This window comes from Arachis hypogaea, chromosome 4 (genome assembly GCF_003086295.3).
Source record: "Arachis hypogaea cultivar Tifrunner chromosome 4, arahy.Tifrunner.gnm2.J5K5, whole genome shotgun sequence".
NCBI lineage: Eukaryota > Viridiplantae > Streptophyta > Magnoliopsida > Fabales > Fabaceae > Arachis > Arachis hypogaea.
The window spans coordinates 63,226,699-63,515,056 of NC_092039.1; the positions used below are offsets into that span (position 1 = coordinate 63,226,699).

Consider the following 288,358-nt stretch of genomic DNA (forward strand, 5'->3'; position numbering starts at 1 on the left):
TTTGCGTCCCTTTGGGTTTCCTTTGGGGTTTTCCTTATTTTATCATATGTATACATATTGCTATGCTCGGACCGGTTATCTTCGCAGCCGGATTTTGAGTCTTGATATTCCTGTTTTTGACACTCCTTTGTATTTATAATTCCGCGTTGGTTATCCTTGTTCGTTACGTTACCGATCGGAGTGTTGCGCTTTCGAGTTGCGATTTTTGTTTACCCATTTTTCTACAAAGGCATCTAGTTATAATCAATTATTCATACTACTATACGTACTAAATTTTTATTTTAGAGGTCGTAATACCTTGCCATAACACTTGGAAGGGTTTCTCCTAATTTGGTAATTTTCTTTTTTTTTTTTTTTTTTTTTTTTTTTTTTTTTTTTTTTTTTGATTCTATAAAATTACTGTTCTACTTCTGCTAGGACGCTAAGAACTGAATGTTACACGAAGCATACTATGTCCAATCAGAGTATACTGACAAGTTTGAGGAGCTGTCAGGTTCTCCGTATGTGCAAGGACCCGGGGAATATGAGAATGGAAGTGTTTAAAGAAGGAGGACTCCGACGATATTTTTAGTTCAGTGGAATGGAGATTAGGACTTTCTCCGATTGGTAAACAAGTTAGGGTGCTGAAGAGTGTGTGAAGAGGGCAACCGCTGAGAAAGGGAGTCAAAAGGGATCATTCCCACAGAACCGAGGGAAGAGCTTTGCACCTAGAGGTCCGTCTTTCAAGAGAGGAAGCTCTTTAGGAGGCCCAACAACAACAACAATTTCCAAGGGAAGAGGTTGGGAAGCAGCCTCAAAATGATCAAGCTTGTACTAGATGTGGGAGTCACCATCCGGAGCACCATGCAAGGCCGGATGGGGTTTGTGCTACACTTGTGGAAAGGCGGGGCATAAGGCCGTAAATTGTCCGAGAAGCAGAAACAAGGTGCTGGAAAAGCACAACAGACTGGTCGGGTGTTCACCACTTCAGCTGTAGGAGCTGAGGGATCCGAGACACTTATTCGAGGTAACTGTGAAATGGCTGGTCAAACTTTAAATGCTTTATTTGATTCGGGAGCATCGCATTCATTCATTGCATTTGAGAAAGCCCATGAGTTAGGATTGAAGATTGTAACTTTAGGTTATGATCTAAGAGTGTACAATGCTACCATGAAGCCATGGTAACTAGCTAGGATGCCCAGAAGTTTCTTTAATTCAAGCAGCGTGATTTTTTCATAATTTCTGCTTACCGATGATTGGTCTTATCTTATTTGGATTGACTGTTATCTAAGAACCATGTTTTGCTAGATTGTTCTACAAAGTCGTGTACTTTATGCCGGAGGATACTGAAGGCCGGTCGTGGTGAATAATTATTACTTGAATTCGATGATGGTGAACTGTTCCGGAACCGAATGTCAGGGTATCCTGTTGTTAACCACGGGCGTTTCGGGTGATGATCAAAGGTTGGAACAGATTCCGGTTGTGTGTGAGTTTCCGGAAGTGTTTCCTGATGATATTGATGAGTTTCCACCTAACCGAGAGGTTGAGTATGCTATTGAGTTGGTGCCCGGGCGGGACCAATCTCAAGTGCTCCTTATAGGATGTCACCGTTAGAGATGAACGAGCTAAAGTCTCAGTTAGAGGATTTGTTGGGAAAGAATTTTATACGCCCAAGTGTATCTCCGTGGGGTGCTCCAGTGTTACTGGTGAAGAAGAAGGATGGGAGTATGTGGCTCTGTGTGGATTACAGGCAGCTGAACAAGGTTACAATAAAGAATAAATACCCATTGCCGAGAATTGATGATCTCATGGATCAGTTTACAAGGAGCTGGAGTTTTCTCCAAGGTCGATTTGTGATCCGGTTATCACCAGATAAGGGTGAGGGGTGAGGATATCCCTAAGACCGCTTTCAGGACTCGTTATGGTCATTACGAGTACACTGTAATGTCTTTTGGGTTGACGAATGCTCCTGCAGTGTTTATGGATTACATGAATAGAGTTTTCCGTCCGTTTTTGGATAAATTCGTTGTTGTCTTCATTGATGACATACTGATTTATTCCAAGACTGAAGAAGAGCATGCGGAACACTTGAGGACCGTGTTGCAGATTCTAAAAGAGAAGAAACTCTATGCAAAACTGTCTAAGTGTGAGTTTTGGAAGAGTGAGGTGAAGTTTTTGGTCACGTGGTGAGTAAGAAGGGAATAGCCGTAGATCCAACTAAGGTGGAGGCTGTGATGGATTGGAAGCAACCAACCACCGTAACAGAGATAAGGAGTTTTCTGGGTTTAGCTGGCTATTACCGAAGGTTTATCAAAGGCTTTTCACAGATAGCTTTGCCAATGACAAAGTTAACCCGCAAAGACACTCCATTTGTTTGGACTCCTGAGTGCGAGGAGAGCTTTCAGACATTGAAGAAAAAGTGACCACTGCACCTGTGTTAGTGTTACCTGAGCCGAATGAGCCATTTGAGGTGTATTGTGATGCCTCATTGAAGGGTCTAGGGTGCGTGCTGATGCAGCATCGTAATGTGGTGGCGTATGCCTCACGACAGTTGAGACCTCCTGAAGTTAGTTACCCTATGCACGATTTGGAACTCGCTGCGGTTGTGTTTGCCTTGAAGGTGTGGAGGCATTACCTCTATGGGGTTAAGTTCCAAGTTTTCTCTGATCATAAGAGCTTGAAGTATCTCTTTGATCAGAAAGAGCTTAATATGAGGCAGAGAAGGTAGATGGAATTGTTGAAGGACTACGACTTTGAGTTGCATTACCATCCGGGAAAGGCGGACGTAGTGGCGGATGCTTTAAGTCGAAAGTCGTTATATGCGGCTTGGATGATGCTTCAAGAGGAGAAGTTGCTCAAGGGATTTGAGAGTCTAAAAATTGGTGCTCGAGAAGTATCCGGAACCTTGTGTTTGAGCCGATTAGAGATCTCAAGTGATTTTAAGTCCGAACTCCTAAAGGCTCATCAAAATGATGAAGCGTTATGGAAGGTGTTACCGGCTATTGAGCAAGGAAAACGGTGGAGAGTGTCGGAAGAAAAAGATGGGTTATGGAGATTCAAAGGTAGGATCATTGTGCCGGATGTTGGCACTTTGAGACAAGATATTTTAAAGGAGGCACACAAAAGTGGATTCTCCATTCACCCGGGAAGTACTAAGATGTACCATGATTTAAAGGCGATGTTTTGGTGGCCGGGTATGAAGAATGATGTGGCGGAATATGTTTCAAAGTGCTTAACTTGTCAAAAGGTAAAGATTGAACATCAAAGACCTTCCGGGATGTTGCAACCTTTAGAGATTCCGCAATGGAAGTGGGAAAGTATTGCAATGGACTTTGTGTCTGGATTGCCAAGGACTAGGGCTGGTTTTGATGCTATCTGGGTGATTGTGGACCGACTGACAAAGTTAGCTCACTTTTTACCCATTCGGATGACTTACACCTTGAGGAGTTAGCACGGTTATACATAAAGGAGATTGTGAGACTTCATGGTGTACCTGCTACTATAATCTCTGATAGAGATCCTCGTTTCACTTCAAGGTTTTGGGGTGCATTTCAGAAAGCTTTTGGAACCCGATTAAGCTTGAGCACTGCTTACCATCCTCAAACAGATGATCAATCTGAGAGGACGATCCAAACACTAGAGGATATGTTGAGAGCTTGTGTTTTGGACCAACCGGTGAGTTGGGATCGGTATATGCCATTAGTGGAGTTTGCATACAATAATAGTTATCATGCGAGCATTGGAATGGCTCCGTATGAAGCCTTGTATGGGAGGAAATGTCAATCTCCACTATGTTGGTATGAAGCTGGAGAGAAAGGCTTGTTGGGGCCGGAAATGATAGCTGAGACTACTGAACAAGTCAAGAAAATCCGTGATAGGATGCTTACGGCGCAGAGTCGTCAAAAGAGTTACGCCGATCAGAGGCGAAAGCCCTTAGAATTTGAGGAAGGAGATCATGTTTTCCTTAAGGTTACTCCGACCACGGGAGTAGGTAGGGCGATTAAGGCAAAGAAGTTGAATCCTCGATACATTGGTCCATTTCAAATCCTAGAGAGGATTGGACCGGTGGCGTATCGGATGGCTCTACCACCTCATCTTTCCAATCTGCACGACGTGTTTCACGTGTCGCAGCTTCGGAAGTACACTCCTGATGCTAGCCATGTGTTGGAACCTGAATCGGTTCAGTTGAGGGAAGATTTGATGCTTCCAGTGGCTCCAGTCAGAATTGATGATACTAGTATCAAACGGTTGCGTGGGAAAGAGGTTTCATTAGTCAAAGTGGCTTGGAGTCGAGGCGGTGTTGAGGAACACACTTGGGAACTTGAGTCGGAGATGCGAACGGATTACCCGCATTTATTCCCAGGTAATTGCATTTGAATTTTGTGGACAAAATTCCCAATTAGGTGGGTAGAATGTAAAACCCGGTTAATTAACGGCTAATTAACCCATAAATGAGAATTTATTTTGGAAAGCCTAAATGTGATTTTTTTGGCTAAATATGATAGAGGAGATTGAGACGAGAATTTTGGTACCAATTTCATAGAATTCGGACCAAGATTGGACCGAACGGGCCAAACCGGGCCAATTGGACCCAAAGTGGGCCCTTGGCCCAACATAACTTAACCAAAACCCTAGTTTTCAGCACTCTCTCTCCTCATTTGTTACACACACAAGCTGAAATTAGAGAGAAAGGGAGGAAGAACTCTCTCTCAACTTCTTTCTCTCACTTGATCTTCAAACCACCATAACTTTGATCTAGAGCTCCGATTGCCGCTCCGTTTGCGGCCACGCGTTCACCGTGGAGAGCTCTACAAAACTCATACAATCAATCTTGAGGTAAGCCACGTTTTGCTCTTCGAAATTCCAGCCTTGTTTTCGAGTTTTATGAGCAAAAATGTTGAGATTTTGGGTTCTTTGATGTTATAGGACCTAACTCTCTTGAAGGAGAAGGTTAATCTTGTCTCCTTGGACCTTGGGTGTGGTAAGATTCTCAACCCTAGTGTATTTTGTTGTTTTATGATGTTTGGGTTTTGAGATGTTGTGTTTGGGTATGATGGTTGTGGCTTAGGTTGTGTGTGTGTGGATATTGGAGCTTGATTGGTGATTTTGAAAAGCTTGGAAAGGGCTTGGTGGTGAAAAATCTGTTCTTGGAGGTGTGAGGCCTTGAGAGCTTGTGGATAAGTGATTTGGAAGTGCTCCGGTGGAGCTTGGGAAAATCGGCTAAGGTATGGTTTCGGTTTCCCGTATCTAATATGTAATGTGGTAGGAATACTTAGGCTAGAGGTCCTAAGATAGGCATTGAAATGTTGATGTTGTTGAATGATTGAGATATATGATGTGGTCATATATGTGATGATGATTAATGATGCCTTGATGGTATGATGTATGAGAAATATGCATGTTGTGATATATGCTTGATGATTGGTTATGGTTGAATTGTGGAATGGACCATGTTGATGGTGAGTATGATATTGATTGTGTACAATGATGATTTATTGGAATTGGTGTTGTTGAGAATTGGCATGAGTAAGAGTATATGATATGTCAATATATTTGAGTTTGAGCCACTTGGGTGAAGTGGGTTAGAATGATGAGATAGTGATTTGTATATTGTGGTAAAGTGTCAATGTGTGAGTTGAGGAGGCTTGATGGTGAAATTGATATGTTTTGATTGATTTCAAAGAAAAGGGATGAAATGGCATGTTTTGATTGATTTTGAAAAGAGTTGGAAATGGCTTGTTTGCAAATGGCACTTTGTGGTTTTTATGAAAAATATGGTTTTTGGGCATACTTTGGTGGGACATAACTTGGACTACGGATCTCTGTTTTGTGCCAAATCTATTTAGAAATGAAATTGGATCCGGGATGTCCATGTCGTTCGAAGGACGGGTGAAAAACGATTTAAAATGAGAAAATTATGTCCGTTGGAAGATTGGGGTTTAAATTGGTGAATTCTGCAGCTTTTAACTTAGAAAATTTTTAGCAGAATGACCCCTTGCGCGTGGGCGCACTTGGTGCGTGCGCGCCATTCTTCCGGAAAATGCCATCCACGCGTGAGCGTGATGTGCGCGGGCGCGCCGATGGTGCTGCACCCAATGCTCAGCCATTTTCCCGAGAGTTATGCCAGAATTGTGCCAGTGTTGTGACTGGGGCACGAGGACACCCACGCGTACGCGTGGTTGACGCTTACGCGTCGATTGGCAATGTTTAATCCACGCGTTAGCGTGCATGACGCTTGCGCGTCGATGAAGTTTTGAGGCCATTCACGCGTGCGCGTGGAGTGCGCGTACGCGTGGACCTGTTTTCATCCCAAAGTTGATTTTTGAGTTTTAAAAGCCAAATTTCATACTCTAAGCCTCCGACCTCACCACTTATATCTTAAATCATTATGATATGTCTAGCTATGAGAGAAGGAGCTAGTGGATGTGGTAACTTGCGAGTGAAGCAAGGGAAAATGAATGATCATTGAGGATCAAGCATGATTATGTGAGATGCGGAGGATGGTGGTGGAAGTGCTGGTTATGCCATTGGCCGAAGAGCCGTAATTGTTTATGAATTGGCTGGTTCTGGATTGAACCGTGAGCCGGAATAGCTGTGTATGCTATGGATATTGGCTGGTTATGGATTTAACCGTGAGCCAGATGGCTGATATGGATGTTGATCCATGGATGAGAATTCATGCATGTTTATGCTGAATTATTGATAATTGTGATTTGCACTTCCACTATCGGAGATACGAGTTTCCCTGGGTAGTAGCAGTGGCTAGCCACCACGTGCTCCAGGTTGAGACTTGATACTCTTTTGACCCTATGTCATAAGTGTGGCCGGGCACTGTGAAAGACCCGGATGAGCTCGCCCCCGTAAATATTCACCAGTGAGGGTGATGGATATAGATCATGATTATGATCAAGTTTATGACGAGTATAACTCGAGTTGGGGATGCATGACAGAGGGACGGTCCAATGGTTAGCTACCAGGACTTGTCGGGTTGGCTCTATAACCGACAGATGATATCATCAGCCACTAGGGACAGGCATTCATCATATGCATACTATGTGAATTGTTTGAGATTGCCTATTTGACTGCATATTACTTGCTAATTGTCTAAATGCCTTAACTGCTCCTATTTGTTTATTCCTTGCTTGATATAACTGTGTTTGCTATTTTATACTCCTGCTGGTGGTTGGGGAGGTCTGAAGGAATTGGAAAGGGAAGTATTAGTTAGACTGAAGAATCTTTAGTCAGATGCCCTTTATGGTTTAGCTTGTTTATAAGCTTTGATATTATTTGGAGGAAGTTCTAGGATTGCCTTTGGCTTTCCTCCATTATTATGTATTATATATGTGGAAGCTGTTACCATGCTGGGGACCTCTGGTTCTCACCCATGCGGATTTTGTGGTTTTCAGATGCAGGACGTGAGGTTTCTCGCTGAGGCATGCTGGAGACTTCTAGATTTGCGAAGATCCTTTGTTCTCGGGGCTATGTTTTGGTTTATATGTTTTGTTTAGATACTTTTATCTCTATTAAATAATACAAACTGTGATGACTCCTCTTATGGGAGATTTTGGAGAATAGGTTTTATGTATTTGTGTCTCTTTGGGTTTCCTTTGGGGTTTTCCTTATTTTATCATATGTATATTTTGTTATGCTCGGACCGGTTATCTTCGCAGCCGGATCTTGAGTCTTGATACTCCTGTTTTTGACACTCCTTTGTATATATATAATCTCACGTTGGTTTATCCTTATTCGTTACGTTGTCGATCGGAGTGTTGCGCTTTAGAGTTGCGATGGTTTTTGTTTACCCCTTTTTCTACAAAGGCTCCTAGTTATAATCAATCATTCATACTACTATACGTACTATATTTTTATTTTAGAGGTCGTAATACCTTGCCATCTCTGAATTATGACTTAAGCATAAGACTCTGTATGGTAGGGTGTTACATTATGGTATCAGAGCAGTTCGTTCCTGTAGAGCCTGAAGGATGGACTGATTATGCTTCTGTGCATTCTCTGTGTGTGTGTTATGTGCTATTAGTATATCTGCTTGATATAATTGGCATAAACGTTCATGAGCATGCATTTGGGACTTTGAAGTACTAGACTTCCGATATTAAGACTGATCAACTTAATATCGATTGTTTGGTATGTATAGGAACCAGATGGCGCCTCGTGGACGCGGTAGAGGTAGTGTGAGAGGTCGTACGAACGCTCGTGCGCCGAAGAATAACCCTCACGACCCGGTGAACTTTATGACTGCGTTGGAGAACATGGCTGCTGCTATGCAAGCCACTGCTGAGGCTCTTGGTCAACAGATGAACAACCATGGTAATGATGGAGGTGGAGTTCATGGCCCGATGACACTGGCAAACTTTTTGAAGGTTAATCCGCCTATGTTCAAGGGAACTACTAATCCGACTGAGGCTGATACATGGTTTCAGGCTATAGAGCGAGCGCTGCAAGCGCAAGTGGTGCCTGAAGGACAGCGTGTCGAGTTTGCTACCTATATGCTTGTCGGTGAAGCGTCCCATTGGTGGCAAGGTATCCGACGTCTTCTGCAGCAGGGTGATGATTATATCACTTGGAATGTTTTCCAAGAAGAGTTCTATAAGAAGTACTTTCCGACTTCTGCTAGGACGGCTAAGGAACTTGAATTGTTACAGCTGAAGCAGGGTACTATGTCCATATCAGAGTATACTGACAAGTTTGAGGAGCTGTTCAGGTTCTCTCGTATGTGCCAAGGGACTCCGGTGGAATATGAGGAATGGAAGTGTGTTAAGTATGAAGGAGGACTCCGGAGCGATATTTTTAGTTCAGTGGGACCAATGGAGATTAGGACTTTCTCCGAGTTGGTAAACAAGTGTAGGGTTGCTGAAGAGTGTGTGAAGAGGGCAACCGCTGAGAAAGGGAGTCAAAAGGGATCATTCCCACAGAACCGAGGGAAGAGCTTTGCACCTAGAGGTCCGTCTTTCAAGAGAGGAAGCTCTTTTAGGAGGCCCAACAACAACAACAATTTCCAAGGGAAGAGGTTTGGGAAGCAGCCTCAAAATGATCAAGCTTGTACTAGATGTGGGAGTCACCATCCGGGAGCACCATGCAAGGCCGGATGGGGTTTGTGCTACACTTGTGGAAAGGCGGGGCATAAGGCCGTAAATTGTCCCGAGAAGCAGAAACAAGGTGCTGGAAAAGCACAACAGACTGGTCGGGTGTTCACCACTTCAGCTGTAGGAGCTGAGGGATCCGAGACACTTATTCGAGGTAACTGTGAAATGGCTGGTCAAACTTTAAATGCTTTATTTGATTCGGGAGCATCGCATTCATTCATTGCATTTGAGAAAGCCCATGAGTTAGGATTGAAGATTGTAACTTTAGGTTATGATCTAAGAGTGTACAATGCTACCCATGAAGCCATGGTAACTAGGCTAGGATGCCCAGAAGTTTCCTTTAGATTCAAGCAGCGTGATTTTGTTCATAATTTGGTCTGCTTACCAATGATTGGTCTTGATCTTATCTTGGGATTGGACTGGTTATCTAAGAACCATGTTTTGCTAGATTGTTCTACAAAGTCGGTGTACTTTATGCCGGAGGATACTGAAGGGCCGGTCGTGGTGAATAATTATTACTTGAATTCGATGATGGTGAACTGTTCCGGAACCGAATGTCAGGGTATCCTGTTGTTAACCACGGGCGTTTCGGGTGATGATTAAAGGTTGGAACAGATTCCGGTTGTGTGTGAGTTTCCGGAAGTGTTTCCTGATGATATTGATGAGTTTCCACCTAACCGAGAGGTTGAGTTTGCTATTGAGTTGGTGCCCGGGGCGGGACCAATCTCAAGTGCTCCTTATAGGATGTCACCGTTAGAGATGAACGAGCTAAAGTCTCAGTTAGAGGATTTGTTGGGAAAGAATTTTATACGCCCAAGTGTATCTCCGTGGGGTGCTCCAGTGTTACTGGTGAAGAAGAAGGATGGGAGTATGTGGCTCTGTGTGGATTACAGGCAGCTGAACAAGGTTACAATAAAGAATAAATACCCATTGCCGAGAATTGATGATCTCATGGATCAGTTACAAGGAGCTGGAGTTTTCTCCAAGGTCGATTTGCGATCCGGTTATCACCAGATAAGGGTGAGGGGTGAGGATATCCCTAAGACCGCTTTCAGGACTCGTTATGGTCATTACGAGTACACTGTAATGTCTTTTGGGTTGACGAATGCTCCTGCAGTGTTTATGGATTACATGAATAGAGTTTTCCATCCGTTTTTGGATAAATTCGTTGTTGTCTTCATTGATGACATACTGATTTATTCCAAGACTGAAGAAGAGCATGCGGAACACTTGAGGACCGTGTTGCAGATTCTAAAAGAGAAGAAACTCTATGCAAAACTGTCTAAGTGTGAGTTTTGGAAGAGTGAGGTGAAGTTTTTGGGTCACGTGGTGAGTAAGAAGGGAATAGCCGTAGATCCAACTAAGGTGGAGGCTGTGATGGATTGGAAGCAACCAACCACCGTAACAGAGATAAGGAGTTTTCTGGGTTTAGCTGGCTATTACCGAAGGTTTATCAAAGGCTTTTCACAGATAGCTTTGCCAATGACAAAGTTAACCCGCAAAGACACTCCATTTGTTTGGACTCCTGAGTGCGAGGAGAGCTTTCAGACATTGAAGAAAAAGTTGACCACTGCACCTGTGTTAGTGTTACCTGAGCCGAATGAGCCATTTGAGGTGTATTGTGATGCCTCATTGAAGGGTCTAGGGTGCGTGCTGATGCAGCATCGTAATGTGGTGGCGTATGCCTCACGACAGTTGAGACCTCCTGAAGTTAGTTACCCTATGCACGATTTGGAACTCGCTGCGGTTGTGTTTGCCTTGAAGGTGTGGAGGCATTACCTCTATGGGGTTAAGTTCCAAGTTTTCTCTGATCATAAGAGCTTGAAGTATCTCTTTGATCAGAAAGAGCTTAATATGAGGCAGAGAAGGTAGATGGAATTGTTGAAGGACTACGACTTTGAGTTGCATTACCATCCGGGAAAGGCGGACGTAGTGGCGGATGCTTTAAGTCGAAAGTCGTTATATGCGGCTTGGATGATGCTTCAAGAGGAGAAGTTGCTCAAGGGATTTGAGAGTCTAAAAATTGGTGCTCGAGAAGTATCCGGAACCTTGTGTTTGAGCCGATTAGAGATCTCAAGTGATTTTAAGTCCGAACTCCTAAAGGCTCATCAAAATGATGAAGCGTTATGGAAGGTGTTACCGGCTATTGAGCAAGGAAAACGGTGGAGAGTGTCGGAAGAAAAAGATGGGTTATGGAGATTCAAAGGTAGGATCATTGTGCCGGATGTTGGCACTTTGAGACAAGATATTTTAAAGGAGGCACACAAAAGTGGATTCTCCATTCACCCGGGAAGTACTAAGATGTACCATGATTTAAAGGCGATGTTTTGGTGGCCGGGTATGAAGAATGATGTGGCGGAATATGTTTCAAAGTGCTTAACTTGTCAAAAGGTAAAGATTGAACATCAAAGACCTTCCGGGATGTTGCAACCTTTAGAGATTCCGCAATGGAAGTGGGAAAGTATTGCAATGGACTTTGTGTCTGGATTGCCAAGGACTAGGGCTGGTTTTGATGCTATCTGGGTGATTGTGGACCGACTGACAAAGTTAGCTCACTTTTTACCCATTCGGATGACTTACACCCTTGAGGAGTTAGCACGGTTATACATAAAGGAGATTGTGAGACTTCATGGTGTACCTGCTACTATAATCTCTGATAGAGATCCTCGTTTCACTTCAAGGTTTTGGGGTGCATTTCAGAAAGCTTTTGGAACCCGATTAAGCTTGAGCACTGCTTACCATCCTCAAACAGATGGTCAATCTGAGAGGACGATCCAAACACTAGAGGATATGTTGAGAGCTTGTGTTTTGGACCAACCGGTGAGTTGGGATCGGTATATGCCATTAGTGGAGTTTGCATACAATAATAGTTATCATGCGAGCATTGGAATGGCTCCGTATGAAGCCTTGTATGGGAGGAAATGTCAATCTCCACTATGTTGGTATGAAGCTGGAGAGAAAGGCTTGTTGGGGCCGGAAATGATAGCTGAGACTACTGAACAAGTCAAGAAAATCCGTGATAGGATGCTTACGGCGCAGAGTCGTCAAAAGAGTTACGCCGATCAGAGGCGAAAGCCCTTAGAATTTGAGGAAGGAGATCATGTTTTCCTTAAGGTTACTCCGACCACGGGAGTAGGTAGGGCGATTAAGGCAAAGAAGTTGAATCCTCGATACATTGGTCCATTTCAAATCCTAGAGAGGATTGGACCGGTGGCGTATCGGATGGCTCTACCACCTCATCTTTCCAATCTGCACGACGTGTTTCACGTGTCGCAGCTTCGGAAGTACACTCCTGATGCTAGCCATGTGTTGGAACCTGAATCGGTTCAGTTGAGGGAAGATTTGATGCTTCCAGTGGCTCCAGTCAGAATTGATGATACTAGTATCAAACGGTTGCGTGGGAAAGAGGTTTCATTAGTCAAAGTGGCTTGGAGTCGAGGCGGTGTTGAGGAACACACTTGGGAACTTGAGTCGGAGATGCGAACGGATTACCCGCATTTATTCCCAGGTAATTGCATTTGAATTTTGTGGACAAAATTCCCAATTAGGTGGGTAGAATGTAAAACCCGGTTAATTAACGGCTAATTAACCCATAAATGAGAATTTATTTTGGAAAGCCTAAATGTGATTTTTTTGGCTAAATATGATAGAGGAGATTGAGACGAGAATTTTGGTACCAATTTCATAGAATTCGGACCAAGATTGGACCGAACGGGCCAAACCGGGCCAATTGGACCCAAAGTGGGCCCTTGGCCCAACATAACTTAACCAAAACCCTAGTTTTCAGCACTCTCTCTCCTCATTTGTTACACACACAAGCTGAAATTAGAGAGAAAGGGAGGAAGAACTCTCTCTCAACTTCTTTCTCTCACTTGATCTTCAAACCACCATAACTTTTGATCTAGAGCTCCGATTGCCGCTCCGTTTGCGGCCACGCGTTCACCGTGGAGAGCTCTACAAAACCCATACAATCAATCTTGAGTTAAGCCACGTTTTGCTCTTCGAAATTCCAGCCTTGTTTTCGAGTTTTATGAGCAAAAATGTTGAGATTTTGGGTTCTTTGATGTTATAGGACCTAACTCTCTTGAAGGAGAAGGTTAATCTTGTCTCCTTGGACCTTGGGTGTGGTAAGATTCTCAACCCTAGTGTATTTTGTTGTTTTATGATGTTTGGGTTTTGAGATGTTGTGTTTGGGTATGATGGTTGTGGCTTAGGTTGTGTGTGTGTGGATATTGGAGCTTGATTGGTGATTTTGAAAAGCTTGGAAAGGGCTTGGTGGTGAAAAATCTGTTCTTGGAGGTGTGAGGCCTTGAGAGCTTGTGGATAAGTGATTTGGAAGTGCTCCGGTGGAGCTTGGGAAAATCGGCTAAGGTATGGTTTCGGTTTCCCGTATCTAATATGTAATGTGGTAGGAAATACTTAGGCTAGAGGTCCTAAGATAGGCATTGAAATGTTGATGTTGTTGAATGATTGAGATATATGATGTGGTCATATATGTGATGATGATTAATGATGCCTTGATGGTATGATGTATGAGAAATATGCATGTTGTGATATATGCTTGATGATTGGTTATGGTTGAATTGTGGATTGGACCATGTTGATGGTGAGTATGATATTGATTGTGTACAATGATGATTTATTGGAATTGGTGTTGTTGAGAATTGGCATGAGTAAGAGTATATGATATGTCAATATATTTGAGTTTGAGCCACTTGGGTGAAGTGGGTTAGAATGATGAGATAGTGATTTTGTATATTGTGGTAAAGTGTCAATGTGTGAGTTGAGGAGGCTTGATGGTGAAATTGATATGTTTTGATTGATTTCAAAGAAAAGGGATGAAAATGGCATGTTTTGATTGATTTTGAAAAGAGTTGGAAATGGCTTGTTTGCAAATGGCACTTTGTGGTTTTTATGAAAAATATGGTTTTTGGGCATACTTTGGTGGGACATAACTTGGACTACGGATCTCTGTTTTGTGCCAAATCTATTTAGAAATGAAATTGGATCCGGGATGTCCATGTCGTTCGAAGGACGGGTGAAAAACGATTTAAAATGAGAAAATTATGTCCGTTGGAAGATTGGGGTTTAAATTGGTGAATTCTGCAGCTTTTAACTTAGAAAATTTTTAGCAGAATGACCCCTTGCGCGTGGGCGCACTTGGCGCGTGCGCGCCATTCTTCCGGAAAATGCCATCCACGCGTGAGCGTGATGTGCGCGGGCGCGCCGATGGTGCTGCACCCAATGCCCAGCCATTTTCCCGAGAGTTATGCCAGAATTGTGCCAGTGTTGTGCCTGGGGCACGAGGACACCCACGCGTACGCATGGTTGATGCTTACGCGTCGATTGGCAAATGTTTAATCCACGCGTTAGCGTGCATGACGCTTGCGCGTCGATGAAGTTTTGAGGCCATTCACGCGTGCGCGTGGAGTGCGCGTACGCGTGGACCTGTTTTCATCCCAAAGTTGATTTTTGAGTTTTAAAAGCCAAATTTCATACTCTAAGCCTCCGACCTCACCACTTATATCTTAAATCATTATGATATGTCTAGCTATGAGAGAAGGAGCTAGTGGATGTGGTAACTTGCGAGTGAAGCAAGGGAAAATGAATGATCATTGAGGATCAAGCATGATTATGTGAGATGCGGAGGATGGTGGTGGAAGTGCTGGTTATGCCATTGGCCGAAGAGCCGTAATTGTTTATGAATTGGCTGGTTCTGGATTGAACCGTGAGCCGGAATAGCTGTGTATGCTATGGATATTGGCTGGTTATGGATTTAACCGTGAGCCGGATGGCTGATATGGATGTTGATCCATGGATGAGAATTCATGCATGTTTATGCTGAATTATTGATAATTGTGATTTGCACTTCCACTATTGGAGATACGAGTTTCCCTGGGTAGTAGCAGTGGCTAGCCACCACGTGCTCCAGGTTGAGACTTGATACTCTTTTGACCCTATGTCATAAGTGTGGCCGGGCACTGTGAAAGACCCGGATGAGCTCGCCCCCGTAAATATTCACCAGTGAGGGTGATGGATATAGATCATGATTATGATCAAGTTTATGACGAGTATAACTCGAGTTGGGGATGCATGACAGAGGGACGGTCCAATGGTTAGCTACCAGGACTTGTCGGGTTGGCTCTATAACCGACAGATGATATCATCAGCCACTAGGGACAGGCATTCATCATATGCATACTATGTGAATTGTTTGAGATTGCCTATTTGACTGCATATTACTTGCTAATTGTCTAAATGCCTTAACTGCTCCTATTTGTTTATTCCTTGCTTGATATAACTGTGTTTGCTATTTTATACTCCTGCTGGTGGTTGGGGAGGTCTGAAGGAATTAGAAAGGGAAGTATTAGTTAGACTGAAGAATCTTTAGTCAGATGCCCTTTATGGTTTAGCTTGTTTATAAGCTTTGATATTATTTGGAGGAAGTTCTAGGATTGCCTTTGGCTTTCCTCCATTATTATGTATTATATATGTGGAAGCTGTTACCATGCTGGGGACCTCTGGTTCTCACCCATGCGGATTTTGTGGTTTTCAGATGCAGGACGTGAGGTTTCTCGCTGAGGCATGCTGGAGACTTCTAGATTTGCGAAGATCCTTTGTTCTCGGGGCTATGTTTTGGTTTATATGTTTTGTTTAGATACTTTTATCTCCATTAAATAATAAAAACTGTGATGACTCCTCTTATGGGAGATTTTGGAGAATAGGTTTTATGTATTTGTGTCCCTTTGGGTTTCCTTTGGGGTTTTCCTTATTTTATCATATGTATATTTTGTTATGCTCGGGCCGGTTATCTTCGCAGCCGGATCTTGAGTCTTGATACTCCTGTTTTTGACACTCCTTTGTATATATATAATCTCGTGTTGGTTTATCCTTATTCGTTACGTTGTCGATCGGAGTGTTGCGCTTTAGAGTTGCGATGGTTTTTGTTTACCCCTTTTTCTACAAAGGCTCCTAGTTATAATCAATCATTCATACTACTATACGTACTAGATTTTTATTTTAGAGGTCGTAATACCTTGCCATCTCTGAATTATGACTTAAGCATAAGACTCTGTATGGTAGGGTGTTACATACACAATCACTTTTGATCCTACTAAATAAGATCTGAACTTGTCAACGGCATAAACCACTGCAAGCAACTCCTTTTTTGTGGTTGTGTAATTATTCTGTGCGTCATTTAAAACACGGCTAGCATAATAAATGACATGCGGAAGCTTGCCATGCCTCTGTCCCAATACTGCACCAATGGCATGGTCATTGGCATCACACATTAGTTCGAATGGTAATGTCCAGTCTGGTGTAAAAATGACTGGTGCTGTGACCAGCTTAGCTTTCAGAGTCTCAAAGGCCTGCAAACGCTCTGTGTCAAAGACAAATAGTGTATCAGTTGCTAGCAGATTGATCAGAGGTTTTGTAATTTTTGAAAAATTCTTTATAAACCTCCTATAGAATCCTGTATGCCCTAGAAAACTTTTGATTGCCTTAGCATTGGCAGGTGGTGGTAATTTTTCAATTTCCTGTTGTGCCCAAGGACAACTCCTTCGGTCACTATAAAGTGACATTTCTCCCAGTTTAAAACCAAGTTAGTCTCTTGGCACCCTTTTAGAATAAGTGCTAGATGGTCAAGACAGAAGCTGAATGAGTCTCAAAATACTGAGAAGTCATCCATGAAGACTTCTAGAAATTTCTCTACCATATCAAAGAAGATAGAGAGAATGCATTTCTGAAAGGTTGCAGGTGCATTGCACAGACCAAATGGCATCATTCTGTAGGCAAATACTCTAGATGGACATGTGAATGCCGTTTTCTCTTGGTCCTGAGGGTCTACTACAATTTGGTTGTAACCTGAATAGCCATCCAAAAAGCATTAGTATTCATGACCTGCTAGTCTCTCTAGCATCTGGTCTATGAATGGTAAAGGAAAATGATCCTTTATGGTGGCTGTATTGAGCCTTCTGTAGTCAATACACATACGCCACCCTGTAACTGTTCTTGTGGGAACCAGTTCATTCCTTTCATTATGAACCAATGTCATACCTCCCTTCTTGGGGACTACATGGACAGGGCTCACCTAGGGGCTTTCAGAAATAGGATAAATAATCCCATCCTCTAGTAACTTAGTGATTCTTTCTGCACCACATCCTTCAGGGATGGATTCAGTCGCCTCTGTGGTTGAACCACTGGCTTAGCATCATCCTCCAATAGGATCTTGTGCATGAATCTGGCTGGGCTAATGCCCTTAAGATCATTTATGGACCACCCAAGCGCTGTCTTGTGTGTCCTTAGCACCTGAATTAGTGCTTTCTTTTTCTCTGGCTCTAAAGCAGAGCTTATGATTACCGGAAAAGTGTCATCTTCTCCCAGAAATGCATATTTCAGGGATGGTGGTAGTAGTTTGAACTCGGGTTTAGGAGGCTTCTCCTCTTCCTAAGGAGTTTTCAGAGGTTTTTCTGTTTTCTCTGGTTCCTCCAGATCAGGCTGAACATCTCTAAAAATGTCCTCTAACTCTGATTCGAGACTCTCAGTCATATTGACCTCTTCCACCAGGGAGTCAATAATATCAATGCTCATGCAGTCTTTTGATGTGTCTGGATGCTACATAGCTTTGACAGCATTCAACTTAAACTCATCCTCATTGACTCCCAGGGTCACCTCCCCTTTTTGGATGTCAATGAGGGTTCATCCAGTTGCTAAGAAAGGTCTTCCTAGAATGAGAGTTGCACTCTTGTGCTCCTCCATTTCCAGCACTACAAAGTCAGTGGGAAAGGCAAATGGCCAACCTTAACAATCATGTCCTCAATTACGCCTGATGGAATTTTAATGGAGCCATCAGCAAGTTGGAGACATATTCAGGTTGGTTTGACTTCTTCAGTCAAACCAAGCTTTCTGATAGTGGATGCAAGTATCAGGTTGATACTTGCCCCAAGATCACGTAAAGCTGTCTTGGTACAAGCATCCTCTAATGTGCATGGTATCATAAAGCTTCCGGGATCTTTAAGCTTCTCTAGTAAGCTTTTTAAAATGAATGCACTGCATTCTTCAGTGAGAAAAACTTTTTCAGTCTCCCTCCAATCCTTCTTATGACTTAAGATCTCTTTCATGAACTTAGCATAAGAGGGTATTTGCTCAAGTGCCTCTACAAACGAAATCTTTATTTCAAGAGTCCTGAGATAGTCTGCAAAGCAGGTAAATTGTTTATCCTGTTCCGCTTGGTAGAGTTTCTTAGGATAAGGCATCTTGGCTTTATATTCTTCAACCTTAGTCGCTACAGGTTTATTTCCTACAGAAGTGGTTGGATATGCTTGCTTAAGGGGGTTGTTATCAGCACTTGCAGGTATCTGATCCCTCATTGGCGTTTGAACACCAGAATTGGGTGCTGTATGGGTGTTTAACGCCAGATTGCCACCCTTTTCTTGCGTTTGAACGCCAAAATTGGCTGCTGTATAGGCGTTTAATGTTAACTTCTGACCCTTTTCTGGTGTTTGAACGCCAGAATCATTACTCTCTGGGCTCTTACTGTCCTCAGAGGGATTTTAGGTAGTGAACTGGTCATCCTCTGTCAGATGTTCCTTTCTTGGCTTCCTGCTACTTTGAGTTGAGACATTCAATGTCTTTTCACTCCTCCAGCTAAAGACAGTAAAGAAGCGCTTGTTGGGAGGCAACCCAGCCATTAGCAGAAATTAGATGTCTATGACAATTAAATAAGTTTATTTAATTTTGTTATTCATGTTTGTTAATACATTTTAGTAAATAATACAGAGAAATGAAGTTTCAGAACATAAAGCAGAGGAATCACAGAAAAAAAGAGCTCACTGGTGTTAAAATGCCAGTAAAGAGGCATTTTGGGCGTTAAACGCCAGAATGGCTATCATTTTGGGCGTTTAACGCCAGTAAAGGTATCATTCTGGGCGTTAAACACCAAAATGGGCAGTATTCTAAGCGTTTAATGCCAGAAACAGTAGCATCCTGGGCGTTCAAAAGAATTCCCAATAACAAAAGAATTCTAGCGTTTAACGCCAGCCAGGTACCCTGGCTGGGCGTTAAACGCCCAAAATGGCTACCAGATGGGTGTTAAACACCAGAATGGCTATCATTCTGGGCGTTTAACACCAGAACAGCAAGGGGGAGGCAATTTCATTTCCAATTCAATTTTTTTCGAATTTTCATGTTTTTATTCATAATTTTCTGCATAAAATGTTACAAATATTCATCTTTCAATTTCCACTTCCGAAAATTAATAATTTTAGAAATTCTTTTTAATTATTTTTCAATTCTTTTTCAAAACATTTTTAAAACCCGTTTATCTTTCCAATTTCTTTCCAAATATTTTTAATTCATCCATATTATCTTTTCATTTTTAGATGCATTAACAAAAATTCAGATTTCACTTCCTCATATCTTTTTCATCTCTTTTAAATTTTAAAATCTTATCTTTTTCATATCATGTTTATCTTTTATAAAAACATATCTTTATATCTTATCTTTTTCTAAAAATTTGAAACCCATTCCCCCATTACTTTTAAATACATATTCGGCCAACCTCCTTTACCTATTATTCGAATCTTTCTCTCCCTCTATTCCTCTTCTTTCTTTTATTTCGCTTGAGGACAAGCAAACCTCTAAGTTTGGTGTGAATTTCCGTGATCACTGAGCTAAAATAGACCGACATCATGGCCCCTAAAGGAAAACAAACCACTCCAAGAGGCAAGAAAGAAAACACTCCAAAACCACCTTGGATACATGAGAGGTTCTATGCAAATCTATGGATGACGGATAAGCAAATAATAGAGGGAACTGCTTTCTACTCCTTTCGAACTATGGTCAAAGGGAAGGTTATTTACTTCCACCTTGAAAAAGTAAGAGAAGTCCTCAAACTTCCTCAACTACAAGATGATCCAAAATCCTTTAATAGGAGAATGGCTAAAGATAAAAAGCTGGATCAAGTTCTAGAGGACATATGCCTCCCTAGAACTGAGTGGATAACCAATTCAAAAGGTGTCCAAAACCAATTGAAGAGAGGAGATCTTAAACCAATTGCCAGGGGCTGGCTGGATTTTATTGGACGTTCTATACTTCCCATCAGTAACCGCTCTGAAGTCACTGTCAAAATGGAGATTCATCAGCTGATTCCTTGTGAAATTTACATATATTTGCAAAAAGGGAATCCACTAATGCTAAATTAGTTTACCCAAGCTTGATTAGTTTGTTATGTAAAGATGCGGGGGTAAAGATAGGTGTGGATGAGTATCCCAGTTGAATGCCCAATCACCAAAAAGGTAATGGATGGACCTCAAGTTCAAGACAACCCCATCAAGAGGAGGGCGCATGAGTTCCTCCCAGAAATTTCTCAATTTGACTATTGGGCCTGCTTAGAAGCATCTGTCAATAATCTGCAAGAAGCTATGGATCAACTCAAAGAAGAGCAGCAGAATCAAAATAGTATGCTCTGCAAACTGCTCAAAGAATAAGAGAAGCAAGGGCATGAGATACAGAAGCTAAAGCGCCAGAAGCTATCCCTTGAAGAGCCAGACATCCCGCGGATTGAAGGAGCACTTATCTCTCAAAATAAAGGTTATTGAGTCTTAACTCTGTGATAACTTTTGTTATTTGAAACCTATTTTAAGAGTTACATGAGCACTAGTATTAGAGTCGTTTATTTTTATTATTCCATAAGTATTAGTAGCATTTAAATTTCCATTTTTCTGTTGCATGAGTAGTACTTTATTTTTTATTTTTCCAATTTGGCTATAATTTACTCTTCTTATCATCATTAAACATGAATAAAATAGTAGATATTTTTAGAAGAGTAAGGGTGTAAATATTTCGAGTATATAATAAGAAAAATTCAAATTAATTATGTGTGGTGGCATTACTTTAGCTCTCTGAATGAATGCATAAATAGTGCATATTTTTTATACTGAAATTTAAGTAATGTTTGGCTCTTGAAAGAATAATGTAAATAGAAAAATGTTATTGATAATCTGAAATATCATAAAATTGATTTTTGAAGCAAGAAAAAGCAGTATTAAAAAAAAGCCAGTAACCCTTTAAACAAAAAGGCAATGGTGAAATGGATCCAAGGCTTTGAGTATCACTGAATAGGAGGGCCCAAAGGAATAAAATCATAGCCTAAGTGGCTAAATCAAGTTGTCCCTAACCATGTGCTTGTGGCATGAAGGTCCAAGTGAAAAGCTTGGACTGAGTGGTTAAAGTCGTGATCCAAAGCAAAAGAGTGTACTTAAGAACTTTGGGCACCTCTAACTAGGGACTCTAGCAAAGCTGAGTCACAATTTGAGAAGGTTCACCCAGTTATGTGTTCGTGGCATTTATGTATCCGGTGGTAATACTGGAAAAAAAATGCTAAAGGTCACAGCCAAGACTCAAAGAATCTGTGTTCAAGAATTAATCAAAGCTAAAATAGAAAAATGAATAACCTCATCTGCATGCTGAGTTCTAAAAGAAGCCAATCATTCTGAGTTTCAGAGGATAAAATGAGATGCCAAAACTATTTATAAGCAAAAAGCTATAAGCCCCGCCCATCTAATTTGAATTTGAGCTTCATTAAAGACTCTGAGATTTTATTGCACCATAATCTTCTTTTTATCCTATTTTTTTTGTCTAGTTGCTTGGGGACAAGCAACAGTTTAAGTTTGGTGTTGTGATGAGCGGATATTTTATATGCTTTTTGGTAGTGTTTTCATATAGTTTTTAGCATGTTTTATTCACTTTTTATTATATTTTTATTAATTATTATTCAAAAATAACATTGCTGGACTTCACTATGACTTTGTGTGTTTTTCTGTATTTTCAGGTATTTTCTTACTGAAATTGAGGGACCTGAGCAATTATCTGATTCAGAGGCTGAGAAAGGACTGTAGATGCTGTTGGATTCTGACCTCCCTGCACTCAAACGCGTTGTTCGGGAGCTACAAAACTCCAATTGGCGCGCTCACAATTAGGGTGGAAAGCTAACATCTTGGGCTTTCCAGAAATGTATAATAGTCCATACTTTGCCTGAGATTTGATAGTCTAAACTGGCGTTTAAACGCCAGCTAGAGACCCTTTTCTGGCATAAAACGCCGGAACTAGCACTAGAGCTGGAGTTAAATGCCCATGCTGGCACCCAAGCTGGAGTTTAACTCCAAAAATGGCCTATGCACGTGAAAGCTTCAAATCTTAGCCCAAACACTCACTAAGTGGACCCCATAAGTGGATTTTTGCACTATCTGCACTTAGTTACTCATTTTCTATAAACCTAGGTTACTAGTTTAGTATAAAAACTACTTTTAGAGATTCATTTTGTAACTTATGACATTTTACATCTCATATTGTATCTTCTACGGCATGAGTCTCTAAACCCCATAGGTGGGGGTGAGGAGCTCTGCTGTGTTTCAATGGATTAATGCAATTACTATTGTTTTCTATTCAATCACGCTTGCTTCTGTTCTAAGATACTCACTCGTACTTCAATATGAAGAATGTGATGATCCGTAACACTCATCATCATTCTGAAATTTATGAATGCGTGCTTGACAACCACTTCCGTTCTATCTGAGTTCAATGTAGTCATTGGGCAACAGCTTGAGTGCGTATCTCTTGGGTTTCTAATTCACAAGTTTGACTTGCATATCCTGACAACAGAGCATTCAAACTCGTGAGATCAGAACCTTCATGGTAGAGGCTAGAACCAATTTGCAGCATTTCTGAGATCTGGAAAATCTAAACCTTGTCTTTGGTATTTTGAGTAGGATCTGGGACGGGATGACTGTGACGAGCTTCAAACTCACGAATGTTAGGCGCAGTGACAGTGTGCAAAAGGATAGAGAGATCCTATTCTGATACAAATGAGAACTGACAGATGATTAGCGGTGCGATACCTGTGCCTGGTATTTTTCATCCGAGATGAGAGATCCGACAGTTGATTAGCCGTATAGAAACCGTACCTGGACCATTTTCACTGGGATGACGGATGGTAGCCATTGACAACAGTGATCCACCAACATACAGCTTGCCATGGAAGGAAGCCATGCGTGTTTGGAGAAGAAGACAATAGGAAAGTAGAGATTCAGAAGACAGAGCATCTTTGAAACCTCAACCTGTTCTCCATTACTGAATAACAAGTATCATTCATTTCATGCTCTTTTACTTTTTACAAATGAAATCATTTTTATCACTAATCTCCTGACTAAGAGTTACAGGATAACCATAGCTTGCTTCAAGCTGGCAATCTCCGTGGGATCGACCTTTACTCACATAAGGAATTATTACTTGGACGACCCAGTGCACTTGCTGATTTTGAAAAAGATTTTGAAAAGATAAGATTTTTAAATTTGAAAATTTGACTTGACTTGTAAGAAATAGCTAAGTTTTTTAAAATTTTTTACTAAGTCAATCAAATTTTCGAAATTTATGAGAAAGGAATAGATATTTTTTTCATTTTTGAATTTTGAATGATGAGTGAGAAAAACATAAAAATGACCCAATACATGAAAATTTTTGGATCAAATACTTAATGCATGCAAGAACACTATGAATGTCAAGCTGAACACCAAGAACACTTTGAAGATCATGATGAACATCAAGAACATATTTTTAAAAAATTTTTGATGCAAAGAAAATATGCAAGACACCAAACTTAGAAATCTTTAATGCTTAGACACTATGAATGCAAAAATGCACATGAAAAACAATAAAAGACACAAAACAAGAAAACATCAAGATCAAACAAGAAGACTTACCAAGAACAACTTGAAGATCATGAAGAACACCATGCATGAATTTTCGAAAAATGCAAGAAAAAGATGAACATGCAATGGACCAAACTTAAAACATGACACACACTCAAACAAGAAACACAAAATATTTTTGGTTTTTATGATTTTATTGAATTTTTTTGTATTTTATTTTATTTTTTTTCGAAAACATATAGGAAAAAGGAAGTAATGAATTCAAAGTCCTCAATCAAAATTCTAAGAATCATACCAGGTTAGTCTAAAGCTTGATGGCCAGCCAAGCTTCAGCATACCATTTTGAAACTCTAGAATTCATTCTTAAAAACTCTGAAGGATTTTTCGAAAACAGAAGGAGAAAATTTTTTGAAAGATTTTTGAAAATTTTTTTTGAAAATAAATGAAAAGAAAATTACCTAATCTGAGCAACAAGATGAACCGTCAGTTGTCCAAACTCGAACAATCCCCGGCAACAGCGCCAAAAACTTGGTGCACGAAATTGTGATCTCTAATAATGGCATTCAACTTGGTATGCATGTTTATAACTCAGCACTTTCTTCACAACTTCGCACAACTAACCAGCAAGTGCACTGGGTCGTCCTAGTAATAAACCTTACGTGAGTAAGGGTCGATCCCACGGAGATTGTTGGTATGAAGCAACCTATGATCATCTTGTAAATCTCAGTTAGGGGGATAATAAATGATTATGGAGTTTTCGAATAATAATAATAATAAAACATAAAATAAAGATATAGTTACTCATGTAATTCAATGGTGAGAATTTCAGATAGGCGTATGAAGATGTTGTGCTCCTTTTGAATCTCTGCTTTCCTACTACCTTCATCCAATCCTTCTTACTCCTTTCCATGGCAAGCTGTATGTAGGGCATCACCATTGTCAATGGCTACATCCCATATTCTTAGTGAAAATGGTCCAAATGCTCTGTCACAGTACGGCTAATAATCTGTCGGTTCTCGATCATGTCGGAATAGAATCCTTTGATTCTTTTGCGCTTGTCAACACGCCCAACAATCGCGAGTTTGAAGCTCGTCACATTCATTCAATCCCTAAATCCTACTCGGAATACCACAGACAAGGTTTAGACTTTCCAGATTCTCATGAATGCCGCCATCAATTCTAGCTTATACCACGAAGATTCTGATAAAGGAATCCAAGAGATATGCGCCCGGTCTAAGGTAGAACGGAAATGGTTGTTAGTCACGCGTTCATAGGTGAGAATGATGATGAGTGTCACGGATCATCACATTCATCATGTTGAAGTACAACAAATATCTTAGAATAGGAATAAACTGAATTGGATAGAAAATAGTAGTAATTGCATTAAAACTCGAGGCACAGCAGAGCTCCACACCCTTAATCTATGGTGTGTAGAAACTCCACCGTTGAAAATACATAAGTGATGGTCCAGGCATGGCCGAATCGCCAGCCCCCATAAACGTGATCAATAGTCTCCTAAGATGAATAATAGAATAAAACTGAGACCAAAGATGTTACGTGGTCAGAAGACCGAATGGTCAGAGACACCTAGTACAATAGTAAATGTCCTATTTATACTAGACTAGCTACTAGGGTTTACAGAAGTAAGTAATTGATGCAAAAATCCACTTCTGGGGCCCACTTGGTGTGTGCTTGGACTGAGCTTGAGCTTTACACGTGCAGAGGCTTCTTTTGGAGTTGAACGCCAAGGTGTAACGTGTTTTTGGCGTTCAACTCTGGTTCGTGACGTATTTCTAGCGTTTGACTCCAAAATGCAACATGGAACTGGCGTTGAGTGCCAGTTTGTGTCATCTAATCTCAAATAAAGTATGAACTATTATATATTGCTGGAAACCTCTGGATGTCCGCTTTCCAACGCCGTTGTAAGTGCGCCATTTGAAGTTCTGTAGCTCCAGAAAATCTATTTAGAGTGCAGGGAGGTCAGAATCCAACAACATCAGCAGTCCTTTGTCAGCCTTTTATCAGAGTTTTGCTCAGGTCCCTCAATTTCAGCCAAAAATTACCTGAAATCACAAAAAAACACACAAACTCATAGTAAAGTCTAGAAATATGAATTTAGCATAAAAACTAATGAAAACATCCCTAAAAGTAACTAGATCCTACTAAAAACTATCTAAAAACAATGCCAAAAAGCGTATAAATTATCCACTCATCAGAGATCCTCCACTTGAGGCATCTAGAAGAAGCTTGTCTTGAGGGTTCATCCCTTGGCAAAAGTAACTTATAAGCACTAACTCATCAATGCGGTGGTGGGGGCAAACTTCCAACCACTTTTTTAATCTCTCCCAATACTCATAAAGAGAGTCCCCATCTCTTTGCATGATGCAAGAGGTTTCCTTCCGTAGCCGATCTGTTTTCTGAGATGAATAAAACTTTTCCATAAATTTCTTACGCAGCAAGTCCCAATTAGAAATAACATCCTTCGATTGAATATAAAACCATTCTTTCGCTTTTCCCTCCAAAGAGAAAGGGAAGGCGAAAACTATAACCGCTACTTCATCCGAACCATGTTTTCTCGCAGTGGAGCATGCAACTTGGAAGTCTTTTAGAAGCTTGAGAGGGTCTTTCGGTAGCCCATTATACTTGGGAAGAAATTTTATCATGCTCGTCTTGAGCTCAAAATTCGGAATCCAAATCTGGATACCGGATTTGTATCGGTTGCAAGTTAATGTATGGGGCTCCGCCATAATGCTGTCACCTGATTCACTCAATGTATTTTTAGCACTCCACAGAGAAGAGTATAAAGTTTCCTCGTTAATTGAAGAATGAGGATCACGGTTTGATGGTGATGGTGAATTGCTTTGCTCTTTGAGAGAGCCGAATTCACTATTCACAAATGCTAGCCGGCGTCGAGCTTGCCTATTATGGTTTAAGTTCTATCTATTTCCGGATCAAAAGGGGCCAAGTTCGGGTCTAGAAGCAACCGAGTCATTCAACTGAGGAATCAATGAAAACATGCAATTACCACAAGCAAAACAAAAATAGGAAAATAAACAAAACAACCTAATAGTTAATAACTACCAAAACTAGTTAGATAGAGGTGCCATCTATCAATTATTGTCAAGTAACAAACAAGAATCAAGTATTCACAAAAATCAAGTATTCCCACAATTCACACATTCACAACAACCAAAACTATAGCACACATTGCACTTAAGTCCCCAGCAATAGCGCCAAAAACTTGGTGTACGCCCGAACATCGATTAGAAATTTATCAAAACAAGAATCACTTCGTTAATAGCATAGTCCCAACCAACGTACAACTCGCAATCAAAGTTTCAAAAATCAAGAGATGTCACAATTTAAAACTAATTACAAACTGAGAGTATTTAGACTCCCGGGTCGTCTCCCAAGGACCTAGTGACCAAAGGGTGCACAATTTCGGTTGTGAAGGCAACAATGGATTTTCAATGGAGAGATAAGCAATAAAGAAATAAAAGAACTCAAAATTGCATGTAATGAAATAATAAAGGAATTAAAGAACTAACTATGTAATATAAATGAGTAAGCTATAAAAGTGATTGATGTATGTATGTATGTGTGTGATGAGCGGATAATTTATACGCTTTTTGGCATTGTTTTTAGGTAGTTTTTAGTAGGATCTAGCTACTTTTAGGGATGTTTCACTAGTTTTTATGAAAAATTTACATTTCTGGACTTTACTATGAGTTTGTGTGTTTTTCTGTGATTTCAGATATTTTTTGGCTGAAATTGAGGGACCTAAGCAAAAATCTGATTCAGGCTAAAAAAAGGACTACAAATGCTGTTGGATTCTAACCTCCCTGCACTCGAAATGGATTTTCTGAAGCTAAAGAACTCCAAATGGCGCGCTCTTAACTTGGAAAGTAGACATCTAGGACTTTCCAGCAATATATAATGGTCCATACTTTGTTCGAGCTTAGACGATGCAAACTGGCGTTCAACGCCAGTTCCATGCTGCATTCTGGAGTAAAACGCCAGAAACACGTCACAAACCAGAGTTAAACACCAAAAATACATTACAACTTGGCGTTTAACTCCAAGAGAATCCTCTACACGTGTAAAGCTCAAGCTCAGCCCAAGCACACACCAAAGTGGGTCCCGGAAGTGGATTTCTGCATTTAGACTTATTTCTGTAAACCCTAGTAACTAGTCTAGTATAAATATGACATTTTACTATTGTATTAGACATCTTGGTATCTATCTTCAGACGTTTGTTTAGTTCTTAGACTTTGGGGGCTGGCCATTTGGCCATGCCTGGACCTTGATCACTTATGTATTTTCAACGGTGGAGTTTCTACACACCATAGATTACGGTGTGGAGCTCTGCTGTACCTCGAGAATTAATGCAATTACTATTGTTCTTCTATTCGATTCAAGCTTATTCTTATTCTAAGATATTCGCTGCACTTCAACCTGATGGATGTGATGATCCGTGACACTCATCATCCGTCCTTATGAACGCGTGCTTGACAACCACTCCCGTTCTACTTTAGATCGAGCGCATATCTCTTCGATTCCTTAATCATAATCTTCGTGGTATAAGCTACAACCCATTGGCAGCATTCTTGAGAATCCAAAAAGTCTAAACCTTGTCTGTGGTATTCCGAGTAGAATTCAAGGATTGAATGATTGTGATGAGCTTCAAACTCGCGAGTGTTAGGCGTAGTGACAGACGCTAAAGAATCACTGGATTCTATTCCGACATGATCGAGAACTGACAGATGATTAGCCGTGCTGTGACAGAGAATTTGGACCATTTTCACTGAGAGGATGGGAAGTAGCCATTGACAACGGTGACGCCCTACATACAGCTTGCCATGGAAAGGAGTAAGAATGATTGAAGGAAGACAATAGGAAAGCAGAGATTCAGATGGGACAAAGCATCTCCATACACTTATCTGAAATTCCAACCAATGATTTACATAAGTATCTCTATCTCTATTTTATGCTTTATTTTTTTATATTCGAAAACCATTATAACCATTTGAATCCACCTAATTGAGATTTACAAGATGACCATAGCTTGCTTCATACCAACAATTTCCGTGGGATCGACCCTTACTCACGTAAGGTATTACTTGGACGACCCAGTGCACTTGCTGGTTAGTTGTGCGAAGTTGTGACAAAGTGTGATTCACGTTTGAGATCTCAAAGTCTATTGGCACCATTGTTGATGATCACAATTTACGCGCACCAAGTTTTTGGCACCGTTGCCAGGGATTGTTCGATTTTGGACAACTGACAGTTCATCTTGTTGCTCAGATTAGGTAATTTTCTTTTCAAAAAGTTTTCAAAAATCTTTTAAAAATTTTTTCTTTGTATGCGTTTTTCCAAATATAATTTTTGAAAAATATGAAAAAAATTTATAAAATCATAAAATCAAAAATATTTTTGTGTTTCTTGTTTGAGTCTAGTGTCAATTTTTTAGTTTGGTGTCAATTGCATGTTTTTAAAATTTGTGCATTTTTCAAAAAAATTCATGCATTGCATTCTTCATGATCTTTAAGTTGTTCTTGGTAAGTCTTCTTGTTTGATCTTCATATCTTCTTGTTTTGTGTTTTTTGTTGTTTTTCACATACATTCTTGCATTCATAGTGTCTAAGCATTGAAAATTTCTAAGTTTGATGTTTTGCATGTTTTTCTTTTCTTGAAAATTTTTCAAAAATAAGTATTGATGTTCATCTTGATCTTCAAAGTGTTCTTGGTGTTCTGACAAACCCCAATTTGACGGTTTATCTTGTATTGAATTTAGGGGATTTTGTCACCTTTCACCCACATTTATTCAATGAAATAGCATGGTTTTGTATATTCTCCTTTAATTGTGCTTAAGAGTGAAAACATGCTTTTTAGGTCTTAAAATAGCTAAATGTAATTTACCTTGATTCCATTAGATGCCTTGATATGTTTGTTAAGTGATTTCAGATTTACGAGGCAAAGATTGGATCAAGGGAATGAAGAAAGAAAGCATGAAAAGTTGGAGAATTCATGAAGAAATGAAAGAACCGGAAAGGTGTCAAGCCGACCTCTTCGCACTTAAACGACCATAACTTGAGCTACAGAGGTCCAAATGAGGCGGTTCCAGTTGGGTTGGAAAGCTAACATCCGGGGCTTCGAAACGATATAAGATTTGTCATAGTTGCTACACGTATGGTGGCGCGCACGCGCATAGTACACGCACACGCCGTTGCTGCCATCTGGTTCACTTAATACAACATGTGGCCAGCGATTTTAGAAGCCTTGTGGGCCCAATCCAACTCATTTCTGATGCTATTTAAGCCAAGGATTGAAGAGGAATCAACTAACTTTTAACCATTAGTCATAGTTTAGTTTTAGAAGTAGTTTCTAGAGAGAGAAGCTCTCACTTCTCTCTAGAATTAGGATTAGGATTATGATTAGTTCTTAGATCTAGATTTAGATTCATCTTCTTCTACTTCTATCTTCTCAATTCCTTGTTGTTACATTCATCTTCCTCTATTCTTTTGTTGTAATTTCCTTTATGTTGTTCTTATACTTTGATTGTAGATCCACTTTTGTTCCTTCCTTTCTCTTTCAATTCAATTCAAGGTAAATCATAATAATTGTGTTCCTTTTGATTTGTGTTGTTAATTCCTTTCAATAATTGTTGTTAGATTTTGTTCTTGTTGTTGATTTACTATGTTTTCCTTTTATGCCTTCCAAGTGTTTGATGAAATGCTTGGTTGGATTTTAGAGTAGAATTTTATACTCTTGGCTTGAAAAGGTAACTTAGGACCTCTTGAGTTACTAATGTCCAAGTGATTGATGATTGGGAGCCATTGACTCTAGTTCTCACTAATTGAATTAGTGGAGAGTTAGGACTTATGGACTAGGATTGATATAGCTCATTTGACTTTCCTTTACTATTAGTTAGAGGATGATTTAGTGAGATTAATCCTTGCCAATTCTCATATTGTGGTTAGTGATTAGGATAGAGATCCTTGACCACCAACCCTTGCCAAGATCTTTTTAGCCATTAGTTTACTTTTTGCCATTTATCTTTCATGCTTCTTATCCAAAACCCCAAAATAACTCAAACCAATAACAAGACACTTCATTGTAATTCCTAGGGAGAATGACCCGAGGTTTAAATACTTCGGTTTATAGATTTTAGGGGTTTGTACTTGTGACAAACAAATTTTTGTACGAAAGGATTATTGTTTGGTTTAGAAACTATACTTTACAACGAGATTTTATTTGGAGCCTCAAGGAATTGATCACTCCTATTGGCAACAACCTCCGGATACCTATAGGTATAATTTTCATCCTAATGCATGTCAATTTAACGGCTATGATGACTCTTTTTGTGACACTCAACAATCACCATCATATGCCTATGAATCTCATCCTCAACATGAACCTCAACCATTCTCACAAGCCTTTCCATACCAAGCACCTTCCCATGATCCATATCCATCATATGACCAATCATCCACACCATAATTTTATGACCATTATGAGCAAGAACCTTTAGACCCACCACAACTCTATCAAGATTACTACCATGAACCACCTCAACACTCACCATCTCCATACCCTTACCAAGAAGAACCACCTTCCTACTATGAATCCTCTCTCCAAAATAATGAACCTTCCTATTCACCCCAAACCCCAATAGACGATCCTCCCACTTTGTTACTTCAAGGACAAGAAGCTATGAAGCGGGAAACACTTGAGTTTGTGACCAACTTGACCAAGGTAGTGTCCACCTTAGCCTACCAATGCTTGAACACTCAAGGTACTTCCGTGACCCCATGTGCAAAGTCAAAAGAAGAGCAAAGCATGAAGGAGAAATTGGAAAATCCGGTAAAGAAGGAGGAGTCAAATTTTGTATTGGAACAATTGGAGGAGCCTATGATCATTGAAGAAAAGGAAGAGGTGGTTGAAGATTTAGGAGATGTTGAAAGTCCATGGGAATGTAGCATCATGAAGAACTCTTCCAAGAAGCTTGATATTGATGTTGAGGAGGGTGCGCAACCTCCAAGGCATATCATCGTTGGAGACTTGGAAGAGGCTTATCAAGAGATGGATTCTATCATGGATGAATTTCTCTCAACAATGGAATCCTCTCCCATTGGACATGGAGTTGAAATTATAGAAGAGTGTGCACAACCTCCCATACCCTTGGTGAACAATGAAGAGGAGAGTGAATCAAAAGAGAGCTACCAAGAGGAAAAAGTTGGCATGGTGTATATTAAAATTGAAGAATATGAAGAGGTTGATCAAGAGATGGATTCATTCATCAATGAATTCCTATCCAAAATTGAATCACCTTCCATTGGGCAAGATGAAGTTCTTGAAGACAACACCAAGCCAAGTGAAAAAGGGGAAAATGTTGAAATTGAAGAAGCTTGTGAAGAGGTGGAAACAACTAAAGAAGAGCACAAGGAAGTAGACCTTGCATTGTTTAAGTGTGGGGAGGTCTCCCTTCCCAAGTCACCATCCAACACAACATTCAAGTGGGTAAAACTCTTATCCCTAAGCCTTACTTTCTCACTTGAATATGGTTTAATTGAAAATGATGGTCAACTTAGAGCTCTTTGTGGAGTCAAAAGTATAAGAGAGTTGTGTAGTGGTTGGAAACATCATTCTAAGCTCATGACGGTTGTAAGCCCAAAATTCAAGAGCAATGGTTGGTGTGGAACCAAATTGCATGGGTCTAGGAAGTTGTTTGGAAGTCTCCTTGAGAATTCTAAGGCCATGCCACCGAATTAGAATCATGATGATCAATTTGAAGATGGGGGCCAAAACAAAGTGTGGGATCCTGGATCTCACAAAGAGAATCAAATTTGGGAGCCCATGGTGTGTGTAGAACTCCATCATAGCTTGGAGATATTGATTTTGAACAATAGAGCTTATTGGAAGTCCAAGCATTGGTGGAAGTTCCAAGATGAGTACAAGCACAAGCCCCCTTGAGAGGAGCTCCCCATAAGTCCAACTTAAGGACAATAAACAAAAGTGCTAGGTGGGAGACACCCCACCATGGTAACATCTTTTCATTTTCTTTCTTTGTACATATTGGTAGAATTAGTTTAACTTCATGTTTTTATTGGTTTGTTAAGTTTAGTTAGAAGTATAATATGATAAATAAGGTTTTAGGGTGTTTTGGTAGCTGTTTGGAGGATTGAAAGGCTCGGATTGGTGTAAGAACTTAGAAAAATATTTTTTGAAAAACAGAACACCATCCACGCGTGCGCGCACCTAACGCGTACGCGCACCTGAGCATTTTTCGACCACCCAGCGGACGCGCACTGTACGCGTACGCGTGGATGCAAAATTTCACCTCCAGCCAAAAAACCCGAGAGTTAGGCCTACACTGTGCGAACATTGGGCCTAGGGCACAAGTCTATGCACGCGTGCGCGCACCTGGCGCGTACGCGCACATGACCTTAAAAACGCAATGCACGCGCACGCACACTGTGCGCGCGCGCGTCGATTGCACGATCCACACTCCTGATACTTTTACTCGAGAGTTGTGCCAGACTTGGGCCGACATTATGCCTCCGGCCTAACTCGATGCACGCGTGCGCGCACCTGGCGCGTACGCGTCCTTCAACCAATATGCACATCGACGCGTAAGCACACATGACGCGCACGCGTCGGTAAAAAAAAAAAAAGAGTTTTTTTTCTCCCCTTCCATTTTCTTTTGCTTATGACATTCGCATACTTCTACTCTTCCCATTTTCATTTAGTTTTTGTAGCATGTTTTTGTTTTTTTTAGTTCATTTTAATAATGGTGTTGCATCTTCCTACTCAATTGTTGAGACTTTCTTACATTATTTTGGTGCTTCTTGACTTGTTTGATATTGTTGGGTGATGAAACTTATAAATCAATGCCTCATCTTGTACGACTCTTGTGTCTTTGTGCATTGATATGACCTCATATTGTCTTTCATGACCCACTTCTTCTCATTTGAACTTGATGCTCAATACACTCTTCATGCTTTAACTTTACTCTTGCATCGAGCTTAATGATATGCCTTAGTTTACATTGTTTTCTCACTCACATGCTTAGCTAACATGTAGTAGGGAATCATACTCTTATTTGGCATTAGCCCCCGCCTATATTCTATTTGCTTTGATATCTTTGTTATAGGCTTCACTTTCTTTCTTTTTCTCTCCTTTTAGGTTGGCCACCAAGAAAGGGGAAAGGAAAAGCTTTTAAATAGGGCAACAAACAAGTCATCCACACAACCATTTGAGGAGCTCATCAATTGTAGCAACCCGTCCACCCTGCTCTTCTTTGCATGCACCGCGGACGGTGCAATCTTCAAGTGTGGGGAGGTCGTCGACCAATCTCCATGGGTAACAATTTTCCTTTTCAACACCAATTCTTAGTTTTCTTTGTTAGTTAGTTATTGCATGGCATGATAGGTTGCATGTTAGTTAGAATTTGTACATATTTTTACCACTTCTTTCTTATTAGGACTACTTGGTTAGGGTGATGATTTCTTTCCCAAGAAACCGTTTTAGGGCAACCTACCAATTTGAAATTTTTTTGTTGAACTTGCTTGAAAAAATGTATTTTGGAACATGGTTTTGAGCTAAGAACACAAGCAAGTGAGATTTGAGCCTAATGATGTGGTTACATCTTATAACCACTTATTTTCCTTCTTGTGTGCATTATTCTCTTTCTATGAATGTAATCTTTGATTTGTTTGATCCTTTATATCCATTATTTTATGTATTCATGCATTTATATGATTGAGGCCATCATTTCATTTAGCTTACTTACCCAAATAGCCTTACCTTTTATCTTCCTTTGTTAGCCAAATTTGAGCCTACGCTTAACCCACTTATTCTTTAATTTAGCACATTATAAGCCTTAAAGCGGAAAACAATGAATGTCCTTTATTTGGATCTTTGATTGGCTTAGGCTAGTGAGTGTGAGTGTCATTCAAGAGTGGGAAAACTTTGGGACATTGGTTGGGATAAAAGGGTGTTTGTGTTTTGTATTTTTATATTGGAAAATTGGGTACATACTCATGTATTGATTAAATGTATAGACCTTATGCATTGATGTTCGTGTGTATAGTTTGAAAGAAAAAGAAAAATGAAAAAAAAAGAAATAAAAGTGAAAAAAAAAGGAAAAAAAAAGAAAAGAAAATGTAAATAGAAAAAGAAAGAAAAAAAAAGAAGAGCAATAAAGGGGACAAAATGCCCCAAAGTGAAGCTCAATAAGAATCAATGTGTAAGTGTTGTGAAATAAAAAGAAAATGCATGAGTATGTGAAAAAGTGAGGAATGGGTAGTTAGATTAGTACTTAATTGTATAGGTCATTATATAGGTTAGGTGGGAAAGTTTAAGTTAATCAAAGATTCAAATCCTAAGTCCACTAGCCATATATGATCCTACCTTGACCCTAGCCCCATTACAACCTAAAGAAAAGACCTCATGATACATGTATGCATGCATTGAATAATTGTTGATTGTTAGATGAAAAACAAATCTTGGAAAGCATGATTAGGGGAGAATTGAGTGAATCAACCCCAAACACCGAGCGACTAGAGTGCAAACACTTCCGGTGAGGGTTCGATGCTCAATTCCTTGATTCCCGGCTTTCATGAGCATTCTTCTTGCAAGTCTTCTTGAACTTCACTTTTATATTTAAATTGGTAGGACTCATGAAACGTTACATGATCTTAAGCCCTACTTGTGCATGTATGTCTTGGAGATTGATTTATTTTTAACCAAGTAGGTAGAATCATTTTTGCATTTAGTTGCATGCATATAGTTTATTTGCTTTGAATAAGTGTCATATCCCTTATTTCATTCTTGGTTTAGCATGAGGACATGCTAAGGTTTAAGTGTGGGGAGGTTGACAAACCCCAATTTGACGGTTTATCTTGTATTGAATTTAGGGGATTTTGTCACCTTTCACCCACATTTATTCAATGAAATAGCATGGTTTTGTATATTCTCCTTTAATTGTGCTTAAGAGTGAAAACATGCTTTTTAGGTCTTAAAATAGCTAAATGTAATTTACCTTGATTCCATTAGATGCCTTGATATGTTTGTTAAGTGATTTCAGATTTACGAGGCAAAGATTGGATCAAGGGAATGAAGAAAGAAAGCATGAAAAGTTGGAGAATTCATGAAGAAATGAAAGAACCGGAAAGGTGTCAAGCCGACCTCTTCGCACTTAAACAACCATAACTTGAGCTACAGAGGTCCAAATGAGGCGGTTCCAGTTGGGTTGGAAAGCTAACATCCGGGGCTTCGAAACGATATAAGATTTGTCATAGTTGCTACACGTATGGTGACGCGCACGCGCATAGTACGCGCACGCGCCGTTGCTGCCATCTGGTTCACTTAATGCAACATGTGGCCAGCGATTTTAGAAGCCTTGTGGGCCCAATCCAACTCATTTCTGATGCTATTTAAGCCAAGGATTGAAGAGGAATCAACTAACTTTTAACCATTAGTCATAGTTTAGTTTTAGAAGTAGTTTCTAGAGAGAGAAGCTCTCACTTCTCTCTAGAATTAGGATTAGGATTAGGATTAGTTCTTAGATCTAGATTTAGATTCATCTTCTTCTACTTCTATCTTCTCAATTCCTTGTTGTTACATTCATCTTCCTCTATTCTTTTGTTGTAATTTCCTTTATGTTGTTCTTATACTTTGATTGTAGATCCACTTTTGTTCCTTCCTTTCTCTTTCAATTCAATTCAAGGTAAATCATAATAATTGTGTTCCTTTTGATTTGTGTTGTTAATTCCTTTCAATAATTGTTGTTAGATTTTGTTCTTGTTGTTGATTTACTATGTTTTCCTTTTATGCCTTCCAAGTGTTTGATGAAATGCTTGGTTGGATTTTAGAGTAGAATTTTATACTTTTGGCTTGAAAAGGTAACTTAGGACCTCTTGAGTTACTAATGTCCAAGTGATTGATGATTGGGAGCCATTGACTCTAGTTCTCACTAATTGAATTAGTGGAGAGTTAGGACTTATGGACTAGGATTGATATAGCTCATTTGACTTTCCTTTACTATTAGTTAGAGGATGATTTAGTGAGATTAATCCTTGCCAATTCTCATATTGTGGTTAGTGATTAGGATAGAGATCCTTGACCACCAACCCTTGCCAAGATATTTTTAGCCATTAGTTTACTTTTTGCCATTTATCTTTCATGCTTCTTATCCAAAACCCCAAAATAACTCAAACCAATAACAAGACACTTCATTGTAATTCCTAGGGAGAACGACCCGAGGTTTAAATACTTCGGTTTATAGATTTTAGGGGTTTGTACTTGTGACAAACAAATTTTTATACGAAAGGATTATTGTTTGGTTTAGAAACTATACTTTACAACGAGATTTTATTTGAGAAATTCTAAACCGTCAAAAATCCATTCGTCATGTTCATCTTGACATTCATAGCGTTCTTGCATGCATAATTGGTTTTGATCCAAAATTTCATATTTTGGGTCATATTTGTGTTTTTCTCTCTCATAAAAAAATTCAAAAATAAAAAATATCTTTTCCTTGTTTTACTCAATTTTCGAAATCTTTGGGTTGACTTAGTCAAAATTTTTTTAAAATAAGTTGTTTCTTGTTAGTCAAGTCTATGATTTCAATTTTAAAAATCCTACCTTTCCAAAATCTTCTTCGAAAATCAAATCTTTTTCATTTTTCTTTTATGATTTTCGAAAATTTGAAAATATTTTTCAAACTCTTTTCATGATTTTCAAAAACTTTACTAACAATTAATATGATTGATTAAAAAATTTGAAGTTTGTTACTTTCTTGTTAAGAAAGGTTCAATCTTTAAATTATAGAATCATATCTTTTAGTTTCTTGTTAGTCAAGTAATCCATTTTAATTTAAAAAAAATCAAATCTTTTTAATTTCCTTTTCAAATCATATCTTTTTCAAAATCAATTTCAAAATCTTTTCTAACTTCTTATCTTTTCAAAATTGATTTTCAAATCTTTTTCAACTAACTAATTGACTTTTTGTTTGTTTTACTATTTCTTATCTTTTTCAAAACCACCTAACTAATTTTATCTCTCTAATTTTCGAAAACTCCTCTCCCTTTTTAAAAAATTCTTTTTAATTAACTAATTGTTTCAAATTTTAATTTTAATTTTATTTCTTCTCTTAATTTTCGAAAATCACTAACCATTTTTCAAAAATAATTTTCAAAATTCTCCCCCTCTCATCTTCTTCTATTTATTTATTTAATTATTAACACTTCTCTTCATCGCAAAATTTGAACCCTCTCTTTCCCTCTGTGTTCGAATTTTTCTCTTCTCCTTCTTCTATTCTTTTATTCTTATACTCACATAAAGGAATCTCTCTACTATGGTAAAGAGGATCCCTATTATTATTTTCTATTCCCTTCTTTCTTATATGAGCAGGAGCAAGGACAAGAACATTCTTGTTGAAGCAGATCCTGAACCTGAAGTCTACAAGCTCATGCTTTTCTCCTTTGCTATGAGAGACAGAGCTAGAACATGGTTGGATTCACAACCTAAAGATAGCCTGGACTCTTGGGATAAGCTGGTCACGACCTTCAAGCAAAAATATGGTGAATCCCTCTATGAAACTTGGGAAAGATACAAACAGTAGACCAAAAAGTGTCCTGCTGACATGCTTTCAGAGTGGACCATTTTGGATATATTCTATTATGGTCTATCTGAGTTCTCTAAGATGTCATTAGACCATTCTGCAGGTGGATCCATTCACCTAAAGAAAATGCATGTAGAAGCTCAGGAACTTATTGACATGGTTGCAAATAACCAATTCATGTACACCTCTGAGAAGAATCCTGTGAGTAATAGGACGCCTCAGAAGAGGGGAGTTCTTGAAATTGATGCTCTGAATGCCATATTGGCTCAGAACAAAATGTTGACTCAGTAAGTCAACATGATTTCTCAGAGTCTGAATGGATGCCAAAATGCATCCAACAGTACTAAAGAGGCATCTTCTGAAGAAGAAGCTTATGATCCTGAGAACCCTGCAATGGCAGAGGTGAATTACATGGGTGAACCCTATGCGAACACCTATAATTCCTTATGGAGAAATCATCTAAATTTCTCATGGAAGGATCAACAAAAGTCTCAACAAGGCTTTAATAATGGTGGAAGAAACAGGCTCAGCAATAGCAAGCCTTTTCTATCATCTTCTCAGCAACAGACAGAGAATTCTGAGCAGAATCCCTCTAGCTTAGTGGTGCATGAAATTGTGATCTCTTCTTTTCACAACTCAAATAATCCCCGGTGATGAATCCAAAGACTTGGTGTTCAATACCATGGCATAAACACAACTTCGCACAACTAACCAGCAAGTGTACTGGGTCGTCCAAGTAATAAACCTTACGCGAGTAAGGGTCGATCCCACAGAGATTGTTGGTATGAAGCAAGCTATGGTCACCTTGTGAATCTTAGTCAGGCAAACTCAAATGGTTATGAATGATGAATAAAACATAAAGATAAAGATAGAGATACTTATGCAATTCATTGGTGGGAATTTCAGATAAGCGTATGGAGATACTGTGTTCCTTCCGTCTCTCTGCTTTCCTACTGTCTTCATCCAATCCTTCCTACTCCTTTCCATGGCAAGCTGTGTGTAGGGTTTCACCGTTGTCAGTGGCTACCTCCCATCCTCTCAGTGAAAATGTTCAACGCACCCTGTCATGGCACGGCTATTCCGCTGTTGGTTCTCGATCATGTCGGAATAGAATCCAGTGATTCTTTTGTGTCTGTCACTAACGCCCCACAATCGCAAGTTTGAAGCTCGTCACAGTCATTCAATCATTGAATCCTACTCAGAATACTACAGACAAGGTTTAGACCTTCCAGATTCTCTTGAATGCCGCCATCAATTCTAGCTTATACCATGAAGATTCCGGTTAAAGAATCCAAGAGATATCCACCCAATCTAAGGTAGAACGGAGGTGGTTGTCAGGCACACGTTCATAGGTGAGAATGATGATGAGTGTCACGGATCATCACATTCATCAAGTTGAAGAACAAGTGATATCTTAGAATAAGAACAAGCGGAATTGAATAGAAGAACAATAGTAATTGCATTAATACTCGAGGTACAGCAGAGCTCCACACCTTAATCTATGGTGTGTAGAAACTCCACCGTTGAAGATACATAAGAACAAGGTCTAGGCATGGCCGTGAGGCCAGCCTCCCAATGATCTAAGAACTAGATGTCCAAAGATCCAAAGATCCAAAGATCCAAAGATCCAAAGATGAAAATACAATAGTAAAAGGTCCTACTTATAGAGAACTAGTAGCCTAGGGTTTACAGAAATGAGTAAATGAAATAAAAATCCACTTCCGGGCCCACTTGGTGAGTGCTTGGGCTGAGCATTGAAGCATTTTCGTGTAGAGACTCTTCTTAGAGTTAAACGCCAGCTTTTATGCCAGTTTGGGCGTTTAACTCCCATTCTTGTGCCAGTTCCGGCGTTTAACGCCGGACATTTTTGAGCTGATTTGGAACGCCGGTTTGGGCTATGAAATCTTGGGCAAAGTATGGACTATCATATATTGCTGGAAAGCCCAGGATGTCTACTTTTCACCGCCGTTGAGAGCGCGCCAATTGGGCTTCTGTCGCTCCAGAAAATCCACTTTGAGTGCAGAGAGGTCAGAATCCAACAGCATCTGTAGTCCTTTTTAGTCTCTGAATCAGATTTTTGCTCAAGTCCCTCAATTTCAGCCAGAAAATACCTGAAATCACAGAAAAATACACAAACTCATAGTAAAGTCCAGAAAAGTGAATTTTAACTAAAAACTAATAAAAATATACTAAAAACTAACTAGATCATACTAAAAATATACTAAAAATAATGCCAAAAAGCGTACAAATTATCCGCTCATCACTTAGCAAACATAGTCTCTGATCTGTCTAAGGCCACTTTAAGTTTCTTGAGTGAAACAAGGTCCTCCATCAGAAATTTAGAGGCACAAGTGGGCCAGCTGTGTAAGAAAATTACTAAAATTCCTCCTAGTACTCTCCCAAGCAATACAGAAGAGAATCCAAAAAGAGAGTGCAAGGCCATTGATATTATCAAAATGGCCAAATCCAAAGAGGAAGGGTAGGACGTAAATCCCAATGAGGAAGACCTCATGGGACATCTCCCAGATAAGAAGGAGTTCCCTATTGAGGACCTAGAGGAATCTGAGGCTCATATAGAGACCATAGAGATTCCATTAAACTTCCTTCTGCCATTCATGAGCTCTGAGAACTATTCTTCCTCTGAAGAGGATGAAGATGTAAGTGAAGAGCAAGTTGCTCAATATCTAGGTGCCATCATGAAGCTGAATGCCAAGTTGTTTGGTAATGAGACTTGGGAAGGTGAACCTCCCTTGCTCATTAGTGAACTAGATACATGGGTTCAGCAAACTATACCTCAAAAGAAACAAGATCCTGGTAAATTCTTAATACCCTGTACCATAGGCACTAAGACCTTTGTAAAGGCTCTGTGTGACCTGGGGTCAAGTATAAATCTTATGCCACTCTCTGTAATGGAGAAGCTAGGGATCTTTGAGGTACAAGCTGCAAGAATCTCATTAGAGATGGCAGACAAGTCAATAAAACAAACTTATGGATTGGTAGAGGACGTGTTAGTGAAGGTTAAAGGCCTTTACATCCCTGCTGATTTCATAATCTTAGACACTGGGAAGGATGAGAATGAATCCATTATTCTTGGAAGACCCTTTCTAGCCACAACAGGAGCTGTGATTGATGTTGACAGAGGACAGTTAGTCCTTCAATTGAATGGGGACCACCTTGTGTTTAAAGCTCAAGGATCCTCCTCTGCAACCATGGAGAGGAAGCATGAAAAGCTTTTCTCAATACAGAGTCAAACAAAGCCCCCACAATCAAACTCTAAGTTTGGTGCTGGGAGGCCACAACCAAACTCTAAGTTTGGTGTTGAACCCCCACATTCAAACTCTAAGTTTGGTGTTGGAAGGTCCCAACAATGCTTTGATGATCTGTGAGCTCCATGAGAGCTCACTGTCAAGCTATGACATTAAAGAAGCGCTTATTGGGAGGCAACTCAATTTTTATTTATCTATATTTCTATTGTTCTTTTATGTTTTATTAGGTTTATGATAATGTGGAGTCACAAAATAATTGCAAAAATTAAAAACAGAATCAAAAACAGCAGAAGAAAAAGCACACCCTGGAGGAAGAGCTTATTGGCGTTTAAACGCCAGTAAGGAGCATCTGGCTGGCGTTCAACGCCAGAACAAAGCATGAAGATGGCGTTGAACGCCAGAAATAAGCAGCAATCTACTGTTTAAATGCCAGGATTACACCTTGAGGAGAGTTGGCGTTAAATGCCAGAAACAAGCATGGAAGTCGTATTCAACGCCAGAAACATGCTGCAGATTGGCATTGAACACCCAAAACAAGCATGGAGGTGGCGTTTAACGCCAGAAATATGCTGCAGTCTGACGTTAAATGCCAGGATTGCATACAAATGGTATTTTACACACCTAAAGGGTGCAGGGATGAGAAATCCTTGACACCTCAGGATCTGTGGACCCCATAGTATCCCCACCTACCTTCTCCCTCTCTCTCACACCTTTTCATAACACTCTTCTCCAAACATCATTCACCAATCACCTCAATCACTCTTCCCCATCACCTCTTCACCACTCACATCCATCCACTCTTCCCTATAAACCCCACCTACCTTCAAATTCAAAATCTCTTTCCCACCCAAACCCACCCTAAATGACCGAAATCTAACCCCTCTCCCTCCATTATATAAACCCTTCTATCCTTCTTCATTTTCACACATCTCTCTCCCTCTCCTCCATTTCGTCTTCTTCTTCATCTATTCTTTCTTCTTTTTCTCGAGGATGAGCAACATTCTAAGTTTTGTGTGGTAAAAGCATAGCTTTTTTGTTTTTCCATAACCATTTATGGCACCTAAGGCCGAAGAAACCTCTAGAAAGAGGAAAGGGAAGACAAAAGCTTCCACCTCCGAGTTATGGGAGATGGAGAGATTCATCTCAAAAGCCCATCAAGACCACCCCTATAAAGTTGTGGCCAAGAAGAAGGTGATCCCTGAGGTCCCTTTCATGCTCAAGAAAAATGAGTATCCGGAGATCCGACATGTCATCCAAAGAAGAGGTTGGGAAGTTCTTACCAACCCCATTCAACAAGTCAGAATCTTAATGGTTAAAGAGTTCTATGCCAATGCATGGATCACTAGGAACCATGGTCAAAGTATGAACCTGAATCCAAAAAATTATCTTACAATGGTTCGGGGGAAATGCTTAGATTTCAGTCCGAAAAATGTAAGGTTGGCATTCAACTTGCCTATTATGCAAAAAGACGCATGCACGTACACTAGAAGGGTCAACTTTGATCAAAGGTTGGACCAAGTCCCCATGGACATATGTGTGGAAGGAGCTCAATGGAAAAGAGACTCAAGAGGCATTCCGGTTTAATTAAGAAGACTGGACCTTAAGCCTGTGGCTAGAGGATGGTTGGAGTTCATCCAACGCTCCATCATCCCCACTAGTAACCGATCTGAAGTAAATGTGGATCGGGCCATCATGATCCATAGCATCATGATTGGAGAGGAAGTAGAAGTTCATGAAGTCATCTCTCTAGAGCTCTACAAAGTAGCCGAAAAGCCCTCCACCTTGGCAAGGCTAGCTTTTCCTCATTTCATTTGACATCTATGCTACTCAGCTGGAGTTGTCAAAGAAGGAGACATCCTCATTGAACGCCCAAAACAAGCCAATCACTAAGAAGAGGATGGAGCAAACAAGAGAGGCTATTCATGGATCTCAAGAGACGTATAAGGAAGCTCATCATCAAGAAATCTCTGAGATGCCTCAAGGGATGCATTTTCCTCTAAACAACTATTGGTAACAACTCAACACTTCTCTAGAAGGATTGAGTCATGACATGAACCAATTAAGGATGGACCACCAAGAACACTCCATCATTCTCAATGAGATCAGAAAAGATCAAAGAGCTATGAGGGAGGAGCAACAAAGGCATGTAAGAGACATAGAGGAGCTCAAGGACACCATTGGTCCTTCAAGAAGAAGGTGCCACCATCACTAAGGAGGACTCATTCCTTAACTTCCTTGTTCTTATCTCTCTGTTTTTCGGTTTTTGAGCTTCATGTTTGTCTATATTTGTGTCTTTATTACATGATCATTAGTGTCTAGTGTCTATGTCATAAGGCTATGAATAATTCCATGAATCCTTCACCTTTCTTAAATGAAAAATGTTTCTAATACAAAAGAACAAGAAGTACATGAGTTTCAAATTAATCCTTGAAATTAGTTTAATTATATTGATGTGGTGACAATACTTTTTGTTTTCTGAATGAATGCTTGAACAGTGCATATTTTTTATCTTGTTGTTTATCTTGAGCATCCATGGATAGGAGGGCCCAAGGAAATAAAATCCAGGCCTAAGCGGCGAAATCAAGCTGTCCCTAACCATGTGCTTGTGGCATGTAGGTCCAACTGAAAAGCTTGAGATTGAGTGGTTAAAGTCGTGATCCAAAGCAAAAAGAGTGTGCTTATGAGCTCTGGACACCTCTAACTGGGGACTTTAGCAAAGCTGAGTCACAATCTGGAAAGGTTCACTCAGTCATGTGTCTGTGGCATTTATGTATCCAGTGGTAATACTGGAAAACAAAGTGCTTAGGGCCATGGCCAAGACTCATAAAAGTAGCTGTTTTCAAGAATCAACATACTTAACTAGGAGAATCAATAACACTATCTGAAATCTGAGTTCCTATAGATGCCAATCATTCTAAACTGCAAAGGATAAAGTGAGATGCTAAAACTGTTCAGAAGCAAAAAGCTACAGTCCTGCTCATCTGATTAGAACTAATATTCATTGATATTTTGGGATTTATAGTATATTCTCTTCTTTTTATCCTATTTGATTTTCAGTTTCTTGGGGACAAGCAACAATTTAAGTTTGGTGTTGTGATGAGCGGATAATTTATACGCTTTTTGGCATTGTTTTTAGGTAGTTTTTAGTCGGTTCTAGCTACTTTTAGGGATGTTTTCATTAGTTTTTATGCAAAATTCATATTTCTAGACTTTACTATGAGCTTGTGTGTTTTTCTGTGATTTCATGTATTTTCTGGCTAAAATTGAGGGACCTAAGCAAAAATCTGATTCAGGTTTAAAAAGGACTACAGATGTTGTTGGATTCTGACTTCCCTGCACTCGAAATGGATTTTCTGGAGCTACAAAACTCCACATCGCGTGCTCTCAACTGCGTTGGAAATTAAACATCCAGCAATATATAATGGTCTATACTTTGTTCCAACTTAGACGACGCAAACTGGCGTTCAACGCTAGTTCCATGCTGCATTCTGGAGTAAAACGCCAGAAACACGTCACAAACCAGAGTTAAACGCCAAAAACACGTTACAACTTGGTGTTTAATTCCAAGAGAAGCCTCTGCACGTGTAAATCTCATGCTCAGCCCAAGCACACATCAAAGTGGGCCCCGGAAGTGGATTTCTGCATTTAGACTTATTTCTATAAACCCTAGTAACTAGTCTAGTATAAATAGGACATTTTACTATTATATTAGACATTTGGGGGCTGGCCATTCGGCCATGCCTGGACCTTGATCACTTATGTATTTTCAACGGTGGAGTTTCTACACACCATAGATTAAGGTGTGGAGCACTGCTGTACCTCGAGAATTAATGAAATTACTATTGTTCTTCTATTCGATTCAAGCTTATTCTTATTCTTAGATATTCGATGCACTTCAACCTGATGGATGTGATAATCCGGGACACTCATCATCATTCGTCCTTATGAACGCGTGCTTGACAACCACTCCCGTTCTACTTTAGATCGAGCACATATCTCTTGGATTCCTTAATCAGAATCTTCGTGGTATAAGCTAGAACCCATTGGCAGCATTCTTGAGAATCCAGAAAGTCTAAACCTTGTCTATGGTATTCCGAGTAGGATTCAAGGATTGAATGACTGTGACGAGCTTCAAACTCACGAGTGTTGGGCGTAGTGACAGATGCAAAAGAATCACTGGATTCTATTCCAACATGATCGAGAACCAACGGATGATTAGCCGCGCTGTGACAGAGCATTTGGACCATTTTCACTGAGATGATGGGAAGTATCCATTGACAATGGTGACGCCCTACATAAAGCTTGCCATGGAATGGAGTAAGAATGATTGAAGGAAGGTAGTAGGAAAGCAGAGATTTAGAAGGGATAAAGCATCTCCGTACACTTATCTGAAATTCCAACCAATGATTTACATAAGTATCTCTATCTCTATTTTATGGTTTATTTTTTTATATTCGAAAACCATTATAACCATTTGAATCCGCCTAACTGAGATTTACAAGATGGCCATAGCTTGCTTCATACCAACAATCTCCGTTGGATCGACCCTTATTCACGTAAGGTATTACTTGGATGACCTAGTGCACTTGCTGGTTAGTTGTGCGAAGTTTTGACAAAGTGTGATTCACGTTTGAGAGCTCCAAGTCTATTGGCGCCATTGTTGATGATCACAATTTACGCGCACCAGTGTGTGATTTAAAACAAAAATGGGATCTTGGCTTGGAATGAGCTAAGGGTCCTTTCCTTGTTGGAACCACAACTATAACAATTATAATGGATTAATCCCATTTAGTTAATCCTCACATCGGAGAGTAAGTCAAATGGGCATAATTGTTCCTAATCCACAAATCCTAACTCACTTGCTAATTACCTTAGCAACAAATTAGTGTTAGTGGAAACAAGAACAATTAAGAATCCAAGAATTATCACTAAATGTTGGACATTCCAACTCTAGGAACCCAATTGCTCATTTCCCCCAAGCTAAGAGGTGGAAATTTAGCCCATAATCAAAATTGACATTTCCACAAAACACTTGGTGGGCATAAATGCAAATCATGGTAAAATTAAAAAAAAATTCTTGAAACTATGAGCAACAAATGATCAAAAGCAACAATAGTAACTCAACCAAGCATGTAATAATCATCAATCAACAAAATCATCAACAAGAAATCCAAATTGCAAAAAGTATATATATTAACACCAAAACTTTAATTACAAGTAAGAGTAGCAAATTGTGACTATAAAGAGTAGTAATCAAGAAATACTTACAAAGGAGGCTAGCAAAATCCAAGAACAAAAATGAAAATGGCACTTGAAATGTAAAACCTTAATATAAACCCTAATGGAGATGAAAGAAACTTAGAGAAAAACTACAATAAAAACCTCCTACTACTACTACTCCAAAAACTATCCTAATGATATGCTATGCTATGGTTTTGTTTTCCCCCTCCATTATGAGCTATTGGCTTCAGAATTGGGCCTCCAATCCATCAAAAACGCGAGTCACATGTATTTTTAATGAAGGCATGTGCGGGTACTTGTGCGTACACATAGACGTGTGCGCACGCACACTTGGCCAAAATCTCTACTTGTGTACATGCACAAGAGGCTGTGCGCACGCACACTTTGCGATGCATAGGGTGATCGTGCGACATGCAAGATGCAGCGCACGCGCACACTTTGCTCTGCTTTGGTTCCTGTGCATACTCACGCAGGTCTGTGCGTACGCACACATCGCTTTGCTCCTCTCCTTTGATTCTTCATGCTTCCTCCTCTTTGCATGCTCCTCTTCCATTCTCACCAAGCCAGAGTTTTGAAATTTACAAAGAAAACAGAGTTCTGAAAAGTACATAAAAAGGTCTGCTTCTCTCAACCTAATGGATCTTCTCCCATAAATACTAAAAATAACAATAAATGCTAAGCCTAAAAGATATTATTTTAAATTAAAAATTATAAAAATAGGAAAAGATAAGCCTAAGAGGTGCTAAATCCACTTTGGAGGCCCAATAGTATGTGAAATGGACAGCATCCTGGCGTTCAGCACCACTCTGGGCGTTGAACGCCCATAGGGGAGTAGTGCATTCTGATCCTTTGCTTCCTGGCTGGCATTGAACACCAGTTTAGGCGTTCAGCGCCTAGGGAGGGGCTGTCAGTATTTTCTTCTCTTGCTCTAGACTTCTCCAAACTACTTTGAATTTCACTTAAAACTATGAAAACACATGAAAAACTCAAAGTAGTATCCAAAGATGAATTTTGCACTAAAACATACTAAAACTTAATAAAATCTAAGTAAAAACAATGTGAAAACAACTAGAAAAGGGTATAAGATGCCCAAGCATCAAGTTCTTTCTTCATTTTCCAGAATAACTCCTGCTCCAGTTCCAACTTTATTAGACGATCCATCCACATATAGACTCCAGGTTGTAGGATTTCCATGAGCTTTAGTGTATTCGGCCACAAAGTCAGCCAGATACTTGGATTTGATTGTTTTCCAAGTTTCATACCTTAAGTCGAATTCAGACCGTTCTATGGCCCATTTTAGCATCCTTCTTGTAATGTCCATCTTTTCTAGAATAAGCTTCATGGGTTGGTTAGTTTGGACCTTTATAGTCTGAGCTTGGAAATAAGGTCGGAGCCTTCTAGAAGTGATGATAAAGGTATATGTGAACTTCTCTATATTTTGATAGTTTAGTTCTACCCTCTGCAGAGCGTTGCTTACAAAGTAGAAGGGTTGTTGTCCATGTTCATATTCTCGTACTAAGGCTGAGGCTATACCCCGGCTTGCAATTGCTACGTAGAGAATGAGCTCCTCCCTTAGGATAGGTCGGGTATGTAACACCCTTACTACCAAAATGTCACTCTTCTGGCTGTGCCACTCTGATGATGAGGAGTATTACAACGACTTCCATATACTTAATAATAAAATAAGAGCCTTTGTCTCAAAATCGTATTGCTATTTTCTTAAAAAGAATACAGAAATACTTTTTAATGAAAACAAATAAGCATATACATATATACAAAACTTCTTACTCAAGCAACTTATATATATATATATATATATATATACATGTCACTACAGTCATGACTCCTATCCCTCTTACAAGAATATAGTAATAAAGGTGAGGGAAATATATTACATATGTATACAAACAGAAATAGCAAATCTAAGAACTTATCTAAAACTCTACAAGCATCCTCGTTCGTCCTGAAAAGAAAAGTCTGTAGAGGATTTTCAGAATCATCATAATAAGATATTTAAAAAAAAAACTATTTTCAAGTTCAGCGATCAACGCTTGTCTTATGAATCTTTTGAAGGCCAACGGTTTAACATTCAAAAGATCTAAAACCTTTTTAAAAGAAATTAGTTAATTATCCAAAATTAAAAAAACTTTCTTTCCTTATAAGAAAATCTTAAAAGTTTTCTAAACTATATGAATGACCAATCTGTTCTAAGCATAGGTTCATTAAGTCTATGCTGAATCAGATTGATTTTTCATACATAGCTAAACCTCAATCAGAGACCAATCACGGCCATTAGCCCATCACATAGTCAATCAACAATATCATCATCTCATCACCAGTACTCAATCTAAAGAATACCACATCAAAAACAAATACAGGCAAAACAGACAACGAAAGCATAGGTATAGATAGTAGTTACAGCAAATAGCTCAGAGAGTAGTTAATAATAGTTAAGCAATTAGGCAAACCAAAGCAAATTCATATTCAAACAAAGCATACAAATGAGTCTCATCTATCAGTTATCAAGTCAAACCCGACATGTCTGGTAGCAAACCTTAGATAGAACACCAAACACGGAGCAAGTGAGACCAAACCGCAACCTTTGTATCTTTTTCGCATACCCAGAGTAAAGGGACAACCTCACCCTTACCTCTTACCCAACCGGTGTCACAATTCTTCACCCGAAGCAAGCGGCGATAGGACTCAACCCTTACCTCTTACCCTGAGTCTCAAACTCTTACCCAGATTGACTCTTACCCGGAGCAAGTGGATAGCACCATTGCATCTTACTCAGAGTCTCAACTTATACCCGGAGCAGGTGGACAACGCCACTGCATCTTACTCGGTCACATATACCTCAATATCATACTTTTATAATCAATCCTCATTCTGACACTCATTCTCATCACATCTCCCATTCTGTTTATCAGTAATTCAAATTTAAAACAAAATTTGCTTTTTTCTAAATAAATCAAACTCAAACGTAATCCTTTACTTAATAACTCAAAATCAAATCGTATAATCCTTAAATCCAAATCTTTCTAAATAACCACTTCAAATGAAGCCTCAAATCTTTATAAAAAATTTTGCAGCATTTTCTCTAAAACTCAGACATTCACCACCCTTCAAGGGTCCCTACCAAACAATTTTTCAACCTTTTCCAACAGGTTCAAAACCAAATCAATTCCCAACAGAACGAAATTTAGATTTCCAAATATCAAATCATTTTCGATGCCAAACCATTTCAAAATCAAATTATTTCTATAATTCAATTCATTTCCAAAAAAATCAAACTCATTTCCAATATTTAAACATTTCCAAATCTCAAGGAAACCAATTCAGCAACCGCCAATTTAACAAAATCAATCAATAATCCAAAATATTTAATCTTCTCAAATAATCAATAATTCAACCAGACAAACAATTAGAATCATCCAGAGCTACTCAATCCAATCCATAAGACTCACAAAATTATAAAAATATATATTTTCCACTTCAATATCTATTTATAACAATCCTGTAATATAAAATAAATTTTAAGAAAAACCTCCACTTCAATATGTTGAAACTCTCAAAACCAATCGCATCAAAGCCCCCATTTTTTTCCTTTCCCAAAGTTGTTGGCAGCGACAATGCTTTTGATCGCTCCTGCAACGGCAGCCATCAAACACCATATGCAGTTACAGTAACTCGACCCTGAGACATTAACGTCGTAAAAACCTCAACAAACTATAACAAAATGCTAATGACGAGGGTTTCAAGGTAAGACCAACATACGGTACCGAGCAAGAACTAAGAACTGAGCAGTAGCAGCTCCATCAGTTGATTCTGGTGAGCTCCAGTTGTGTCGGCTGTTGCTGGTGACCAACCAGACGATGGCAACAGCGGCAGGAATGGCGGTGACGAATCTGGCTCAATGACAGTGATAGATATGTGGCGGTCGAGGCATGGCTTTGCAAACAAAAGCTCCCTCCATCAATCGATCTCTCTTTTTGAGCTCTTCTCTCATTGACGCTTGCCGGCGGCGGCCATAAAAGCTCGGTGACGGCAACCTAGCGACTCCGGCTCCCTCTCGTGCGTCTTTCCCCGTCATATCTTGACGACTACGCAAGCATGTTCCTCCTCCGCGCGTACTGCTTCGAAGGCAGTGGTGACTCAGGCTTGATGGAAGGCAGAATGGCGATAGTGAAGCATGAATGCAGCGATGAAGATCCTCCCAACAATGGCTTTAGCTCAGCAACGTCTCTCTCAATCTCTCTGCAATGTCCTCTCTCCTCTCTTCCCTTCCCGTTCTCCATAGCTCTCTTCCACACTATGGGTATGGGTGTGTGCGTGTTTAGGGAAAAAGAAAGGGGTAAGGTGGCTGAAGTGGCTAGGGTTAGATTTAGTGCAAAATTAGGGTTTTTATTTGGGAATTAGGATTTGGGTAAAGAATTAATTAAAAACAAAATTTAATTCAATATAATTAACTATAAGAATAATATATATAATTTTTTTCAACATACAAATTATTTTTAATTAAGTACTCTAATTTAAAATCAGAGATAAATAAAAAAATTTCTTTTAGTTCATAAAATTAATCAAAACTTTCAATTATTCAGTTTAAGTTGTATAAAATTCTCATTATTTTCAATTATTAAAACATTAAATCCCTAATATGAAAATACTCAATTATTTAGAAAATTTTATAAATCCTAATGGATTTTAAACATGAACTATCATAAAATTAGAAAAATAATTTTCTTTAAATAAAATTATCAATAAATATAATAAATTATAAATAACTTACTATTTAATTTTCAAAAATCTAGGGTCTTACATCCTACCCCCACTTATAAAAAAACAAAACCATCTCAGTATATATACATACAATTTCAAATTTTAATCCTATTAAGTCATCTCCAACATAAGATGAAGGTATAATGTTATCTTCACTTGAGAGAAAGTCAAATAGGACTAATTAATTTCAATCCAAAAGTCCTAATCAACTTACTAATAGAATTAGCAAGAGAGTAGACTCAATGGAAACAATATTAACTGACAACTCTAGATCACCAACATGAGTTGGGTATTAATGACTCAAGATTACCTAATTTCTCTTTTCAAGCCAATAATGCTCAAAAAGCTACCCTAACATCTAACCAAGCATTTTGTCAAATACTTGGAAGGCATAAAAGGAAAGCATGGTAAGTGGCAAGAAATAGTAAAATCTACAACTATCCAGTTGCAAGGAAACAATAATAACAACTCAATTACGCAATAAAGGAACATAAACAATTACGCAATAAAGGAACAAGAGTGCTCATAAACATAAAAGAGGATAAAATAAAGGAAATAGCAAGAGAAACTAGGAGAATTAAAGTACTAGAATAAGAAATTGAAAAGAAAACAAGATGGAAGCAAGAAATTATACCTAGATCTAAGAGAAATTAACCTAAATCTAACCAAATTCTAGAGAGAAGAGGGAGCTTCTCTCTCTAGAAAACTACCTAAACCAGGGTCCTTATCTAAGCTAATTGCTCCCCCCTTTGACCCATCTTGAATTTTGCATAAAATAGCCTCAGAAATTAGTTGGATTTGGGCCTGGGCAGCTCAGAAATTGCCCCCAGAATTTTTACTTTAATGAGGTCACGTGCTGATTGTGAGGCGTACGCATGGGTCATGCATACACATCGTCTGTCTTTTTCTTGTCACGCATACATGTCATGTTATGCGTACGCGTCACCTGGACGATGCACCTCTTCACCCGTGCGCGTCTGTCACGCGTGCGCGTCGCTCTAAACACTCCAAATCCTTGTTTTTCCATGAATCCTCCTTTTTGCATGCTTTTCTGTTCACCTCTTCCATCCAATACTTGCCTTATGAATCTAAAATTACTCAACAAACATATCAAAGAATCAAATGGAATTAAAGTGAATTAAAATTAGCAAATTTAAGGCCTAAAAAGAATGTTTTCACACTTAAGCACAAATTTAGAGAGAATTATAAAACCATGCTATTTCAAATGTGAGATAAGTTGATAAAATTCCCTAAATTAAGCACAAGATAAACAACAAAATTGGGGTTTACAATATACCATAAAATAATGGTTTATCAATCTCCCCACACTTAAACATTAGCATGTCCTCATGCTAAATTCAAGAAAGACAAAAAAGGGTAATCAATTTATTTCAAATGCAAACTATCTAAATGCAAGCTACCTACAAGCATCTAACTATTCTAATTACTATATATCTCTCTATATATAAGCATATATATGGTCACAGTGAGTCGAATTTCTAAGAAATCTTATATGCATAATTAATGGCAAAATCAAACATATCAAAACACATTCACAATTGAATTGAGTTATTCAAAAGAGTTCACAAACTTGCAAGATAAGCAGTGATCAAAGATGGATATATGGAATTGAGCAATTGAACCCTCACCGGATGTGTATTGGTGCACGAAATTGTGATCATCAACAATGGTGCTAAAAACTTGGTAGCGCTCTCAAACGTGAATCACACTTAGTCACAACTCTGCACAACTAATGAGCAAGTGCACTGGGTCATCCAAGTAATACCTTACGTGAGTAAGGGTCGATCCCACGGAGATTGTTGGTATGAAGCAAGCTATAGTCATCTTGTAAATCTCAGTTAGGCGGATAGTAAATGTTATGGAGTTTTTGAATAATAAATAAAGTAGAAAATAAAGATAGAGTTACTCACGTAATTCAATAGTGGGAATTTCAGATAAGTATCTGGAGATGCTTGTCCCTGTTGGATCTCTGCTTTCCTACTGCCTTCCTTCAATCCTTCTTATTCCTTTCCATGGCAAGCTGTATGTAGGGCATCACCGTTGTCAATGGCTACATCCCATCCTCTCAATGAAAAAGGTCCAAATGCTCTGTCACGGCACGGCTAATCATCTATCAGTTCTCGATCATGTTGGAATAGAATCCCTTGATTCTTTTGTGTTTGTCATCACGCCCAACAATTGCGATTTTGAAGCTTGTCACAGTCATTCAATCCCTGAATCCTACTCCAGATACCACAGACAAGGTTTATACTTTCTGGATTCTCATGAAAGCCGCCATCAATCTAGCTTATACCACGAAGATTCTGATTAAGGAATCCAAGAGATATGCGCCCGGTCTAAGGTAGAACGGAAGTGGTTGTCAGTCACGCGTTCATAGGTGAGAATGATGATGAGTGTCACGGATCATCACATTCGTCATGGTGAAGTGCAACGAATATCTTAGAGCAGGAATAAACTGAATTGAATAGAAAATAGTAGTAATTGCATTGAATCTTGAGGTACAGCAGAGCTCCACACCCTTAATCTATGGTGTGTAGAAACTCCACCGTTAAAAATACATAAGTGATGAAGGTCCAGGCATGGCCGAATGGCCAGCCCCCAAACGTGATCAAAAGACCGAATGGTCAAAAGACCTGACAATAAAAGATACTGAATACAATAGTAAAAAGTCCTATTTATACTAGACAAGCTACTAGGGTTTACAGAAGTAAGTAATTGATGCAGAAATCCACTTCTGGGGCCCACTTGGTGTGTGCTTGGGCTGAGTTTGAACTTTACACAAGCTGAGGCTTCTTTTGGAGTTGAACGCCAAGTTGTAACGTGTTTTTGGCGTTCAACTCTGGTTTGTGACGTGTTTCTGGCGTTTGACTCTAGAATGCAGTTTGGAACTGATGTTGAGCGCCAGTTTACGTCATCTTATCATGAATAAAGCATATCCTATTATATATTGCTGGAAAGCTCTAGATGTCTACTTTCCAACGCCATTGACAGAATGCCCTTTGGAGTTCTGTAGCTTCAGAAAATCTATTTCGAATGCAGGGAGGTCAGAATCCAACAGCATCAGCAGTCCTTTGTCAGCCTTTTATCAGAGTTTTGCTCAGGACCCTCAATTTCAACCAGAATTTACCTGAAATCACAGAAAAACACACAAACTCATAGAAAAGTCTGGAAATGTGAATTTAGCATAAAACTAATGAAAACATCCCTAAAAGTCGCTAGATTATACTAAAAATAACCTAAAAACAATGCCAAAAAGCGTATAAATTATCTGCTCATCACAACACCAAACTTAAATTGTTACTTGTCCCCAAGAAACTGAAAATAAATTAGGATAAAAAGAAGAGAATATACTATAAATCCCAAAATATCAATGAATATTAATTCTAATTAGATGAGTGAGACTTGTAGCTTTTTGCCTCTGAATAGTTTTGGCATCTCACTTTTTCCCTTGAAGTTTAGAATCATTGGCATCTCTAGGGACTTAGAATTTCAGATAGTGTTATTGATTCTCCTAGTTATGTTTGTTGATTCTTGAATACAACTATTTTTATGAGTCTTGGGTGAACCTTTTCAGATTGTGACACAGCTTTGCTAAAGTCCCTAGTTAGAGGTGTCCAGAGCTCTTAAGCACACTCATTTTGGTTTGGATCACGACTTTAACCACTCAGTCTCAAGCTTTTCACTTGGACCTGCATGCCACAAGCACATGGTTAGGAACAGCTTTGATTTAGCTCCTTAGGCCTGGATTTTATTTCCTTGTGCCCTCCTATCCATTGATGCTCAAAGCCTTGGATCCTTTTTACCCTTGCCTTTTGGTTTTAATGGCTATTGGCTTTTTCTGCTTGTCCTTTTTTTTCACAAGCTTTTGCTTTTTCACTGCTTTTTCTTGCTTCAAGAATCAATTTCATGATTTTTCAGATTATCAATAGCATTTCTCTTTGTTCATCATTCTTTCAAGAGCCAATAATTTTAACATTCATAAACAACAAGATCAAAATTATGCACTATTCAAGCATTCATTCAGAAAACAAAAAATATTGTCACCACATTAATATAATTAAACTAAATTCAAGGATAATTTCGAAATTCATGTATTTCTTGTTCTTTTGAATTAGAAACATTTTTCATTTAAGAGAGGTGAAGGATTTATGGAATTATTTATAGCTTTAAAACATAGTTATTAATTACTAATGATCATGTAATAAAGACACAAACATAGGCAAACATGAACAGAGAATTAAGAACAAGGAAGTTAAGGAATGAGTCCACCATAGTGAGGGTGGCGCCTTTTGAAGGACCAATGGTGCTTTTTGAGCACCTTTATGTCTCTTCCTTGCCTTTGTTGCTTGATTCCTAGTGATTTTGGTGCTCCTATCCTTAGTTGCTCCCCATAATTATGTGGAGGAACATGTATCCCCTGAGGTATCTCAGGGATCTATTGATTTGTAGTCAAATACTCTACTACTAATCTATGGATTCTTGAGATGAATCTTTCTATCTCCCATGACTCAGAAGTGGAAGCAATTGTCTTCCCTTTTTCTTCTTCTTTTTTTTTTTGAGGCTTTTCTAGCCTTAGATGCCATCAATGGCTATGGAAAAGCAAAAAGCTATGCTTTTACCACACAAAACCTAGAATGTTGCTCACCCTCGAGCAAAAGAAGAAAGAATATAAGAAGAAGAAGATATGGTGGAGAGGGAGAGAGGTGTGTATTCGGTTATGTGGGTGGGTTTGGGTGGGAAAGAGATGATGGATGTGAGTGGTGAAGAGGTAATGGGGAAGAGAGATTGAGGTGATTGGTGAAGGGTTTTTGAGGAAGAGTGTTTATGGGGAAGAGAGGATGAATGTGAAGAAGAGGAGAGAGGGTGTGTTGAGGTAGGTGGGGATCTTGTGGTGTCCACAGATCCTGAGATGATCCTGTGGGGTCCACAGATCCTGAGGTGTCAAGGATTTACATCCCTGCACCAATTAGGCATGTAAAACACCTTTGCATATAATTCTGGAGTTTAAACACCGAGGTGATGCATGTTCTAGGCGTTCAACGCCCAACTGCAGCATGTTTCTGGCATTGAACGCCAGTTCCATGCTTGTTTCTGGCGTTCAGTGCCAGCTCTCCTCAGGGTATATTCCTGGCGTTTAAATGCCAAGATACTGCTTGTTTCTGGCGTTCAACGCCAGCCAGATGCTACTTACAGGCGTTTAAATGCCAGTAAGTCCTTCCTTCAGGGTGTGATTTTTCTTCTGCTATTTTGGATTCTGTTTTTAATTTTAATATTTTTTTCGTGACTACACATGATCATGAACCTAATAAAACATAAAAGAACAATGAAAATAAAATAAAATTAGATAAATAAAAATTTGGTTGCCTCCCAATAAGCGCTTCATTAATGTCAATAGCTTGACAGTGGGCTCTCATGGAGCCTCACAGGTGATCAGGTCAATGTTGTAGACTCCCAACACCAAATTTAGAGTTTGGATGTGGGGATTCAACACCAAACTTAAAGTTTGGCTGTGGCCTCTCAACACCAAACTTAGAGTTTGATTGTGGGGGGCTTTGTTTGACTCTGTACTGAGAGAAGCTTTTCATGCTTCCTCTCTAATGTTAAAGAAGAAGATCCTTGAGCCTTAAACATAAGGTAGTCCCCATTCAATTGAAGGACTAATTCTCCACTGTTAACATCTATCACAGCTCCTGCTGTGGCTAGGAAAGGTCTTCCAAGGATGATGCATTCATCCTCCTCCTTCCTAGTGTCTAAGATTATGAAATCAGCAGGGATGTTCAACCTTTACCAACACGTCCTCTACCAATTCATAAGCTTGTCTTACTGACTTGTCTGCCATTTGTAATGAGAATAAGGCAGACTGTACCTCAATGATCCCCAACTTCTCCATTACAGATAGTGGCATAAGATTTATGCCTGACCCTAGGTCACACAGAGCTTTCTCAAAGGTCATGGTGCCTATGGTACAGGGTATTACGAATTTGCAAGGATATTGTCTCTTTTGAGGTAAAGTTTGTTGAACCCAAGTATCTAGTTCACTAATGAGTAAGGGGGGTTCACCTTCCCAAGTCTCATTACCATATAACTTGGCATTCAGTTTCATGATAGCTCCTAGATATTGAGCAACTTGCTCTCCAGTTACATCTTCATCCTCTTCAGAGGAAGAATAGTCTTCAGAGCTCATGAATGCCAGAAGGAGGTTTAATGGAATCTCTATGGTCTCTATATGGGCCTCAGATTCCCGTGGGTCCTCAATAGGGAACTCCTTCTTGCTTGAGAGACGTCCCATGAGGTCTTCCTCATTGGGATTCACGTCCTCTCCTTCCTCTTTAGGTTCGGCCATATTGATTATATCAGTGGCCTTGCACTCTCTTTTTGGATTTTCTTCAGTATTGCTTAGGAGAGTACTAGGAGGAGTTTCATTATTTTCTTACTCAGCTGGCCCACTTATGCCTACAGATTTCTGATGGAGGACCTTGTTTCACTCATGAAACTTAAAGTGGCCTTAGACAGATCAGAGACTAAATTTGCTAAGTTAGAGGTACTCTATTCATAATTCTCTATCTGTTGCTGAGAAGATGATGGATAAGGCTTGATATTGCTGAGCCTATTTCTTCCACCATTATTAATGCCTTGTTGAGGCTTTTGTTGATCCTTCCATGAGAAATTTGGATGATTTCTCCATGATGAATTATAGGTGTTTCCATAAGGTTCACCCATATAATTTACCTCTGCCATTGCAGGGTTCTCAGGATCATAAGCTTCTTCTTCAGAAGATGCCTCTTTAGTACTATTGGATGCATTTTGCCATCCTTTCAGACTCTGAGAAATCATGTTGACTTGCTGTGTCAACATTTTGTTCTGAGCCAATATGGCATTCAGAGCATCAATTTCAAGAACTCCCTTCCTTTGAGGCGACCCATTATTCACGGAATTCCTCTCAGAAGTGTACATGAATTGGTTATTTGCAACCATTTCAATAAGTTCCTAAGCCTCTGCAGGCATTTTCTTTAGGTGAATGGATCCACCTGCAGAATGGTCCAGTGACATCTTATAGAACTCAGATAGATCATAATATAATATGTCTATCATGGTCCATTTTGAAAACATGTCAGAAGGACATATTTTGGTCATCTGCTTGTATCTTTTCCAAGCTTCATAGAGGGTGATGAGCGGATATTTTATACGCTTTTTGGGGGTAATTTCATGTAGATTTCTAGTATGTTTTAATTAGTTTTTAGTAGAATATTATTAGTTTTTAGGCAAAAATTATATTTCTGAACTTTACTATGAGTTTGTGTGTTTTTCTGTGATTTCAGGTATTTTCTGGCTGAAATTGAGGGAGCTGAGCAAAAATCTGAGTTAGGCTGAAAAAGGACTGCTGATGCTGTTGTATCCTGACCTCCCTGCACTCGGAATGGATTTTTTGGAGCTATAGGAGTCCAATTGGCGCGCTCTCAACGGCGTTGGAAAGTAGACATCAAGGGCTTTCCAGCAATATATAATAGTCCATACTTTGCGCGAAGATAGATGACGTAACTTGGCGTTGAACACCAAGTACATGCTGCTGTCCGAAGTTAAACGCCAGAAAAACGTCATGATCCGGAGTTGAACGCCCAAAACACGTTATAAATTGGAGTTCAACTCCAAGAAAGGCCTCAACTCGTGGATAGCTTTAGTCTCAGCCCCAGCACACACCAAGTGGGCCCCAGAAGTGGATTTCTGCACCAATTATCTTAGTTTACTCATATTCTGTAAACCTAGGTTACTAGTTTACTATTTAAACAACTTTTAGAGACTTATCTTGTACCTTTGGTGGACGAAATTGTGATACATCAATGTAGTATTCTTTGTTGTTGTATGGAATCCTTATTATGGCACTTATGTGTGGACACAACTCCGTTCAGCTAACCAGCAAGTGTACTGGGTCGTCCAAGTAATACCTTACGTGAGTAAGGGTCGATCCCACAGAGATTGTTGGTATGAAGCAAGCTATGGTCATCTTGTAAATCCCAGTCAGGAGGATAAAATTATGGAATTTAGAAAATCAAATATGATTAATAAAAATAAACAGAAAATAAAATGGATAGAGATACTTATGTAAATCAATAGTGGAAATTTCAGATAGGCGTATGGAGATGTTGTGCTCCTCTTGAATCTCTACTTTCTTATTACATTCATCCTATCCTTCTTACTCCTTTCCATGGCAAGCTGTATGTAGGGCATCACCGTTGTCAATGGCTACATCCCATCCTCTCAGTGAAAACGTTCCTATGCTCTGTCACAGCACGGCTAATCATCTGTCGGTTCTCAATCAGGTTGGAATAGAATCCCTTGACTCTTTTGCGCTTGTCATCACGCCCAGCCTTCAGGAGTTTGAAGCTCGTCACAGTCATTTAATCCCAGAATCCTACTCGGAATACCACAGACAAGGTTTAGACTTTTCGGATCCTCATAAATGCCGCCATCTATCTAGCTTATACCACGAAGATTCTGTTGGGGAATCTAAGAGATATGCGCCCGGCCTAAGGTAGAACGGAAGTGGTTGTCAGTCACGCGCGTTCATGGGTGAGAATGATGATGAGTGTCACGGATCATCACATTCATCAAGTTGAAGTGCAACGTATATCTTGGAATAAGAATAAAAGAGAATTGAATAGAAAGTAATAGTAATTGTATTGAAACTTGAGGTACAGCAGAGCTCCACACCCTTAATCTATGGTGTGCAGAAACTCCACCGTTGAAAATACATAAGTGAAAGGTTCAGGTATGGCCGAATGGCCAGCCCCCAAAACGTGATCACAGGATTCAAAATACAATCCAGGATGATAATATGATAGTAAAAAGTTCTATTTATAATAAACTAGCTCCTAGGGTTTACATGAGTAAGTAATTGATGCATAAATCCACTTCCGGGGCCCACTTGGTGTATGTTTGGGCTGAGCTTGATCTATCCACGAGCTGAGGCTTCTCTTGGAGTTGAACTCCAAGTTATAACGTGTTTTGGGCGTTCAACTCCGGATCATGACGTTTTTCTGGCGTTTAACTCCAGACAGCAGCATGTACTTGGAGTTCAACGCCAAGTTACGTCGTCAATTTCCGAATAAAGTATGGACTATTATATATTGCTGGAAAGCTCTGGATGTCTACTTTCAACGTTGTTGAGAGCGCGCCATTTGGAGTTCTGTAGCTCCAGAAAATCCATTTCGAGTGCAGGGAGGTCAGATTCCAACAGCATCAGCAGTCCTTTTGTCAGCCTTTTTCAGAGTTTTGCTCAAGTCCCTCAATTTCAGCCAGAATTTACCTGAAATCACAGAAAAATACACAAACTCATAGTAAAGTCCAGAAATGTGAATTTAACATAAAAACTAATGAAAACATTCCTAAAAGTAGCTCAAACTTACTAAAAACTACCTAAAAACAATGCCAAAAAGCGTATAAACTAATGACATTTTCAGATCTAAATTACATACTTTTTGATGGCATGAGTCTCTAAACTCCATTGTTGGGGGTGAGGAGCTCTGCAGCGTCTCGGTGATTTAATACAATTCCTTTGTTTTCCATTCAAACACGCTTGTTCTTATCTAAGATGTTCATTCGCGCTTAATTATGGAGAAGGTGATGATCCGTGACACTCATCACCTTCCTCAATCCATGAACGTGTGCCTGACAACCACCTCCGTTCTACATCAGATTGAATGAGTATCTCTTAGATTCATTACTCAGAATCTTCGTGGTATAAGCCGGATTGATGGCGGCATTCATGAGAATCCGGAAAGTCTAATCCTTGTCTGTGGTATTCCGAGTAGGATTCTGGGATTGAATGACTGTGACGAGCTTCAAACTCCTGAAGGCTGGGCGTTAGTGACAGACGCAAAAGAATCAAGGGATTCTATTCCAACCTGATTGAGAACCGACAGATGATTAGCCGTGCTGTGACAGAGCATAGGAACGTTTTCACTGAGAGGATGGGAAGTAGCCATTGACAACGGTGACACCCTACATAGAGCTTGCCATGGAAGGGACTTTGCGTGTGGAGAAGGATTTCAAGGAAGAGTTGAAGTTCAGAGGACAAAGCATCTCCAAAACTCCAACATATTTCTCACTACTGCACAACAAGTAACGCTATTATTCTCTTTTATTTTTCCAATCTAATAATTCCAACTGATAATTTTAATTAAGATCCTGACTAAGAATAATAAGATAAACATAGCTTGCTTCAAACCAATAATCTCCGTGGGATCGACCCTTACTCACGTAAGGTATTACTTGGACGACCCAGTGCACTTGCTGGTTAGTTGTGCGAATCACAATTCGTGCACCAAGTTTTTGGCGCCGTTGCCGGGGATTGTTCGAGTTTGAACAACTAAAGGTTTATTTTATTTCTTAGATTAGGAAGATTTTGGTAGTTGGGTCAGAGTCTTTTATTTGCTTTTCAAAAATATTATTTTTCTTTATTAATTTTTCATTTTTCTTTGAGTCGAGTGTCCTGTTATAAGTTTGGTGTCAATTGCATATTTTATATTCTTCTTTAAAATTTTCGTATTAGTGTCTTTGTTCTTCTTTGATCTTCAAGTTGTTCTTGTTTGTTTTGCTTCTTTGATCTTGAGTTTTTCTTGTTTTGTGTCTTTTCTTGTTTTTCTTGTGCTTTTTCAAAACATTAACTTTCAAAAATTTATATTTTTATCCATAAATATGATACATTTTTAAAATCAACATTGAAGTTACTGCCCAATTGGCTGGAGCTTTAGTAGTTGTTCTTCATAATTGGGTATCTTCTTTGGAATCTTTTTCAAAAATAATTTTTCTTTTATTGAATCTTGTGCCAAACTCTAAGTTTGGTGTTTTCTTGTTAAGTTTTCTTTAATTTTCGAAAATTTGTCTTGGTTTTCTAAAAATTTTAAGTTTGGTGTTCTTTCTTTTGTTCTTGGTGTTCTTGTGAATTTTCAAAGTGTTCTTGAGTCTTTCTTGTGCTTTGATAAAATTTTTAAGTTTGGTGTTCCTTGGTGTTTTCCCTCCAAAATTTTCGAAAATAAGGAACATTGGATCTAAAAATTTTAAATCTTGTGTCTTTTGCATATTTTTCTCTTTCATCATAAAATTCAAAATTCAAAAAAAAAAATATATATACTTTCTAACTAATTTTGAACTACATTTTTCGAAAATTTTATATAAAAATTCAAATTTCAATTTCAAAATATTTCCAATTTCCTTTATTTATTTCGTTTTTATTTTATTTTATAAAAATTAATTTTTATAAAATAAATAATATCAACATACATATCATCTCTTTTATTCCATCACGGAATTAAGTGGGAATGATCAGTCCAGGAGGACTCTGGGGTCATATGCTAACCCCACTACTGCTTCATATGGGAGTAGTATCTGTATACCCTCCATTGGAGTTAGTAGCTTTGAGTTGAATCCTCAGCTCATTATCATGGTGCAGCAAAACTGCCAGTATTCTGGTCTTCCACATGAAGAACCTACAGAGTTTCTGGCACAATTTTTACAAATTGCTGACACAGTACATGATAAAGAAGTGGATCAGGATGTCTACAGATTATTACTGTTTCCATTTGCTGTAAAAGATCAAGCTAAGAGGTGGTTAAATAACCAGCCTAAGAACAGCATAAAAACATGGAAACAGCTGTCAGAAAAATTCCTGAATCACTATTTCCCTCCAAAACGGATGACACAGCTAAGGCTAAGCATCCAAGGCTTCAAACAAGGAGATAATGAATCTCTTTATGATGCCTGGGAGAGATACAGAGAGATGCTAAGAAAATGCCCCTCTAAAATATTTTCAGAATGGGTGCAATTAGACATCTTCTACTATGGGCTTACAGAAAAAGCTCAGATTTCTCTAGACCACTCAGCTGGTGGATCTATACATATGAGAAAAACAATTGAAGAAGCTCAAGAGCTTATTGATACAGTTGCCAGAAATCAACATCTGTACCTAAGCAGTGAATCTTCCATGAAAGAAGAAGCTAAAACAGTAACTGCTGAACTCAGTCCGGTGGATCAGGCTAATGAATTTAATCAGCAATTAGACTTTCTAACTCAGCAGCTAGCCGAATTCAAGGAAATATTACAGGAAACAAGAATGGCTAACAGGAATATGGAAGTGCAATTAAAGCAGACAGAAAAGCAACTGTCAAAACAAAAAGCAGAAGAATGCCAAGCAGTTCAATTAAGAAGTGGGAAAACATTAAATACCTCACTTCAAAGCAGCAGCAAACCAAGAAATGAACAATTAGTTACTCAAAATCCCTCTGAGGACAGTCAGAGCCCAGAAAGGAATAAAGCTGGCGCTGAACGCCCAGACCATGCTCATTTCTGGCGTTCAACGCCAGAAACAAGCATGAATCCGGCGTTGAACGGCCAAAGGGATCATGGTTCTGGCGTTCAAACGCCAGTAACAAACAAGGAGGTGGCGTCTAACGCCACTCCAGCTTCCACCCCTGGCATTCAAATGCCAGTGGGGGATCAGTCACATACAAGTACTGATAACAACCCTTCTAAAAAGGCTTCCCAACCCACTCCTGTAGGTAATAAACCTGCAGCAACTAAGGTTGAGGAATACAAAGCCAAAATGCCTTATCCTCAAAAACTCCGCCAAGCGGAACAGGATAAGCAATTTGCCCGCTTTGCAGACTATCTCAGGACTCTTGAAATAAAGATTCCGTTTGCAGAAGCACTTGAGCAAATACCCTCTTATGCTAAGTTCATGAAAGAGATCTTAAGTCATAAGAAGGATTGGAGGGAAACTGAGAAAGTTTACCTCATTGAAGAATACAGTGCAGTCATTCTGGAAAGCTTACATGAGAAGCTTAAAGATCCTGGGAGCTTTATGATACCATGCACATTAGAGGGTACTTGTACCAAGCAAGCTTTATGTGATCTTGGGACAAGTATCAACCTAATACCTGCATCTATTATCAGAAAGCTTGGTTTGACTGAAGAAATCAAACCAACCAGGATATGTCTTCAACTTGCTGATGGCTCCATTAAACACCCATCAGGCGTGATTGAAGACATGATTGTCAAGGTTGGGCCATTTGCCTTTCCTACTGACTTTGTGGTGCTAGAAATGGAGGAGCACAAGAGTGCAACTCTCATTCTAGGAAGACCTTTTCTAGCAACTGGCCGAACCCTCATTGATGTCCAAAAAGGGGAAGTAACCTTGAGAGTCAATGAGGAGGAGTTTAAGTTGAATGTTGTCAAAGCCATGCAACATCCAAACACCCCAAATGACTGCATGAGTGTTGATATTATTGACTCTCTGGTAAGAGAGGTTAATATGGCTGAGAGTCTCGAATCAGAGCTAGAGGACATCTTTAAAGATGTTCAGCCTGACCTGGAGGAATCAGAGAGAATAGTAGAACCTCTGAAAATCCCTCAGGAAGAGGAGAAACCTCCTAAACCCGAGCTCAAACCATTACCACCATCCCTAAAATATGCATTCCTGGGAGAAGGTGATACCTTTCCTGTAATCATAAGCTCTACCTTAGAGCCACAGGAAGAGGAAGCACTAATTCAAGTGCTAAGGACACACAAGACAGCTCTTGGGTGGTCCATCAGTGATCTCAAGGGCATTAGCCCAGCCAGATGCATGCACAAGATCCTATTGGAAGGTGACGCCAAGCCAGTGGTTCAACCACAAAGGCGGCTGAACCCATCCATGAAGGAAGTTGTGCAGAAGGAGGTCACTAAATTACTAGAGGCTGGGATTATTTATCCTATTTCTGACAGCCCCTGGGTAAGCCCTGTCCAAGTCGTCCCTAAGAAGGGAGGCATGACAGTGGTTCATATTGAAAAAAATGAACTGGTTCCTACAAGAACAGTTACAGGGTGGCGTATGTGTATTGATTATAGAAGGCTCAATACAGCCACCAGAAAGGATCATTTTCCTTTACCATTCATAGACCAAATGCTAGAAAGACTAGCAGGTCATGAATACTACTGCTTCTTGGATGGATATTCAGGTTATAATCAAATTGTAGTAGATCCCCAAGATCAAGAGAAAACGGCATTCACATGTCCATCTGGAGTATTTGCATACAGAAGGATGCCATTTGGCCTGTGCAATGCACCTGCAACCTTTCAGAGGTGCATGCTCTCAATTTTCTTTGATATGGTGGAAAAATTCCTGGAAGTCTTCATGGATGACTTTTCAGTATTTGGAGACTCATTCAGCTCCTGCCTTAACCATTTAGCACCTGTTCTGAAAAGATGCCAAGAGACTAACCTGGTTTTAAACTGGGAAAAATGTCACTTTATGGTGACTGAAGGAATTGTCCTTGGGCACAAAATTTCGAACAAGGGAATAGAGGTGGATCAAGCTAAGGTAGAAGTAATTGAAAAATTACCACCACCTGCCAATGTTAAGGCAATCAGAAGCTTTTTGGGGCATGCAGGATTCTATAGGAGGTTTATAAAGGATTTTTCAAAAATCGCCAAACCTCTGAGCAACCTGCTAGCTGCTGACACGCCATTTATATTTGATAAAGAGTGTCTGCAGGCATTTGAGACTCTGAAAGCTAAATTGGTCACAGCACCAATCATCTCTGCACCAGACTGGACATTACCATTTGAATTGATGTGTGATGCCAGTGACCATGCCATTGGTGCAGTGTTGGGACAAAGGCATGACAAGCTTCTACATGTCATTTACTATGCCAGCCGTGTTCTAAATGATGCACAGAAGAATTACACAACCACAAAAAAAGAGCTACTTGCAGTGGTTTACGCCATTGACAAATTCAGATCCTATTTAGTAGGATCAAAAGTGATTGTGTACAATGATCATGCTGCTCTTAAATATCTACTCACAAAGCAGGATTCAAAACCCATACTTATAAGATGGGTGTTGCTCCTGCAAGAGTTTGATATAGAAATAAGAGACAGAAAAGGGACAGAAAATCAAGTAGCAGATCACCTGTCCCGAATAGAACCAGTAGAAGGGGCGTCCCTCCCTCTCACTGAAATCTCTGAAACTTTTCCGGATGAGCAACTCTTTGCCATCCAGGAAGTGCCATGGTTTGCAGACATTGCAAACTACAAGGCAGTGAGATTCATACCCAAAGAGTACAGTAGGCTGCAATCAAAGAAATTGATCACAGATGCAAAGTACTATCTTTGGGATGAACCATATCTCTTCAAGAGATGTGCAGACGGAGTAATCCGTAGATGTGTGCCTAAGGAAGAAGCGCAAAAGATTTTATGGTACTGCCATGGATCACAGTATGAAGGACATTTTGGAAGTGAGCGAACAGCCACAAGAGTCATCCAAAGTGGCTTCTACTGGCCTACTCTCTGTAAAGATTCCCGAGCGTTTGTGCTTAATTGTGACAGTTGCCAAAGATCTGGCAATCTACCTCACAGTTATGCCATGCCTCAACAAGGGATCTTGGAGATTGATTTGTTTGATGTATGGGGCATTGACTTCATGGGACCTTTCCCACCATCATACTCAAACACTTATATTCTGGTGGCAGTGGATTATGTATCCAAATGGGTGGAGGCTATTGCAACACCCACCAATGACACTAAAACAGTGTTAAAATTCCTCTAGAAACACATCTTCAGCAGATTTGGTATCCCTAGAGTATTAATCAGTGATGGGGACACCCATTTCTGCAATAAACAGCTTTACTCTGCTCTGGTACGTTATGGAGTTAGCCACAGGGTAGCCACTCCATATCACCCACAAACTAATGGGCAAGCTGAAGTCTCAAATAGAGAACTCAAAAGAATCCTGGAACAGACTGTAATTAACCGTAGAAGGGATTGGGCAAGAAGCTTGGATGATGCTCTGTGGGCATACAGAACAACATTCAAGACCCCTATAGGGACCTCTCCATACCAGCTTGTGTATGGAAAGTCATGTCACTTGCCAGTGGAACTAGAACACAAGGCCTACTGGGCAACCAGATTCCTAAACCTTGATGCTAAGTTAGCTGGAGAAAAACGATTGCTCCAATTAAATGAGGTAGAGGAATTTAGACTCAATGCTTTCGAAAATGCAAAAATTTACAATGAGAAAGCAAAAAGATGGCATGATAAGAAATTGTCATCCAGAGTCGTTGAGCTGGGGCAGAAAGTTCTGCTATTTAATTCTAGGCTCAAATTATTCCCCGGGAAATTAAAATCCCGGTGGAGAGGTCCATATGTAATTACAAGTGTATCACCATATGGATACGTAGAGCTTCAGGATAATGAATCTAACAAAAAGTTCATTGTTAATGGACAGAGAGTTAAACACTATCTTGAAGGCAATTTTGAGCAAGAATGCTCAAAACTGAGACTTGATTAAAAGCTCAGTAATGGTCCAGCTAATGACATTAAAGAAGCGCTTGCTGGGAGGCAACCCAGCCATTCACAAAATTTAATTCTATTTGTTGTTTTTTCTAATTGATCAAGTTTTACAGGTAGATGCCAGAGTATCTTCAAAAGGTGAAGTAGCAATTGATTGAAGTCACAGAGTTACAGGGAAATTTGGAAAGCTTACTGGCATCAAAAAGCCAGTAAGAAACGTTTTGGGCGTTGAACGCCCAAAAGAAGCACCCACTGGGCGTTCAACGCCAGTAAGGGTAGCCATCTGGGCGTTAAACGCCAGAAAGAAGCACCTTCTGGGCGTTCAACGCCAGATTGTTAGCATCCTGGGCGTTCAGAAAAATGCCCAGTGACAAAGGACTTCCTGGCATTCAACGCCAGAAAGAAGCATCAGCTGGGCGTTGAACCCCCAGGAGAAGCAGCATTTGGGCGTTAAACGCCCAAAACATGCATCGTTTGGGCGTTTAACGCCAGGATGGTGGGAGGAGGTAAAAATTCGTTTTTCTTTATAATTTTTCTAAATTTTTATGTTTCAATTCATGATTTCTTACATAAACATGTTTCAAATTGTCATCCCCCATATCAAATTAGTTTTCTAAAAATCCTGATTTCTAAAAAATCCATGTTTCAAAAATTTCAAATATATCTTAATCCATAAAGACAAATTGTTTTCCAATCCAATCCAACTCTTTTAAGTTTGTTTTCAAAACTCAATTATCTTTTTAAAATCTTTTTCAAAATTAAAAATTCAGATCTATCTTTCAATTATTATTCAGATCTTTCTCTTTTTAAACTATATATTTTTCTTATCACATCTATCTTTTACAAATCATATCTTCTATCTTATCTTTTTCTTATTTTCGAAAATTTCCCACCCCCTCCCTATATATTGAATTCGGCGCCCCTCTCATCATCACCATGCCACACTTGCTCTCCTCCTATCCCTCTTCTTTCTTCTCTTTTGCTTGAGGACAAGCAAAGCTCTAAGTTTGGTGTGTTTATCCGTGATCACAAAAACATACTCATTAAGATCATGGCTCCTAAAGGAAAACAACCCACCCCAAGAGGCAAGAAAGAGAACACTCCAAAACCACTTTGGAATCAAGGGAAGTTCTTAACTAAAGAACATTCAGACCAGTACTACAAGATAATGAGTCACAGATCAGTGATCCCGGAAGTCAAATTTGATCTGAAAGAAGATGAATATCCGGAGATCCAAGAGCAAATTCGAAACAGGAACTGGGAAATTCTGGCCAATCCTGAAACGAAAGTGGGAAGGAACATGGTTCAGGAGTTCTATGCTAATCTATGGCAGACAGACAGGCAAAGAATAATTGGAGCTGCTCTCTATGACCATCGAACCTTAGTCAGAGGAAAGATTGTTCATACCCATCCTGACAAGATCAGGGAGATATTTAAGCTTCCCCAACTGAAAGATGACCCAGACTCCTTTAATAGGAGAATGATGAGGGTAAATAAAGGTCTGGACAAGATTCTAGAGGATATATGCATCCCTGAAGCCAGGTGTACCACCAGCACGACTGGCATCCCAAATCAACTCAAAAGAGAAGATCTAAAACCAGTAGCCAGAGGCTGGCTAGATTTCATAGGGCGTTCCATATTGCCCACCAGTAACCGTTCTGAAGTTACTGTTAAAAGAGCAGTAATGATTCACTGCATCATGTTGGGAAAAGAAGTAGAAGTCCATCAACTGATCTCATGTGAGCTATACAAAATAGCAAACAGGAATTCCAAGGACGCCAGATTAGCCTATCCAAGCTTAATTTCTATGCTCTGCAAAGATGCTGGAGTGAAGATGGGAATAACAGAGTATATCCCAGTTGAGAGACCAATCACTGGAATATCAATGGTCAGACAACAGCAACAAGATGATTCAGCCAAGAGGAGAGCACAGGAAGCCCTCCCAGAACTGCCTCAATTCGAATATTGGGGACATCTTGAGGCTTCTATTTCCAAATTGCAAGAAGCTATGGACCAAATAAGGGAAGAACAAAGCAATCAAAGTAGCATGCTTTGCAAACTGCTTAAGGAACAGGAAGAGCAAGGGCGCGATCTAAGGGAGCTGAAGCGCCAAAAATTAATCCTTGAAAAACACCCTACATATTAGAGGAACATCTACTCCTCAAAACAACAAGTTGTTGAGTTCCAATTTTTTTGCTTTAACTCTGTGATAGTGTTATTATGGAAATTTACCTTAGGAGATATATAGTAGTAGTAGTAGTAATTAGTATATCTATTTTGATTTTATTTCCAATTAAGCTATAATTTATTTTTCTCATCATCATCAGGCATGAATAAAGTAGTAGATTTTTTTGAGAATAAAGAAGTAATCTATATTTTTCGAGTTCTTAATAAAAATTATAATTAACTATGTGTGGTGGCAATATTTTTTGTTCTCTGAATGAATGCTTGAACAGTGCATAACTTGTACTTTGAATTTGATGAATATTGGCTCCTGAAAGAATGAGGAACACGAAAAATATTATTGATGATCTGAAAAATCATGAAATTGATTCTTGAAGCAAGAAAAAGCAGCAAAAAAAAATTTTGATAAAAAGAAATAAAAGCCAAACAGCCCTTAAAACCAAAAGGCAAGGGTGAAAAGGATCCAAGGCTTTGAGCATCAGTGGATAGGAGGGCCTAAGGAAATAGTTCCAGGCCTAAGCGGCTAAACCAAGCTGTCCCTAACCATGTGCTTGTGGCATGCAGGTCCAAGTTACAAACTTGAGACTGAGTGGTTAAAGTCGTGATCCAAGGCAAAAAGAGTGTGCTCAAGAGCTCTGGACACCTCTGACTGGGGACTCTAGCAAAGCTGAGTCACAATCTGAAAAGGTTCACCTAGTCATGTATCTGTGGCATTTATGTATCTGGTGGTAATACTGGAAAACAAGGTGCTTAGGGCCACGGCCAAGACTCATAAAATAACTATGTTCAAGAATCAATATACTACACTAGGAGAATCAATAATACTATCTAAATTCTGAGTTCCTATGGATGCCAATCATTCTGAAATTCAAAGGATAAAGGGAGATGCCAAAACTGTTCAGAAACAAAAAGCTACAAGCCCCGCTCATCTAATAAGAATCTGAGCTTCATTTAAAACTCTAAAATATTATTACTCATTAATTTCTGTTAAAACCTATTTATTTATCTAGTTTCTTGAGGACAAGCATCAGTTTAAGTTTGATGTTGTGATGAGCGGATATTTTATACGCTTTTTGGGGGTAATTTCATGTAGATTTTAGTATGTTTTAATTAGTTTTTAGTAGAATATTATTATTTTTTAGGCAAAAATCATATTTCTGGACTTTACTATCAGTTTGTGTGTTTTTCTGTGATTTCAGGTATTTTCTGGCTGAAATTGAGGGAGCTGAGCAAAAATCTGAGTTAGGCTGAAAAAGGACTGCTGATGCTGTTGGATCCTGACCTCCCTGCACTCGGAATGGATTTTTTGGAGCTACAGGAGTCCAATTGGCGCGTTCTCAACGGTGTTGGAAAGTAAACATCCAGGGCTTTCCAGCAATATATAATAGTCCATACTTTGCGCGAAGATAGATGACTTAACTTGGCGTTGAATGCCAAGTACATGCTGCTGTCCGGAGTTAAACGCCAGAAAAACGTCATGATCCGGAGTTGAACGCCCAAAACACGTTATAAATTGGAGTTCAACTCCGAGAAAGGCCTCAACTCGTGGATAGCTTTAGTCTCAGCCCAGCACACACCAAGTGGGCCCCAGAAGTGGATTTCTGCACCAATTATCTTAGTTTACTCATATTCTGTAAACCTAGGTTACTAGTTTACTATTTAAACAACTTTTAGAGACTTATCTTGTACCTTATGACATTTTCAGATCTAAATTACATACTTTTTGACGGCATGAGTCTCTAAACTCCATTGTTGGGGTGAGGAGCTCTGCAGCGTCTCGGTGATTTAATACAATTCCTTTGTTTTCCATTCAAACACGCTTGTTCTTATCTAAGATGTTCATTCGCGCTTAATTATGGAGAAGGTGATGATCCGTGACACTCATCACCTTCCTCAATCCATGAACGTGTGCCTGACAACCACATCCATTCTACATCAGATTGAATGAGTATCTCTTAGATTCATTACTCAGAATCTTCGTGGTATAAGCCGGATTGATGGCGGCATTCATGAGAATCCGAAAAGTCTAAACCTTGTCTGTGGTATTCCGAGTAGGATTCTGGGATTGAATGAATGTGACGAGCTTCAAACTCCTGAAGGCTGTGCGTTAGTGACAGACGCAAAAGAATCAAGGGATTTTATTCCAACCTGATTGAGAACCAATAGATGATTAGCCGTGCTGTGACAGAGCATAGGAACGTTTTCACTGAGAGGATGGGAAGTAGCCATTGACAACGGTGACACCTTACATAGAGCTTGCCATGGAAGGGACTTTGCGTGTGGAGAAGGATTTCAAGGAAGAGTTGAAGTTCAGAGGACAAAGCATCTCTAAAACTCCAACATATTTCTCACTACTGCACAACAAGTAACGCTATTATTCTCTTTTATTTTTCCAATCTAATAATTCCAACTGATAATTTTAATTAAGATCCTGACTAAGAATAATAAGATAAACATAGCTTGCTTCAAACCAATAATCTCCGTGGGATCGACCCTTACTCACGTAAGGTATTACTTGGACGACCCAGTGCACTTGCTGGTTAGTTGTGCGAATCACAATTCATGCACCAGAGGGATTCACCATCTTTTTGTTTGAAGGTCTGAACATCTACTCTAAGCTTGCTCAGCTTTTGAGGAGGAAAGAACTTAGCCAAGAAGGTCGTGACCAGCTTATCCCAGGAGTCCAGGCTATCTTTAGGTTGAGAGACCAACCATGCTCTAGCTCTGTCTCTTATAACAAAAGGGAAAAGCATGAGCCTGTAAACTTCAGGATCTACTCCATTAGTCTTAACAGTCTCACAGATCTGCAAGAACTCAGTTAAGAACTGGTAGGGATCTTCTGATAGAAGTCCATGAAACTTGCAGTTTTGTTGCATTAGAGCAACTAATTGAGGTTTCAGCTTAAAATTGTTTGCTCCAATGGCAGGAATTGAGATACTTCTTTCATAAAACTTGGAAGTAGGTGCAGTATAATCACCAAGCATCCTTCTTGAATTATTGTTATTGGGTTCGGCTGCTATCTCCTTTTCTTGTTCGAAAATTTCAGCAAGGTTGTCTCTGGATTGTTGTAATTTAGATTCTCTTAGTTTCCTCTTCAGAGTCCTTTTAGGTTATGGATCAGCTTCAACAAGAATCCCTTTTTTCTTGTTCTTGCTCATATGAAAGAGAAGAGAACAGAAAAAAAGAGGAATCCTCTATGTCACAGTAAAGAGGTTCCTTATTGTTAGTAGAAGAAGAAATGGAATAAAGAAAGGAGAATCCAAACACAGGGGTGAGGATAGGGGCAGTGATTTGAGATGAAGAGAAGTGTTAGTAAATGAATGAATAAATAGAATAAGATGAGAGACAGAAGTTTTCAAAAATAATTTTTAAAAGGAGTTAATGATTTTCGAAAATTAAGATAAGAAATAAAATTAAAATTAAAATTTAAAACAATTAATTAATTAAAAAGAATTTTTGAAAAAGAGGGAGGTTTTTTCGAAAATTAGAGAGAGAAAAATTGTTAGGTGGTTTTGAAAAAGATAAGAAATAAACAAAAAGTCAAATAGTTAGTTTAAAAAAATCAAATTTGAAAAGATAAGAAGTTAGAAAAGATATTTAAAATCAAATTTTTAAAAAGATATGATATAAAAGATAAGATAAAAAGATATGATTTAAAAAGATATGGTTGGAAAAGATTTAAATTTTTAAAATTTAAAATTAATTACTTAACTAACAAGAAACTAAAAGATATGATTCTAGAATTTAAAGATTGAACCTTTCTTAACAAGAAAGTAACAACTTCAAATTTTTGAATCAATCATATTAATTGTTAGCATAATTTTCGAAAATAAAGATAAAATTAAGAAAAGGATTTTTGAGAAATAATTTAAAAAAATAAAATAATTAAATTTTCAAAAATTAAATAAAAAAATGAAAAAGATTTGATTTTTGAAAAAGTTTTAATAAGATAAGATTTTTAAAATTTGAAAATTTGACTTGACTTACAAGAAACAACTAATTTTAAAATTTTTTGACTAAGTCAACCCAAATTTTCGAAATTTTGAGAGAAAAAAGGAAAAGATATTTTTTATTTTTGAAATTTTAATTATGAGAGAGAAAAATATAAAAAATGACTCACAATATGAAAATTATGAATCAAAACGCATAATGCATGCAAGAATACTATGAATGTCAAGATGAACACCAAGAACATTTTGAAGATCATGATGAACATCAAGAACATATTTTTAAAAAAATTTTGATGCAAAGAAAACATGCAAGACACCAAACTTAGAAATCTTTAATGCTTGGACACTATGAATGCAAAAATGCACATGAAAAATAGTAAAAGACACAAAACAAGAAAACATCAAGATCAAACAAGAAGACTTACCAAGAACAACTTGAAGATCATGAAGAACACTATGAATGCATGAATTTTTGAAAAATGCAAGAAATATTTTTAATGCATGCAATTGACACCAAACTTAAAACATGACCTAAGACTCAAACAAGAATCACAAAATATTTTTGGTTTTTTTTTTTATTTTATGACTTTTTTGTATTTTCTTTTATATATATATTTTTTTCGAAAAACATATTGGAAAAAGAAAACAAGAAATTCAAAATTTTTAATAAGGATTCCAGGAATCTTTCAATGTTAGCCTAAAGCTCCAATCCAAGGGTTAGACATGGCTTCATAGCCAGCCAGCTTTAGGATGGAATTACATGCATTGTTGTGATTAGTTGAAGCCTTAGTCTAAAAGAATTTGGATATGGCTTTACAGCCAGCCAGGATTCAACATGCCTCATGAAACTCTAGAATCCATTCTTAAAAATTCTGAAGCCATAGAATGATTTATTTTCAAAATATTTTTTTTCAAAAATAGGGATATTTTTTTAAAAAAAATTTTGAAAACAAAACAAAAAGAAAATTACCTAATCTGAGCAACAAGATGAACCGTCAGTTGTCCAAACTCGAACAATCCACGACAACGACACCAAAAACTTGGTGCACGAAATTATGATCATCAACAATGGCGCCAAAAACTTGGTAGCACTCTCAAACGTGAATCACACTTAGTCACAACTCCGCACAACTAACCAGCAAGTGCACTGGGTCATCCAAGTAATACCTTACGTGAGTAAGGGTCGATCCCACAGAGATTGTTGGTATTAAGCAAGCTATAGTCATCTTGTAAATCTTAGTTAGGCAGATAGTAAATCTTATGGAGTTTTCGAATAATAAATAAAGCAAAAAATAAAGATAGAGTTACTCATGTAATTCAATGGTGGGAATTTCACATAAGTGTCTGGAGATGCTTGTCCCTGTTGGATCTCTGCATTCCTACTGCCTTCCTTCAATCCTTCTTATTCCTTTTCATGGAAAACTGTATGTAGGGAATCACCATTGTCAATGGCTACATCCCATCCTCTCAGTAAAAAAGGTCCAAATGCTCTGTCACGGCACGACTAATCATCTGTCGGTTCTCGATCATGTTGGAATAGAATCCCTTGATTCTTTTGCGTTTGTCATCACGCCCAACAATCGCGAGTCTGAAGCTCGTCACAGTCATTCAATCCCTGAAACCTACTGAGAATACCACAGACAAGGTTTAGACTTTTCGGATTCTCATGAATGCCGCCATCAATCTAGCTTATACCACAAAGATTCTGATTAAGAAATCCAAGAGATATGCGCCCAGTCTAAGGTAGAACGGAAGTGGTTGTCAGTCATGCGTTCATTGGTGAGAATGATTATGAGTGTCACGGATCATCACATTCGTCATGGTGAAGTGGAACGAATATCTTAGAGCAGGAATATAGTGAATTGAATAGAAAATAGTAGTAATTGCATTGAATCTTGAGGTACAGCAGAGCTCCACACCCTTAATCTATGGTGTGTAGAAACTCTACCGTTAAATATACATAAGTGATGATGTCTAGGCATGGCCGAATGGCCAGCCCCCAAACGTGATCAAAAGACCGAATGGTCAAAAGACCTGACAATCAAAGACACTGAATACAGTAGTAAAAAGTCCTATTTATACTAGACTAGCTACTAGGGTTTACAGAAGTAAGTAATTGATTCAGAAATCCACTTACGGGGCCCACTTCGTGTGTGCTTGGGCTGAGCTTGAACTTTACACAAGCTGAGGCTTCTTTTGGAGTTGAACACCAAGTTGTAACGTGTTTTTGGCGTTCAACTCAGGTTCGTGACGTGTTTCTGGCGTTTGACTCCAGAATGCAGCATGGAACTGGTGTTGAGTGCCAGTTTACGTCATCTAATCATGAATAAAGTATAGACTATTATATATTGCTGGAAGTCTCTGGATGTCTACTTTCCAACGCCGTTGAGAGCGCGCCATTTAAAGTTCTGTAGCTCCAGAAAATCCATTTCGAATGCAGGGAGGTAAGAATCCAACAGCATCAGCAGTCCTTTGTCAGCCTTTTATCAGAGTTATGATCAGGTCCCTCAATTTCAGCCAGAAATTACCTGAAATCACAGAAAAACACACAAACTCGTAGTAAAGTCCAGAAATATGAATTTAGCATAAAAACTAATGAAAACATCCCTAAAGTAGCTAGATTATACTAAAAACTACATAAAAACAATGCCAAAAAGCGTATAAATTATCCGCTCATCATGTATATACACTCTAATCGTTCAAGTGTTTAGGGTTAATGATGACAAGTCATCTTATGCTAGCTTTTCAAGCATTTTTCACTTGTTTCATTAGGTTTTACGCACTTTATTGCATTATAAGTAAGTGATTTGGAATGGAATTACATGGTTTTGTTGAATCAATCAACCATCCTTTATTTGATACTAAATCATGAGATTTAGGCTAAAATTAATTGGTTTTTGAATGATTTATAAACCTTGTGAATTTGGTGATACTTTGATTGGTTGTTTTGATTACTTGTAGGTAAAGAAAAGAAAAAAACAAGAAAGCGTGGCCTATAAAACATATCCAAAGGAAACAAAAGCGTGGCGCATCAAAGGAGAAAAGCCATAGCGCTCTCTTAGTGAGCACAGTGCTCTCTATTTGAGCACTACTCAAATCCAAGAAGCAAAGGCAAGGATGCTATGCTCTCTGACTTAACTGAGCGCTACAAGGAACCAAGGAAACAAGGCAAAATCAATAGCGCTCGGTTAACTTTGTTAACTTTATCGGGGCTTATCATAAGAAAATGCAAGGGTAAATGTTTGCTAGTGGAGGCCCCAAGGATCAAACTTTGCTCTTAAGGGAGCAAGGAGAATCGCTACTTGCAAGGAAAATATGCCAAAAGTGGCCAAATTGCAATCACAAGGATTCAAAACCAGGAGCCTCATGCTGGCAAGCAAGGAGCGCTACACTCTTCAAAGGAAAATTGCTTCCCAAATGCTTCCACCAAGGTTCGAAGAGAGGCTCCCATCCCAAGCATAGAGCGCTGCACTCTCTCCATTCACTGAGCGCTAGCAAAGTTGACACAACTAAGGAGCTTGTCACGCAAGAATTGGCATGCCAAGGCCCATGGATGCTGCGCTCTCCTTCTTCACCGAGCGCTTTTGAGGCTGACACAGAAGGCTTGGCACGCGCAACAATTTGCAAAGGAAAATAAAGGGAGAGTGCTACGCTCTCCTTGTCAACTGAGCGCTACCATGGGAGTGTGCCCATGGTCCAAATTCAATTAAAATTCCATTTACATTCAATTCTTCACAAACTTTAAAGGCCCACTCCAAATTCTAAAATCAAAAGATAGGAAGTGTATAAATAGAAGTTAGTTTGATTTAGAGAGGACTTTTTTCTGGACCTTTATAGACATTTTTACTTTTCATTTTTCACTTTGGGGGAGCTCAGTTGAGATTTTAGCTTTGGGTTTGGGAATTGGGATTGAGAATTGAATTCTCTTTCTCTTTGTTCTGACTTCTACACTCTTCACTCTTTGTATTGAATCTTGGATTGAGAATTGAAGGAATTCTGTTTCATTCTTGATCTGAGATCTCTTTTTGTTTACTTTTTGCATAATTTCAAGGAATTGTGATTTGGATCTAAGTTTCCTTTACTGCTTTCATCTTTATTTCTTCTGCAATTATTCTCTGTTGGATCAAGGAAGGAATTGAGATCTAGACTTGTTTTCTAGTCTCATTCAACCCCTGAGATCTTCAACTTCACTTTTAGATTTTATAATTGAGTTGAATCCACTTCATGTATTGCTTCTTCAAGAAATTTTCCTTCTATATTTGAGATCTGTTGCATTTCAATTCATCTCTTACTTCTTTGATTTATTGCTATTTACGTTCTCTTGTTCAATTTTAAATTCCTAGCTCTCAGATCCTTTTACTCTTTCAGCAATTTTACATTTCTTGCACTCTAAGATTCTGCCATTTACATTTCTTGCAATCTAAGTTTCAGTCATTTACATTGCTTGTTCTTTAAGATTAAGCTCTTTTACTTCTTCTGCTCTTTAATTTACTGTCAATTCCCCCTCTCCCTTTAAATTTCATGCAATTTAGCTTCTGTTGAATACAAATCACTCAAATCAATACTTGTTTGCTTGACTAAATCAACAACCTAACTAAAATTGCTCAATCCTTCAATCCCTATGGGATCGACCTCACTCATGTGAGTAATTACTACTTGACGCGACCCAGCACACTTGCCGGTGAGTTTTTGGCACCGTTGCCAGGGATTGATTAGATTGACAATGATTAGGTAAGGTGGTGGTCTAAATTAAGAACTTTTTCTTTGTTTTTGTTCATTTTCTTTAATTTTAACTTACATACTAACTATCTGAGACTTTGCCTCTACTAATGATGCCAGGGCATTTTGGCCAGTTTCACTGACATTTTCTTTACTGTTTTATGGTAGTTTCATGCATTTTCTTAGTAAATAAGCAAGTTTTGGATAAAAATACACTTACACCTTGATTCAAGCAAACATTGTGAACTTTACATGATTTCATGAGAATTAAGCAGGAATTGAATGATAAAATGGATGATGCATAATCTCATGACTTGGAACAGAGCTTTGATGCACTTTGATTGCTTGATTTTAGGACAAAGGAAGCAAGAAGGAGCCACGTTAGCAGCCACGTTAATCTAATTAACGTGACTACTAATGTGGAATGGGAACAAGCTTGTAGTTTTAATGGAAAAAATGATCACCAATAACACCTTCGAAGCCATCATAGCCCACGTTAGTTGTCACGTTAAGTAAATTAACGTGGTAGCTAACGTAAAGGAGAAGGAGAGCTCCAACGTTAGTGGTAAAAGTGAATGTCACTAACGTTCCCCAAAGGCACATTTAGCCACGTTAATAGTCACATTAATCTAATTAACGTGAACTCTAACGTGGGAGGAGAAAGCAATCGCCAACGTTAGTGACACTCACCTTTGTCACTAACATTGGACTAAGCCAATAGTGCCCACGTTAGTGGTCACGTTAAGACCACTAACGTTAAGAGTAACGTGGAGCTAAGCATGATAGGCCAACGTTAGTGACACTCACTTTTGTTACTAACGTTGGAGATGGCAATCACCACCACATTAGTGGTCACATTAATGCATTTAACGTGAGGCACTAACATGGGAAGGAGGGGCGTTTGGAGCGTTAGTGACAAAGGTAAGTGTCACTAACGCTCTCGAAGCTTAGGCATGCCCACGTTAAGGGCCACATTAGTTACACTAATGTGGATCACTAACATGGGGAAAAGAGGAAAAGAGCAACGTTATTGCAAAAGGTGAATGCCAATAACGTTTGCGAAGGACCAAGAGGCAATGTTAGTGCCACTAACATTGAAGTTAACGTGGATCATTTTTTGGTTTGGAACGTCAGTGAAAAAGGTGATCGTCACTAACGTTCTCGAACCCACATTTTTACTTAACGTTAACGTCCTAACTAACATCCACACATGCCTAACTCACTCTTTTTCTGCAAGCAAAGCTGAGCCCACTGAAGATTGTAACTTCTTCAAATCAAGATCAAAGGCCCATATCCAAGACTTGAAGAACTGACTAGAAGATCAAGAAAGTAGTATATATAGGAGTAGTTTTGAAATAGAGAGGAGCTTTTGCAATTTGGAGAACTACACCTTGTATATTTACTTTTCTGCACTTTCTAGTTACTTTAGAATGTATTCTTCTCTATCATCTTCCATTTCCAGAGCTGTGAACAACTAAACCCCCTTTCATTGGGTTAGGGAGCTCTGTTATAATTTTATTGATCAGTTATAGTTTTCATTCTTCTTCCTCTTTTTTTTCTCTTGATTTACTAGAAAGCTTTCGATCTTAATTCAATTGGTTAGTTATCATGGAAAAGAAACTCTCCATAATTGTATCTCCTCTGAGCCTTGGAAAAGGGATGAGGATATCATGCTAGAAATGCTTTCTCATGTTGGACCAAATTGGTGACCGTACTTCATCTCTTCCCATGAGCAATTAAATCAATGAATTGGGCAATTGTTCAAGCTTAGAGAGATTGGGTTGCCAAGGAATTGGGATCCAATCACCTAAGATTGCCAAGGAGATCAATGAATGCATTGATTGAGGAAGAGACGAGAATGAACTTGATCCAGAGAATGCAACATCTCCTAAGCCCAATGAACCCCCTATTTCTGATCTTACCTATTCTCTTTACTTTCTGCCATTTATCTTTATGCTCATCTCCCCAAATCCCCATTTGAGATTCTAAAATTTACTTTTTGCCATTTACTTTCTCGTCATTTAATTTTCTGCAATTCTCAACTCAATTTCTGTTTAGCTCAATTAGGACATTTTTCCAACTAAAGTTGCTTGACCAATCAATCCCTGTGGGATTCGACCTCACTCTATTGTGAGTTTTTACTTGACGACAATTCGGTATACTTGCCGAAGGGAAATTTGTTGAGAGAAAAGTTTTCGTGCATCAAGTTTATGGCGCCGTTGTTGGGAATTGATTTTGTATCGACAATGATTAAGTTGGAAGATCACTAGATTGAGCATTTTCTTTTGCTTGTTTATTTTACCTAGTCATTTATCTTCAGTATCAGTTATTTTCTTCCTCTCCCCCATCTCCCCTCTTTGTTTTCTTTCTCTTTGTTGTTATTTACAATTTTGTTCACTAACCCACTAATTGTTTGATAATTTGCACCACTCACACTAACAGCCACTCTAACAAGAATAATCTCTTCATTTTATTTCTTGCTGTGGGTTTTGTTAGTTGTATGACAGGGAGAAGAAGCGGAGCTTTAACTTCTTTTAATTCTGAACCTAAGAGGACCTTCCTTAGATTAAGGAGGGAAGCAAGACGGAAAAGAGTTGTTGGTGCTGAGGAAGAGGAGGAGTACTTTGAAACAAACATGGAGGAGAACCTGGAAAACAACCGTGAAGAAGAAGTTCACAACCATGCCAGAGAAGGCCCTGTGAATCATGCTAGGCAAGAGAAAAGACTTCTAGGCTCTTACATCAATCCAAACTCAGGAAATTGTGGAAGTAGTATCCAAAAGCCAACCATACATGCCAATAACTTTGAATTAAAACCCCAGCTCATCACCCTTGTTCAGAACAACTGTTCATTCGGAGGAAGTGCCCAAAGAAGACCCCAATCAACATCTAACCACCTTCCTAAGAATATGTGACACTGTAAAGTCTAATGGTGTTCATTCGGATGTCTGTAGATTGCTTTTGTTACCTTTTTCACTCAGGGACAAAGCATCTAAATAGCTGGAATCTTTCCCAAATGAGAGTTTGACAAATTGGGAAGATATGGTAAACAAATTTTTGGCTAGATTCTACCCTCCTCAAAGAATCAATAAGTTGAGAACTGAGGTACAAACCTTCAGGCAACAAGATGGTAAAACTCTCTATGAGGCATGGGAGAGATTTAAGGACTTAACAAGAAGGTGCCCACCAGACATGTTCAATGAATGGGTTCAACTACACATTTTCTATGAAGGTCTTTCCTACGAATGAAAGAAGGTCGTAGAACATTCATCAGGGGGATCTTTAAACAAGACGAAGACCATTGAAGAAGCCATAGATGTCATTGAGACTGTAGCTGAGAATGACTACTTCTATGCTTCTGAAAGGAGCAACACTCGAGGAGTGATGGAGCTGAACTATATGGATGCAATGCTGGCTCAAAATAAGATGATCACTAAGCAGTTAGCCGATCTTACCAAGAAGATGGAGGAGAACCAAGTTGCAGCAGCTCAAGAAGGAGTGATACAGGAGAAGAAGGTGACTGGGAACAAGCCAACTACGTTGGAAACTCACCTAGGCAGACCCATGATCCATACTCTAAAACTTATAATTCTGGTTGGAGAAACCACCCTAATTTTGGGTGGGGAAATCAACAAGACCAAGGCCAAGACTAGAGACGCCACAACCACAATCCCAACAACAATGCAACTCACCAACATCCCTCACAAAGATCATATCAACACCCACCTAATCACCCTTCTCAACCTCCATATCAAAACCAACATGACCACTCTCAACTTCCTAACCTCAACCCACCATCACCAACCGAAGATAGACTCTCCAGAATTGAGACCCTACTTGAAGGCATATATAAGGAAGTCCAAGACAACAGGGTGTTCAAGGATGAAGTGCGAGCCAATATAAAAAACTAGGGAGACACCATCAAGAGGCTGGAGTCCCAAGTGGGGTATCTATCTCAACAATTTCCCAAACCCACTGATAGTTTTCCAACTGACACGGAGAAGAACCCAAGAGGAGAAGCAAAGAAAGTAAGATGGGAAGAATGCAAGATGATCACTCTAAGTGATGAGAGGAGTGTGGAAGAAGCAAACACACAAACAGAACACTTTCAAGACAATCCAAAGGAAAAACATGAAGAGAGAAATCAAGCACCCAATCCCACACACAGGGAGGAGCTAAAGAAAGAGGAGACTCTGAATCCATATGCACCTTTTCCCTAAAGGCTCAAGGGTGGTGTAGCAAGGAGAGTATATTCAAGGTTCCTCGATATGTTTGCATCTCTTCATGTGAACATACCATTCATTAAGGCTCTTCAGCAGATGCCCTCATACATTAAGTACATAAAGGAGCTGCTGACCAAAAAGTGTTCACTGAAGGGTGGGCAAACAATAGTGATGAATAGGGAGTGCAGTGCTCTCATTCAAACAGAGCCACCTACAAAAAGGAAGGACCCAAGGAGTTTTCGCATCCCCTGTGCTATAGGAGAAATAATGATTGATAAGGGACTCTATGACCTGGGAGCAAGCATCAACTTAATGCCTCTATCCCTCATGAAAAAGCTTCAAATCAATGAGCTAACACCCACAGACGTAATCATCAAATTGGCTGACAAAACTCAAAAACAAGCAATAGGAGTGGTTGAAAATATGTTAGTGAAGGTTGGGAACTACTTCCTTCCTACAGACTTTGTTATCTTGGAGATGGAAGAGAATCACATCCATCCCATCATCATGGGGAGACCATTCTTAGCCACCGCCAAGGTGCTTATAGATGTGGAGCGAGGAGAACTAATATTGAGGATACATGATGAATAACTCACCTTCAATGTCTTCAAACCCTCACAAGAAGCAGATCATGATAACAAAGAGTCAAGAGAAGAGCACAATAAGGAACTGATGGAAGAGACAAGCACGGGAGCATAAGCACCACACCTGAGAATCCCCCTGGTTGACAAGCAATGTGGTCAGAAGGAACAACAGCCAAGTGTAACCCAAGAGGAGCTAGACCTACCAGAGTCACATGAGACAAGCAACAAAACCCTCCTGAAAGAAGGAACCTGGTGCACGAAATTGCAATCACACTTTTTGCAATCCACACAACTAACCAACAAGTGCACTGGGTCATCCAAGTAATACCTTACGTGAGTAAGGGTCGATTCCACAGAGATTGTTGGCTTGAAGCAAGCTATAGTTATCCTGTAATTCTTAGTCAGGGTATAATATCAATAATGATTCTTAGTTTTAATTGTAAAAAGTAAAAGAGCATGAACTAAATACTTATTATGCAATAATGGAGAATATGATGGAGTTTTGGAGATGCTTTGTCTTATGAATTCCAGTAACATAACGTGTTCCGAGGGTTACCTGAAACTGGAGGTCGATCCCAGACGAGGTCTTCCGTACTGGTCGTAGCTGGTGTGTCCGACAGGTGGATGACAGCCGGAGCTTGTACGTCTGACTTATTGGACTGATGGTGCTGCTGATCCTCTGTCACCGAAGGGTGGGGGGTACCTGCAAGGGACTCCGATGCTTAAGTTAGCAAGGGTATTAAGCAGATTTTATGTAGAATCAGAGTATGAGTTACACCTGGGTGCTCCAGCATATTTATAATGATGAGATGTGACCTTTGGATAAGATAAGTTAGTTATCTTATTTTATCTTTATCTTTGAGTTGAGGTCAGCGTATCTTCAATGGAACCGCCTTTATCTCTATAGGCTTGGGTTGCCCTAGGATTTGGGTCATGTTCCTCTGTTTGGGCCCTTTACTGGGCTCTCCTGTCGATTTGGCCGAGCTCTTTGAGAAGAGGTCGGCTAGTCAGACCTAAGGAGGTCGGTCGCTTTTATCGCCAATCATCCCGGGTCGGGTAACTCGACCCAGGGCATGAATATAATGCTTTCTCACTTTCAAACATGCAAGGCTCCTTCCATGGCAAGCTGTATGTAGCGCATCACCGTTGTCAATGGCTACTTCCCATCCTCTCAGTGAAAATGGTCCAAATGCTCTGTCACAGCACGGCTAATCATCTGTTGGTTCTCGATCATGTCGGAATAGGATCCATTGATCCTTTTGCATTTGTCACTACGCCCAACACTCACGAGTTTGAAGCTCAATACAGTCATCCAATCCTTGAATCCTACTTGGAATACCACAGACAAGGTTTAGACTTTCCGGATTCTTAAGGATGCTGCCAATGGATTCTAGCTTATACCACGAAGATTCTGATTAAGGAATCGAAAAGATACTCATTCAATCTAATGTAGAACGGAGGTGGTTGTCAGGCACACATTCATGGATTGAGAATGGTGATGAGTGTCACGGATCATCACCTTCTTCATATTAAAGCACGAATGAACATCTTAGATAGGAACAAGCGTGTTTGAATGGAAAACAGAAATAATTGCATTAATTCATCGAGACGCTGCAGAGCTCCTCACCCCCAACAATGGAGTTTAGAGACTCATGTTGTCAAAAGGTATAGAGTTCAGATCTAAAATGTCATGAGATACAAAATAAATCTCTAAAAGTTGTTTAAATACTAAACTAGTAACCTAGGTTTATAGAAAATGAATAAACTAAGATAGATAGTGCAGAAATCCACTTATGTGGCCCACTTGGTGTGTGCTGGGGCTGAGACTTGAGCTTCTCACGAGCCTGGGCTGTTTCTGGAGTTAAACATCAGGTTGTAACTTGTTTTAGGCGTTTAACTCCAACTGGTAACCTGTTTTTGGCATTTAACGCCAGAATGGAACATGGAACTGGCGTTAAACGCCAGTTTACGTTGTTTATCTTCGATCAAAGTATGAACTATTATATATTGCTGGAAATCCCTGGATGTCTACTTTATAACCAAATTGAGAGCGCACCAATTGGACTCTTGTAGCTCCAAAAAATCCATTCCGAGTGCAGGGAGGTCAGAATCCAACAGCATCAGCAGTCCTTTTTCAGCCTAAATCAGATTTTTTGCTCAGCTCCCTCAATTTCAGCCAGAAAATACTTGAAATCATAGAAAAACATACAAACTCATAGTAAATTCCAGAAATATAAATTTTTCATGAAAACTAATAAAAACATACTAAAAAGTAGCTAGAACCTACTAAAAACTACCTAAAAACAATGCCAAAAAGCATATAAATTATCCCCTCATCACAACACCAAACTTAAATTGTTGCTTGTACCCAAGGAACTGAAAATCAAATAGGATAAAAAGAAGAAAAAATACTATAAATCCCAAAATATCAATGAATATTAGTTCTAATTAGATGAGTGGGACTTTTAGCTTTTTGCTTCTGAACAGTTTTGGCATCTCACTTTTTTCCTTTGAAGTTCAAAATGATTGGCACCTATAGGAACTCAGAATTTTAGATAGTGTTATTGATTCTCCTAGTTAAGTATGTTGATTCTTGAACACAGCTACTTCAATGAGTCTTGGCTGTGGTCCTAAGGACTTTGTTTTCCAGTATTACCACCGGATACATAAATGCCACAGAAACATGACTGGGTGAACCTTTTCAGATTGTGACTCAGCTTTGCTAAAGTCCCCAGTTAGAGGTGTCCAGAGCTCTTAAGCACACTTTTTTTGCTTTGGATTATGACTTTAACCACTCAGTCTCAAGCTTTTCACTTGGACCTGCATGCCACAAGCACATGGTTAGGGACAGCTTAATTTAACCGCTTAGGCCTGGATTTTATTTCCTTGGGCCCTCCTATCCAGTGATGCTCAAAGCCTTGGATCCTTGTTTTTTACCCTTGCCTTTTGGTTTTAAGGGCTATTGGCTTTTTCTGCTTGCTTTTTCTTTCTCTTTCTCTTTTTTTTCGCCATTTTTTTCGCAAGCTTTTGCTTTTTTTTCACTTCTTTTTCTTGCTTCAAGAATCAATTTCATGATTTTTCAGATTATCAATAACATTTCTCTTGGTTCATCATTCTTTCAAGAGCCAATGGTTTTAACATTCATAAAAAATGAGATAAAAAATATGCACTGTTCAAGCATTCATTCAGAAAACAAAAAGTATTGCCACTACATCAATATAATTAAGCTAAATTCAAGGATGAATTCGAAACTCATGTACTTCTTGTTCTTTTGTATTAAAAACATTTTTCCATTTAAGAAAGGTGAAGGATTCATGGAATTATTCATAGCCTTAGGACATAGACACTAGACACTAATGATCATGTAATAAAGACACAAACATAGACAAACATATAGCATAAAACCGAAAACAGCAAATAAATAGACAAGAAGATTAAGGAATGAGTCCACCTTAGTGTGGGTGGTGTCTCCCTCTTGAAGATCAATGGAGCGCCTGAGGTCCTCTATGTTTTTGAGCTCCTCTATGTCTCTTCCTTGCCTCTGTTGCTTGATCCCTAGTTATTTTGGTGCTCCTATCCTTAGTTTCTCCCAATAATTGTGTGGAGGAAACTGTATCCCCTGAGGTATCTCAGGGATTTCTTGATGAGGGAATTCCTCTTGCTCTTGTTGAGGTCCATCAGTGGGCTCTCTTGATGTGTAGTCAAATGCTCTACTACTGAGCTATGGACCCTTGAAATGATTCTCTCCATCTCCCATGACTCAGAGGTGGAAGCAATTGTCTTCCCTTTCCCCTTTCTTGAGGTTTCTCTGGCCTTGGGTGCCATCCATGGTTATGGAAAAACAAAAAAAAGCTATGCTTTTACCACACCAAACTTAGAATGTTGCTCGCCCTCGAGCAAAAGAAGAAAGAATAGAAGAAGAAGAAGAAGATATGGAGGAGAGGGAGAGAGATGTGGGTTCAGTCATTTAGGGAGGGTTTGGGTGGGAAAGAGATTTTGAATTTGAAGGTAGGTGGGTTTATAAGGAAGAGAGGATGGATGTGAGTGGTGAAGAGGTGATGGGGAAGGTAGGTGGGGATCCTGTAGGGTCCACAGATCCTGTGGTGTCAAGGATTTCTCATCCCTGCACCTTTTAGGCGTGTAAAACGCCCTCTGCATGCAATCCTGGTGTTTAACGCCAGACTGATGCTTGTTTCTGGCGTTAAACACCCAAATGTAGCTTGTTTCTGGCGTTCAACGCCAGCCTGATGCTTGTTTCAGGCGTTGAACGCCAGCTTGGTGCTTGTTTCTGGCGTTAAACGCCAGACAGATGCATGTTTCTGGTGTTTAAACGCCAGACAGCTCTTCCTCCAGGGTGTGCTTTTTCTTTTGCTATTTTTGATTCTATTTTTTATTTTTGCAATATTTTTGTGGCTCCATGATGAGCGGATATTTTATACTCTTTTTGGCAATATTTTTAGGTAGTTTTTAGTATAATCTAGCTACTTTTAGGGATGTTTTCATTAGTTGTTATGATAAATTCACATTTCTGGACTTTACTATGAGTTTGTGTGTTTTTCTGTGATTTCAGGTAATTTTTGGCTGAAATTGAGGGACCTGAGCAAAACTCTGATAAAAGGCTAACAAAGGACTGCTGATGCTGTTGGATTCTGACCTCCCTGCAATCGAAATGGATTTTTTGGAGCTACAAAACTCCAAATGATGCAGTCTCAATGGCGTTGGAAAGTAGACATCCAAAGCTTTCCAGAAATATATAATATTCTATACTTTATTCATGTTTAGACAATGTAAACTGGCGCTCAACGCTAGTTCCATGCTGCATTCAGGAGTCAAACGTCAGAAACTTGTCACGAACCAGAGTTGAACGCCAAAAACATGTTACAACTTGGCGTTCAACTCCAAAAGAAGCCTCAGCTAGTGTAAAGTTCAAGCTCAGCCCAAGCACACACCAAGTGGGCCCCGGAAGTGGATTTCTGCATCAATTACTTACTTCTGTAAACCCTAGTACCTAGTCTAGTATAAATAGGACTTTTTACTATTGTATTCAGTGTCTTTGATTGTCAAGTCTTTTGACCATTCGGTCTTTTGATCATGTTTGGGGGCTGGCCATTCGGCCATGCCTGGACCTTCATCACTTATGTATTTTTAACGGTGGAGTTTCTACACACCATAGATTAAGGGTGTGGAGCTCTGCTGTACCTCAAGTTTCAATGCAATTACTACTATTTTCTATTCAATTCAGTTTATTCCTGCTCTAAGATATTCGTTGCACTTCACCATGACAAATGTGATGATCCGTGACACTCATCATCATTCTCACCTATGAACACGTGACTGACAACCACTTCCGTTCTACCTTAGACCGGGCGCATATCTCTTGGATTCCTTAACCAGAATCTTTGTGGTATAAGCTAGATTGATGGCGGCATTCATGAGAATCCAGAAAGTCTAAACCTTGTCTGTGGTATTCCGAGTAAGATTCAGGGATTGAATGACTGTGACGAGCTTCAAACTCGCAATTGTTGGGCGTGATGACAAACACAAAAGAATCAAGGGATTATATTCCAACATGATCGAGAACCGACATATGATTAGTGGTGCTGTGACAGAGCATTTGGACCTTTTTGACTGAGAGGATGGGATGTAGCCATTGACAACGGTGATACCCTACATACAACTTGCCATGGAAAGGAATGAGAAGGATTGAAGGAAGGCAGTAGGAAAGCAGAGATCCAACAGGGACAAGCATCTCCAGACACTTATCTGAAATTCCCACCATTGAATTACAGAGTAACTCTATCTATATTTTCTGCTTTATTTATTATTCGAAAACTCCCTAACATTTACTATCCGCCTAACTGAGATTTACAAGATGACTATAGCTTGCTTCATACCAACAATCTCTATGGGATCGACGCTTACTCACGTAAGGTATTACTTGGATGACCCAGTGCACTCACTGGTTAGTTGTGCGGAGTTGTGACTAAGTGTGATTCACGTTTGAGAGCGCTACCAAGTTTTTGATGCCATTGTTGATGATCACAATTTCGTGCACCAAGTTTTTGGCGCCGTTGCCGGGAATTGTTTGAATTACAATTACGTGCAACCACAGCACCAAGTTTTTTTGATCCAGCAACAGCACCATGTTTTTGGCGCCGTTGCCGGGGATTGTTCGAGTTTGGACAACTGACGGTTCATCTTGTTGCTCAGATTAGGTAATTTTCTTTTTATTTTCTTTTCAAACGTTTTCAAAAAAAATATAAATAATTTTTCAAAACATTTTTCAAAATGTTCTTACCTGTTTTCGAAAATTTTTCAAAATTTTTATGAACGAATTCTAGTGTTTCATGAAGCATGTTGAAGCTTGCCTGGCTGTAAAGCCATGTGTAACTCAATTGGATTGAGGCTTCCACTTGTTAACATAAAAGGGTATGTATATAGAGTTAGATGAAATATCAGCTGTTGCATGCCTGATTTATATCTTCTGAAGCTAGCTGGCTATTAAGCCTTGCCCAACCCTTGGATTTGAGCTTTAGGCTAACATTGAAAGATTCCTATATGTTTTGAAAATTTTGAATTTCTTATTTTATTTTTCCTATATATTTTTCGAAAAATTAAAAGAAAATACAAAAAATCATAAAATTATAAAAATAAAAAATATTTTTGTTTTTCTTGTTTGAGTCTTGTGTCATGTTTTAAGTTTGGTGTCAATTGCATACTCATATTATTCTTGCAATTTTCAAAAATTCATGCATTCATAGTGTTCTTCATGATCTTCAAGTTGTTCTTGGTAAGCCTTCTTGTTTAATCTTTAAATTTTCTTGTTTTGTATCTTTTGTTGTTTTTCATGTGCATCTTTGCATTCATAGTGTCTAAACATTAAAGTTTTTAAGTTTGGTGTCTTGCATGTTTTCTTTGCATAAAAAAATTTTTAAAAATATGTTCTTGATGTTCATCATGATCCTCAAAGTGTTCTTGGTGTTCATCTTGACATTCATAGTGTTCTTGCATGCATCATGTATTTTGATTCATAATTTTCATGTTGTCAGTCATTTTTTATATTTTTCTCTCTCATAATTAAAAATTCAAAAATAAAAAAATATCTTGTAAGTCAAGTCAAATTTTCAAATTTTAAAAATCTTATTTTATTAAAACATTTTCAAAAATCAAATCTTTTTCATTTTTTTATTTAATTTTCAAAAATTTAATTATTTTTTTAAATTATTTTTCAAAAATCTTTTTCTTAATTTTATCTTTATTTTCGAAAATTATGCTAACAATTAATATGATTTATTCAAAAATTTGAATTTGTTACTTTCTTGTTAAGAAAGGTTTAATCCTTAAATTCTAGAATCATATCTTTTAGTTTCTTGTTAGTCAAGTAATTAATTTTAAAAATTTAAATCTTTTCCAACCATATCTTTTTAAATCATATATTTTTATCTTATCTTTTATATCATATCTTTTTCAAAAATTTAACTTTTTCAAAAATTTTATTTTAAATATCTTTTCTAACTTCTTATCTTCTTATCTTCTTATCTTTTCAAATTTGATTTTTTTAAACTAACTATTTGACTTTTTATTTATTTCTTATCTTTTTCAAAACCACCTAACAACTTTTCTCTCTCAAATTTTCGAAAATACCTCCCTCTTTTTCAAAATTTCTTTTTAATTAATTAATTGTTTTAAATTTTAATTTTAATTTTATTTCTTATATTAATTTTTGAAAATCATTAACTCCTTTTCAAAATTATTTTTGAAAACTTCTGTCTCTCATCTTATTCTATTTATTCATTCATTTACTAACACTTCTCTTCATCTCAAATCACTGTCCCTATCTTCACCCTTCTGTTTGGATTCTCCTTTCTTTATTCCATTTCTTCTTCTACTAACAATAAGGAACCTCTTTACTGTGACATAGAGGAACAAGGAAAAAGGCATTCTTGTTGAAGCTGATCCAGAACCTGAAAGGACTCTGAAGAGAAAACTAAGAGAAGCTAAATTACAACAATCCAGAGACAACCTTGCTGAAATTTTTGAACAAGAAAAGGAGATGGCAGCCGAACCCAATAACAATATTGTAAAAAGGATGCTTGGTGATTATACTGCACCTACTTCCAAGTTTGATGGAAGAAGCATTTCAATTCCTGCCATTAGAGCAAACAATTTTGAGCTGAAACCTCAATTAGTTGCTCTAATGCAACAAAACTGCAAGTTTCATGGACTTCCATCAGAAGATCCCTACCGGTTCTTAACTGAGTTCTTGCAAATCTGTGAGACTGGTAAGACTAATGGAGTAGATCCTGAAGTCTACAGGCTCATGCTTTTCCCTTTTGCTGTAAAAGACAGAGCTAGAGCATGGTTGGACTCTCAACCTAAAGATAGCCTGGACTCCTGGGATAAGCTGGTCACAGCCTTCTTGGCTAAGTTTTTTCCTCCTCAAAAGTTGAGCAAGCTTAGAGTGGATGTTCGGACCTTCAAACAAAAAGATGGTGAATCCCTCTATGAAGCTTGGAAAAGATACAAGCAGATGACCAAATGATGTCCTTCTATTATGGTCTATCTGAGTTCTCTAAGTTGTCACTGGACTATTCTGCTGGTGGATCCATTCACCTAAAGAAAACACCTGCAGAGGCTCAAGAACTTATTGACATGGTTGCAAATAACCAGTTCATGTACACTTCTGAGAGGAATTCCGTGAATAATGGGACGCCTCAAAGGAAGGGAGTTCTTGAAATTGATGTTCTAAATGCCATATTGGCTCAGAACAAAATGTTGACTCAGCAAGTCAACATGATTTGTCAAAGTCTGAATGGATGGAAAAATTCATCCAACAGTACTAAAGAGGCATCTTCTGAAGTAGAAGCTTATGATCCTGAGAACCCTGCAATGGCAGAGGTAAATTACACGGGTGAACCTTATGGAAACACCTATAATTCATCATGGAGAAATCATCCAAATTTCTCGTGGAAGGATCAACAAAAGCCTCAACAAGGCTTTAATAATGGTGGAAGAAATAGGCTCAGCAATATCAAGCCTTATCCATCATCTTCTCAGCAACAAACAGAGAATTCTGAATAGAGTACCTCTAACTTAGCAAATTTAGTCTCTGATCTGTCTAAGGCCACTTTAAGTTTCATGAGTGAAACAAGGTCCTCCATTAGAAATATGGAGGCATAAGTGGGCCAGCTAAGTAAGAAAATCACTGAAACTCCTCCTAGTACTCTCCCAAGCAATACTGAAGAGAATCCAAAAAGAGAGTGAAAGGCCATTGATATAATCAACATGGCCGAACCTAGAGAGGAAGGAGAGGACGTGAATCCCAATGAGGAAGGCCTCATGTGACGTCTCTCAAGCAAGAAGGAGTTCCCTATTGAGAACCCAAGAGAATCTGAGGCTCATATAGAGACTATAAAGATCCCATTAAACCTCCTTCTACCATTCATGAGCTCTGAAGACTATTCTTCCTCTGAAGAGGATGAAGACGTAACTGGAGAGCAAGTTGCTCAATATTTAGGAGCTATCATGAAGCTAAATGCCAAGTTATTTGGTAATGAGACTTGGGAAGATGAACCTCCCTTGCTCATCAGTGAACTAGATAGATGGGTTCAGTAAACCTTACCTCAAAAGAGACAAGATCCTGGCAAATTCTTAATACCCTGTACCATAGGCACCATGACCTTTGAAAAGGCTCTGTGTGATATGGAGTCAGGCATAAATCTTATGCCACTCTCTGTAATAGAGAAGCTGGGGATCATTGAGGTACAGCCTGCCATATTTTTATTACAATTGGCAGAAAAGTCAGTAAGATAAGCTTATGGATTGGTAGAGGACGTGTTGGTAAAGGTTGAAGGCCTTTACATCCCTGTTGATTTCATAATCTTAGTTACAAGGAAAGAGGAGGAAGAATGCATCATCCTTGGAAGACCTTTCCTAGCCACAGCAGGAGCTGTGATAGATGTTAACAGAGGAGAATTAGTCCTTCAATTGAATGAGGACTACCTTGTGTTTAAGGCTCAAAGATCTTCTTCTTTAACAATGGAGAGGAAGCATGAAAAGCTTCTCTCAGTACAAAGTCAAACAAAGCCCCCACAATCAAACTCTAAGTTTGGTGTTGAGAGGCCACATCCAAACACTAAGTTTGGTGTTGAATCCCCACATCCAAACTCTAAGTTTGGTGTTGGGAGTCTACAACATTGACCTGATCACCTGTAAGGCTCCATGAGAGCCCACTGTCAAGCTATTGACATTAAAGAAGCGCTTATTGGGAGGCAACCCAATTTTTATTTATCTTATTTTATTTTATTTTTATTGTTCTTTTATATTTTATTAGGTTCATGATCATGTGGAGTCACAAAAAAATACTAAAATTAAAAACAAAATCCAAAACAGCAGAAGAAAAATCACACCCTGGAGGAAGGACTTACTAGCATTTAAACACCAGTAAAGAGCATCTGGCTGGCGTTCAACGCTATAACAGAGCATGGATCTGGCGTTGAATGCCAGAAACAAGCAGCATCCTGGCGTTTAAATGCCAGGATTACACCTTGAGGAGAGCTGGCGCTAAACGCCAGAAACATGCTGCAGTTGGGCGTTGAACGCCCAGAACATGCATTACCTTGGCGTTTAAACGCCATAATTTTATGCAAAGGCGTTTTACATGCCTAATTGGTGCAGGGATGTAAATCTTTGACACCTCAGGATCTGTGGACCCCATAAGATCATCTCAGGATCTGTGGACCCCACAGGATCCCCACCTACCTCAACTCACCCTCTCTCCTCTTCTTCACATTTATCCTCTCTTCCCCATAAACACTCTTCCCAAAAACCCTTCACCAATCACCTCAATCTCTCTTCCCATTACCTCTTTACCTCTTCACCGCACACCTCTCTTCCTCTCCTCCATATCTTCTTCTTCTTCTTCTTCTTCTTCTTCTTCTTCTTCTATTCTTTCTTCTTTTGCTCGAGGGCGAGCAACATTCTAAGTTTGGTGTGGTAAAAGTATAGCTTTTTACTTTTCCATAACCATTGATGGCACCTAAGGCCAGAGAAACCTCAAAAAAAAAAAGAAGAAAAAGGGAAGACAATTGCTTCCACCTCTGAGTCATGGGAGATAGAGAGATTTATCTCAAGAATCCATAGGTCAGTAGTAGAGCATTTGACTGCAAATCAAGAGATCCCTGAGATACCTCAGGGGATACATGTTCCTCCACATAATTATTGGGAGCAACTAAGGATAGGAGCACCAAAATCACTAGGAATCAAGCAACAGAGGCAAGGAAGAGACATAAAGGAGCTCAAAAAGCACCATTGGTCCTTCAAAAGGCGCCACCCTCACTAAGGTGGACTCATTCCTTAACTTCCTTGTTCTTAATTCTCTGTTCATGTTTGCCTATGTTTGTGTCTTTATTACATGATCATTAGTAATTAATAACTATGTTTTAAAGCTATGAATAATTCCATAAATCCTTCACCTTTCTTAAATGAAAAATGTTTCTAATTCAAAAGAACAAGAAGTACATGAATTTCGAAATTATCCTTGAATTTAGTTTAATTATATTAATGTGGTGACAATACTTTTTGTTTTCTGAATGAATGATTGAACAGTGCATAATTTTGATCTTGTTGTTTATGAATGTTAAAATTATTGGCTCTTGAAAGAATGATGAACAAAGAGAAATGCTATTGATAATCTGAAAAATCATGAAATTGATTCTTGAAGCAAGAAAAAGCAGTGAAAAAGCAAAAGCTTGTGAAAAAAAGGGCAAGCAGAAAAAGCCAATAGCCCTTAAAACCAAAAGGCAAGGGTAAAAAGGATCCAAGACTTTGAGCATCAATGGATAGGAGGGCCCAAGGAAATAAAATCCAGGCCTAAGCGGCTAAACCAAAGCTGTCCCTAACCATGTGCTTGTGGCATGAAAGTCCAAGTGAAAAGCTTGAGACTGAGTGGTTAAAGTCATGATCCAAAGCAAAAAGAGTGTGCTTAAGAGCTCTGGACACCTCTAACTGGGGACTTTAGCAAAGCTGAGTCACAATCTAAAAAGGTTCACCCAGTCATATGTCTGTGGCATTTATGTATCCGGTGGTAACACTGGAAAACAAAATGTTTAGGGCCACGGCCAAGACTCATAAAAGTAGCTGTATTCAAGAATCAACAAACTTAACTAGGAGAATCAATAACACTATCTGAAATTCTAAGTCCCTAGAGATGCCAATCATTCTAAACTTCAAGGGAAAAAGTGAGATGCCAAAACTGTTCAGAGGCAAAAAGCTACAAGTCCCGCTCATCTAATTAGAATTAATATTCATTGATATTTTGGGATTTATAGTATATTCTCTTCTTTTTATCCTAATTTATTTTCAGTTTCGTGGGGACAAGCAACAATTTAAGTTTGGTGTTGTGATGAGCGGATAATTTATACGCTTTTTGGCATTGTTTTTAGGTAGTTTTTAGTATAATCTAGCTACTTTTAGGGATGTTTTCATTAGTTTTTATGCTAAATTCACATTTCTGGACTTTACTATGAGTTTGTGTGTTTTTCTGTTATTTCAGGTAATTTTTGGCTGAAATTGAGGGACCTGAGCAGAACTCTGATAAAAGGCTGACAAAGGACTGCTGATGCTGTTGGATCTGACCTCCCTGCATTCAAAATGGATTTTCTAGAGCTACAGAACTCCAAATGACGCGATCTCAACGGCGTTGGAAATTAGATATCCAGAGCTTTCCAGCAATATATAATATTTTATACTTTATTCATGTTTAGATGATGTAAACTGGCGCTCAACACCAGTTCCATGCTGCATTCTGGAGTCAAATGCCAGAAACATGTCACGAACCAGAGTTGAATGCGAAAAACACGTTACAACTTGGCGTTCAACTCCAAAAGAAGCCTCAGCTCGTGTAAATTCAAGCTCAGCCCAAACACACACCAAGTGGGCCCCAGAAGTGGATTTCTGCATCAATTTCTTACTTCTGTAAATCCTAGTAGCTAGTTTAGTATAAATAGCACTTTTTATTATTGTATTCAGTGTCTTTGATTGTCTGGTCTTTTGACCATTCGGTCTTTTGATCACGTTTGGGGGCTGGCCATTCAGCCATTCCTGGACCTTCATCACTTATGTATTTTTAACGGTGGAGTTTCTACACACCATAGATTAAGAGTGTGGAGCTCTGCTGTACCTCAAGTTTCAATGCAATTACTACTATTTTCTATTCAATTCAGTTTATTCCTGCTCTAAGATATTCGTTGTACTTCACCATGACGAATGTTATGATCCGTGACACTCATCATCATTCTCACCTATGAACGCGTGACTGACAACCACTTCCGTTCTACCTTAGACCGGGCGCATATCTCTTGGATTCCTTAATCAGAATCTTCGTGTTATAAGCTAGATTGATGGCGGCATTCATGACAATCTGGAAAGTCTAAACCTTGTCTGTGGTATTTCAAGTAAGATTCAGGGATTGACTGACTGTGACGAGCTTCATCGCGATTGTTGGGCGTGATGACAAATGCAAAAGAATCAAGGGATTCTATTCCAACATGATCGAGAACCGACAGATGATTAGCCGTGCTGTGACAGAGCATTTGGACCTTTTTCACTGAGAGGATAGGATGTAGCCATTGACAACAGTGATACCCTACATACAGCTTGCCATAGAAAGGAATGAGAAGGATTGAAGGAAGGCAGTAGGAAAGCAGAGATTAAACAGGGACAAGCATCTCCAGACACTTATCTAAAATTCCCACCATTGAATTACATGAGTAACTCTATCTTTATTTTCTACTTTATTTATTATTCCAAAACTCGATAACATTTACTATCCGCCTATCTGAGATTTACAAGATGACTATAGGTTGCTTCATACCAACAATCTCCATGGGATCGACCCTTACTCACGTAAGGTATTACTTGGATGACACAGTGCACTTGCTGGTTAGTTGTGCGGAGTTGTGACTAAGTGTGATTCACGTTTGAGAGTGCTACCAAGTTTTTGGCGCCATTGTTGATGATCAAAATTTCGTGCACCACTCCACATGATCGTAAACCTATTAATAACATGAGAGAACAATAGAAATATAGATAAAAAAAGATTGGGTTGCCTCCCAATAAGCGCTTCTTTAATGTCTTTAGCTGGACTATAACTGAGCTTTAATCCAGTCTCAGTCTTGAGCTTTCTTGCTCAACATTGCCTTCAAGATAATGCTTGACTCTTTGCCCATTAACAATGAACTTTTTGTCAGAGTCACTATCATGAAGCTCTACAAACCATGGTGCTTCCTGAATGGCAAAAAGTTGCTCATCCAAAAAGGTTTCAGAGATCTCAGTAAGAGGGAGGGACGTCCCTTCTACTGGTTCTATTTGGGACAGGTGATCTGCTACTTAGTTCTCTGTCCCTTTTCTGTCTCTTATTTCTATATCAAACTCTTGCAAAAACAACACCCATCTTATGAACTTGGCTTTTGAATCATGCTTTGTGAGTATATATTTAAGAGCAGTATGGTCAGTATACACAATCATTTTTGATCCTACTAAATAGGATCTGAACCTGTCAATGGCATAAACCACTGCAAGCAATTCCTTTTTTGTGGTTGTGTAGTTCTTCTGCGCATCATTTAGAACACGGCTGGCATAATAAATGACGTGCAGAAGCTTGTCATGCCTCTGTCCCAACACTGCACCAATGACATGATCACTGGCATCACACATTAATTCAAATGGTAATGTCCAGTCTGGTGCAGAGATGACTGGTGCTGTGACCAGCTTAGCTTTCAGAGTCTCAAACGCATGTAAACACTCCTTATCAAAGATAAATGGCGTGTCAGCAGCTAGCAGATTACTCAGAGGTTTTGCAAATTTTGAAAAATCTTTTATAAACCTCCTATAGAATCCTGGATGCCCTTAAAAGCTTCTAATTGCCTTAACATTGGCAGGTGGTGGTAATTTTTCAATTACCTCTACCTTAGCTTGATCCACCTCTATTCCCTTGTTCGAAATTTCGTGCCCAAGGACAATTCCTTCAGTCACCATAAAGTGACATTTCTCCCAGTTTAAAACTAGGTTAGTCTCTTGGCACCTCTTTAGAACAAGTGCTAGATGGTCAGACAGGAGCTAAATGAGTCTCCAAATACTGAAAAGTCATCCATGAAGACTTCTAGCAAATTTTCCACCATATTAGAGAAAATAGAGAGCATGCACCTTTGAAAGGTTGCAGGTGCATTGCACAAACCAAATGGCATCCTTCTGTATGCAAATACTCTAGATGCACATATGAATGCTGTTTTCTCTTGATCTTGGGGATCTACTGCAATTTGATTATAACCTGAATATCCATCTAGAAAGCAGTAGTAATCATGACCTACTAGTCTTTCTAGCATCTAGTATATGAATGGTAAAGGAAAATGATCCTTTCTGGTAGCTGTATTGAGCCTTCTGTAATCAATACACATACGCCACCCTATAACTGTTCTTGTAGGAACCATTTCATTTTTTTCATTATGAACCACTGTCATGCCACCCTTCTTAGGGACGACTTGGATAGGGCTCGCCCAGGGGCTATCAGAAATAGGATAAATAGTCTCAGCCTCTAGTAATTTAGCGACCTCCTTCTGCACCACCTCCTTCATGGCTGGATTTAGCCGCCTCTGTGGTTGAACCACTGGCTTAGCGTCATCCTCCAATATGATCTTGTGCATGCATCTGGCTGGGCTAATGCCCTTAAGATCACTGATGGATCACCCAAGGGCTGTCTTATGTGTCCTCATCACTTGAATTAGTGCTTCCTTTTCTTGTGGCTCTAAGGTAGAGCTTATGATTACAGGAAAAGTGTCACCTTCTCCCAAAAATGCATATTTCATGGATGGTGGTAATGGTTTGAGCTCGGGTTTAGGAGGTTTCTCCTCTTCCTGAGGGATTTTCAGAGGTTCTATTATTCTCTCTGGTTCCTCTAGATCAGGCTGAGCATCTTTAAAGATATCCTCCAGCTCTGATTCGAGACTCTCAGCCATATTAACTTCTTCCACTAGAGAGTCAATAATATCAATGCTCATGTAGTCGTTTAGGGTGTCTGAATGCTGCATAGCTTTGACAACATTCAACTTAAACTCGTCCTCATTGACTCTCAAGGTTAAATCCCCTTTTTGGAAGTCAATGTGGGTTCGTCCAGTTGCTAGGAAGGGTCTTCCTAGAATGAGAGTTGCACTCTTCTGCTCCTCCATTTCCAGCACCACAAAGTCAATGGGAAAGGCAAATGGCCCAACCTTGACAATCATGTCTTCAATCACGCCTGATGGGTATTTAATGGAGCCATCAGCAAGTTGGAGACATATCCGGGTTGGTTTGACTTCTTCAGTCAAACTAAGCTTTCTGATAGTAGATGCAGCTATTAGGTTGATACTTGCCCCAAGATCACATAGAGCTTGCTTGGAACAAGTACCCTCTAATGTGCATGGTATCATAAAGCTTCCGGGATCTTTAAACTTTTCTGGTAAGCTTTTCAGAATGATTGCACTGCATTCTTCAGTGAGGTAGACTTTTTTAGTTTCTCTCCGATCCTTCTTATGACTTAAGATCTCTTTCATGAACTTAGCATAAGAGGGTATTTGCTCAAGTGACTCTGCAAACGGAATCTTTATTTCAAGAGTCCTGAGATAGTCTACAAAGCGGGTAAATTGCTTATCCTGTTTCGCTTGGCGGAGTTTCTGAGGATAAGACATTTTGGCTTTGTATTCCTCAACCTTAGTTGCTGCAGGTTTAATGCTTACAGATGTGGTTTGAGAAGCCTATTTAGAGGGGTTGCTATAAGCACTTGTATGTGTCTGATCCCTCACTGGTGTTTGAATGCCAGGATTAGAAGCTGGAGTGGCGTTAGATGCCAACTATTTACCTGTTTTTGGCGTCAGAACGCCAGAACTGAGCTTCTTTTGGGCGTTCAACGCCAACTCCCTGCCAGTTTTTGGTGTTTGAACGACAGAACTGAGCATGGGTTGGGCGTTTGACGCTAGCTCTCCACCCTTTTCTGGCATTTGAGCGCCAGAATTATTCCTCTCTGGGCTCTTACTGTCCTCAGAGGGATTTTGGGTAGCAATTTGTTCATTTCTTGGCTTCCTGCTGCCTTGAAGTGAGGTATTTAATGTTTTTCCACTTCTTAATTGAACTGCTTGGCACTCTTCTGTTATTTGTTTTGATAACTGTTGTTCTGTTTGCTTTAACTGCACTTCCATATTCATATTAGCCATTCTTGTGTCTTGTAATACCTCCTTGAATTCGGCTAACTGCTTTGTTAAAAAATCTAATTGTTGATTGAATTCAAAAACTTGTTCTGTAGGATTGAGTTCAGCAATTATTGTTTTAGCCTTTTCTTTCATGGAAGGTTCACTGCTTAGGTACAGATGCTGATTTCTGTCAACTGTATCAATGAGCTTTTGAGCTTCTTCAATTGTCTTTCTCATGTGTATAGATCCACCAGCTGAGTGGTCTAGAGAAATCTGAGCTTTTTCTGTAAGCCCATAATAGAAGATGTCTAACTGCACACACTCTGAAAACATTTTAGAGGGGTATTTTCGTAGCATCTCTCTGTATCTCTCCTAGGCATCATAAAGGGATTCATTATCTCCTTGTTTAAAGCCTTGGATGCTCAGCCTTAGCTGTGTTATCCATTTTAGAGGGAAGTATTGATTTAGGAATTTTTCTGACAGTTGTTTCTATGTCTTTATGCTAGCCTTAGGTTGGTTATTTAACCACCTCATTCAATCTAATGTAGAACGGAGGTGGTTGTCAGGCACACGTTCATGGATTGAGAATGGTGATGAGTATCACGGATCATCACCTTCTTCATATTAAAGCACGAATGAACATCTTAGATTGGAACAAGCGTGTTTGAATGGAAAACAGAAATAATTGCATTAATTCATCGAGACGCTGCAGAGCTCCTCACCCCCAATAATGGAGTTTAGAGACTCATGCCATCAAAAGGTATAGAGTTCAGATCTAAAATGTCATGAGATACAAAAGAAATCTCTAAAAGTTGTTTAAATACTAAACTAGTAACCTAGGTTTACAGAAAATGAGTAAACTAAGATAGATAGTGCAGAAATCCACTTTTGGGGCCCACTTGGTGTGTGCTGGGGCTGAGACTTGAGCTTCTCACGAGCCTGGCTGTTTCTGGAGTTAAACATCAGGTTGTAACTTGTTTTGGGCGTTTAACTCCAACTGGTAACCTGTAGAGCGTTTAACGCCAGAATGGAATATGGAACTAGCGTTAAACGCCAGTTTACGTCATTTATCTTCGAGCAAAGTATGGACTATTATATATTTCTGGAAAGACCTGGATGTCTACTTTCCAACCCAATTGAGAGCGCGCCAATTGAACTCTTGTAGCGCCAAAAAATCCATTCCGAGTGCAGAGAGGTCAGAATCCAACAGCATCAGCAGGCCTTTTTCAGCCTGAATCTGATTTTCGCTCAGCTCCCTCAATTTCAGCCAGAAAATACCTGAAATCACAGAAAATACACAAACTCATAGTAAAGTCCAAAAATATGAATTTTGCATGAAAACTAATAAAAACATACTAAAAAGTAACTAGAACCTACTAAAAACTACCTAAAAATAATGCCAAAAAGCGTATAAATTATTCGCTCATCAGAACCCAGGGGATGGAAGAACAAAAAGATTCCTATAGTGGGGTTTCTCTCCAGGAGATGAAGTGGTCTCTGCTTATCTTCCACCTATCCCACCTCATCTCCCCACCATCCCATCTCAGCTGCCCAAGTGTACACCATCAGCAAAATTTTATCCTTAGAACACGTGGAGCTTCTTAACAAAGCCAGTGGAGACAGATTCATTGCAAGAGGGGAAGATTTGAAACATTACCAACCACCCTGATAAAGGCCAAACGTCAAGCTAATGACGCTAAAGAAGCGCTTCATGGGAGGCAACCCATGTTGTATATCCTTTCCTTTTAATGTTTAATAGTAGTTAATAAAGCAAGGTTCATGAATTCTAAATCAACTTTGACAAGCACTTATGAGAATCTCTACATGCAGCATATAGTGAATGACAAGTTTGGTGTTTAAGGCACACTAAGAGGGCTTGAACACAATTCATATTATGTCAATCTTAGAGCCTTAATCAAATCTTTTTACACCACATGATCACAAACTAAGTTTGGTGTCACCAACGTTGCATGCATAAACACTTAGTTGGTCGGTTGGTTTGCATTCATGAATGGCATTTAGTTAGTCAAAAGCAAAAAAATTTAAAAAAAGGGGGTGGCTAGCCCCCCACTTTTTTTTTCCGCCACAATTCAAACTAATCTCTCTTTTCTTTTGTCTTGCAAGGAAATTGAAGGGAATGTTGGAGGAAACTGATGGGAAAACCAATTGAAGGGGGGTTCCGCCACTTCACCAAAAGAACTACACACTTGTCTTCAAGGGGAGTACCTTGGGAAGTGTTGCCATGCAACATTAGGAGCAGGATAGCCTTGGAGACCAAACCAATCAATTCAAAAAAATGGTGATCTTTGTGCCCATCTAATGCCAAAATCCAACCGTCCACCATTGGATTTTTCTATCAATCCATACCCTTCAATCTCATCATCCTCCTATATAACGAACCCCCCACTCTAAACCCTTCCATACGAAAATGTCCTCTCAATTCATCTCTCTTATTTCTTTCGAACACACACACCCAACACCTCTGCCCTCAACACGTTAACACCATCCTCTAAGCTACACCGTATCTTAACCCGGCCAGTTCCCATCATCAACCCATACTTCTCAACACCTTCACACACCAATTCTTACTCATGGCATCATCAAGCTCCAAAAGGCGAAAGGGGAAGGAACCGGTGGAGAGCATTCTTTTCGATGAAGGGAGATTCAAGACCGCCTTCCATGAGCTCCAATTTGAACGGATAAAACACAAGAAAATATTGCCAGAGTTGACATTCCAGTTCAACGAGGATGAGTGCCCACAGATTAGAGAGAAGATTGAACAGAGGGGTTGGCAAAAGCTCACAAACCCAGAAACAAAGATAAATTCAAATCTCATCAAGGAGTTCTATGCCAATGTTGCCAGAGAAGACACTACCGGACTCCCACCTTCAAAAGCTACATGAGAGGAACGGAGGTGGACTTCAGCCCCAATGCTATAACAAGGACTCTTCAGCTGAGATCACCACATTTTGACGAGCCCAGTTATCAAGTAAGAATAAGTAATGGCCCCAACAATGATGAACTTGAAGAAATTGTGAACGATATGTGTGTTATAGGATCTGATTAGGGGTACTCAGATAGGAGACTACGGTTCATTAGGAGAGGAGACCTCATCCCAGAAGCCAAGGGATGCTTTGAGCTCGTGAGGAGATCTATCCTCCCAGCCTCAAATAACTCTGAGGTCAACATTGCTCGAGCTATTATGGTACATTGCTTAATAAAGGGTGGAGGTATCAATGTGCACAAAATTATAGCTGAGGGAATCCAAGACTCAGCCGAGAAGAATGATTCGAGTGCTAGACTTTGGTACCCCAGTACCATCCTTAGACTATGTATGAAAGCCAAGGTCCTATCCGAAGATAACAATCCAAAATGGGTAAACCCTGGGAGGTTAGTTACAGTCCAGCGTATAACCTATGTGGCACTGATAAACCACTATTTTATGGTTTATCTTGTGCTTAATTGAGTGGATTTTATCAGTCTTTCATACACTTATTCATACAAAATGCATGGGTTTACATTCTCCTTCCTGAATTTGTGCTATGATTGAACATGCTTCTTTGGTCTTAATTTCACTATGTTTAAATCCTCTCTTATTACCATTCGATGCCTTGATATGTGTGTTAAGTGATTTCAGAGATTACAGGGCAGGAATGGCTCAGAGGATGGAAAGGAAGCATGCAAAAGTGGAAGGAATACAAGAACTTAAAGAAATTGCTAAGTTGTCTAGCCTGACCTCTTCGCACTCAAACGGTCATAACTAGAGCTACAGATGTCTAAACGATGTAGTTCCAGTTGTGTTGGAAAGCTAACATCCGGGGCTTCGAGTTGATATATAATTTGTCATAGTGAATGTACAGCTAGGCGACGCAAACACGTACTTTATGCGGACACATCGCAGTGACGAAAATCAGCGTGGTAGATTTCGCCCCCAGCGATTTCTGGGCTATTTCCGGCCCAGTTTCAAGCCCAGTTTCAAGCCCAAAAAACACAGATTAAAGGCTGCAAAGTAGAGGAATGAAGGGGATGACTCATAATTCACTTTTCATAATGTAGTGTAGTTTTTAGAGAGAGATTCTCTCCTCTCTCTTAGGTTTTAGGATTAGGATTTCTCTTAAAGGATTTAGGATTTCTTCTTCTCAATTTCCAGGTGTAATGTTCCTTTTATTTATTTTTCCAATTTAATTTATGAACTTTTCAATGTTACATTTGATATCTTTATTAGTTCAATTTGAGGTATTTCAGACTTATGATTGCTTTCTTTTATTTATTATATAAATAATTTGGATTTTTCCCTTTTGGCTTTGGTTGAGTAATTGGTGACACTTGAGTTATCAAACTCAGCAGTTGATTAATATTTGAAGTTGCTGGTTGATTTGGATCCCTCTAAAGCTAGTCTTTCCTTATGAGTTTAGTAGGACTTGAGGAATCAAATTAATTGGTCCACTTGACTTTCCTTTATTTAGTAAGGGTTGACTAAGTGGGAGCAACGGACAATACTCATCACACCTGAGAAGGATAACTAGGATGGGATTTGCAATTCTCATACCTTGCTAAGAGATTTCCTGATTATTAATTTATTTTTCTTGTCATTTAAATTACTTGTTCCTTTATTTAAAAAAACCCCAAAAACATACATTTTTCCATAACCAATAATAAATCATACCTCCCTGCAATTCCTTGAGAAGACGACCCGAGGTTTAAATACTTCGTTTATCAATTTCAAAGGGATTTGTTACTTGTGACAACCAAAACTTTTGTACGAAAGGATTTTCTGTTGGTTTAGAAGCTGTACTTACAACGTGATTATATTTGTGAATTTCTTTACCGATAGAGAATCCGAATCGTCATGCACCCGCTCAACAACAAAGAAGACCTCAGATAAGGAAAAGAACATCACAAGAAGAACCTCACCAAGAAGAACCTCACCAAGAAGAACCTCATCAAGAAGAATACCAGCAAGAAGAGTACTACAATCCAACTATCATAAACCTGAATCACATTCAAGGAGGCATTGAGGATCTTGCAAGGAGTTATATGGAGGGACAAGAACAACAAATGCACGTTCAATCCTAAAGGATTGATCGTCAAGAAGAACTGCTCTCTAATTGGATGAATCCACAAAGGGAATGGCAGAAACAACAAATGGAGCAGCAACAGGAGCATTACTTCCAGCTCACCCAGGCCATTAATCAAGTAACTGAAAGGCAAGAGCGTCAAGACAAATGCCTTCAAGAACTCAACCAATGTCAGTTGGCTCAAATGAAAGCATTCAACGAGTTTAACGTGCTTAATGAAGGACGTCAACTACACCGGGAAGAGTTTAGCATAAACACTCAGGCCAAGTTGACTTATGTGGCTGGGCATATGCATAATTTGCACTCTGCCATCCTAAGATATGATACATTTCACAAAGACCTAATAGAACAAGAGGAGGGGAAGGTGAAACAACAGAAGGAAGCATTGAAGAAGAAGATGGAAGATGCTGGTTTTTGGAAAAAGATGATAGGGAAACGCAAAGGAAATGGGGATTCGAGCAATCAAGAATGATCCCAAGACAAAGGAAACAAAGGGACATAAGCATTCCAATGAGAAAAAGGTGGTGGAGTTCCCTCTTCGTTCTATCTTTTTCAAGTTTTAAATAAGAAAAATCATGTATGAAATAGAACATGCTTCCATAGTAGCTTAGGAATTTTCAATTCTGCCTTTAAAATTTCATTGCTTAGGTCTAAATGTGTTGGTCTAAGTCCCTAGCTTTCATTTACATCTTGCTTACATGTATGCTTGTCCTTTAAGTCAATATAAAAGAAAATGTTATGAAAAATAAGAGTGGGGTGTATCTTGTGAAGTAAATTCTGAATGTTTGTGGTATGGTAATTGATTAGCTAAGTTGGTTCACCAATAAGGTGTATAGGCAACTATATGCTCTAAATCACATGCTTGAAACACATTCTATTGAGACTAACCAAACAATAAGATCCTAATAAGAAAAATAGAAAGAACAATAACAGTTTGAAAAAGGAAGAAAAATAATAAGAAATAAGGGTAGGCACCAAGGGTTTGAATATTGAGGCATGTGTCTGTGGTGTTTCTATGCAAGGGATATGCTTGGATGAATAAGCTCTCAAGGGTGCCTTATCACTTGGTAACATGGGTTAACTAACCCAAGATTATCAGCTGAAAGTCCACTATCAAGAGCAACCTTTGCTACAGAACACTTAGTAACCCAAAAAGGTGCTGGACACCAAGGTCTCAAGAGGAAAAACAACAAACCATGTGCCTGTGGTGTGCATGTATGGGGGAAAGAGACTTGAGGGAGTAAGTCCTTAGGGGTGTCTTAACACCTAGCTCCTTGAACCAATTGGTTCGGGAGTGTTGGTTGAAAGCTTATCTTAAAGAGTCGCCCTCTCACAAAGCACTTAACCTAAAAAGAATGCAATAAACCCTGGAAAATATGGGAGGATCAATAAATAAGAAGTCTCAAAGGATGCAATCAAGCAAGTATTCAAGAGCATGATAAGGACCTGAAAACCAGTGAAGGAATGAACCTAAGTTGCTATGCATGAAACCCCATAGACCAAGAACTTGACTTCTATAATAATGAATTGTTTATCTTGTTCTTTCACTCATCTTTCCTATGTTTCAGTACTTGCTTAGGGACAAGCAAGCTTTAAGTTTGGTGTTGTGATGCCAGGGCATCTTGGCCAGTTTTACTGACCTTTTCTTTACTGTTTTAGGGTAGTTTCATGCATTTTCTTAGTAAATAAGCAAGTTTTGGATAAAAATACACTTACACCTTGATTTAAGTAAACATTGTGAACTTTATATGATTTCATGAGAATTAGGCAGGAATTGAATGATAAAATGCATGATGCATAATCTCATGACTTGGAACAGAGCTTTGATGCACTTTGATTGCTTGATTTTAGGACAAAGGAAGCAAGAAGGAGCCACGTTAGTAGCCACGTTAATCTAATTAACATGACCACTAACGTGGAATGGGGACAAGCTTGTAGTGTTAATGGAAAAAGTGATCACCAATAACGCCTTCGAAGCCATCATAGCCCACGTTAGTTGCCACGTTAAGTACATTAACATGGTAGCTAACATAGAGGAGAAGGAGAGCTCCAACGTTAGTGGTAAAAGTGAATGCCACTAACGTTCCACAAAGGCACGTTTAGCCACGTTAAGAGTCACGTTAATCTAATTAACGTGAACTCTAACGTGGGAGGAGAAAGCAATCGCCAACGTTAGTGACACTCACCTTTGTCACTAACGTTGGACTAAGCCAATAGTGCCTATGTTAATGGTCACGTTAAGACCACTAATGTGAAGAGTAACGTGGAGCTAAGCATGATATGCCAACATTAGTGACACTCACCTTTGTCACTAACGTTGGAGATAGCAATCACCACCACGTTAGTGGTCACGTTAATGCAATTAACGTGAGGCACTAACGTGGGAAGGAGGGGCGTTTGGAGCGTTAGTGACAAAGGTAAGTGTCACTAACGCCCTCAAAGCTTAGGCATGCCCACGTTAAGGGCCACGTTAGTTACACTAATGTGGATCACTAACATGGGGAAAAGAGGCAAAGAGCAACATTATTGGAAAAGGTGAATGCCAATAACGTTTGTAAAGGACCAAGAGGCAACGTTAGTGGTCACATTAGTGCCACTAACGTTGAAGTTAACGTGGATCATCTTTTGCTTTGAAACGTTAGTGAAAAAGGTGATCGTCACTAACGTTCTCGAACCCATATTTTCAGTTGACGTTAACGTCCTAACTAACGTCCACCCATACCTAACTCACACTTTTTATGCATGCAAAGCTAAGCCTACTGAAGATTGTAACTGCTTCAACTCAAGATCAAAGGCCCATCTCCAAGACTTGAAGAACTGACTAGAAGATCAAGAGAGTAGTATATATAGGAGTAGTTTTGAACTAGAGAGGAACTTTTGAAATTTGGGGAACTACACCTTGTATATTTACTTTTCTGCATTTTCTAGATACTTTAGAATGTATTCTTCTCTATCATCTTCCATTTCCAGAGCTATGAACAACGAAACCCCCTTTCATTGGGTTAGGGAGCTCTGTTATAATTTTATGGATCAATTATAGTTTTCATTCTTCTTCCTCTTTCTTTTCTCTTGATTTACTAGAAAGCTTTCGATATTAATTCAATTGGTTAGTTATCTTAGAAAAGAAACTCTCCATAATTGGATCTCCTATGAGCCTTGGAATAGGGATGAGGAGATCATGCTAGAAATTCTTTCTCATGTTGGACCAAATTAGGGTTTGGACGGATATAGTGACATGTAATCCTCCCAACACTTTGATTTGGAAATACATGTGGTATAATCAGTGACCATACTTTATCTCTTCCCATGAGCAATTAAATCAAGGAATTGGGCAATTGTTCAAGCTTAGAGAGATTGGGTTGCCAAGGATTTGGGATCCAATCACCTAAGATTGCCAAGGAGATCAATGAATGCATTGATTGAGGAAGAGGTGAGAATGAACTTGATCCGGAGAATGCAACATCTCCTAAGCCCAATGAACCCCCCATTTTTGATCTTACCTATTCTCTTTACTTTTTGCCATTTATCTTTATGCTCATCTCCCCAAATCCCCATTTAAGATTTTTAAATTTACTTTCTGCAATTTACTTTTCCGTCATTTAATTTTCTGCAATTCTCAACTCAATTTTTGTTTAGCTCAACTAGCACATTTTCCCAATTGAAGTTGCTTGACCAATCAATCCCTGTGGGATTCGACCTCACTCTATTGTGAGTTTTTACTTGACGACAATTCGGTATACTTGCCGAAGGAAAATTTGTTGAGAGACAAGTTTCCGTGCATCAACTAACTCTCACTACACCCAAGCTACAGAGTGCTTTTATGTTTCTTGTTATTGTGGGTTATGATAGAAGCAAGGAGAGAGGTCTCCACCTCTGGCGATTGTGATGAAAGAACCCTTAGAAGACTGATAAGGGAAGCCAGAGGAAAGAGAGTCATTGGAGGAGAAACTTCTGAAGAAGAATATCAAGAAATGGAGGAGAATACAACAAATCCACCAGTAGGAGTGGCCAACAACAATGGTTAACCACAGAGGAGAGTTTTGGCTTCCTACACCTTTGCTAATCCAAGGCATTGTGGGAGTAGCATCCTTACCCCAAATGTCAACGCAAATAACTTTGAATTGAAGCCACAACTCATCACCTTGGTACAAAACAATTGTTCCTATGGAGGAGGGCCACTTGAAGATCCAAACCAACACTTATCCACTTTTATGAGGATTTTTGATACTTTCAAAACCAATGGAGTGCATCATGACATCTACAAGCTGCTGTTATTTCCATTTTCTCCCAGAGACAAAGCTACTCAATGGTTGGAGTCATTTACAAGAGATAGCATCAACAAATGGGAAGATCTAGTGAACAAGTTCTTAGCCAAGTTCTATCCCCCCCAAAGGATCATTAGACTCAAAATGGAGGTCCAAACATTCACTCAGATGGATGGAGAGTTATTCTATGAGGCTTGGGAGAGATACAAGACCATGATTAAAAAGTGTCCCCCTGAAATATTCAATGAGTGGGATATACTTAAGAACTTTTATGAAGGCTTAACGCTGAAGGCTCAAGAAGAACTAGATCACTCAGCAGGAGGCTCCTTACATTTGATGAAGACTGCAGAGGAGGCCCAGAATCTCATTGATATGGTGGCAAACAATCAATACTTCTTTGCCCATCAAAGACAATGCCAACCATCACAAAGGAAAGGAGTACTAGAATTGGAAGGAGTGGACTCAATCCTAGCTCAAAACAAAATAATGTAGCAGCAAATTCAGCAACAATTTGAGCAAATGGCCAAGAGGATTGATAGCCTCCAAGTTACAACAGTGAATACAAGCCAACCATCAACCACATGGGGGCAGAATGAAGAAAGCCAAGAAGATCAGCAGTAGAAACAAATTCAATATGTGCACAACCAAGGTTCTAGATCAGGTGAAGTTTATGGTGACACTTACAATCCATCATGGAAGAACCACCCCAACCTTAGATAGGGGGATAACCACAATCAAAATCAGCAACCATGGTAAAGACATTCAAACCAAAACAACTCAAGAAACACCAGAAACTACAACTAGCAAAACACAAACCACAATCCATATAGAAAACCCCAAATAACTACCAAATTCCAGCTACTATCCAGCCAATAACACAACCACTAACCAAAACAACCATTAGCCATTTTCAACACTTCACAACCATCACAAGACACTAAGAGAATCTCCAACTTGGAGATATTGATGGAAAAAATGATGAAATAGCAAGAACTTACAAACAAGAACAATGAAGCTTCCATAAGAAACATAGAAAGGCAGATTGGATAGCTTTCTAAGCAAGCTGTGATTGAAAGGCCATCAAGATCACTCTCAAGTAATACCATTTCAAATCCTAAAGAAGAGTGCAAAGCCATACAGCTAAGGAGTGGAAGAACCTTGGTGAATGACAAGGAGGCAACCAAGAAGCCTATGGAAAGTAACAAAAAGCCAACAGAGAAAGAGGAAGCCAGCAACAAAGAAATGACATTAAGCAAGCAAACTTCAGAAAAGCTCAAAGAGAAAGATGACCAGCCATAAGACTTAAGGAAAGGGAAGGAAGCAATAGAAGGACCATCTCAAAGACAGAAGCAAGAGGAGAAGACTTTCACACCTTCCTTGCCATACTCTCAAAGGTTCAACAAGGAAACCAAGGATCAACACTTCCCCAAATTCCTTGAAGTCTTCAAGAAATTAGAGATTAATATTCCATTGGCTGAGGCATTAGAGCAGATTCCTCTCTATGCAAAGTTCTTGAAAGAGCTTATCAATAAAAAGAGAAGTTGGCATGAGAAGGAGACGGTGCTTCTCATTAAAGAATGTAGTGCTGTGTTTCAAAGGGGCATTCCACCAAAGCTTAAAGATCCAGGGAGTTTTGTAGTTTCATGTACCATAGGTAAGATGACATTAGACAAAGCTCTCTGTGACCTTGGTGCTAGTATCAATTTGATGCCCCTGTCAATGATGAGAAAGCTTGCCATAGAAGAACTCAAACCCGTCAAGATGTCATTGGTAATGGCCGATAGATCAATCAAGACACCCAATAGCATTGTGGAAAACTTGGCATACAGAAGAGGAAGGAAAACTTGGTGAAGGTTGGAGAGTTTATCTTCCCTGCAGACTTTGTGATTTTGGATACAGAAGAGGAAGGAAATAATTCAATCATCATGGTTCTAGCCACAACAAGAGCTATTATTAATGTGGAGAAGGGAGAAATTATCTTCAGGGTGCACAATGAGCAAATGGTCATCAATGTTTTCAAAGCAATGCAATACCCCCCTGAGCAAGAAGATTACATGAGAGTAGATATGATAGAAAGTTTGGTGGAGGAAATATTGGAAGCCAATCATCATGAGAAACATGAAGAAGAGGGGGAAGAAGATCAGGAGATAATAGAAGCAGAAGTGGTTGAAATTTCCATTGAGAAAGAGGTGAAACAAGACAAGAAGGAAGAGGTGCCAAAACGAGAATTGAAGCCTCTTCCTATTCATCTTAAATATGCATTCCTTGGCACAGCAAATAGCTTTCCAGTGATCATCAACTCTTCCCTGACTGAAGAAGAAGAAGGAAAACTCCTCAATGTACTAAAGGCTCACAAAGATGCATTAGGATGGACCATTGATGACTTGAAGGGTATTAGCCCTACAGTTTGCATGCATAAGATCCTTTCGGAAGATAATTCCAAACTAGTGGTTTAACCTCAAAGGAGACTAAATCCCACAATAAAGGAGGTTATTCAGAAGGAAGTAATGAAGTTATGGAATGCTGGGATTATCTATCCTATCTCTGACAGCTCATGGATAAGCCCAGTTCAAGTGGTGCCAAAGAAAGGTGGGATGACAGTTATTGTTAATGAGAAGAATGAACTCATTCCCACAAGAACTGTGACAGGATGGAGGATGTGTATTGACTATAGGAGGATGAATGATGCCACACGCAAAGATCACTTCCCTATCCCTTTCATTGACCAAATGCTTGAAAGGCAAGCTGGCCATGCATATTACTGCTTCCTTGATGGGTATTTTGGTTATAATCAAATAGTGGTTGACCCCATGGATCAAGAGAAGACATCTTTCCCCTGTCCCTTTGGAGTTTTTGCATACAGAAGGATGCCTTTTGGATTGTGTAATGCTCCAGCAACATTTCAAAGATGCATGCTATCAATCTTCTCATATATGGTAGAAAAATTTATTGAAGTTTTCATGGATGATTTCTCTATTTTTGGTGACACTTTTAGTACTTGCTTGCATCATGTTACCCTTGTCTTGAAACGGTGTCAAGAAATCAATTTGGTTTTAAATTGGGAAAAATGCCATTTTATGGTACCTGAAGGGATTGTTCTTGACCACAAAGTTTCAAGAAAAGGGATAAAAGTTGACAAGGCAAAGGTAGAAATCATAGAGAAACTCCCTCCACCAACTAATGTGAAAGCTATTAGAAGTTTCTTAGGACATGCTGGATTTTATAGGAGATTTATCAAGGATTTTTCAAAAATAGCCAAACCATTAAGCAATTTGTTAATGGTTGATAATCCTTTCATTTTTTGATAAAAGCTGTCAGCATGCCTTTGACACTTTAAAAACCAGACTCACTATTGCACCAATCATCACACCCCCAAATTGGGGATTACCCTTTGAACTCATGTGTGATGCAAGTGACATTGCAATTGGTGCTGTGTTGGGACAAAGGAAGGGAAATTTGCATCATGTCATTTATTATGCAAGCAAAGTATTGAATGAAGCTCAAAAAAAATACACCACAACAGAGAAGGAATTATTGGCTGTGGTTTATGCAGTTGATAAGTTTAGATCATACTTGATTGAATCCAAAATTGTAGTTTATACTGACCATGCTACCTTTAATTATTTGATGTCAAAACAGAATGCTAAACCAAGATTTATTAGATGGATATTGCTTCTACAAGAGTTTGACATTGAAATAAAGGACAGGAAGGGTAGTGAAAACCAAGTTGCTGATCATCTATCAAGATTGCCACAAGAAACAATTCAAGAAGCTTCACATCCAGTGAATGAAAGCTTTCCAGATGAACACCTCTTACAGATTCAACAAGCCCCTTGGTTTGCAGACATTGCAAACTATAAGGTTGGAAGAAAGATTCCCAAGGAATTCACTAAGCAACAAGTGAAAAAGCTACTTAATGAAGAAAAGAAATTCCTATGGGATGAACCATTATTATTCATAAGATGTTCACATGGAATGATAAAGAAATGTGTTCCTGAAGGTGAGATCAGAAGCATATTGTGGCATTGCCATGGTTCAGCTTATGGTGGACATTTTGGGCCAGAAAGAACAGCAGCCAAGGTACTTCAAAGCGGATTTTATTGGCCTACCATATTTACGGATGCTAGAGAGTTTGTTCATCAGTGCGATGAGTGCCAAAGGGGTAGGGGATTAACAAAAAGAAGTGAGATGCCTCAGAACTACATCTTGGATGTAGAACTCTTTGATTTATGGGGCATTGACTTCATGGGCCCTTTTCCTCCCTCATATTCTTTCAAATACATACTTGTAGCAATGGAGTATGTCTCAAAGTGGGTGGAAGCTATAGCCACGACCACGTGTAATGCTTAAGTTGTCCTTCGATTCCTAAAGAAGCACATATTCACTAGGTATGGAGTACCTAAGGGTCTGGTTAGTGATGGTGGCAGCCATTTTTGTAACAAACAGATGGAGAAACTACTCCACAAATATGGGGTGATGTATAAAGTAGCCACACCATATCACTCACAGACAAATGGCCAAGCAGAGATTGCAAATACGAAGTTGAAGAGGATTTTGGAGAAGACTGTGGGAGCAACCAGGAAAGATTGGGCCAGAAAACTAGAAGGTGCACTTTGGACATAAAGGACAGCATTCAAAAATTCCTATTGGAAAGTCCCCTTTTCAGCTGTTATATGACAAATCTTGTCACCTCCTTGTAGAGCTTGAACATAAAGCTTTTTGGGCCACTAAACTCCTGAACCTTGATTCTCAAGTGGCAGGGGAGAAGAGGCTGCTACAACTAAATGAGTTGGATGAGTTTAGGCTAGAAGCTTACGAAAATTCTAAGATATACAAGGAAAAAGCTAAGATGTGGCATGACAAGAAGATTTCAAAGAAATAGTTCAAACCCGGACATCAAGTACTCTTATATAACTCCAAGCTTAAGGTTTTCCCTGGCAAGCTCAAATCCAAATGGACTGGTCCATATTTGGTGACAAAGGTTTTTCCCTATGGAAGCCTTGAATTGCTAGATGAAGTAACAATGAGTCATTTCACAGTAAATGGTCATAGGGAAAAGCATTACTTGGGAGGCCAATGGGACAAAGAAAATGAGGTTTAGAACCTGAATTGGGCAAGAATGAAAGATGTCAAGCTAGTGACAATAGAGAAGCGCTTGTTGGGAGGCAACCGAACCTGGGGTAGTTTTCTTTTCTACTTATTTCAATAAAAAGGTTAATTAGTTTTATCTGTATTGCAAAGAGCTAAGTTTGGTGTTGCACACCAAAATAATTCAAGGGAGAATGAAGAATTCTAAGTTTGGTGTTACACTAGAAATCTCATCTAAATATACATTCCCACCTTCTGCAGAATGCTAGCTCCAAGCAATCAGATAAACCATTCAACCATTTTGATATTTTCTAGTCTTTAGTTTTATTACCTTTAGCAAAGATAAAAGGGTTTCACATATGGTTAACTTAATGCATAAGAAACAATGGCAAGGAACTAAGTTTGGTATTCACACACCAAAAGTAAATTCAAAAGCCATACTCAATTCATGCATATTAACTAATTGCTTAAGGGCTTGAAAAGCAAGCAACTTCTAAAGATTATGCAGGGAAACACCTAATCTGTGAAAGGGATCTGCATCATAATCCTTGTTGCTGTAAAGTGTTTTAATTTAGATATTCTTATATGTCTTGCTAAAGTGTTCAATTAGGTGAAAATGTTTGCTAAGAGATACTTGGATCTGCATAATTTCTGTCATTCATCATTAGCTTGAATTTGGTTTTGTATCCCTGCTGCGTGAATAAAAGGAAAATGTTTGAAATAGAAAGTGAATCTCTAATGTTGCAGAAGCTTAAATGAAAGTTAGTGGTTGTATTTGCTTGATTTAATGTGTAGCTCATAAAATAAAAGCTGCATAATAACATGTTCCTTGAAGTATGAACTAGCTTGCTGCTACAAAGTCTTTAATCAATGAAAATCCCTTGAGAATGAATCAAAACAAAAAGAAAAGAAAGAAAAAAGCCAAGAATTGGCAAAGAAACAAACAATAGGGCTAGACACCAATAGCTTGGACCCTAGGACATATGCCTGTGGTGTTTTTGTACTAGGATATGCTTGGACAAGTAGGTTCTGAGGAGTATTTTGAAACTTGGCTACTTAGATCAACTGATTTGGGATTGCCAACCAAAAGTCCACTATCAAAAGAAACCTAGCTACAAAACATTTAGCGATCCAAAGAGATGCTGGGCATCAATGTTCCTAGGAAGAAAATGTAAGCCATGTGTCTGTGGTGAAGAAATGTTGAGCAAAATTGAGCCAAAAGGCTGCTGCAACATTTGCCACCAAGCCTTTGTTAAGTAATAAGCTTTCTAAGCAAAATAAAGAAGGAAAAGCTAGCAAGGGATCAAGCAAAAGTAAGGCAGTATAGCAGCAAGTCTAATGAACCTTTGAAGAAACATTTTTTTTTATCTATCAGCAACGAATAAATGAGCTACCATTGATCTGCATAAAACCCCATGAACCAAGTTCAATTATCTACTAAATAAGGACATGCATACTTCTCTGTTTCATTTCATTATCTTTTATGTTTAGTGCTTGCTTGGGGACAAGCAAGGTTTAAGTTTGGTGTTGTGATGACAAGTCATCTTATGCTACCTTTTCAAGCATTTTTCACTTGTTTCATTAGGTTTTATGCACTTTCTTGCATTATAAGTAAGTGATTTGGAGTGAAATTGCATGGTTTTGTTGAATCAATCAACCATCCTTTATTTGACACTAAATCATGAGGTTTTGGCTAAAATGAATTGGTTTTTGAATGATTTATAAACCTTGTGAATTTGGTGATACTTTGATTGGTTGTTTTGATTACTTGTAGGTGAAGAAAAGAAAAAAACAAGAAAGCGTGGCCTATGAAGCGTAGCCAAATGAAACAAAAGTGCGGCACATCAAAGGAAAAAAGCCATAGCGCTCTCTTAGTGAGGACAGCGCTCTCTATTTGAGCACTACTCAAATCCAAGAAGCAAAGGCAAGGATGCTGCGCTCTCTCACTTAACCAAGCGCTACAAGGAACCAAGGAAACAAGGCAAAATCAATAGCACTCGGTTAACTTTGTTAACTTTATCGGGGCTTAGCATAAGAAAATGCAAGGGTAAATGTTTGCTAGTGGAGGCCCCAAGGATCAAACCTTGCACTTGAGGGAGCAAGGAGAAGCGCTACCTGCAAGGAAAATAAGCCAAAAGTGGCCGAATTGCACTTATAAGGATTCGAACCAAGAGCCTCATGCTGGCAAGGAAGGAGCGCTACACTCTTCAAAGGAAAATTGCTTCCCAAATGCTTCCACCAAGGTTCGAAGAGAGGCTCCTATCCCAAACAAAGAGCACTGCGCTCTCTCCATTCACTGAGCGCTAACAAGGTTGACACAGCCAAGGAGCTTGTCACGCAAGAATTGGCACGCCAAGGCCCAGGGATGCTGCGCTCTCCTTCTTCATCGAGCGCTATTGAGGCTGAGACAGAAGGCTTGGCATGCGCAACAATTTGCAAAGGAAAACAAAGGGAGAGTGCTGCGCTCTCCTTGTCAACCGAGCGCTACCCTGGGAGTGTGCCCATGGTCCAAATTCAATTAAAATTCCATTTAAATTTAATTCTTCACAAACTTTAAAGGCCCACTCCAAATTCTAAAATTAAAAGATAGGAAGCGTATAAATAGAAGTTAGTTTGATTTAGAGAGGACTTTTTTTCTGGACCTTTTTAGACACTTTTACTTTTCATTTTTCATTTTTCATTTTGGCGGAGCTCAGTTGAGATTTTAGCTTTGGGTTTCAGAATTGGGATTGAGAATTGAATTCTCTTTCTCTTTATTCTGACTTCTACACTCTTCACTCTTTGTTTTGAATCTTGGATTGAGAATTGAAGGAATTCTGTTTCATTCTTGATCTGAGATCTCTCTTTGTTTACTTTTTGCATAATTTCAAGGAATTGTGATTTGGATCCAAGTTTTCTTTACTTCTTTTATCTCTATTTCTTCTGCAATTATTCTCTTTTGGATCAAGGAAGGAATTGAGATCTAGACTTGTTTTCTAGTCTCATTCAACCCCTGAGATCTTCAACTTCTCTTTTAGATTTTATAATTGAGTTGAATTCAGTTCTTGTATTACTTCTTCAAGCAATTTTCCTTTTATGTTTGAGATCTACTGCATTTCAATTCAGCTTTTACTTCTCTGATTGATTGCTATTTACATTCTTTTGTTTAATTTTAAATTCCCAGCTCCCAGATCATTTTACTCTTTCAGCAATTTTACATTTCTTGCACTATAAGATTCTACCATTTACATTTCTTGCAATCTAAGTTTCAGTCATTTACATTGCTTGTTCTTTAAGATTCATCTCTTTTACTTATTCTGCTCTTTAATTTACTATCAATTCCCCTCTCCCTTTAAATTTCATGCAATTTAGCTTCTGTTGAATACAAATCACTCAAATCAACACTTGTTTCCTTGACTGAATCAACCACTTAACTAAAATTGCTCAATCCTTCAATCCCTGTGGGATCGACCTCACTCATGTCAATAATTACTACTTGATGCGACCCGGTACACTTGCCGGTGAGTTTTGTGTTGGATCGTTTTCCACATATCATTTAATCCACTCAATTCTCCTCTAATCATGCTTTCTAAAGTTTGTTCTTCATCTAACGAATCAACAAATATTTAGTATACATATGCAAATATCATGAGGGATTTTCAAGGTTGAATGGGGCTAAGATAAGGGTGAGGATATATGTATGGCCAAGTGAGCTATCATTTGAATCTTTGACTAACCGAAATTCCCACCTAACACATACACACACTATATACAATTCGAAAATCAAGCTTAGCCGCCCAAAATCTCACTTTTACATATATGCACACACTCATGTATCAATTCTAATTCCATCACATATGCATTGATGTTCTTATTGAACTTCACATTGGGGTAATTTTGTCCCCTATTTATTTATTTGTCTTTTTTTTATATATATGAAAGCATAATATATACCTTCACATGAGTATACACCCAAATTCTCAATATTTATCAATAAAAACAAAACACATTCTAATCAACCAAACTTTCCACATTTCCCCACACTTAGTTGACATACACTCACTATCTTAAACTAACCAAAGATTCAAATAGGACAATTAATTATTTTTCTGCTTAAGGCTTGTGATGTGGTAATATAAAGAACAAAAAGGGGTTAAAAAGGCTTGAAGTGGCAAACAAGGTAAATGAAATGGTAGGCTATTTAGGTCAAGTAAGCTATAATCAAATGATGGCCTCAATCACATAAATGCATGAATATACTGGTCAAATAGAATGGAACAAACCAAAGATTGCAATCATAGAGAAGAAAATACACAAGAATCAAAATCATGGTCAAATAATGTGACCATATAATTAGGCTAAAAAACTCACAGGTTGTGTCTTCTTAGCTTAAAAACAATATTCCAAACTATATATATACATCATGCAAGTTTAAAAAAGTTTCAACTCAAATCAATTTGAATCTTAATACCCTTTTTAAGAAAAAGAAACATTCCTTGAAAATTTCATCAAATTGACCAACATTTATTATATATATACTAAATGATATGATGCGATTGTGAAAAGTTCAAAATTCATAGTTTAATCCTATTTTCAACCAAATCAATTTCTCATATGCAATGGAATAAACTAAGCTCAATTATACTCATTTTTCCAATCACAGCTAATATATATATATATACTAATGAGCAGATATTTTATATGCTTTTTGGCATCATTTTCATATAGTTTTTATTATGTTTTGTTTAAGTTTTATTATATTTTCATAGGTATTAGTGAAAATTCACATTTTTGGATTCTACTTTGAGTTTGTGTATTTTATGGGAAATTCAGGTATTTTCTGGCTAAAATTAAGGAGCTTGAGCAAAATTCTGATTCAGAGACAGAAAAAGGACTGTAGATGCTGTCAGGATTTGACCTCCGAGCACTCAAAGGAGGTTTTTGGAGTTATAGAGGTCCAAATATCATGCTCTCAATGAATATGGAAAGCTAACATCCAGGGCTTTTCTAGAAATATATAATAGTCCATACTTTACTTTGGAAATGAAGGCCCAAAACTGGAGTTCAACGCCAGCCACCTACCTTATTCCTAGTGTTGGACGCTCAAAAGGGAGCAGCTATCATCCAACACCCAAAAGGGAGTCCCAAGCCAGCGTTCAACACTCCTAAGGTCCTAGCACGTGGAGACACCCTTGGCTTATCCGAAACACTCACTAAGTGGGCCCGGAAAGTGGATTTTTGCACTACAAGACTAGTTTATGTTATTTTTGTAATTTGTAGTTAGCAGATTAGTATATATAGGAAGAAATCACCCTTGTTTAGGATCTTCTTCCTCCCCCATTTTGTATTTTCGAATATTATGAGTCATTAACCTCCTAAGGTTAAGGTTAGGAGCTCTGTTGAGTTTCATGGATTAATAATATTACTGTTCTAATTTAATATGTCTGATTCTATTCTCTTATGCAACCTCGTTCTTCATCTTATGAATTGAGGGTGACCCATGACAATCACCCTTGTTCTAAATGGGTCCCGTGTGATTCTTGACCCAGATAGCATTGAACTAAAGCTAGAGATTGCATTGCGTATTCCAATAGAGCATCTGAGCAACTTTGGATATGTGACATGAAATGCCATTGACTACGGGTGCGTGAAGTCTCTATGGCGCTAAGGCTAGAGTCAGAAAAGCAGCACTCTCTGATCCAGAAGATCTGCCTTGTCTGTGGCATCTTGAGTAGGATCATGAAGGGGAGTGGATTGCTTAGAGCTTCATCTTCTGCTACAGTGAGAAACCTAAAGATAGCTTGATGAGAGGACATGAGTCATCTCAACATGGTGAATTGCTACAGTAGAGGAGGTTAACTTGATGAGAGGACATGAGTTAATCATGTAGGGCTACCATTGAAGGAAACAAAAAGTTATTGAAGAAGACAGTAAGAAAAGTTAATCCGGAAAGACAAAGCATTTCCAAAGCCTCAACCATTTTCATACCATTGAATTTCCATCTATCTAGTAACTTCTACTTATTTATTTTGTTTTATGCTTTTTCCGTGACAAACTATAATTTTTATCTGCCTAACTAAGATCTACAAGCTATCCACTGCTTTCTCAAACCAACAATCTCCATAGGATCGACCCTCACTCACTTGAGGTATTACTTGGACGACCCGGTATACATGCCGGTCTATCTGTGCGAATTCTGTGGAGCCAGTTTCGTGCACCATATACTATCAAACTAAAAAATGCAAATGAAACTAGAAATCTAAGGTATAAACAAGCAAAAGTGCAAAATGCAACAAACTAAATAGTATTCAAAACAACTAATATATATAAGAATCCAAAAGTGCAGTAAAGTAAAAATGGAAATACTAAAAAGTAAAACAAAATAAAAGCAGGAATGTCTGGAATGGTTCACCAAAATATAACTCTGCCGATGACGGCGACCTCCCCACACTTAAATGACAGCATTGTCCTCAATGCTCCTCATATCAAGTAAGGTGAAAGGGGTCAACGCCTGCATCTCTGCCGTCGCCTATGGTTGGATGTGCCTCTTGCTCTGTCTGCTGAAGGTGTGGCTATGGCTCTGGCACTACAGAGGTCTGCTGCTCGGTAGGAACCTATGTCTGTACAGGGGCCTCGAGATGGGTATCCTTTGACTGAGCATCCTCTGACTAGTCGGATGGGGTGTTGGGCTCAGAAGGGATATCAGCGCCGACAAAAGTCACAACCCGCCTCAGGTGCTGATAACGTCACTTGTCGTGACATTCCATCTGATCCATGTGCTCAAAGAAAAACTTTACTAGACGGTACATCGGCTGAGATGTGGATGATGGTTTGGTCTAGAAGGTGATGATGGAGCTGCTTGGTGGACGAAATTGTGATCATCAATAATGGCTCCAAAGACTGGTGCCCTCAAACTTGAATCACACTTTATCACAACTCCGCACAACTAACCAGCAAGTGTACTGGGTCGTCCAAGTAATACCTTACGTGAGTAAGGGTCGATCCCACGGAGATTGTTGGTATGAAGCAATCTATGGTCATCTTGTAAATCTCAGTCAGGCGGATAATAATTGATTATGGATTATTGGTTTAAATATGATTAACAAAAATAAACAGAATGTAAAGATAAAGTTACTCGTGTACTCCAATGGTGGGAATTTCAGATAGGTGCATGGAGATGCTGTGTTCCTTCTGAATCTCTGCTTTCCTATTGCTTTCCATGGCAAGCTGTATGTAGGGCATCACCGTTGTCAATGGCTACATTTCATCCTCTCAGTGAAAATGGTCCAAATGCTCTGTCACAACACGACTAATCATCTGTCGGTTCTCAATCAGGTTGGAGTAGAATCTAGTGATTCTTTTGCGTCTGTCACTAACGCCCAGCCTTCAAGAGTTTGAAGCTCATCACAGTCATTCAATCTTGGAATCCTACTCGGAATACCACGGACAAGGTTAGACTTTCCGGATTCTCATGAATGCCGCCATCAATTCTAGCTTATACCACGAAGATTCTGATTAAGGAATCCAAGAGATATGCGCCCGGTCTAAGGTAGAACAGAAGTGGTTGTCAGTCACGCGCGTTCATAGGTGAGAATGATGATGAGTGTCACGGATCATCACATTCATCAAGTTGAAGTGCAACGAATATCTTAGAACAGGAATAAATCGAATTGGATCGAAAATAATAGTAATTACATTAAAACTTGAGGTACAGCAGAGCTCCACACCCTTAATCTATGGTGTGTAGAAACTCCACCGTTGAAAATACATAAGTGAAAGGTCCAGGCATGGCCGAATGGCCAGCCCTAATGATCTGAGAACTAAACGTCCCAAGATTGAATAATACAATCCCCGGATGTCTAATATAATAATAAACTATCCTATTTATACTAAACTAGCTACTAGGGTTTACAGGAGTAAGTAATTGATGCATAAATCCACTTCCAGGGCCCACTTGGTGTTTGTTTAGGCTGAGCTTGATCTATCCACGAGCTGAGGCTTCTTTTGGAGTTGAACGCCAAGTTGTAACGTGTTTTGGGCGTTCAACTCCGGTTCATGACGTGTTTTTGGCGTTTGACTCCAGACAGCAACATGGAACTGGCATTGAGAGCGCGCCATTTGGAGTTCTGTAGCTCCAGAAAATCCATTTCGAGTGCAGGGAGGTCAGATTCCAACAGCATCAGCAGTTTTTTGTCAGCCTCCATATCATAGTTTTGCTCAGGTCCCTCAATTTCAGCCAGGAATTACCTGAAATCATAGAAAAACACACAAACTCATAGTAAAGTCCAGAAATGTGAATTTAGCATAAAAACTAATGAAAACATCCCTAAAAGTAACTAGATCATACTAAAAACTACCTAAAAATAATGCCAAAAAGCGTATAAATTATCCGCTCATCACTGCTGAAGGTCTGCTGCAGTTAAAGAAGTAGCCGACTCAATAACTTCGGCTATGGTAGCTCGGTCTTGGTGCTGGGCTACTGGACGATCACTGAACCAGTTCCCCTAAGGAAAAACTTTCTCCTTCTTGCTATGGACTGCCGGTGTCTCAACCCCTTGCTCCCGATCAAATATGGGAATATTCGATTGCCTCGGATGTGGGCTTAGGCCATATATCTCCTGATGAGTCTTGGAAGGTAGAGTTCCTTCCCCTCCAACACATACCATATTAATGCAATCATGTTGGCTGAAACCTTACTCACATGAGTGCTAAGCATGACATAAGTAGTCAGGATCTACCGCCACACCTTAGCCTCCTGCGCTAGATACTCAAACTTGTTGCCTTTGGGACCTAGTTTAGAATGACCATACTCCAAAGGAACATCAGGACTAATAGCAACAACCTGAAGCACTGTGTCCCAATCAAAAGTCATACAATGCATCACTTTTTTGGCCTTATCAAAGTCATCTTTATCACTGATCTTCGTCCGAAAATGGAGGATCACCTCAATAGCCTCTTCTGTCACTAGAACCTGTCTGTCTCTGAGGTGAATTGCATCAAGGGTTACCCGATAAAAATTATTGTAAAATTCACGGACCCAATATTTGTTCACTCTCACAAAGTCTCCATCCAGAAATACCGAAACACGTTCCTTAATTCGATGCTCAGTAATCTTCTTCACATCGGAGGGTAAAACTAATTCTTCTCCAAAATGAGTTTCCGCTGTAGAAATTGCAAAAATCTGAGCTCACAGTAAAAATTAACGAACATGACTGAGTTGGAGGAAGGCATAGCTTAGTCAGCCTTCTCTTTGTCATTAAGTCGCCGCTCAAATAGAGCCACATTCGCTGACTCAGTGGATGGTTGTGATCTCTTCCTCTTACGGGTGGTGGCCTTAGCTTTGTCTTTTCCTTTGTCAGACATCTTGATAAATAAAATTCATAGGATACTGAATATCAATTAAAGGCAGAAGAATGGAAAGTCAAATAGTATACAATCAAACAAACAGAAAATAGAAAACAGATGAGTTAAAACTGAACCATGAATTGAGTATATAAAATATAATTTCTTGGAATGGAAGGAAAATAGAATTCAAAATCAATTAGGAATCACATTCCAAGGAATTCAATACATTAAGATCTAGAATGCTTGTCCATTAAGAAAAAAAATTGGCTATGCCTCAAAAGAATTTAAAAAGAATTAATTGGAAAAAAGGAAAAATTAAAATGTAAAGTTAGAAAGTTAATTAAACCAAAAGTTAGAAGAGAAAGTTAAAAGTTAGGAGCATAGCAATAATTGCTCTTAACCAAGATAATTTCAGAAATTTTAAGAGACAAGCATACTCACATTCATGAAATGTAATTCAAGTCATTGATGATGAAATATGTAATGAACATAAGCACAAAAGGTTAATAGAAGTCATCATCAACGTATTGATCACTTAATTGAAAAGATTGGTGTGAAAGAATTAAACATATACTTATATAACCGAAAGTTAATTTGAAAGCGAAGAATGTATTGAAAATGGTTAAAAAAGTAAGATTCACCAACAATAACAACTTAAAAGGTCCTCAAACAAAAAGGAACAACATTAGGCCAATTTGAAAATTTGGAAAAACAACTTCAATGGTTAAGGAAAAATAAACTTGAAATATAACTGTGAAGAAAGAAAAAATATTGACCTGACTTGAAAAATTAAGAGTATAAAAGAGGTCCAGAATCACTTGGTCAATCAAGGTTCTATACGACACAGAATTCAGTCAAATAGTACCTTGATTGTGCTAATGATGTAATATAACATACGGGAATTAAAAGAGCAGGAATGCTAGCTGATCAAATTATGAATTGGACTTGGTAATAACCAAATGAAACCAAAGTCAAAATGTACCAACTTAAATTGACAAATTGAAAATTAATAGCACAAAAATTTCAGAAAATTTTGACAGCATTCTGGCAATAAATTGAACGTTCTCAAAATACAGATAAGTATCAGATTCGCCATATGAATTTAAGATAAATAAAACGAAAGCAATAACTATAATTTGATATGACTTAAAGTAAATAATCAAACATAAGCAGCAACAAAAGCATCAACACAATGTGTATATTGATAAGAAAAAGCAACAGCATCATCACATTCACGAAGCAATTAAGCACTTAGCCATTCAAACAACACAAAAAGCAAAAATAACAAACCTATATCCACTACCAATTCAACTAAAACTACCTAACCACATGCAATTCTAAACTAACTAATTAAATAAAAATTAAACAAACTAAAATCAAAATTAAACTTAATTAACAAAAATTGAAAATGGCAGAGACTGGAACCTGGATAAAGACAGAAATAGAAATGGAAAGGATGGGGGAGCTACCGGCCCAAAGGTGGCAAAAGCAGCAGTTCGATGGTGGCAGGAACAGAACTGGTGGTTGAGACAAGGAAGCAAGGTCTGGTTCGCAGAAGCAGAGGTGATCAGGGGAAAATGGATAGAAAATAAAGGGAAAAGAAGGTGGTTAGTTGTAGTTGGAGGGTGGAGGTCACCAATAGCAATGGGCGGCCGCGGTGGTGCTTGGTGGCAACAAAGAATAACAGGCAGAGAGGGAAAGAGAGAGAAGGAAGAAAAGAAAGAAGAGAAATTATAAGAAGGAGGGGTGGGTCGGTGGTTCGGGGTCGCCGGAGCTATGGTGGTGTATGGTTGATGGTGGTGGTTATGGAGGTAGAAGGAGAATAGTGAAGAAAGAGAGACGTTAGAGGGAGAAGGAGGGTTCACGAGAACGAGCTAGAAGGAGGGTTCACGAGAACGAGCTAGGGCTCTTTGCATCAGGGGTTATCAATCTCAAACCCACGCATAGGCGTGGCTGCCGCCTGAGCATTGCAGGAGCAAACGGTGCCTCGACGCATACGCATCGATCATGCGTAGGCGTGAGAGGGGAAAAGAACATATGACGTGTTTAGTATTGCAGCAACACTGCAGCACTAAGATATGACACGTGCGCATCGGCCATGCACACACGTGAGATGCACTTTTTTTAACAAAGAAGCATAAAAACAGAATTAAATACTCTCCTAACCTATAAGCACTCTAGACCAACCAAAACTTAAACTTAACCAAAAATTTTTTTGAAGTTTTTGAAAATATATTTTTCTAAAGATTATTCAAACAACACTTGCAATTCAACAAAAAATGCAATTCAAAATAACTATCCCAACTCAAACATAAATCTAACAAGCAATTAAAGCAAGATATATAAGAGTATGGAAAGAAGAAAACTATCAAACAATGGCAACACAGTTCATTCATTGATTATGTCTCCCATCTAGCACTTTTATTTAAAGTCTTTAAATTAGTCACTTGGTGATCTCCTTGTCATGGTGGATTGTGCTTAAATTCATCCTTGAACTCCCAAGAGTGCTTGATCTTCAAGTGGTTGTTAGAATTTCCAACCGAATTCACCAAGCCTTGGTGAGGTTCTCCACAAGATATGAGCTCCCAAAATAGACATTCATGTTGTGTCCCAGGATCCCATATCTTATCTTCACACTCGTTTTCAAATTGATCCTTGTAATTCCATTCGGGTGGTAAGCGAGATGAATTCTCAAATAGGCACCAAACTCTTCTTCTAGACCCATTCAAATAAGCACTAAACCAATCCTTACATCTAGTTCTTGAAATCTCAACCTTGATGAGCCTTGATTTGCAACGCCAGCCACTAAACGTCCTTCTCTTATGCTTAATTCCACAAAGCCTCCTAGGTTGACCATCCTTTTCAAGCATACCATACTCAAGTGGGACAATAAAGCTACGAGAGATAAGTTTTACCCACTCAAATGAAGGAGTAGATGGAAACCTAGGTAGAGAAGTCTCCAACGATCTTGATAAATCATATTCAACTCCCGTCCAACCTTTCCAAAGGACTTTCACCTTTTGAAAAGATTCTTCATATTCTAGCTCTTCCTCATCGAGTTCATCTAACTCTTCTCCATCACTCAATTCATAAATAGGAGGTTGAGAGAAATTTACCTCAACGTTGCTTTCAATTTCATCAGGAGAAGGTTCTTCAAACTTAAATAGTTCACTTGTGTATGCAAATTCATTACTAGGAGGGCTTGATTTGTGATCATCATCACCAAGGGAACTTGCCTCTTGATCTATTCCATCCAATTCTTCATAGGGAACATGCCTTGAAAGTTGTGCACTATCATCCTCAACATCAATTTTAAGCTTCTTGAAGGAATACTCTACAACTTTAGATTCCCATGGAGGTTCAGCATCTCCTAAGTCTTCAACCACTTCTTCCTCTTCAATAATTACGGCTTCGTCCAATTATTCCAATACAAAGTCACACTCTTTGTTTTCCACCAGTGCCACTAGTCTCTCTCTCATGCTCCATTCTTCATTAGATTCTCCGCATGAGGCCATGGGAGTTCCTTGAGTGTCCAAACATTGGGACGCTAATCGACTTATCAACTCGGTCAAGGCAGCTGCGAATTCTAGTGTCGTCCTTTGTATCTCGCTTTGACCTTGAAGAGTAAGACCAAGGGTGTCATCCATTGAAGATTGTAGTGGATATGAGGATTCATTTCTTGGGAGGAAGGATTCATGATAGAGAGGTGGTTCAACTTGATAAGGGTATGGAGGTGGTGTATATTGAGGTGGTTCTTGGGAGTATGGGTATTGGAATTATTGTGGTTCTATGTATGGCTCATATGGTGATTGGTATCGTGGATAAGGATTAGGATCATATGAAGGTGTTTGGTGGTATGGGTCTTATGGGTATGGTCGAGGGCTATATTGAAGAGGGGGTTCATAGGCATATGGTGGAGGTTGTTGGTAATTGGTGCACAAAATTGTGATCACACTTTTCACAACTCCACACAAGTAACCAGCAAGTGCACTGGGTTGTCCAACTAATATCTTACATGAGTAAGGGTTGATCCCATGGAGATTAACAGCTTGAAGCAAGCTATGGTCATCTTGTAAATCTCAGTCAGGCATATTCAAATGGTTATGAGGATTTGATAATTAAGAGATAAATAAAATGCAAAATAACATAGAGATACTTATGTAATTCATTGGTGGGAATTTCAAATAAGTGTTTGGAGATGCTTTGCTACTTCTGAACCACTGCTTTCATCCAATCATGTGTCCTCCCTTCCATGGCAAGCTGTATGATCCTCTAAGTGAAAATGGTCCAGCTACGGTTTCTGCCAAGGATGATGGATTCATCCTTACTCCTCCTAGTGTCCAGGATTATGAAGTCAGCATGGATGTAAAGGCCCTCAACCTTTACTAAAACATCCTCTACAAGTCCATAAGCCTGTTTCATGGATTTTTCTGCCATCTCTAGTGAGATTCTTGTAACTTGTACCTCAAAAATTCCCAGTTTCTCCATTATAGAGAGTGGCATTAGGTTTATGCCTGACACCAGGTCACACAGAGCCTTCTCAAAGGTCATGGTGCCTATGGTACAGGGTATTAAGAATTTTTCGGGATCCGGTTTCTCCTGAGGTAATGTCTGCCTAATCAAATCATTCAGTTCATTGGTGAGCAAGGGGAGTTCATCCTCCCAAGTCTCATTACCAAATAACTTGGCATTCAGCTTCATGATTGCTCCAAGGTACTTAGCAACTTACTCTTCAGTAATATCTCCATCCTCTTCAGAAAAAGAATACTCATCAGAGTTTATGAATGCGAGAAGTAGGTTCAATAGAATCTCTATGGTCACTATATGAGCCTCAGATTCCCTTGGTTCCTCAAACGGGAACTTCTTTTCGTTCAGAGGACATCCCATGAGGTTTTTCTCACTGGGAATCACATCCTCCTCACTCTCTCCAGGTTCGGTCATGTTGGTCATGGTTATGGCCTTGCACTCTCTCTTGGGATTTTCTTCTATATTACTTGGGAGAGTGCTAGGAGGAGTTTCAGTAACCTTTTTACTCAGCTGACCCACTTGTACCTCCAAATTTCTAATGGAGGATCTTGTTTCAATTGTGAAACTTAGTATAGTCTTAGATAGATCAGAGACTATGGTTGCTAAGCCAAAACGACTCTGCTCAAAGTTCTCTGTCTATTGCTGAGAAGATGACGGAAAAGGCTTCCTATTGATAAACCTATTTTTCCACCATTATTGTTGTTGAAGCCTTGTTGAGGCTTCTGTTGATCTTTGATAAACCACTATTTTATGATTTACAAATGTGTTTAATTGTGTGGTTTTATCATGGTCTTTACCCACTTATTCATATAATTAGCATGCATTTATATTTCCCTCCTAAAATTATTACATGATTGAAAACATGCTTCTTTGGTCTTAATTTAGCTAATCTTAATCCTCTCTTATTACCATTCGATGCCTTGATCTGTGTGTTAAGTGTTTCAGGATTTATAGGGCATGAATGAGTGAGAGATTGGGAAGGAAGCTTGCAAAAATGGAAGGAACACAAGAAATCGAAGAGATGACCAGCGAGAAGTGACGCGTACGCGTCAGCGACGCGACTGCGCGGAAGAAAGGAATTCGCAGTGACGCGGCCACATGGCTCACGCGACCGCGCGGATTGAAAAAGCACAAGTGACGCGGAAGCGTGGACGACGCGAACGCGTGGCAGGGAAAAACGCGAATGACGCGTCCGCATGGATGACGCGATCGCGTGACATGCGCGATCTGCAGAATTACAAAAGTCGTTGGCAGAGATTCTGGGCCGCATTTCAACCCAGTTTTTGTCCTAGAAACATAGATTAAAGTCTGGGAACTTGCAGAGACTCATTATGCTCTCATAATTCATAATTTTAGTTTTAGATGTAGTTTTTAGAGAGAGAGAGGTTCTCTCCTCTCTCTTAGGATTTAGGTAGGATTTCTAGAAATTAGGATTTAATTCGACTCTTCATCAGGTTCAATATTTCCTTTACTTTATATTTATCTCTTATTTTAGATACTTCAATGCTTTTATTGGTATTTGATTTATGTTGCCCAATTGGCTTATGAACTTTTCATGTTAGGATTATACATTATTGAGATGTTTTTAGATTTATGATTTCAATTCAGCTTTCCACATTTTTGGTCTTGGTTAAGAAATCAGTAACTCAGGAGTTATCTTAGCTCAACATAATTGATAACTGTTATCTTTGCTAATTGAACTGAACTTCAATAATCCCAACCTTTTCTTAGGAAATAAATAGGATTCGAAGGTCAAACTAATTAGTCCCTTGACTTTCCTTTGCTTTAGCAAAGGTTAACTAAGTGGAATTAAGATTCAACTTTCATTATTATTGATAAGAATAACTAAGTCTGGACTTCCAATTTCTTGTACCTTGCCAAAGGTTTATTTTATAGTTATTATTTTTTTATTTTACTCGTCATTCAACTAACTTTTTACCTTAATCCAAAACCCCAAAACACACTTTTTCATAACAAATAATAAGAACATACCTCCGTGCAATTCCTTGAGAAGATGACCCGAGGTTTAAATACTTCGGTTATCAATTTATTTAGGAGTTTGTTACTTGTGACAACCAAAACTTTTGTACGAAGGGATTTCTGTTAGTTTAGAAGCTATATCTACAACGCGAATATTTTTATAAATTCTTTACTAGCAAAAATCTTAACGTCAAAATGGCGCTGTTGCCGGGGAATTGCAAACGTGTGCCTTATTATTGGTTATTGTAAATATTTTTCAAAAAAAAATTTAAGATTTAAAATTTTTTTTATCTTATCTTATCCTTTTTAAAAAAAATCATATCTTTTTCAAAATATTTTCTTTTTTTTTATTAATTTTTATTTTTATTTTCTCTCACTACTATGAACTCTCACCCCTTTGGCTATGAGTCTGGTTACAATTATGTTGCAGGAAGAAGAAATTACAATGAGAACAGCCATCAAGGTTGGAACAATCAAAGGTGGGAGGAGCCACAAGGATTTGATCAACCCTCATGGCAGCAACCACCTCCAATGAACTATCAACAACCATTCTGTGATGCATATCAAGGAAATGGCTATGGTGAGCACTCTTTTGACTGCCAACAAGACCTACAATATGCCTATGAACCCCCTCCTCCTCAATATAATTTTGAACAACCATACCTACAAGCTCCTTTCCACCAAACACCTCCGTATGACCCTAATCCATATCCACTATACCAACCACCTTATAAGCCAAATGAACCATACATAGAACCACCACTACAATATACACCATCTCCTTATCCTTATTAAAATGAACCCTCCTATCCACCCCAAACTGCCATGGAGAAAGTATTTGCCGATTTAAACTCTACTATACAAGCTCTGGTCACCCAAATCGGACCACCGAATACCTTCAACAATCAACCCTCAAGCACTAGTGCACTTCTTTTTCAACCATATAATGATCCACCCATTCCATCACCACCCATCCCATCACCACCATCCATGGAAGAGCACCCACATCCATCAATCCAAGAGCAAGATGATCCCAGTTATGCTATTGAGATGGAACAAGAGTCAAGGGATCATCTCAAGGAAACAGTAGATCAATTTCATGCAACCCTTCATCAATTAGAGCAAGCAATAAATCAATTACCTTCTAGATGTTCAGACACTCAAGGAACCCCCATGGCTTCATGTGGAGAATCTAATGAAGAACGTAGCATGAAGGAGACACTAGAAACTCCAGTGGACAGTAAGGAGCATGACTTTGTATTGGAACAAGTGGAGGAAGCCATAATTGTTGAAGAGGAAAAAGCAGTTGCAGACTTAGGAGATGCGGAACCTCCATGGGAAAGTCAAGTTAAAGAGCCTCCTTCCAAGGCGATTGAAATTAATATTGAGGATGGTGTACAACCTCCAAGGCATGTCATGGTTGAAGACTTGGAAGAGGTTGATCAAGAGATGGAGACTAAAGAAGAAGAAGCACATTGATGAGCGGATAATTTGTATACTTTTTGGCATTGTTTTTAGTATGTTTTTGATATGATCTAGTTAGTTTTTAGTATATTTTTATTAGTTTTTAGTTAAAATTCACTTTTCTGGACTTTACTATGAGTTTGTGTGTTTTTCTGTGATTTCAGGTATTTTCTGGCTGAAATTGAGGGACCTAAGCAAAAATCTGATTTAGAGGCCAAAAAGGACTGCAGATGCTGTTGGATTCTGACCTCCCTGCACTCGAAGTGGATTTTCTGGAGCTACAGAAGCCCAATTGGCGCGATCTCAACGGCGTTGGAAAGTAGACATCCTGGGCTTTCCAGCAATATATGATAGTCCATACTTTGCCCAAGATTTGATGGCCCAAACCGGCGTTCAAAGTCACCTCAAGAAATCCCAGCGTTAAACGCTGGAACTGGCACCCAAATGGGAGTTAAACGCCCAAACTGGCATGAAAGCTGGCGTTTAACTCCAAGAAGAGTCTCTGCACGAAAAATGCTTCAATGCTCAGCCCAAGCACACACCAAGTGGGCCCGGAAGTGGATTTTTATGTCATTTACTAATTTCTGTACACCTTAGGCTACTAGTTCTTATAAGTAGGACCTTTTGCTATTGTATTAGAGGACTTTGGTAGCTATCTTCATTTTTATGCTATCTTAGATCATTGGGAGGCTGGCCATTCGGCCATGCCTAGACCTTATGCTTATGTATTTTCAACGGTGGAGTTTCTAGACACCATAGATTAAGGTGTGGAGCTCTGCTGTACCTCGAGTATTAATGCAATTACTATTGTTCTTCTATTCAATTCCGCTTGTTCTTGTTCTAAGATATCACTTGTTCTTCAACTTTATGAATGTGATGATCTGTGACACTCATCATCATTCTCACCCATGAACAAAGTGACTGACAACCACTCTTGTTCTACAAGCAACTAAGGCCATAGTGAATGTCTCTTGGATTCCTGATTGCACGATGCATGGTTGATCGCCTGACAACCGAGTGCTCGCCTGACAAACGAGCCAACCATTCCGTGAGATCAGAGTCTTCGTGGTATAGGCGAGAACTGATGGCGGCATTCAAGAGAATCCGGAAGGTCTAACCTTGTCTGTGGTATTCTGAGTAGGATTCAATGACTGAATGACTATGACGTGCTTCAAACTCCTGATGGCGGGGCGTTAGTGACAGACGCAAAAGAATCACTGGATTCTATTCCGGCCTGATTGAGAACCGACAGATGAATTCCGCTATGTTGTGACAGAGCATATGCAATCGCTTTCACTGAGAGGATGGGAGGTAGCCACTGACAACGGTGAAACCCTTGCTTAAGCTTGCCATGGAAAGGAGTAAGAAGGATTGGATGAAGGCAGTAGGAAAGTAGAGAGACGGAAGGGAAGGCATCTTCATGCGCTTATCTGAAGTTCCTACCAATGAATTACATAAGTATCTCTATCTTTACCTTTGTGTTATTTTCGTTCATCATCATTACTATTTGAGTTTGCCTGACTAAGATTTACAAGATGACCATAGCTTGCTTCAATACTAACAATCTCCGTGGGATCGACCCTTACTCGCGTAAGGTTTATTACTTGGACGACCCAGTGCACTTGCTGGTTAGTTGTGCGAAGTTGTGTAATGCCATGGTATTGAGCTACCACGTTTTTGGAGCCATTACCGGGGATTATGAGAGTTGTGAAAAAGTATTGTTCACAATTTCGCGCACCAAGTTTTTGGCGCCGTTGCCGGGGATTGTTCAAGTTTTGAGCAAGCTTTTGGTAACATCAGTACCAAGATCCGGCAACAACACCAAGTTTTTGGCGTTATTGCCAGGGATTGTTCAGGCTGGACAACTGACGGTTCATCTTGTTGCTTAGGTTAGGTATTTATTTTTTTCGAAATTCTTGAAGATGAATTCTAGAGTTTCATGGTGATTTGTTGAAATCTGGCTGGCTGAGAAGCCATGTCTAATTTCATTGGACCGAGGTTTCAACTTATCATCACAAGAGCTTGTTGATTTCTTATCAATCTTGCTTTTGGAGCAGTGATCTGCTAAGGCTTGGCTGGCTTTTGGCCATGTCTAGTGTTTTGGACCGAAGCTTTCTCTGAAAGCTTGGCTGGCTGTGAAGCCATGTCTAATTCCTGGACCGGAGTCTTAGACTAACATTGCACTGATTCCTGGAATTCTCATTAAGAATTTTGATATCTTTTTCCATTTAATTTTCGAAAAACACAAAAAAATTTTACAAAATCATAAAAAACCAAAAATATTGTTGTTTCTTATTGAGACACTAGTCTCATCATAAGTTTGGTGTCAATTGCATGCATTCATTCATGTATCTTAGTGATCTTCAAGATGTTCTTGATGATTTACTTGCTCTGATCTTTGAATTCAATTGACTTGATTGTTTTGTGTGTCTCATATGCATTTTCATTTTGTTAGTGTCAGTAGTATACAAACTGCTAAGTTTGGTGTCTTGCATGCATTGTTATTTGATTCTTGTTGCATTTTGATTTTTCCTATTATCAAAAATCCAAAAAATATTTTTAATTTGTGTCTTCTCAAGTCAATAATACAGAGAATTGAAGATTCAGAACATACAGCAGAGGAATTGCACAGAAAAAGCTGGGCGTTCAAAACGCCCAGTGAAGAAGGACAGACTGGCGTTTAAACGCCAGCCAGGGTACCTGGTTGGGCGTTTAACGCCCAAAAGGGTAGCATTTTGGGCGTTAAACGCCAGAATGTGCACCATTCTGGGTGTTTAACGCCAGGATGGCTAAAGGGGGAAGATTTTGTTTTCAAATCAATTTTTTTTTTAGTTTTCAACATCTTTTCAAAATCAAATCTTTTTCAAATCAATTTTTCAATCAAATCTTTTTCAAAATTAACTTCTTTCCTTTTTCAAGGATACTTACTATCAATTAATGATTTGATTCAACATTTCAAGTATGTTGCCTTTTCTGTTGAGAAAGGTTTAATGATTGAATCATATCTTTTCTTGTTAGTCAAGTTTTTAATTTTCAAATCAAATCTTTTTAAAATGTTTTCAAATCATATCTTTTAAAATTGTTTTCAAATCATATCTTCTTAACCACATCTTCTTCAAAATAGTTTTCAATCAAATCTTTATGATTTCTAATTTCAAAATCTTTTTCAAAAATCATTTGATTTCTTTTCCCTTTTCATTTTCGAAAATTAATTAGTGTTTTTCAAAATGTTTTCAAAATTTTTCACTTAATTTTCGAAAATGACTTCCCTCCTTCTCATATCCTTCTATTTGTGGAGTAACACTATCCCTTAATGCAAAATTCGAACTCCATTTTCTCTGATAAGTTCGAATTTTCTACTTCTGTCTTCTACTCTTCTTTTCCTCTGACACCTAAAGGAATCTCTATACTGTGACATAGAGGATTCCACATTTTCTTGTTCCCTTCTCTTTCTTATGAGCAGGAGCAAAGATAAAGGCATTCTTGTTGAGGCTGATCCTGAACCTGAAAGGACCTTGAAGAGAAAGCTAAGAGAAGCCAAAGCACAACTCTCTTTAGAGCACCTGAACGAACTCTTTAAAGAAGAAGAACAAATGGCAGCCGAAAACAACAACAATGCCAACAATGCAAGGAAGGTGCTGGGTGACTTTACTGCACCTACTCCCGACTTCTATGGGAGAAGCATCTCTATCCCTGCCATTGGAGCAAACAAGTTTGAGCTTAAGCCTCAATTAGTTTCTCTAATGCAACAGAATTGTAAGTTCCATGGACTTCCATTGGAAGATCCTCATCAGTTCTTAGCTGAGTTCTTGCAAATCTGTGACACTGTCAAGACTAATGGGGTTGACCCTGAGGTCTACAGACTTATGCTATTCCCTTTTGCTGTAAGAGACAGAGCTAGGACATGGTTGGACTCTCAACCTAAAGAAAGCCTGGACTCTTGGGAAAAGCTAGTCAATGCCTTCTTGGCAAAGTTCTTTCCACCTCAAAAATTGAGTAAGCTTAGAGTGGAAGTCCAAACCTTCAGACAGAAGGAAGGAGAATCCCTCTATGAAGCTTGGGAAAGATACAAACAATTGATCAGAAAGCGTCCCACTGACATGCTTTCTGAATGGAGCATCATAGCTATTTTCTATGATGGTCTCTCTGAACTGTCCAAGATGTCCTTGGATAGCTCTTCTAGAGGATCTCTTCATTTGAAGAAGACGCCTACTGAAGCTCAAGAACTGATTGAAATGGTTGCAAATAACCAATTCATGTATACTTCTGAAAGAAATCCTGTGAGCAATGGGACTAGTCAGAAGAAAGGAGTTCTTGAGATTGACACTCTGAATGCCATTTTGGCTCAGAACAAAATATTGACTCAACAAGTCAATATGATTTCTCAAAGTCTGTCTGGAATGCAGAATGCACCAAGCAGTACTAAGGAAGCTTCATCTGAGGAAGAAGCTTATGATCCTGAGAACCCTTCAATAGAAGAGGTGAATTACATGGGAGAACCCTATGGAAACACCTACAATCCTTCATGGAGGAATCATCCAAATCTTTCATGGAAGGATCAACAGAGACCTCAACAAGGTTTCAATAATAATAATGGTGGAAGAAACAGGTTTAGCAATAGCAAGCCTTTTCCATCATCATCTCAGCAACAGACAGAGAGTTCTAAGCAGAATACCTCTGACTTAGCAACTATGGTCTCTGATCTGATCAAAACCACTCAAAGTTTCATGACTGAAACAAGGTCCTCCATCAGAAATTTGGAAGGACAAGTGGGTCAGCTGAGCAAGAAAATTACTGAACTCCCTCCAAGTACTCTTCCAAGCAATACAGAAGAAAATCCAAAAGGAGAGTGCAAGGCCATCAACATGGCCGAATTCTGGGAGGAAGAAAAGGCAGTGAACGCCACTGAGGAAGACCTCACTGGACGTCCACTGACCTCTAATGAGTTCCCCAATGAAGAACCATGGGAATCTGAGGCTCAAAATGAGACCATAGAGATTCCATTGGACTTACTTCTGCCATTCATGAGCTCTGATGAGTATTATTCCTCTGAAGAAGATGAGTATGTCACTGAGGAGCAAGTTGCTAAATACCTTGGAGCAATCATGAAGCTGAATGACAAGTTATTTGGAAATGAGACTTGGGAGGATGAATCCCCTTTGCTCACCAAAGAACTGAATGACTTGTCTAGGCAGAAACTGCCTCAAAAGAGGCAGGATCCTGGGAAGTTTTCTATACCTTGTACCATAGGCACCATGACCTTCAAGAAGGCCTTGTGTGACTTAGGGTCAAGTGTAAACCTCATGCCCCTCTCTGTAATGGAGAAGTTAGGGATCTTTGAGGTGCAAGCTGCAAAAAATCTCACTAGAGATGGCAGACAACTCAAGAAAACAAGCCCATGGACTTGTAGAGGATGTTCTGGTTAAAGTAGAAGACCATTACATCCCTACTGATTTCATAGTCCTAGAGACTGGGAAGTGCATGGATGAATCCATCATCCTTGGCAGACCCTTCCTAGCCACAGCAAGGGCTGTGATTGATGTTGATAGAGGAGAGTTGATCATTCAAGTGAATGAAGAATCCTTGGTGTTTAAGGCCCATGGATATCCCTCTGTCATCATGGAGAGGAAGCATGAAGAGCTTCTCTCAAAACAGAGCCAAACTGAGCCCCCACAGTCAAACTCTAAGTTTGGTGTGGGAGGCCACAACCAAACACTAAGTTTGGTGTTGAACCCCCACATTCAAACTCTAAGTTTGGTGTTGGGAGGTTCCAACACGGTTCTGAGTATTTCTGAGGCTCCATGAGAAGCCCTCTGTCAAGCTAATGACATTAAAGAAGCGCTTGTTGGGAGGCAACCCAATGTTTTATACTTAATTATTTTCTTTTGTTATTTTATCTTTTTTGTAGGTTGATGATCATAAGAAGTCACAAAAACAATGAAAAAAGCAAAAACAGAATGAAAAACAGGAAGAAAAACAGCACACCCTGGAGGAAGATGCTGCTGGCGTTCAAACGCCAGTAAGCCTAGCAGTTGGGCGTTTAACGCCCAGTCTGGCACCATTCTGGGCGTTTAACGCCAGAAAGGGGCACCAGACTGGCGTTAAACGCCAGAAAAGAGCAAGAACCTGGCGTTAAACGCCAGGAATGGGCACCAGCCCGGCGTTTAACGCAAGAAATGGCTCAAAACGTGAATTTTGATGCCATTTGGTGCAGGGATGACTTTTCCTTGACACCACAGGATCTGTGGACCCCACAGGATCCCCACCTACCCCACCATCACTCTCTCTCTTCTTCCCCCATTCACCAATCACCTCAACACCTCTTCCCTAAAAACCCTTCACCTATCAAATCCCATCTTTCTCTTCACCACTCACATCCATCCTTCATAAATCACCACCAACCTCACCCTTCAAATTCAAACCACTTTCCCTCCCAAACCCACCCATAATGGCCGAACCTTTACCCCCCTCTCTCCTATATATACCCTTCTTCAACCCTTCATTTTCACACAACCTAAACACCACTTCTCCCCCTCTTTGGCCGAACACACCACCATCTCCCTCTTCCTCATTTCATCTTCTTCTACTCTCTTCTTTCTTCTTTTGCTCGAGGACGAGCAAACATTTTAAGTTTGGTGTGGTAAAAGCGTTGCTTTTCTCGTTTTTCCATAACCATTATGGCATCCAAGGCCGGAGAAACCTCTAGAAAGAGGAAAGGGAAGGCAAAAGCTTCCACCTCCGAGTCATGGGAGATGGATAGATTCCTCTCAAGGGTGCATCAAGACCACTTCTATGAAGTTGTGGCCTTGAAGAAGGTGATCCCCGAGGTCCCCTTTTCACTCAAAAAGGGTGAATATCCGGAGATCCGACATGAGATCCGAAGAAGAGGTTGGGAAGTTCTTACCAACCCCATTCAACAAGTCGGAATCTTGATGGTTCAAGAGTTCTATGCCAATGCATGGATCACCAAGAACCATGACCAAAGTGTGAACCCGAATCCAAAGAACTATCTCACTATGATTCGGGGGAAATACTTGGATTTTAGTCCGGAGAGTGTGAGGGTGGCGTTCAACTTGCCTATGATGCAAGGAGATGAGCATCCTTACACTAGAAGGGTCAACTTTGATCAAAGGTTGGACCAAGTCCTCACAGTCATATGTGAAGAGGGCGCACAATGGAAGCAAGATTCAAGGGGAAAACCGGTCCAATTGAGAAGGCATGACCTCAAGCCCGTGGCTAGAGGATGGTTAGAGTTCATACAACGCTCAATCATTCCCACTAGTAACCGGTCCGAAGTTACCATAGATCGGGCTATCATGATCCATAGCATCATGATTGGAGAAGAAATAGAGGTTCATGAGGTTATAGCCTAAGAACTCTATAAGGTGGCGGACAAGACCTCCTCCTTGGCAAGGTTAGCCTTTCCTCATCTCATTTGTCACCTCTGTTATTCAGTTGGAGTTGACATAGATGGAGACATTCCCATTGATGAGGACAAACCCATCACCAAGAAAAGGATGGAGTACACAAGAGACCCCACTCATCATGAGACCCCTGAGATTCCTCAAGGGATGCACTTTCCTCCACAAAACTATTGGGAGCAACTAAATACCTCCCTAGGAGAGTTGAGTTCCAACATGGGACAACTAAGGGTGGAGCATCAAGAACACTCCATCATCCTTCATGAAATTAGAGAAGATCAAAGAATCATGAGGGAGGAGCAACAAAGACAAGGAAGAGACATTGAGGAGCTCAAGCACTCCATAGGATCTTCAAGAGCAAGAAAGAGCCGCCATCACTAAGGTGGACCCGTTCTTTGATTTCCTTGTTATTTGTTCTTCTGTTTTTCGAATTTTTAGTGCTTATGTTTATCCATGTTTGTGTCTTGTGATCATTAGTGTCTTAGTGTCTATGCCTTAAAGTTATGAATGTCCTATGAATCCATCACCTTTCTTAAATAAAAATGTGCTTAATTGATAAAAGAAAGAATTGCATGAATTTTAAATTTTATAACAGTTAATTATTTTGATGTGGTGGCAATATTTTTGTTCTCTGAATGTATGCTTAAACAGTGCATATGTATCTTGAATTTGTGGTTCATGAATGATTGGCTCTTGAAAGAATGATGAAAAAGGAGACATGTTACTGAGGATCTGAAAAATCATAAAAATGATTCTTGAAGCAAGAAAAAGCTATGAAAAAAAAAAGAGAAGAAAACGAAAAAAAAATAGAAATAAGAGTTGTGATCCAAGGCAAATAAGAGTGTGCTTAAGAACCCTGGACACCTCTAATTGGGGACTTTAGCAAAGCTGAGTCACAATCTGAAAAGGTTCACCCAACTATGTGTCTGTGGCATGTATGTATCCGGTGGTAATACTGGAAGACAGAGTGCTTTGGGCCACAGCCAAGACTCAATAAGTAGCTTTGTTCAAAGAATCATCATACTTTACTAGGAGAATCATTAACACTATCTGGACTCTGAGTTCCTAAAGAAGCCAACCATTCTGAATTTCAAAGAATAGAGTGAGATGCCAAAACTATTCAGAGGCAAAAAGTAAAAGCCCCGCTCATCTAATTAATACTGATCTTCACAGATGTTTTTGGAATTCATTGCATATTCTCTTCTTTTTATCTTGTTTGATTTTCAGTTGCTTGGGGACAAGCAACAATTTAAGTTTGGTGTTGTGATGAGCGGATAATTTGTATACTTTTTGGCATTGTTTTTAGTATGTTTTTGATATGATCTAGTTAGTTTTTAGTATATTTTTATTAGTTTTTAGTTAAAATTCACTTTTCTGGACTTTACTATGAGTTTGTGTGTTTTTCTGTGATTTCAGGTATTTTCTGGCTGAAATTGAGGGACCTGAGCAAAAATCTGATTTAGAGGCCAAAAAGGACTGCAGATGCTGTTGGATTCTGACCTCCCTGCACTCAAAGTGGATTTTCTGGAGCTACAGAAGCCCAATTGGCGCGCTCTCAACGGCGTTGGAAAGTAGACATCCTGGGCTTTCCAGCAATATATGATAGTCCATACTTTGCCCAAGATTTGATGGCCCAAACCGGCGTTCAAAGTCACCTCAAGAAATCCCAGCGTTAAACGCTAGAACTGGCACCCAAATGGGAGTTAAACGCCCAAACTGGCATGAAAGCTGGCGTTTAACTCCAAGAAGAGTCTCTGCACGAAAAATGCTTCAATGCTCAGCCCAAGCACACACCAAGTGGGCCCGGAAGTGGATTTTTATGTCATTTACTCATTTCTGTACACCTTAGGCTACTAGTTCTTATAAGTAGGACCTTTTGCTATTGTATTAGAGGACTTTGGTAGCTATCTTCATTTTTATGCTATCTTAGATCATTGGGAGGCTGGCCATTCGGCCATGCCTAGACCTTATGCTTATGTATTTTCAACGGTGGAGTTTCTACACACCATAGATTAAGGTGTGGAGCTCTGCTGTACCTCGAGTATTAATGCAATTACTATTGTTCTTCTATTCAATTCCGCTTGTTCTTGTTCTAAGATATCACTTGTTCTTCAACTTGATGAATGTGATGATCTGTGACACTCATCATCATTCTCACCCATGAACAAAGTGACTGACAACTACTCTTGTTCTACAAGCAACTAAGGCCATAGTGAATGTCTCTTGGATTCCTGATTGCACGATGCATGGTTGATCGCCTGACAACCGAGTGCTCGCCTGACAAACAAGCCAACCATTCCGTGAGATCAGAGTCTTCGTGGTATAGGCGAGAACTGATGGCGGCATTCAAGAGAATCCGGAAGGTCTAACCTTGTCTGTGGTATTCTGAGTAGGATTCAATGACTGAATGACTGTGACGTGCTTCAAACTCCTGATGGCGGGGCGTTAGTGACAGACGCAAAAGAATCACTGGATTCTATTCCGGCCTGATTGAGAACCGACAGATGAATTCCGCTATGCTGTGACAGAGCATATGCAATCGCTTTCACTGAGAGGATGGGAGGTAGCCACTGACAACGGTGAAACCCTTGCTTAAGCTTGCCATGGAAAGGAGTAAGAAGGATTGGATGAAGGCAGTAGGAAAGCAGAGAGACGGAAGGGAAGGCATCTTCATGCGCTTATCTGAAGTTCCTACCAATGAATTACATAAGTATCTCTATCTTTACCTTTGTGTTATTTTCGTTCATCATCATTACTATTTGAGTTTGCCTGACTAAGATTTACAAGATGACCATAGCTTGCTTCAATACTAACAATCTCTGTGGGATCGACCCTTACTCACGTAAGGTTTATTACTTGGACGACCCAGTGCACTTGCTGGTTAGTTGTGCGAAGTTGTGTAATGCCATGGTATTGAGCTACCACGTTTTTGGAGCCATTACCGGGGATTATGAGAGTTGTGAAAAAGTATTGTTCACAATTTCGTGCACCACACATCATCCCATGCCCTTGGTGAACACTGAAGAAGAGATTGAATTGGAAAAAATTCACCAAGAGGAAGAGGTTGATATTGAAGAAGATTGCAAAAAGGTGGAAGTTGTCAAAGAGTACAAGGGAGTGGAGCTTGAAATCACCTTGCCAAAGTTATTGGAGACCCCTCCCCCTAAGTTTCCATCATCCTTCACAACATTCAAGTGGGTAAAATTCATATCCCTTAGCTTTCTAACCCCACTTGAATATGGGCTACTGGAGATGGATGGTCAACTTAGAGCTCTTTGTGGCATTAAGAGTTAGAGGAAGATGGTCAGTGATAAGATTTATCCTGCAAGGTTCAACATGGTTGTGTGCTCAATATTTAAACGCAAAGGTTGGTTTAGAGCTCAAATGAATGGGTCTAGGAAGTTGTCTGGCTACTTCAGTGAGAATTCAGACTGTTTGCCACCCGGATGGAACAATATTGATCAACAAGAAGATGGGTGCAAAAGCAAGATCTGGGACCCCAGAATTCAAGCTAGAAATCAACACTCTTGGGGCCTTGTCACTTGCTTTAACTTGCTTGAAGGCTTTCTGCGCCTTGTTTGGGAACCCAGAGGCTACTGGAACTCCAAACATTGGTGGAGATTTCTGGATGAGTTCAAGCACAAGCCGCCATAACAGGAAGCTCCTCAATTATCCAACTTAAGGACTTTAACTAAAAGTGCTAGGTGGGTGACAACCCACCATTGTATGATCGTTCCTTTTTCATTTTATTTAGTTTTATTTGTTTTCAAGTTTTTCATTGAACCTGGAATTACTCATAACATTCATATCATTTTGCATTATCCATACTACATATTAAAAAAAATGCCACGCGATGTGACCGCATCAACGATGCGTCCGCATCGCAAGGAGAGGGGAGAAAATAAAAACGAACAGAGAGTCACGCTAGAGCGTGGCTAAAGGCGTGCCAGTGGCACAAATTGACCCACGCGACTGCGTCGCCGATGCGTCCGCGTCACATGGGAATAATGGCCTCCCACGCGACCGCGTGACCCACCCGGCCGCGTGCCCTGATTTTCGACGTAAAAAGGGTGCACAACGAATTATTGTGCGAGAGTGGTGCTGGTTTGGTGCTGAACGCACAATTCTACCCACGCGGACGCATGGCTCACGCGTCCGCGTCATATCCCCATATTGGCCACTCATGCGATCGCATCGACCACGCGATCGCGTCACCCAAAATTTGGCAAAATAAGATTTTGAACAGAGAGTTGTGCGAGCGTGAGGCTGCCCTCGCGCCAGTAGCATAAAACGTGTCACGTGACCGCATGACCAACGCGATCGCGTCGATTAACTTCAAACGCAAGTCACGCGACCGCGTGCCCCACGCGTCCGTGTCGCTTGCGCCGCACAGCTTATCCTAATTTGCCAAATATCTTATCTTTTCTTCCCCATTCCTAATTTTTCCCTCCCTCCTTTCTTACTCACTTCTTTCCCTTCTCATTCTTCTTTTCTTTCATTTCATTCAATTTATTTGCATACCCTCATTCATTGCATTATCTTCATTGGTATTGGAAATTTATTTGGGTCATTGTGGATTGTTGCAAAATTATTTGGCAATTATATATTAATTCTTTTAAGGGTTGCTTGCATGTTCAATTTATTATTTTCATTAGATTATTTACCATGCATGCTAAGTGTTTGTGAAAGCGCCCGTATGGCATTATGCACTGTTTTTCAATATCTTTTATCCTACTACTCTAAATGCTTGCTTTTCATGAAACCCTTTTTCATATCATATTCATTACATATAATTGTCATTACAAACATGTTGTTAGTTTGAGAGACTTGGTAATCTAAATTGGACATTGAATGCTTGATCTATGCTACTCATGCCTTTACCAGCATGCCAATAAACATCTTGCATTTAATTGTTATTACATGCACTTGCTATATTTCCATTGATGAACTTTTCACATGTAGTCATGACCATGTGCTAATATCATTCTTCTTTACTGTGCATTGATTACCACCTTTCCCGCTCTCTTCCTTGCTGGATCCCCTAGCTTTACTTGTTACTTTCCTTTTTCCCCTTTCAAGATGGCCACCAAGAAGGGTAAAGAGAGAAAGCTACTCCCAAACCACCGGCAAGGATAGGAATATAAGAGAGCACTAGCTGAGGAACTACAACCCCCATCCACCTGCACATCTCAGCATGCACCGAGGACGGTGCAATCTTTAAGTGTGGGGAAGTCGATACTGATCTCCACGGGTTGGTTAGTCCCTTCTCAACACCAATTTTTGTTTTTCATTGTTGCATTTGCATGTTTATTTTTTTGTGCATATTTTACCACTTGGTTAAAGTAATATTTTCTTTTTCAAGAAATTTTTATAGTATTTCACTAATTTGAATAAAACTTTTTGAAAAACTTGTTTGAAGAAATATTGTTTTGGAACATAGCTTAGAGCTCGAACACACAAAACCAGTGAGATTTTGAGCCTATTTGATTGGTTGCATTCTATCAACCAATAATATATTATTGATGTGTGTTTCTCTCTCTAAAAATTGTGATATTTGTCTTGCTTAATTCTATATTTCCATTATTTGATGTATGCATGCACTTATATGATTGAGGCCTTGTTTCACTGAGCTTACATACCCTTATGGCCTTACTTTTTATTATCCTTTGCAAACCCATGTTGAGCCTATCTTACCCTTGTTCTTTACTTTAGCTCATCACTAACTCTAAGCGGAAAACAATAATGTCCCTAATTTGAATCCTTGATTAGCTTAGACTAGTGAGAATACCACAGACAAGGTTTAGACTTTTCGGATCTCAAGAATGCTTCCAATTGATTCTAGCTTATACCACGAAGACTCTGATTTCATGGAATGGAAGGCTCTGTTGTCAGGAGAGGCAACCATGCGTCGTGAACCAGGAGGCCAAGAGATATACATTCACGCTTGTTTTCAGGTAGAATGGAAGTGGTTGTCAGGCACGTATTCATAAGTGAGAATGGTGACGAGTGTCACTTGATCATCACATTCATCATGTTGAAGTGCGAATGAATATCTTAAAACAAGAATAAGCTTGAATTGAATAGAAAACAGTAGTAATTGCATTAATTCATGAGGAACAACAGAGCTCCATACCTTAATCTGAGGTATAGAAACTCCACCGTTGAAAATACATAAGTGATGAATGTCCAGGCATGGCCAAATGGCCAGCCCCCTAAACGTGATCAAGAGATCAACAATGATACAAAGATAGTCTCAAAAATGATCTAAAGATCTTCCTATGAAAATACAATAGTAAAAGGTCCTATTTATAATGTACTAGTAACCTAGGCTTTACAGAAATAAGTAAATGATGCAGAAATCCACTTCTGGGGTCCACTTGGTGTGTGTTTGGGTTGAGCATTGAAGCATTCACGTGCATAGGCTTTTCTTGGAGTTCAACACCAGCTTTGGTGCCAGTTTGGGCATTTAACTCCAGTTTTTATGCCTATTCTGGCGTTTAATGCGAGAAAATGGTAGAAAGTTGGCATTAAAATGCCAGTTTGCGTTATCAAAACTTGGGCAAAGTATGGGGTATTATATATTTCTGGAAAGCCCAAGATGTCTACTTTCCAACACAATTGAGAGCAAGCCAATTAGGCTTCTGTAGCTCCAGAAAATCCATTTCGAGTGCAGGGAGGTCAGAATCCAACAGCATCTTCAGTCCTTTTTAAGCAACTGAATTAGATTTTTGCTCAGGTCCCTCAATTTCAGCCAGAAAATACCTGAAATCACAGAAAAATACACAAACTCATAATAAATTCCAGAAATGTGATTTTTGCATAAAAACTAATAATTATATACTAAAAACTAACTAAATCATACTAAAAACTACCTTAAAACAATGCCAAAAAGCGTATAAATTATCCGCTCATCATGTACATGAACTGGTTATTTGCAACCACGTCAATCATTTCTTGGGCTTCAGATGAAGAGATCCACCATCAGAATGGTCCAATGACAACTTGGAAAATTCAGACAGACCATCATAGAATATACATATGATGCTCCATTCTGGAAGCATGTCAGAAGGACACCTTTTGGTTAATTGCTTGTATCTTTCCCAAGCTTCATAGAGGGATTCACCTTCCTTCTATTTGAGGGTTTGAACTTCCACTCTAAGGTTGCTCATCTTTTGAGGTGGAAAGAATTTGGTCAAGAAAGCATGGACCAACTTGTCCCAAGAGTTCAGGCTTTCTCTAGGTTGTGAGTCCAACCATGTTCTAGCTCTGTCTCTTACAACAAAGGGAAAAAGCATAAGTCTGTAGACCTCGGGATCAACCCCATTGGTCTTAACAATATTATAGATCTACAAGAATTCAGCTAAGAACTGATGAGGATCTTCTAATGGAAGTCCATGAAACTTGCAATTCTACTACATTAGAGAAACTAATTAAGGCTTAAGCTCAAGGTTGTTTGCTCCAATGGCAGGAAATGAGATTCTTCTTTCATAGAAGTTGGAAGTTGGTGCAGTATAGTCACCAAGCATCTTCCTTGTATCTCTGGCATTGTTGTTGGGTTTGGCAGCCATGTCTGCTTCTTTTTTGAAATTCTTTGTAAGGTCCCCTCCAGAGTGTTGTGCTTTAGCTTCTCTTGGCTTCTTCTTTAGAGTCCTTTCAGGTTCAGGATCGGCTTCAACAAGAATGTTTTTATCATTGTTTCTGCTCATATGAAAAAGAAGAGAACAAAAGGGAGTAGTGAAATCCTCTATGTCACAGTATACAGATTCCTTGATGTGTCAGAAGAAAAGAAGAATAGAGGAATGAGGTAGAGAGAGAATGAGAAGAACTCGAACACAGAGGGAGAGAGGGGGTTCGAATTATAAGAAGAAGAGAAGTGTTAGCAAATAAATAGAAAGAGATGAGAGAGAAAGTATTCGAAAATTAAAACTAAAATAATTAGTTAATTAAAACGATTTTTGAAAAAGTGGTTAGTGATTTTCGAAAATTGGAAGTGGAAAACTGGTTAGTGATTTTTGAAAATTGGGTGGTTTTGAAAAAGATAAGAAATAGTAATTAGTTAAAAAAGATTTGAAAATAATTTTGAAAATATAAAAAGTTAGAAAAAAAGATTTTGAAATCAAAATTTAAAAAGATATGATTGAAAAAGATATGATTTTAAAAAGATATGATTGAAAAGATATGATTGAAAAAGATTTAATTTTTAAAATTGATGACTTGACTAACAAGAAACTTAAAGATATGATTCTAAAATTCAAAGATTAAACCTTTTCTATCAAGAAAGTAACAAACTTGCAATTTTTTTGAATTAAAACATTAATTGTTAGCAAGGATTTTTGAAAATGAGGAAAGATAAGATTTTAAAATTATGAATTAAAACATGAAAATTTGAAAAAAATTTGAAATTGAAAAGAAATTACCTCCCTTGTGTTATCCTGGCGTTAAATGCCCAGAATGCTATCCATTCTGGCGTTTAACGCCCCCTTGGCTGCCTCTTTGGGCGTTTAACGCCCAGCCAGATACCCTGGCTGGCGTTATAAGCCATAAATCCTTCTTTACTAGGCGTTTTTCTAAATGCCAGAATGCTGCCAATTCTGGCGTTAAACGCCCAAAATGACACCTTTACTGGAGTTAAACGCCCAAAATGGTAGCCATTCTGGTGTTTAACGCCCAAATTGCCTCTTTACTGACATTTTAACGCCAGTGAGCTCTTATGCCTTATGTTCTGAACCTTCATTTCTCTGTATTATTTACTTGAGAATATATATATATATATATATTTGAAACACATTCTATTGAGACTAATGAAACAATAAGATCCTAATAAGAAAAATAGAAAGAACAATAACAATTTGAAAAAGGAAGAAAAATAATAAGAAATAAGGGTAGGCACCAAGGGTTTGAATATTGAGGCATGTGTCTGTGGTGTTTCTATGCAAGGGATATGCTTGGATGAATAAGCTCTCAAGGGTGCCTTATCACTTGGTAACTTGGGTTAACTAACCCGAGAATATCAGCTGAAAGTCCACTATCAAGAGCAACCTTTGCTACAGAGCACTTAGTAACCCAAAGAGGAGCTGGACACCAAGGTCTCAAGAAGAAAAACAACAAACCATGTGCCTGTGGTGTGCATGTATGGGGAAAAAAGACTTGAGGGAGTAAGTCCTTAGGGGTGTCTTAACACCTAACTCCTTGAACCAACTGGTTCGGGAGTGTTGGTTGAAAGCTTATCTTAAAGAGTCGCCTTCTTGATGAGCGGATAATTTATACGCTTTTTGGCATTGTTTTTAGTATGTTTTTACTATATTTTAGTTAGTTTTTAGTATACTTTTATTAGTTTTTAGTTAAAATTCACTTTTCTGGACTTTACTATGAGTTTGTGTGTTTTTCTATGATTTCAGGTATTTTCTGGCTGAAATTGAGGGTTCTGAGCAAAAATTTGATTCAGAGGCTGAAAAGGACTGCAGATGCTGTTGGATTCTGACCTCCCTGCACTCGAAGTGGATTTTCTGGAACTGGCATAAAAATTGAAGTTAAACGCCCAAACTGGCATAAAAGCTGGCGTTTAACTCTAGAAAAAGTCTCTACACATGAAAGCTTCAATGCTCAGCCCAAGCACACACTAAGTGGACCCCGGAAGTGGATTTTTACGTCATTTACTCATTTCTGTATACCCTAGGTTACTAGTTCACTATTAATAGGATCTTTTGACATTGTATCTGGACCTCATGACACTTTACACGTTTCTCATTGTATTTTCTACGGCATGAGTCTCTAAACCCCATGGTTGGGGGTGAGGAGCTCTGCTGTGTCTTGATGGATTAATGCAATTACTACTGTTTTTCATTCAATCATGCTTGCTTCCATTCTAAGATATCACTTGTTGTTAAACCTGATGAATGTGATGATCTGTGACACTCATCATCATTCTCAACTATGAACGTGTGCCTGACAACCACCTCCGTTCTACCTTAGATTGAGTAGATATCTCTTGGATTCTTTAATCAGAATCTTCGTGGTATAAGCTAGAATTGATGGCGGCATTCAAGAGAATCCGGAAGGTCTAAACCTTGTCTGTGGTATTCTGAGTAGGATTCAAGGATTGAATGAGTGTGACGAGCTTCAAACTCCTGAAGGCTGGGCGTTAGTGACAGACGCAAAAGAATCACTGGATTCTATTCCAACCTGATTGAGAACCGACAGATGATTAGCCGTGCTGTGACAGAGCGCGTTGAACATTTTCACTGAGAGGATGGGAGGTAGCCATTGACAACGGTGAAACCCTACATACAGCTTGCCATGGAAGGAGCCTTGCGTGCTTGAAGGAGAAGACAGTAAGAAAGCAGAGATTCAGAAGATAGAGCATCTCCAAAACCTCAACCTGTTCTCCATTACTGCAAAACAAGTACTTATTTCATGTTCTTTTACTTTTCACAATCAACCCTGATAATTATTGATATCCTGACTAAGAGTTACAAGATAACCATAGCTTGCTTCAAGACGACAATCTCCGTGGGATCGACCCTTACTCACGTAAGGTATTACTTGGACGACCCAGTGCACTTGCTGGTTAGTTGTGCGGGATTGCAAAAGTGTGATTGCAATTTCATGCACCAAGTTTTTGGCGCCGTTGCCGAGGATTGTTCGAGTTTGGACAACTGATGGCTTATCTTGTTGCTTAGATTAGGACTGTTTTATTTTAGTTGGTTTAGAGTCTTTTATTTGAGTTTAGTTTCATATTTTAAGTTTGGTGTCAATTGCATGCTTTTGTTTTCTTTTGATTTTTCGAATTTGCATGTCCCTAGTCCCTTTTTTATCTTTAAAATTTCTAAGTTTGGTGTCTTCTTTTTGTTTTCCTTTAAGTTTTCGAAAATTTGTGCCTGATTTTCTAAAAATTTTAAGTTTGGTGTCATTTTGTTGTTTTTTCTCTTTCCTCATTTCAAAAAAAAAATCAAATATTTTTCAAAGCAATTTTCAATCATGTCTTTTCAATTGCTAATTCCAAAATCTTCTTAATTGACTAATTGATTTAGTTTTCAATTTGCTTTGATCCTATTTTCTTTTAGTTTTCGAAAATTTATTTTGTTTTCCTTTTGTTTTATTTTATTTTTTCGGTCAAAAAAAATATTTTACTTTACTTGTGAATTCATATCATATTCCCTTTCTCCATCATGGACTTAAGTGGAATTGAACAGTCCAGAAGGACTCTGGGGTCATATGCTAATCCCATTACAGCTGCATATGGGAGTAGCATCTATATACCTCCCATTAAAGCAAGCAGCTTTGAGCTAAATCCTCAACTCATTATCATGGTGCAGCAAAATTGCCAGTATTCCGGTCTTCCACAAGAAGAACCTACTGAGTTTCTGGCACAATTCTTACAATTTGCTGACACAGTACGTGATAAAGAGGTAGATCAGGATGTCTACAGACTATTACTGTTTCCATTTGCTATAAAGGATCAAGCTAAGAGGTGGTTGAATAACCAACCTACAGCAAGTATAAAGACATGGAAACAGTTATCAGACAAATTCCTGAATCAGTTTTACCCTCCAAAAAGGATGACACAGCTAAGGCTGGACATCCAAGGCTTTAAACAAGAGGATAATGAATCCCTTTATAATGCCTGGGAGAGGTATAGAGGTACGCTAAGAAAATGCCCCTCTGAAATGTTTTCAGAGTGGGTACAGCTGGACATCTTCTACTATGGGCTTACAGAAAAAGCTCAGATGTCTTTAGACCACTCAGCTGGTGGATCTATACATATGAGGAAGACGATTGAAGAGGCTCAAGAGCTTATAGATACTGTTGCTAGAAATCAATATTTGTACTCTAGCAATGAGTTCTCTACAAAAGAAGAAGTTATGGCAGTAACCACTGATCCTAATCCTCAAGAACAGATGGTTGAGCTTAATCAGCAATTACACCTGATGACAAAACAGTTAGTAGAATTTAAAGAAATGCTCCAAGAAACTAAAATTGCTAACAAGAACATAGAATCACAGTTGAATCAGGCAAAACAGAAGCTATCTAAACAGATAACAGAAGAATGCCAAGCAGTTCAACTGAGGAGTGGGAAGACATTGAATAACACTGCTCAAAGTAGCAAAAAGCCAAATAAGGGACAACTAAGGGTGGAGCACCAAGAACATTCCATCCTCCTCCATGAAATTAAAGAAGATCATAGAATCATGAGAGAGGAGCAACAAAGGCAAGGAAGAGACATTGAGGAGCTCAAGCACTCCATAAGATCTTCAAGAGGAAGAACAAGCCGCCATCACTAAGGTGGACCCGTTCTTTAATCTCCTTGTTCTTTACTTTCTATTTTTCGAATTTTTATGCTTATGTTTATCTATGTTTGTGTCTTATTACATGATCATTAGTATCTTAGTGTCTATGCCTTAAAGTTATGAATGTCCTATGAATCCATCACCTTTCTTAAAATGAAAAATGTTTTTATTACAAAAGAACAAGAAGTACAGGATTTCAAATTTATCTCTGAAACTAGTTGAATTAGTTTGATGTGGTGACAATACTTTTTGTTTTCTGAATGAATGCTTGAACAGTGCATATGTCTTTTGAATTTGTTGTTTAAAGAATGTTAAATTTGTTGGCTCTTGAAAGAATGATGGAAAAGGAGAAATGTTATTGAGGATCTAAAAAAATCATCAAATTGATTCTTGAAGCAAGAAAAAGCAAAAAAAAAATGAAAATAAAAAAAAGAAGAGAAGAGGAAAAAGCAAGCAGAAAAAGCCAATAGCCCTTTAAACCAAAAGGCAAGGGTAGAAATAAAAAGTGATCCAAGGCAAAAAGAGTGTGCTTAAGAACCCTGGACACCTCTAATTGGGGACTCTAGCAAAGCTGAGTCACAATCTAAAAAGGTTCACCCAGTTATGTGTCTGTAGCATGTATGTATCCGGTGGTGATACTGGAAGACAGAGTGCTTTGGGCCACAGCAAAGACTCATAAAGTAGCTATGTTCAAGAATCATCATACTTAACTAGGAGAATCAATAACACTATCTGAATTCTGAGTTCCTATAGATGCCAATCATTCTAAACTTCAAAGGATAAAGTGAGATGCCAAAACTGTTCAGAAGCAAAAAGCTACTAGTCCCGCTCATCTAATTGGAGCTAAGTTTCATTGATATTTTGGAGTCTATAATATGTTCTCTTCTTTTTTTCCAATTTGATTTTCAGTTGCTTGGGGACAAGCAACAATTTAAGATTGGTGTTGTGATGAGCGAATAATTTATACGCTTTTTGGCATTGTTTTTAGTATGTTTTTAGTATATTTTAGTTAGTTTTTAGTATACTTTTATTAGTTTTTAGTTAAAATTCACTTTTCTGGACTTTACTATGAGTTTGTGTGTTTTTCTGTAATTTCAGGTATTTTCTGGCTGAAATTGAGGGTCCTGAGCAAAAATCTGATTCAGAGGCTGAAAAGGACTGCAGATGCTGTTGGATTCTGACCTCCCTGCACTCGAAGTGGATTTTCTGGAGCTACAGAAGCCCAATTGGCGCGCTCTTAACGGCGTTGGAAATTAGACATCCTGGGCTTTCCAGCAATGTATAATAGTCCATACTTTGAGCGAGATTTGATGGCCCAAACCGGCGTTGCAAATCAGCTTCAGAATTCCCGGCGTTTAACGCTGGAACTGGCATAAAAATTGGAGTTAAACGCCCAAACTGGCATAAAAGCTGGCGTTTAACTCCAGAAAAAGCCTCTACACATGAAAGCTTCAATGCTCAGCCCAAGCACACACTAAGTGGACCCCGGAAGTGGATTTTTACATCATTTACTCATTTTTGTATACCCTAGGTTACTAGTTCACTATTAATAGGATCTTTTGACATTGTATCTGGACCTCATGACACTTTACACGTTTCTCATTGTATTTTCTACGCCATGAGTCTCTAAACCCCATGGTTGGGGGTGAGGAGCTCTGCTGTGTCTTGATGGATTAATGCAATTACTACTGTTTTTCATTCAATCATGCTTGCTTCCATTCTAAGATATCACTTGTTCTTAAACCTGATGAATGTGATGATCCGTGACACTCATCATCATTCTCAACTATGAACGTGTGCCTGACAACCACCTCCGTTCTACCTTAGATTGAGTAGATATCTCTTGGATTCCTTAATCAAAATCTTCGTGGTATAAGTTAGAATTGATGGAGGCATTCAAGAGAATCCGGAAGGTCTAAACCTTGTCTGTGGTATTCTGAGTAGGATTCAAGGATTGAATGACTGTGACGAGCTTCAAACTCCTGAAGGCTGGGCGTTAGTGACAGACACAAAAGAATCACTGGATTCTATTCCAACCTGATTGAGAACCGACAGATGATTAGCCGTGCTGTGACAGAGCGCGTTGAACATTTTCACTGAGAGGATGGGAGGTAGCCATTGACAACGGTGAAACCCTACATACAGCTTGCCATGGAAGGAGCCTTGCGTGCTTGAAGGAGAAGACAGTAAGAAAGCAGAGATTCAGAAGATAGAGCATCTCCAAAACCTCAACCTGTTCTCCATTACTGCAAAACAAGTACTTATTTCATGTTCTTTTACTTTTCACGATCAACCCTGATAATTATTGATATCCTGACTAAGAGTTATAAGATAACCATAGCTTGCTTCAAGCCGACAATCTCCGTGGGATCAACCCTTACTCACGTAAGGTATTACTTGGACGACCCAGTGCACTTGCTGGTTAGTTGTGCGGGATTGCGAAAGTGTGATTGCAATTTCGTGCACCACCTCTCACAGAGCACTTAGCCCAAAAAGAATGCAATAAAACCTGGAAAATATGGGAGGATCAATAAATAAGAAGTCTCAAAGGATGCAATCAAGCAAGAATTCAAGAGCATGATAAGGACCTGAAAACCAGTGAAGGAATGAACCTAAGTTGCTATGCATGAAACCCCATAGACCAAGAACTTGACTTCTATAATAATGAATTGTTTATCTTGTTCTTTCACTCATCTTTCCTATGTTTCGGTACTTGCTTAGGGACAAGCAAGCTTTAAGTTTGGTATTGTGATGCCAGGGCATCTTGGCCAGTTTTACTGACCTTTTCTTTACTGTTTTAGGGTAGTTTCATGCATTTTCTTAGTAAATAAGCAAGTTTTGGATAAAAATACACTTACACCTTGATTTAAGTAAACATTGTGAACTTTATATGATTTCATGAGAATTAGGCAGGAATTGAATGATAAAATGCATGATGCATAATTTCATGACTTGGAACAGAGCTTTGATGCACTTTGATTGCTTGATTTTAGGACAAAGGAAGCAAGAAGGAGCCACGTTAGTAGCCACGTTAATCTAATTAACATGACCACTAACGTGGAACGGGGACAAGCTTGTAGTGTTAATGGAAAAAGTGATCACCAATAATGCCTTCGAAGCCATCATAACCCACGTTAGTTGCCACGTTAAGTACATTAACATGGTAGCTAACGTAGAGGAGAAGGAGAGCTCAAACGTTAGTGGTAAAAGTGAATGCCATTAACATTCCATAAAGGCACGTTTAGCCACGTTAAGAGTCATGTTAATCTAATTAACGTGAACTCTAACGTGGGAGGAGAAAGCAATCGCCAACGTTAGTGACACTCACCTTTGTCACTAACGTTGGACTAAGCCAATAGTGCCTATGTTAATGGTCACGTTAAGACCACTAACGTGAAGAGTAACGTGGAGCTAAGCATGATAGGCCAACATTAGTGACACTCACCTTTGTCACTAACGTTGGAGATGGCAATCACTACCACGTTAGTGGTCACGTTAATGCAATTAACGTGAGGCACTAACGTGGGAAGGAGGGGCATTTGGAGCGTTAGTGACAAAGGTAAGTGTCACTAACGCCCTCAAAGCTTAGGCATGCCCACGTTAAGGGCCACGTTAGTTACACTAATGTGGATCACTAACATGGGGAAAAGAGGCAAAGAGCAACATTATTGGAAATGTGAATGCTAATAACGTTTGTGAAGGACCAAGAGGCAACGTTAGTGGTCACATTAGTGCCACTAACGTTGAAGTTAACGTGGATCATCTTTTGGTTTAAAACGTTAGTGAAAAAGGTGATCGTCACTAACGTTCTCGAACCCATATTTTCAGTTGACGTTAACGTCCTAACTAACGTCCACCCATACATAACTCACACTTTTTATGCATGCAAAGCTGAGCCCACTAAAGATTGTAACTGCTTCAACTCAAGATCAAAGGCCCATCTCCAAGACTTGAAGAACTGACTAGAAGATCAAGAGAGTAGTATATATAGGAGTAGTTTTGAACTAGAGAGGAACTTTTGAAATTTGGGGAACTACACCTTGTATATTTACTTTTCTGCATTTTCTAGATACTTTAGAATGTATTCTTCTCTATCATCTTCCATTTCCAGAGCTATGAACAACGAAACCCCCTTTCATTGGGTTAGGGAGCTCTGTTATAATTTTATGGATCAATTATAGTTTTCATTCTTCTTCCTCTTTCTTTTCTCTTGATTTACTAGAAAGCTTTCGATATTAATTCAATTGGTTAGTTATCTTAGAAAAGAAACTCTCCATAATTGGATCTCCTTTGAGCCTTGGAATAGGGATGAGAAGATCATGCTAGAAATTCTTTCTCATGTTGGACCAAATTAGGGTTTGGACAGATATAGTGACATGTAATCCTCCCAACACTTTGATTTGGAATTACATGTGGTATAATCAGTGACCATACTTTATCTCTTCCCATGAGTAATTAAATCAAGGAATTGGGCAATTGTTCAAGCTTAGAGAGATTGGGTTGCCAAGGATTTGGGATCCAATCACCTAAGATTGCCAAGGAGATCAATGAATGCATTGATTGAGGAAGAGGTGAGAATGAACTTGATCCGGAGAATGCAACATCTCCTAAGCCCAATGAACCCCCCATTTCTGATCTTACCCATTCTCTTTACTTTCTGCCATTTATCTTTATGCTCATCTCCCCAAATCCCCATTTAAGATTTTTAAATTTACTTTCTGCAATTTACTTTTCCGTCATTTAATTTTCTGCAATTCTCAACTCAATTTTTGTTTAGCTCAACTAGCACATTTTTCCAATTGAAGTTGCTTGACCAATCAATCCCTGTGGGATTCGACCACACTCTATTGTGAGTTTTTACTTGACGACAATTCGGTATACTTGCCGAAGGAAAATTTGTTGAGAGACAAGTTTCCGTGCATCAAATAACTCTCACTACACCCAAGCTACAGAGTGCTCTTATGTTTCTTGTTATTGTGGGTTATGATAGAAGCAAAGAGAGAGGTCTCCACCTCTGGCGATCGTGACGAAAGAACCCTTAGAAGACTGAGAAGGGAAGCCAGAGGAAAGAGAGTTATTGGAGGAGAAACTTCTGAAGAAGAATATCAAGAAATGGAGGAGAATACAACAAATCCACCAGTAGGAGTGGCCAACAACAATGGTCAACCACAGAGGAGAGTTTTGGCTTCCTACACCTTTGCTAATCCAAGGCATTGTGGGAGTAGCATCCTTACCCCAAATGTCAACGCAAATAACTTTGAATTGAAGCCACAACTCATCACCTTGGTAAAAAACAATTGTTCCTATGGAGGAGGGCCACTTGAAGATCCAAACCAACACTTATCCACTTTTATGAGGATTTTTGATACTGTCAAAACCAATGGAGTGCATCATGACATCTACAAGCTGCTGTTATTTCCATTTTCCCTCAGAGACAAAGCTACTCAATGGTTGAAGTCATTTACAAGAGATAGCATCAACAAATGGGAAGATCTAGTGAACAAGTTCTTAGCCAAGTTCTATCCCCCCCAAAGGATCATTAGACTCAAAATGGAGGTCCAAACATTCACTCAGATGGATGGAGAGTTATTCTATGAGGCTTGGGAGAGATACAAGACCATGATTAGAAAGTGTCCCCCTAAAATATTCAATGAGTGGGATATACTTAAGAACTTTTATGAAGGCTTAACTCTAAAGGCTCAAGAAGCACTAGATCACTCAGCAGGAGGCTCCTTACTTTTGATGAAGACTGCAGAGGAGGCCCAGAATCTCATTGATATGGTGGCAAACAATCAATACTTCTTTGCCCATCAAAGACAATGCCAGCCATCACAAAGGAAAGGAGTGCTAGAATTGGAAGGAGTGGACTCAATCCTAGCTCAAAACAAAATAATGTAGCAGCAAATTCAGCAACAATTTGAGCAAATGGCCAAGAGGATTGATAGCCTCCAAGTTACAGCAGTGAATACAAGCCAACCATCAACCACATGGGGGCAGAATGAAGAAAGCCAAGAAGATCAGCAGTAGAAACAAATTCAATATGTGCACAACCAAGGTTCTAAATCAGGTGAAGTTTATGGTGACACTTACAATCCATCATGGAAGAACCACCCCAACCTTAGATGGGGGATAACCACAATCAAAATCAGCAACCATGGTAAAGACATTCAAACTAAAACAACTCAAGAAACACCAGTAACTACAACTAGCAAAACACAAACCACAATCCATATAGAAAACCCCAAATAACTACCAAATTCCAGCTACTATCCAGCCAATAACACAACCACTAACCAAAATAACCATTAGCCATTTTCAACACTTCACAACCATCACAAGACACTAAGAGAATCTCCAACTTAGAGATATTGATGGAAAAAATGATGAAATAGCAAGAACTTACAAATAAGAACAATGAAGCTTCCATAAGAAACATAGAAAGGCAGATTGGATAGCTTTCTAAGCAAGCTGTGATTGAAAGGCCATCAAGATCACTCTCAAGTAATACCATTTCAAATTCTAAAGAAGAGTGCAAAGCCATACAGCTAACGAGTGGAAGAACCTTGGTGAATGACAAAGAGGCAACCAAGAAGCCTATGGAAAGTAACAAAAAGCCAACAGAGAAAGAGGAAGCCAGCAACAAAGAAATGACAGTAAGCAAGCAAACTTCAGAAAAGCTCAAAGAGAAAGATGACCAGCCATAAGACTTAAGGAAAGGGAAGGAAGCAATAGAAGGACCATCTCAAAGACAGAAGCAAGAGGAGAAGACTTTCACACCTTTCTTGCCATACTCTCAAAGGTTCAACAAGGAAACCAAGGATCAACACTTCCCCAAATTCCTTGAAGTCTTCAAGAAACTAGAGATAAATATTCCATTGGTTGAGGCACTAGAGCAGATTCCTCTCTATGTAAAGTTCTTGAAAGAGCTTATCAATAAAAAGAGAAGTTGGCATGAGAAGGAGACGATGCTTCTCATTAAAGAATGTAGTGCTGTGATTCAAAGGGGCATTCCACCAAAGCTTAAAGATCCAGGGAGTTTTGTAGTTTCATGTACCATAGGTAAGATGACATTAGACAAAGCTCTCTGTGACCTTGGTGCTAGTATCAATTTGATGCCCCTATCAATGATGAGAAAGCTTGCCATAGAAGAACTCAAACCTGCCAAGATGTCATTGGTAATGGCCGATAGATCAATCAAGACACCCAATAGCATTGTGGAAAACTTATTGGTGAAGGTTGGAGAGTTTATCTTCCCTGCAGACTTTGTGATTTTGGATACAGAAGAGGAAGGAAATAATTCAATCATCATGGGAAGGCCATTTCTAGCCACAACAAGAGCTATTATTAATGTGGAGAAGGGAGAAATTATCTTCAGGGTGCAGAATGAGCAAATAGTCATCAATGTTTTCAAAGCAATGCAATACCCCCCTGAGCAAGAAGATTACATGAGAGTAGATATGATAGAAAGTTTAGCGGAGGAAATATTGGAAGCCAATCATCATGAGCAACAAGAAGAAGAGGGGGAAGAAGATCAGGAGACAATAGAAGCAGAAGTGGTTGAAATTTCCATTGAGAAAGAGGTGAAACAAGACAAGAAGGAAGAGGTGCCAAAACGAGAATTTAAGCCTCTTCCTATTCATCTTAAATATGCATTCCTTAGCACAGCAAATAGCTTTCCAGTGATCATCAACTCTTCCCTGACTGAAGAAGAAGAAGGAAAACTCCTCAATGTACTAAAGGCTCACAAAGATGCATTAGGATGGACCATTGATGACTTGAAGGGTATTAGCCCTACAGTTTGCATGCATAAGATCCTTTCGGAAGATAATTCCAAACCAGTGGTTCAACCTCAAAGGAGACTAAATCCCACAATAAAAGAGGTTATTCAGAAGGAAGTAATGAAGCTATGGAATGCTGGGATTATCTATCCTATCTCTAACAGCTCATGGATAAGCCCAGTTCAAGTGGTGCCAAAGAAAGGTGGGATGACAGTTATTGTTAATGAGAAGAATGACTCATTCCCACAAGAACTGTGACAGGATGGAGGATGTGTATTGACTATAGGAGGCTGAATGATGCCACACGCAAAGATCACTTCTCTATCCCTTTTATTGACCAAATGCTTGAAAGGCTAGCTGGCCATGCATATTACTGCTTCCTTGATGGGTATTTTGGTTATAATCAAATAGTGGTTGACCCCATGGATCAAGAGAAGACATCTTTCACCTGTCCCTTTGGAGTTTTTGCATACAGAAGGATGCCTTTTGAATTGTGTAATGCTCCAGCAACATTTCAAAGATGCATGCTATCAATCTTCTCATATATGGTAGAAAAATTTATTGAAGTTTTCATGGATGATTTCTCTATTTTTGGTGACACTTTTAGTACTTGATTGCATCATGTTACCCTTGTCTTGAAACGGTGCCAAGAAATCAATTTGGTTTTAAATTGGGAAAAATGCCATTTTATGGTACCTGAAGGGATTGTTCTTGACCACAAAGTTTCAAGAAAAGGGATAAAAGTTGACAAGGCAAAGGTAGAAATCATAGAGAAACTCCCTCCACCAACTAATGTGAAAGCTATTAGAAGTTTCTTAGGACATGCTGGATTTTATAGGAGATTTATCAAGAATTTTTCAAAGATAGCCAAACCATTAAGCAATTTGTTAATGGTTAATAATCCTTTCATTTTTTGATAAAAGCTGTCAGCATGCCTTTGACACTTTAAAAACCAGACTCACTATTGCACCAATCATCACACCCCCAAATTGGGGATTACCCTTTGAACTCATGTGTGATGCAAGTGACATTGCAATTGGTGCTGTGTTGGGACAAAGGAAGGGAAATTTGCATCATGTCATTTATTATGCAAGCAAAGTATTGAATGAAGCTCAAAAAAATTACACCACAACAGAGAAGGAATTATTGGCTGTGGTTTATGCAGTTGATAAGTTTAGATCATACTTGATTGAATCCAAAATTGTAGTTTATACTGACCATGCTACCTTTAAGTATTTGATGTCAAAACAGAATGCTAAACCAAGATTTATTAGATGGATATTGCTTCTACAAGAGTTTGACATTGAAATAAAGGACATGAAGGGTAGTGAAAACCAAGTTGCTGATCATCTATCAAGATTGCCACAAGAAACAATTCAAGAAGCTTCACATCCAGTGAATGAAAGCTTTCCAGATGAACACCTCTTACAGATTCAACAAGCCCCTTGGTTTGCAGACATTGCAAACTATAAGGTTGGAAGAAAGATTCCCAAGGAATTCACTAAGCAACAAGTGAAAAAGCTACTTAATGAAGCAAAGAAATTTCTATGGGATGAACCATTATTATTCAGAAGATGTTCAGATGGAATGATAAAGAAATGTGTTCCTGAAGGTGAGATCAGAAGCATATTGTGGCATTGCCATGGTTCAGCTTATGGTGGACATTTTGGGCCAGAAAGAACAGCAACCAAGGTACTTCAAAGCGGATTTTATTGGCCTACCATATTTACGGATGCTAGAGAGTTTGTTCATCAGTGCGATGAGTGCCAAAGGGGTAGGGGATTAAAAAAAAGAAGTGAGATGCCTCAAAACTACATCTTGGATGTAGAACTCTTTGATTTATGGGTGATGAGCGGATAATTTGTATACTTTTTGGCATTGTTTTTAGTATGTTTTTGATATGATCTAGTTAGTTTTTAGTATATTTTTATTAGTTTTTAGTTAAAATTCACTTTTCTGGACTTTACTATGAGTTTGTGTGTTTTTCTGTGATTTCAGGTATTTTCTGGCTGAAATTGAGGGACCTGAGCAAAAATCTGATTCAGAGGCCAAAAAGGACTGCAGATGCTGTTGGATTCTGACCTCCCTGCACTTGAAGTGGATTTTCTGGAGCTACAGAAGCCCAATTGGCGCGCTCTCAACGGCGTTGGAAAGTAGACATCCTGGGCTTTCTAGCAATATATGATAGTCCATACTTTGCCCAAGATTTGATGGCCCAAACCGGCGTTCAAAGTCACCTCAAGAAATCCCAGCGTTAAACGCTGGAACTGGCACCCAAATGGGAGTTAAACGCCCAAACTGGCATGAAAGCTGGCGTTTAACTCCAAGAAGAGTCTCTGCACGAAAAATGCTTCAATGCTCAGCCCAAGCACACACCAAGTGGGCCCGGAAGTGGATTTTTATGTCATTTACTCATTTCTGTACACCTTAGGCTACTAGTTCTTATAAGTAGGACCTTTTGCTATTGTATTAGAGGACTTTGGTAGCTATCTTCATTTTTATGCTATCTTAGATCATTGGGAGGCTGGCCATTCGGCCATGCCTAGACCTTATGCTTATGTATTTTCAACGGTGGAGTTTCTACACACCATATATTAAGGTGTGGAGCTCTGCTGTACCTCGAGTATTAATGCAATTACTATTGTTCTTCTATTCAATTCCGCTTGTTCTTGTTCTAAGATATCACTTGTTCTTCAACTTTATGAATGTGATGATCTGTGACACTCATCATCATTCTCACCCATGAACAAAGTGACTGACAACCACTCTTGTTCTACAAGCAACTAAGGCCATAGTGAATGTCTCTTGGATTCCTGATTGCACGATCCATGGTTGATCGCCTGACAACCGAGTGCTCGCCTGACAAACGAGCCAACCATTCCGTGAGATCAGAGTCTTCGTGGTATAGGCGAGAACTGATGGCGGCATTCAAGAGAATCCGGAAGGTCTAACCTTGTCTGTGGTATTCTGAGTAGGATTCAATGACTGAATGACTGTGACGTGCTTCAAACTCCTGAGGGCGGGGCGTTAGTGACAGACGCAAAAGAATCACTGGATTCTATTCCGGCCTGATTGAGAACCGACAGATGAATTCTGCTATGCTGTGACAGAGCATATGCAATCGCTTTCACTGAGAGGATGGGAGGTAGCCACTGACAACGGTGAAACCCTTGCTTAAGCTTGCCATGGAAAGGAGTAAGAAGGATTGGATGAAGACAGTAGGAAAGCAGAGAGACGGAAGGGAAGGCATCTTCATACGCTTATCTGAAGTTCCTACCAATGAATTACATAAGTATCTCTATCTTTACCTTTGTGTTATTTTCGTTCATCACCATATACATTTGAGTTTGCCTGACTAAGATTTACAAGATGACCATAGCTTGCTTCAATACTAACAATCTCCGTGGGATCGACCCTTACTCACGTAAGGTTTATTACTTGGACGACCCAGTGCACTTGCTGGTTAGTTGTGCGAAGTTGTGTAATGCCATGGTATTGAGCTACCAAGTTTTTGGAGCCATTATCGGGGATTATGAGAGTTGTGAAAAAGTATTGTTCACAATTTCGCGCACCAAGTTTTTGGCGCCGTTGCCGGGGATTGTTCAAGTTTTGAGCAAGCTTTTGGTAACATCAGTGCCAAGATCCGGCAACAACACCAAGTTTTTGGCGTTATTGCCAGGGATTGTTCAGGCTGGACAACTGACGGTTCATCTTGTTGCTTATATTAGGTATTTATTTTTTTTTCGAAATTCTTGAAGATGAATTCTAGAGTTTCATGGTGATTTGTTGAAATCTGGCTGGCTGAGAAGCCATGTCTAATTTCATTGGACCGAGGTTTCAACTTATCATCACAAGAGCTTGTTGATTTCTTATCAATCTTGCTTTTGGAGCAGTGATCTGCTAAGGCTTGGCTGGCTTTTGGCCATGTCTAGTGTTTTGGACCGAAGCTTTCTCTGAAAGCTTGGCTGGCTGTGAAGCCATGTCTAATTCCTGGACCGGAGTCTTAGACTAACATTGCACTGATTCCTGGAATTCTCATTAAGAATTTTGATATCTTTTTCCATTTAATTTTTGAAAAACACAAAAAAATTTTACAAAATCATAAAAACCAAAAATATTGTTGTTTCTTATTGAGACACTAGTCTCATCATAAGTTTGGTGTCAATTGCATGTATTCATTCATGTATCTTAGTGATCTTCAAGATGTTCTTGATGATTTACTTGCTCTGATCTTTGAATTCAATTGACTTGATTGTTTTGTGTGTCTCATATGCATTTTCATTTTGTTAGTGTCAGTAGTATACAAACTGCTAAGTTTGGTGTCTTGCATGCATTATTATTTGATTCTTGTTGCATTTTGATTTTTCCTATTATCAAAAATCCAAAAAAATATTTTTAATTTGTGTCTTTTCAAGTCAATAATACAGAGAATTGAAGATTCAGAACATACAGCAGAGGAATTGCACAGAAAAAGCTGGGCGTTCAAAACGCCCAGTGAAGAAGGACAGACTGGCGTTTAAACGCCAGCCAGGGTACCTGGTTGGGCGTTTAACGCCCAAAAGGGTAGCATTTTGGGCGTTAAACGCCAGAATGTGCACCATTCTGGGCGTTTAACGCCAGGATGGCTAAAGGGGGAAGATTTTGTTTTCAAATCAATTTTTTTTAAGTTTTCAACGTCTTTTCAAAATCAAATCTTTTTCAAATCAATTTTTCAATCAAATCTTTTTCAAAATTAACTTCTTTCCTTTTTCAAGGATACTTACTATCAATTAATGATTTGATTCAACATTTCAAGTATGTTACCTTTTCTGTTGAGAAAGGTTTAATGATTGAATCATATCTTTTCTTGTTAGTCAAGTTTTTAATTTTCAAATCAAATCTTTTTAAAATGTTTTCAAATCATATCTTTTAAAATTGTTTTCAAATCATATCTTCTTAACCACATCTTCTTCAAAATAGTTTTCAATCAAATCTTTCTGATTTCTAATTTCAAAATCTTTTTCAAAAATCATTTGATTTCTTTTCCCTTTTCATTTTCGAAAATTAAGTAATGTTTTTCAAAAATGTTTTCAAAATTTTTCACTTAATTTTCGAAAATTAGTTCCCTCCTTCTCACATCCTTCTATTTATGGACTAACACTACCCCTTAATGCAAAATTCGAACTCCATTTCCTTTGTTAAGTTCGAATTTTCCACTTCTGTCTTCTACTCTTCTTTTCCTCTGACACCTAAAGGAATCTCTATACTGTGACATAGAGGATTCCACATTTTCTTGTTCCCTTCTCTTTCTTATGAGCAGGAGCAAAGATAAAGGCATTCTTGTTGAGGCTGATCCTGAACCTGAAAGGACCTTGAAGAGAAAGCTAAGAGAAGCCAAAGCACAACTCTCTTTAGAGCACCTGAACGAACTCTTCAAAGAAGAAGAACAAATGGCAGCCGAAAACAACAACAATGCCAACAATGCAAGGAAGGTGCTGGGTGACTTTACTGCACCTACTCCCGACTTCTATGGGAGAAGCATCTCTATCCCTGCCATTGGAGCAAACAATTTTGAGCTTAAGTCTCAATTAGTTTCTCTAATGCAACAGAATTGCAAGTTCCATGGACTTCCATTGGAAGATCCTCATCAGTTCTTAGCTGAGTTCTTGCAAATCTGTGACACTGTCAAGACTAATGGGGTTGACCCTGAGGTCTACAGACTAATGCTATTCCCTTTTGCTGTAAGAGACAGAGCTAGGACATGGTTGGACTCTCAACCTAAAGAAACCCTGGACTCTTGGGAAAAGCTAGTCAATGCCTTCTTGGCAAAGTTCTTTCCACCTCAAAAATTGAGTAAGCTTAGAGTGGAAGTCCAAACCTTCAGACAGAAGGAAGGAGAATCCCTCTATGAAGCTTGGGAAAGATACAAACAATTGATCAGAAAGTGTCCCACTGACATGCTTTCTGAATGGAGCATCATAGGTATTTTCTATGATGGTCTCTCTGAACTGTCCAAGATGTCCTTGGATAGCTCTTCTGGAGGATCTCTTCATCTGAAGAAGACGCCTACTGAAGCTCAAGAACTGATTGAAATGGTTGCAAATAACCAATTCATGTATACTTCTGAAAGAAATCCTGTGAGCAATGGGACTAGTCAGAAGAAAGGAGTTCTTGAGATTGACACTCTGAATGCCATTTTGGCTCAGAACAAAATATTGACTCAACAAGTCAATATGATTTTTCAAAGTCTGTCTGGAATGCAGAATGCACCAAGCAGTACTAAGGAAGCTTCATCTGAGGAAGAAGCTTATGATCCTGAGAACCCTTCAATAGAAGAGGTGAATTACATGGGAGAACCCTATGGAAACACCTACAATCCTTCATGGAGGAATCATCCAAATCTTTCATGGAAGGATCAACAGAGACCTCAACAAGGTTTCAATAATAATAATGGTGGAAGAAACAGGTTTAGCAATAGCAAGCCTTTTCCATCATCATCTCAGCAACAGACAGAGAGTTCTAAGCAGAATACCTCTGACTTAGCAACTATGGTCTTTGATCTGATCAAAACCACTCAAAGTTTCATGACTGAAACAAGGTCCTCCATCAGAAATTTGGAAGGACAAGTGGGTCAGCTGAGCAAGAAAATTACTGAACTCCCTCCAAGTACTCTTCCAAGCAATACAGAAGAAAATCCAAAAGGAGAGTGCAAGGCCATCAACATGGCCGAATTCTGGGAGGAAGAAGAGGCAGTGAACGCCACTGAGGAAGACCTCACTGGACGTCCACTGACCTCTAATGAGTTCCCCAATGAAGAACCATGGGAATCTGAGGCTCAAAATGAGACCATAGAGATTCCATTGGACTTACTTCTGCCATTCATGAGCTCTGATGAGTATTCTTCCTCTGAAGAGGATGAGTATGTCACTGAGGAGCAAGTTGCTAAATACCTTGGAGCAATCATGAAGCTAAATGACAAGTTATTTGGAAATGAGACTTGGGAGGATGAATCCCCTTTGCTCACCAAAGAACTGAATGACTTGTCCAGGCAGAAACTACCTCAAAAGAGGCAGGATCCTGGGAAGTTTTCTATACCTTGTACCATAGGCACCATGACCTTCAAGAAGGCCTTGTGTGACTTAGGGTCAAGTGTAAACCTCATGCCCCTCTCTGTAATGGAGAAGTTAGGGATCTTTGAGGTGCAAGCTGCAAAAATCTCACTAGAGATGGCAGACAACTCAAGAAAACAAGCCTATGGACTTGTAGAGGATGTTCTGGTAAAAGTTGAAGACCATTACATCCCTACTGACTTCATAGTCCTAGAGACTGGGAAGTGCATGGATGAATCCATCATCCTTGGCAGACCCTTCCTAGCCACAGCAAGGGCTGTGATTGATGTTGATAGAGGAGAGTTGATCATTCAAGTGAATGAAGAATCCTTGGTGTTTAAGGCCCAAGGATATCCCTCTGTCATCATGGAGAGGAAGCATGAAGAGCTTCTCTCAAAACAGAGCCAAACTGAGCCCCCACAGTCAAACTCTAAGTTTGGTGTTGGGAGGCCACAACCAAACTCTAAGTTTGGTGTTGAACCCCCACATTCAAACTCTAAGTTTGGTGTTGGGAGGTTCCAACACGGTTCTGAGTATTTCTGAGGCTCCATGAGAAGCCCTCTGTCAAGCTAATGACATTAAAGAAGCGCTTGTTGGGAGGCAACCCAATGTTTTATACTTAATTATTTTCTTTTGTTATTTTATCTTTTTTGTAGGTTGATGATCATAAGAAGTCACAAAAACAATGAAAAAAAGCAAAAACAGAATGAAAAACAGGAAGAAAAATAGCACACCCTGGAGGAAGATGCTGCTGGCGTTCAAACGCCAGTAAGCCTAGCAGTTGGGCGTTTAACGCCCAGTCTGGCACCATTCTGGGCGTTTAACGCCAGAAAGGGGCACCAGACTGGCGTTAAACGCCAGAAAAGAGCAAGAACCTGGCGTTGAACGCCAGGAATGGGCACCAGCCCGGCGTTTAACGCCAGAAATGGCTCAAAACGTGAATTTTGATGCCATTTGGTGCAGGGATGACTTTTCCTTGACACCACAGGATCTGTGGACCCCATAGGATCCCCACCTACCCCACCATCACTCTCTCTCTTCTTCCCCCATTCACCAATCACCTCAACACCTCTTCCCCAAAAACCCTTCACCTATCAAATCCCATCTTTCTCTTCACCACTCACATCCATCCTTCATAAATCCCCACCAACCTCACCCTTCAAATTCAAACCACTTTCCCTCCCAAACCCACCCATAATGGCCGAACCTTTACCCCCCTCTCTCCTATATATACCCTTCTTCAACCCTTCATTTTCACACAACCTAAACACCACTTCTCCCCCTCTTTGGCCGAACACACCACCATCTCCCTCTTCCTCATTTCTTCTTCTTCTACTATCTTCTTTCTTCTTTTGCTCGAGGACGAGCAAACATTTTAAGTTTGGTGTGGTAAAAGCGTTGCTTTTTTCATTTTTCCATAACCATTATGGCATCCAAGGCCGGAGAAACCTCTAGAAAGAGGAAAGGGAAGGCAAAAGCTTCCACCTCCGAGTCATGGGAGATGGATAGATTCCTCTCAAGGGTGCATCAAGACCACTTCTATGAAGTTGTGGCCTTGAAGAAGGTGATCCCCGAGGTCCCTTTTTCACTCAAAAAGGGTGAATATCCGGAGATCCGACATGAGATCCGAAGAAGACGTTGGGAAGTTCTTACCAACCCCATTCAACAAGTCGGAATCTTGATGGTTCAAGAGTTCTATGCCAATGCATGGATCACCAAGAACCATGACCAAAGTGTGAACCCGAATCCGAAGAATTATCTTACTATGGTTCGGGGGAAATACTTGGATTTTAGTCCGGAAAGTGTGAGAGTGGCGTTCAACTTGCCTATGATGCAAGGAGATGAACATCCTTACACTAGAAGGGTCAACTTTGATCAAAGGTTGGACCAAGTCCTCACGATCATATGTGAAGAGGGCGCACAATGGAAGCAAGATTCAAGGGGAAAGCCGGTCCAATTGAGAAGGCATGACCTCAAGCCCGTGGCTAGAGGATGGTTAGAGTTCATACAACGCTCAATCATTCCCACTAGCAACCGGTCCGAAGTTACCATAGATCGGGCTATCATGATCCATAGCATCATGATTGGAGAAGAAATAGAGGTTCATGAGGTTATAGCCCAAGAACTCTATAAGGTGGCGGACAAGACCTCCACCTTGGCAAGGTTAGCCTTTCCTCATCTCATTTGTCACCTCTGTTATTCAGTTGGAGTTGACATAGATGGAGACATTCCCATTGATGAGGACAAACCCATCACCAAGAAAAGGATGGAGTACACAAGAGACCCCACTCATCATGAGATCCCTGAGATTCCTCAAGGGATGCACTTTCCTCCACAAGACTATTGGGAGCAACTAAATACCTCCCTAGGAGAGTTGAGTTCCAACATGGGACAACTAAGGGTGGAGCATCAAGAACACTCCATCATCCTTCATGAAATTAGAGAAGATCAAAGAATCATGAGGGAGGAGCAACAAAGACAAGGAAGAGACATTGAGGAGCTCAAGCACTCCATAGGATCTTCAAGAGCAAGAAAGAGCCGCCATCACTAAGGTGGACCCGTTCTTTGATTTCCTTGTTATTTGTTCTTCTGTTTTTCGAATTTTTAGTGCTTATGTTTATCCATGTTTGTGTCTTGTGATCATTAGTGTCTTAGTGTCTATGCCTTAAAGTTATGAATGTCCTATGAATCCATCACCTTTCTTAAATAAAAATGTGCTTAATTGATAAAAGAAAGAATTGCATGAATTTTAAATTTTATAACAGTTAATTATTTTGATGTGGTGGCAATATTTTTGTTCTCTAAATGTATGCTTAAACAGTGCATATGTATCTTGAATTTGTGGTTCATGAATGATTGGCTCTTGAAAGAATGATGAAAAAGGAGACATGTTACTGAGGATCTGAAAAATCATAAAAATGATTCTTGAAGCAAGAAAAAGCTATGAAAAAAAAAAGAGAAGAAAACGAAAAAAAATAGAAATAAGAGTTGTGATCCAAGGCAAATAAGAGTGTGCTTAAGAACCCTGGACACCTCTAATTGGGGACTTTAGCAAAGCTGAGTCACAATCTAAAAAGGTTCACCCAATTATGTGTCTGTGGCATGTATGTATCCGGTGGTAATACTGGAAGACAGAGTGCTTTGGGCCACAGCCAAGACTCAATAAGTAGCTTTGTTCAAAGAATCATCATACTTTACTAGGAGAATCATTAACACTATCTGGACTCTGAGTTCCTAAAGAAGCCAACCATTCTGAATTTCAAAGAATAGAGTGAGATGCCAAAACTATTCAGAGGCAAAAGTAAAAGCCCCGCTCATCTAATTAATACTGATCTTCACAGATGTTTTTGGAATTCATTGCATATTCTCTTCTTTTTTGATTTTCAGTTGCTTGGGGACAAGCAACAATTTAAGTTTGGTGTTGTGATGAGCGGATAATTTGTATACTTTTTGGCATTGTTTTTAGTATGTTTTTGATATGATCTAGTTAGTTTTTAGTATATTTTTATTAGTTTTTAGTTAAAATTCACTTTTCTGGACTTTACTATGAGTTTGTGTGTTTTTCTGTGATTTCAGGTATTTTCTGGCTGAAATTGAGGGACCTGAGCAAAAATCTGATTCAGAGGCCAAAAAGGACTGCAGATGCTGTTGGATTCTGACCTCCCTGCACTCGAAGTGGATTTTCTGGAGCTACAGAAGCCCAATTGGCGCGCTCTCAACGGCGTTGGAAAGTAGACATCCTGGGCTTTCCAGCAATATATGATAGTCCATACTTTGCCCAAGATTTGATGGCCCAAACCGGCGTTCAAAGTCACCTCAAGAAATCCCAGCGTTAAACGCTGGAACTGGCACCCAAATGGGAGTTAAACGCCCAAACTGGCATGAAAGCTGGCGTTTAACTCCAAGAAGAGTCTCTGCACGAAAAATGCTTCAATGCTCTGCCCAAGCACACACCAAGTGGGCCCGGAAGTGGATTTTTATGTCATTTACTCATTTCTGTACACCTTAGGCTACTAGTTCTTATAAGTAGGACCTTTTGCTATTGTATTAAGGAGACTTTGGTAGCTATCTTCATTTTTATGCTATCTTAGATCATTGGGAGGCTGGCCATTCGGCCATGCCTAGACCTTATGCTTATGTATTTTCAACGGTGGAGTTTCTACACACCATAGATTAAGGTGTGGAGCTCTGCTGTACCTCGAGTATTAATGCAATTACTATTGTTCTTCTATTCAATTCCGCTTGTTCTTGTTCTAAGATATCACTTGTTCTTCAACTTTATGAATGTGATGATCTGTGACACTCATCATCATTCTCACCCATGAACAAAGTGACTGACAACCACTCTTGTTCTACAAGCAACTAAGGCCATAGTGAATGTCTCTTGGATTCCTGATTGCACGATGCATGGTTGATCGCCTGACAACCGAGTGCTCGCCTGACAAACGAGCCAAGCATTCCGTGAGATCAGAGTCTTCGTGGTATAGGCGAGAACTGATGGCGGCATTCAAGAGAATCCGGAAGGTCTAACCTTGTCTGTGGTATTCTGAGTAGGATTCAATGACTGAATGACTGTGACGTGCTTCAAACTCCTGAGGGCGGGGCGTTAGTGACAGACGCAAAAGAATCACTGGATTCTATTCCGGCCTGATTGAGAACCGACAGATGAATTCCGCTATGCTGTGACAGAGCATATGCAATCACTTTCACAGAGAGGATGGGAGGTAGCCACTGACAACGGTGAAACCCTTGCTTAAGCTTGCCATGGAAAGGAGTAAGAAGGATTGGATGAAGACAGTAGGAAAGCAGAGAGACGGAAGGGAAGGCATCTTCATACGCTTATCTGAAGTTCCTACCATTGAATTACATAAGTATCTCTATCTTTACCTTTGTGTTATTTTCGTTCATCACCATATACATTTGAGTTTGCCTGACTAAGATTTACAAGATGACCATAGCTTGCTTCAATACTAACAATCTCCGTGGGATCGACCCTTACTCACGTAAGGTTTATTACTTGGATGACCCAGTGCACTTGCTGGTTAGTTGTGCGAAGTTGTGTAATGCCATGGTATTGAGCTACCAAGTTTTTGGAGCCATTATCGGGGATTATGAGAGTTGTGAAAAAGTATTGTTCACAATTTCGCGCACCAATGGGGCATTGACTTCATGGGCCCTTTTCCTCCCTCATATTCTTTCAAATACATACTTGTAGCAATGGAGTATGTCTCAAAGTGGGTGGAAGCTATAGCCATGACCACGTGTAATGCTCAAGTTGTCCTTCGATTACTAAAGAAGCACATATTCACTAGGTATGGAGTACCTAAGGGTCTGGTTAGTGATGGTGGCAGCCATTTTTGTAACAAACAGATGGAGAAACTACTCCACAAATATGGGGTGATGTATAAAGTAGCCACACCATATCACTCACAGACAAATGGCCAAGCAGAGCTTGCAAATACGAAGTTGAAGAGGATTTTGGAGAAGACTGTGGGAGCAACCAGGAAAGATTGGGCCAGAAAACTAGAAGGTGCACTTTGGACATACAGGACAACATTCAAAAATTCCTATTGGAAAGTCCCCTTTTCAGCTGTTATATGACAAATCTTGTCATCTCCCTGTAGAGCTTGAACATAAATCTTTTTGGGCCACTAAACTCCTGAACCTTGATTCTCAAGTGGCAGGGGAGAAGAGGCTGCTACAACTAAATGAGTTGGATGAGTTTAGGCTAGAAGCTTACGAAAATTCTAAGATATATAAGGAAAAAGCTAAGATGTGGCATGACAAGAAGATTTCAATGAAATAGTTCAAACCCGGACATCAAGTACTCTTATATAACTCCAGGCTTAAGGTTTTCCCTGGCAAGCTCAAATCCAAATGGACTGGTCCATATTTGGTGACAAAGGTTTTTCCCTATGGAAGCCTTGAATTGCTAGACGAAGTAACAATGAGTCATTTCACAGCAAGTGGTCATAGGGAAAAGCATTACTTGGGAGGCCAATGGGACAAAGAAAAGGAGGTTCAGAACTTGAATTGAGCAAGAATGAAAGATGTCAAGCTAGTGACAATAGAGAAGCGCTTGTTGGGAGGCAACCCAACCTAGGGTAGTTTTCTTTTCTACTTATTTCAATAAAAAGGTTAATTAGTTTTATCTGTATTGCAAAGAGCTAAGTTTGGTGTTGCACACCAAAATAATTCAAGGGAGAATGAAGAATTCTAAGTTTGGTGTTCCACTAGAAATCTCATCTAAAAATACATTCCCACCTTCTGCAGAATGCTAGCTCCAAGCAATCAGATAAACCATTCAACCAATTTGATATTTTCTCGTCTTTAGTTTTATTACCTTTAGCAAAGATAAAAGGGTTTCACATATGGTTAACTTAATGCATAAGAAACAATGGCAAGGAACTAAGTTTGGTATTCACACACCAAAAGTAAATTCAAAAGCCATACTCAATTCATGCATATTAACCAATTGCTTAAGGGCTTGAAAAGCAAGCAACTTCTAAAGATTATGCAGGGAAACACCTAATCTATGAAAGGGATCTGCATCATATTCCTTGTTGCTGTAAAGTGTTTTAATTTAGATATTCTTATATGTCTTACTAAAGTGTTCAATTAGGTGAAAATGTTTGCTAAGAGATACTTGGATCTGCATAATTTCTGTCATCCATCATTAGCTTGAATTTGGTTTTGTATCCCTGTTTGAAATAGAAAGTGAATCTCTAATGTTGCAGAAGCTTAAATGAAAGTTAGTTGTTGTATTTGCTTGATTTAATGAGTAGCTCATAAAATAAATGCTGCATAATAACATGTTCCTTGAAGTATGAACTAGCTTGCTGCTACAAAGTCTTTAATCAATGAAAATCCCTTGAGAATAAATCAAAACAAAAAGAAAAGAAAGAAAAAAGCCAAGAATTGGCAAAGAAACAAACAATAGGGCTAGACACCAATAGCTTGGACCCTAGGACATATGCCTGTGGAGTTTTTGTACTAGGATATGCTTGGACAAGTAGGTTCTGAGGAGTATTTTGAAACTTGGCTACTTAGATCAACTGATTTGGGATTGCCAACCAAAAGTCCACTATCAAAAGAAACCTAGCTACAAAACATTTAGTGATCTAAAGAGATGCTGGGCATCAATGTTCCTAGGAAGAAAATGTAAGCCATGTGTCTGTGGTGAAGAAATGTTGAGCAAAATTGAGCCAAAAGGCTGCTGCAACATTTGCCACCAAGCCTTTGTTAAGTAATAAGCTTTCTAAGCAAAATAAAGAAGGAAAAGCTAGCAAGGGATCAAGCAAAAGTAAGGCAGTATAGCAGCAAGTCTAATGAACCTTTGAAGAAACATTTTTTTTATCTATCAGCAACGAATAAATGAGCTACCATTGATCTGCATAAAACCCCATGAACCAAGTTCAATTATCTACTAAATAAGGACATGCATACTTCTCTGTTTCATTTCATTGTCTCTTATGTTTAGTGCTTGCTTGGGGACAAGCAAGGTTTAAGTTTGGTGTTGTGATGACAAGTCATCTTATGCTACCTTTTCAAGCATTTTTCACTTGTTTCATTAGGTTTTATGCACTTTCTTGCATTATAAATAAGTGATTTGGAGTGAAATTGCATGGTTTTGTTGAATCAATCAACCATCCTTTATTTGACACTAAATCATGAGGTTTTGGCTAAAATGAATTGATTTTTGAATGATTTATAAACCTTGTGAATTTGGTGATACTTTGATTGGTTGTTTTGATTACTTGTAGGTGAAGAAAAGAAAAAAACAAGTTAGCGTGGCCTATGAAGCGTAGCCAAATGAAACAAAAGTGCGGCACATCAAAGGAAAAAAGCCATAGCGCTCTCTTAGTGAGGACAGCGCTCTCTATTTGAGCACTACTCAAATCCAAGAAGCAAAGGCAAGGATGCTGCGCTCTCTCACTTAACCAAGCGCTACAAGGAACCAAGGAAACAAGGCAAAATCAATAGCACTCGGTTAACTTTGTTAACTTTATCGGGGCTTAGCATAAGAAAATGCAAGGGTAAATGTTTGCTAGTGGAGGCCCCAAGGATCAAACCTTGCACTTGAGGGAGCAAGGAGAAGCCCTACCTGCAAGGAAAATAAGCCAAAAGTGGCCGAATTGCACTCATAAGGATTCGAACCAAGAGCCTCATGCTGGCAAGGAAGGAGCGCTACACTCTTCAAAGGAAAATTGCGTCCCAAATGCTTCCACCAAGGTTTGAAGAGAGGCTCCTATCCCAAACAAAGAGCACTGCGCTCTCTCCATTCACTGAGCGCTAGCAAGGTTGACACGGCCAAGGAGCTTGTCATGCAAGAATTGGCACGCCAAGGCCCAGGGATGCTGCGCTCTCCTTCTTCACCGAGCGCTATTGAGGCTGAGACGGAAGGCTTGGCATGCGCAATAATTTGCAAAGGAAAACAAAGGGAGAGTGCTGCGCTCTCCTTGTCAACCGAGCGCTACCCTGGGAGTGTGCCCATGGTCCAAATTCAATTAAAATTCTATTTAAATTTAATTCTTCACAAACTTTAAAGGCCCACTCCAAATTCTAAAATTAAAAGATAGGAAGCGTATATATAGAAGTTAGTTTGATTTAGAGAGGACTTTTTTCTGGACCTTTTTAGACACTTTTACTTTTCATTTTTCATTTTGGCGGAGCTCAGTTGAGATTTTAGCTTTGGGTTTCAGAATTGGGATTGAGAATTGAATTCTCTTTCTCTTTGTTCTGACTTCTACACTCTTCACTCTTTGTTTTGAATCTTGGATTGAGAATTGAAGGAATTCTGTTTCATTCTTGATCTGAGATCTCTCTTTGTTTACTTTTTGCATAATTTCAAGGAATTGTGATTTGGATCTAAGTTTTCTTTACTTCTTTCATCTCTATTTCTTCTGCAATTATTCTCTTTTGGATCAAGGAAGGAATTGAGATCTAGACTTGTTTTCTAGTCTCATTCAACCCCTGAGATCTTCAACTTCTCTTTTAGATTTTATAATTGAGTTGAATTCAGTTCTTGTATTACTTCTTCAAGCAATTTTCCTTTTATGTTTGAGATCTACTGCATTTCAATTCATCTCTTACTTCTCTGATTGATTGCTATTTACATTATTTTGTTTAATTTTAAATTCCCAGCTCCCAGATCCTTTTACTCTTTCAGCAATTTTACATTTCTTGCACTATAAGATTCTACCATTTACATTTCTTGCAATCTAAGTTTCAGTCATTTACATTGCTTGTTCTTTAAGATTTATCTCTTTTACTTATTCTGCTCTTTAATTTACTATCAATTCCCCTCTCCCTTTAAATTTCATGCAATTTAGCTTCTGTTGAATACAAATCACTCAAATCAACACTTGTTTCCTTGACTGAATCAACCACCTAACTAAAATTGCTCAATCCTTCAATCCCTGTGGGATCGACCTCACTCATGTGAATAATTACTACTTGATGCGACCCGGTACACTTGCCGGTGAGTTTTGTGTTGGATCGTTTTCCACATATCATTTAATCCACTCAATTTTCCTCTAATCATGCTTTCTAAAGTTTGTTCTTCATCTAACGAATCAACAAATATTTAGTATACATATGCAAATATCATGAGGGATTTTCAAGGTTGAATGGGGCTAAGATAAGGGTGAGGATATATGTATGGCCAAGTGAGCTATCATTTGAATCTTTGACTAACCGAAATTCCCACCTAACACATAGACACACTATATACAATTCGAAAATCAAGCTTAGCCGCCCAAAATCTCACTTTTACATATATGCACACACTCATGTATCAATTCTAATTCCATCACATATGCATTGATGTTCTTATTGAACTTCACATTGGGGTAATTTTGTCCTCTATTTATTTATTTGTCTTTTTTATATATATGAAAGCATAATATATACCTTCACATGAGTATACACCCAAATTCTCAATATTTATCAATAAAAACAAAACACATTCTAATCAACCAAACTTTCCACATTTCCCCACACTTAGTTGACATACACTCACTATCTTAAACTAACCAAAGATTCAAATAGGACAATTAATTATTTTTCTGCTTAAGGCTTGTGATGTGGTAATATAAAGAACAAAAAGGGGTTAAAAAGGCTTGAAGTGGCAAACAAGGTAAATGAAATGGTAGGCTATTTAGGTCAAGTGAGCTATAATCAAATGATGGCCTCAATCACATAAATGCATGAATATACTGGTCAAATAGAATGGAACAAACCAAAGATTGCAATCATAGAGAAGAAAATACACAAGAATCAAAATCATGGTCAAATAATGTGACCATATAATTAGGCTAAAAAACTCACAGGTTGTGTCTTCTTAGCTTAAAAACAATATTCCAAACTATATATATACATCATGCAAGTTTAAAAAAGTTTCAACTCAAATCAATTTGAATCTTAATAGCCTTTTTAAAAAAAAGAAACATTCCTTGAAAATTTCATCAAATTGACCAACATTTATTATATATATACTAAATGATATGATGCGATTGTGAAAAGTTCAAAATTCATAGTTTAATCCTATTTTCAACCAAATCAATTTCTCATATGCAATGGAATAAACTAAGCTCAATTATACTCATTTTTCCAATCACAGCTAATATATATATATATATATATATATATATATATATATATATATATATATATATATATACACTAATGAGCGGATATTTTATATGCTTTTTGGCATCATTTTCATATAGTTTTTATTATGTTTTGTTTAAGTTTATTATATTTTCATAGATTTTAGTGAAAATTCACATTTTTGGATTCTACTTTGAGTTTGTGTATTTTATGGGAAATTCAGGTATTTTCTGGCTAAAATTAAGGAGCTTGAGCAAAATTCTGATTTAGAGACAGAGAAAGGACTGTAGATGCTGTCAGGATTTGACCTCCGAGCACTCAAAAGAGCTTTTTGGAGTTATAGAGGTCCAAATATCATGCTCTCAACGAATATGGAAAGCTAACATCCAGGGCTTTTCTAGAAATATATAATAGTCCATACTTTACTTTGGAAATGAAGGCCCAAAACTGGAGTTCAACGCCAGCCACCTACGTTATTCCTAGTGTTGGACGCTCAAAAGGGAGCAGCTATTATCCAACACCCAAAAGGGAGTCCCAAGCCAGCGTTCAACACTCCTAAGGAGTCCTAGCACGTGGAGACACCCTTGGCTTATCCCAAACACTCACTAAGTGGGCCCGGAAAGTAGATTTTTGCACTATAAGACTAGTTTATGTTATTTTTGTAATTTGTAGTTAGCAGATTAGTATATATAGGAAGAAATCACCCTTGTTTAGGATCTTCTTCCTCCCCCATTTTGTATTTTCGAATATTATGAGTCATTAACCTCCTAAGGTTAAGGTTAGGAGCTCTGTTGAGTTTCATGGATTAATAATATTACTGTTCTAATTTAATATGTCTGATTCTATTCTCTTATGCAACCTCGTTCTTCATCTTATGAATTGAGGGTGACCCATGACAATCACCCTTGTTCTAAATGGGTCCCGTGTGATTCTTGACCCAGATAGCATTGAACTAAAGCTAGAGATTGCATTGCATATTCCAATAGAGCATTTGAGCAACTTTGGATATGTGACATGAAATGCCATTGACTATGGGTGCGTGAAGTCTCTATGGCGCTAAGGCTAGAGTCAGAAAAGCAGCACTCTCTGATCCAGAAGATCTGCCTTGTCTGTGGCATCTTGAGTAGGATCATGAAGGGGAGTGGATTGCTTAGAGCTTCATCTTCTGCTACAGTGAGAAACCTAGAGGTAGCTTGATGAGAGGACGTGAGTCATCTCAACGTGGTGGATTGCTACAGTAGAGGAGGTTAACTTGATGAGAGGACATGAGTTAATCATGTAGGGCTACCATTGAAGGAAACAAAAAGTTATTGAAGAAGACAGTAAGAAAAGTTAATCCGGAAAGACAAAGCATTTCCAAAGCCTCAACCATTTTCATACCATTGAATTTCCATCTATCTAGTAACTTCTACTTATTTATTTTGTTTTATGCTTTTTTCGTGACAAACTATAATTTTTATCTGCCTAACTAAGATCTACAAGCTATCCACTGCTTTCTCAAACCAACAATCTCCCTAGAATCAACCCTCACTCACTTGAGGTATTACTTGGACGACCCAGTATACATGCCGGTCTATCTGTGCGAATTCTGTGGAGCCAGTTTCGTGCACCATATACTATCAAACTAAAAAATGCAAATGAAACTAGAATCTAAGGTATAAACAAGCAAAAGTGCAAAATGCAACAAACTAAATAGTATTCAAAACAACTAATATATATAAGAATCCAAAACTGCAATAAAGTAAAAATGGAAATACTGAAAAGTAAAACAAAATAAAAGCAGGAATGTCTGGAATGGTTCACCAAAATATAACTCTGCCGATGACGGCGACCTCCCCACACTTAAATGACAGCATTGTCCTCGATGCTCCTCATATCAAGTCAGGTGAAAGGGGTCAACGCCTACATCTATGCCATCGCCTATGGTTGGATGTGTCTCTGGCTCTGTCTGCTGAAGTTGTGGCTGTGGCTCTGGCACTACAGAGGTCTGCTGCTCGGTAGGAACCTATGTCTGTACAGGGGCCTCGAGATGGGTATCCTTTGACTGAGCATCCTCTGACTGGTCGGATGGGGTGTTGGGCTCAGAAGGGATATCAGCGCCGACAAAAGTCACAACCCGCCTCAGGTGCTGATAACGTCACTTGTTGTGACGTTCCATCTGATCCATGTGCTCAAAGAGAAACTTTACTAGACGGTACATCGGCTGAGATGTGGATGATGGTCTGGTCTAGAAAGTGGTGATGGAGCTGCTTGGTGGACGAAATTGTGATCATCAATAATGGCTCCAAAGACTTGGTGCCCTCAAATGTGAATCACACTTTATCACAACTCTGCACAACTAACCAGCAAGTGTACTGGGTCGTCCAAGTAATACCTTACGTGAGTAAGGGTCGATCCCACGGAGATTGTTGGTATGAAGCAATCTATGGTCATCTTGTAAATCTCAGTCAGGCGGATATTAATTGATTATGGATTATTGGTTTAAATATGATTAACAAAAATAAACAGAAAGTAAAGATAAAGTTACTCGTGTACTCCAATGGTGGGAATTTCAGATAGGTGCATGGAGATGCTGTGTTCCGTCTGAATCTCTGCTTTCCTACTGCTTTCCATGGCAAGCTGTATGTAGGGCATCACCGTTGTCAATGGCTACATTTCATCCTCTCAGTGAAAATGGTCCAAATGCTTTGCAACAACACGGCTAATCATCTGTCGATTCTCAATCAGGTTGGAGTAGAATCTAGTGATTCTTTTGCGTCTGTCACTAACGCCCAGCCTTCAAGAGTTTGAAGCTCATCACAGCCATTCAATCCTGGAATCCTACTCGGAATACCACAGACAAGGTTAGACTTTCCGGATTCTCATGAATGCCGCCATCAATTCTAGCTTATACCATGAAGATTCTGATTAAGGAATCCAAGAGATATGCGTCCGGTCTAAGGTAGAACAGAAGTGGTTGTCAGTCACACGCGTTCATAGGTGAGAATGATGATGAGTGTCACGGATCATCACATTCATCAAGTTGAAATGCAACGAATATCTTAGAACAGGAATAAATCGAATTGGATCGAAAATAATAGTAATTGCATTAAAACTTGAGGTACAACAGAGCTCCACACCCTTAATCTATGGTGTGTAGAAACTCCACCGTTGAAAATACATAAGTGAAAGGTCCAGGCATGGCCGAATGGCCAGCGTTAATGATCTGAGAACTAAACGTCCCAAGATTGAATAATACAATCCCCGGATGTCTAATATAATAATAAACTATCCTATTTATACTAAACTAGCTACTAGGGTTTACAGGAGTAAGTAATTGATGCATAAATCCACTTCCAGGGCCCACTTGGTGTTTGTTTGGGCTGAGCTTGATCTATCCACGAGCTGAGGCTTCTTTTGGAGTTGAACGCCAAGTTGTAACATGTTTTGGGCGTTCAACTCCGGTTCATGACGTGTTTCTGGCGTTTGACTCCAGACAGCAACATGGAACTGGCATTGAGAGCGCGCCATTTGGAGTTCTGTAGCTCCAGAAAATCCATTTCGAGTGCAGGGAGGTCAGATTCCAACAGCATCAGCAGTTTTTTGTCAGCCTCCTTATCCTAGTTTTGCTCAGGTCCTTCAATTTCAGCCAGGAATTACATGAAATCATAGAAAAACACACAAACTCATAGTAAAGTCCAGAAATGTGAATTTAGCATAAAAACTAATGAAAACATCCCTAAAAGTAACTAGATCATACTAAAAACTACCTAAAAATAATGCCAAAAAGCGTATAAATTATCCGCTCATCACTGCTGAAGGTCTGTTGCAGTTAAAGAAGTAGCCGACTAATGTGTGGAAAATGATCCAACACAAAACTCACCCGCAAGTGTACCGGGTCACATCAAGTAATAATAACTCACATGAGTGAGGTCGATCCCACAGTGATTGAAGGATTGAGCAATTTTAGTTTAGTGGTTGATTTAGTCAAGCGAATTAAGTTTTGGTTGAGTGGGTTGTACTTAACAGAAGCTAAATTGCTTGGAATGTAAAGGGAGAGGGGAGAATTGCAGTAAATTAAAGGACAGGAAAGTAAAATAGACTGAATCTTAAAGGACAAGAAATTAAATGACTGAAACTTAAAGTGCAAGAAATGTAAATTGCAGTAACTTAAATGGCAAGAAATGTAAATTGCTTGAATGTAAAAGGGATTTGAGGACTGGGATTGCAGAATCTAAACAAAGAGAAATTGAATTGCCACAGTTAATAGAGCAGAAATTGAATTAGAAACAATTAGAACTCAAACAGTAAAGAAATTAAGTGCAGCAAAGGTTCATAGAAGAACCAAAAGGAAATTGGGATCTCAGGACTCCAGAGACTAGGTAGCAGAGCCTAGATCTCAATTGCCTTCCTAGATCTAAGTTCTCAAAGCAATTGACAAGAAATTTAAGAAGAAGCAGTAAAGAGAATGTAAATGAATTCAATTATGCAGAAAAGAAATTAAAGAGCTCTTGAGTGGAGATTGAGACAGAATTTCCTCAATTCTTAACACCCAAGACTCAAAACAAGGAAATTAAAAATGCCCAAGCAAGAACGAGGAAGAAGAGAGATCAATTCTCCTCCCCAATTCTCTGAAATCTCGGTCAAGTTTCTCCAAGAAAAGTTTCAAAAATTCAAAGCTCAAAGAAAGTGCAAAATTCAAAAGTCAAGTAAAGGTCCCTAATTACATCAAACTAGCTCCTATTTATACACTTTCTATTCTTGGATTTTTGGATTTGGATGGGCTTTTGATTTGGTGAAGAAATGAATTAAATTGGATTTTTAATTCAATTTTTGGCCCAAAAATGATAGCTTCCAGGAGGCTGCCCTGCCCTTGCGGAGGGCAGGGCAGGATTTGGTGCTTGGTGCGTGCTTGGTGCGGGCGGATGATGCTGTGGTGCGCAGGATGCTGCCCTTCCCTCGCGGAGGGCAGGGCAGAAAAAATTGGTGCGCCAGAAATGTGCCGTGGTACGCTGCTGGTGCTGCCAGATGATGCTGCGGTGCGCCAGAAGGGTGCCTTGGTGCGCCAGAGTTGTGCACCAACAAAATGCTGCCCTGCCCTCGCGGAGGGCAGGGCAGTGTTTCCAAACTGAAGTCCCGCGTTCGAATCCTGGCAAAAACACACGCTTATTCAATTTCTTGGCTTTCTTGGCACCATAATGGAGCCTAGTTCCTTGCTTCCTCATGGTCCCGTGTTCAACTCTTATGGCAAGCATTGGGAGACATTTTCCTTTGATTTTCTCCCCTTGTGAGCCCGATACTGCCCTTGTGGAGGGCAGGGCAACATTTTCTTCTTCTTGATTCCAAGGCACAGATTTGTGCTCTGCCCTTGTAGTGGGCAGGGCAAAGTTGCCTTTTATGCTTTGTTCTCTTATGTTGCCCTCCTAGAGGGCAGTGTGCCCTTGTGGAGGGCAATGCTTGCCTCCCCTCTTTTCATGCGGCACACTTCTCCTTCCTTTGACCACGTTTTCTTCTCCTTTGGTCACGCTTTCTTAGGCCACGCTTTTCTCTTTTATTCTTTTCTTCACCTACAATATACCAAAACAACCACTCCAAGTATCACTAAATTCACAAGGCTTATAAATCAATTAAAATTCAATTAAAATTAGCTTAAACCTCATGAGTTAACATTAATTTCATGGTGGTTGCTTGATTTAAAGAAGTTATGCATTTTCACTCCAAATCACTTACTTAGGATGCAACACCAAACTTAAATCTTGCTTGTCCCCAAGCAAGCATCAAAATTAATAGCAATTGAAATGAATAAGAAAAGAATACATATCCTTATTAGGCATATAGCAGAACTTGATTTATGGGATCTTTATGCAGACAATGATAACTCAACTATTATTGCTGTTACATAATGTACATCTTTCCTCAAAAGCTTGTTAAGCTTGTTGTTAGAAGAATCACTTTTTAATTACTCCCTTGCTAACTTTCCTTTCTTATAATGCTTAACAAGCTTATTATTCTTTTAGAGGTTTGGTGTCTAATGTTGCAGTAGTAGCCTTTGGCTTTATTTTTTTCTTTTACTCAACATCTTTCTACCACAGACACATGGCTCACTAATTCTTCCTAGGATCATTGATGCCCAGCATCTCTTTGGATAACTAAATGTTCTATATCTAAGTTGCTCTTTATTGTGGACTTTCAATTGGCCATCCCAAATCAGTTGATCTAAGTGACCGGGTTTTAAAATACCCCTTAGAATTTACTCATCCAAGCATATCTTAGTACAAGAACACCACAGGCATATGTCCTAGGGTCCAAGCTATTGGTGTCCAACCTTTATTCTTTGTTTTTCTTGCCATTTTGGCTTTTTCTTCTTCCTTTTCTTTCTGCTTTTGTTACCAAGGGCTTTTTCATTATTGATAAGAGTCTTTGTAACAGCAAGCTAACTCACATGAGAATGATATTATGCAACAATTATTTCATGAGTTATGCATTTAATCAAACACATATACCACCACTAACTCCCCTTCTTACTTATGCAACATTGGATATTTCACTTTTCAATTCAAACAAATCTCTTTTATTTAAGCATGTGGGAAACAAGACAAAATTTTAAGCTAAGTGATGAATAACAAGCATTATGCAGATTTAGCATTTCTCTAGCTATTTATTAAATAACTAAAAATGAAAACAAAGAACAACAATTGCATGAAGTAAAAAGAAATAGATGATGGAGGCATATCATGTTTCAGATATGCATCTCCTTATTAGAGACATGAAAGAGGAAATATGAAAGAACTTTGCCACCTTCTAATGGTCGTGGCTACTACTTGATTCTCCCTTTTTCTTCTTTCTCTTCCCTGTCTTGGAATAATCTCGAATCTCTTCACCAGGACATCTTCTACCCCAAACAGAATCTAAGAGTCCTGAGAGCCCAACGTCTTCCAGTCTTTTAAAAGTTGCCTCAGTATATTGATGAGATCTTGCCTGTTGCTTGGCTAAAAATTCAGGGCATTGCTCAAATGGCTTGATCTCAGGATTGAGCGTTGGCAAATTGTGGGTCAAGTACTCCAACCTTGCTTGCATGTCTTCATCATTCTCCATTCTTTGTGCATATCTAACTTCTCCCATGGTGTGATGAATATTCTTCCATTGATACAGGTTGTGACTATATTCCCTTGCTTTAGCTTGACTAAAATACAGCTTGTCATATGATTCTTTGAAATTCTTTATATTGCTCTTTTTGTCCTTCAAGAATCTGTGCTTGAAATTCTTGCTGCTGAGTCATCATTTGTTGTTGCCATCTCTCTTGTTTCTCCTCCATTTGATGCTGCCAAGCTTCTCGTTCCTCTTTATCTTTCAAATATTGCTCCATAAATTCTGGATGGGGCTCTAGATATTTCTCTTGGCCCCCCCTGATTTTGGCTTTGTTGAGCCTGCATGAGTTGCTGAGATAGTTCTTCAATTGATCTTTGTAATTGGCTCATGTCTATAGCATCATGATCTTGATTTCGTCCTTCCTCTCTTTGTGATCTCCTTTGTCTAGGAGCTACTACCCCTTCTTGATCTTCTTCTTCATTCATTCCCTCCATACTCTTCTTGGTGATTCCTTTTCCCTTTTTCACTTTTTCTGTATCCTCATCTTCAAAGATTACTCTAGCTTTGTAACATAGCCTGAGGATGGTACTTGGATGTCCAAGACCACTTGATTTGCTTGTGCTATTGGCCATCTCTTGGATGCTGTCGGCTATGATTTGTGCGAGGTTGATTTCACCTCCATGTAAGATGCAATATGTCAAGAGTGCTCGTTTGATTATGACCCAAGAGGCGTTTCCAGTAGGAAGGATAGATCTCCTCACTATTTCATACCATCCCTGGGCCACAGGAGTAAGATTTATCCTTCTCAAGTGACTTGGAACTCCCTTTAAATCTCTTTCCCAATCTGTATTCTCCACACATAGCCCTTGCAAGATCTCATCAGGATTGTTTTCCATCTGTAATCTGGTTTCATAACTGGGCTCTGCATAAGTTATGGTTCTCAACTTGAGGGCCCTTGTGATGGCAGCCGGGCTAAAACTCACTTCAACTCCTCTGACATAACTTGTGTAAGGGGCACTATCTTTGTTTTCTTTTACAGCATTTGTGTAGAACTCCCTGATCATGACTGCACTGATGTCAACAAGAGGAGCACATAAAAGTTCCCACCTTCTTTCTTTAGTGATTTGCTTTATGATGGGGTATTCCCCGTCTCTCAACTCAAGGCCTTTCTCATAGATGACATTCTTTGTCTTCATGAACCTATGATATCTCCCTTCTTGGAATTGGGATCTAAATTTGTTTGCATCAAATGATGGAGGTTCGGCTCTCATAGGTTCCTTTCCCGGCCTTCTTTTTGAACTTGAAGAGGCCATTAGATTTGAGGTGAAAAGGAAGGAAAAGTGAGAAAAGAAGAAGTATGTGTTGTGTTTGGGAAGAGTTTTGGTTCGGTTCTGTTGTGAGATAAGGGAATTATGTTGGCTTTAGGAGTAAAGGGGATTATGATTTTCATATGAAGGTAGCTTGAATGAGTGTGTAAACCGTGTAGTGCTACGGCTATTAATAGGCAGATTCTTCAAGCTTTCCAACAAAACCACAATGAATGAAGAAAGAGCTCGTTGGTGCTCATGAAGGGTTGAGATTGAGTTGTTCATCTAAGGGGTTCATGGGATGGACGGTCTGCATGCATTGTTTAGGCTTTGACGAGGATCCTCCTCCCATTGGCTGCATGCATTTAGGCATTCAATGATGCATGCATGCATGTTCTGCTTCCCAAGGGGCACATCTCCCTAGGCACATGTGACCATTCCTCTCTAAGCTTGTCCTAGCCGTGGCCCCTCCTTGCTGTTGTCGAGATCTATATAAACCAAAACAGCTAGTCTTAGATATTAATATAAACGTTAGCTATTGACTTGTAAATAAAGAAATAAAATTTTCTGTTTTGTTTAACTGTTATTTAAATTTTTTTTGTGATCAATTGTGTCCCTAAATGAAAATGCTGAAAGTTGGTGAACACCAAACTTATCTCTTGTTGAGGGGACGGCTGATCAATGCAAACCATTCTTCACAATTGATGTATTTTATGATAAAAACTTGATGCATGATCCCTTTCTGTATGGTTTTGATTCCATAAATAGGGAAATGATCTTCTGAACATTGTTACACATGCAGACACCAAACTTAGTGTTTGGTCATATGCTTCATCAAAAGAATTATGCATATGTTCTAAGAATAATCCCTTTTTTTTGAAAAATGAACCTGGATGTGCCTTAAGGTACACCAAACTTAGAAGTTTGACATGTGCTTCAAAACAATGTATGCATTTATCAGGCATGAAAGTTCAAAATCATACTCAGAGAAATCATAGCTTATTAAATGAAAAAGAAGACAGAAGTCTTAAATCATGGGTTGCCTCCCATGAAGCGCTCTTTTATTGTCACTAGCTTGACATTGAACTCCCTTTAGGGTGGTTGATGTTGGTGATGTCTCAACTTGTCACCTCTCACTGTAAGCTTTCTCTGTGTGCCTTGATGCTGAATTTCCATATGCTCAAGAGACAGTACTTGGTTGACAGTGTAATAATCTTCTGTTCCTAGCTGTTGATATACTAATTGTACTTTGTCACCTTTGGAAAATCCCTCAGTTGGAATTTTCTTGTTCTTCCACCCTTTGTGAGCCTTATTTTTGCTCTTCATCTTTTTCTTTCTTGTTGATTTTTCTTTCTTGAAAGTGACTTGAGTTGTGATACCTTCCTTTTTGTTTATCACCCCTGCTTCCTTTTGAATTCCTTTTTCTTCTTGCAGCTGCTTGTTTTTCTGTTCTACTGCCTTGTCGGTTGCTTGCTTTGGAAGGAAGTCACCACTTGTTTTGCTTGTTTCTTCATTCCTTTGTAATTCTGGAAAGACTTTCAAGATGATGCTCTCCTCATGCATCCTAAGGGTTAACTCTCCCTGCTCTATATCCACAATGGCTCTAGCAGTGGCCAAAAATAGTCGACCAAGTATTATGGAGTCATTTCCATTTTCTGATGAATCCAGGATCACAAAATCTATAGGATAAATGAACTTGTCGACCTTAACTAAAAGGTTCTCAATCAGCCCTTTAGGATATATTACTGATTGGTCCACCAACTCCAAAGACATCTGTATTGGTTTCACCTCCTCTATGCCAAGCTTTTTCACTAAAGAAGATGGGATTAGATTTATGCTTGCTCCTAGATCACACATCCCATTGTTGATGAATAGGTTTCCAATAGTACAGGGTAGGAAGAAACCTCCAGGATCTTCAAGCTTGGGAGGGAGTCCCTTTTTAATGAGAGCACTGCATTCTTCACTAAGCATTACAGTCTCCTTTTCATTCCAACTTCTCTTCTTGTTGATGAGCTCCTTCAAGAACTTGGCATACAGAGGCATTTGCTCCAATGCCTCAGCTAAAGGTATGTTGATTTCCAGCTTCTTGAAAGTCTCAAGAAATTTGTGGAAATGATGATCTTTTGTCTCTTTGTGGAATCTTTGTGGATACGGTAGTGGTGGTGTTGAGCTCTTATCCACTTGATGTTGTTTTGGATTTGGTTCTTCCATGATCTGCTTTCCTTTCTTCAAATTCTGTGGTTCGTTGTTTTCCTCTATGAGTTTTTCTGGGACATTCTTGCTTAACATGTCCTTGTTGATGGCTTCTTCATTCTTTGTTGGCTCATTGTCATTATTCTTGGTTGCTCCTTGGTTACCATCCACTAACATTTTTCCACTTCGCAGTTGCACAACCTTGCATTCTTCCTTTGGGTTGGGAATGGTGTCACTTGGCAGTGAGCTTGATGGTTTTTCAACAGAAATCTGTTTGGAGATTTGCCCAATTTGCCTTTCTAAGTTCTTCATGGAAGCTTCTTGGTTCTTTGTTGTCAATTCTTGGTTCTTCATCATTTTCTCCATGAGCAGCTCTAGATTAGTGATCTTCTGGGATTCTTGTGAAATTAGTTGGTTTTGGGTTGTTGATGGATGATGATAGGTGTTTTGGTTTGTTGGGTGGTTATTAGGTGGATAATGATTAGAGTTGGGGTAATTATTTTGTGGTTTTCTGTATGTATTTTGGTTAGTGTTTGGCTAGGGGTTGTGGTTTGTGCTTTTCCAATTGTTCTGACTTGGGTTTCTTTGCCATGGTTGTTGGTTTTGATTTTGGTTGTCTCCCCATCTGAGGTTGGGGTGGTTATTCCAAGATGGATTGTAAGTATCACCATAGACTTCATTTGTTCCAGGATTTTGGTTGTGCATGTACTGGACTTGCTCTTGCTGTTGATCCTCTTGAGTTTCTTCACTTTGCACCCAAGTAGTTGGTGGTTGGCTTGTGGCACTCACTGATGCAACTTGCAAGCCATCAATCCTTTTGGCCATTTGCTCAAACTGTTGTTGAATCTGCTGCTGCATTATCTTGTTCTGAGCTAGAATTGAATCCAATCCTTCCAACTCCATTACTCCTCTTCTTTGTGATGGTTGGCGTTGTATTTGATGAGCAAAGAAATATTGGTTATTGGCCACCATATCAATGAGGTTTTGAGCTTCCTCTGTAGTTTTCATGAGTTGCAAAGACCCTCCAGCTGAATGATCAAGTGCTTCTTGAGCCTTAAGAGTGAGTCCCTCATAGAAGTTCTGCAACTTGTCCCACTCAGTGAACATCTCTGGTGGACATTTCCTCAATAGAGCCTTATATCTTTCCCATGCTTCATATAAGTTTTCAGCCTCCATTTGAGTGAATGTCTGCACCTCAGTCTTCAATCTTAGGATTCTTTGAGGGGGATAAAATTTAGCAAGGAACTTGCTTACCAAGTCATCCCACATGTTGATACTCTCCTTTGGAAATGTCTCTAGCCATTGAGTAGCTTTGTCTCTGAGAGAAAATGGGAAGAGCAACAACTTGTAGCTGTCAGGAGGCACACCATTGGTTTTCACAGTATCACAAATCCTCAAGAAGGTAGATAAGTGTTGATTTGGGTCCTCCAATGGCCCTCCTCCAAAAGAACAGTTGTTTTGAACCAAAGTGATGAGTTGTGGTTTTAGTTCAAAATTGTTTGCATTGACATTAGGAGTAAGAATGCTACTTCCACAGTGTCTAGCATTTGCAAATGTATATGAAGCCAGGACTCTTCGTTGTTGTTGGTTATTGTTGGCTCCTTCTCCTGGTTGATTTAGATCTCCTTCCATTTCTTGGAATTCCTCCTCAGATTCTTCCTCTCCAATAACGTTCTTCCCTCTTTCGGCTCTTCTTATTCTCCGAAGAGTTCTTTGGTCAATTTCAGAGAGGACAGGGGAAGATCTTCCTGTACCTGACATACAAACACACAACAATAAACACACAGACCCAGAAACCAATGAAACTTCAATCTGTAGCTAGAATGAAGTTTTAGTTAGTTTAAGCAAAAATTCAAACAGTTAGTGTGTTAGTCAAAATTAAAATAAAAAAAAGGAAACAATGCTTGATCTAGATCTCCACTTCACTTAATCATTGTCAATCTATTTCAATCCCCGGCAACGGCGCCAAAAACTTGATGTGTGGAAAACGATCCAACACAAAACTCACCGGCAAGTGTACCGGGTCGCATCAAGTAATAATAACTCACATGAGTGAGGTCGATCCCACAGGGATTGAAGGATTGAGCAATTTTAGTTTAGTGGTTGATTTAGTCAAGCGAATTAAGTTTGGTTGAGTGGGTTGTATTTAACAGAAGCTAAATTGCTTGGAATGTAAAGGGAGAGGGGAGAATTGCAGTAAATTAAAGGACAAGAAAGTAAAATAGACTGAATCTTAAAGGACAAGAAATTAAATGACTGAAACTTAAAGTGCAAGAAATGTAAATTGCAGTAACTTAAATGGCAAGAAATGTAAATTGCTTGAATGTAAAAGGGATTTGAGTACTGGGATTGCAGAATCTAAACAAAGAGAAATTGAATTGCCACAGTTAATAGAGCAGAAATTGAATTAGAAACAATTAGAACTCAAACAGTAAAGAAATTAAGTGCAGCAAAGGTTCATAGAAGAACCAAAAGGAAATTGGGATCTCAGGACTCCAGAGACTAGGTAGCAGAGCCTAGATCTCAATTGCCTTCCTAGATCTAAGTTCTCAAAGCAATTGACAAGAAATTTAAGAAGAAGCAGTAAAGAGAATGTAAATGAATTCAATTATGCAGAAAAGAAATTAAAGAGCTCTTGAGTGGAGATTGAGACAGAATTTCCTCAATTCTTAAAACCCAAGACTCAAAACAAGGAAATTAAAAATGCCCAAGCAAGAACGAGGAAGAAGAGAGATCAATTCTCCTCCCCAATGCTCTGAAATCTCGGTCAAGTTTATCCAAGAAAAGTTGCAAAAATTCAAAGCTCAAAGAAAGTGCAAAATTCAAAAGTCAAGTAAAGGTCCCTAATTACATCAAACTAGCTCCTATTTATACACTTTCTATTCTTGGATTTTTGGATTTGGATGGGTTTTGATTTGGTGAAGAAATGAATTAAATTGGATTTTTAATTCAATTTTTGGCCCAAAAATGATAGCTTCCAGGAGGCTGCCCTGCCCTTGCGGAGGGCAGGGCAGGATTTGGTGCTTGGTGCGGGCGGATGATGCTGTGGTGCGCAGGATGCTGCCCTGCCCTCGCGGAGGGCAGGGCAGAAAAAATTGGTGCGCCAGAAATGTGCCGTGGTGCGCTGCTGGTGCTGCCAGATGATGTTGCGGTGCGCCAGAAGGGTGCCTTGGTGCGCCAGAGTTGTGCACCAACAAAATGCTGCCCAAACTGAAGTCCCGCGTTCGAATCCTGGCAGAAACACACCCTTATTCAATTTCTTGGCTTTCTTGGCACCATAATGGAGCCTAGTTCCTTGCTTCCTCATGGTCCCGTGTTCAACTCTTATGGCAAGCATTGGGAGACATTTTCCTTTGATTTTCTCCCCTTGTGAGCCCGATACTGCCCTTGTGGAGGGCAGGGCAACATTTTCTTCTTCTTGATTCCAAGGCACAGATTTGTGCTCTGCCCTTGTAGTGGGCAGGGCAAAGTTGCCTTTTATGCTTTGTTCTCTTATGTTGCCCTCCTAGAGGGCAGTGTGCCCTTGTGGAGGGCAATGCTTGCCTCCCCTCTTTTCATGCGGCACACTTCTCCTTCCTTTGACCACGTTTTCTTCTCCTTTGGTCACGCTTTCTTAGGCCACGCTTTTCTCTTTTATTCTTTTCTTCACCTACAATAAACCAAAACAACCACTCCAAGTATCACTAAATTCACAAGGCTTATAAATCAATTAAAATTCAATTAAAATTAGCTTAAACCTCATGAGTTAACATTAATTTCATGGTGGTTGCTTGATTTAAAGAAGTTATGAATTTTCACTCCAAATCACTTACTTAGGATGCAAGAAAGTGCATAAAGACTAATAAAACAAGTGAAATTAGCTTGAAAAATGGGTATATGATGACTTGTCATCACAGACTCAATAACTTCAGCTATGGTAGCTCGGTCTTGGTGCTGGGCTACTGGACGATCACTGAACCAGTTCCCCCAAGGAAAAACTTTCTCCTTCTTGCTATGGAATGCCGGTGTCTCAACCCCTTGCTCCCGATCAAATATGGGAATATTCGATTGCCTCGGATGTGGGCTCGGGCCATATATCTCCTGATGAGTCTTGGAAGGTAGAGTTCCTTCCCCTCCAACATATACCATATTAATGCAATCATGTTGGCCGAAACCTTACTCACATGAGTGCTAAGCATGACATAAGTAGTTAGGATCTACTACCACACCTTAGCCTCCTGCGCTAGATACTCAAACTTGTTGCCTTTGGGACCTAGTTTAGAATGACCATACTCCAAAGGAACATCAGGACTAATAGCAACAACCTGAAGCACTGTGTCCCAATCAAAAGTCATACAATGCATCACTTTCTTGGCCTTATCGAAGTCATCTTTATCACTAATCTTCGGCCGAAAATGGAGGATCACCTCAATAGCCTCTTCTGTCACTAGAACCTGTCTGTCTCTGAGGTGAATTGCATCAAAGGTTACCCGATAAAAATTATTGTAAAATTCACGGACCTAAGATTTGTTCGCTCTCACGAAGTCTCCATCCAAAAATACCGAACCACGTTCCTCAATTCGATGCTCAGTAAACTTCTTCACATCGGAGGGTAAAACTAATTCTTCTCCAAAATGAGTTTCCGCTGTAGAAATTGCGAAAATCTGAGCTCACAGTAAAAATTAACGAACATGACTGAGTTGGAGGAAGGCATAGCTTTGTCATTAAGTCGCCGCTCAAATAGAGCCACATTCACTGACTCAGTAGATGGTTGTGATCTCTTCCTCTTGCGGGTGGTGGCCTTAGCTTTGTCTTTTCCTTTGTCAGACATCTTGATAAATAAAATTCATAGGATACTGAATATCAATTAAAGGCAGAATAATGGAAAGTCAAATAGTATACAATCAAACAAACAGAAAATAGAAAACAGATGAGTTAAAACTGAACCATGAATTGAGTATATAAAATATAATTTCTTGGAATGGAAGGAAAATAGAATTCAAAATCAATTAGGAATCACATTCCAAGGAATTCAATACATTAAGATCTAGAATGCTTGCCCATTAAGAAAAAAAATTGGCTATGCCTCAAAAGAATTTAAAAAGAGTTAATTGGAAAAAAGGAAAAATTAAAATGTAAAGTTAGAAAGTTAATTAAACCAAAAGTTAGAAGAGAAAATTAAAAGTTAGGAGCATAACAATAATTGCTCTTAACCAAGACAATTTCAGAAATTTTAAGAGACAAGCATACTCACATTCATGAAATGTAATTCAAGTCATTGATGATGAAATATTTAATGAACATAAGCACAAAAGGTTAATAGAAGTCATCATCAACGTATTGATCACTTAATTGAAAAAATTGGTGTGAAAGAATTAAACATATACTTATATAACCGAAAGTTAATTTGAAAGCGAAGAATGTATTGAAAATGGTTAAAAAATTAAGATTCACCAACAATAACAACTTAAAAGGTCCTCAAACAAAAAGGAACAACATTAGGCCAATTTGAAAATTTGGAAAAACAACTTCAATGGTTAAGGAAAAATAAACTTGAAATATAACTGTGAAGAAAGAAAAAATATTGACCTAACTTGAAAAATTGAGAGTATAAAAGAGGTCCAGAATCACTTGGTCAATCAAGGTTCTATACGACACAGAATTCAGTCAAATAGTACCTTGATTGTGCTAATGATGTAATATAACATACGGGAATTAAAAGAGCAGGAATGCTAGCTGATCAAATTATGAATTGGACTTGGTAATAACCAAATGAAACCAAAGTCAAAATGTACCAACTTAAATTGACAAATTGAAAATTAATAGCACAAAAATTTCAGAAAATTTTGACAGCATTCTGGCAATAAATTGAACGTTCTCAAAATATAGACAAGCATCAGATTCGCCATATGAATTCAAGATAAATAAAACAAAAGCAATAACTATAATTTGATATGACTTAAAGTAAATAATCAAACATAAGCAGCAACAAAAGCATCAACACAATGTGTATATTGATAAGAAAAAGCAACAGCATCATCACATTCACGAAGCAATTAAGCACTTAGCCATTCAAACAACACAAAAAGCAAAAATAACAAACCTATATCCACTACCAATTCAACTAAAACTACCTAACCACATGCAATTCTAAACTAACTAATTAAATAAAAATTAAACAAACTAAAATCAAAATTAAACTTAATTAACAAAAATTGATAATGGCAGAGACTGGAACCTGGATAAAGACAGAAATGGAAATGGAAAGGATGGGGGAGCTACCGGCCCAAAGGTGGCAAAAGCAGCAGTTCGATGGTGGCAGGAACAGAACTGGTGGTTGAGACAAGGAAGCAAGGTCTGGTTCGCAGAAGCAGAGGTGATCAGGGGAAAATGGATAAAAAATAAAGGGAAAAGAAGGTGGTTAGTTGTAGTTGGAGGGTGGAGGTCACCGACAGCAATGGGCGGCCGCGGTGGTGCTTGGTGGCAATAGAGAATAACAGGCAGAGAGGGAAAGAGATAGAAGGAAGAAAAGAACGAAGAGAAATTATAAGAAGGAGGGGTGGGTCGGTGGTTCGGGGTCGCCGGAGCGATGGTGGTGCATGGTTGATGGTGGTGGTTATGGAGGTAGAAGGAGAATAGTGAAGAAAGAGAGACGTTAGTGGGAGAAGGAGGGTTCACGAGAACGAGCTAGGGCTCTTCGCATCAGGGGTTATCAATCTCAAACCCACGCATAGGCGTGGCTGCCGCCTGAGCATTGCAGGAGCAAACGGTGCCTCGACGCGTACGCATCGATCATGCGTAGGCGTGAGAGGGGAAAAGAACATATGACGTGTTTAGTATTGCAGCAACACTGCAGCATTAAGATATGACACGTGCGCATCGGCCATGCACACACGTGAGATGCACTTTTTTTAACAAAGAAGCATAAAAACAGAATTAAATACTCTCCTAACCTATAAGCACTCTAGACCAACCAAAACTTAAACTTAACCAAAAATTTTTTTGAAGTTTTTGAAAATATATTTTTCTAAAGATTATTCAAACAACACTTGCAATTCAACAAAAAATGCAATTCAAAATAACTATCCCAACTCAAACATAAATCTAACAAGCAATTAAAGCAAGATATATAAGAGTATGGAAAGAAGAAAACTATCAAACAATGGCAACACAGTTCATTCATTGATTATGTCTCCCACCTAGCACTTTAATTTAAAGTCTTTAAATTAGACACTTGGTGATCTCCTTGTCATGGTGGATTGTGCTTAAATTCATCCTTGAACTCCCAAGAGTGCTTGATCTTCAAGTGGTTGTTAGAATTTCCAACCGATTTCACCAAGCCTTGGTGAGGTTCTCCACAAGATATGAGCTCCCAAAATAGACATTCATGTTGTGACCCAGGATCCCATATCTTATCTTCACACTCGTTTTCAAATTGATCCTTGTAATTCCATTCGGGTGGTAAGCGAGATGAATTCTCAAATAGGCACCAAACTCTTCTTCTAGACCCATTCAAATAACCACTAAACCAATCCATACATCTAGTTCTTGAAATCTCAACCTTGATGAGCCTTGATTTGCAACGCCAGCCACTAAACGTCCTTCTCTTATGCTTAATTCCACAAAGCCTCCTAAGTTGACCATCATTTTCAAGCATACCATACTCAAGTGGGACAATAAAGCTACGAGGGATAAGTTTTACCCACTCAAATGAAGGAGTAGATGGAAACCTAGGTAGAGAAGTCTCCAACGATCTTGATAAATCATATTAAACTCCCGTCCAACCTTTCCAAAGGACTTTCACATTTTGAAAAGATTCTTCATATTCTAGCTCTTCCTCATCGAGTTCATCTAACTCTTCTCCATCACTCAATTCATAAATAGGAGGTTGAGAGAAATTTACCTCAACGTTGCTTTCAATTTCATCAGGAGAAGGTTCTTCAAACTTAAATAGTTTACTTGTGTATGCAAATTCATTACTAGGAGGGCTTGATTCATGATCATCATCACCAAGGGAACTTGCCTCTTGATCTATTCCATCCAATTCTTCATAGGGAACATGCCTTGAAAGTTGTGCACTATCCTCCTCAACATCAATTTTAAGCTTCTTGAAGGAATACTCTACAACTTTAGATTCCCATGGAGGTTCAGCATCTTCTAAGTCTTCAACCACTTCTTCCTCTTCAATAATTACGGCTTTGTCCAATTATTCCAATACAAAGTCACACTCTTTGTTTTCCACCAGTGTCTCTAGTCTCTCTCTCATGCTCCATTCTTCATTAGATTCTCCGCATGAGGCCATGGGAGTTCCTTGAGTGTCCAAACATTGGGACGCTAATCGACTTATCAACTCGGTCAAGGTAGCTGCGAATTCTAGTGTCGTCCTTTGCATCTCGCTTTGACCTTGAAGAATAAGACCAAGGGTGTCATCCATTGAAGATTGTAGTGGATATGAGGATTCATTTCTTGGGAGGAAGGATTCATGATAGAGAGGTGGTTCAACTTGATAAGGGTATGGAGGTGGTGTATATTGAGGTGGTTCTTGGGAGTATGGGTATTGGAATTATTGTGGTTCTATGTATGGCTCATATGGTGATTGGTATTGTGGATAAGGATTAGGATCATATGAAGGTGTTTGGTGGTATGGGTCTTAAGGGTATGGTCGAGGGCTATATTGAAGAGGGGGTTCATAGGCATATGGTGGAGGTTGTTGGTAATTGGTGCACAAAATTGTGATCACACTTTTCACAACTCCACACAAGTAACCAGCAAGTGCACTGGGTCGTCCAACTAATATCTTACATGAGTAAGGGTTGATCCCATGGAGATTAATAGCTTGAAGCAAGCTATGGTCATCTTGTAAATCTCAGTCAGGCATATTCAAATGGTTATGAGGATTTGATAATTAAGAGATAAATAAAATGCAAAATAACATAGAGATACTTATGTAATTCATTGGTGGGAATTTCAGATAAGTGTTTGGAGATGTTTTGCTACTTCTGAACCACTGCTTTCATCCAATCATGTGTCCTCCCTTCCATGGCAAGCTGTATGATCCTCTAAGTGAAAATGGTCCAGCTACGGTTTCTGCCAAGGATGATGGATTCATCCTTACTCCTCCCAGTGTCCAGGATTATGAAGTCAGCATGGATGTAAAGGCCCTCAACCTTTACTAAAACATCCTCTACAAGTCCATAAGCCTGTTTCATAGATTTTTCTGCCATCTCTAGTGAGATTCTTGCAACTTGTACCTCAAAAATTCCCAGTTTCTCCATTATAGAGAGTGGCATTAGGTTTATGCCTGACCCCAGGTCACACAGAGCCTTCTCAAAGGTCATGGTGCCTATGGTACAGGGTATTAAGAATTTTTCGGGATCCGGTTTCTCCTGAGGTAATGTCTGCCTAATCAAATCATTCAGTTCATTGGTGAGCAAGGGGAGTTCATCCTCCCAAGTCTCATTACCAAATAACTTGGCATTTAGCTTCATGATTGCTCCAAGGTACTTAGCAACTTACTCTTCAGTAATATCTCCATCTTCTTCAGAGGAAGAATACTCATCAGAGCTTATGAATGCGAGAAGTAGGTTCAATAGAATCTCTATGGTCACTGTATGAGCCTCAGATTCCATTGGTTCCTCAAAGGGGAACTTCTTTTCGTTCAGAGGACATCCCAAGAGGTTTTTCTCACTGGGAATCACATCCTCCTCACTCTCTCCAGGTTCGGTCATGTTGGTCATGGTTATGGCCTTGCACTCTCTCTTGGGATTTTCTTCTATATTACTTGGGAGAGTGCTAGGAGGAGTTTCAGTAACCTTTTTACTCAGCTGACCCACTTGTACCTCCAAATTTCTAATGGAGGATCTTGTTTCAATTATGAAACTTAGTATGGTCTTAGATAGATCAGAGACTATGGTTGCTAAGCCAAAACGACTCTGCTCAGAGTTTTCTGTCTATTGCTGAGAAGATGATGGAAAAGGCTTCCTATTGATAACCCTATTTCTTCCACCATTATTGTTGTTGAAGCCTTGTTGAGGCTTCTGTTGATCCTTGATAAACCACTATTTTATGGTTTACAATGTGTTTAATTGTGTGGTTTTATCATGGTCTTTACCCACTTATTCATATAATTAGCATGCATTTATATTTCCCTCCTAAAATTATTACATGATTGAAAACATGCTTCTTTGGTCTTAATTTAGCTAATCTTATTCCTCTCTTATTACCATTTGATGCCTTGATCTGTGTGTTAAGTGTTTCAGGCTTTATAGGGCATGAATGAGTGAGAGATTGGGAAGGAAGCTTGCAAAAATGGAAGGAACACAAGAAATCGAAGAGATGACCAGCGAGAAGTGACGCGTACGCGTCAGCAACGCGACTGCGCGGAAGAAAGGAATTCGCAGTGACGCGGCCGCATGGCTCACGCAACCGCGCGGATTGAAAAAGCACAAGTGACGCGGAAGCATGGACGACGCGAACGCGTGGCCGCGAAAAACGCGAATGACGCGTCCGCATGGATGACGCGATCGCGTGACATGCGCGATCTGCAGAATTACAAAAGTCGCTGGCAGAGATTTTGTGCCGCATTTCAACCCAGTTTTTGTCCTAGAAACACAGATTAAAGTCTGGGAACTTGCAGAGACTCATTATGCTCTCATAATTCATAATTTTAGTTTTAGATGTAGTTTTTAGAGAGAGAGGTTCTCTCCTCTCTCTTAGGATTTAGGTAAGATTTCTAGAAATTAGGATTTAATTCGACTCTTCATCAGGTTCAATATTTCCTTTACTTTATATTTATCTCTTATTTTAAATACTTCAATGCTTTTAATGGTATTTGATTTATGTTGCCCAATTGGCTTATGAACTTTTCATGTTAGGATTATACATTATTGAGATGTTTTTAGATTTATGATTTCAATTCAGCTTTCCACATTTTTGGTCTTGGTTAAGAAATCAGTAACTCAGGAGTTATCTTAGCTCAGCATAATTGATAACTGTTATCTTTGCTAATTGAACTGAACTTCAATAATCCCAACCTTTTCTTAGGAAATAAATAGGATTCGAAGGTCAAACTAATTAGTCCCTTGACTTTCCTTTGCTTTAGCAAAGGTTAACTAATTAGTCCCTGGACTTCCAATTTCTTGTACCTTGCCAAAGGTTTATTTTATAGTTATTATTATTTTATTTTACTCGTCATTCAAATAACTTTTTACCTTAATCCAAAACCCCAAAACACACTTTTTCATAACAAATAATAAGAACATACCTCCCTGCAATTCCTTGAGAAGATGACCCGAGGTTTAAATACTTCGGTTATCAATTTATTTAGGGGTTTGTTACTTGTGACAACCAAAACTTTTGTACGAAGGGATTTCTGTTAGTTTAGAAGCTATATCTACAACATGAATATTTTTATAAATTCTTTACTAGCAAAAATCTTAACGTCAAAATGGCGCTGTTGCCGGGGAATTGCAAACGTGTGCCTTATTATTGGTTATTGTAAATATTTTTCAAAAAAAAAATTTAAGATTTAAAATTTTTTTTATCTTATCTTATCCTTTTTAAAAAAAATCATATCTTTTTCAAAATATTTTCTTTTTTTTATTTATTTTTATTTTTATTTTCTCTCACTACTATGAACTTTCACCCCTTTGGCTGTGAGTCTGGTTACAATTATGTTGCAGGAAGAAGAAATTACAATGAGAACAGGCATCAAGGTTGGAACAATCAAAGATGGGAGGAGCCACAAGGATTTGATCAACCCTCATGGCAACAACCACCTCCAATGAACTATCAACAACCATTCTGTGATGCATATCAAGGAAATGGCTATGGTGAGCACTCTTTTGACTACCAACAAGACCTACAATATGCCTATGAACCCCCTCCTCCTCAATATAATTTTGAACTACCATACCTACAAGCTCCTTTCCACCAAACACCTCCGTATGACCCTAATCCATATCCACTATACCAACCACCTTATAAGCCAAATGAACCAAACATAGAACCACCACTACAATATACACCATCTCCTTATCCTTATCAAAATGAACCCTCCTATCCACCCAAACTGCCATGGAGAAAGTATTTGTCGATTTAAACTCTACTATACAAGCTCTGGTCACCCAAATCGGACCACTGAATACCTTCAACAATCAACCCTCAAGCTCTAGTGCACTTCCTTTTCAACCATATAATGATCCACCCATTCCATCACCACCCATCCCATCACCACCATCCATGGAAGAGCACCCACATCCATCAATCCAAGAGCAAGATGATCCCAGTTATGCTATTGAGATGGAACAAGAGTCAAGGGATCATCTCAAGGAAACAGTAGATCAATTTCATGCAACCCTTCATCAATTAGAGCAAGCAATAAATCAATTACCTTCTAGATGTTCAGACACTCAAGGAACCCCCATGGCTTCATGTGGAGAATCTAATGAAGCACGTAGCATGAAGGAGACACTAGAAACTCCAGTGGACAGTAAGGAGCATGACTTTGTACTGGAACAAGTGGAGGAAGCCATAATTGTTGAAGAGAAAAAAGCAGTTGCAGACTTAGGAGATGCGGAACCTCCATGGGAAAGTCAAGTTAAAGAGCCTCCTTCCAAGGCGATTGAAATTAATGTTGAGGATGGTGTACAACCTCCAAGGCATGTCATGGTTGAAGACTTGGAAGAGGTTGATCAAGAGATGGAGACTAAAGAAGAAGAAGCACATCATCCCATGCCCTTGGTGAACACTGAAGAAGAGATTGAATTGGAAAAAATTCACCAAGGGGAAGAGGTTGATATTGAAGAAGATTGCAAAAAGGTGGAAGTTGTCAAAGAGTACAAGGGAGTGGAGCTTGAAATCACCTTGCCAAAGTTATTGGAGACCCCTCCCCCTAAGTTTCCATCATCCTTCACAACATTAAAGTGGGTAAAATTCATATCCCTCAGCTTTCTAACCCCACTTGAATATGGGCTACTGGAGACGGATGGTCAACTTATAGCTCTTTGTGGCATTAAGAGTAAGAGGAAGATGGTCAGTGATAAGATTTATCCTGCAAGGTTCAACATGGTTGTGTGCTCAACATTTAAACGCAAAGGTTGGTTTAGAGCTCAAATGAATGGGTCTAGGAAGTTGTCTGGCTACTTCAGTGAGAATTCAGACTGTTTGCCACCCGGATGGAACAATATTGCTCAACAAGAAGACGGGTGCAAAAGTAAGATCTGGGACCCCAGAATTCAAGCTAGAAATCAACACTCTTGGGGCCTTGTCACTTGCTTTAACTTGCTTGAAGGCTTTCTGCGCCTTGTTTGGGAACCCAGAGGCTACTGGAACTCCAAACATTGGTGGAAATTTCTGGATGAGTTCAAGCACAAGCCGCCATAACAGGAAGCTCCTCAATTATCCAACTTAAGGACTTTAACTAAAAGTGCTAGGTGGGAGACAACCCACCATGGTATGATCGTTCCTTTTTCTTTTTTATTTAGTTTTATTTGTTTTCAAGTTTTTCATTAAACCTGGAATTACTCATAACATTCATATCATTTTGCATTCTGCATACTGCATATTAAAAAAAATGCCACGCGATGTGACCGCATCAACGACGCGTCCGCATCGCAAGGAGAGGGGAGAAAATAAAAACGAACAGAGAGTCACGCTGGAGCGTGGCTGGAGGCGTGCCAGTGGCACAAATTGACCCACGCGACTGCCTCGCCGACGCGTTCGCGTCACATGGGAATAATGGCCTCCCACGCGACCGCGTGACCCACCCGGCCGCGTGCCCTGATTTTCGACGTAAAAAGGGTGCACAACGAATTATTGTGCGAGAGTGGTGCTGGATTGGTGCTGAACGCACAATTCTACCCACGCGGACGCATGGCTCACGCGTCCGCGTCATATCCCCATATTGGCCACTCATGCGATCGCATCGACCACGCGATCGCGTCACCCAAAATTTGGCAAAATAAGATTTTGAACAGAGAGTTGTGCGAGCGTGAGGCTGCCCTCGCGCCAGTAGCATAAAACGTGTCACGCGACCGCGTGACCAACGCGATCGCGTCGATTAACTTCAAACGCAAGTTACGCGACCGCGTGCCCCACGCGTCCGTGTCGCTTGCGCCGCACAACTTATCCTAATTTGCCAAATATCTTATCTTTTCTTCCCCAATCCTAATTTTTCCCTCCCTCCTTTCTTACTCACTTATTTCCCTTCTCATTCTTCTTTTCTTTCATTTCATTCAATTTATTTGCATACCCTCATTCATTGCATTATCTTCATTGGTATTGGAAATTTATTTGGGTCATTGTGGATTGTTGCAAAATTATTTGGCAATTATATATTAATTCTTTTAATGGTTGCTTGCATGTTCAATTTATTATTTTCATTAGATTATTTACCATGCATGCTAAGTGTTTGTGAAAGCGCCCGTATGGCATTATGCACTGTTTTTCAATATCTTTTATCCTACTACTCTAAATGCTTGCTTTTCACGAAACCCTTTTTCATATCATATTCATTACATATAATTGTCATTACAAACATGTTGTTAGTTTGAGAGACTTGGTAATCTAAATTGGACATTGAATGCTTGATCTATGCTACTCATGCCTTTACCAGCATGCCAATAAACATCTTGCATTTAATTGTTATTACATGCACTTGCTATATTTCCATTGATGAACTTTTCACATGTAGTCATGACCATGTGTTAACATCATTCTTCTTTACTGTGCATTGATTACCACCTTTCCCGCTCTCTTCCTTGCTGGATCCCCTAGCTTTACTTGTTACTTTCCTTTTTCCCCTTTCAAGATGGCCACCAAGAAGGGTAAAGAGAGAAAGTTACTCCCAAACCACCGGCAAGGATAGGAATATAAGAGAGCACTAGCTGAGGAGCTACAACCCCCATCCACCTGCACATCTCAGCATGCACCGAGGACGGTGCAATCTTTAAGTGTGGGGAAGTCGATACCGATCTCCATGGGTTGGTTAGTCCCTTCTCAACACCAATTTTTGTTTTTCATTGTTGCATTTGCATGTTTATTTTTTTGTGCATATTTTACCACTTGGTTAAAGTAATATTTTCTTTTTCAAGAAATTTTTATAGTATTTCACTAATTTGAATAAAACTTTTTGAAAAACTTGTTTGAAGAAATATTATTTTGGAACATAGCTTAGAGCTCGAACACACAAAACCAGTGAGATTTTGAGCCTATTTGATTGGTTGCATTCTATCAACCAATATTTTATTTTTGATGTGTGTTTCTCTCTCTAAAAATTGTGATATTTGTCTTGCTTAATTCTATATTTCCATTATTTGATGTATGCATGCACTTATATGATTGAGGCCTTGTTTCACTGAGCTTACATACCCTTATGGCCTTACTTTTTATTATCCTTTGCAAACCCATGTTGAGCCTATCTTACCCCTTGTTCTTTACTTTAGCTCATCACTAACTCTAAGCGGAAAACAGTAATATCCCTAATTTGAATCCTTGATTAGCTTAGACTAGTGAGAATACCACAGACAAGGTTTAGACTTTTCGGATCTCAAGAATGCTTCCAATTGATTCTAGCTTATACCACGAAGACTCTGATTTCATGGAATGGAAGGCTCTGTTGTCAGGAGAGGCAACCATGTGTCGTGAACCAGGAGGCCAAGAGATATACATTCACGCTTGTTTTCAGGTAGAATGGAAGTGGTTGTCAGGCACGTATTCATAAGTGAGAATGGTGATGAGTGTCACTTGATCATCACATTCATCATGTTGAAGTGCGAATGAATATCTTAAAACAAGAATAAGCTTGAATTGAATAGAAAACAGTAGTAATTGCATTAATTCATGAGGAACAACAGAGCTCCATACCTTAATCTGAGGTATAGAAACTCCACCGTTGAAAATACATAAGTGATGAATGTCCAGGCATGGCCAAATGGCCAGCCCCCTAAACGTGATCAAGAGATCAACAATGATACAAAGATAGTCTCAAAAATGATCTAAAGATCTTCCTATGAAAATACAATAGTAAAAGGTCCTATTTATAATGTACTAGTAACCTAGGCTTTACAGAAATAAGTAAATGATGCAGAAATCCACTTCTGGGGTCCACTTGGTGTGTGTTTGGGCTGAGCATTGAAGCATTCACATGCATAGGCTTTTCTTGGAGTTCAACACCAGCTTTGGTGCCAGTTTGGGCATTTAACTCCAGTTTTTATGCCTATTCTGGCGTTTAATGCGAGAAAATGGTAGAAAGTTGGCATTAAAACGCCAGTTTGCATTATCAAAACTTGGGCAAAGTATGGGGTATTATATATTTCTGGAAAGCCCAAGATGTCTACTTTCCAACATAATTGAGAGCAAGCCAATTAGGCTTCTGTAGCTCCAGAAAATCCATTTCGAGTGCAGGGAGGTCAGAATCCAACAGCATCTTCAGTCCTTTTTAAGCCTCTGAATCAGATTTTTGCTCAGGTCCCTCAATTTCAGCCAGAAAATACCTGAAATCACAGAAAAATACAAAAACTCATAATAAATTCTAGAAATGTGATTTTTGCATAAAAACTAATAATTATATACTAAAAACTAACTAAATCATACTAAAAACTACCTTAAAATAATGCCAAAAAGCGTATAAATTATCCGCTCATCATGTACATGAACTGGTTATTTGCAACCATGTCAATGATTTCTTGGGCTTCAGATGAAGATATCCACTATCAGAATGGTCCAATGACAACTTGGAAAATTCAGACAGACCATCATAGAATATACATATGATGCTCCATTCTGGAAGCATGTCAGAAGGACACCTTTTGGTTAATTGCTTGTATCTTTCCCAAGCTTCATAGAGGGATTCACCTTCCTTCTATTTGAGGGTTTGGACTTCCACTCTAAGGTTGCTCATCTTTTGAGGTGGAAAGAATTTGGTCAAGAAAGTTGTGAGTCCAACCATGTTCTAGCTCTGTCTCTTACAACAAAGGGAAAAAGCATAAGTCTGTAGACCTCGGGATCAACCCCATTGGTCTTAACAATATTATACATCTACAAGAATTCAGCTAAGAACTGATAAGGATCTTCTAATGGAAGTCCATGAAACTTACAATTCTACTACATTAGAGAAACTAATTAAGGCTTAAGCTCAAGGTTGTTTGCCCCAATGGTAGGAAATGAGATTCTTCTTTCATAGAAGTTGGAAGTTGGTGCAGTATAGTCACCAAGCATCTTCCTTGTATCTCTGGCATTGTTGTTGGGTTTGGCTGCCACGTCTGCTTCTTTTTGGAAATTCTTTGTAAGGTCCCCTCCAGAGTGTTGTGCTTTAGCTTCTCTTGGCTTCTTATTTAGAGTCCTTTCAGGTTCAGGATCGGCTTCAACAAGAATGTTTTTATCATTGTTTCTGCTCATATGAAAAAGAAGAGAACAAAAGGGAGTAGTGAAATGCTCTATGTCACAGTATACAGATTCTTTGATGCGTCAGAAGAAAAGAAGAATAGAGGAATGAGGTAGAGAGAGAATGAGAAGAATTCGAACACAGAGGGAGAGAGGGGGTTCGAATTATAAGAAGAAGAGAAGTGTTAGCAAATAAATAGAAAGAGATGAGAGAGAAAGTATTCGAAAATTAAAACTAAAATAATTAGTTAATTAAAACGATTTTTGAAAAAGTGGTTAGTGATTTTCGAAAATTGGAAGTGGAAAACTGGTTAGTGATTTTTGAAAATTGGGTGGTTTTGAAAAAGATAAGAAATAGTAATTAGTTGAAAAAGATTTGAAAATAATTTTGAAAATATAAAAAGTTAGAAAAAAAGATTTTGAAATCAAAATTTAAAAAGATATGATTGAAAAAGATTTGATTGAAAAAGATATGATTTTAAAAAGATATGATTGAAAAGATATGATTGAAAAAGATTTAATTTTTAAAATTGATGACTTGACTAACAAGAAACTTAAAGATATGATTCTAAAATTCAAATATTAAACCTTTTCTATCAAGAAAGTAACAAACTTGCAATTTTTTTGAATTAAAACATTAATTGTTAGAAAGGATTTTTTAAAATGAGGAAAGATAAGATTTTAAAATTATGAATTAAAACATGAAAATTTGAAAAAAATTTAAAATTGAAAAGAAATTACCTCCCTTGTGTTATCCTGGCGTTAAACGCCCAGAATGCTATCCATTCTGGCGTTTAACGCCCCCTTGGCTGCCTCTTTGGGCGTTTAACGCCCAGCCAGATACCCTGGCTGGCGTTATAAGCCATAAATCCTTCTTTACTAGGCGTTTTTCTAAATGTTAGAATGCTGCCAATTCTGGCGTTAAACGCCCAAAATGACACATTTACTGGAGTTAAACGCCCAAAATGGTAGCCATTCTGGTGTTTAACGCCCAAATTGCCTCTTTACTGACATTTTAACGCCAGTGAGCTCTTATGCCTTATGTTCTGAACCTTCATTTCTCTGTATTATTTACTTGAGAATATATATATATATATATATATATATATATATATATTTGAAACACATTCTATTGAGACTAACCAAACAATAAGATCCTAATAAGAAAAATAGAAAGAACAATAACAATTTGAAAAAGGAAGAAAAATAATAAGAAATAAGGGTAGGCACCAAGGGTTTGAATATTGAGGCATGTGTCTGTGGTGTGCATGTATGGGGGAAAGAGACTTGAGGGAGTAAGTCCTTAGGGGTGTCTTAACACCTAGCTCCTTGAACCAACTTGTTCGGGAGTGTTGGTTGAAAGCTTATCTTAAAGAGTCGCCCTCTTGATGAGCGGATAATTTATACGTTTTTTGGCATTGTTTTTAGTATGTTTTTAGTATATTTTAGTTAGTTTTTAGTATACTTTTATTAGTTTTTAGTTAAAATTCACTTTTCTGGACTTTACTATGAGTTTGTGTATTTTTCTGTGATTTCAGGTATTTTCTGGTTGAAATTGAGGGTCCTGAGCAAAAATCTGATTCAGAGGCTGAAAAGGACTGCAGATGCTGTTGGATTCTGACCTCCCTGCACTCGAAGTGGATTTCCTGGAGCTACAGAAGCCCAATTGGTGCGCTCTTAACGGCGTTGGAAAGTAGACATCCTGGGCTTTCCAGCAATGTATAATAGTCTATACTTTGCCCGAGATTTGATGGCCCAAACCGGCGTTGCAAATCAGCTTCAGAATTCCCGGCGTTTAACGCTGGAACTGGCATAAAAATTGGAGTTAAACGCCCAAACTGGCATAAAAGCTGGCGTTTAACTCCAGAAAAAGTCTCTACACATGAAAGCTTCAATGCTCAGCCCAAGCACACACTAAGTGGACCCCGGAAGTTGATTTTTATGTCATTTACTCATTTCTGTATACCCTAGGTTACTAGTTCACTATTAATAGGATCTTTTGACATTGTATCTGGACCTCATGACACTTTACACGTTTCTCATTGTTTTTTCTACGGCATGAGTCTCTAAACCCCATGGTTGGGGGTGAGGAGCTCTGCTGTGTCTTGATGGATTAATGCAATTACTACTGTTTTTCATTCAATCATGCTTGCTTCCATTCTAAGATATCACTTGTTCTTAAACCTGATGAATGTGATGATCCGTGACACTCATCATCATTCTCAACTATGAACGTGTGCCTGACAACCACCTCCGTTCTACCTTAGATTGAGTAGATATCTCTTGGATTCCTTAATCAGAATCTTTGTGGTATAAGCTAGAATTGATGGCGGCATTCAAGAGAATACGGAAGGTCTAAACCTTGTCTGTGGTATTCTGAGTAGGATTCAAGGATTGAATGACTGTGATGAGCTTCAAACTCCTGAAGGCTGGGCGTTAGTGACAGACGCAAAAGAATCACTGGATTCTATTCCAACCTGATTGAGAACCGACAGATGATTAGCCGTGATGTGACAGAGCGCGTTGAACATTTTCATTGAGAGGATGGGAGGTAGCCACTGACAACGGTGAAACCCTACATACAGCTTGCCATGGAAGGAGCCTTGCGTGCTTGAAGGAGAAGACAGTAAGAAAGCAGAGATTCAGAAGATAAAGCATCTCCAAAACCTCAACCTGTTCTCCATTACTGAAAAACAAGTACTTATTTCATGTTCTTTTACTTTTCACAATCAACCCTGATAATTATTGATATCCTGACTAAGAGTTACAAGATAACCATAGCTTGCTTCAAGCCGACAATCTTCGTGGGATCGACCCTTACTCACGTAAGGTATTACTTGGACGACCCAGTGCACTTGCTGGTTAGTTGTGCGTGATTGCAAAAGTGTGATTGCAATTTCGTGCACCAAGTTTTTGGCGCCGTTGCCGGGGATTGTTCGAGTTTGGACAACTGACGGCTTATCTTGTTGCTTAGATTAGGACTGTTTTATTTTAGTTGGTTTAGAGTCTTTTATTTGAGTTTAGTTTCATATTTTAAGTTTGGTGTCAATTGCATGCTTTTGTTTTCTTTTGATTTTTCGAATTTGCATGTCCCTAGTCCCTTTTTGATCTTTAAAAATTCTAAGTTTGGTGTCTTCTTTTTGTTTTCCTTTAAGTTTTCGAAAATTTGTGCCTGATTTTCTAAAAATTTTAAGTTTGGTGTCATTTTGTTGTTTTTTCTCTTTCCTCATTTCAAAAAAAAAAAATCAAATCTTTTTCAAAGCAATTTTCAATCATATCTTTTCAATTGCAAATTCCAAAATCTTCTTAATTGACTAATTGATTTAGTTTTCAATTTGCTTTGATCCTATTTTCTTTTAGTTTTCAAAAATTTATTTTGTTTTCCTTTTGTTTTATTTTATTTTTTCGGTCAAAAAAAAATATTTTACTTTACTTGTGAATTCATATCATATTCCTTTTCTCCATCATGGACTTAAGTGGAATTGAACAGTCCAGAAGGACTCTAGGGTCATATGCTAACCCCATTACAGCTGCATATGGGAGTAGCATCTGTATACCTCCCATTAAAGCAAGCAGCTTTGAGCTAAATCCTCAACTCATTATCATGGTGCAGCAAAATTGCCAGTATTCCAGTCTTCCACAGGAAGAACCTACTGAGTTTCTGGCACAATTCTTACAAATTGCTGACACAGTACGTGATAAAGAGGTAGATCAGGATGTCTACAGACTATTACTGTTTCCATTTGCTGTAAAGGATCAAGCTAAGAGGTGGTTGAATAACCAACCTACAGCAAGCATAAAGACATGGAAACAGTAGTTATCAGACAAATTCCTGAATCAGTTTTACCCTCCAAAAAGGATGACACAGCTAAGGCTGGACATCCAAGGCTTTAAACAAGAGGATAATGAATCCCTTTATAATGCCTGGGAGAGGTATAGAGGTATGCTAAGAAAATGCCCCTCTGAAATGTTTTCAGAGTGGGTACAGCTGGACATCTTCTACTATGGGCTTACAGAAAGAGCTCAGATGTCTTTAGACCACTCAGCTGGTGGATCTATACATATGAGGAAGACGATTGAAGAGGCTCAAGAACTTATAGATACTGTTGCTAGAAATCAATATTTGTACTCTAGAAATGAATTCTCTACAAAAGAAGAAGTTATGGCAGTAGCCACTGATCCTAATCCTCAAGAACAGATGGTTGAGCTTAATCAGCAATTACACCTGATGACAAAACAGTTAGCAGAATTTAAAGAAATGCTCCAAGAAACTAAAATTGCTAACAAGAACATAGAATCACAGTTGAATCAGGCAAAACAGCAGCTATCTAAACAGATAATAGAAGAATGCCAAGCAGTTCAACTGAGGAGTGGGAAGACATTGAATAACACTGCTCAAAGTAGCAAAAAGCCAAATAAGGGACAACTAAGGGTGGAGCACCAAGAACATTCCATCCTCCTCCATGAAATTAAAGAAGATAATAGAATCATGAGAGAGGAGCAACAAAGGCAAGGAAGAGACATTGAGGAGCTCAAGCACTCCATAAGATCTTCAAGAGGAAGAACAAGCCGCCATCACTAAGGTGGACCCGTTCTTTAATCTCCTTGTTCTTTACTTTCTATTTTTCGAATTTTTATGCTTATGTTTATCTATGTTTGTGTCTTATTACATGATCATTAGTATCTTAGTGTCTATGCCTTAACGTTATGAATGTCCTATGAATCCATCACCTTTCTTAAAATGAAAAATGTTTTTATTACAAAAGAACAAGAAGTACAGGATTTCGAATTTATCTCTGAAACTAGTTGAATTAGTTTGATGTGGTGACAATACTTTTTGTTTTCTGAATGAATGCTTGAATAGTGCATATGTCTTTTGAATTTGTTGTTTAAATAATGTTAAATTTGTTGGCTCTTGAAAGAATGATGGAAAAGGAGAAATGTTATTGAGGATCTAAAAAAATCATCAAATTGATTCTTGAAGCAAGAAAAAGCAAAAAAAAAATGAAAATAAAAAAAAAGAAGAGAAGAGGAAAAAGCAAGCAGAAAAAGCCAATAGCCCTTTAAACCAAAAGGTAAGGGTAGAAATAAAAAGTTATCCAAGGCAAAAAGAGTGTGCTTAAGAACCCTGGACACCTCTAATTGGGGACTCTAGCAAAGCTGAGTCACAATCTAAAAAGGTTCACCCAGTTATGTGTCTGTGGCATGTATGTATCCGGTGGTAATACTGGAAGATAGAGTGCTTTGGGCCACAGCCAAGACTCATAAAGTAGCTATGTTCAAGAATCATCATACTTAACTAGGAGAATCAATAACACTATCTGAATTCTGAGTTCCTATAGATGCCAATCATTCTAAACTTCAAAGGATAAAGTGAGATGCCAAAACTGGAGTCTACTAGTCCCGCTCATCTAATTGGAGCTAAGTTTCATTGATATTTTGGAGTCTATAGTATGTTCTCTTCTTTTTATCCAATTTGATTTTCAGTTGCTTGGGGACAAGCAACAATTTAAGTTTGGTGTTGTGATGAGCAGATAATTTATACGCTTTTTGGCATTGTTTTTAACATGTTTTTAGTATATTTTAGTTAGTTTTTAGTATACTTTTATTAGTTTTTAGTTAAAATTCACTTTTCTGGACTTTACTATGAGTTTGTGTGTTTTTCTGTGATTTCAGGTATTTTCTGGCTGAAATTGAGGGTCCTGAGCAAAAATCTGATTCAGAGGCTGAAAAGGACTGCAGATGCTGTTGGATTCTGACCTCCCTGCACTCGAAGTGGATTTCCTCGAGCTACAGAAGCCCAATTGGCGCGCTCTTAACGGCGTTGAAAATTAGACATCCTGGGCTTTCCAGCAATGTATAATAGTCTATACTTTGCCCGAGATTTGATGGCCCAAACCGGCGTTGCAAATCAGCTTCAGAATTCCCGGCGTTTAACGCTGGAACTGGCATAAAAATTGGAGTTAAACGCCCAAACTGGCATAAAAGCTGGCGTTTAACTCCAGAAAAAGTCTCTACACATGAAAGCTTCAATGCTCAGCCCAAGCACACACTAAGTGGACCCCGGAAGTTGATTTTTACGTCACTTACTCATTTCTGTATACCCTAGGTTACTAGTTCACTATTAATAGGATCTTTTGACATTGTATCTGGACCTCATGACACTTTACACGTTTCTCATTGTATTTTCTACGGCATGAGTCTCTAAACCCCATGGTTGGGGGTGAGGAGCTCTGCTGTGTCTTGATGGATTAATGCAATTACTACTGTTTTTCATTCAATTATGCTTGCTTCCATTCTAAGATATCACTTGTTCTTAAACCTGATGAATGTGATGATCCGTGACACTCATCATCATTCTCAACTATGAACGTTTGCCTGACAACCACCTCCGTTCTACCTTAGATTTAGTAGATATCTCTTGGATTCCTTAATCAGAATCTTCGTGGTATAAGCTAGAATTGATGGCGGCATTCAAGAGAATCCGGAAGGTCTAAACCTTGTTTGTGGTATTCTGAGTAGGATTCAAGGATTGAATGACTGTGACGAGCTTTAAACTCCTGAAGGCTGGGCGTTAGTGACAGACGCAAAAGAATCACTGGATTCTATTCCAACCTGATTGAGAACCGACAGATGATTAGCCGTGCTGTGACAGAGCGCGTTGAACATTTTCACTTAGAGGATGAGAGGTAGCCATTGACAACGGTGAAACCCTACATACAGCTTGCCATGGAAGGAGCCTTGTGTGCTTGAAGGAGAAGACAGTAAGAAAGCAGAGATTCAGCAGATAGAGCATCTCCAAAACCTCAACCTGTTCTCCATTACTGCAAAACAAGTACTTATTTCATGTTCTTTTACTTTTCACGATCAACCCTGATAATTATTGATATCCTGACTAAGAGTTACAAGATAACCATAGCTTGCTTCAAGCCGACAATCTCCGTGGGATCGACCCTGACTCACGTAAGGTATTACTTGGACGACCCAGTGCACTTGCTGGTTAGTTGTGCGGGATTGCGAAAGTGTGATTGCAATTTCCTGCACCACCTCTCACAGAGCACTTAGCCCAAAAAGAATGCAATAAACCCTGGAAAATATGGGAGGATCAATAAATAACAAGTCTCAAAGGATGCAATCAAGCAAGTATTCAAGAGCATGATAAGGACCTGAAAACCAGTGAAGGAATGAACCTAAGTTGCTATGCATGAAACCCCATAGACCAAGAACTTGACTTCTATAATAATGAATTGTTTATCTTGTTCTTTCACTCATCTTTCCTATGTTTCAGTACTTGCTTAGGGACAAGCAAGCTTTAAGTTTGGTATTGTGATGCCAGGGCATCTTGGCCAGTTTTACTGACCTTTTATTTACTGTTTTAGGGTAGTTTCATGCATTTTCTTAGTAAATAAGCAAGTTTTGGATAAAAATACACTTACACCTTGATTTAAGTAAACATTGTGAACTTTATATGATTTCATGAGAATTAGGCAGGAATTGAATGATAAAATGCATGATGCATAATCTCATGACTTGGAACAGAGCTTTGATGCACTTTGATTGCTTGATTTTAGGACAAAGGAAGCAAGAAGGAGCCACGTTAGTAGCCACGTTAATCTAATTAACATGACCACTAACGTGGAATGGGGACAAGCTTGTAGTGTTAATGGAAAAAGTGATCACCAATAACGCCTTCGAAGCCATCATAGCCCACGTTAGTTGCCACGTTAAGTACATTAACATGGTAGCTAACGTAGAGGAGAAGGAGAGCTCCAACGTTAGTGGTAAAAGTGAATGCCACTAACGTTCCACAAAGGCACGTTTAGCCACGTTAAGAGTCATATTAATCTAATTAACGTGAACTCTAACGTGGGAGGAGAAAGCAATCGCCAACGTTAGTGACACTCACCTTTGTCACTAACGTTGGACTAAGCCAATAGTGCCTATGTTAATGGTCACGTTAAGACCACTAACGTGAAGAGTAACGTGGAGCTAAGCATGATAGGCCAACATTAATGACACTCACCTTTGTCACTAACGTTGGAGATGGCAATCACCACCACGTTAGTGGTCACGTTAATGTAATTAACGTGAGGCACTAACGTGGGAAGGAGGGGCGTTTGGAGCGTTAGTAACAAAGGTAAGTGTCACTAACGCCCTCAAAGCTTAGGCATGCCCACGTTAAGGGCCACGTTAGTTACACTAATGTGGATCACTAACATGGGGAAAAGAGGCAAAGAGCAACATTATTGGAAAAGGTGAATGCCAATAACGTTTGTGAAGGACCAAGAGGCAACGTTAGTGGTCACATTAGTGCCACTAACGTTGAAGTTAACGTGGATCATCTTTTGGTTTGAAACGTTAGTGAAAAAGGTGATCGTCACTAACGTTCTCGAACCCATATTTTCAGTTGACGTTAACGTCCTAACTAATGTCCACCCATACCTAACTCACACTTTTTATGCATGCAAAGCTGAGCCCACTGAAGATTGTAACTGCTTCAACTCAAGATCAAAGGCCCATCTCCAAGACTTGAAGAACTGACTAGAAGATCAAGAGAGTAGTATATATAGGAGTAGTTTTGAACTAGAGAGGAACTTTTGAAATTTGGGGAACTACACCTTGTATATTTACTTTTCTACATTTTCTAGATACTTTAGAATGTATTCTTCTCTATCATCTTCCATTTCCAGAGCTATGAACAACGAAACCCCCTTTCATTGGGTTAGGGAGCTCTGTTATAATTTTATGGATCAATTATAGTTTTCATTCTTCTTCCTCTTTCTTTTCTCTTGATTTACTAGAAAGCTTTCGATATTAATTCAATTGGTTAGTTATCATAGAAAAGAAACTCTCCATAATTGGATCTCCTCTGAGCCTTGGAATAGGGATGAGGAGATCATGCTAGAAATTCTTTCTCATGTTGGACCAAATTAGGGTTTGGACGGATATAGTGACATGTAATCCTCCCAACACTTTGATTTGGAAATACATGTGGTATAATCAGTGACCATACTTTATCTCTTCCCATGAGCAATTAAATCAAGGAATTGGGCAATTGTTCAAGCTTAGAGAGATTAGGTTGCCAAGGATTTGGGATCCAATCACCTAAGATTACCAAGGAGATCAATGAATGCATTGATTGAGGAAGAGGTGAGAATGAACTTGATCCGGAGAATGCAACATCTCCTAAGCCCAATGAACCCCCCATTTCTGATCTTACCCATTCTCTTTACTTTCTGCCATTTATCTTTATGCTCATCTCCCCAAATCCCCATTTAAGATTTTTAAATTTACTTTATGCAATTTACTTTTCCGTCATTTAATTTTCTGCAATTCTCAACTCAATTTTTGTTTAGCTTAACTAGCACATTTTTCCAATTGAAGTTGCTTGACCAATCAATCCCTGTGGGATTCGACCTCACTCTATTGTGAGTTTTTACTTGACGACAATTCGGTATACTTGCCGAAGGAAAATTTGTCGAGAGACAAGTTTCCGTGCATCAACTAACTCTCACTACACCCAAGCTACAGAGTGCTCTTATGTTTCTTGTTATTGTGGGTTATGATAGAAGCAAGGAGAGAGGTTTCCACCTCTGGATATCGTGATGAAAGAACCCTTAGAAGACTGAGAAGGGAAGCCAGAGGAAAGAGAGTCATTGGAGGAGAAACTTCTGAAGAAGAATATCAAGAAATGGAGGAGAATACAACAAATCCACCAGTAGGAGTGGCCAACAACAATGGTCAACCACAGAGGAGAGTTTTGGCTTCCTACACCTTTGCTAATCCAAGGCATTGTGGGAGTAGCATCTGTTCATACCCTAACCGAGCTCCTCCAACTCGGCAAATTCATAAAAGGTCCGACCTCGTCCTAAGGCTCACGCCTACAGGTCGGACCTCGGACAATAAAGAAAGGAAGGCCCATCAAAAGGAACGCAGCCCAAAACCCAAAGGCCGAAAAGGCCTAGAAAAGGGCGGTTCCACAAAGATAGAGATAAAAACTCCCAAAGATAAGATAAGATAAGAATATCTTATCCAGGGAAGATTACGGCCAACTACTATAAATACACTGGAGCACCCAGGTATGGCATTCATTCCACATTCCACACATATCTGCTTGGACCCATGCTAACTTAAGCATCGGAGTGTCATTGCAGGTACAACCACCAATCACTCTGCATATCGAGCTCGGGTCCCTGACCCCCACCTCGGGCCTCTCCAGACGACCGAGCTACACGTTTCAGGTAACCCTCGGAACATTGGCGCCGTTGCCGGGGACCTGGAAGTCATCCCTCTACCATGGCGGACGACCCTCACAACGATGACCGCGCTGCATCTGAACAAGAAGACGAAATTGACACCGGAGAACGACCGGACAGCCCTCTATCACCGCGCACTCCAGGAGGAAACAAACAGAATCGCCCAAAGACATCACTCCCAAACAGAGATCCACAAAATTCCGAAAAAGAAAAGAACTCGGAAATTCTAGAAGCAGTCCGGGCACAACAAAACCGACTGAAACAACTCGAAGAGGACATAAAAAAGCAGAAAGAAACTGAACAAGATCTGAGGAGGGAGACTCGAAAGCGCAGAGAATTAGAAGAAAAACTGCGGAAAATAGAGGCCGACCTGAAAGACCGGACAGAACGCGGCACCACCCCCGAAGGCAACCATGATCCCTTCACGCAAGAGATCATGAAGGAGAGGGTACCGCGAAACTTCAAACCACCCGATATGGATCTCTACGACGGCACCACCGATCCAAGTCACCACCTCAGTAACTTCAGAAGCAGAATGTACCTAGTCGACGCCTCCGACGCGATTCGGTGCAAAGCTTTCCCCACCACTCTCACCAAGTCAGCCATGAAGTGGTTCGACAACCTGCCACCAAGATCAATCACCAGCTTCGAAGACCTAACTAAAAAATTCCTAACAAGGTTCTCTATTCAAAAGGACAAGACAAAACATGCCCCCAGTCTGCTCGGGATCAAACAAGGTAACCAAGAAACTCTCCGAGAATACATGGAGCGATTCAACAAAGCCTGCCTGGACATACAACACTTGCCCACTGAAGCAGCCATCATGGGACTAGCAAACGGCCTAAAAGAGGGACCGTTTAGCCAATCCCTATCCAAACGATACCCGACCTCCCTATACGAGGTACAGGAGCGGGCAGAAAAATATATCAACATGGAGGAAACCTCCCAGCTAAGAGACTCTTCTAGGAAGGAATCAACCTACCCACTCCGAGATCGAGATCGGGAACAGAAGAAAAAAGAAGAACACAACTCGGACAAGCCACGGAAGTACCACAACTACACCCCCCTCCGAGTCTCCCTGGTAGACGTCTACAGAGAAGTATGCCACACCGAAAAGATCCCACCGCCCCGACCGCTAAAACACAAGAGAGCAGGGAGAGATCGGTCTGAATACTGTGAATATCACAAGCTCTACGGTCATTCTACTAACGACTGCTACGACCTAAAAAATGTTATAGAAAAGCTAGCCAGAGAAGGAAAACTCGACAGATACATAGCGGAGAAAGGAGAAGAGACCAGGAAGAGGAGGCGGGGAGATAACGAAGATCGGGCCGAACAAACCCCGCGAACCCCTGAAAGGCACGTTCACATGATAAATGGAGGTTTTGCAGGCGGAGGAACATCCAGATCCTCGCGAAAAAGACACCTCAAGGAAGTCTATCACGTCCGAGAAGACAGTCCCCTGCCCGAGTTACCTACTATCTCATTTACCCGAGAAGATGCTCAAGGGATAATACCCGGGCACGACGATCCAATGGTAATCACCATTATCCTAGCAAACGCCAACTTACATCGAACCCTGATTGACCAGGGAAGCTCAGCAGATATCCTGTTCAAAACGGCCTTCGACAAGCTCGGACTTGAAGAAAAAGAACTAAAGGCCTATCCCACCGACCTATTTGGGCTAGGGGATACCCCAATCCACCCCTTAGGATACATCTCGCTACACACTACCTTTGGAAGAGGCGAGCAATCTAAAACATTAAGCATCGACTACATTATAGTCGACGTCACTTCAGCATACAATGCCCTCATTGGGCGACCAACCCTAAACAGGCTGGCAGCTATAGTCTCGACCCCACACCTCTGTATGAAGTTCCCTACCGCAAAAGGAATCGCTACCCTGAAAGGCGACCAAAAACTAGCGCGGCGATGTTACAACGAAAGCTTGAGCCTAAAAGGAAAAGAGATCAACACAATAGAACTCGGGCGAGTTCAATCCCGAGAAGATCTTCGGCCACAACCAGAGGGAGAAACCGAAAAAGTCCAGATTGGGAACACACCTGAAAAAATAACAAACATAGGAACAAACCTCGAAGCGGGCCTAAAGGAGGAACTCATAACCCTCTTAAAGGAGAATTCCGACCTCTTCGCCTGGAAAGCCTCCGACATGCCAGGCATAAGCCCCGACCTGATGTGCCATAAGCTATCAGTTTACCCGGGATCCCGACCCGTCCAACAAAGACGCCGAAAGCTCGGACCCGAGCGCATGCAAGCAATAGAAGAACAAGTACAAGCACTGCTAGATGCAGGGTTCATTAGGGAAGTAAAATACCCCTTATGGCTCGCAAACGTGGTCCTGGTGAAAAAGCCTAATGGAAAATGGAGGATGTGCGTCGATTACACGGATCTCAACAAAGCCTGCCCCAAAGACCCATATCCACTACCAAACATCGACGCCTTAGTAGACGCAGCCTCAGGCTATAGATATCTCTCCTTCATGGACGCATACTCGGGATATAATCAAATCCCGATGTACGGACCCGACCAAGAAAAAACCTCGTTCATAACCCCAAGAGCAAATTACTGCTACGTAGTAATGCCCTTCGGGCTGAAGAACGCAGCGGCAACCTACCAGAGGCTAATGAACAAAGTGTTCTCAGAGCACATCGGATTACAGCTGGAGGTGTATGTCGATGACATGCTGGTAAAGACACAAGAAGACAAAAACTTGCTGACCGACCTCACCAGTATCTTCGGTACCCTCAGAAAACACAACATGAGACTTAACCCGACAAAGTGCACCTTCGCCGCAGAGGCCGGAAAGTTCTTAGGCTTCATGCTGACTTAAAGAGGCATCGAAGCAAACCCGGACAAATGCCAAGCGATACTCAATATGAAGAGCCCGACGTGTGTCAAAGAAGTACAACAACTGAATGGAAGGCTAGCCGCCCTATCAAGATTCTTGGCAGGATCAGCAATAAAGTCACTACCTCTCTACTCACTCCTAAAGAAAGGGAAGCCCTTCTCATGGACCCCGGAGTGCGAAAAAGCCTTTCAAGAATTCAAGGAATTCCTCGGGCAGCCACCAATCCTAACCCGACCTATAAAAGGAGAAAAGCTCGTACTATACCTCTCGGTTGGACATCGAGCAGTCGCTTCAGCATTAATACGAGAAAATGACCAAGGACAACGCCCCATATACTTTGTAAGCAAGGCACTACAAGGAGCCGAATTAAACTATCAAAAGATAGAAAAATTCGCCTACGCCCTAGTGTTCACAGCTCGGAGGCTCCGTCCCTACTTTCAAGCCCACACCATCAAAGTCCAGACAAACCAACCCATGAGACACATCCTCCAAAAAACAGACCTGGCAGGACGAATACTGCAATGGGCGGTGGAGCTGTCCGAGTTCGACCTCCACTATGAAACCCGGACTGCCATAAAATCTCAGTACCTAGCCGACTTCATCGCAGAATACACTGAGACCCCTGGAACCCCACTCTCATGGAACCTGTATGTCGACGGGTCCTCAAACAAAACTGGAAGCGGAGCCGGGGTTATACTCGAAAGCGATCAAGGAACACGGATAGAATTATCCCTAAAATTCGAGTTCCAGGCTTCGAATAACCAAGCCGAATACGAGGCCCTACTAGCAGGTCTAAAGCTAGCCGAAGAGGTCGGAGCCCAGAAAATCACGATCTTCAGCGACTCCCAGGTCGTCACATCACAAGTAAATGGAAGCTACCAGGCCAAAGACCCCACCATGAAAAAATACCTGGACCAAACACAGGCACAACTACGCCACTTTTCAGAGATACAGATTCAGCACATACCTCGGGAACAAAACGCCCGGGCAGACGCCCTCTCAAAGCTCGCTAGCACCAAGCCCGGAGGCAACAACAGAAGTCTCCTCCAGGAAACCTTACAATCCCCCTCCGTACTAAGAGAGGAAGAAACGCTAAATATATCCAACCAACAGCAAGGATGGATGACCCCCATACTCAACTACCTGAAGTCGGGAACTCTTCCCGCCGAAAGAAAGGAAGCCAAAAGACTCACGAAAGACGCCCAGAATTATACACTAATTCACGACATATTATACAGAAGAGGATTCTCAAATCCCCTCCTTAGGTGCGTCCCGACCTCAGAAACAAAAAACGTCCTCGAAGAAGTCCACGGAGGCATGTGTGGGAATCATCTCGGAGCTCGGGCATTATCCAAAAAAGTAGTCCGAGCCGGGTTCTACTGGCCGACCTTGCAGAAAGACGCAACGGAATTTGTGAAAATATGCCCCCTGCCAAAAACACGCCAATTTCCACAAGGCACCACCAGAAGACCTTATCAGCATCACCGCACCATGGCCCTTCGCAAAATGGGGACTTGATCTACTCGGCCCGTTCCCCCAAGGACCGGGGCAAGTCAAATACCTCATAGTAGGAGTTGACTACTTCACAAAGTGGATCGAAGCTGAACCCTTAGCCACCATTACGGCTCAGAAAAGCCGCAAATTCCTATACAAAAACATTGTCACAAGGTTCGGAGTCCCCTACTCCATCACAACAGACAATGGAACACAGTTCACGGACGCAAGTTTTCAGAACTTGGTGGCCGAACTAAAAATCAAACAGCAATTCACCTCAGTCGAGCACCCACAAGCCAATGGACAAGCAGAGGCCGCAAATAAAGTCATCTTGGCCGGGTTAAAATGAAGACTCCAAGAGGCCAAAGGGGCATGGGCCGAGGAGCTCCCCCAGGTACTATGGGCATATCGGACAACCCCACACTCTACAACGGGAGAATCGCCATTCCGACTAGCTTACGGGATGGAGGCAATGATTCCTATCGAAATAGATGAAGGGTCACCCAGAGTCATCTTCTACAACGAAGAAGGTAACCCGCAGGCACAAGAGGAAGAACTCGACCTCCTCCCCGAGGTCCGAGAAAGAGCCCGGATCCGAGAAGAAGCCTTAAAACGGCGAACGGCCCTCAGATACGATCAGAAAGTAATAAAGCGAAGCTTCTCCATTCACGACCTGATCCTAATCCGAAATGACATCGGAACACAAAAGTCGGGAGAAGGAAAGCTAGCTGCAAATTGGAAAGGACCCTACAAAGTAACAGAAGTCTTAGGAACAGGCTATTACAAAGTATCCGACCTAGAAGGCAATGAACTGCCCAGGGCCTGGCACGCCTGTAATCTAAGACGGTACTACAGCTAGAAAAATTTGACCCGAGGTGTACTCTTTTTCCCTACAAGGGTTTTTTAATGAGACACCCGGTCAAATAAGGCACCCGACCTAGTCAAGGGTAAACACTCTGTAAATATTCTTTCTTTTTTTTAATACTAATCAAATTCTTCTATTTTCTTTTCTTCTTCCTCATGATGAAACAAATCCTAGAAAGTACCCCCCCAAGGCGCATTAATTTATGCTCGGCAAAACGCAAAAAATCATTTGCCAAGAGACCACACAAGGTCGGCAAAGATAAAGCGACGAGGTTCAAATTAATGTGAGAAGTTATAAAGCAACTCTGAAAAGGCTCAAAAAGCCGAATAAAAAGAGATTACAAAAATAACTTAAAATGCCGACTAACGACAAAGTCGGACCCAACAAAGGGAGGTACTCGAACGCCCGAGGTCCGAGAAAAAGCTCGGACCCAAAAAAGAAGCCTTAAAACGGCGAAAGCAAAGATTTCGAAAACGCTTACTAAAAAGTTGCTATACAAAAACAACTAAAAAGTACAAGCGAAAAAACGAAATCAAAAGGAAAGGGTAAAACAAAAGTTTCAAGCGCTAGCTAAAAGGTTGTTATCCAAAAACAACTAAAAAGCATAAAAGCGGAACAAAAAGTCAAAACACAAACAAAACACCGCATAATAAGCTAAAAAGTTACTACAAGTAGCTAAAAAGCAAAAAGGTGTCCAAAGCGTCCAACAGAAACCATCCAAAAAAGAGCCCACAGGCCGGGCAAAAAACCAAAAATAAAAGAATTACAGAGGATCAAGGTCCTTTCCGGACTCCACATCAACAGAAGGCTGCGGAGGAAACATAGAAATCGGGACTGCATCGACGGCACCGTCATCCCGGTTTGAAACCTCCACACCAGATCCATCCCCGGCCAAAGGTGAAGTCGGGTTCGCAACCGGAACTTTGGGGTCGGACACCGGAACCTCATCCTCGTTGGGAGCAGGAACAATCTTTCCCTCCACAACAACGTTATCCGTACTAAATAAGCTCAGATCCAGGTCAGGAGCAAGAACCCGGACCTGAGCCTTCAAATTTTCAAACATAGCATCCATACCCTTGGCCACATGACCTTCTAGCTCGTAAAAATCATCCTGAGCGGATTGCAACCTCTCCTTTGTCTCCACAAGCTCGGCATATATCCGAGTATAATTCTCCGTCGCCGCCTTCGCCATCTCCTCAGATGCCTTCGCTGCCGCCACAGCCGCGGTAGCTTTAGTTTTCTCTTTCTCCAAAGAGGCCTCCAGCTCAGTAATTCTAGCAGCCTTCAGCTCACTAATCCTCTCGAACTCAGACTGAGCCTTCTCAAGTCGGGAGCTCGTCACACCAATGGGGGATTTCTTGAATTCTCGGGCAATAGCAGCGTGAAGACTGGCCATCCGGACACAGCTCCGTGCCATATACTGAAAATGGTGCTCCATAGACACATCATCAGTAGAAATAAAAGTCTGAGGGAGAATATGCTGTTCAATCCAAACAAGAGCATCGAAATCCTTATCGTTAAAACCCGCAAGCTCTTGAGAGGTCTTCTGCTTCTTGGGAGGAGGACCCGAGGACAGAGGAGGAGAAGAGGTAGCAGGTCCAGAAGTCGGAGGATCTTGATTTATAGCTCAGAACTGGGGAGTCGGAATGGTCTTCGACCGAGTAGTAACACCCACAGTAGTCTTCTGCGGAGAAGATCGGGCAGAAGCCTCCCCAGCCTCGATATTTCGAGCAGCCACAGACTTCTTCATCCGACGAAGGAACTTCATGGAATCCGCCTGAGAAGACATCTCTGCAGAAATAAAAGAAAGAGGATTACCACAACAGAAATTCCACCAAAACAAGCAAAACCAAAATACTAAAAAAGATGAATCTCGGAGAGGTCGGGAACTACCTAACTCAGAACGGAGAAGGCTTGGATCCCCCAACATTTTCTTCGTGTCCAAGTGAGGTGCCCGACCCCATAAACTGCTCACCACACCCACAAAAGCCTGCTCCACCTCATCTAGACTCTCAAAGGTATACTTAGCAGACACTACATTCTCCTGCCAACAAAGAGGAAAAGAAGGCTCCCCACTCTCATCTAGAAAGAAAGGTCGGACGTCTCTAGTAGCCCGGACCTTGAAATAAAAGTTCTTAAAATCATGAAAGGACTCATCATACAGGGTACAAAACTTCCTCCCCTGGTTAGCTCTAAAAGAGACCCAAGATACCTTCCCTCCACCCGACCCCGGCTTCGTCAACACAAACAAATAGGAAAAAAGAGAAATAGAGGGAGAGACACCCAAAAACTGACACAAAAGTTGAAACAGCTTTAAAAACGCCCAAGAATTTGGATGGAGCTGCGTAGGGGCAAGGTTACAAGACCATAACACCTCGGACTCCAGGTCGGTAAAGGGAAGTCGGACACTCAGCTTAGAGAAAAAACAATCATAAGCATAAAAGAAGAGCTTCTCGGAACTCTCTAAAGGCGGGAAGCACACTCTCTCCTCGGATTCCGGGGCCACTAGTTCGTAATCCCTCTCAGACTCTCTATTCTCACATATGCTACAGTGCCTACGGAACCTAGCTAAATACTCAGAATCTACCACAGAAGGGACTCTTAGAGGAAGTGGGTCTACCCAACCAAGACCACAAGGAATCTTGGTCGACATTGCTTGAAGAACCTTTCGAGACATAAAATTTTTACCTACAAAGAAGAATACAACAGCAAGCAAAAATCACATAAAGAAGACAGCAAAAACCCATTCAGCAAAGCAAGAAACAAAACCCAACGAAGAAAATACGGCAGCCCGGAGCAAAATACCAGAGAAACAAAAAAGAGCTCCCCCCATACAAACAAGCAATGGCGGCGCCTCTTTTCGGGGCAACCCAGGCATAAAGAAAAAGAAAACAAACATAGAGCCACACAAAGAACAGAAGCATATGTGCACAAGAAAAGAGAAACATGGGAACAAACCTGGAAAAAAGAAACGAAGACGGCGAGCTCCACAGCAAGGAGAACGAAACGACGGCACAGAGGGAACCCCAGAAAGACACACGAAGAGATTCGGGGAAGGAGAGCAAAGAGAAAGAAGAAGCAGTGCTCGAAAGGGATGAAGAAAAACAAAAACGCAGAAAAAAGGAGGAAAGGGGCAAATAAATAAAGCCTTCACAGAGCCCGAACGGAAATCGAGGAAAAACGGTAAAATGCAATAAATGCAGGAACGGCCATGTTTGAATTTTGAAAAACTACTATGCCCGAGCTCGACCTCCCAAAAAGGACGAACTCGGGCAGGGGCACTGTTCATACCCTAACCGAGCTCCTCCAACTCGGCAAATTCATAAAAGGTCCGACCTCGTCCTAAGGCTCACGCCTACAGGTCGGACCTCGGACAATAAAGAAAGGAAGGCCCATCAAAAGGAACGCAGCCCAAAACCCAAAGGCCGAAAAGGCCTAGAAAAGGGCGGTTCCACAAAGATAGAGATAAAAACTCCCAAAGATAAGATAAGATAAGAATATCTTATCCAGGGAAGATCACGACCAACTACTATAAATACACTAGAGCACCCAGGTATGGCATTCATTCCACATTCCACACATATCTGCTTGGACCCATGCTAACTTAAGCATCGGAGTGTCATTGCAGGTACAACCACCAATCACTCTGCATATCGAGCTCGGGTCCCTGACCCCCACCTCGGGCCTCTCCAGACGACCGAGCTACACGTTTCAGGTAACCCTCGGAACAGCATCCTTACCCTAAATGTCAATGAAAATAACTTTGAATTGAAGCCATAACTCATCACCTTGGTACAAAACAATTGTTCCTATGGAGGAGGGCCACTTGAAGATCCAAACCAACACTTATCCACTTTTATGAGGATTTTTGATACTGTCAAAACCAATGGAGTGCATCCTGACATCTACAAGCTGCTGTTATTTCCATTTTCCCTCAGAGACAAAGCTACTCAATGGTTGAAGTCATTTACAAGAGATAGCATCAACAAATGGGAAGATCTAGTGAACAAGTTCTTAGCCAAGTTCTATCCCCCTAATGGTGTTTTTGTGGAAAAACAATTTTCCAACACACATATCCAACCGGCAAGTATACCGGGTCGCATCAAGTAATAATAACTCACAAGAGTGAGGTCGATCCCACAGGGATTGATGGATCAAGCAACTTTAGTGGGTGATTAGTTTAGTCAAGCTAACATTGAGTGAATTGTGTGAAATTGTAGCCAACAGAAAGTAAATGACAATGAATTTAAAGTTGCAGAATGTAAATTGGCAAGTAACTTAAATAGCAAGAAATGTAAATTGCAAGAATCCTAAATGACAAGAAATATAAATTGCATCAAATATGAAGGAGAATGGGTGCTGGAAATTAAAGAGAGCAATAGATTAAGCAACTAGAAATTTAAATTGCAGAAAATGTAAATGTGCAGGAAATTAAATCAAGCTCAATGTGAATAAAGATGTGAAAGTGGAGAATGCAGGAAAGGAAATTGCAGAAAAGTAAATGTAGCAGAAGAGGAATGAAACAGAAAGTAAAATGCAGCTCAATTTCAATAGCTAAAGGAAGGTTGAAGATCTCAGGTGTGGAGGAGACTAGAAAACAAGTCTAGATCTCAATCCCTTCCTTGATCAAAGTAGAAAGCAAATTGAAGAAGAAAGAAAGATGAAAGCCGTAGAGAAAAACTTGGATCCAAAACTCAATCCACTGAATTATGCAGAAAATCAACAAAGAGCAATCTTAGATCAAGAATGAAACAGAATTCCTTCATATCTCAATCCAAGATTCAAGCAGAAAGGAAAATTAAAAGAGAGAGCTATCAAATCCTAATATTCCTTAGTGGAGCTCCTCCCTCCCTGAAATGAGAGTGATGCCTTTATATAGGCTTTTCAAAGTGAAAAATGAAAATGAAATTAAAACAAATTACAAAAATGAAAATCCTAATTTAATTGATCCATGTGCCTTTGAGTCATGTTGAGTGGGCTTTGCTTGCTTTGGATTTGAGGAGAAATGGGTTTGGTTGGCCTTGATTCAATTTGGTGAGGAATTGAATTAAATTGAATTTTGGTTGATTTTTGGCCCATGACACTTCCAGGAGGCTGCCCTGCCCTTGTGGAGGGCAGGGCAGGATTTGGTGCGTGCATCCTTGGTGCGAGCGTGGTGTGGGCTTGGAGTGTGAAGATGCTGCCCTGCCCTTGCGGAGGGCAGGGCAGAAAAATCTGGTGCACCAATTTGGTGCTTGTGCGTGCTGCTGGTGCTGCCGAAGCCTTCTTTGGTGCGCCAATCTGGTGCGTGTGTGTGCATCACAAAATGCTGCCCTGCCCTCGCGGAGGGCAGGGCAGTGTTTCCAAAAGATGAAGTTCCAAGTTCGAAACTTGGTGGATGCACACGCTACTCCTTTTCCTTGGTTTATTTTTGCTTATTTTTGGCCCTTAAAGATGCCTTTCGTTCTTGCCTCAATTGGACGCCAAATATGAATTTCTATATATCGTTGGAAAGATCTGAATGTCAGCTTTCCAACGCAACTGGAAGCACATCAATCGGACGTCTGTAGCTCAAGTTATAGCCCTTTGAAGTAGGCATGGTCATGCTATGAGCGCCCTCACTTTGCTTCATTATGATTCTGCCCTGCCCTTGGCAAGGGCAGGGAAGTGTGCGTGCTGGGTGTTTTCCTCTTTGATTTTGTCATGGGCCACGCTTTTAAAAGCGTGGCCTAAGGCTCCAAAGTGTGCTCCAACTTCAAAGTGTGTCCCAAAGCTCTTTTTTTTCTCCTTTTTTGTGCTTCTTTGCTTCTTTTTCTTCTTTTTTTTTTCTACAAGATTTATAAAATTAAAAGATCAAGAAAATATATCACTTAAGCACAAAAGCATTTAATATTTAAACACAAATCATCAATTTCTTGTATGAAAAAGCATAGAAAATGGGTATATGATGACTTGTCATCACAACACCAAACTTAAACCTTGCTTGTCCCCAAGCAAGAAAAGAATCATGTAATAGAAACTGACAATCCAAGGTAAGAAGAGTAGCAAGTTAATGTTCATGGCAAGCTAGTTTTCTATGCATGCTACAATTACAAAAGAGATGTAAATGATTGATGCTTATATCTAGCTTATTTTATGAAATCTTTTTCTTATAATTCTTCCTTGAAACAAGCTTTTGAATTTTTTTTTTTAGCTTCTCCTTTTGGGTGCTTTGCCCCATGAGTTAACAACAAAGCTACGACTTCTAAATGCTTTGTTTTCAAGTATTACCACTTGATACATAAGCACCACAAGCATTTAATTAGAGGACTTCATTAAGCTCATTTTTCTTTTCTTTTCTTGACTCTCTAATCATTGATGCTCAGAGCCTTGAGCTTTGAGGGAGTGCTTTTGCACTTGAGCCTAGCCTTGACTTCTAAGTGTTTTGTTTTCAAGCATTTGGCTTGATACATAAACACCACAAGCACTTAGCAAATAAATTGCCATTGGTACTCAGAGCCTTCAGCTTCCTCATTCTTTCCCTTTTTCTTTTCTTGCTTTAATTGTATTTGCTTCTTCAAGGTTTTCATGATTTCAAAAGATTTCACAAAATATACTAGATGAAAAAATTCAATTAAATAAAATCCAATGCAATTGAGCAACAATCAATCATACTAGCTTTCCAATACTTGTACGCACATGCTAAATTCTTCTTTAATTCCTTGTTTGTTTATGATCATGATGCTTTTTTTTGCTTTTGAATTCACAAAGCTCAAGTTGGTAGTTATAATGCCACAGCAACATGTTACAAATCAAAATTTAGCCTATGCTTATTTATACCACACATGCATACAAAGAAGATAATGTGACAATCATGCAATTTAAAGTGCTAGAAACAAATGAGAGGAAAAGGAACTTTACAACCTTGTAGTCCATCTTCTCTATTGTTGTCATTTTCCTCCCATTCTTCTCTTTCCCATACCAAATCAGAATGCTTGCTCTTCCTTAAGCAACAATTAGAACAATGGTGGTGGGGTCTAAAATGGATCATGAATGTCTCACACAAAAGGATGTCAGTAGCATATGTGTTTAGGCAAGCAAGATTAAGATAACAATCAAGGCACAGAGAAATAAAAACACTATGATCACAAACATAAGATGGTGTGCATGATACATTGCATAAAAAAATATAAGTGGCACACCAAACTTTGTGTGACACTTTCACTTGGAATTGATGCAAGTATCTTGTAAGGATTGGAACCAAATTTTGTTGCATAGCAACACCAAACTTAGAATACAACCATATGTCAATTTATTTGAATTAAAACTAAACAAAAGAAACTGTTATATGTTAAATACAATCACCAAGCCAAGAATATGTCATGAATAAGGATCTCTTGGTGATATATTAACAAAAACAGTTAAGAAGCAAAATAAGTGGAAGTATTAAAAATAAAGAAATAACTAAAGTAAACAGAATAATAAAGTGTCAAACCAAAAGAAAAACAACACTGCAAAGGCCTTATGATTATGCAGACAAGTGGTGTTGCTTAATGAATTGCATAGAGAATTAAGTGGCACACCAAACTTAGAATCTTAGTGTGTCACTTCCATTTTTGATTTGATGCAATCATCCAAAAAGATTGAAAACAAGTTGTTGCAAGACAACACCAAACTTAGAATGTAACCATATGCCCATTTATTGAATTTAAACAAAGTAAAAAACGAAAACAAAGCAGAGAAGAAATTATACCTACGGTTGGGTTACCTCCCAACAAGTGCTCTTTTAGTGTCATTAGCTTGACATGTTGTTCTTCACTTTCTTCCTCTTCTTCCAATTGGTTAAGAGGAATGACTTCAAGGGGGGAGAACTTTCAGCTCTTGTCCCCTTTCTTGGTTTCCTCTCAGCAAGCTTTCTTTTGAAAATGGCTTGGTTGAGCTTGCTTGCTGACTTAGGGACAGAATTGGTGCTCTTGTTAGTTGCCTTCACTTCTTTGTTGTTAAAGACATGGTTGCTGTGTGATTTTTGGAGTTTGATCTTCATCCAGAGCCTTTTGAATTGGTGGCTCCATGAGCTTGTCCTTCATGTGCCTCTCTGTTTCCCTTGAGTTCGGACGTTCTTGATTATCCTCCTCACTAGCTTGTTCTTCCACTTCCTCTTTTACACTCAACATTTGCTTTAATAGCTCTTTCATAGAGGAGGTTTGTTGATCTTCCCAAGCTTTCTTCATCTCCTCTTCATACCTTTCAATCATGGATTCAAGTGTTGAGGCGTTTTGGTCCAGGGAAGTTTGTGAGAGTTGTGAGTTGTCATGTACTCTTGTCATCTCAAGGGCAGTTTCAGGTTCAAATATTTCCACCACCTATTTCTTCTTCACTAAAGATTCACTTGACTTAGTAGCCTCTTCCTCTTGTTTTTCCTCTTTCCTTGTTGCACTCACCAATTGAGCTAACATTATTTCCATGTTTTTGAATGAATTCTCTTGCTCGTTCCAGGATATCTGTGCCTCACTCTCATATTTTTCAATCATGGTCTCAAGCTTTGAGAGGCTTTGGTTCATGGAAGTTTGTGTGGGTGGTGAATTTTGATAGAGGCTTTCTGTTGAAGCATGGTCAAGTGATGATATCTTTGGATGAATATCATATGGAGCATTAGAATTTCCTTCCCAGCCACCATTAGAATCATGACTAGCATCATTTTGTGGTGGAAGAAAATATACCATATGATTTTCTTGCTCATCTTGTGTCTGTGAAGCAAATCTCCATGGATTGGAATGCTCAGAATCTGTGATTTCTTGGTGATATTCCCAACCACCATTAGAGATTGGTGATGGTGGGTAATATCCCATAAAAGTTGTTTGATCATAAGATGAGTTGAACTCCATTTAAATTTTGGAAAACACAACACCAAGAAAAATTTAAATTACTCATATCAGAGATGAGAATTTCTTAGTGAGGCAAAAACTCAAACACCTTGGTTTCACTTTAAAACAGAGAACAAAAACAAAAAAATGCTTGATCTAGACTTCTCACCCACTTAATCATTGTTGATCTAATCAATCCCCGGCAACGGCGCCAAAAACTTGATGGTGTTTTTGTGGAAAAACAAATTTCCAACACACATATCCAACCAGCAAGTATACCGGGTCGCATCAAGTAATAATAACTCACAAGAGTGAGGTCGATCCCACAGGGATTGATGGATAAGCAACTTTAGTGGGTGATTAGTTTAGTCAAGCTAACATTGAGTGAATTGTGTGAAATTGTAGCCAACAGAAAGTAAATGACAATGAATTTAAAGTTGCAGAATGTAAATTGGCAAGTAACTTAAATAGCAAGAAATGTAAATTGCAAGAATCTTAAATGACAAGAAATATAAATTGCATCAAATATGAAGGAGAGTGGGTGCTGGAAATTAAAGAGAGCAATAGATTAAGCAACTAGAAAATTTAAATTGCAGAAAATGTAAATGTGCAGGAAATTAAATCAAGCTCAATGTGAATAAAGATGTGAAAGTGGAGAATGCAGGAAAGGAAATTGCAGAAAAGTAAATGTAGCAGAAGAGGAATGAAACAGAAAGTAAAATGCAGCTCAATTTTAATAGCTAAAGGAAGGTTGAAGATCTCAGGGGTGGAGGAGACTAGAAAACAAGTCTAGATCTCAATCCCTTCCTTGATCAAAGTAGAAAGCAAATTGAAGAAGAAAGAAAGATGAAAGCCGTAGAGAAAAACTTGGATCCAAAACTCAATCCACTGAATTATGCAGAAAATCAACAAAGAGCAATCTTAGATCAAGAATGAAACAGAATTCCTTCAAATCTCAATCCAAGATTCAAGCAGAAAGGAAAATTAAAAGAGAGAGCTATCAAATCCTAATATTCCTTAGTGGAGCTCCTCCCTCCCTGAAATGAGAGTGATGCCTTTATATAGGCTTTTCAAAGTGAAAAATGAAAATGAAATTAAAACAAATTACAAAAATAAAAATCCTAATTTAATTGATCCATGTGCCTTTGAGTCATGTTGAGTGGGCATTGCTTGCTTTGGATTTGAGGAGAAATGGGTTTGGTTGGCCTTGATTCAATTTGGTGAGGAATTGAATTAAATTGAATTTTGGTTGATTTTTGGCCCATGACACTTCCAGGAGGCTGCCCTGCCCTTGTGGAGGGCAGGGCAGGATTTGGTGCGTGCGTCCTTGGTGCGAGCGTGGTGTGGGCTTGGAGTGTGAAGATGCTGCCCTGCCCTTGCGGAGGGCAGGGCAGAAAAATCTGGTGCACCAATTTGGTGCTTGTGCGTGCTGCTGGTGCTGCCGAAGCCTTCTTTGGTGCGCCAATCTGGTGCGTGTGTGTGCATCACAAAATGCTGCCCTGCCCTCGCGGAGGGCAGGGCAGTGTTTCCAAAAGATGAAGTTCCAAGTTCGAAACTTGGTGGATGCACACGCTACTCCTTTTCCTTGGTTTATTTTTGCTTATTTTTGGCCCTTAAAGATGCCTTTCGTTCCTGCCTCAATTGGACGCCAAATATGGATTTCTATATATCGTTGGAAAGCTCTGAATTTCAGCTTTCCAACGCAACTGGAAGCACATCAATTGGACGTCTGTAGCTCAAGTTATAGCCCTTTGAAGTAGGCATGGTCATGTTGTGAGCGCCCAGATTTTAACTTAGCCAAAATTTGCTTCATCCTCACTTTGCTTCATTATGATTCTGCCCTGCCCTTGGCAAGGGCAGGGCAGTGTGCGTGCTGGGTGTTTTCCTCTTTGATTTTGTCATGGGCCACACTTTTAAAAGCGTGGCCTAAGGCTCCAAAGTGTGCTCCAACTTCAAAGTGTGTCCCAAAGCTCTTTTTTTTCTCCTTTTTTGTGCTTCTTTGCTTCTTTTTCTTCTTTTTTTTTCTACAAGATATATAAAATTAAAAGATCAAGAAAATATATCATTTAAGCACAAAAGCATTTAATATTTAAACACAAATCATCAATTTCTTGTATGAAAAAGCATAGAAAATGGGTATATGATGACTTGTCATCACCCCCCCCAAAGGATCATTAGACTCAAAATGGAGGTCCAAACATTCACTCAGATGGATGGAGAGTTATTCTATGAGGCTTGGGAGAGATACAAGACCATGATTAGAAAGTGTCCCCCTAAAATATTCAATGAGTGGGATATACTTAAGAACTTTTATGAAGGCTTAACTCTGAAGGCTCAAGAAGCACTAGATCACTCAGCAGGAGGCTCCTTACATTTGATGAAGACTGCAGAGGAGGCCCAGAATCTCATTGATATGGTGGCAAATAATCAATACTTCTTTTCCCATCAAAGACAATGCCAACCATCACAAAGGAAAGGAGTGCTAGAATTGGAAGGAGTGGACTCAATCCTAGCTCAAAACCAAATAATGTAGCAGCAAATTCAGCAACAATTTGAGCAAATGGCCAAGAGGATTGATAGCCTCCAAGTTACAGCAGTGAATACAAGCCAACCATCAACCACATGGGGGCAGAATGAAGAAAGCCAAGAAGATCAGCAGTAGAAACAAATTCAATATGTGCACAACCAAGGTTCTAGATCAGGTGAAGTTTATGGTGACACTTACAATCCATCATGGAATAACCACCCCAACCTTAGATGGGGGGATAACCACAATCAAAATCAGCAACCATGGTAAAGACATTCAAACTAAAACAACTCAAGAAACACCAGTAACTACAACTAGCAAAACACAAACCACATTCCATATAGAAAACCCCAAATAACTACCAAATTCCAGCTACTATCCAGCCAATAACACAACCACTAACCAAAACAACCATTAGCCATTTTCAACACTTCACAACCATCACAAGACACTAAGAGAATCTCCAACTTGGAGATATTGATGGAAAAAATGATGAAATAGCAAGAACTTACAAACAAGAACAATGAAGCTTCCATAAGAAACATAGAAAGGCAGATTGGATAGCTTTCTAAGCAAGCTGTGATTGAAAGGCCATCAAGATCACTCTCAAGTAATACCATTTCAAATTCTAAAGAAGAGTGCAAAGCCATACAGCTAAGGAGTGGAAGAACCTTGGTGAATGACAAGGAGGCAACCAAGAAGCCTATGGAAAGTAACAAAAAGCCAACAGAGAAAGAGGAAGCCAGCAACAAAGAAATGACAGTAAGCAAGCAAACTTCAGAAAAGCTCAAAGAGAAAGATGACCAGCCATAAGACTTAAGGAAAGGGAAGGAAGCAATAGAAGGACCATCTCAAAGACAGAAGCAAGAGGAGAAGACTTTCACACCTTTCTTGCCATACTCACAAAGGTTCAACAAGGAAACCAAGGATCAACACTTCCCCAAATTCCTTGAAGTCTTCAAGAAATTAGAGATTAATATTCCATTGGCTGAGGCATTAGAGCAGATTCCTCTCTATGCAAAGTTCTTGAAAGAGCTTATCAATAAAAAGAGAAGTTGGCATGAGAAGGAGACGGTGCTTCTCATTAAAGAATGTAGTGTTGTGATTCAAAGGGGCATTCCACCAAAGCTTAAAGATCCAGGGAGTTTTGTAGTTTCAAGTACAATAGGTAAGATGACATTAGACAAAGCTCTCTGTGACCTTGGTGCTAGTATCAATTTGATGCCCCTATGAATGATGAAAAAGCTTGCCATAGAAGAACTCAAACCCGCCAAGATGTCATTGGTAATGGCCGATAGATCAATCAAGACACCCAATAGCATTGTGGAAAACTTATTGGTGAAGGTTGGAGAGTTTATCTTCCCTGCAGACTTTGTGATTTTGGATACAGGAGAGGAAGGAAATAATTCAATCATCATGGGAAGGCCATTTCTAGCCACAATAAAAGCTATTATTAATGTGGAGAAGGGAGAAATTATCTTCAGGGTGCACAATGAGTAAATAGTCATCAATGTTTTCAAAGCAATGCAATACCCCCCTGAGCAAGAAGATTACATGAGAGTAGATATGATAGAAAGTTTGGTGGAGGAAATATTGGAAGCCAATCATCATGAGCAACAAGAAGAAGAGGGGGAAGAAGATCAGGAGACAATAGAAGCAGAAGTGGTTGAAATTTCCATTGAGAAAGAGGTGAAACAAGACAAGAAGGAAGAGGTGCCAAAACGAGAATTGAAGCCTCTTCCTATTCATCTTAAATATGCATTCCTTGGCACAGCAAATAGCTTTCCAATGATCATCAACTCTTCCCTGACTGGAGAAGAAGAAGGAAAACTCCTCAATGTACTAAAGGCTCACAAAGATGCATTAGGATGGACCATTGATCACTTCAAGGGTATTAGCCCTACAGTTTGCATGCATAAGATCCTTTCGGATGATAATTCCAAACCAGTGGTTCAACCTCAAAGGAGACTAAATCCCACAATAAAGGAGGTTATTCAGAAGGAAGTAATGAAGTTATGGAATGCTGGGATTATCTATCCTATCTCTGACAGCTCATGGATAAGCCCAGTTCAAGTGGTGCCAAAGAAAGGTGGGATGACAGTTATTGTTAATGAGAAGAATGACTCATTCCCACAAGAACTGTGACAGGATGGAGGATGTGTATTTGACTATAGGAGGCTGAATGATGCCACACGCAAAGATCACTTCTCTATCCCTTTCATTGACCAAATGCTTGAAAGGCTAGCTGGCCATGCATATTACTACTTCCTTGATGGGTATTTTGGTTATAATCAAATAGTGGTTGACCCCATGGATCAAGTTAAGACATCTTTCACCTGTCCCTTTGGAGTTTTTACATACAGAAGGATGCCTTTTGAATTGTGTAATGCTCCAGCAACATTTCAAAGATGCATGCTATCAATCTTCTCATATATGGTAGAAAAATTTATTGAAGTTTTCATGGATGATTTCTCTATTTTTCGTGACACTTTTAGTACATGCTTGCATCATGTTACCCTTGTCTTGAAATGGTGCCAAGAAATCAATTTGGTTTTAAATTGGGAAAAATGCCATTTTATGGTACCTGAAGGGATTGTTCTTGACCACAAAGTTTCAAGAAAAGGGATAAAAGTTGACAAGGCAAAGGTAGAAATTATAGAGAAACTCCCTCCACCAACTAATGTGAAAGCTATTAGAAGTTTCATAGGACATGCTGGATTTTATAGGAGATTTATCAAGGATTTTTCAAAAATAGCCAAACCATTAAGCAATTTGTTAATGGTTGATAATCCTTTCATTTTTTGATAAAAGCTGTCAGCATGCCTTTGACACTTTAAAAACCAGACTCACTATTGCACCAATCATCACACCCCAAAATTGGGGATTACCCTTTGAACTCATGTGTGATGCAAGTGACATTGCAATTGGTGCTGTGTTGGGACAAAGGAAGGGAAATTTGCATCATGTCATTTATTATGCAAGCAAAGTATTGAATGAAGCTCAAAAAAATTACACCACAACAGAGAAGGAATTATTGGCTGTGGTTTATGCAGTTGATAAATTTAGATCATACTTGATTGAATCCAAAATTGTAGTTTATACTGACCATGCTACCTTTAAGTATTTGATGTCAAAACAGAATGCTAAACCAAGATTTATTAGATGGATATTGCTTCTACAAGAGTTTGACATTGAAATAAAGGACATGAAGGGTAGTGAAAACCAAGTTGCTGATCATCTATCAAGATTGCCACAAGAAACAATTCAAGAAGCTTCACATCCAGTGAATGAAAGCTTTCCAGATGAACACCTCTTACAGATTCAACAAGCCCCTTGGTTTGCTGACATTGCAAACTATAAGGTTGGAAGAAAGATTCCCAAGGAATTCACTAAGCAACAAGTGAAAAAGCTACTTAATGAAGCAAAGAAATTCCTATGGGATGAACCATTATTATTCAGAAGATGTTCAGATGGAATGATAAAGAAATGTGTTCCTGAAGGTGAGATCAGAAGCATATTGTGGCATTGCCATGGTTCAGCTTCTGGTGGACATTTTGGGCCAGAAAGAACAGCAGCCAAGGTACTTCAAAGCGGATTTTATTGGCCTACCATATTTACGGATGCTAGAGAGTTTGTTCATCAGTGCGATGAGTGCCAAAGGGGTAGGGGATTAACAAAAAGAAGTGAGATGCCTCAGAACTACATCTTGGATGTAGAACTCTTTGATTTATGGGGCATTGACTTCATGGGCCCTTTTCCTCCCTCATATTCTTTCAAATACATACTTGTAGCAATGGAGTATGTCTCAAAGTGGGTGGAAGCTATAGCCACGACCACGTGTAATGCTCAAGTTGTCCTTTGATTCCTAAAGAAGCACATATTCACTAGGTATGGAGTACCTAAGGGTCTAGTTAGTGATGGTGGCAGCCATTTTTGTAACAAACAGATGGAGAAACTACTCCACAAATATGGGGTGATGTATAAAGTAGCCACACCATATCACTCACAGACAAATGGCCAAGCAGAGCTTGCAAATACGAAGTTGAAGAGGATTTTGGAGAAGACTGTGGGAGCAACCAGGAAAGATTGGGCCAGAAAACTACAAGGTGCACTTTGGACATACAGGACAGCATTCAAAAGTTCCTATTGGAAAGTCCCCTTTTCAGCTGTTATATGACAAATCTTGTCACCTCCCTGTAGAGCTTGAACATAAAGCTTTTTGGGCCACTAAACTCCTGAACCTTGATTCTCAAGTGGCAGGGGAGAAGAGGCTGCTACAACTAAATGAGTTGGATGAGTTTAGGCTAGAAGCTTACGAAAATTCTAAGATATACAATGAAAAAGCTAAGATGTGGCATGACAAGAAGATTTCAATGAAATAGTTCAAACCCGGACATCAAGTACTCTTATATAACTCCAGGCTTAAGGTTTTCCCTGGCAAGCTCAAATCCAAATGGACTGGTCCATATTTGGTGACAAAGGTTTTTCCCTATGGAAGCCTTGAATTGCTAGATGAAGTAGCAATGAGTCATTTCACAGCAAATGGTCATAGGGAAAAGCATTACTTGGGAGGCCAATGGGACAAAGAAAAGGAGGTTTAGAACCTGAATTGAGCAAGAATGAAAGATGTCAAGCTAGTGACAATAGAGAAGCGCTTGTTGGGAGGCAACCCAACCTGGGGTAGTTTTCTTTTCTACTTATTTCAATAAAAAGGTTAATTAGTTTTATCTGTATTGCAAAGAGCTAAGTTTGGTGTTACACACCAAAATAATTCAAGGGAGAATGAAGAATTCTAAGTTTGGTGTTCCACTAGAAATCTCATCTAAAAATACATTCCCACCTTCTGCAGAATGCTAGCTCCAAGCAATCAGATAAACCATTCAACCAATTTGATATTTTCTAGTCTTTAGTTTTATTACCTTTAGCAAAGATAAAAGGGTTTCACATATGGTTAACTTAATGCATAAGAAACAATGGTAAGGAACTAAGTTTGGTATTCACACACCAAAAGTAAATTCAAAAGCCATACTCAATTCATGCATATTAACCAATTGCTTAAGGGCTTGAAAAGCAAGCAACTTCTAAAGATTATGCAGGAAAACACCTAATATGTGAAAGGGATCTGCATCATAATCCTTGTTGCTGTAAAGTGTTTTAATTTAGATATTCTTATATGTCTTGCTAAAGTGTTTAATTAGGTGAAAATGTTTGCTAAGAGATACTTGGATCTGCATAATTTCTGTCATCCATCATTAGCTTGAATTTGGTTTTGTATCCCTGCTGCGTGAATAAAAGGAAAATGTTTGAAATAGAAAGTGAATCTCTAATGTTGCAGAAGCTTAAATGAAAGTTAGTGGTTGTATTTGCTTGATTTGATGAGTAGCTCATAAAATAAATGCTGCATAATAACATGTTCCTTGAAGTATGAACTAGCTTGCTGCTACAAACTCTTTAATCAATGAAAATCCCTTGAGAATGAATCAAAACAAAAAGAAAAGAAAGAAAAAAGCCAAGAATTGGCAAAGAAACAAACAATAGGGCTAGACACCAATAGCTTGGACCCTAGGACATATGCCTGTGGTGTTTTTGTACTAGGATATGCTTGGACAAGTAGGTTCTGAGGAGTATTTTGAAACTTGGCTACTTAGATCAACTGATTTGGGATTGCCAACCAAAAGTCCACTATCAAAAGAAACCTAGCTACAAAACATTTAGTGATCCAAAGAGATGCTGGGCATCAATGTTCCTAGGAAGAAAATGTAAGCCATGTGTCTGTGGTGAAGAAATGTTGAGCAAAATTGAGCCAAAAGGCTGCTGCAACATTTGCCACCAAGCCTTTGTTAAGTAATAAGCTTTCTAAGCAAAATAAAGAAGGAAAAGCTAGCAAGGGATCAAGCAAAAGTAAGGCAGTATAGCAGCAAGTCTAATGAACCTTTGAAGAAACATTTTTTTATCTATCAGCAACGAATAAATGAGCTACCATTGATCTGCATAAAACCCTATGAACCAAGTTCAATTATCTACTAAATAAGGACATGCATACTTCTCTGTTTCATTTCATTGTCTCTTATGTTTAGTGCTTGCTTGGGGACAAGCAAGGTTTAAGTTTGGTGTTGTGATGACAAGTCATCTTATGCTACCTTTTCAAGCATTTTTCACTTGTTTCATTAGGTTTTATGCACTTTCTTGCATTATAAGTAAGTGATTTGGAGTGAAATTTCATGGTTTTGTTGAATCAATCAACCATCCTTTATTTGACACTAAATCATGAGGTTTTGGCTAAAATGAATTGGTTTTTGAATGATTTATAAACCTTGTGAATTTGGTGATACTTTGATTGGTTGTTTTGATTACTTGTAGGTGAAGAAAAGAAAAAAACAAGAAAGCGTGGCCTATGAAGCATAGCCAAATGAAACAAAAGTGCGGCACATCAAAGGAAAAAAGCCATAGCGCTCTCTTAGTGAGGACAACGCTCTCTATTTGAGCACTACTCAAATCCAAGAAGCAAAGGCAAGGATGCTGCGCTCTCTCACTTAACCAAGCGCTACAAGGAACCAAGGAAACAAGGCAAAATCAATAGCACTCGGTTAACTTTGTTAACTTTATCGGGGCTTAGCATAAGAAAATGCAAGGGTAAATGTTTGCTAGTGGAGGCCCCAAGGATCAAACCTTGCACTTGAGGGAGCAAGGAGAAGCGCTACCTGCAAGGAAAATAAGCCAAAAGTGGCCGAATTGCACTCATAAGGATTCGAACCAAGAGCCTCATGCTGGCAAGGAAGGAGCGCTACACTCTTCAAAGGAAAATTGCGTCCCAAATGCTTCCACCAAGGTTCGAAGAGAGGCTCTTATCCCAAACAAAGAGCACTGCGCTCTCTCCATTCACTGAGCGCTAACAAGGTTGACACGGCCAAGGAGCTTGTCACGCAAGAATTGGCACGCCAAGGCCCAGGGATGCTGCGCTCTCCTTCTTCACCGAGCGCTATTGAGGCTGAGATGGAAGGCTTGGCATGCGCAACAATTTGCAAAGGAAAACAAAGGGAGAGTGCTGCGCTCTCCTTGTCAACCGAGTGCTACCCTGGGAGTGTGCCCATGGTCCAAATTCAATTAAAATTCCATTTAAATTTAATTCTTCACAAACTTTAAAGGCCCACTCCAAATTCTAAAATTAAAAGATAGGAAGCGTATAAATAGAAGTTAGTTTGATTTAGAGAGGACTTTTTTCTGGACCTTTTTAGACACTTTTACTTTTCATTTTTTATTTTGGCGGAGCTCAGTTGAGATTTTAGCTTTGGGTTTCAGAATTGGGATTGAGAATTGAATTCTCTTTCTCTTTGTTCTAACTTCTACACTCTTCACTCTTTGTTTTGAATCTTAGATTGAGAATTGAAGGAATTCTGTTTCATTCTTGATCTGAGATCTCTCTTTGTTTACTTTTTGCATAATTTCAAGGAATTGTGATTTGGATCTAAGTTTTCTTTACTTCTTTCATCTCTATTTCTTCTGCAATTATTCTCTTTTGGATCAAGGAAGGAATTGAGATCTAGACTTGTTTTCTAGTCTCATTCAACCCCTGAGATCTTCAACTTCTCTTTTAGATTTTATAATTGAGTTGAATTCAGTTCTTGTATTACTTTTTCAAGCAATTTTCCTTTTATGTTTGAGATCTACTGCATTTCAATTCATCTCTTACTTCTCTGATTGATTGCTATTTACATTCTTTTGTTTAATTTTAAATTCCCAGCTCCCAGATCCTTTTACTCTTTCAGCAATTTTACATTTCTTGCACTATAAGATTCTACCATTTACATTTCTTGCAATCTAAGTTTCAGTCATTTACATTGCTTGTTCTTTAAGATTCATCTCTTTTACTTATTCTGCTCTTTAATTTACTATCAATTCCCCTCTCCCTTTAAATTTCATGCAATTTAGCTTCTGTTGAATACAAATCACTCAAATCAATACTTGTTTCCTTGACTGAATCAACCACCTAACTAAAATTGCTCAATCCTTCAATCCCTGTGGGATCGACCTCACTCATGTGAATAATTACTACTTGATGCGACCTGGTACACTTGCCGGTGAGTTTTGTGTTGGATCGTTTTCCACATATCATTTAATCCACTCAATTCTCCTCTAATCATACTTTCTAAAGTTTGTTCTTCATCTAACCAATCAACAAATATTTAGTATACATATGCAAATATCATGAGGGATTTTCAAGGTTGAATGGGGCTAAGATAAGGGTGAGGATATATGTATGGCCAAGTGAGCTATCATTTGAATCTTTGACTAACCAAAATTCCCACCTAACACATACACACACTATATACAATTCGAAAATCAAGCTTAGCCACCCAAAATCTCACTTTTACATATATGCACACACTCATGTATCAATTCTAATTCCATCACATATGCATTGATGTTCTTATTGAACTTTACATTGGGGTAATTTTGTCCCCTATTTATTTATTTCTCTTTTTTTATATATATGAAAGCATAATATATACCTTCACATGAGTATACACCCAAATTCTCAATATTTATCAATAAAAACAAAACACATTCTAATCAACCAAACTTTCCACATTTCCCCACACTTAGTTGACATACACTCACTATCTTAAACTAACCAAAGATTCAAATAGGACAATTAATTATTTTTCTGCTTAAGGCTTGTGATGTGGTAATATAAAGAACAAAAAGGGGTTAAAAAGGCTTGAAGTGGCAAACAAGGTAAATGAAATGGTAGGCTATTTAGGTCAAGTGAGTTATAATCAAATGATGGCCTCAATCACATAAATGCATGAATATACTGGTCAAATAGAATGGAACAAACCAAAGATTGCAATCATAGAGAAGAAAATACACAAGAATCAAAATCATGGTCAAATAATGTGACCATATAATTAGGCTAAAAAACTCACAGGTTGTGTCTTCTTAGCTTAAAAACAATATTCCAAACTATATATATACGTCATGCAAGTTTAAAAAAGTTTCAACTCAAATCAATTTGAATCTTAATACCCTTTTTAAGAAAAAGAAACATTCCTTGAAAATTTCATCAAATTGACCAACATTTATTATATATATACTAAATGATATGATGCGATTGTGAAAAGTTCAAAATTCATAGTTTAATCCTATTTTCAACCAAATCAATTTCTCATATGCAATGGAATAAACTAAGCTCAATTATACTCATTTTTCCAATCACAGCTAATATATATATATATATATATATATATATATATATATATATATATATACTAATGAGCGGATATTTTATATGCTTTTTGGCATCATTTTCATATAGTTTTTATTATGTTTTGTTTAAGTTTTATTATATTTTCATAGGTTTTAGTGAAAATTCACATTTTTGGATTCTACTTTGAGTTTGTGTGTTTTATGGGAAATTCAGGTATTTTCTGGCTAAAATTAAGGAGCTTGAGCAAAATAGCCTACCAAAGGACTGTAGATGCTGTCAAGATTTGACCTCCAAGCACTCAAAGGAGCTTTTTGGAGTTATAGAGGTCCAAATATCATGCTCTCAACGAATATGGAAAGCTAACATCTAGGGCTTTTCTAGAAATATATAATAGTCCATACTTTACTTTGGAAATGAAAGCCCAAAACTGGAGTTCAACGCCAGCCACCTACCTTATTCCTAGTGTTGGACGCTCAAAAGGGAGCAGCTATCATCCAACACCCAAAAGGGAGTTCCAAGCCAGCGTTCAACACTCCTAAGGAGTCCTAGCACGTGGAGACACCCTTGGCTTATCCCAAACACTCACTAAGTGGGCCCGGAAAGTGGATTTTTGCACTACAAGACTAGTTTATGTTATTTTTGTAATTTGTAGTTAGCAGATTAGTATATATAGGAGGAAATCACCCTTGTTTAGGATCTTCTTCCTCCCCCATTTTGTATTTTCGAATATTATGAGTTATTAACCTCCTAAGGTTAAGGTTAGGAGCTCTGTTGAGTTTCATGGATTAATAATATTACTGTTCTAATTTAATATGTCTGATTCTATTCTCTTATGCAACCTCATTCTTCATCTTATGAATTGAGGGTGACCCATGACAATCACCCTTGTTCTAAATGGGTCCCGTGTGATTCTTGACCCAGATAGCATTGAACTAAAGCTAGAGATTGCATTGCGTATTCCAATAGAGCATCTGAGCAACTTTGGATATGTGACATGAAATGCCATTGACTATGGGTGCGTGAGGTCTCTATGGCGCTAAGGCTAGAGTTAGAAAAGCAGCACTCTCTGATCCAGAAGGTCTGCCTTGTCTGTGGCATCTTGAGTAGGATCATGAAGGGGAGTGGATTGCTTAGAGCTTCATCTTCTGCTACAGTGAGAAACCTAGAGGTAGCTTGATGAGAGGACGTGAGTCATCTCAACGTGGTGGATTGCTACAGTAAAGGAGGTTAACTTGATGAGAGGACATGAGTTAATCATGTAGGGCTACCATTGAAGGAAACAAAAAGTTATTGAAGAAGACAGTAAGAAAAGTTAATCCGGAAAGACAAAGCATTTCCAAAGCCTCAACCATTTTCATACCATTGAATTTCCATCTATCTAGTAACTTCTACTTATTTATTTTGTTTTATGCTTTTTCCGTGACAAACTATAATTTTTATCTGCCTAACTAAGATCTACAAGCTATCCACTGCTTTCTCAAACCAACAATCTCCATAGGATCGACCCTCACTCACTTGAGGTATTACTTGGACGACCCGGTATACATGCCGGTCTATCTGTGCGAATTCTGTGGAGCCAGTTTCGTGCACCATATACTATCAAACTAAAAAATGCAAATGAAACTAGAAATCTAAGGTATAAATAAGCAAAAGTGCAAAATGCAACAAACTAAATAGTATTCAAAACAACTAATATATATAAGAATCCAAAAGTGCAATAAAGTAAAAATGGAAATACTGAAAAGTAAAACAAAATAAAAGCAGGAATGTCTGGAATGGTTCACCAAAATATAACTCTGCCGATGACGGCGACCTCCCCACACTTAAATGACAGCATTGTCCTCGATGCTCCTCATATCAAGTCAGGTGAAAGGGGTCAACGCCTGCATCTCTGCCGTCGCCTATGGTTGGATGTGCCTCCGGCTCTGTCTGCTGAAGTTGTGGCTGTGGCTCTGGCACTACAGAGGTTTGCTGCTCGGTAGGAACCTTTGTCTGTACAGGGGCCTTGAGATGGGTATCCTTTGACTGAGCATCCTCTGACTGGTCGGATGGGGTGTTGGGCTCAAAAGGGATATCAGCGCCGACAAAAGTCACAACCCGCCTCAGGTGCTGATAACGTCACTTGTTGTGACGTTCCATCTGATCCATGTGCTCAAAGAGAAACTTTTCTAGACGGTACATCGGCTGAGATGTGGATGATGGTCTGGTCTAGAAGGTGGTGATGGAGCTGCTTGGTGGACGAAATTGTGATCATCAATAATGGCTCCAAAGACTTGGTGCCCTCAAACGTGAATCACACTTTATCACAACTCTGCACAACTAACCAGCAAGTGTATTGGGTCGTCCAAGTAATACCTTACGTGAGTAAGGGTCGATCCCACGGAGATTGTTGGTATGAAGCAATCTATGGTCATCTTGTAAATCTCACTCAGGAGGATAATAATTGATTATGGATTATTGGTTTAAATATGATTAATAAAAATAAACAGAAAGTAAAGATAAAGTTACTTGTGTACTCCAATGGTGGGAATTTCAGATAGGTGCATGGAGATGCTGTGTTCCTTCTGAATCTCTGCTTTCCTACTGCTTTCCATGGCAAGCTGTATGTAGGGCATCACCGTTGTCAATGGCTACATCTCATCCTCTCAGTGAAAATGGTCCAAATGCTCTGTCACAACACGGCTAATCATCTGTCGGTTCTCAATCAGGTTGGAGTAGAATCTAGTGATTCTTTTGCGTCTGTCACTAACGCCCAGCCTTCAAGAGTTTGAAGCTCATCACAGTCATTCAATCCTGGAATCCTACTCGGAATACCACAGACAAGGTTAGACTTTCCGGATTCTCATGAATGCCGCCATCAATTCTAGCTTATACCACGAAGATTCTGATTAAGGAATCCAAAAGATATGCACCCGGTCTAAGGTAGAACAGAAGTGGTTGTCAGTCACGCTCGTTCATAGGTGAGAATGATGATGAGTGTCACGGATCATCACATTCATCAAGTTGAAGTGCAACGAATATCTTAGAATAGGAATAAATCGAATTGGATCGAAAATAATAGTAATTGCATTAAAACTTGAGGTACAGCAGAGCTCCACACCCTTAATCTATGGTGTGTAGAAACTCCACCGTTGAAAATACATAAGTGAAAGGTCCAGGCATGGCCGAATGGCCAGCCCTAATGATCTGAGAACTAAACGTCCCAAGATTGAATAATACAATCCCCGGATGTCTAATATAATAATAAACTATCCTATTTATACTAAACTAGCTACTAGGGTTTACAGGAGTAAGTAATTGATGCATAAATCCACTTCCAGGGACCACTTGGTGTTTGTTTGGGCTGAGCTTGATCTATCCACGAGTTGAGGCTTCTTTTGGAGTTGAACGCCAAGTTGTAACGTGTTTTGGGCGTTCAACTCCGGTTCATGACGTGTTTCTGGCGTTTGACTCCAGACAGCAACATGGAACTGTCGTTGAGAGCGTGCCATTTGGAGTTCTATAGCTCCAGAAAATCCATTTCGAGTGCAGGGAGGTCAGATTCCAACAGCATCAACAGTCCTTTGTCAGCCTCCTTATCAAAGTTTTGCTCAGGTCCCTCAATTTCAGCCAGGAATTACCTGAAATCATAGAAAAACACACAAACTCATAGTAAAGTCCAGAAATGTGAATTTAGCATAAAAACTAATGAAAACATCCCTAAAAGTAACTAGATCATACTAAAAACTACCTAAAAATAATGCCAAAAAGCGTATAAATTATCTGCTCATCACTGCTGAAGGTCTGCTGCAGTTAAAGAAGTAGCCGACTCAATAACTTCGGCTATGGTAGCTCGGTCTTGGTGCTGGGCTACTGGACGATCACTGAACCAGTTCCCCCAAGGAAAAACTTTCTCCTTTTTGCTATGGACTGCCGGTGTCTCAACCCCTTGCTCCCGATCAAATATGGGAATATTCGATTGCCTCGGATGTGGGCTCGGGCCATATATCTCCTGATGAGTCTTGGAAGGTAGAGTTCCTTCCCCTCCAACACATACCATATTAATGCAATCATGTTGGCCGAAACCTTTCTCACATGAGTGCTAAGCATGACATAAGTAGTCAGGATCTACTGCCACACCTTAGCCTCCTGCGCTAGATACTCAAACTTGTTGCCTTTGGGACCTAGTTTAGAATGACCATACTCCAAAGGAACATCAGGACTAATAGCAACAACCTGAAGCACTGTGTCCCAATCAAAAGTCATACAATGCATCACTTTCTTGGCCTTATCGAAGTCATCTTTATCACTGATCTTCGGCCGAGAATGGAGGATCAGCTCAATAGCCTCTTCTGTCACTAGAACCTGTCTGTCTCTGAGGTGAATTGCATCAAGGGTTACCCGATAAAAAATATTGTAAAACTCACGGACCCAAGATTTGTTCACTCTCACGAAGTCTCCATCCAGAAATACCCAACCACGTTCCTCAATTCCATGCTCAGTAAACTTCTTCACATCGGAGGGTAAAACTAATTCTTCTCCAAAATGAGTTTCCGCTGTAGAAATTGCGAAAATCTGAGCTCACAGTAAAAATTAACGAACATGACTGAGTTGGAGGAAGGCATAGCTTAGTCAGCCTTCTCTTTGTCATTAAGTCGCCGCTCAAATAGAGCCACATTCGCTGACTCAGTGGATGGTTGTGATCTCTTCCTCTTGCGGGTGGTGGCCTTAGCTTTGTCTTTTCCTTTGTCAGACATCTTGATAAATAAAATTCATAGGATACTGAATATTTATTAAAGGCAGAAGAATGGAAAGTCAAATAGTATACAATCAAACAAACAGAAAATAGAAAACAGATGAGTTAAAATTGAACCATGAATTGAGTATATAAAATATAATTTCTTGGAATGAAAGGAAAATAGAATTCAAAATCAATTGGGAATCACATTCCAAGGAATTCAATACATTAAGATCTAGAATGCTTGTCCATTAAGAAAAAAATTTGGCTATGCCTCAAAAGAATTTAAAAAGAGTTAATTGGAAAAAAGGAAAAATTAAAATGTAAAGTTAGAAAGTTAATTAAACCAAAAGTTAATTAACCAAGATAATTTCAGAAATTTTAAGAGACAAGCATACTCACATTCATGAAATGTAATTCAAGTCATTGATGATGAAATATGTAATGAACATAAGCACAAAAGGTTAATAGAAGTCATCATCAATGTATTGATCACTTAATTGAAAAAATTGGTGTGAAAGAATTAAACATATACTTATATAACCGAAAGTTAATTTGAAAGCGAAGAATGTATTGAAAATGGTTAAAAAAGTAAGATTCACCAACAATAACAACTTAAAAGGTCCTCAAACAAAAAGGAACAACATTAGGCCAATTTGAAAATTTGGAAAAACAACTTCAATGGTTAAGGAAAAATAAACTTGAAATATAACTGTGAAGAAAGAAAAAATATTGACCTGACTTGAAAAATTAAGAGTATAAAAGAGGTCCAGAATCACTTGGTCAATCAAGGTTCTATACGACACAGAATTCAGTCAAATAGTACCTTGATTGTGCTAATGATGTAATATAACATATGGGAATTAAAAGAGCAGGAATGCTAGCTGATCAAATTATGAATTGGACTTGGTAATAACTAAATGAAACCAAAGTCAAAATGTACCAACTTAAATTGATAAATTGAAAATTAATAGCACAAAAATTTCAGAAAATTTTGACAGCATTCTGGCAATAAATTGAACGTTTTCAAAATACAAACAAGCATCAGATTCGCCATATGAATTCAAGATAAATAAAACAAAAGCAATAACTATAATTTGATATGACTTAAAGTAAATAATCAAACATAAGTAGCAACAAAAGCATCAACACAATGTGTATATTGATAAGAAAAAGCAACAGCATCATCACATTCACGAAGCAATTAAGCACTTAGCCATTCAAACAACACAAAAAGCAAAAATAACAAACCTATATCCACTACCAATTCAACTAAAACTACCTAACCACATGCAATTCTAAAATAACTAATTAAATAAAAATTAAACAAACTAAAATCCAAATTAAACTTAATTAACAAAAATTGAAAATGGCAGAGACTGGAACCTGGATAAAGACAGAAATGGAAATGGAAAGGATGGGGGAGCTACCGGCCCAAAGGTGGCAAAAACAGCAGTTCGATGGTGGCAGGAACAGAACTGGTGGTTGAGACAAGGAAGCAAGGTCTGGTTCGCAGAAGAAGAGGTGATCAGGGGAAAATGGATAGAAAATAAAGGGAAAAGAAGGTGGTTAGTTGTAGTTGGAGGGTGGAGGTCACTGACAGCAATGGGCAGCCGCGGTGGTGCTTGGTGGCAACAGAGAATAACAGGCAGAGAGGGAAAGAGAGAGAAGGAAGAAAAGAAAGAAGAGAAATTATAAGAAGGAGGGGTGGGTCAGTGGTTCGGGGTCGCCGGAGCGATGGTGGTGTATGGTTGATGGTGGTGGTTATGGAGGTAGAAGGAGAATAGTGAAGAAAGTGAGACGTTAGAGGGAGAAGGAGGGTTCACGAGAACGAGCTAGGGCTCTTCGCATCAGGGGTTATCAATCTCAAACCCACGCATAGGCGTGGCTGCCGCCTGAGTATTGCAGGAGCAAACGGTGCCTCGACGCGTACGCATCGATCATGCGTAGGCGTAAGAGGGGAAAAGAACATATGACGTGTTTAGTATTGCAGCAACACTGCAGCATTAAGATATGACACGTGCGCATCGGCCATGCACACATGTGAGATGCACTTTTTTTAACAAAGAAGCATAAAAACAGAATTAAATACTCTCCTAACCTATAAGCACTCTATACCAACCAAAACTTAACCAAAAAATTTTTTGAAGTTTTTGAAAATATATTTTTCTAAAGATTATTCAAACAACACTTGCAATTCAACAAAAAATGCAATTCAAAATAACTATCCCAACTCAAACATAAATCTAACAAGCAATTAAAGCAAGATATATAAGAGTATGGAAAGAAGAAAACTATCAAACAATGGCAACACAGTTCATTCATTGATTATGTCTCCCACCTAGCACTTTTATTTAAAGTCTTTAAATTAGACACTTGGTGATCTCCTTGTCATGGTGGATTGTGCTTAAATTCATCCTTGAACTCCCAAGAGTGCTTGATCTTCAAGTGGTTGTTAGAATTTCCAACCGATTTCACCAAGCCTTGGTGAGGTTCTCCACAAGATATGAGCTCCCAAAATAGACATTCATGTTGTGATCTAGGATCCCATATCTTATCTTCACACTTGTTTTCAAATTGATCCTTGTAATTCCATTCGGGTGGTAAGCGAGATGAATTCTCAAATAGGCACCAAACTCTTCCTCTAGACCCATTCAAATAAGCACTAAACCAATCCTTACATCTAGTTCTTGAAATCTCAACCTTGATGAGCCTTGATTTGCAACGCCAGCCACTAAATGTCCTTCTCTTATGCTTAATTCCACAAAGCCTCCTAAGTTGACCATCCTTTTCAAGCATACCATACTCAAGTGGGACAATAAAGCTACGAGAGATAAGTTTTACCCACTTAAATGAAGGAGTAGATGGAAACCTAGGTAGAGAAGTCTCCAACGATCTTGATAAATCATATTCAACTCCCGTCCAACCTTTCCAAAGGACTTTCACCTTTTGAAAAGATTCTTCATATTCTAGCTCTTCCTCATCGAGTTCATCTAACTCTTCTCCATCACTCAATTCATAAATAGGAGGTTGAGAGAAATTTACCTCAACGTTGCTTTCAATTTCATCAGGAGAAGGCTCTTCAAACTTAAATAGTTCACTTGTGTATGCAAATTCATTACTAGGAGGGCTTGATTCATGATCATCATCACCAAGGGAACTTGCCTCTTGATCTATTCCATCCAATTCTTCATAGGGAACATGCCTTGAAAGTTGTGCACTATCCTCCTCAACATCAATTTTAAGCTTCTTGAAGGAATACTCTACAACTTTAGATTCCCATGGAGGTTCAGCATCTCCTAAGTCTTCAACCACTTCTTCCTCTTCAATAATTACGGCTTCGTCCAATTATTCCAATACAAAGTCACACTCTTTGTTTTCCACCAGTGTCTCTAGTCTCTCTCTCATGCTCCATTCTTCATTAGATTCTCTGCATGAGGCCATGGGAGTTCCTTGAGTGTCCAAACATTGGGACGCTAATCGACTTATCAACTCGGTCAAGGCAGCTACGAATTCTAGTGTCGTCCTTTGCATCTCGCTTTGACCTTGAAGAATAAGACCAAGGGTCTCATCCATTGAAGATTGTAGTGGATATGAGGATTCATTTCTTGGGAGGAAGGATTCATGATAGAGAGGTGGTTCAACTTGATAAGGGTATGGAGGTGGTGTATATTGAGGTGGTTCTTGGGAGTATGGATATTGGAATTATTGTGGTTCTATGTATGGCTCATATGGTGATTGGTATCGTGGATAAGGATTAGGATCATATGAAGGTGTTTGGTGGTATGGGTCTTATGGGTATGGTCGAGGGTTATATTGAAGAGGGGGTTCATAGGCATATGGTGGAGGTTGTTGGTAATTGATGCACAAAATTGTGATCACACTTTTCACAACTCCACACAAGTAACCAGCAAGTGCACTGGGTCGTCCAACTAATATCTTGCAACTTGTACCTCAAAAATTCCCAGTTTCTCCATTATAGAGAGTGGCATTAGGTTTATGCCTGACCCCAGGTCACACAGAGCCTTCTCAAAGGTCATGGTGCCTATGGTACAGGGTATTAAGAATTTTTCGGGATCCGGTTTCTCCTGAGGTAATGTCTGCCTAATTAAATCATTCAGTTCATTGGTGAGCAAGGGGAGTTCATCCTCCCAAGTCTCATTACCAAATAACTTGGCATTCAGCTTCATGATTGCTCCAAGGTACTTAGCAACTTACTCTTCAGTAATATCTCCATCCTCTTCAGAGGAAGAATACTCATCAGAGCTTATGAATGCGAGAAGTAGGTTCAATAGAATCTCTATGGTCACTGTATGAGCCTCAGATTCCCTTGGTTCCTCAAAGGGGAACTTCTTTTCGTTCAGAGGACATCCCATGAGGCTTTTCTCACTAGGAATCACATCCTCCTCACTCTCTCCAGGTTCGGTCATGTTGGTCATGGTTATGGCCTTGCACTCTCTCTTGGGATTTTCTTCTATATTACTTGGGAGAGTGCTAGGAGGAGTTTCAGTTACCTTTTTACTCAGCTGACCCACTTGTACCTCCAAATTTCTAATGGAGGATCTTGTTTCAATTATGAAACTTAGTATGGTCTTAGATAGATCAGAGACTATGGTTGCTAAGCCAAAACGACTCTGCTCAGAGTTCTCTGTCTATTGCTGAGAAGATGATGGAAAAGGCTTCCTATTGATAAACCTATTTCTTCCACCATTATTGTTGTTGAAGCCTTGTTGAGGCTTCTGTTGATCCTTGATAAACCACTATTTTATGGTTTACAATGTGTTTAATTGTGTGGTTTTATCATGGTCTTTACCCACTTATTCATATAATTAGCATGCATTTATATTTCCTTCCTAAAATTATTACATGATTGAAAACATGCTTCTTTGGTCTTAATTTAGCTAATCTTAATCTTCTCTTATTACCATTCGATGCCTTGATCTGTGTGTTAAGTGTTTCAGGCTTTATAGGGCATGATTGAGTGAGAGATTGGGAAGGAAGCTTGCAAAAATGGAAGGAACACAAGAAATCGAAGAGATGACCAGCGAGAAGTGACGCGTACGCGTCAGCGACGCGACTGCACGGAAGAAAGGAATTCGCAGTAACGCGGCCGCATGGCTCACGCGACCACGCGGATTGAAAAAGCACAAGTGACGCGGAAGCGTGGACGACGCGAACGCGTGCCTGGGAAAAACGCGAATGACGCGTCCGCATAGATGACGCGATCGCGGGACGTGCGCGATCTGCAGAATTACAAAAGTCGCTGGCAGAGATTCTGGGCCGCATTTCAACCCAGTTTTTGTCCTAGAAACATAGATTAAAGTCTGGGAACTTGCAGAGACTCATTATGCTCTCATAATTCATAATTTTAGTTTTAGATGTAGTTTTTAGAGAGAGAGGTTCTCTCCTCTCTCTTAGGATTTAGGTAGGATTTCTAGAAATTAGGATTTAATTCGACTCTTCATCATGTTCAATATTTCCTTTACTTTATATTTATCTCTTATTTTAGATACTTCAATGCTTTTATTGGTATTTGATTTATGTTGCCCAATTGGCTTATGAACTTTTCATGTTAGGATTATACATTATTGAGATGTTTTTAGATTTATGATTTCAATTCAGCTTTCCACATTTTTGGTCTTGGTTAAGAAATCAGTAACTCAGGAGTTATCTTAGCTCAACATAATTGATAACTGTTATCTTTGCTAATTGAACTGAACTTCAATAATCCCAACCTTTTCTTAGGAAATAAATAGGACTCGAAGGTCAAACTAATTAGTCCCTTGACTTTCCTTTGCTTTAGCAAAGGTTAACTAAGTGGAATTAAGATTCAACTTTCATTATTATTGATAAGAATAACTAAGTCTGGACTTCCAATTTCTTGTACCTTGCCAAAGGTTTATTTTATAGTTATTATTATTTTATTTTACTCGTCATTCAACTAACTTTTTACCTTAATCCAAAACCCCAAAACACACTTTTTCATAACAAATAATAAGAACATACCTCCCTGCAATTCCTTGAGAAGACGACCCGAGGTTTAAATACTTCGGTTATCAATTTATTTAGGGGTTTGTTACTTGTGACAACCAAAACTTTTGTACGAAGGGATTTCTGTTAGTTTAGAAGCTATATCTACAACACGAATATTTTTATAAATTCTTTACTAGCAAAAATCTTAACGTCAAAATGGCGCCGTTGCCAGGGAATTGCAAACGTGTGCCTTATTATTGGTTATTGTAAATATTTTTTAAAAAAAAATTTAAGATTTAAAATTTTTTTTATCTTATCTTATCCTTTTTAAAAAAAATTATATCTTTTTCAAAATATTTTCTTTTTTTTATTAATTTTTATTTTTATTTTCTCTCACTACTATGAACTCTCACCCCTTTGGCTATGAGTCTGGTTACAATTATGTTGCAGGAAGAAGAAATTACAATGAGAACAGGCATCAAGGTTGGAACAATCAAAGGTGGGAGGAGCCACAAGGATTTGATCAACCCTCATGGCAACAACCACCTCCAACGAACTATCAACAACCATTCTGTGATGCATATCAAGGAAATGGCTATGGTGAGCACTCTTTTGACTACCAACAAGACCTACAATATGCCTATGAACCCCCTTCTCCTCAATATAATTTTGAACTACCATACCTACAAGCTCCTTTCCATCAAACACCTCCGTATGACCCTAATCCATATCCACTATACCAACCACCTTATAAGCCAAATGAACCATATATAGAACCACCACTACAATATACACCATCTCCTTATCCTTATCAAAATGAACCCTCCTATCCACCCCAAACTGCCATGGAGAAAGTATTTGCCGATTTAAACTCTACTATACAAGCTCTGGTCACCCAAATCGGACCACCGAATACCTTCAACAATCAACCCTCAAGCTCTAGTGCACTTCCTTTTCAACCATATAATGATCCACCCATTCCATCACCACCCATCCAATCACCACCATCCATGGAAGAGCACCCACATCCATCAATCCAAGAGCAAGATGATCCCAGTTATGCTATTGAGATGGAACAAGAGTCAAAGGATCATCTCAAGGAAACAGTAGATCAATTTCATGCAACCCTTCATCAATTAGAACAAGCAATAAATCAATTACCTTCTAGATGTTCAGACACTCAAGGAACCCCCATGGCTTCATGTGGAGAATCTAATGAAGAACGTAGCATGAAGGAGACACTAGAAACTCCAGTGGACAGTAAGGAGCATGACTTTGTACTGGAACAAGTGGAGGAAGCCATAATTGTTGAAGAGGAAAAAGCAGTTGCAGACTTAGGAGATGCGGAACCTCCATGGGAAAGTCAAGTTAAAGAGCCTCCTTCCAAGGCGATTGAAATTAATGTTGAGGATGGTGTACAACCTCCAAGGCATGTCATGATTGAAGACTTGGAAGAGGTTGATCAAGAGATGGAGACTAAAGAAGAAGAAGCACATCATCCCATGCCCTTGGTGAACACTGAAGAAGAGATTGAATTGGAAAAAATTCACCAAGAGGAAGAGGTTGATATTGAAGAAGATTGCAAAAAGGTGGAAGTTGTCAAAGAGTACAAGGGAGTGGAGCTTGAAATCACCTTGCCAAAGTTATTGGAGACCCCTCCCCCTAAGTTTCCATCATCCTTCACAACATTCAAGTGGGTAAAATTCATATCCCTTAGCTTTCTAACCCCACTTGAATATGGGCTACTGGAGACGGATGGTCAACTTAGAGCTCTTTGTGGCATTAAGAGTAAGAGGAAGATGGTCAGTGATAAGATTTATCCTGCAAGGTTCAACATGGTTGTGTGCTCAACATTTAAACGCAAAGGTTGGTTTAGAGCTCAAATGAATGGGTCTAGGAAGTTGTCTGGCTACTTCAGTGAGAATTCAGACTGTTTGCCACCCGGATAAGCTGAGAATATGGTTGGATTCACAACCTAAGGATAGCCTGGACTCCTGGGATAAGCTGGTCACTACATTCTTAGATAAATTCTTTCCTCCTCAAAAGCTGAGCAAGCTGAGAGTGGATGTTCAAACCTTCAAATAAAAAGATGGTGAATCCCTCTATGAAGCTTGGGAAAGATACAAGCAGTTGACCAAAAGATGTCCATCTGACATGTTTTCAGAATGGACCATGTTAGATATATTCTATTATGGTCTCTCTGAATTTTCGAAAATGTCACTGGACCATTCTGCAGGTGGATCTATTCACCTGAAGAAAACGCCTGAAGAGGCTCAAGAACTCATTGACATGGTTGCAAACAACCAGTTCATGTATACCTCTGAGAGGAATTCCGTGAATAATGGGATACCTCAGAAGAAAGAAGTTCTTGAAATTGATGCTCTGAATGCCATATTGGCTCAGAACAAAGTGTTGACTCAACAGGTCAACATAATCTCTCAAAATCTGAATGGATTGCAACATGCATCCAACAATACTAGAGAGGCAGCTTCTGAAGAAGCTTATGATCCTGAGAACCCTGCCATGGCAGAGGTTAATTACATGGGTGAACCATATGGAAATACCTATAACCCATCATGGAGAAATCATCCAAATTTCTCCTGGAAGGATCAACAAAAGCCTCAACAAGGCTTTAACAATGGTGGACGCAATAGGCTGAACAATAGTAAGCCATATCCATCATCTTCTCAGCAACAGACAGAGAACTCTGAACAAAACAATTCTAATTTAGCCAATATAGTCTCTGATCTGTCAAAGGCCACTTTCAGTTTCATGAATGAAACAAGATCCTCCATTAGAAATCTGGAGGAACAAGTGGGCCAGCTGAGTAAGAAAGTCATTGACACTCCTCCCAGTACTCTCCCAAGCAATACAGAAGAGAATCCAAAAGGAGAGTGCAAGGCCATTGATTTAATCAAAGTGGCCGAATGCACTAGGGAGGAGGAGGACGAAAATCCTAGTGAGGAAGACCTCCTGGGACGTCCTTCAAGCAAGAAGGAGTTTCCTATTAAGGATCCTGAGGAATCTAAGGCTCATACAGAGACCATAGAGATTCCATTAAATCTCCTTCTGCCATTCATGAGCTCTGAAGACTATTCTTCCTCTGAAGAGGATGAAGATGTGACTGAAGAGCAAGTTGCTCAATATTTAGGAGCTATCATGAAGCTGAATGCCAAGCTGTTTGGTAATGAGACTTGGGAAAGTGAACCTCCCTTGCTCATTAGTGAACTAGATACTTGGATTCAGAAAACTCTACCTCAAAAGAGACAAGATCCTGGCAAGTTCTTAATACCTTGTACCATTGGCACCATGAGCTTTGAAAAAGCTCTATGTGATCTTGGGTCAGGGATAAATCTGATGCCACTCTCTGTAATGGAGAAGCTAGGGATCATTGAGGTACAACCTGCCTTGTTCTCATTGCAATTGGCAGACAAGTCAATGAGACAAGCTTATGGAATAGTAGAGGACGTGCTAGTAAAGGTTGAAGGCCTTTACATCCCTGCTGATTTCATAATCCTAGACACTAGGAAGGAAGATGATGAATGCATCATCCTAGGAAGACCTTTCCTAGCCACAGCAGGAGCTGTGATAGATGTCAACAGAGGTGAGTTAGTCCTTCAACTAAATGGGGACTACCTTGTGTTTAAGGCACATGGCCATCCTTCTGTTACAAAGGAGAGTAAGCATGAAGAGCTTCTCTCAGTTCAGAGTCAAGAAGAGCCCACACAGTCAAACTCTATGTTTGGTGTTGTGAGGCCACAACCAAACTCTAAGCTTGGTGTTAAGACCCCATATCCAAACTCTAAGTTTGGTGTTGGGACTACACTAACATTGACCTGATCACCTTGTGGCTCCATGAGAGCCACTGTCAAGCTATTGACATTAAAGAAGCGCTTGTTGGGAGGCAACCCAATTTTATTTATCTAATTTTATTTTATTTTGTTTTAGTGTTATTTTTGTGTTTAATTAGGTACATGATCATGAGGAGTCACGAAAAAAATCAAAAAAATTAAAAACAGAGTCAAAAACAGAAGAAAAAAATTTTTCACCCTGGAGGACGCACGGGCTGGCGTTCAACGCCCAGAAGGTGCATCTGGCCGGCGTTTAACGCCAGAACAGAGCATCTTTCTGGCGCTGAACGCCCAAAACAAGCAACAACCTGGCGTTTAACGCCAGGACGTGCACACAGAGGACAATCTGGCACTGAACGCCAGAAACAAGCATGAAACTGGCGTTCAACGCCAGAAACATGCATTACATGGGCGTTTAACGCCCAGAACATGCACCAATGGGCGTTTGAATGCCAGAATGATGCATGAAGGCAATTTACACGCCTATATGGTGAAGGAATGGTATTTCTTTTCACCTCAGGATCTGTGGACCCCACAGGATCCCCACCTCAGGATCTGTGGACCCCACAGGATCCCCACCTACCTTTTCTTTTAATCCTAATCACACTCTCCTAATCCAAATCTCATTTTCAATGTCACACTTCCCAAAAACCTTCACCAATCACCTCAATTCCTCTTCCCAATTACCCCATGCACCATTCACATCAACCTCCTCTTCCCCATAAATCCCACTTACCCTCATCAAATTCAAATTCAATTTCCCACCCTTTCCCACCCAACATGGCCGAACTCCCACCCCCCTCTCCCTATAAATACCTTTCCTTTCTTCTTCATTTTCACACAAACACAAACCCCTTCTTCTCCCATATAGCCGAAACCACTCTTCTCCCTCTCTTCCCTATTCTCTTCTTCTTCTTCTTCTTCTTCTTCTACTCTTCTTTTCTTTCTTGCTCGAGGACGAGCAAATTTTAAGTTTGGTGTGGTAAAAAGCCTAAGCTTTTTATTTTTCATTCACCATCAATGGCACCTAAGACCGGAGTATCCTCAAGAAAAGGGAAAGGGAAGACAAAAGCTTCCACCTCCGAGTCATGGGAGAAGGAAAGATTCATCTCCAAGAGCCATCAAGACCACTTCTATGATGTTGTGGCAAAGAAGAAGGTGATCCCCGAGGTCCCCTTCAAGCTCAAAAAGAATGAGTATCCGGAAATCCAACATGAAATTCAAAGAAGAGGGTGGGAAGTCATAACCAACCCCATGCAACAAGTTGGAATATTGATGGTTCAAGAGTTCTATGCCAATGCATGGATCACTAGAAACCATGATCAAAGTATGAACCCGAATCCAAAGAACTATATCACAATGGTTCGGGGGAAATACTTAGATTTTAGCCCAGAAAATGTGAGGTTGGCGTTTCACCTACCCATGATGCAAGGTGATGAACGCCCCTACACAAGAAGGGTCAACTTTAATCAAAGGTTGGACCAAGTCCTAATGGACATTTGTGTGGAAGGCGCCCAATGGAGAATAGACTCCAAAGGAAAACCGGTCCAACTAAGAAGACTGGACCTCAAGCCTGTAGCTAGAGGATGGTTGGAGTTCATCCAAAGATCCATCATCCCTACAAGCAACCGATCTGAAGTTACTGTGGATCGAGCCATCATGATTCATAGCATCATGATTGGAGAGGAAGTGGAAGTTCATGAAGTCATCTCCAATGAACTCTACAAAATAGCTGACAAGCCTTCATACATGGCACGGCTAGTCTTCCCCCATCTTATATGCCATTTATGCTACTCAGCTGGAGTTATCATAGATGGAGATGTCTCCATTGAAGAAGACAAGCCCATCACAAAGAAGAGGATGGAGCAAACAAGGGAAGTTCCTCACGGCCCCCAAGAAGAACATGAGGAAGCTCATCATCAACAAATGCCTTAAGGAATGCATTTCCCTCCCAACAACTATTGGGAGCAACTCAGTACCTCTTTAGAGGATTTGAGCCATAATGTTGAACAACTAAGGGTGGAACATCATGAGCACTCCATCATTCTCCAAGAAATAAGAGAAGATCAAAGAGCAATGAGGGAGGAGCAACAAAGGCAAGGAAGGGACATAGAAGAGTTGAAGAACATCATTGGTCCTTCAAGAAGAAGACGCCACTAAAGGTGGATTCATTCCTTGTTCTTTATTTCTTTCTGTTTTTCGGTTTTTAGTATGGTGTTTATCTATGTTTTGTGTCTTTATTTCATGATCATTAGTATGTAACCATGCCTTAAAGCTATGAATAAAATCCATTAGTCCTTCACTTCTCTTAAATGAAAAATGTTTTAATTCAAAAGAACAAGAAGTACATAAATTTCGAAATTATTATTGAATTTAATTTAATTATATTGATGTGGTGGCAATAATTTTTGTTTTCTGAATGAATGCTTGAACAGTGCATATTTTTGATCTTGTTGTTTATGAGTGTTAAAATTGTTGGTTCTTGAAAGAATGATGAACAAAGAGAAATGTTATTGATGATCTGAAAAACATCATGAAATTGATTCTTAAAGCAAGAAAAAGCAGTGAAAAAAAAAGTGGCGAAAATTTTAAAGCAAGGATCCAAGGCTTTGAGCATTAATGGATAGGAGGGCCCAAGGAAATTAAATCCAGGCCTAAGCGGCTAAATCAAGCTGTCCCTAACCATGTGCTTGTGTCATGAAGGTCCAAGTGAAAAGCTTGAGACTGAATGGTTAAAGTCGTGATCCAAAGCAAAAGAGTGTGCTTAAGAGCTCTGGACACCACTAACTAGGGACTTTAGCAAAGCTGAGTCACAATCTGAAAAGGTTCACCCAGTTATGTGTCTGTGGCATTTGTGTATCCAGTGGTAATACTGGAAGACAAAGTGCTTAGGGCCAAGGCCAAGACTCATAAAGTAGCTGTGTTCAAGAATCAACATGCTTAACTAGGAAAGTCAATAACACTATCCAAAATTCTAAGTTCCTAGAAAAGCCAATCACTCTAAACTTCAAAGGAAAAAGTGAGATGCCAAAACTGTTCAGAAGCAAAAAGCTACAAGTCCCGCTCATCTAATTAAATTAATATTCATTGATATTCTGGAATTTATAGTATATTCTCTTCTTTTATCCTATTTGATTTTCAGTTGCTTGGGGACAAGCAACAATTTAAGTTTGGTGTTGTGATGAGCGGATAATTTATACGCTTTTTGGCATTGTTTTTAGATAGTTTTTAGTAAGTTTAAGCTAATTTTAGGGATGTTTTCATTAGTTTTTATGTTAAATTCACATTTCTGGACTTTACTATGAGTTTGTGTGTTTTTCTGTGATTTCAGGTAAATTCTGACTGAAATTGAGGGATTTGAGCAAAACTCTGAAGAAGGCTGACAAAAGGACTGCTGATGCTGTTGGAATCTGACCTCCCTGCACTCGAAATGGATTTTCTGGAGCTACAGAACTCCAATTGGCGCGCTCTCAACGGCGTTGGAAAGTAGACATCCAGGGCTTTCCAGAAATATATAATAGTCCATACTTTATTCGAAGAAAGACGACGTTACTTGGCGTTGAACGCCAAGTACACGCTGCTGTCTGGAGTTAAACGCCAGAAAAACGTCATGATCCGGAGTTGAACGCCCAAAACACGTCATAACCTGGAGTTTGACGCCAAGAAATGCCTCTACTCGTGAATTGATCAAGCTCAGCCCAAGCATACACCAAGTGGGCCCCGGAAATGAATTTATGCATCAATTACTTACTCATGTAAACCCTAGGAGCTAGTCTAGTATAAATAGAACATTTATCTAATGTATTAGATGTCTTTTGACCACGTTTCATCTTTGGTCTCAGTTTTGTTTTATTCTTCATCTTAGGAGATCATTGATCACGTTAGGGAGGCTGGCCATTCGGCCATGCCTGAACCCTTTGCTTATGTATTTTCAACGGTGGAGTTTCTGCACACCATAGATTAAGGGTGTGGAGCCCTGCTGTACCTCAAGTATTAATGCAATTCTATTTTCTTTTATTCAAATCTCTCTTATTCTTATTCCAAGATATTCATTCGTACCCAAGAACATGATGAATGTGATGATAAGTAACCCTCATTATCATTCTCACTCATGAACGTGCGTGATTGACAACCACTTCCGTTCTACATGCAACAGAGCTTGAATGCATATCTCTTAGATTCCCCAACAGAATCTTCGTGGTATAAGCTAGATAGATGGCGGCATTTATGAGGATCCGGAAAGTCTCACCTTGTCTGTGGTATTCCGAGTAGGATCCTGGGAATCCGGAAAGTCTAACCTTGTATGTGGTATTCCGAGTAGGATTCCGGTAATGAATGACTGTGACGTGCTTCAAACTTGTAACCTGCTGGGCGTTAGTGACAGACGCAAAAGAGGGATTCTATTCCAATAGGAGCGGGAACCAACCGGTGATTAGCCGTACTGTGACAGAGTGCGTGAGCATTAGTTTTCACTGCGAGGATGGGATGTAGCCATCAGCCATGGGTGATGCCTCCAGACGATTAGCCGTGCGACTGACAACCGCATAGGATCATTTTCCCGAGAGGATGAAAGTAGCCACAGTTGATGGTGAACCCCTATACAAAGCTTGCCATGGAAAGGAGTAAGAATGATTGAGTAGAAGCAGTAGGAGAGCAGGCGTCCTTGGACTCTACAGCATCTCCATCCGCTTATCTGAAATTCCCACCAATGAATCTGCATAAGTATTCTATCCCTTTTATTATTCCTTTTTATTATTTATTCCAATAATCACAATTCCCCTTTAATCTGCCTAACTGAGATTTACAAGGTGACCATAGCTTGCTTCGTACCAACAATCTCTGTGGGATCGACCCTTACTCACGTAAGGTTTATTACTTGGACGACCCAGTACACTTGCTGGTTAGTTGAACGGAGTTGTGTCCACTCGTGCCAATTTCTAAAATCCAATTACAATGAATATGATTACAATTTCGTCCACCAAGTTTTTGGCGCCGTTGCCGGGGATTGTTCGAGTATGGACAACTGACGGTTCATCTTGTTGCTCAGATTAGGTAATTTTCTTTTCAAAAATCTTTTTCAAAATTTTTCTTTTATTTTTCGTTTTTCAAAAAATGTTTTTCGAAAAAATTTAATAAAAATACAAAAAAAATTAGAAAATCATAAAAATCAAAAATATTTTGTGTTTCTTGTTTGAGTCTTGTGTTAATCTTTAAGTTTGGTGTCAATTGCATGCTTTTAAAATTTTTCTTGCATTTTTCGAAAATCTCATGCATTCATAGTGTTCTTCATGATCTTCAAGTTGTTCTTGACAAGTCTTCTTGTTTGATCTTGATGAATTCTTGTTTTGTGTCTTTTGTTGTTTTTCATGTGCACTTTTGCATTCATATTTTCCATGCATTAAAGATTTCTAAGTTTGGTGTCTTGCATATTTTCTTTGCATCAAAATTTTTCAAAATTATGTTCTTGATGTTCATCATGATCTTCAAAGTGTTCTTGGTGTTCATCTTGACATTCATAGCATTCTTGCATGCATTCATTGTTTTGATCTAAAAATTTCATGCATTGAATATTTTTGTTGTTTTTCTCTTTCATAATTAAAAATTCAAAAAATCAAAAAAATATCTTTTCCATATTTTCCTCCAAATTTTCGAAATTTTGGGTTGACTTGGTCAAAAATTTTTAAAATTAGTTGTTTCTTACAAGTCAAGTCAAAATTTCAATTTTAAAAATCTTATCTTTTCAAAATCTTTTTCAAAAATCATATCTTTTTCATTTTTTATAAATTTCGAAAATTTCAAAAATCTTTTTCAAAATATTTTCAAAATCTTTTTCTTATCTTTATATCAAATTTTCAAAAATTAGCTAACAATTAATGTGATTGGTTCAAAAATTTGAAGTTTGTTACTTTCTTGTTAAGAAAGGTTCAATCTTTAAGTTCTAGAATCTTATCTTGTAGTTTCTTGTTAGTTAAGTAATTTTAAAAATTAAATCTTTTTCAAAATATCTTTTTCTTAAAAATCTTTTTATCTTTTATCTTATCTTTTTTCAAAAATTTTATCTTTTTCAAAAATTTGATTTCAAATATCTTATCTAACTTCTTATCTCCTTATCTTTTTCAAACTTGATTTCAAATCTTTTTCAATCAACTAACTAACTTTTTGTTTGTTTCTTATCTTTTTCAAAACCACCTAACTACTTTTCCCTCTTCTATTTTCGAAAAATATCCCTCTCTTTTTCAAAAATTCTTTTTGTTTTAAAATTTTAATTTTAATTATATTTTGTCTTTGATTTTCAAAATTACTAACCTCTTTTTCAAAAATTATTTTCGAAAATTTCTCTTCTCTTCTCTTCTTCTATTTAATTATTTAATTACTAACACTTCTCTTCACCTCTCTTCATCTACAGATCCATCCTTCTTCTTTCTTATACCCCTATCTTCTTCTACTAACAGAAAGGAATCTCTATACTGTGACATAGAGGATTCCTCTTTCTTTTCTTGTTTTCTTCTCTTTCATATGAGCAGGAACAGGGAAAAAGGCACTCTTGTTGAAATTGATCCAGAACCTGAAAGGACTCTAAAGAAAAAATTAAGAGAAGCTAAATTACAACAATCCAGAAACAACCTTTCAGAAATTTTCGAACAAGAGAAGGACATGGCAGCCGAAAATAATAATAATAATAATGCAAGGAGAATGCTTGGTGACTTCACAAAGCCAACATCCAAGTTTGATGGAAGAAGCATCTCCATTCCTGCCATTGGAGCCAATAACTTTGAGCTTAAGCCTTAATTAGTTGCATTAATGCAACAAAACTGCAAGTTTTATGGACTTCCATCTGAAGATCCTTATCAGTTTTTAACTGAGTTCTTGCAGATCTGTGAGACTGTAAAGACGAATGGAGTTGATCCTGAAGTCTACAGACTCATGCTTTTCCCTTTTGCTGTAAGAGACAGAGCTAGAATATGGTTGGATTCACAACCTAAGGATAGCCTGGACTCCTGGGATAAGCTGGTCACTGCATTCTTGGATAAATTCTTTCCTCCTCAAAAGCTGAGCAAGCTGAGAGTGGATGTTCAAACCTTCAAATAAAAAGATGGTGAATCCCTCTATGAAGCTTGGGAAAGATACAAGCAGTTGACCGAAAGATGTCCATCTGACATGTTTTCAGAATGGACCACGTTAGATATTTTCTATTATGGTCTCTCTGAATTTTCGAAAATGTCACTGGACCATTCTGCAGGTGGATCTATTCACCTGAAGAAAACGCCTGAAGAGGCTCAAGAACTCATTGACATGGTTGCAAACAACCAGTTCATGTATACCTCTGAGAGGAATTCCGTGAATAATGGGATACCTCAGAAGAAAGAAGTTCTTGAAATTGATGCTCTGAATGCCATATTGGCTCAGAACAAAGTGTTGACTCAACAGGTCAACATAATCTCTCAAAATCTGAATGGATTGCAACATGCATCCAACAATACTAGAGAGGCAGCTTCTGAAGAAGCTTATGATCCTGAGAACCCTGCCATGGCAGAGGTTAATTACATGGGTGAACCATATGGAAATACCTATAACCCATCATGGAGAAATCATCCAAATTTCTCCTAGAAGGATCAACAAAAGCCTCAACAAGGCTTTAACAATGGTGGACGCAATAGGCTGAACAATAGTAAGCCATATCCATCATCTTCTCAGCAACAGACAGAGAACTCTGAACAAAACAATTCTAATTTAGCCAATATAGTCTCTGATCTGTCAAAGGCCACTTTCAGTTTCATGAATGAAACAAGATCCTCCATTAGAAATCTGGAGGAACAAGTGGGCCAGCTGAGTAAGAAAGTCATTGACACTCCTCCCAGTACTCTCCCAAGCAATACAGAAGAGAATCCAAAAGGAGAGTGCAAGGCCATTGATTTAATCAAAGTGGCCGAATGCACTAGGGAGGAGGAGGACGAAAATCCTAGTGAGGAAGACCTCCTGGGACGTCCTTCAAGCAAGAAGGAGTTTCCTATTAAGGATCCTGAGGAATCTAAGGCTCATACAGAGACCATAGAGATTCCATTAAATCTCCTTCTGCCATTCATGAGCTCTGAAGACTATTCTTCCTCTGAAGAGGATGAAGATGTGACTGAAGAGCAAGTTGCTCAATATTTAGGAGCTATCATGAAGCTGAATGCCAAGCTGTTTGGTAATGAGACTTGGGAAAGTGAACCTCCCTTGCTCATTAGTGAACTAGATACTTGGATTCAGAAAACTCTACCTCAAAAGAGACAAGATCCTGGCAAGTTCTTAATACCTTGTACCATTGGCACCATGAGCTTTGAAAAAGCTCTATGTGATCTTGGGTCAGGGATAAATCTGATGCCACTCTCTGTAATGGAGAAGCTAGGGATCATTGAGGTACAACCTGCCTTGTTCTCATTGCAATTGGCAGGCAAGTCAATGAGACAAGCTTATGGAATAGTAGAGGACGTGCTAGTAAAGGTTGAAGGCCTTTACATCCCTGCTGATTTCATAATCCTAGACACTAGAAAGGAAGATGATGAATGCATCATCCTAGGAAGACCTTTCCTAGCCACAGCAGGAGCTGTGATAGATGTCAACAGAGGTGAGTTAGTCCTTCAACTAAATGGGGACTACCTTGTGTTTAAGGCACATGGCCATCCTTCTGTTACAAAGGAGAGTAAGCATGAAGAGCTTCTCTCAGTTCAGAGTCAAGAAGAGCCCACACAGTCAAACTCTAAGTTTGGTGTTGTGAGGCCACAACCAAACTCTAAGCTTGGTGTTAAGACCCCATATCCAAACTCTAAGTTTGGTGTTGGGACTACACTAACATTGACCTGATCACCTTGTGGCTCCATGAGAGCCACTGTCAAGCTATTGACATTAAAGAAGCGCTTGTTGGGAGGCAACCCAATTTTATTTATCTAATTTTATTTTATTTTGTTTTAGTGTTATTTTTGTGTTTAATTAGGTACATGATCATGAGGAGTCACGAAAAAAATCAAAAAAATTAAAAACAGAGTCAAAAGCAGAAGAAAAAAATTTTTCACCCTGGAGGACGCACGGGCTGGCGTTCAACGCCCAGAAGGTGCATCTGGCCGGCGTTTAACGCCAGAACAGAGCATCTTTCTGGCACTAAACGCCCAAAACAAGCAACAACCTGGCGTTTAACGCCAGGACGTGCACACAGAGGACAATCTGGCGCTGAACGCCAGAAACAAGCATGAAACTGGCGTTCAACGCCAGAAACATGCATTACATGGGCGTTTAACGCCCAGAACATGCACCAATGGGCGTTTGAACGCCAGAATGATGCATGAAGGCAATTTACACGCCTATATGGTGAAGGAATGGTATTTCTTTTCACCTCAGGATTTGTGGACCCCACAGGATCCCCACTTCAGGATCTGTGGACCCCACAGGATCCCCACCTACCTTTTCTTTTAATCCTAATCACACTCTCCTAATCCAAATCTCATTTTCAATGTCACACTTCCCAAAAACCTTCACCAATCACCTCAATTCCTCTTCCCAATTACCCCATGCACCATTCACATCAACCTCCTCTTCCCCATAAATCCCACCTACCCTCATCAAATTCAAATTCAATTTCCCACCCTTTCCCACCCAACATGGCCGAACTCCAACCCCCCCTCTCCCTATAAATACCTTTCCTTTCTTCTTCATTTTCACACAAACACAAACCCCTTCTTCTCCCATATAGCCGAAACCACTCTTCTCCCTCTCTTCCCTATTCTCTTCTTCTTCTTCTTCTTCTACTCTTCTTTTCTTTCTTGCTCGAGGACGAGCAAATTTTAAGTTTGGTGTGGTAAAAGCCTAAGCTTTTTATTTTTCATTCACCATCAATGGCACCTAAGACCGGAGTATCCTCAAGAAAAGGGAAAGGGAAGACAAAAGCTTCCACCTCCGAGTCATGGGAGAAGGAAAGATTCTTCTCCAAGAGCCATCAAGACCACTTCTATGATGTTGTGGCAAAGAAGAAGGTGATCCCCGAGGTCCCCTTCAAGCTCAAAAAGAATGAGTATCCGGAAATCCAACATGAAATTCAAAGAAGAGGGTGGGAAGTCATAACCAACCCCATGCAACAAGTTGGAATATTGATGGTTCAAGAGTTCTATGCCAATGCATGGATCACTAGAAACCATGATCAAAGTATGAACCCGAATCCAAAGAACTATATCACAATGGTTCGGGGGAAATACTTAGATTTTAGCCCAGAAAATGTGAGGTTGGCGTTTCACCTACCCATGATGCAAGGTGATGAACGCCCCTACACAAGAAGGGTCAACTTTAATCAAAGGTTGGACCAAGTCCTAATGGACATTTGTGTGGAAGGCGCCCAATGGAGAATAGACTCCAAAGGCAAACCGGTCCAACTAAGAAGACTGGACCTCAAGCCTGTAGCTAGAGGATGGTTGGAGTTCATCCAAAGATCCATCATCCCTACAAGCAACCGATCTGAAGTTACTGTGGATCGAGCCATCATGATTCATAGCATCATGATTGGAGAGGAAGTGGAAGTTCATGAAGTCATCTCCAATGAACTCTACAAAATAGCTGACAAGCCTTCATACATGGCACGGCTAGCCTTCCCCCATCTTATATGCCATTTATGCTACTCAGCTGGAGTTATCATAGATGGAGATGTCTCCATTGAAGAAGACAAGCCCATCACAAAGAAGAGGATAGAGCAAACAAGGGAAGTTCCTCACGGCCCCCAAGAAGAACATGAGGAAGTTCATCATCAACAAATGCCTCAAGGAATGCATTTCCCTCCCAACAACTATTGGGAGCAACTCAGTACCTCTTTAGAGGATTTGAGCCATAATGTTGAACAACTAAGGGTGGAACATCATGAGCACTCCATCATTCTCCAAGAAATAAGAGAAGATCAAAGAGCAATGAGGGAGGAGCAACAAAGGCAAGGAAGGGACATAGAAGAGTTGAAGAACATCATTGGTCCTTTAAGAAGAAGACGCCACTAAAGGTGGATTCATTCCTTGTTCTTTATTTCTTTCTGTTTTTCGGTTTTTAGTATGGTGTTTATCTATGTTTTGTGTCTTTATTTCATGATCATTAGTATGTAACCATGCCTTAAAGCTATGAATAAAATCCATTAGTCCTTCACTTCTCTTAAATGAAAAATGTTTTAATTCAAAAGAACAAGAAGTACATAAATTTCGAAATTATTATTGAATTTAATTTAATTATATTGATGTGGTGGCAATAATTTTTGTTTTCTGAATGAATGCTTGAACAGTGCATATTTTTGATCTTGTTGTTTATGAGTGTTAAAATTGTTGGTTCTTGAAAGAATGATGAACAAAGAGAAATGTTATTGATGATCTGAAAAACATCATGAAATTGATTCTTAAAGCAAGAAAAAGCAGTGAAAAAAAAAAGTGGCGAAAATTTTAAAGCAAGGATCCAAGGCTTTGAGCATTAATGGATAGGAGGGCCCAAGGAAATTAAATCCAGGCCTAAGCGGCTAAATCAAGCTGTCCCTAACCATGTGCTTGTGTCATGAAGGTCCAAGTGAAAAGCTTGAGACTGAATGGTTAAAGTCGTGATCCAAAGCAAAAGAGTGTGCTTAAGAGCTCTGGACACCACTAACTGGGGACTTTAGCAAAGCTGAGTCACAATCTGAAAAGGTTCACCCAGTTATGTGTCTGTGGCATTTGTGTATCCGGTGGTAATACTGGAAGACAAAGTGCTTAGGGCCAAGGCCAAGACTCATAAAGTAGCTGTGTTCAAGAATCAACATGCTTAACTAGGAAAGTCAATAACACTATCCAAAATTCTAAGTTCCTAGAAAAGCCAATCACTCTAAACATCAAAGGAAAAAGTGAGATGCCAAAACTGTTCAGAAGCAAAAAGCTACAAGTCCCGCTCATCTAATTAAATTAATATTCATTGATATTCTGGAATTTATAGTATATTCTCTTCTTTTATCCTATTTGATTTTCAGTTGCTTGGGGACAAGCAACAATCTAAGTTTGGTGTTGTGATGGGCGGATAATTTATACGCTTTTTGGCATTGTTTTTAGATAGTTTTTAGTAAGTTTGAGCTACTTTTAGGGATGTTTTCATTAGTTTTTATGTTAAATTCACATTTCTGGACTTTACTATGAGTTTGTGTGTTTTTCTGTGATTTCAGGTAAATTCTGACTGAAATTGAGGGATTTGAGCAAAACTCTGAAGAAGGCTGACAAAAGGACTGCTGATGCTGTTGGAATCTGACCTCCCTGCACTCGAAATGGATTTTCTGGAGCTACAGAACTCCAATTGGCGCGCTCTCAACGGCGTTGGAAAGTAGACATCCAGGGCTTTCCAGCAATATATAATAGTCCATACTTTATTCGAAGAAAGACGACCTAACTTGGCGTTGAACGCCAAGTACACGCTGCTGTCTGGAGTTAAACGCCAGAAAAACGTCATGATCCGGAGTTGAACGCCCAAAACACGTCATAACCTGGAGTTTGACGCCAAGAAATGCCTCTACTCGTGGATTGATCAAGCTCAGCCCAAGCATACACCAAGTGGGCCCCGGAAGTGAATTTATGCATCAATTACTTACTCATGTAAACCCTAGGAGCTAGTCTAGTATAAATAGAACATTTATCTAATGTATTAGATGTCTTTTGACCACGTTTCATCTTTGGTCTCAGTTTTGTTTTATTCTTCATCTTAGGAGATCATTGATCACGTTAGGGAGGCTGGCCATTCGGCCATGCCTGAACCCTTTGCTTATGTATTTTCAACGGTGGAGTTTCTGCACACCAAAGATTAAGGGTGTGGAGCACTGCTATACCTCAAGTATTAATGCAATTCTATTTTCTTTTATTCAAATCTCTCTTATTCTTATTCCAAGATATTCATTCGTACCCAAGAACATGATGAATGTGATGATAAGTAACCCTCATTATCATTCTCACTCATGAACGTGCGTGATTGACAACCACTTCCGTTCTACATGCAACAGAGCTTGAATGCGTATCTCTTATATTCCCCAACAGAATCTTCGTGGTATAAGCTAGATAGATGGCGGCATTTATGAGGATCCGGAAAGTCTCACCTTGTCTGTGGTATTCCGAGTAGGATCCTGGGAATCCGGAAAGTCTAACCTTGTCTGTGGTATTCCGAGTAGGATTCCGGTAATGAATGACTGTGACGTGCTTCAAACTTGTAACCTGCTGGGCGATAGTGACAGACGCAAAAGAGGGATTCTATTCCAGTAGGAGCGGGAACCAACCGGTGATTAGTCATACTGTGACAGAGTGCGTGAGCATTAGTTTTCACTGCGAGGATGGGATGTAGCCATCAGCCATGGGTGATGCCTCCAGACGATTAGCCGTGCGGCTGACAACCGCATAGGATCATTTTCCCGAGAGGATGAAAGTAGCCACAGTTGATGGTGAACCCCTATACAAAGCTTGCCATGGAAAGGAGTAAGAAGGATTGAGTAGAAGCAGTAGGAGAGCAGGCGTCCTTGGGCTCTACAGCATCTCCATCTGATTTGAAATTCCCACCAATGAATCTGCATAAGTATTCTATCCCTTTTATTATTCCTTTTTATTATTTATTCCAATAATCACAATTCCTCTTTAATCTGCCTAACTGAGATTTACAAGGTGACCATAGCTTGCTTCATACCAACAATCTCTGTGGGATCGACCCTTACTCACGTAAGGTTTATTACTTGGACGACCCAGTACACTTGCTGGTTAGTTGAACGGAGTTGTGTCCACTCGTGCCAATTTCTAAAATCCAATTACAATGAATATGATCACAATTTCGTCCACCAGTGCCCAACGCGATCGCGTCGATTAACTTCAAACGCAAGTCACGCGACCGCGTGCCCCACGCGTCCGTGTCGCTTGCGCCGCACAGCTTATCCTAATTTGCCAAATATCTTATCTTTTCTTCCCCAATCCTAATTTTTCCCTCCCTCCTTTCTTACTCACTTCTTTCCCTTCTCATTCTTCTTTTCTTTCATTTCATTCAATTTATTTGCATACCCTCATTCATTGCATTATCTTCATTGGTATTGGAAATTTATTTGGATCATTATGGATTGTTGCAAAATTATTTGGCAATTATATATTAATTCTTTTAAGGGTTGCTTGCATGTTCAATTTATTATTTTTATTAGATTATTTACCATGCATGCTAAGTGTTTGTGAAAGTGCCCGTATGGCATTATGCACTGTTTTTCAATATCTTTTATCCTACTACTCTGAATGCTTGCTTTTCACGAAACCCTTTTTCATATCATATTCATTACATATAATTGTCATTACAAACATGTTGTTAGTTTGAGAGACTTGGTAATCTAAATTGGACATTGAATGCTTGATCTATGCTACTCATGCCTTTACCAGCATGCCAATAAACATCTTGCATTTAATTGTTATTACATGCACTTGCTATATTTCCATTGATGAACTTTTCACATGTAGTCATGACCATGTGTTAACATCATTCTTCTTTACTGTGCATTGATTACCACCTTTCCCGCTCTCTTCCTTGCTGGATCCCCTAGCTTTACTTGTTACTTTCCTTTTTTCCCTTTCAAGATGGCCACCAAGAAGGGTAAAGAGAGAAAGCTACTCCAAAACCACCGGCAAGGATAGGAATATAAGAGAGCACTAGCTGAGGAACTACAACCCCCATCCACCTGCACATCTCAGCATGCACCAAGGATGGTGCAATCTTTAAGTGTGGGGAAGTCGATACTGATCTCCACGGGTTAGTTAGTCCCTTCTCAACACCAATTTTTGTTTTTCATTGTTGCATTTGCATGTTTATTTTTTTGTGCATATTTTACCACTTGGTTAAAGTAATATTTTCTTTTTCAAGAAATTTTTACAGTATTTCACTAATTTGAATAAAACTTTTTGAAAAACTTGTCTGAACAAATATTATTTTGGAACATAGCTTAGAGCTCGAACACACAAAACCAGTGAGATTTTGAGCCTATTTGATTGGTTGCATTCTATCAACCAATATTTTATTTTTGATGTGTGTTTCTCTCTCTAAAAATTGTGATATTTGTCTTGCTTAATTCTATATTTCCATTATTTGATGTATGCATGCACTTATATGATTGAGGCCTTGTTTCACTGAGCTTACATACCCTTATGGCCTTAATTTTTATTATCCTTTGCAAACCCATGTTGAGCCTATCTTACCCCTTGTTCTTTACTTTAGCTCATCACTAACTCTAAGCGGAAAACAATAATGTCTCTAATTTGAATCCTTGTTTAGCTTAGACTAGTGAGAATACCACAGACAAGGTTTAGACATTTCGGATCTCAAGAATGCTTCCAATTGATTCTAGCTTATACCACGAAGACTCTGATTTCATGGAATGGAAGGCTCTGTTGTCAGGAGAGGCAACCATGCGTCGTGAACCAGGAGGCCAAGAGATATACATTCACGCTTGTTTTCAGGTAGAATGGAAGTGGTTGTCAGGCACGTATTCATAAGTGAGAATGGTAATGAGTGTCACTTGATCATCACATTCATCATGTTGAAGTGCGAATGAATATCTTAAAACAAGAATAAGTTTGAATTGAATAGAAAACAGTAGTAACTGATTAATTCATGAGGAACAACAGAGCTCCATACCTTAATCTGAGGTATAGAAACTCCACTGTTGAAAATACATAAGTGATGAATGTCCAGGAATGGCCAAATGGCCAGCCCCTTAAATGTGATCAAGAGATCAACAATGATACAAAGATAGTCTCAAAAATGATCTAAAGATCTTCCTATGAAAATACAATAGTAAAAGGTCCTATTTATAATGTACTAGTAACCTAGGCTTTACAGAAATAAGTAAATGATGCAGAAATCCACTTCTGGGGTCCACTTGGTGTGTGTTTGGGCTGAGCATTGAAGCATTCACGTGCATAGGCTTTTCTTGGAGTTCAACACCAGCTTTGGTGCCAGTTTGGGCATTTAACTCCAGTTTTTATGCCTATTCTGGCGTTTAATGCGAGAAAATGGTAGAAAGTTGGCATTAAAACGCCAGTTTACGTTATCAAAACTTGGGCAAAGTATGAGGTATTATATATTTCTGGAAAGTCCAAGATGTCTACTTTCCAACACAATTGAGAGCAAGCCAATTAGGCTTCTGTAGCTCCAGAAAATCCATTTCGAGTGCAGGGAGGTCAGAATCCAACAGCATCTTCAGTCCTTTTTAAGCCTCTGAATCAGATTTTTGCTCAGGTCCCTCAATTTCAGCCAGAAAATACCTGAAATCACAGAAAAATACACAAACTCATAATAAATTCTAGAAATGTGATTTTTGCATAAAAACTAATAATTATATACTAAAAACTACCTTAAAACAATGCCAAAAAGCGTATAAATTATCCGCTCATCATGTACATGAACTGGTTATTTGCAACCATGTCAATGATTTCTTGGGCTTCAGATGAAGAGATCCACCATCAGAATGGTCCAATGACAACTTGGAAAATTCAGACAGACCATCATAGAATATACATATGATGCTCCATTCTGGAAGCATGTCAGAAGGACACCTTTTGGTTAATTGCTTGTATCTTTCCCAAGCTTCATAGAGGGATTCACCTTCCTTCTATTTGAGGGTTTGGACTTCCACTCTAAGGTTGCTCATCTTTTGAGGTGGAAAGAATTTGGTCAAGAAAGCATGGACCAACTTGTCCCAAGAGTTCAGGCTTTCTCTAGGTTGTGAGTCCAACCATGTTCTAGCTCTGTCTCTTACAGCAAAGGGGAAAAGCATAAGTCTGTATACCTCGGGATCAACCCCATTGGTCTTAACAATATTATAGATCTACAAGAATTCAGCTAAGAACTGATGAGGATCTTCTAATGGAAGTCCATGAAACTTGCAATTCTACTACATTAGAGAAACTAATTAAGGCTTAAGCTCAAGGTTGTTTGCTCCAATGGCATGAAATGAGATTCTTCTTTCATAGAAGTTGGAAGTTGGTGCAGTATAGTCACCAAGCATCTTCCTTGCATCTCTGGCATTGTTGTTGGGTTTGGCTGCCATGTCTGCTTCTTTTTCGAAATTCTTTGTAAGGTCCCCTCCAGAGTGTTAGCTTCTCTTGGCTTCTTCTTTAGAGTCCTTTCAGGTTCAGGATCGGCTTCAACAATAATGTCTTTATCATTATTTCTGCTCATATGAAAAAGAAGAGAACAAAAGGGAGTAGTGAAATCCTCTATGTCACAGTATACAGATTCCTTGATGTGTCAGAAGAAAAGAAGAATAGAGGAATGAGGTAGAGAGAGAATGAGAAGAATTCGAACACAGAGGGAGAGAGGGGGTTTGAATTATAAGAAGAAGAGAAGTGTTAGCAAATAAATAGAAAGAAATGAGAGAGAAAGTATTCGAAAATTAAAACTAAAATAATTAGTTAATTAAAACGATTTTTGAAAAAGTGGTTAGTGATTTTCGAAAATTGGAAGTGGAAAACTGGTTAGTGATTTTTGAAAATTGGGTGGTTTTGAAAAAGATAAGAAATAGTAATTAGTTGAAAAAGATTTGAAAATAATTTTGAAAATATAAAAAGTTAGAAAAAAAGATGTTGAAATCAAAATTTAAAAAGATATGATTGAAAAAGATTTGATTGAAAAAGATATGATTTTAAAAAGATATGATTGAAAAGATATAATTGAAAAAGATTTAATTTTTAAAATTGATGACTTGATGGTGCACGAAATTGCAATCACACTTTCGCAATCCCGCACAACTAACCAGCAAGTGCACTAGGTCATCCAAGTAATACCTTACGTGAGTAAGGGTCGATCCCACGGAGATTGTCGGCTTGAAGCAAGCTATGGTTATCTTGTAACTCTTAGTCAGGATATCAATAATTATCAAGGTTGATTGTGAAAAGTAAAAGAACATGAAATAAGTACTTGTTTTGCAGTAATGGAGAACAGGTTGAGGTTTTGGAGATGCTCTATCTTCTGAATCTCTGCTTTCTTATTGTCTTCTCCTTCAAGCACGCAAGGCTCCTTCCATGGCAAGCTGTATGTAGGGTTTCACTGTTGTCAATGGCTACCTCCCATCCTCTCAGTGAAAATGTTCAACCCGCTCTGTCACAGCACAGCTAATCATCTGTCGGTTCTCAATCCGGTTGGAATAGAATCCAGTGATTCTTTTGCGTCTGTCACTAACGCCCAGCCTTCAGGAGTTTGAAGCTCATCACAGTCATTCAATCCTTGAATCCTACTCAGAATACCACAGACAAGGTTTAGACCTTCCGGATTCTCTTGAATGCCGCCATCAATTCTAGCTTATACCACGAAGATTCTGATTAAGGAATCCAAGAGATATCTACTCAATCTAAGGTAGAACGGAGGTGGTTGTCAGGCACACGTTCATAGTTGAGAATGATGATGAGTGTCACGGATCATCACATTCATCAGGTTTAAGAACAAGTGATATCTTAGAATGGAAGCAAGCATGATTGAATGAAAAACAGTAGTAATTGCATTAATCCATCAAGACACAGCAGAGCTCCTCACCCCCAACCATGGGGTTTAGAGACTCATGACGTATAAAATACAATGAGAAACATGTAAAGTGTCATGAGGTCCAGATACAATGTCAAAAGATCATATTAATAGTGAACTAGTAACCTAGGGTATACAGAAATGAGTAAATGACGTAAAAATCCACTTCTGGGGTCCACTTAGTGTGTGCTTGGGCTTAGCATTGAAGCTTTCATGTGTAGAGACTTTTTCTGGAGTTAAACGTTAGCTTTTATGCCAGTTTGGGCGTTTAACTCCAATTTTTATGCCAGTTCCAGCGTTAAACGCCGGGAATTCTAAAGCTGATTTGCAACGCCGGTTTGGGCCATCGAATCTCGGGCAAAGTATGGACTATTATACATTGCTGGAAAGCCCAGAATGTCTACTTTCCAACGCCGTTAAGAGCGCGCCAATTGGGCTTCTGTAGCTCCAGAAAATCCACTTCGAGTGCAGGGAGGTCAGAATCCAACAGCATCTGTAGTCCTTTTCAGCCTCTGAATCAGATTTTTGCTCAGGACCCTCAATTTCAGCCAGAAAATACCTGATATCACAGAAAAACACACAAACTCATTGTAAAGTCCAGAAAAGTGAATTTTAACTAAAAACTAATAAAAGTATACTAAAAACTAACTAAAATATACTAAAAACATACTAAAAACAATGCCAAAAAGCGTATAAATTATCCGCTCATCACAACACCAAACTTAAATTGTTGCTTGTCCCCAAGCAACTGAAAATCAAATAGGATAAAAAGAAGAGAACATACTATAGACTCCAAAATATCAATGAAACTTAGCTCCAATTAGATGAGCGGGACTAGTAGCTTTTTGCTTCTGAACAGTTTTGGCATCTCACTTTATCCTTTGAAGTTTAGAATGATTGGCATCTATAGGAACTCAGAATTCAGATAGTGTTATTGATTCTCCTAGTTAAGTATGATGATTCTTGAACATAGCTACTTTATGAGTCTTGGCTGTGGCCCAAAGCACTTTGTCTTCCAGTATTACCACCAGATACATACATGCCACAGACACATAACTGGGTGAACCTTTTTAGATTGTGACTCAGCTTTGCTAGAGTCCCCAATTAGAGGTGTCCAGGGTTCTTAAGCACACTCTTTTTGCCTTGGATCACTTTTTATTTCTACCCTTTCCTTTTGGTTTAAAGGGCTATTGGCTTTTTCTGCTTGCTTTTTCCTCTTCTCTTCTTTTTTTTATTTTCTTTTTTTTTTGCTTTTTCTTGCTTCAAGAATCAATTTGATGATTTTTTTAGATCCTCAATAACATTTCTCCTTTTTCATCATTCTTTCAAGAGCCAACAAATTTAACATTCTTTAAACAACAAATTCAAAAGACATATGCACTGTTCAAGCATTCATTCAGAAAACAAATAGTATTGTCACCACATCAAACTAATTCAACTAGTTTCAGAGATAAATTCGAAATCCTGTACTTCTTGTTCTTTTGTAATAAAAACAATTTTCATTTTAAGAAAGGTGATAGATTCATAGGACATTCATAACTTTAAGGCATAGATACTAAGATACTAATGATCATGTAATAAGACACAAACATAGATAAACATAAGCATAAAAATTTGAAAAATAGAAAGTAAAGAACAAGGAAATTAAAGAACGGGTCCACCTTAGTGATGGCGGCTTGTTCTTCCTCTTGAAGATCTTATGGAGTGCTTGAGCTCCTCAATGTCTCTTCCTTGCCTTTGTTGCTCCTCTCTCATGATTCTATGATCTTCTTTAATTTCATGGAGGAGGATGGAATGTTCTTGGTGCTCCACCCTTAGTTGTCCCATTTTGGAACTCAATTCTTCTAGGGAGGTGTTGATTTGCTCCCAATAGTTTTGTGGAGGAAAGTGCATCCCTTGAGATGAATCTCTCCATCTCCCATGGCTCGGAGGTGGAAGCTTTTGCCTTCCCTTTCCTCTTTCTAGAGGTTTCTCCGGCCTTAGGTGCCATAAATGGTTATGTAGAAACAAAAAGCAACACTTTTACCACACCAAACTTAGAAGGTTTGCTCATCCTCGAGCAAAAGAAGAAAGAAGAGAGAGAGTGGTGGGGTAGGTGGGGATCCTGTGGGGTCCACAGATCCTGAGGTGTCAAGGATAATTCATCCCTGCACCGAGTGGCGAGCAAAAATGCTCCTTCTACCAATCCTGGCGTTAAACGCCGGGCTGGTGCCCATTTCTGGCGTTTAACGCCAGCTTGGTGCTCATTCCTGGCGTTTAACGCCAGTCTGGTGCCACTTTCTGGCGTTAAACGCCCAGGATGGTGCCAGACTGGGCGTTAAACGCCCATTTGCTGCCCTTACTGGCGTTTAAACGTCAGCAAGTTTTCCTCCAGGGTGTGCTGTTTTTCTTTCTATTTTTCATTCTGTTTCTGCTTTTTTCAATTGATTTTGTGACTTTCCATGATCATCAACCTATAGAAAACATAAAATAACAAAGGAAAATAATAAATATAACATTGGGTTGCCTCCCAACAAGCGCTTCTTTAATGTCAGTAGCTTGACAGTGGGCTCTCATGGAGCCTCACAGATACTCAGAGCCATGTTGGAACCTCCCAACACCAAACTTAGAGTTTGAATGTGGGGGTTCAACACCAAACTTAGAAGTTGGTTGTGGCCTCCCAACACCAAACTTAGAGTTTGACTGTGGGGGCTCTGTTTGACTCTGTTTTGAGAGAAGCTCTTCATGCTTCCTTTCCATGGTTACAGAAGGAGAACCTTGAGTCTTATAGTTTGCACTGTCTGCAAGCCACGGAGCTTCCTGAATAGCAAGTAATTGCTCATCCGGAAAGGTTTCAGAGATCTCAGTAGAAGGGAGGAATGCTCCTACTACTGGTTCTATCCGGGACAAGTGATCAGCTACTTGATTCTCTGTCCCTTTTCTGTCTCTTATTTCTATATCAAACTCTTGCAGAAGCAACACCCATCTTATGAGCCTGGGTTTTGAATCCTGCTTTGTGAGTAGATATTTAAGAGCAGCATGGTCAGTGTACACAATCACTTTTGATCCTACTAAATAAGATCTGAACTTGTCAATGGCATAAACCACTACAAGTAACTCCTTTTCTGTGGTTGTGTAGTTCTTCTATGCATCATTTAGAATACGACAGCCATAATAAATGACGTGCAGAAGCTTACCATGCCTTTGTCCCAATACTGCACCAATGGCATGGTCACTGGCATCACACATTAGTTCAAATGGTAATGTCCAGTCTGGTGCAGAGATGACTGGTGTTGTGTCCAGCTTAGCTTTCGGAGTCTCAAACGCCTGCAGAAACTCATTATCAAAAATAAATGGAGTGTCAGCAGCTAGCAGATTACTCAGAGGTTTGGCAATTTTTGAAAAATCCTTTATAAACCTTCTGTAGAATCCTGCATGCCCCAGAAAGCTTCTGATTGCCTTAACATTGGTAGGTGGTGGTAATTTTTCAATTACCTCAACTTTAGCTTGATCCTCCTCTATCCCCTTGTTTGAAATTTTATTCCCAAGGACAATCCCTTCAGTCACCATAAAGTGACATTTTTCCCAGTTTAAAACTAGGTTGGTCTCTTGGCATCTTTTCAGAACAAGTGCTAGATGGTTAAGGCAGGAGCTGAATGAGTCTCCAAATACTGAAAAGTCATCCATGAAGACTTCCAGAAATTTCTCTACCATATCTGAAAAGATAGAGAGCATGCACCTCTGAAAGGTTGCAGGTGCATTGCACAGACCAAAAGGCATCCTTCTGTAGGAAAATACTCCAGAAGGACATGTAAATGCTGTTTTCTCTTGGTCCTGAGGACCTACTGCAATTTGGTTGTAACCTGAGTAGCCGTCCAAAAAGCAGTAGTATTCATGACCTGCTAGTCTCTCTAGCATATGGTCTATGAATGGTAAAGGAAAATGATCCTTTCTGGTGACTGTATTGAGCCTTCTGTAGTCAATACACATGCGCCACCTTGTAACTGTTCTTGTAGGAACTAGTTCATTCTTTTCATTATGAATCACTGTCATGCCTCCCTTCTTAGGGACAACATGGACAGGGCTCACCCAGGGGCTATCAGAAATAGGATAAATAATTCCAGCCTCTAGTAACTTAGTGACCTCTTTCTGCACCACCTCCTTCATGGCTGGATTTAGCCGCCTTTGTGGTTGAACCACTGGCTTAGCATCATCCTCCAATAGGATCTTGTGCATGCATCTTGCTGGACTAATGCTTTTAAGATCACTTATGGACCACCCAAGAGCTGTCTTGTGTGTCCTTAGCACTTGAATTAGTGCTTCCTCTTCCTGTGGATTTAAACAGAGCTTATGATCACTGGAAAAGTGTCACCTTCTCCCAGAAATGCATATTTCAGGGATGGTGGTAGTGGCTTGAGCTCGGGTTTAGGAGGCTTATCTTTTTCTTGAGGAATTTTCAGAATTTCTTTTATTTCCTTTAGTTCCTCCAGATCAGGCTGAACATCTTTAAAGATGTCCTCTAGCTCTGATTCAAGACTTTCAGTCATGTTGACCTCCTCCACCAAAGAGTCAATAATATCGGCGCTCATGTAGTCATGTGATGTGTCTGGATGCTGCATAGCTTTGACAACATTCAACTTGAACTCATCCTCATTGACTCTCAGGGTTAATTCCCCTTTTTGGACGTCAATGAGGGTTCGTCCAGTTGCTAGGAAAGGTCTTCCTATAATGAGAGTTGCATTCTTGTGCTCCTCCATTTCCAGCACTACAAAGTCAGTGGGAAAGGCAAATGGCCCAACCTTGACAATCATGTCCTCAATTATGCCTGATGGGTATTTAATGGAGCCATCAGCAAGTTGAAGACATATCCGGGTTGGTTTGACCTCTTCAGTCAAGCCGAGCTTTCTGATAGTGGATGCAGGTATTAGGTTGATACTTGCCCCAAGATCACATAGAGCTTTCTTGGTACAAGTACCCTCTAATGTGCATGGTATCATAAAGCTTCCTGGATCTTGAAGCTTTTCTGGTAAGCTTTTCAGAATGACTGCACTGCATTCTTCAGTGAGAAACACTTTTTCATTTTCTCTCCAATCCTTCTTATGACTTAAGATCTCTTTCATGAACTTAGCATAAGAAGGTATTTGCTCAAGTGCCTCTGCAAACGGAATCTTTATTTCAAGAGTCCTTAGATAGTCTGCAAAGCGGGCAAATTGCTTATCCTATTCCCCTTGGCGGAGTTTCTGAGGATAAGGCATCTTGGCTTTATATTCTTCAACCTTAGTTGCTGCATGTTTATTACTTACAGAAGTGGTTGGAGAAGCCTTTTTAGAGGGGTTACTATCAGCACTCTCAGGTGTCTGATTCCCCATTGGCGTTTGAACGCTAGGATTGGGTGAAGATTGGGCGTTTAACGCCAACTTTTCCCCCTTTTCTGGCGTTTGAACACCAGAACTGGGCAGGGAATGGGCGTTTAACGCCAGCTTTCCCCCCTTTTCTGGCGTTTGAACGCCAAAAGTATTCTTCTCTGGGCTCTTACTGTCCTCTGTCAATTGTCCCTTATTTGGCTTTTTGCTACTTTGAGCAGTGTTATTCAATGTCTTCCCACTCCTCAGTTGAACTGCTTGGCATTCTTCTGTTATCTGTTTAGATAGCTGCTGTTTTGCTTGATTCAACTGTGATTCTATGTTCTTGTTAGCAATTTTAGTTTCTTGGAGCATTTCTTTAAATTCTGCTAACTGTTTTGTCATCAGGTGTAATTGCTGATTAAGCTCAACCATCTGTTCTTGAGGATTAGGATCAGTGGCTACTGCCATAACTTCTTCTTTTGTAGAGACCTCATTGCTAGAGTACAAATATTGATTTCTAGCAACAGTATCTATAAGCTCTTGAGCCTCTTCAATCGTCTTCCTCATATGTATAGATCCACCAGCTGAGTGGTCTAAAGACATCTGAGCTTTTTCTGTAAGCCCATAGTAGATGTCCAGCTGTACCCACTCTGAAAACATTTCAGAGGGGCATTTTCTTAGCATACCTCTATACCTCTCCCAAGCATTATAAAGGGATTCATTATCCTCTTGTTTAAAGCCTTGGATGTCCAGCCTTAGCTGTGTCATCCTTTTTGGAGGGTAAAACTGATTCAGGAATTTGTCTGATAACTGTTTCCATGTCTTTATGCTTGCTGTAGGTTGGTTATTCAACCACCTCTTAGCTTGATCCTTTACAGCAAATGGAAACAGTAATAGTCTGTAGACATCCTGATCTACTTCTTTATCACGTACTGTGTCAGCAATTTGTAAGAATTGTGCCATAAACTCAGTAGGTTCTTCCTGTGGAAGACCGGAATACTGGCAATTTTGCTGCACCATGATAATGAGTTGAGGATTTAGCTCAAAGCTGCTTGCTTTAATGGGAGGTATACAGATGCTACTCCCATATGCAGTTGTAATGGGGTTAGCATATGACCCCAGAGTCCTTCTGGACTGTTCAATTCCACTTAAGTCCATGATGGAGAAAGGGAATATGACATGAATTCACAAGTAAAATAAAATATTTTTTTTGACCGAAAAAATAAAATAAAACAAAAGGAAAACAAAATAAATTTTCGAAAACTAAAAGAAAATAGGATCAAAGCAAATTGAAAACTAAATCAATTAGTCAATTAAGAAGATTTTGGAATTAGCAATTGAAAAGATATGATTGAAAATTGCTTTGAAAAAGATTTGATTTTTTTTTTGAAATGAGGAAAGAGAAAAAACAACAAAATGACACCAAACTTAAAAATTTTAGAAAATCAGGCACAATTTTTCAAAAACTTAAAGGAAAACAAAAAGAAGACACCAAACTAGAATTTTTAAAGATCAAAAAGGGACTAGGGACATGCAAATTCGAAAAATCAAAAGAAAACAAAAGCATGCAATTGACACCAAACTTAAAATATGAAACTAAACTCAAATAAAAGACTCTAAACCAACTAAAATAAAACAGTCCTAATCTAAGCAACACGATAAGCCGTCAGTTGTCCAAACTCAAACAATCCCCGGCAACGACACCAAAAACTTGGTGCACGAAATTGCAATCACACTTTCGCAATCGCGCACAACTAACCAGTAAGTGCACTGGGTTGTCCAAGTAATACCTTACGTGAGTAAGGGTCGATCCCACGGAGATTGTCGGCTTGAAGCAAGCTATGGTTATCTTGTAACTCTTAGTCAGGATATTAATAATTATCAGGGTTGATTGTGAAAAGTAAAAGAACATGAAATAAGTACTTGTTTTGCAGTAATGGAGAACAGGTTGAGGTTTTGGAGATGCTCTATCTTTTGAATCTCTGCTTTCTTACTGTCTTCTCCTTCAAGCACGCAAGGCTCCTTCCATGGCAAGCTGTATGTAAGGTTTCACCGTTGTCAATGGCTACCTCCCATCCTCTCAGTGAAAATGTTCAACGCGCTCTGTCACAGTACGGCTGATCATCTGTCGGTTCTCAATCAGGTTGGAATAGAATCCAGTGATTCTTTTGCGTCTGTCACTAACGCCCAGCCTTCAGGAGTTTGAAGCTCGTCACAGTCATTCAATCCTTGAATCCTACTCAGAATACCACAGACAAGGTTTAGACCTTCCGGATTCTCTTGAATGCCGCCATCAATTCTAGCTTATACCATGAAGATTCTGATTAAGGAATCCAAGAGATATCTACTCAATCTAAGGTAGAACGGAGGTGGTTGTCAGGCACACATTCATAGTTGAGAATGATGATGAGTGTCACGGATCATCACATTCATTAGGTTTAAGAACAAGTGATATCTTAGAATGGAAGCAAGCATGATTGAATGAAAAACAGTAGTAATTGCATTAATCCATCAAGACACAACAGAGCTCCTCACCCCCAACCATGGGGTTTAGAGACTCATGCCGTAGAAAATACAATGAGAAACGTGTAAAGTGTCATGAGGTCCAGATACAATGTCAAAAGATCCTATTAATAGTGAACTAGTAACCTAGGGTATACAGAAATGAGTAAATGACGTAAAAATCCACTTCTGGGGTCCACTTAGTGTGTGCTTGGGCTTAGCATTGAAGCTTTCATGTGTAGAGACTTTTTCTGGAGTTAAACGCCAGCTTTTATGCCAGTTTGGGCGTTTAACTCCAATTTTTATGCCAGTTCCAGTGTTAAACGCCGGGAATTCTGAAGCTGATTTGCAACGCCGGTTTGGGCCATCAAATCTCGGGCAAAGTATGGACTATTATACATTGCTGGAAAACCCAGGATGTCTACTTTCCAACGCCGTTGAGAGAGCGCCAATTGGGCTTCTGTAGCTCTAGAAAATTCACTTCGAGTGCAGGGAGGTCAGAATCCAACAGCATCTGTAGTCCTTTTCAGCCTCTGAATCAGATTTTTGCTCAGGACCCTCAATTTCAGCTAGAAAATACCTGAAATCACAGAAAAACACACAAACTCATAGTAAAGTCCAGAAAAGTGAATTTTAACTAAAAACTAATAAAAGTATACTAAAAACTAACTAAAATATACTAAAAACATACTAAAAACAATGCCAAAAAGCGTATAAATTATCCGCTCATCACTTGACTAACAAGAAACTTAAAGATATGATTCTAAAATTCAAAGATTAAACCTTTTCTATCAAGAAAGTAACAAACTTGCAATTTTTTTGAATTAAAACATTAATTGTTAGCAAGGACTTTTGAAAATGAGGAAAGATAAGATTTTAAAATTATGAATTAAAACATGAAAATTAAAAAAAAAAATTGAAATTGAAAAGAAATTACCTCCCTTGTGTTATCCTGGCGTTAAACGCCCAGAATGCTATCCACTATGGCGTTTAACGCCCACTTGGCTGCCTCTTTGGGCGTTTAATGCCCAGCCAGATACCCTGGCTGGCGTTATAAGCCATAAATCCTTCTTTACTAGGCGTTTTTCTAAATGCCAGAATGCTGCCAATTCTGGCGTTAAACGCCCAAAATGACACCTTTACTGGCGTTAAACGCCCAAAATGGTAGCCATTCTGGCGTTTAACGCCCAAATTGCCTCTTTACTGACATTTTAACGCCAGTGAGCTCTTATGCCTTATGTTCTGAACCTTCATTTCTCTGTATTATTTACTTGAGAATATATATATATATATATATATATATATATATATATATATATATATATATATATATATATATATATATATATATATTTGAATTTTTAATTAAGAGAGAGAAAAACAACAAAATGAAATAAAACATAAAAATGCAAGATCAAAACAAGTAATGCATGCAAGGACACTTTGAATGTTAAGATGAACACCAAGAACACTATGAAGATCATGATGAACATCAAGGACATATTTTTGAAAATTTTTAAGAAAATAAAGACATGCAAGACACCAAACTTAGAAATTTTGAATGTTCAAACACTATAAATTTGAAAATGCATATGAAAAACTACATAAAACACAAAACAATAAAATCATGAGATTGAACAAAGGAAATCATCAAGAACAACTTGAAAATCACTGAAGAACACAATGCATTTTTTTGTATTTTTCAAAAATAAAAATAAAAATCTTAAACATAAAATAAAATTACCCAATCTAAGCAACAAGATGAACCGTCAGTTGTCCAAACTTGAACAATCCCTGGAAACGGCGCCAAAAACTTGGTGCACGAAATTGTGATAACACTTTTCACAACTCCGCACAACTAACCAGCAAGTGCACTGGGTCGTCCAAGTAATACCTTACGTGAGTAAGGGTTGATCCCACGGAGATTGACGGCATGAAGCAAGTTATGGTCATCTTGTAAATCTCAGTCAGGCGGATTCAAATGGTTATGAGGATTTGATAATTAAAAGATAAATAAAAGGGGAAATAACATAGAGATACTTATATAATTAATTGGTGGGAATTTCAGATAAGTGTTTGGAGATGCTTTGTTGCTTCTGAACCTCTTCTTTCCTATTGTCTTCATCCAATCATGCGTCCTCCCTTCCATGGCAAGCTGTATGATCCTCTCAGTGAAAATGGTCTGGTTACGGCTTCTGTACGGCCAATCAACTGTCAGATTTCTCTTATTGGATGAAAAATACCAGGCACAGCTACCGCAGGGCTAATCATCTTTCGGTTCTCACTTGTGTCAGAATAGGATCCCTTGATCCTTTTACACACAAACTCATAAGAAAGTCCAGAAATGTGATTTTTGCATAAGAACTAATAAAAATATACTAAAGAAGTAACTAAAACATACTAAAAACTACCTAAAAACAATGCCAAAAAGCGTATATATTATCCGCTCATCAGTAATCACAAGGAGGTCCACCATAGCCATCGGATTGGCATGAATCTTGGAATGGCTCTTGCTCATAGTGCATTGGAGGAGGTTGTTGCCAAGATGGTTGATCATAAATATGGCTACTCCCACCTTTGATTGTTCCATCCTTATTGCACATTCTCATTGTAATCTCGATTTCATGTAACATAGTTATAACCAAATTCATAGTCAAAAGGGTGAGAATTCATAGTAGAAAGAGAAAATAAAAACAAACATTAACAAGAAATAATGAAAATAAACTCCTAAAATTAGCAACAAATAACAAATAAGCAAAAGGCAAACATATTCACAATATACACAATAACCAATAATAAGACACACATTTGCAATTCTCCGGCAACAGCGCCAAAAACTTGACGGAAGATAAATGTCGGTTAGAAAATTCACAAAAATAACTATGTTGCAAGTATAGTTCCAAACCAACAAGTTATCCTTCAGTCAATGTTTAATTAGGTTGTCACAAGTACAAACCCCAATAAAAATAAACCGAAGTATTCAAGCCTCGGGTCGTCTCTCAAGAAATTGTAGCGAAGTGTGTTTATTATTGGTTATAATGTACTTCTTTTTGGGGTTTTGAATTAAGGAACAAGAAATGTAAATAGCAAGAAGGTAAAGAAAACTCAGATGGTAAAAAGATCTTGGTAAGGGTTAATGATTAAGGATCTTGATCCTTGTCACTAACCACAATATGATAGTTGTGGGGATCAATCTCATTTAGTCATCCTTTAACAATTGAAGGAAAGTCAAATGAGCTTTATCATTCTCAATCCATAAGTCCTAGCCATTCACTAATCGAATTAGTGAAAGCTAGTGTCAATGGACATCAATCATCAATCACTTGGACATTAGTAACTCAAGGTCACCCAAGTTACCAACCCAAGCCAAGAATAGAAAAATATACTCTATAGCTAAAAGAAACATTTCATCAAACACATAGCATGCAATAAAAGTAAACATCACAAAATGCCAGAAGTAATAAAGGCTATAACTAACATAAACAAGAAATCAATAATAGTAACAAAGGCAAATATCAAGAGATATGAAAACATAAAATTGCATTGAAAGGAAATTGAGAGTAACAAAAGGACTCCTAAACTAAAATTGCAAAATAAAGAAATTAACAACAGTTGTTGGTGAACCAAAGTGCTAGAAAAAATAAAGGTAAGAGAAAACTAAATTAAAATAAGACTGAAACCTAAACCTAAACCTAAGAAGAAATTGAAAGAAGAAACCCTAAATCCAATAGAGAAGAGAGAGCTCTAGAATTCTACATCTAAAACCTAAAGTGTATGAATAAATGACTGGACCCCATCCAGCTCCACTCTTAGCCTCTAATCTGCATACTAAGCTCGAAACTGGGCTAGAAATAAGCTCTAAAATTGCCCTAGCATTTTCAATTTATTGCAGCACATGACGCTCGTCATGCGTATGCATCAGCCACACGTACACATCAGTGGACGACGCTCCTGGTCATGCGGATGCGTCAGCCATGTGTGCGCGTCGGGACCAGCTTCTCAAATCCTCAATTCTTTATGTTCATTCCACTTTTGCATGCTTCCTTTACATCATCTAAGCCATTCCTGCCCTATAAAACTTGAAAACACTTAACTCATATATTAAAAGCATCGAATGGTAATATGACAAGATTAAAAATTAGCAATTTTAAGGCCAAAGAAGCATGTTTTCAATCATAACACAAAATTAGGAAGGAAACTTAAAAACATGCAATTTATATGGTTAAGTGTGAGAATAGTTGACAAAATCCATTCAATTCAATCCAAAATATACCATAAAATAGTGGTTTATCAAATGCTCCCTTCCAACGCTGAGTTGCTGGCGCTAAACGCCAGTGCCCTAGTGGGAGATTTAATTCTTCTCTTGTTTTGCACCAAACTTTGCCAAACTGATCCGAATTTCACCTAAAATAATTAAAATACCAAAACAACTCAAAGTAGCATCTGAAGAGGTTTAAACCCAATTTTTGGACCTAGTCCAACCCGTTAGCATTTTTTGGCTCGTTTGGCCCAATTTTGGGTCACACCTTTAGAATTAGCGCCTGATTTTCAACTTTAATTATTTTCCCAAGTTTTTTTAGAGTTTTTATTACTCTCACGCAGTATCGGATAGACTTAACCCGGTATTACCATCTAATTTACCGGTACACATTTTTACGCAATTTTCCGCAAAAAAATTACATTTTCTCACTCGAAAAAATTTACTAAATTCAAATGTCACATCTAAGTTTTTTAATTCACATTCTAAATTTTTGACCTATTTCGGGCAATTAATTTATTATTATTTTATGTTCATTAATCGGTTAATTATTTTCAGTTCTTACTCACCGAGGTGGGTTACGACCCGCATCTGAATAGCAACAACAACATATGGTATGAGAACCGGAAGTTTTCAATTTGGTAACAATGCCTAATAGATAAGATATAAGGTTTTGGGATCCCTGCTGACGTGGCAGCTGATGTGGTAGATAGTGGGACCCTCTCTAAGGTTTGCTGGTAAGCTCTTTCTGATTCTCCTGGCCATTTTTTCATTTTTTGCTCCGAATTTACAGTTTTCTCTCCTTTCTTTGATCCCTATATCGACTATTATAGAAAAGTCTGATATTTTTGCTGCCACAGAAAGAAAGGGTAAATTCTGTCAAAACTGTCATCGTTCCAAGTACCTCTTCTCAGATTGTCCTTCTCTTAAATGTTACACATGCCACCAGAAAGGTCACATTAGCTACAATTGTTCACAGATGTTCTTCTGTTATTGCAAGCTCTCAGGACATTTAATTCCTACATATCCTACTCGGCCACCACAACCTGATAAACTCAAGTATCATTCTCATCCCAAATTTTTCAAGAATGTGTTTGCTTCCCCTGTTGCTGCTACTACTGAATCTACCATCTCTATTCCTCTCAACCCATTTCTTGTCTCTATCTGATATTGCGTGTCTTCTTAAGCATCTTCTCTCCTGTTGCTTTTTCAACTCGTCATGGTCATTCTAAATGGTATTTTGACTCTGATTGATTTAATCATATGTCTCATTTGCGTCATCTTTTCTCGTCTTTGTCTACCACTACAAATGTACCTTCTATCAATACTACTAACGGTTTCCTCTTACATGCAACACAAAAGGGTTCTAATTCCCAATTGACTCTTAATCTCC

General features: G+C 39.2%; 1 non-coding gene across 1 annotated transcript; it reads right to left on the bottom strand.

Moving 5' to 3' along the window:
• Positions 1–92,155: 92,155 nt before the first annotated feature.
• Positions 92,156–92,264, bottom strand: LOC112798366 (small nucleolar RNA R71). The gene has a single exon (XR_003199980.1). It is a non-coding gene; the product is annotated as a small nucleolar RNA R71 (small nucleolar RNA).
• Between the last annotated feature and the right edge of the window lie 196,094 nt (positions 92,265–288,358).